Raw genomic sequence first — 288358 nt, forward strand, 5'->3', positions numbered from 1 at the left:
TCACGGTGCCCAGCACAGTGAGTCAGGGGGAGTCTCAGATCCCAGTGCAGGAGCTTGGACACGGTCAGTCACGGTGCCCAGCACAGTGAGTCAGGGGGAGTCTCAGAATCCAGTCTGGGAGCTCGGACACGGTCAGTCACGGTGCCCAGCACAGTGAGTCAGGGGGAGTCTCAGATCCCAGTGCAGGAGCTTGGACATGGTCAGTCACGGTGCCCAGCACAGTGAGTCAGGGGGAGTCTCAGATCCCAGTCTGGGAGCTTGGACACGGTCAGTCACGGTGCCCAGCACAGTGAGTCAGGGGGAGTCTCAGAATCCAGTCTGGGAGCTCGGACACGGTCAGTCATGGTGCCCAGCACAGTGAGTCAGGTGGAGTCTCAGATCCCAGTGCAGGAGCTTGGACACGGTCAGTCACGGTGCCCAGCACAGTGAGTCAGGGGGAGTCTCAGATCCCAGTCTGGGAGCTTGGACACGGTCAGTCACGGTGCCCAGCACAGTGAGTCAGGGGGAGTCTCAGATCCCAGTCTGGGAGCTCGGACACGGTCAGTCACGGTGCCCAGCACAGTGAGTCAGGGGGAGTCTCAGATCCCAGTCTGGGAGCTCGGACACGGTCAGTCACGGTGCCCAGCACAGTGAGTCAGGGGGAGTCTCAGATCCCAGTCTGGGAGCTTGGACACGGTCAGTCACGGTGCCCAGCACAGTGAGTCAGGGAGAGTCTCAGATCCCAGTGCAGGAGCTTGGACACGGTCAGTCACGGTGCCCAGCACAGTGAGTCAGGGGGAGTCTCAGATCCCAGTCTGGGAGCTCGGACACGGTCAGTCACGGTGCCCAGCACAGTGAGTCAGGGGGAGTCTCAGATCCCAGTCTGGGAGCTTGGACACGGTCAGTCACGGTGCCCAGCACAGTGAGTCAGGGGGAGTCTCAGATCCCAGTCTGGGAGCTTGGACACGGTCAGTCACGGTGCCCAGCACAGTGAGTCAGGGAGAGTCTCAGATCCCAGTCTGGGAGCTTGGACACGGTCAGTCACGGTGCCCAGCACAGTGAGTCAGGGGGAGTCTCAGATCCCAGTCTGGGAGCTCGGACACGGTCAGTCACGGTGCCCAGCACAGTGAGTCAGGGAGAGTCTCAGATCCCAGTGCAGGAGCTTGGACACGGTCAGTCACGGTGCCCAGCACAGTGAGTCAGGGGGAGTCTCAGATCCCAGTCTGGGAGCTCGGACACGGTCAGTCACGGTGCCCAGCACAGTGAGTCAGGGGGAATCTCAGATCCCAGTCTGGGAGCTTGGACACGGTCAGTCACGGTGCCCAGCACAGTGAGTCAGGGGGAGTCTCAGATCCCAGTCTGGGAGCTCGGACACGGTCAGTCACGGTGCCCAGCACAGTGAGTCAGGGGGAGTCTCAGATCCCAGTGCAGGAGCTTGGACACGGTCAGTCACGGTGCCCAGCACAGTGAGTCAGGGGGAGTCTCAGATCCCAGTGCAGGAGCTTGGACACGGTCAGTCACGGTGCCCAGCACAGTGAGTCAGGGGGAGTCTCAGAATCCAGTCTGGGAGCTCGGACACGGTCAGTCATGGTGCCCAGCACAGTGAGTCAGGGGGAGTCTCAGATCCCAGTGCAGGAGCTTGGACACGGTCAGTCACGGTGCCCAGCACAGTGAGTCAGGGGGAGTCTCAGATCCCAGTCTGGGAGCTCGGACACGGTCAGTCACGGTGCCCAGCACAGTGAGTCAGGGGGAATCTCAGATCCCAGTCTGGGAGCTTGGACACGGTCAGTCACGGTGCCCAGCACAGTGAGTCAGGGGGAGTCTCAGATCCCAGTCTGGGAGCTCGGACACGGTCAGTCACGGTGCCCAGCACAGTGAGTCAGGGGGAGTCTCAGATCCCAGTCTGGGAGCTTGGACACGGTCATTCACGGTGCCCAGCACAGTGAGTCAGGGGGAGTCTCAGATCCCAGTGCAGGAGCTTGAACACGGTCATTCACGGTGCCCAGCACAGTGAGTCAGGGGGAGTCTCAGATCCCAGTGCAGGAGCTTGGACACGGTCAGTCACGGTGCCTAGGACAGTGAGTCAGGGGGAGTCTCAGATCCCAGTGCAGGAGCTTGGACAAGGTCAGTCAGCCTCTCGTGGTTGTTAGGGTCAGGATCCTTCCCCTATGAGGGGGTGAGGAGATGAATGTTAGGCTGACCCATATCCCTCATCGCTCTTTGTGCCCAAGTGTGTGATGGTTCCTTCTGGAATGTAAGAATTACCAAGTAGGATTAGGGAAATGTAAGTGGTTGGTACAGCTGTTAGTGCTAGCACAGCTGGGGGGAAGGTGTTGAGGTGTTCTGAGTGAGGGAGGGGGCAGCACAGACACCAGGCAGAGTTGGGCAGAGGGGCAGAGAAGAGATTACAGAGAGACTGAGAGAAGGTGCTGCATTCACTGACGGTGGAAGAAAATGAGCCTTGGTGGGAGGTGGGTGCAGAAACAGAGAGAGAGTGAGGGTGAAGTCACAAATTTCAGATGGTGGCACTTATCCTGGTGGAGTGGAGAAGGTCACTGACCTCCTTCCTATACTGCTAGGTATTCACCCAGAAGTCTGGTACCTCACTGACCTAGGGGTCAGCCTCGGACAAAGCTGGAAGGGTCTGGTGTCATAGCTTCCCCTGCCAGCCCTTTAGGAAGATAATGTCCCTCTCCTGTACCATGCCATTCACCAGAAACTCAGGGGCTTGGCCACAAAGTCGGGCCCCAGTTTTACCCCTTTGCCATGTCCAGGACAGTTTCAGATTCACAATCCAAGAGTAAAATGACTTTTTAAAGATGGCTCTGGGAAACAGGGAGGCCGGTGCATTCTGGGATATCCAGGCAGAGGGCAGTTGTTGTGACAAAGGGTAAAAATCATCGCGTTAGTGTCAGATGAGAGGAAGACCACGCGAGCAGGGAGAGTCATTAATGAGGCAGATTGGGGCTGGTATCATGAGAAAATGCAATTCACCTTGCGGAGAGAAACCCTCCATAAAACCTGATTAAAATGAGACTTGACCAAATCATAAGATGGGTTAGGCCTTTGTCTGTCTGGATCAAAATAGGGATGAAATATTGGGAGCAACAAACTTGGAGCGGACAAATATACAGGAGACTCAAATCCTTAGAAAGAGGCAACACAATGTTCCAGACTGTTAAAAGGAGCCGGGGAAAATCCCCAGCCTTATAGTTACCTACATTATCCAATCCTCACTGGATGCAGGGATGGTGCCGGAGGCCTGGAGAATGGCTAACACGGCAGCTTTGTTTAATGTAGAGCAAGGGACTGACTGAATAGGTCGCGGCTGGAATTCTGAGACAGTGGATAAACGATCACTGAGGAAGTCCCAGGGACTCCAGGACAGTCGGTCTGGATTTGTTCAAGGAATATCATGTGTAATTAATCTGACTGTGTCGGTTTGAGGCACTAACCCATAACTGCATGTGACTTCCTTGGATTTGACGAGAGATCCCATGGCAGACTGTTTAAAAACAGAAACTACAGGATCCAGGGGAATGGAGCAAATAACCCAGAGAAGTGCAAGGCAAAGCATTTGGGGACATCAACAAGAGAGAGGAATACACAATAAATGAGAGTATGGTCAGTGTGAGCAGGTAAATGAAGTAGGCTGGACACATCAATAATCTCATTAATGGAGCAAATGGCATCATTTCCTCTGTCAGCCAAAGGGCAGAATTTCAGAGCAGGAAGCTTATGCAGGAATTGTATAAATAATGAGTCACAGCTTGGGAAATGTGTGCATTTCTGGTCACCCCATCACATGGGAGGATGGAATTGTACTGGAAAGGGAATAGAGGAGATCCGTTACCCTGTGACAGTGGAAGTGCAGTTATGGGGAAAGATTGGAATGGAGGATCCTGAGAGTAGATTTGATTGGGGTGCACATAATGTCAGGAGTCTGGATAGAAAGGGAGAGAATACCTTGTTCCTGTTGGAGAGCTCAGTTACCTGTGGCGAATAATTAATGTATGTGGTTGAAATAGTAGAGACGTGATGAGGAAAGTTGTGATTTCACCCAGAGTATGGTCGGGATCTGGGAGTCACACATGGAAGCGGAGTAAAGGCAGAAACTCTCAAACCATTTTAAAAAGGTGTTGGGATCTGCACCTGAAGTCCTACACTGTCTGGGGAGACAGAACTTGGGCTTTAAAAAATAACGTTACATCTTGTCCAACGCAGACAGTGGACAGAGGTATTTCCTCTATACTGTGCTATTTTCTGAAGTTTGCAAAGGTGACCAATATCTGATAGGATTAATACGCAGGGATGAGGGGTTAGGGCAGAGAGGAGCAGTGTGTAAATTGATGAGCATCACAATAATACTGATCCCATCCTTTATACACATTGCTACTTCACTGTGTTGGCCTGTTTATCCTTCCTGTAGAAATGGGGAAAAGATTTGATTATCCAGGTCTGTCGTGGTCACACTACAGCCCCATCTCCATCTGATCTGGTTCACACTATTTAAAGCTACCATTTCACTGGCTTTGTTGAAAAGTTCCCAGCTTCATTCTTGCCCCGTTGAAGACTGCTGTCAGTCAACTAATGTTTCTCACTCTCAATTATTGCATTTCATTCGCTACCAATATCCTGAACTTTACAATAAAATGATTGCTGCGCCCCAAAACCACTCCCTACTGACACTGGATCCACTTGCCCCACCTCTTTCCCAAGGACCAGATCCAATAGTACATGCTCTCTTGGGTTGGATACATACTCCTGCAGTGAGCTCTCCTCCATGTAATCCAGGAACACTTGTCCCTCGTGACCCTTCACCACCAGTATCCCTGTCTGTATCTGGAAACATTAATTTTCTCAGTATAACTAATCTGTAGTATTGTTATCGCTCTCAAATGACCCTGTGTATTTATTGTCTCCATCATTTCTTTGGTCCTGGCAGACAGACTGTACCTCACAGTTTAATTGCATACTTTTTGTTCTGTAGCTCCAGCCAAATTCTGTCCTTGGACGGATGCTCTTTCTCTTGGACGCCTTAACTAATGCTAATCTAAACCAATACTTCTACCTTCGTTCTTTCACTTCCCTTCAATCATTTTGGAATCCTTTATATTCAGCAATATTTAACACACAGTCCTGCCATTCCTTGAGCCAGCTCTTGGTGATCAGTACATCAGATTTCCACACACTAATCTACATCTGGAACTCCCTACATTCCGAATATTCATGTCCATGCAGAGTACCTCAGATTAAGGCTTCCTTTCTTACTCCATCTTCCACTGATAAACTTGTTGTTGTAAATTAGTACCAACTGAGGCTCCCATTATTTTGAGAATCCTGGTAGTCTCCTCTACTATTCCTTTTTGGATCCTAAGCACACATCAAGTTATTTTCAATCCCTCCCACACAGACCACAATGAATTCAGTCCCAGCTCTGTCACGTTAGCCCATCCAGCTTGTCCAGTTGCTGCCTTCCACAGAACCAGTCCCAATGTCCCAGGAAGCTGAAGCCCTTCCTGCTGCACCATCGTTCCAGTCACACTCTCATCTACCTAAACCAGAAACACAACAACGAGCACCCGAGCTACAAATCTTCTCCCAAACTTTGAATTTATTATTGGCTCACAATTTCACTTCTCCTTCTTATTTCTGTGCTCAACCCTTATTTCAGAAGTTTAAAAAAATGCTAACTTACAGCAATTAACTGACAGTTGCTAATACCGGTGTATTTATCAGCCAATGAACTTGCAGATTTTTCTGTGATGGCTCTTGCACTTCTTTCAAACTCAGTGCAGGCAGGTCCCAGCAGCAGAAAGTTATCTCTGTGACTCCCAGGTATGTGTAATCCTCCAGCTCCCACTCCACCCTGCTCCCTCACAGGGTCACCATCTCTGTGACTCCCAGGTATGTGTAATCTTCCATCTCCCACTCCACTCTTCTCCCTCACAGGGTCAGCGTCTCTGTGACTCCCAGGCACGATTAGGCCTTGATCCTCAGTGTTGATTTATATCCTCCCACTTTGCTGCCTCTCTAACTCCCAGGTGTGAGTTAGCCTCATGCTCCTGCTCCAAGTTGTTCTATCACATGGTCACTCCCTCTGTGATTCGGTGCTGATTTCGAGGCTCCTGCTCTGCTGTTTCTCCAACTCCAAGTCCCAGTTGGCCTCGATCCTCATTACGGATGTATATTCTCCCGGTTTGAGCTGCTCTCTCTCAGGTTCCATCCATTTGTGACTCCCAGGTAATGGTAGGCCTCAAGCCTCAGCTGAGGATTATAACACCCCATTCCGAACTGCTCTCTTATAGGATTGCTGTTGTGCCTGGCAGACAGTGGAAAAGAGGAGGATTAGACAGAGCAGAGGGTGTTACAGTACTGAGCGAGCTGTATGGGATGGAACATGTTATCTGGGGAGCTAGGCAGACCTGTAGCAACTAAAGAAGTTTGCTGAAAGATACAGTGAGAGTTTCAGACATTGAAGAAGGCAAAGGAAATAGAGAGATGGTGGCTTGTTCATGACGGTGCTTTGTAGAGCCGAAAAGGCTTTTTTTGAGCTGCTGACAGAAATGTGTAGACTTCAACAAATGCAAAATGACAGCCAGCAAGTGGTGTAAGGTACTGGAGACTGTTGAATGTTACAGAGTTAGAAGACTTGCAGCAACTGGGCGGAATATAATCTTTTGGAGCAATTGTGATGTTCAAGGACCCTCAGGACGGTGGCACGGTGGCACAATGGTTAGCACTGCTGCCTCACAGCACCAAAGACCCGGGTTCAATTTCCACCTCCAGTGACTGACTGTGTGGAGTTTGCACATTCTCCCCGTCTCTGCGTGGGTTTCCTCCGGGTGCTCCGGTTTCCTCCCACAGTCCAAAGATGTGCAGGTCAGGTGAATTGGCTGTGCTTAATTGCCCGTAGTGTTAGGTAAGGGGTAAATGTAGGGATATGGTGTGGGTTGCGCTTCGGTGGCACGGTGTGGACTTGTTGGGCCTAAAGGCCTGTTTCCACACTGTAAGTAATCTAAAAAGGACATGAGGAGGTGCAGAGAATGGGAGCATTCCAAATATGGGATTATAGGAGCTGGAAGTTCTTAGATGGATAAGGAGGATGAAAAGTGCCAATTTAGCACACACAACCATTGTAATTATAGAGATTTAGGAAGGGAACCTGTGCTGTCATTGAATACAGTTATGTGGAGAGTTACAGAAGCTTAAGGGTTTACAAATTTAAAAGGGGATAGAGTTGAGGTGATCAGAAGTTTAAACAAGAATAAAGAAATTTTAGAGATGTCAGGCACAGATAGGAATGGATGAGGTGAGATATTGTGAGGAACTACAAGAGTTATAAGTCGGGATGGATGTCAGATATAAAAGGGAGAGCTGCATTGTCTGTGTGCAGTTACAGACGTGTGGAGTGTTGTAGCTCCTGCTGGAGGGGACACAGATAATAACAGTTCCAACTGCTGATGCAGTGACTCAGGAAGGCAGCTCCCCACCACCTTCTCAGGGACAACTCCAAATCAACAACAAATGCTGGCTCAGCCAACAAATCTCACCTTCATGAATGAATGAATAAAATATCTACAAGTAGCACTGAGATCCATCAGGAAGTATCTTTCAACAACACTTCACAAACCTGGAACCACTATTCCCTGGAAGGACAGGAGCTCCGGGTGCACGGGAACACCAACATTTCCAAGGTACCCTCCAGGCCATGCTCCATCCTCCCAGCACTGTGTCTGTCCCTACACCCAAAGGACTGCAATGGGTCAGGAAGGCAGCTCCCCACCACCTTCTCCAGGGAATTACAGATGGGAAGGTAATGGGGAAACTCTGCTGTTTACACCCAGACAGAAAATTAAATCCAGCAGTGGGTGTGAAATGACATTTCCGTTTCAGAACAACATGCTGAACATGGATAGAGGATTTGTCTGATTGGCACAAGGCAGAGAGTGTGAATAAAGGGGTCTTTTTCACGATGGGAACTGGTGATGGGGGAGCTCCACGGGGTCAGTGTTGGGACTACATTCAACACGTTATTCATTCAGAGTCTGGACAGAGGATGTGAAGGGGTACGAGAAATGGGTTTCCAAGAAAGATCTCAGGGATGACATTCGTGTCATATGAGGAGCAGGTGAAGTCTCTGGGTCTGCACTTGATGAAGTTTCAGAGGCGACGGCAGAATCTCATTCAAACTTACAGAATATTGAGGGGCCTGGATGGAGTGGACGTGGGCAAGATGTTTCCACGAGCAGGAGAGACCAGAGGCCAAGGACACAGCTTCAGAGTGAAGGGACCACCCTTTAGAACAGAGATGTGGAGGAATTTATTCAGCCAGAGGGTGATGGATCTGTGGAACTCACTGCCTCATAGGGCTGTGGATGCTAAGTGATTCAGTGTATCTTACTCAGAGATAAGCAGGTTCTGGATGAATAAAGAGATCAAGGGTTACAGGGAGTGAGAGAATAGGGTTGAGAAACAATTCATACGCAATTGAATAGTGAAATAGACCTCATGGATTGAATGGTCTAATTCTACCCCTATACATGATGGTCTTATGGATTGCGCTTATTACATAGGTTTCTAAGTGTGCAGTTAGTATTCCTGGCATATCGTTTAACATACATCCCAGCACTTTCGTGATTATTGCTGTCAGCTCTTGGTTTCAGATCAACTGCAGAAAGGTTCACCAGGCTGGTCTTCAAAATGGAGGGATATTGATGAGAAGAGGTGGAGAAGGTTGAACTTGCAGTCGTTAAAATTTAGAAGAATGACGCAAATTTATTGATAAACCAAAGATTCTTGTGTTCTTACAGATTCGATACTGAGACATTGTTTCACTGTGCAAGGGTCTGTAACCGGAGATGAAGGGGAATACAGTTACCAGAGAAGCTAAGAGAGAAAAGCTGGGCTGTAGAGACTGGAGGATGTTACGGAGTTCAGTGGTTTGAGATCACTGTTGGTGATTAGAGATCAGGTGGTTGTCGGGCTGAAAGATGTCAAGTGGAGTTACAGGATTATCAGTTCTGAAGGATTTACAGAGATCGGGAGGAATATAGGGACTAGAGATTACACAGTAGTAGTTGGAGCTACAAAAAAGTTTTAGAGAAAGGGAGGGTTATAGGCACTGGAGAATAGACAGATGGGGTGGTATTTGGAGCTACAGGAGTTTATAGAGAAAAGGAAGGACTGGAGGGACTGGAGATTACACGGATTGGGGTGGTATTTGGAGCTGCAGGAGTTTATAGAGACTGGGAGGATTGTTGGTGCTGGGAATTACACTGACATGGACAAGAGTGGAGGGGAGGGTTGAAGGGGCTGGATCAGTTCAAACAGCCAGGGAGAAGTGTAGGGATTGGAGGAGCCAGAGATACTGAGGGTTGTAGAACTGCAGGAGTTCAGACAGTTACTGAGGACTGTGAAAGCAGGTCTGCAGCATTCCCATCAGTTACACAGAGATGTGGAATGCTGTTCTGGAGGGGGTTACAAAAATCGAGAGGGTTGCAAATTCTGGAAGATATTACAAAGAGAGTGAGCTGTAGTATTTGAGGAGGTTACAGCGACAGGGTGCATTGAGGAGTTGATGGCTGCTACAGGTGTTAAACATGCTGCAAGGGATCAATAACCTTACATTGATCAGGGGGATTGGAAACTCTGGAGATAAAGAATGAGAATTACAGTAACTGAAGAATATCACAGAGATGGGGAGTAACATATGAGTTAGCGGAGTTATAACATGAGATGGGCTGTATTCAATGGAGTCAGGGAAGATACAGGGAGATCTGAAGGGACTTGAGGTGATCAAAAGGACAGTGAGGCTTCTCACTGTCGGATTGGGTCAGTTTACGCAGGCATGGGGTATTTTATGGAATTGTGCTACTTACAGAGATTAAAAGAGTTGTATAGGATTGAGGAAAGAACAGAGATATGGAAGGCTGTAGTTAATGAAGACTTTTGTTGATGTCAGATCCTGAAGTTCTGGAAAGTATACGGACTGGTAAGCTGTACAATCTGTCAGAGTTTACAGAGACAGGAACAGCAATAGATCCTGGAGACACAAACACAGATAGGGAGTATTGCAGACACTGGAGGAGCTTTCTGCTTTAGGGATGGTTGTAGGGGAGTGTAACGTTTACACAGATAGGGGTGTAAGAGCTGGAGAAGGTTATGGAGATGATTAGATTGATGGGGAGACCGGAGGAGCTTACATTGACAGGGCGGGTGATAGTGATGGGAGGATGTTACATAGATAGTAAGTCTTGTAGAAACTGATCAGGAGAGTCACAAGCATTGGAGCTGGTTCCACAGATCGGGGGTTTTACAGTGTCCTGGGAGGATTACGCAGATAGGGAGGTTTGTAGGATGTTCACATTTTCAGAGTGTTTCAGGAATGGAAAAGGTTGCACAGTAAAGGAGGGATGTTGGAGTGTGGGAGTCACAGAGACCCGGAGGTTTGAAGGGGTTAGGGCTGATTATGGATAGATGGATACATTTAGGGACAGTAATATGGAATGCAGAGGGAGAGTTTGGATTAGATTCCCTGCAGCATGAGAACAGGTACTTCGGCCCAACAAGCCCACACCAACTCTCCAAAGAGTAATCCACCCAGACCCACTTCTCTCCGACAATGCACCTAACACTATGAACAATTTAGCATGGCCAATTCACCTGACCTGCACATCTTTGGACTGTGGGAGGAAACTGGAACATCTGGAGGAAACCCACGCAGACACAGGGAAAAGGTGCAAACTCCACACAGACAGACAGTCACCTAACGCTGGAATCAAACCTGGGTCCCTGGCAGTGTGAGGCACCATCGCTCACCACTGAGCCACCATGCTGCCCAAATTGCAGAATTACACAAAGAGAGAGTGTTTGAGGTGCTGGGAGGACTGTAGAGAGTGGACGAGCAAACAGTGATGTGGAGTGCTGCTGTGGCTTGAACAGGGTCTGGAGGTGTTCATATCGGTAAGGAGGTCGGTAGGGTTGGGAGAAGGTTACTGTGGTCGTGTGGTACTATAGGCCAGGAGGCAGGAGTGTGATCGGACCTGCAGAAGGTTACAGTGATATCATGTTTTCTTGGCGCTTGAGGAAAGTACACAGATGGGTATTTTGCTCCAGGCTGGAGGATTTTACAGAGACGGCGTTACTGTAAGTATTGTGCAAAACTACAGAAATGGGAATTATTGTACTGAGTGCAGGATGAGATCATTGAGATTGGGCATGTTATTGACATTGGAGCAATTTACATACAGGGAGAGTCGTCAGCAATGGAGGAGGTTTCAAATATACAGCGGGAATTTGGGAGGGGTGGAGGTGACAGAAATAGGAAAATTTCTGGGAATTACAAGCATTACAATTACATTGGCACAAACAAGTTAGACCGAAAGGCATGTTTCCTTGCTGTATGACTCTATCACATGACAAGAGAGAGTATGAGAGGGAGAATATAGTACAGAAAGATCCCAGGTTTCAATACCATCTCCTTGAGGGAGGCCTGCTTTCCCCTCTGTTGTACTGATCCTCACTAAGACAGCACAGGCCTGAATTGATAACTGTCAACTTACTGTATTGACATAGGAAGGCTCAGTACAGCAGAGATGTAAATTAACAAGACGGTGGGGTTTGAGCCTGAGACCATCATGCTCTGTGTTTACCCTTCAACACTGTATCTGTGTCATGTCTTCTGGACTAAAGTTCAATCCCTTAAATACACTCTGCTCTGTTCACTGTGAGTGATCTTACCTCACTGAAGGATTTACTGAAGGCTCCAGATCTCATTCTCCATCTCTCGGGCTGACCAACTGTCTTCAGTGTGGTGATGGACGAGACAGGAATTGGGAATTCTGTTGAGTCAAGAGCATCCTGAGTATCTACAGGAGATAGAGAAACAGACAGAATGGGAAATTAGACTGATGCTGTGAGGGTTACACATGGAGAATGGCACCACGTCCCACAGAGATCTGGAAAATCCCAGTCTCCATCCCTGGTCTGAGATGCCTCATCTCCCTGGAGTGGAGAATTCTGTTGGCTTAGGATCTGGAGTAGCTGCAAAAGGTGTAGTCACCGGCATCAATTAAACCCTCACAGTGACAGATACCACATGGAGAGAGACTGTATGATATCACCAGAGAGCAGGGGGGTATCAGGATCAAACCATGGTCAGGAAGAAGGTGCACTGGGATCAGTACTCAGGGATAAGGGAGCTATCAGTTGACCAGGCAATGACCTCGTGTTACTCTCACTAGACAGTTCATCCAGAATTTAATGCCAGAGTCAGGGATACACATCTAACCGCTTAATAATACCCTTTCAGTAAGCAATTCTGTTTTCGGCTGCCAGTCTGGCCTACACATGAATCCAGACCCAGGGCAATGGGACTGACATTCAAATGCCCACTGTCATAATCTGGCAAGCCACTCAGCTCTCAGGCTGCTCAGGGTGGGCATGCGATGTTGGCCAGCCAGAGACAGCAATATCCCATGAGTGATTTAAAATCAACACTGCTGGGAGCAGTTTCCTGGCCAATCATTTCGGTGAGTTTATGGACAGGGCTTTAAACTGACAGAGAGGATGCAGGGACAGGGTTCAGGTGAAAGGAGCTTTCCAAATACAAAAAGAAAATGTGAAGCCTCAGAACAGCATGGGAATGTGGCTGAAGACAAGCAGAAAGGAACAGGAAGGGGCAGAGTTTAACTAAAACTGTACATCAATGAAGTGGTTTGTGACAGGACATCGTGGGGAAGAGGTAATTATAATGTTGTTTTGATTTGGAATGGACAAAGTATCTACAATAACGTAATAGCCTTGTGACACAGAGATAATTGAGACTTAGTCACCAGACAGACGTGATTACAGGGTGAACAAAAGGTAGAACATAAGTATTCAACAGTAAACAACCTTACAGGATCTCAGGCAGAATGCAAAAGCGAGATGGGAATCCTGACACTAATGGATAACAAAGGCATTACAGAGAAAGCATTTGGCCTCAGATTATGCAGCTGAATCAGCCTGAATACACATTCTGGGTGCTATGTGTCAAAAACACAAGCAGGAGAACAGTTTTTATGCTGGTAAAAACAGTGACTGCAGATGCTGGAAACCAAATTCTGGATTAGTGGTGCTGGAAGAGCACAGCAATTCAGGCAGCATCCAACGAGCAGAGAAATCGACGTTTCGGGCAAAAGCCCTTCATCAGGAATAAAGGCAGTGAGCCCGACGCGTGGAGAGAAAAGCTAGAGGAGGGTGGGGGTGGGGAGAGAGTAGCATAGAGCACAATGGGGAGTTGGGGAGGAGATGAAGGTGATAGGTCAGGGAGGAGAGGGTGGAGTGGATAGGTGGAAAAGGAGCTAGGCAGGACGGACAAGTCCGGACAAGTCAAGGGGACAGTGCTGAGCTAGAAGTTTGAAACTAGGATGAGGTGGGGGAACGGAAAATGAGGAAGCTGTTGAAGTCCACATTGATGCCCTGGGGTTGAAGTGTTCTGAGGTGGAAGATGAGGCGTTTTACCTCCAGGCGTCTGGTGGTGAGGGAGCGGCGGTGAAGGAGGCCCAGGATCTCCATGTCCTCGGCAGAGTGGGAGGGGGAGTTGAAATGTTGGGCCACGGGGTCGTTTGGTTGATTGATGCTGCCTCGGAGTCTCAGAGGGACCTAAGGGGCAACCTTTTCACGCAGAGTGTGGTGTCTCGGAGATGCTGCCTTGCAGTATTTCATTGCTCATCCCTGCATTAAACAGGAATTCATTAGAAATTGTAGCAAAGGTGGTGTGATAATTTTTGAAGACTTAAGTCTTTGTATAGTCAGGGACAGACACATTGGCAAGACTGATATTATCCGAAATCCTCCTTGAATGTTTTTGTCAGTGTTTCTTTGAATAACACATTGTGCAAATAGCTAGGGATGTAACTATCTCAGATCGACCATTGGGTGATGAAGCTGAGTGAGTGAGTAATATCACACCGAGATCCTCCAAGAAATTATACTGGAATTCAAAGAGATTATGACATTTTAAAGTGACCATAAATCACACCCGAGCATCAGTAACAAAGTCCATTATATGATATTGAGAGAGAACTGACCAAGGTAAACAGGGGAAACAGACTGAAATGTCAGGCTGTAAATGAACAGTGGAAAACATTTAGAGCCAGACAGACCGAGAGACGTACAGCACATAAACGGACACTTCGGTCCAACTCGTCCACGCCGACCAGATATCCTTTCCTAATCTCGTCCCATCTGCCAGCACTTGGCCCATATTCCAATAAACCCTTTTTATTCATATACCAATCCAGATGCTTTTTGAATGCTGGAATTGTACCAGACTCCACCACTTCCTCTGGCAGTACATTCCCTACAAAACCACACTCTGCGTGAAAAGGTTGCCCCTTAGGTCCTTTTTAAATCTTTCATCTCTCACCTTAAACCTACGCCCTCCATTTCTGGTCTCCACTACCCCAGGGAAAAGACCTTGTCTGTTTATCCTATCCATGCCCCTCATGATTTTATAAACCTCAGAAATGTGACCCCTTAGCCTCTGACGCTCCAGAGAAAACAGTCTCAGTCGTTTCTGCCTCTCCCGATATCTCAAATCCTCCAACCCTGACAACATCCTTGTAAAACTTTTCTAAACACTTTCAAGTTTCACAACATCCTTCTAATAAGAAAAAGACCAGAACTGCATGCAATATCCCAAAAGTGCCCTAACCAGTGTGCTGTACAGCTGCAACATGACCTCCAAACTCCTACAATCAATGCTCTAACCAATAAAGGAAAGCATACCAAACACCTTCTTCACTATCCACTTACCGAGGTAACACTTACGGGGGCATGGGCGTGGACATGGATTGGACGATGGATGTGGTGGGCGGGGGGGGCGGTGTTGAACGGATTTGGGGACGGGCTGAGGGTGATGTAGGATGTGTCTGGCAGGTGGGAGCAGGTGGCTGGTGGAGGGTGGGATCAGATGGTTTTGGGGGCAGGATTTGCTGTTGGGTCGGTGACGTTGAGAGTCGGGTGGGGGCGGTGTTGGATGGGTTTGGAGGTGAGCGGGGTGTGTTTTTGGGGTCTGACAGGGTGTGGGGGCTCACTCATGGCTTGCTGCTGCCTAGTCACCTGAACAGGGAGCAGACTGAACTGAAAACACCGAGCCCCAGAGGAAAGGTATTGAATCGATTAACCGAATAATCAATTAACCAAACGAAATAGTGCCCGCCCATCTCGTTCAGATAATTGAGGTTCCTCTGTAAACCATCTAGACTATACCCTAGTGTCGTGTGAGTTTTACCTTCACCCAATCAACCCCTGCTCGATCCTGCTGAATGGCCCCAATATTGGCCCAGTTCCAGTTTAAGACCTAAATCTGTCAACCTGCCTGATCTTTTTCCACAACTATGTTAAAACAAAGACAGTTGTGGTGACTGGACGCAATGTGCTCTCCGACAGATACTTCAGTCACTTGCCTGGTTTTCTGAGGAGAGGTCCAGTGTTGCACCCGCCTGAGTAGCATAGAGCCCTCTACGTCTTGATTGAGGAAACCTTCTTGGACACATTTTACAAATTCCACCCAGTACGGGCCTTTTACACTCTGGGTGACCCAGTCAATCCAGGGGAAGTTAAAATCTCCATCCAATACTACTCTATTATTTTTATAGGTACCTGCAAACTCACTACACATTTGCTCCTCTCGTACCTGCTGGTTATTTGAGGGTCGAGAACATGATCCCAGCAGACTGATCATCCCCTCTTTGTTTCTAACTTTTAAATTTATGGCCTCATTTGATGACTGCTTATCAGAATTGTCTTGATGAACAGTTGTTATGTCCTTCCGAATCAAAAGGACAACTCCCCTCCTCACTTACTTGTCCTTCTGTCACACCTGTAGTTTCTTTATCCTGGAACACTGAGCTGCCAGTCCTGCCCTTCTCTCAGCCATGTTTCTATTATGACTATAATATCCCAGTCCCCAGAGCTAATCCATGCTCTGAGCCCATCTGCCTTACCAGTCAGGCCTCGTGTGTTGAAATAAATGCCCTTTAAACTAGATATCTTTCTCCTCCCTCGACTGTACCCCTGGATATCCTGAATAGGTAACTTGCTCTTGATGGCTGATGTATTTCCCCTGACTTTTCGATGGTCCCTCTCTCACTCAGAGTCTCAACTCCCTGCCAAACTAGTTTAAATCCTCCTGGGTAACACTAGCAAATCTCCTCCCTGGGATACTTGTGCCCCTTTGCTTCAAGTGCAAACCATCCCCTTTGTACAGGGCCCCTCTACCCCAGAAGAGATCTCAATGACCCAAGAACTGAAAACCCTGCCCATTATACCAGCTCCTCAGCCACACATCCATCCGGCCTACCTTTCTATTTCTATCCTCACTGGCACTTGGCACTGGGAGTAATCAGGAGATCATTAAGGTCAATATCCTGCTTTTTTAACTTCTCATCTGACTCCCTGTACTCATTTCACAGGGCCCCAACCATTTGACTACCTCTGTGATGTGGACCAATGTGCACAATGACCTCTGGATGTTCACTCTCCCCCTTCATAATGTTCAATAATGACTCAGAGACATCCTTGACCCTGGTACCTGGGAGGCAGCACACCATCCTGAGCTCTCCTCTGGAGGCACACAGTCTCCTGTCTGTCCCCCTCACGACTGTGCCTCCTATCAGTATCACGATCATTACAGAGGATCTGGCAAACATAGACTGGGAGGAACTCCCTGCAGTTGGGTCCATGTTAGAAAAGTGGAGTATTTTAAAGTGATGCAGTGAGAACGCTGGGGTAGTGTGCTCCTTGAAGAGTGAATATTAAAGGCAGCAAGTCCAGGGAATACTGATCAAGTGATATCGTGAGTTTGATAAAGAAAATACAGTGCAATAAAATCAGGTGAAGCCCTTCACAAATATAGAGAGTGCAAGGGGATTGTGGAAAATGAGGGACAAACAATGGTTATGAAATATATTTGGCAGATACGATTGCGGAAAAGCCACAGACATTTTATCAGCATCGTGAGAGTAAGAGGATTCCCAGTGAAAGAGGAAGGCCTGTGAGAATCCAAAGGGACAATCTGTGCATGGAGCCAGAGAAAGCAGGTGAGGTCTTCAAAGAATACTTCCCATCTGTATTCACACAGGAGAAAGGCATTGTAGCTGGGGATTTCAGTTGGGATGCTGAGGTTCCAGAATATGTTAAGATCAATAAGGAGGAGGTATTAAATGTTTTCACAGGCAGAAAGGTGGAGAAATCTCCAGTTCCCAATGAAATGTATAGAACATAGATAGAACATAGATCAATACAACACAGAACAGGCCCTTCGGCCCACAATGTTGTGCCAAACATTTTTCCTAGCTTAAGCACCCATCCATGTACCTATCCAAATGCCACTTAAAAGTAACCAATGATTCTGACTCTGCCACTCCCACAGGCAGCGCATTCCATGCCCCCACCATTCTCTGTGTAAAGAACCGACCCCGGACATCCCTACTGTACCTCCCACACTTCATCTTAAATTTATGTCCCCTTGTAACACTTTGTTGTACCCGGGGAAAAAGTTTCTGACTCTATCTATTCTTCTAATCATCTTATAAACCTCTATCAAGTCACCCCTCATCCTTCACCGTTCCAGTGAGAAAAGGCCTAGCACTCTCAACCTATCCTCGTACGACCTATTCTCCATTCCAGGCAACATCCTGGTAAATCTTCTCTGCACCGTCTCCAAGGGTTCCACATCTTTCCTAAAGTGAGGCGACCAGAACTGCACACAGTACTCCAAATGTGGGCTAAGCAAGGTCCTGTACAGCTGCAACATCACTTCACGACTCTTGAATTCAATCCCTCTGCTCATGAACACTCATACACTATAGGCCTTCTTATAAGGTCTATCCACCTGAGTTGCAACTTTCAAAGATCGATGAACATAGACCCCAAGATCCCTCTGCTCCTCCACCTAACTAAGAACCATACCGTTAACCCTGTAATCCGCATTCTTATTTGTCCTTCCAAAATGGACCACCTCACACTTGACAGGGTTGAACTCCATCTGCCACGCCTCAGCCCAGCTCTGCATCATATCTAAGTCCCTTTGCAGCCGACAACAGCCCTCCTCACTATCCACAACTCCACCAATCTTCGTATCATCTGCAAATTTACTGACCCACCCTTCGACACCCTCTTCCAAGTCATTAATAAAAATTACAAACAACAGAGGACCCAGAACTGATCCCTGCGGAACTCTACTTGTAACTGGGCTCCAAGCTGAATATTTACCATCTACCACCACTCTCTGACTTCGACCGGTTAGCCATTTATCTACGCAAATGGCCAAATTTCCCTCTATCTCATGTCTCCTGACTTTCCACATGAGCCTACCATTATCAAATCCATGTACACCACATCCACTGCTCTACCCTCATCCACATGCTTGGTTACCTCCTCAAAGAATTTAATAAGACTTGCAAGGCAAGACCTACCCCTCACAAATCCGTGCTGCCTCACCCTAATCAAGAAGTGCATTTCCAGATACTCATAAATCCTATCCCTCAGTACCCTTTCCATTACTTTGCCGACCACTGAAGTAAGACTAACTGGCCTGTAATTCCCGGGGTTATCCCCATACCCTTTTTTGAACAGGTGCACAACATTCGCCACTCTCCAGTCCTCTGGTACCACCCCTGTTGACAGTGAAGATGAAAGGTTCATTGCCAACGGTGCTGCAATTTCCTCTCTTGCTTCCCACATAATCCTAGGATACATCCCGTCAGGCCCGGGGGACTTGTCTATCCTCAAGTTTTTCAAAATGCCCAACACATCTGCCTTCCTAACAAGTATCTCTTCTAGCTTACCAGTCCGTTTCACACTCTCCTCTTTAACAATATGGTCCCTCTCGTTTGTAAATACTGAAGAAAAGTACTCATTCAAGACCACTCCTTTCTCTTCCGACTCAATACACCGTGTCCCACTACTGTCCTTGATCGGACCTACCCTCGTTCTCGTCATTCTCATCTTTCTCACATACGCATAAAATGCCTTGGGGTTATCCTTGATCCTACCCGCCAAAGATTTTTCATGCCCTCTCTTAGCTCTCCTAATCCTTTTCTTCAGCTCCCTTCTGGCTATCCTGTATCCCTCCAACGCTCTGTCTGAACCTAGTTTCCTCAACCTTATGTAAGCCTCCTTCTTCCTCTTTACAAGACATTCAACCTCCCTCGTCAACCAAGGTTCCCTCACACTACCATCTCTTCACTGCCAGACAGGTGCATACACGTCATATCCGTTCCTTGAAAAAGTTCCACATTTCCACGACATCCTTCACTGACAGCTTATGTTCACATCTTATGCTCCTCAGATCCTGTCTTACAGCATCGTATTTACCCTTCCCCCAATTGTAAAACCTACCCTGTTGCACACACCTATCTCTCTCCATAACCAAGGTGAAAGTCACAGAATTGTGGTCACCATCACCAAAATGTTCACACACTAACAAGCCCATTACTTGTCTCGGTTCGTTACCAAGTGCCAAATCCAATATGGCCTCCCCACTGGTCGGACAATCTACATACTGAGTTGGAAAAGCTTCCTGGACACACTGCACAAACACCGCTGCTGGTATCCCAGGCTGCTATGTCATTCAGAGAAGGACATCTGCCCATCATCACGTGGTCTGCACGACATAGCCACAGCAAAGTATTTGACTCCCAATTACCCTCTTCAAAAACCAAGCAAGTTACTCAGTTCAAGGGCAGCTAGGATTGGGCAAGAAAGGCTGGTCAGCCAGAGACACCCACATCCCATACCTGATTTAATAAATAATCCATTCGGATGGTCCCACTGGAACTGTGCTGGGACCAGGGTCCTGGCTGATCATGTCGGTAGGTTTATGGACAGGGCTTTAAACTGACAGAGAGGATGCAGGGACAGGGTTCCGGTGAAAGGAGCTTTCCAAATCCAAAGAGAAAAGGCGAAGCAATGGAACAGTATGGGAATGTGGCTGAAGACAAGCAGAAAGGAACAGGAAGGGGCAGAGTTTAACTAAAAATGTATATCAGCGAAAAGATTTGTGACAGAAGATTGTGGGAAAGAGTAAGTTATGTTTTTTTAATGGGCAACGTCACTGTAATAACGTAGATGGATTTGTGACACGGAGAAAAAAGAGATTTAGACATCAGGGAAACATGGATACAGGGTGAACAAAAATATTCAATGGTTCACAATCTTGCGGAAACTCAGGAAAAATGATTAACACTAAAAATAATGGATACCAAAGACATTACAGAGAAAGCATTTGGCTGCAGATCATGAAGTAGTGTCAGTCTGAATGTAAATTACTACTTGCCAAGGACACAAGCAGCAGAACAGTTTTAGCCACTGAACAGTATTCCATTGCTCATCATTGCATTACCAAGGGACTCATTGGAATTTTTTAACAAAGATATTGTGATAATTTTGGAAAACTTCAATATTTCTATAATCTGGGACAATCACACGGTCAAAATTGATATTGGAATAGGACTTCGGTTCATTTTTTTTCAGTGTTTCTTTGAAAAACACATTGTGCAACTGTTAAGGGACATAACTATCGCAGAGCGACCGTGTAATGAAACTTAGTGAATGAGTAATGTCACCTGCAGAGATCCTTCGGGAAATTGTGATAAAGTGCATTTTAAAGAAATATAAAGTTTTAAAGTGACTCACAGAAAGGACAAGCTACAACTAGAAACAAAAATAGCCAATGACATGAGTTTGAGAGGATAACTGACCAAGGTAAACAGGCTAAACAGACTGAAATATGTGCTTGTAAATGAACAGTGGAAAACATTTGAAGGGACAATGCAAAATACTCAACAAAAGAACATTCCATTGAAACAGTAAAAACCTCAGCAAGAAATCCCCACTGGTCCCTCACTCAGATCAAAAGGAATCATACTAGATTATGAGGCTGAGAAGATCACCAAAAAGTACTTAAAATCCTGAAGTCAGAGTGTGTTTTAGGAGTAAATGTTAATGGATTACAATGGGTCTGCTCGTAGGAGGAGGGCTGTGCGAAGGGGAGCCACGGTCAGGGTTCATTGACACGATAGGAACAGGGAGAGGTGAAGGTGCTGGAGGTGGTGAGAGTGTTACAGGGAGTGGTCAGCGTCTGAACCGTGTTACAAAGCCAGGACGGATTGCTGCAGCTGGAGGGGTTTGCAGAGGTAGGGAGGGACATATGGATTTTTATTTATTCATTCCTGGGATGTGGGTGTCACTGCCTGGACTAACATTCTTTGACCCAACTGCTAATTACCCAGAGGTTAGCTCAGAGTCAGCCATATTGCTGTGGGTCGGGAGTCAAATGTTGGCCAGACCAGGTTAGAATATTTAATGCCCTTCCTTAAAGCAAGTAAGTGACGAGAGGAGTTCTTCCTCCTGATCAACAATATTTTTATGGTGGCCCCACAAATATCTCGTACAGATACAACATGACATCCCAACTCCTACTCTTAATGCTCTCCCCAATGAAGGTAACCATCCCAAACGCCTGCTTCACCAGCCTGTCTACCTGGGACACCACATTCAAAGAACTGTGTACCTGCATCCCTGGGTCTCTGACTGATAACACTACCCAGGGCCCGAACATTAACTGTACAAGTCCCACCCTGGTTTGTTTCACCAAAATGGAACACCTCACCTTTATCTAATTAAACTCCATCTGCTATTCTTCAGCCCACTATCCCAGCAGTACTGTTCATCCTGTTGTATCATAGATAACCTTCTTCACTGTCCACGTTACCACCAATTTCAGTGACACCCAAAACAATTACTTACCAGGAAACCAATATTCCCATCCAAACCATTTATCCAAATCACAAACAACAGTGGACCCACTCCACCGCTGGTCACTTGCCTGCAGTCAGAAAAACATGTCTCCCACCACCCTCTGTCTCCTCCCATCAAGTAATTTTTGTATCCAGTTCATTAGCTCCTCCTGAATGCCATATCCTTTTTACACTGATCTGAGCTTATTACCCAGTTTACTCGACAGAACACAGAACACACAACAGTTCAGCCCAAGACCCTTTGGCAATGAGGCTATGCCAACCTTTTATCCGACTGTAAGATCAAACTAATCTACATACCTTCATTTTACTACTATTCATGTGTGTGTCAAAGAGTCTATTAGATGTCCCGAATGTGTCTAATTTTACTACCACCATTGGCAGTCCATCCAACCACCTAATATTCTCTATCCTCTTATCCATCTTCCAATCTCCTTAAAATTATGCCGCCTTGTAATAGCCATTTATGCCATAGGAGAACAAGTCTCTGATTATACACTCTCTCTGTGCCTCTCATCACCTTGTTCACCTCTACCAAGTCACCCCACCCCCTTCTTCACTCCAATGAGAAAAACCTTAGCTCCCTCACACTTTCTCCATAAGAAATGCCCTCCATTCCAGGCAGCATCCTGGTAAATCTCCTGTGTACGCTCTCTAAAACTTGCACATCCTTCATGTAAAGATGGGACGAGAACTGAACACAATATTCCAAGTGTGGTCTCACCAGGTCGCTATAAAGATGCAGTAAAACTCAACGGCTCTTGAAATCAATCCCCTTGCCAAGGAAAGCCAACACAACATATACCTTTTTAACAACCCTATCAACGTGCGTGGCAGCTTTGAGGGATCTATGAACATGGACCCCATGATCTCTCTGTTCCTCCATAATGCCAAGTATTTCGCTGGATTCTATATTCAGAATTGACCTTCCAGAATGAATCACTTCACACTTTTCCAGATTGAACTCCATCTGCCACTTTCAGCCCAGCTCTGCGTCCTACCAATGTCCCATTGCAGCCTACAACAGCCCTCCACATTCCCCACGACGCACCAACCTTCGTGTTATTGGCAAACGTACTAACCCCCTCTCCAAGATCCACATCCAAGTCATTTACAAAAATCACAGAGAGCAGAGTGCCAGAGCTGATTGTTCCAGAACACCACTGGTCACTGAGCTCCAGGCTCAATACTGCCAATCTGCTGCCACCCTCTGTCTTCTCTGGGCCATCCAATCCTGTATCCAGACAGACAGATTTTCCTGCATCCCAATCATCCTTCTTTTCTGAATGAGCCATCAACGTATTCTGTCATATCCTCAAAGAATTCAATAAGGTTTGTGAGGCATGACCTGCCCCTCACAAACCCATGCTGTCTCTAATTTAACTATGTCTTTCCAAGTTGTCAAAAATCCTTTCTTTAGAGTCCTCACCAATAATCTGCACACCACAAACATTAGACTAAATCTGTAATTCCCAGAATTCTACCTCTGTAATATGGTCCTGACGCTACAAATCTTCTCTCCTCTGCCATGTTCCCCAGAAGGGCACTGGAGGGTGGTGGGGATTACAGAGTCAGGGAGGGATATCAGGACAGGAGGATTTTGCAGACATGAGGAGGGTTGCAATGCCAAAAGGAGGCTTCAGTAATTGTGAGTTTTCGTGGTGATGAAGGCATTTCAGGAGGGAGGGAAGATTGTAGAGAAATGAGAGGTTTCACAGTTTATGTGTTTCCTTAAGAGTTCAAGAGGTTACTGAGTCGGGGAGGTTTAAGCACTGGAGGTTGTTACATAAACATGTGGTTTTGGTTGCAATGGCAGGAAGAGGATTCAGGAAGCTGGAGAGTATGTGGTCTGAACGAAGTTACACAAATGGGAAGAGTTGTCAGGAGGGGAGGTGTTTACAGAGACAGCAATGGTCTGATCTGGAGCAGAGGACCCAGACTGGGAGGGACGTGGGGACTGGAGGTGGTTTAACAGGGAAGGAGGACCATAGAGCCATAGGAGGCTAAAGGAATATGCAGCGCTGTAGGGCTGACGGGTTCATGGAGTTGGGAATGTTGGGAGGGATAGAGAAGTTTACAGGGATAATGATGTTTGTAGGCCAGGGCTGTATTACACAGACAGGGACTGTTTTAGGGAGCTGAGCAGATTACAGAGATAAAAAGATGTGTATCACCTGGCAGATCAAAAAGAGATATGGAGGGTCATCGTGACTGAACATGTTTATAGATATAGGAATGCATGGGTTCTGGGGGTTATTTAGACATGGAGGCTGTGGAATCTGGATTCTTTTTTTGAGATTGAGTAGCACGTTTGGTTGGAGACAGTTTCACAGATAAGGGAGCATAGCACAAACAGAAGGAAGTTCCTGCGGTAGGGAGGGTTCGAGTGGAGAGTGATGTTTACACAGATGGGGGTAAGAGCTGGAGAAGATTATGGGGATGAGTAAACGTTTGGAGATACAGGAGGAGCTTACATTGACAGGGTGGGTGATAGTGACGGGAGGATGTTACATTGTTAATGAGTCTTGCAGGAACAGGACTGGGAGGAGCACAGGCATTGGAGTGGGATCTACAGATCGGGAGTGTTGCAGAGACCTGAGAGGATAACACAGATAGGGATGGTGGTAGGGTCTCCACAGACTGATGGCGTTTTAGGGACTGGAAGAGGTTTGGTCGATAGGGAGGGCTGGAAGAGCTGCAGGAGCTTATGGAGAGTTGAAGAGTTGGAGCAGTTCACAGAGGGAGGGTTCTCCAACAGGAGTAGGTCACAGATAGTGAGGGATGTGTGGCCTGAGAAAGTTAAAGAGAGGGGAGTTTTCGGGACTGGAAAATATTAAACTTAAAAGGGCAGTTGAAGAGACTGTAGCAAAAAATGCATGGAGAAGGTTACACAGATAGGGGGGTGAGTACGGACTGAAGGTGAATACACAAACATGGAGGGTTGTGTTGTTAGACGGAGCTTAGAGGGATAGGGACTGGTGTAGGGATTAACACAGATAGGGAAGGTTGTGTTTTTGGAGAAGGTTACACTGATACAGACAGTGTTAGGGAGTGTTCAACGGGCTACAGAGGAGCTCAGAGAGAATGTATTATGGGGACTGGAGGAGATTACAGACACAGAGATGGCTGTCGGTTTGAAAAGAGGTTCTACAGATCCTCAGTGCTGTAAGACTGGAGGGAGGTTACAATAATAAGGGTTACCTACACTTAATGACTTTTTTGATATAGAGAAAGTCTCAGAACGGGATTGTCAAAAGGAAGTACAGACAGTCCAGATGGGTTTACAGAGAGATAAAGGTTTTTGGGTTTTCAGGATGGAACAGTGATTGGGAGTGCTGTAACAAATGTCAACAGTTATAGGTAGGGTTCTAAAAGCAGGAAGAGATGACAGTCATAGCAATCATGGTTAAGGACTGGAGAAGCTTACATCAGCAAGGAATGTTTTAGAAACTGTTGGAGATTACACATATAAGGAGAGTATTGGGGATGAGCTGAAAATGTGTTGCTGGAAAAGCGCAGCAGGTCAGGCAGCATCCAAGGAACAGGAGAATCGACCTTTCGGGCATCAGCCCTTCTTCAGGAAATGATTTTCAGCTCTGATCTCCAGCATCTGCAGTCCTCACTTTCTCCTCGAGTATTGGGGATGAGGCAAGGATCAAGAGACAGGGATGGTTGACAGGACTGGACAATAAACTGAATAGAATCTCCACAGTCTGGAAATAGGCCATTCGGCCCAACAAGTCCACACCAACCCCTCTAAAGAGCATCCTAACCAGACCCATCCCTCTCCCTGTCCAATAAACCCTGCATTCCTCATGGTGAACTCACCTAAACCACACTTGCCTGAATACTACAGTCAATTTATGACGGCCCATCCACGTATCATGCAAATGTTGGACTATGGCAGGAAACCAGAGCACCCGGAAGAAACCCACACAGTCGGGGGGAGAACATGCAAAGTCCATACAGACAGTTGGCCAAGGCTGGAATTGAAGCCAGATTCCAGTCACAGTGAGGCTGATTATACAGAGCACTGCAGAGATTGGACGAGGTCACAAAGTTCACAAGGATTTATTGGAACAGGAGGAAAATATAGTCAGGAACAGGAGAAGCTTTATAGATGATGGTGTCCATGAGAGGGACTGGAGGAGGTTAACGCAATAGGGAGGGTTGTGCATTCTCTCGACAATTACAGGTAGGGACGGTTGGGGAGACTGGATGAAGTTAGTCATACTCAGAGTTGTACACACACTGAGTAATGGCAGATGGAGTTTACCTCTGATCACTGTGAGGTAATGCACTGTGGGAAGTCTCATAACCGAAGGATATACATCATGAAGGGTAGGTCCTCCTGGAGAACTGAGTAACACCGGGACCTTGGTGGGCAAGTCCCTGGATGACTGAAGGTGTCAGCACAGGTAGACAGGGTGGGGAAGGCACCTGAACTGGGAGCAGGAGGGGGACCCACATCCTGTTGGGGCGAATTGTTTGAGCTGCTTGAGAGGATATAATCTAATCTGGCAGGGTGTTGGACCTTAAACAGTGATAAGGCCAGAAAGAAGATTGAGGTTGGTGCACAAGTTAAAGACAGCAATTTCAGCAGAAAAGGGCAGGCAAGAACATAGCAGGAAATGGGGGAGGGGGAACTGAGGATTAAACTGCATTTATTTCAATGAAAGGGGCCTGCCAGCTAAGGAAGATGAACTCAGGGCATAGATTGGAACATGGGACTGGGAGATTATCGTTATTACAGAAACAAAGCTGAGGGAGGGACAGGGCTGGCAGCTCATTGTTTCAAGGTGGAGATGCTACAGGAAGCATCGAAGGGGAGGCAAAAGAGGACGCGTGGTGGTGGTTTTTCATTACGTGAATCATTACATCAGTACCTAGGGAGGATATTCCTGTGGGATCACCCAGCGACGCTATGTTAGTGGAACAGAGAAATAAGAATGGGTCATCACTCTGACACGATTGTCTTACTGACCCCGAATAATCAGTGGCAGACTGAGGAACAAACATATCAGGAGATCTCAAATATCAATCATAATAATAGGGCTGTTATGGTTGGGGTTTTTAAACTTTCCAAACCTAGACTGGAACCGCCAGTGTTCAGTGTTTGCAAGGGAGGAATTTGGTAATTGTGTTCCAGAAAACTCCCAATCAATATGTAAATGGCCTGAAAAGAGAAAGGGGCAAAACCTGACCTCCACTTGGGAATTAAGGTAGGGAAAGGGACTGAGGTGTGAGTGGGAAAGCATTTTGCCAAAGTGACTCAAGTCTATTAGCTTGGAAATAGCGATGGAAAAGGACAGGGCTGGTCCACAGGTTCAAGTTATACAATGGGGCCAGGAATATTAGCCAGGAACTCTCAAAAGGTGATTGGGGAGTCTATTTGCAGGGAAAGGGAAGTCTGGCAAGTGAGGAATATTTTAAAAGTGAGATAAATTGAGCAATCACCACCTGTTTGTGTGAAGGCCAATGCTGACTGCATTCAGAAACACTGGCTGTCTACTGAGGGTCTGGTCAAGGAAAAGGGGGCACGTGTCAGGTATAGCCAGCTGGATCAAGGGAATCCCTGAGGATCACAGGGACTTTAGCAATACACTTTGGGTAGAAATCAGGATTGCAGAAAGTGTACATGCAGAGAATGATAAGGAGAATCCAAAAGTGATTGTATAAATATATTGAGTAAAAGAGTAACTCGAGACAAAATGCTGTCTCTTAAAGATCAATGAGACCACTGATGTGTGGAACAGTAGGATATGGGTAAGACCTTAAACACATTTTTCCCTCCAGAACTTACTGTGGACAAAGACTGGGGAACTCAGGGAACAAGAGTAATACATTAGACCACATTTGGAGTTCTCTGTAATTCCAGTCTCCCTGCTATAGGAAGGATGGTGTGAAATTTGAAAGTGTTCAGAAAAGATTTACAAGATGTTCCCAGGGTTGTTGCTGAATAAGCTGGGGTTATTTTCCCTGGAGCATCGGAGACTGAGTGGTGACCTGACAGAGGTTTATATAAACATGAGGGGTATGGATTTGGCAAACATTCAAGGTATTTTCCCAGGGTTTGGAGAGTCCAAAACTGGAGGGCATAGGTTTAAGGTTAAAGGGGAAAGGTTTAAACGGCACTGAAGGGACAGCTTTTTTATACACACAGAGCTGAGAGAGAAAGTAGCAGATACTGATACTATGACAACATTTAAGAGATATTTGGATGGGTGTATAAATAATAAGGGTTTAGAAGTACATGGGCCAAATGCTGGTAAATGGGATGGATTTATTTACATCTTCTGGTCAGCATCAACGAGTTGGACCAAAGGGTCTGTTTCCATGCTCTACATCTCTATGACTTGAAAAGAGTGCATGTTATAGAAGGTTTTAAAACACAAAGCTATGGAAAAACCCAGGACCTGATTAAGTGCATCACAGAACATCGTGGAGCCCCGAGCAAAGATATTTGTCCCATTGATAGCCATGTGTGATGTGCTGGAAAGGCTGGAGGGTGGCATAGTGGACAGTGAAGACGTTGTAATCGAGGATAAAGCGGATGGCCCTCAGGACAACTCCATACAACCCTGTTACGGTGGACACTGCAAGACGTGTCAGATTGTGGATATAGATACCACTATTACGTGTGGGAACACCTCCCACCTTGTACATGGCAGGTACTCATGTGACTCAGCCAACCTTGTCTATCTTATACATTGCAGGCAAAAATGCCCGGAAGCATGGTACATTGGGGAAACCAAACAAAGGCTCCGACAATGGATGAATGGGCACCGCACAATGATCAACAGACAGGAGGGTTCCCTCCCAGTTGGGAAACACTTCAGTGGTCCAGGACATTCAGTCTCGGACTTTCGGGTGACCATCCTCCAAGGTGGACTTCGGGACAGGCAGCAGAGGAAAGTGGCTGAGCAGAGGCTGATAGCTAAGTTCGGTACCCATAGGGAGGGCCTCAATCGGGACCTTGGGTTCATGTCACATTACAGGTGATCACGATTGCACGAGACACACACAGATATTCCTACACACACACACACACTCTCACATACACACGGAGACAGGTACACACAGACGGGTACACAGACACCCACACACACTCCCACACTCACAGACTTAAGACACTCTGCAGTTCCTACACACACACTTTCTCACACTCACAGCCCCCACCCAGACAGACACACACAGACAGACAAAGACCCACAGACACACATATTTTGTGGGGTGAATTTGTACTTGCAGAATTACATTGTACTTTGCTCAAAAACTGCATGCATTCATGGAGAACTCTGAGCTCAAAAACTGCATGAATTTATGTCAAACTCTTATCTCACTTTTTAGATTAGAATCAATCTAAATATCAGGGCATAGACAGAGAACACAGGGGGCTAACAGCTTCACATATTGTCTAGCTATCACCATTGTTAACAGCTAACCCGAGAATGCAACTTTAAAAAAATGTTTTGTGATTTACCCATGAAAGAAGTGAAACTATCACTGTATTCTAAACAATGAAAGGCTTAACAGACAATCAATTTTTCAATGTATAATGTCAGTTGCATCACACTGTAAATTTTTGCTATAAATCTGTGTTACGATCGAGCCCTCCACTCTCACCTGATGAAGGAGCGTTGTTCTGAAAGCTTTCAATTAAACCTGTTGGACTATAACCTGATGTGTGATTTTTAACTCTCTTCAATATGGTAGATTGATTTGTGACACAGAGATAAAAGAAATTTAGACACCAGAGAGACGTGGTTACAGGGCGAACAAAAGGTGGACATAAATATTCAATGGATCACAACCTTGTGGAAACCCAGGAAAATGGGTAACGCTAACAATAATGGATAACAAAGGCAGTACAGAGAAATCATTTGACCTCAGATCATGAAGTAGAGTCAGTCTGAATGTAAATTCTGGCTACTACTTGCCAAGGACACAAACAGCAGAACAGTTTTACGCCATCGAACAGCATTCCATTTCTCATCACTGCATTACACAGGAACTCATTGGAATTTTTTAACAAACACTTTGTGATAATTTTGGGAAACTTCAATATTCCCATAATCTGGGACAGTCACACTAACAACAGTGATATTGGAAGATTAGTTCAGAGAATTTTTTTTTCAGTGTTTCTTTGAATAATAAATTGTGCAACTGGCTAGGGACATAACTATCTCAGAGCGATCGTTGTGTGATGTAACTTATTGAATGAGTAATGTCACCTGGAGAGATACTCAGGGAAATTGTGATAAAGTTCAGTTTAAAGTAATATAAAGTTTTAAAGTGAATCACAGAAGGACATGCTACAACTCGAAACAAAAACAGCCAGTGACATGGGTTTGAGAGGAGAACTGACCAAGGTAAATAGGCTAAACAGATTGAAATATGTGCCTGTAAATGGACAGTGGAAAACATTTGAAAGGACAGTGTAAATCACTCAACAAAAGAACATTACACTGAAACAGACAAAACCTCAGCAAGAAATTCCCACTGGCGCCTCACTTAGGACAAAATGTATCATATTAGATTATGAGGCTTAGAAGATCACCAAAAAGTACTTAAAATCCTGAAGTGAGAGAGTGTTTTAGGAGTAAGAGTTAAAGGGATTGCAAAGGGTCTGCCAGCAGGAGTTGAGCAGTGGGAAAGGGAATCAGTGTCAGGGTTCAATGTCACAAATGGAACAGGGAGAGGTGAAGGTGCCGGAGGTGGTAAGAGTGTTACAGAGAGTGGTCAGGGCCTGAACGATGTTATAAAGCCAGTACAGTTTGCTGCAGCTGGAGGGGTTTGTAGAGGTAGAGAGGGACATATGTATTTTTATTTATTCATTCATGGGATGTGGGAGTCACTGTTAATTACCCAGAGGACAGCTCAGAGTTAGCCATATTGCAATGGGTCTGGAGTGACATGTTAGTCAGGCCAGTTTAAAATGTCAGATGGTCTACACAAAAGGAGGTCAGTGAACCAGATGTGTTCTTCCCACTGATCAACAACGCTTTTATTGTGACCTGACCAATGTCTTGTACAGATACAACATGACATCCCAAATCCTATGCTCAATGCTATCCCCAATGGAGGTAACCACCCCAAACGCCTGCTTCACCAGCCTGTCTACCTGTGACACCACTTTCAAAGAACTGTGTACCTGCATCCCTGGGTCACTGACTGACAACACTACCCAGGGCCCGAACATTAACTGTACAGGTCCCACCCTGGTTTGTTTCACCAAAATGGAACACTTCACGTTTATCTAATTAAACTCCATCAGCTATTCTTCAGCTCACTATCTCAGCAGTACTGTCCATCCTGTTGTATCACAGATAACCTTCTTCACTGTCCTGTTTACCACCAATTTCTGTGTCACCCAAAAAACTTATTTAACTTACTTAACAATATTCCCATCCAAACCATTTATCCAAATGACAAACAACAGTGGAACCACTCCACCGCTGGTCACATGCCTCTAGTCAGAAAAACAACAGCTCTCCCACAACCCTCTGTCTACAACCATCAAGCCCAATTTTCTGTCCAGTTGACTAACTCCTCCTGAACGCTATAACGTTTTACATTCATCTGAGCTTATTACCCAGCTTACCATACGACATGTAGAACACAGAACAGGACAGAACAAGACCCTTCGGCCATGATGACATGCCAATCTTTTATCCGACCATAAGATCAAAAATAAAAGTGGCAGATAGAGTTTAGTTCAGGTAAATGCGAGGTGCTGCATTTTGGGAAAGCAAATCTTAACAGGACTTATACACTTAATGGTAAGGTCCTAGGGAGTGTTGCTGAACCAAGAGACCTTGAGGTGCAGGTTCATAGCTCCTTGAAAGTGGAGTCGCAGGTAGATAGGATAGTGAAGAAGGCGTTTGGTATGCTTTCCTTTATTAGTCAGAGTATTGAGTACAGGAGTTGAGAGGTCATGTTGCGACAGTACAACACATTGGATAGGCCACTGTTGTAATACTGCGTGCAATTTTGGTTTCCTTACTATCGGAAAGATGTTGGGAAACTTGAAACGATTCAGAAAAGATTTACAAGGAAGTTGCCAGGGCTGGAGGATTTGAGCAATAGGGAGAGGCTGAACAGACTTGGGCTGTTTTCCTTGGAGCGTCGGAGACGAAGGGGTGACATTATAGAGGTTTACAAAATTATGAGGGACATGGATAGGGAAAAAAGACAAAGTCTTTTCCCTGGGTTTGGAGTGTCCAGAACTAGAGGGCATAGGTTATGGATGAAAGGGGAAAGATATAAAAAAAACTAAGGGGAAACTTTTTCATGCAGAGGGTGGTATGTGTATGGAATGAGTTGCCAGAGGAAGTGGTGGAGACTGGTATAATTGCAACATTTAAGAGGTATTTAGATGGGTATATGAATAGTAGGGGTTTGGAGGGATATGGACCGGGTGCTGGCAGGTGGGACTAGATTGGGTTGGGATGTCTGGTCAGCATGGACAGGTTGGACTGAACTGTTTCCATGTTGTACATCTCTACGACTCTAACTTCCATACCCTTCATTTTATTATCATCCATGTGCCTATCCAGAAGTATATTAAATGTCCCTAATGCATCTAATTTTACCGCCACCGCTGGCAGTGCATTCCACTCAGCCACCACTCTGTATGTAACGAACCTACATCTGAATTCTCCCCTTAACCATCAACTAATCACCCGAAAATTATACCCCCTTGTAATGACTATTTATATGAGGGTTAAAAAAATCTCTCTCTATTGACTCTATCTATGACTCTCATCACCTTGTTCACCTCTACCAAGTCACCCCTCATCCTTCTTCACTCCAATGAGAAAAGCCTTCGCTCCCTCAACCTTTCTTCATAAGACATGCCCTCCAGTACAGGCAGCAACCTGGTAAATCTCCTCTTCACCCTCTCTAAAACTTCCACATCCTTCCTGCAATGAAGGGACCAAATCTGAACACAATATTCCAAGTGGGGTCGAACTAGGTCTCTATAGGGCTGCAGCATAACCTCACAGCTTTAAAACTCAATCCCCAAACTAATGAAATCCCACACAATATATTGCTTCTTAACAAGCCAATCAGCTTGGGTGGCTACTTTGAGAGATGTATGGACTTGGAACCCAAGATCCCTCTTTCCTCCACACTGCTAAAGATTCTGCCTTTAACTCTGTATTCTGCATTCAAATTCAATCTTCAAAATGAATGACTTCACACTTTTCCCAGATTGAACTCCATCTGCCATTTCTCAGTCCAACTCTGCATCCTGTCAATGTTCTGTTGCAACCTACAACAGCCCTCCACACGATCAACCACTCCACCAACCTTTGTGTCATTGGGAAACTTACTAACCCCTCTTTTAATCACACATCCAAGTCATTCCTAAACTCACAAACAGCAGAGGTCCTGTAACCTCTCCCTGCAGAAAACCACTGGTCACTGAGGTCCAGGATGAATGCTTTCCATCTATCATCACCCTCTGTCTTCTGTGGGCCAGTAATCCTGTATCCAGACAGACAGGTTTCCCTGTACCCCATGCCTCTGTACTTTCTGAATGAGCCATAAAGATGTTTTGTCACATTCTCTAAAGATTCGATAAGACTTGTAAGGCATGACCTGCCCCTTACAAAACCATGCTGACTATCTCGAATCAAACTATGGTTTTCCAAGGAATAATAAATCCTGTCTCCCAGAGTCCACTCCAATAATCTGCACACCACAGACATAAGACTGACAGGTGTGCAATTCCCAGGATATTCCCTTTCCTGAACAAGGGAATAATATTTTCCTGCCTCCAATCATCTGGTCTGACTCCAGTGGACAGTGAGGCTGCAAAGGTCATCACCAGGTGCTCAGTAATCCACTCCCTCGGTTCCTGTAGTAACTTTCGACGCATCCAGTCTGGTTCAGCGACTTATCTGTCCTTATCTTTTACAAAATTCTCAGCACATCCTCCTTCTTAACATCCACCTGTTCACGTACATTAGCCTGTTTCACGCTGTCCTCACAAACGACAAGACCCTTCTCAGCAGTGAATACTGAGGCATAGTATTCATTAAGGGCTTCCCCTACCTCCTGTGACTCCAGGCACAAGTTCCTTTCACTATCCCTGACCGGCCCTATCCTCACTCTGGCCTTGCTCTTGTTCCTCGCATAAATGGAGAATGCCTCACGGTTTTCCTTAATCCTTCCCAACAATGCTTTTTCATGCACCCTTCTAGTTGCCCTAAGTCCATCTCTTGGTTCTTTCCTGGTACCTTCAGAGAATCCCTACTGTGTGGAAACGGGCCATTTGGCCCAACACCTCCATATCAACCCTCCAAACAATATCCAACCCAGCCCCATTCCCCCACCCTATTACTCTCCATTTGCACTGACTAATGCACCAAACCTACCCATCCCTAAACACTATGGGTAATTTAGCAAGGCTAAGCCACCAAACTGGCACATCTTTGGGCTGTGGGGGGGAAACCGGAGCACCTGGAGGAAACCCACAGGGAGAATGCGCAAACTCCCCACAGACAGTCGCCTAAGGCTGTAATCGAAATGGAGTCCGTGGTGCTATGAGGTAGCAGTGCTAACCACTGAGACACCGTGCCATCCAATGTAACTCTCTGGAACCCTGTCTGATCCTTGCTTCCTCGACCTTAAGTAAGCTTCCTTCTTCCTCTTGATTAGATGCTAAAGTCCATGTAGACAACGTTGACTGCTCTGCTTTCATCTATCTTTGGCCACCTCCTCGAAGAGTCAATCCTGTTTGTGAAACGTGGTTTTCCACTCACAAAGCCATGCTGACCATCTTGAATCAGCCCTTGCCTTTGTAAATGTAAGGAGGTCCTTTCCCTCAGAATCTCCTCCAACAACTTCCCCATCACTGGGCTCACTGGGCTGTAATTTCCTGGCTTTTCCCTGCAGTCCTTCAGTGATGGGACAGCGTTAGCCAACCTCCAGACTTCCAACATCTATCTGTGCCTGTTGATAATATACATATCTCTGTAAGGGATACTGCAATCTCTTCCCTAGCTTCCCACAATATTCTAGGATCGACCTAATGAGCTACTGAGGACTGATCTACCTTTATTTGTTTTAAGATTCCAGCACTTTCTCTTCTCTGTTGAGGATTCTTTCCAAGACATCACTATTTATTTCCCCACGTTCCCGAGCTTCCATGTCTTTCTCCACAGTAAATACTGACAACACTATTTTGTCTAATATCTCACCCATCTCCTCTGGTTCCACACATGGGTGACATTATTGATCTTTAAGGGGCCCTATTCTCTCCCAAGTTACTCTTTCGCCCTTATTGAAACTTTCATAAAGGCTTCTGATAATTCAAATACACCATATCCCCTATACCAGTACACCCCTCCTACACCCTTACAATTCTGCCATTTATATTCACACCAACAAATTCAATCCAACAGGCTCGTTGCTGTATCAGTCGGCATGGAGACCACTGTCACACACAGTTACTGTATTGCCCTTGCCATAAGTACATTCAGTGTCCGGACTGTAACCATATTGACATTCCCATCACTGTTTGGAGCCTACAAAAGAATTCCTGATAGAGGTTGCTGCTACTTGCTTATTCTCAGCTCTACTTTTCATATTCAGATCTACATGACTGTCTCATTAATGCATTAACCTCATGCTTCCTTCATAACGTGTTGGCTTTTTGCCTAGTCTGCCTATTGGGACTAGATTGGGTTGGGATAGCTGCACAGCGTGGATGGTTTGGACCGAAGGGTCGGTTTCCATGCTGCGCATCTCTCAGACTCTATGACTCTATCCCAACAACCCTTCAGTATTCACTTCCCAGCGATGGTCATTCTGCAGCTTCATTTCCAGAATGACAGTTCCATCATATCTGTTCACTGTCATTCCATCTTCCTTATGGCGAATACAGGGAGTCATTCCTCAGTAGTGGGGGGTTGAACAGATGAGTAGAGTTTACAGAGATAGGGAGGCTTACGGGGGCTCAAGCATGTTAAGAGTTATACAGAGTTACATCTGTTCAAGAATGTCAGTGGGACAAAGGGATTTGGGGATTGAAGGAATTTACAGAGATCGAGGGAGCTGGATTAGATTCTGGAGATAGGGATGGAGATAGGAAGAGGCAGGCAGACTGAGAAGCACAGACAGGGGGCTGTTTCATCTCGGAGATTATTGTGTATACTAACAGAGATATGGAAGGTTGTCTTGACTGAAGACATTTACAGATATAAGAAGGCTTCTGGGCTCTGGAGGCTACATAGATAGGAAGGCAATGGAGAATGCCAGGTTACTGGGTTGGAGACAGTTACACAAATGGGGAGCGTTGCACAAACTGAAAGAGGTTCCTATGGTCGGGAGGGGTATGGTGTCGGGAATGAGGGTGAAATTTAACAAGATAAAGATCAAAGAATTGGAGAAGGATAAGGAGATTACAAATTTTTCACAGCTAAGGAAGGGTTGTAGGAGCTGGAGAAGGTTACATAGGTAGGTACCGATGGGGTGGTTAAAGACAAATACATGGAGGGTGGTATTGGTGGGAGAAGCTTACAGGGATAGACAGGCCTGTTAGGGTTTACAGGGATGAAGGAATTTAGTATCTACTGCAGAAGGTTAGGGATTAGGGTGTTAGGGACTGGAGAACCTGACAGAGACAGAGACAAAGACACATAGAATGATGCGGCATAGGGGAGATTCCAAACAGAGGAAGCATTATCGGGACTGGAGAATATTACAGAGATCACTAAAACAGCATAGGCCAGGATTGATGCCTGCGATCCCCTGTGCTGTCGCATTGAGGACCAGTACAGAAGAGATGAAAGCAGGACCCTCACAAGATGGTGGGAATGAAGCCTAGAATGTTGTTGTTCCTTACCCAGCTCTGTATCTATGTCCGGTCTTCCAAGTCTGAATATAGAAGTCTACTACCTCCACCCTGTGCTGTTTACTGTGAGCGATCTTAACAACTGCAGGAATTACTGAAGGTTCCAGATCTCCTTCTCCATCTCTCTCTGGCTGACCAACCAGTTTCAATGAGGTGATGGATGAGACAGGAGTTAGGAACATCCTGATGACCTGCATGAGACAGAAATAGACAGAATGGGAAATTAGACTGATGCAATGAGGAGAACACATGCAGAGTGGCGCTGAGTGCAGCAGAGATCTCGATAATCCCAGTCTCCATCCCTTGCCTGTGCTGCTGCATCTCTCTGGAATGGACAATTCTGTTGACTCAGGATCTCAGACCATCTGTAAGAGGGAGAAATGCTGACAGAGGCAGTAAATAGACCGACACAGCGAGGGATACCAGATGGAGAGATAGTGAGTGATAGCATATTATTAGACACTGCATTAACAGGGAATTGTTTGAATTTGTAACAAAGGCACTGGGATAATTGTGAGGGGATTCAACCTTCCTATCTCATCATCTCTTTGGCGGTGGGTCACAGACGAGACTAACTCTCCCACTCTCGGGGTGGGGTGGGTTGGGCAGGGGAGGTCTGGAGTTGGCTGTACAGACCGATGTGGCTTTCCACAGACTCTGTTACACTTGGGGCAGAAGGTGGCCAAGGGAAGGGGGTGGGTGTGTGGTCACGCGCTCCTTGTGCTGTTTTCTCCTGGATTCCCGTTTTCCCCACAGAAAGTCTCGAGGTGCTCGACACCTTCCCAATACTCCTTCCCCACTTCAGACGGTCTTGGCCGATTTGATTAAGAGATGAAAAAGAACCGATCAATTCTGAAGTAACTAACATTTAGAAATGTGGAGGAGTGCAGTAGGAAGAGTAAACATTGTCAGTGTTTAATCAGAGTAGTGGAACAGGGAGAATTGAAGGTGCTGGAGGTGGTGAGAGTGTTACAGAGAGGGGCAAAGGCCTGAACAACATTACAAAGCCAGTACAGATTGCTGCAGCTAGAGCTGTTTGCAAAGGGAGGGATAGACATCTGCATTTTTCATTGATTCATTCATGGCCTAAGGATGTCACCGGTTGGAGCAGCATACATTGCCCTCCTACTAATTGCCCAGAGGCAGCTCAGAGTCAGTTATATTGCTGTGGGACTGGAGTCACGTGTGAGCCAGACCAGGTAAGAATGTCAGATATCCCTCCCTAAAGGACATACGTGAACTAGTTGATTTTTACCAGATAATCAACAATGCTTATACAGTGGCCTCACTAATGTCCTGTACAGATACACCATGACATCCCAACTCCTACTCTCAATGCTCTGCCCAATGAAGGGTGACCCCATCCCAAACACCTGCTTCACCAGCCTGTCTACCTGTGACGCTACTTTCAAAAAACTGTGTACCTGCATCTTGCAATTCTCCACCTGTTATTCCTAACCTCACTGGTCCAGCAGTACTGTTGATCCCATTGTACTCTTCGATAACCCTCTTCACTGTCCACATTATCACCAATTTCAGTCTCAATCACAAACTTGATAATCATGACTCCTGCTTATCATTTATTATATAAGTGATGCACAACAGTGACCCGCACCGAACCCCATGGCACACCGTTGGTCACAGGCCTGCATTTTGAGCAGAAACCCTCTATGAACATGCTGTCTCCTACCATCAATCCTGTTTTGTATCTAGTTAGTGAGCACTCCCTGGTTATGTGTGATCTAAACTTACGATCCAGTCTGCCATGCAGGACCTTGTCAAAGGCCTTGCTAAAGTTCATGTGGACATCGTGTACTGCTCTGCTTTGACCTCTCACTTGTCTATCTCCACACTCAGGTTTGAGGCATGATTTCCCGTGCACAAAGCCATGCTGACGATCGTTAATCTGTCCTGACCTTTCCAAATGCACGATGATCGTTTCTCTCAGAATCTCCTCCAACAACTTACCACCCTGCCGTCAGTCTCACTGGTCCGTACTAGCTGTTGATGATGCAAATATCTCTGGAAGGGGTCCTGTAATTTCCTCCCTCGCTTCTCACAAGGCGCTGGGGTATATTTGATCATGTCCCAAGGTTTTATCTAACTTTTTGCATTTTAAGACATCCTGTTCTCCAATGTGAACTCTTTTCAAGACATCCCTATGTATTTTCCCAAGTTCCCGAGCTTCCATGTCTTTCTCCATAGTAAATCCGAACACAAAATATGTGTTCAGTATCTCCCCCATCAGCAGTGATCCCACACAGACAGCCTCATTGACCTTTCAGGGGCCCTATTCTCTCACGAGCTAAGTTTTAGCCCTGGTTGAAACTTGTCTAAATGCTTCTGAAATTTCAAATATCCCTCTACCGCAATTAGCCTCCCCACCCTTATCTATTCTGCATTTATGGTCACACCAAAATATAGAATCCATCAGATTTAAAAATATTCCCCTTTTATAAAATCATACACCTCCCATTGTTTCTAAGTATCCAGTTATTATTTATTGTCATATCCTTCATAACACATTCCAGCACGTTCCCGACTTACTGTCAAGCTAACACCGTTTGGTTCAGACTGACTGCACAAAGGTTTTGGGAATCCTTGTGTATCAATCTGAAAAAGGTAGCTTACAGGATCAGCAGGTCATAGAGAAGGCAAAGGGAATGGAGTCTAAAAATAGGGAGGTCTTGCTGAAATGATGTCAGACCACACCTAGATTATAATGAATAGGTTGCGTGCCCTAAGGAAAGACTTTCTTGTGTTGGAGGCAGGCCAGGGAAGGTTCACTCGGCTGATCCTGGAGATGGCGGGATTTTCCAATGAGAAGAGAACATAGAACATAGAACATAGAACAATACAGCACAGAACAGGCCCTTCGGCCCACGATGTTGTGCCGAACTTCTATCCTAGATTAAGCACCCATCCATGTACCTATCCAAATGCCGCTTAAAGGTCGCCAATGAATCTGACTCTACCACTCCCTCGGGCAGCGCATTCCATGCCCCCACCACTCTCTGGGTAAAGAACCCACCCCTGACATCTCCCCTATACCTTCCACCCTTCACCTTAAATTTATGTCCCCTTGTAACACTCTGTTGTACCCGGGGAAAAAGTTTCTGACTGTCTACTCTATCTATTCCTCTGATCATCTTATAAACCTCTATCAAGTCACCCCTCATCCTTCGCCGTTCCAACGAGACAAGGCCGAGAACTCTCAACCTATCCTCGTACGACCTCCTCTCCATTCCAGGCAACATCCTGGTAAATCTTCTCTGCACCCTCTCCAAAGCTTCCACATCTTTCCTAAAGTGAGGCGACCAGAACTGCACACAGTACTCCAAATGTGGCCTAACCAAAGTCCTGTACAGCTGCAACATCACCTCACGACTCTTGAATTCAATCCCTCTGCTAATGAACGATAATACTCCATAGGCCTTCTTACAAACTCTATCCACCTGAGTGGCAACCTTCAAAGATCTATGTACATAGACCCCAAGATCCCTCTGTTCCTCCACCTGACCAAGAACCCTACCATTAACCCTGTATTCCACATTCTTATTTGTTCTTCCAAAATGGACAACCTCACACTTGGCAGGGTTGAACTCCATCACCCACTCAAATACTAATCACTTACCTTCCCGCCCAGCTATGCGCTCCAACCTCACTTCCGCTGCCCGCTACAGGTAAGTAATTTTGAAACAAACTGTCTTACCTTAGCTGTAGTCTCCCGGGTTAGTTTTTCCTCGGCCGCTGCTCCCACTCAAAATTGCCCTTGAACCTACTGGGGTTTTGAAGAATGGGAGAGAAATTGAATGAAACATCCAGGATTTGGAGGGGCTTTGACAGGGTAGATGTCGTTAAGTTATAAACTAGAACAGTACAGCAGAGTAATAGGCCCTTCGGCCCACCATGGCTGTGCTGACCATGATGGTAGTCTAAACTAATCCCATCTGCCTGCACATGGGCGATATCCCTCTATTCTCGGCCTGTTCATGTTTGTGTCTAAATGCCACTTCAAAACTTTGCTCTTATTTCCACCTCTCCCACCTCCCGAGCAGCTTCTACCCTCTCGGTAAAGACAACTGGCCTCATTCATCTCACTTAAAACTTCTCACTCTCACCTTAAACCGATGCACCCTAGAATTTCATATTTCTACATTGGAAGGAAGATTCCAACTATCCACACTATTCACGCCTTTCCTAATGCTATATACCTGTACCAGGTCACCCCTCAGTCTCCGATACTCACGCAAAACAATCCAATTGCGTCCAACCTCCTTACAGTAAACACATTCTCATCCAGGCAACATTCTGCCAACCCTCTGTTACACCCTCCACATCCTTCCTGTAGTGTGGCAACGAGAATGACACGCAATCTTTCAAACATGGCTGACTGAAGTTTCATTCAGTCACAACATGACATGCAAACGTCTGTACTCAATACTGTGCCCAATAAAGGTAAGCATACCATACTCCCCCCTCGACCACTACATCCTGTGTTGTTATTTTTAGGGAGCTATGGACTAGCTTCCAATGTCTCTCTGTTTATCAATGTTTCCAGCTAGTCAATTAGTGTACTTCTCTCTTCCATTTGGCTTCATAAATGCATCACTTCACACCTGTCCAGATGAAATTCAATTTGCCCCATCTCTGCCCAACGTTCCAGCTGATCTACATACTGCTGCAACCTTGAACACTCTTCCTCACTATCCACAATTCCCCTAACTATCCCTAATCATTACATGCCTTTCCGAATGTCGTCTGTAAAATTACCACTCAAACTGCTGACCTTTTCATCTGACTCACAGATATAAATTACACACAGACATCGCAGTCCTGATCCTTGTGAAACAGCATTGGCCACAGATGTCCAATCAGAAATTCACCACTCCAAATGCCTCTGTCAACTATCACCAAGAAAATATTGCATCCAACTTACCAACGAGCATGGATTGTGATTTGATCTTCCAGATCCCCCTTGCTATTTGGAAGCTGACCATTCAAAATGACTCTATATTTTGATTCCCAGATTAAATTGGCTGTCTCACTAATGCACTGACTGCGTCCTTTCTTCACAACAAAACGGGACCTTGTTTGGTTTTTTGCTGATCCTGTCTAAATCCCTACAACCCCTCAATAATCACATTGCTGTCATGATCATTCTGCAGCCACACCTCCACAATAACAGTTCGATCATATCGGTTCTATTCAGTTAATGCTGTCATTCCATCTGCCTTGTTGCAAATGCATGGCGCGTGTCACCGAGAGAGGGCCTTTGAGGGATGGTTAGAGGTCACAGAGTGGGAGAGATGTTTGGGGGCGTGACAATGTTGCAGGGTTAAACATAGTTACAGTTGCTACAGAAAGTTCGCAGGAGAAAACATTTTATTGTTTGGAGGAAGTTAGAGAGATAAAGCGTCTTTGATTAGATTCCAGAGATAGGGACGTGTGTAGGGTTGTGGATCGTTACATGGACTATGTTGATCAGGGTGTAGAAACATTCACAGGATTCCAGGATGTCGTACATTTAACAATAGTTGTGGGATCTGGAGAATATCACAGTGATAGGGAGGATGGCATGGACTGGAGAATATTACAGGGAAAGAGTGGGTAGTATGGACTGGGGAATGTTGCAAGCACATGGAAGATGATATAAGCTGAAGAATGCTGCAGCAATAGAGAGGAGTATATGGACTGGAGGATGTTGCACGGACAGGGATGAAGTTGTAGACTGGATACAGTTAGAAGGAGAGATGAATTTATGCACTGGAAGGTATGTCAGAGAGAGTGAGTGGTGTGCATGCTGCAAGATACGACAGGGATAGGGAAGCTTGTCGAGACTGGAGGAGAGAGTGATAGAGAGTCTTGTGAGAGACCAGATTCACTTATGAGCATAGGATGTGCTACAGTGAGCAGAGCGTTTTGCAGATATAAATGAGAATACAATGGCCACAAAGCAGTCACACCTATACATAGGTATATAGGAACTGAAGGAATTGAAGGGATTACACAGGCTAGGAGTGTTGTATGCAGAGGAGGAGATTAACCTGATAGGAAAGCTTTTAGAGACTCAACAACGTTAGGAAATAATGGGGATTGCAATGGTGAGAGCAGGTTTCAACGATTCGGAGGATATAGACCTGAAGGAGCTTTGACAGATAGCGATGGTACAGTAAAGGGAATTGTAGTGGCTTCCCTTTCATAAGCAATCCATAAGCACTTAAAACAGCCTGTTTGACATATACATTATCTCTCGCCCATTCATCAGACAGCGCTGCAAATACTTCACTGGCTCTGCCTACCAGCTTAGACTGAACTAGCATTACCCAGAAGACCTCGGGCCACTCAACCTGTCTGTGCAATTTTTCAAATGAAATACAGAGTTCCTTGACAGTCGAGTCACAGGTAGTTAGGATAGAGAAGAAGGCGCTTGGTATGCATTCCTTTATTGGTCAGAGTATTGAGTACAGGAGTTGGGAGGTCATGTTGCGGCTGTACAGGGCAGTGGTTCGGCCACTTTTGGAATGCTGCATGCAACTCTGTTCTACTTCCGATCGGAAGGATTTTGTGAAACTTGAAAGGGTCCAGAAAAGATTTACAAGAATGTTGCCAGGGATGAGCTATAGGGAGAGTTTGAACAGGTGATGGTTGTTTTTCCTGGAGAGTCGGAGGCTGAGGGTGACCTTATAAAGGTTTATAAAACCAAGAGGGGCATGGATAGGGTAAATAGACAAAGGCTTTCTCCTGGGGTGTGCGAGTCCAGAATTATAGGGCGAGGTTTAGGGTGAGAGTAGAAAGATATAAAAGATAAAAAGGGGCAACTTTTTCACGCAGAGGATAGTACATATATGGAATGAGCTACCAGAGGAAGTGGTGGAAGCTAGTACAACTGCAACAGTTAAAAGATATCTGGATGGTTATCTGAATAGGAAGGGTTTAGAGGGAGATGGGCCGGGTGCTAGCAGGTGGGACTACATTGGGTTGGGAAATCTGATCTGCAGGATGGGACCATGAATGGGTTGTGGAACCTGGAGGATGTTATGATTTGAACAACAGGTAATGTTTGATTGGATCTTTCAGCCAATCTTACAGATGGTACAATTGCAACATTTAAGAAGTATTTGGATGGATATATGAATAGCAAGGGTTTGGAGGGAGATAGGCTAGGTACTGGCAGGTGGGACTAGATTGGGTTGGAATATCCTGTCGGCATGGCTGGGTTGGAATGAAGGGTCTGTTTCCATGCTGTATATCTGCATGACTGTAAGATCGGCTGAATGGTCCAATCAAAAATTACCTGTGGTTCAAATCATAATATCCTCCAGGTTCCACAACCCTGTCCCATCCTGCAGGTTCAATGAATCCCGGAACCTCTAACCTTCTGCAAGTCCCACGTCCCTTCCGACATTTGTACCATCCTCCAGGTTCTGCAGCCCTTCATACCTCGGAACATGGCCCAGACTCTCCAACTCCTCCTTCCTCTGCAATGTTCCCCAGAAGAGCACTGGAGGATGGTGGGGGTTACAGAGATATGGAGGGACATCAGGATGGGAGGATATTGCAGACATTAGGAATATAGGGACTTGAGGAGGTTTCACAGTTTATGAGTGTTGTAGGGACCGGAGGAACTTACAAAGATAGGGATAGTTTTAGATTGGAGGATTCTGCAGAAAACCTTTACGTGGTTAAATACAGGATTCTTAGCAGCGTGCAGGAACAAAGGGATCCTGTGTCCCTCAGGTTCCCACCCAAGTTGACAGGCTGTTAAGAAGGCGGATGGTGTGTTGGCTTTCATTAGCAGGGGGATTGAATTTAAGAAGTGTGAGATTTTGCTGCAGCTCTACAGAACCCCAGTTAGACCACACTGCGAATATTTTGAACAGTTCTGTTTGCTTCATTATAGGAAGGATTAAAGACAGTGCAGAGGAGATTTAGCAGGATGCTACCTGGACTGGAGGGCATGCCCATAGAAGGGAGGTTGTGGAAGCTAGGGCTTTTCTGATCACAGCGAAGGAGGAAGAACGGTGACTTGATAGAGATGTACAAGGGAATGAGAGGCATAGATAGAGTGGAGAACCAGAGACTACTTCACATGGCGAAATGGATATCACAAGGGGACATACGTTTAAGGTAATTGGCGGAAGGTTTAGCTTAGATATCAGAGGGATATGGGCCAGGTGCTGGCAGGTAGGACTAGATTGGGTTGGGATATCCTGTCGGCATGGAAGGGACTGGTCCGTTATTTACACAGAGTGTGGTGGGTGCGTGGAATGGACTGCCAGCCGTGGTAGTAGATTCAGACACATTACAGACATCTAAGCAACTCTTGGATAGGCACATCAATGAATAGTAAAATGTAAGGTATGTCGGTTCGTTTCACCTTCAGAGTAGGATAAAAGGCCAGCACAATATTGAGGGTGGAAGGGCTTGTACTGGAATGTGCTATTCCATGTTCTAAATAGCAAGGGGTATGATGGCAGCAAGAGGTTTCGGGAAGTGGGAGAGGATGCGATCTGAATGAAGTGACACAAATAGGAGGCGTTGCTCAGGTTGTATGAGGTAACAGAGACAGCAATGGTCTGATCTGGAGCAGATGACCCAGACTGGGAGAATTGTGGGGACTGGAGGTGCTTTTACAGGGAGGGAGGAGCATAGAGCCACAGGAGGTTACAGAAATGTGGAGAGCTGTCGGGCCTACAGGAGTTCATGGAGATGGGGAGGTTGGGAGGAATGGAGCAGTTTACAGGGATAAGGATGTTGATAGGATGGGGTGTTTTACACAGGCAGGAATGTTTCAGGTGAATGGAGCTGAGTACAGAGATAAAGTGGGTTGTACAGATTGGAAAAACAAATAGACGTATGGAGGGTAGTCGTGACTGAAGATGTTTATAGACACAGGAAGGCTTAGGTTCTGCAGGTTATTTAGATAAAGAGGGTGTGAAATCAGACAGATTCTCCAAGTGACAAAGACAGCAATTTTGGTTGGAGACAGTTTCGCAGATTAGGGAGCATTAGTAACCTCCTCCAGTTTGGTCAGAGTGGGGAAGGGTTGTAGGGGAGGGTGATGTTTACACATGGAAGAGCTGGAGAAGACTGTGGAAATGAGTAGATGGATGGAGACACTGGAGGAGCTTACATTGACAGGGTGGGTGCTGGCAATGAAAAGATATCACATCGATAGTGGGTCTTGTAGGAACTGTATTGAAAGAGTCACAGACATTGGAATGACTTCTGCAGATTGGGAGTGTTACAGGGACTGAGAGGATTGTAGGGTCTCCACAGATTGATCGTGTCTTTAAGAATATGTAGATACGAAATTCTTAAACCCAATGAATGCAGTCTTCATTTCAAGACCAGAACCTTATTATCCCTCATCAGCCAAGGATCCCTAACCCTGCCAGCTTTTCCCTTTTCCCCAATGGGTCATACTGGTCCTGGATTCTTGAGATCAGAATTTGAAAAGCCCCCCATTTGCCAGTTGCTCCTTTTCCTTCAAACAGACTCACCCAATCGATTAGAATCATAATATGGAGGTGCTGGTGTCGGACTGGGGGTGTACAAAGTTAAAAATCACCCGACACTCGGTTCCATTCCAGCCGGTTTATTTGAAAGCACTAGCTTTCCGACCACTACTTCTTCATCAGGTGGTTGGGGAGCACAATCCTAAGGTACAGAATTTATAGCAACAGGATGACAGTGTCATGGAATATAATATCAAACAAATTTAGTTTCAGCCTTTCATCTGTTACAGTGATCACCAGCGCTTCCAAAGCGAGTTGGATTATAACTGGGCGATGTGCAATTTTAATTTCACAGCATTGACGCTGGCCAGATCCTGCAGAATGGCCCCAAAACTGACCTTGTTCCAGTATTCCTCTTCAATCTGTGGACCTGCTGATCTTTTTCCATAACTATGTTAAAACAAAGACAGTTGTGGACACTGGACCCAAAGTGCTCTCTGAATGACACTTCAGTTACTTGCCCGACCACGTTTTCTGAGGGGAGGTCCAGTGTTACACCTGCCTGAGTCGAGTAGGGCCCTCTGCATATTGATTTAGGAACCTTCCTTGGACACATGTGAAAAATTGCTCTCCGTCCAGGTCTTTTTATACTCTAGATGGCCCAGTCAATACAGGGAATATTAAAATCTCCAGCCTGCACTTCTCTAATATTCCTATAGTTATCTGCAATCTCTCTATACATCTGCTCCTTTGGTATCTGTTGGGTCTACAACAGTCTACAATACAGTCCCAACAAAGTGACCACCCCCTTCTTCTTTCTAACTTCTAACCATGTGGAATTTTAAATGAATATATGTTTTAATAATTGGAATTAACAATCCATAAATAAGTATTGATAAAAATCCAAACACAGAGAAAGACAACAGTTCACTCTCATGTGGTCTGCAGGACATACTCACAGCAAAGTGTTTGCCTCTCAATGACCCTGTGAAATGGGCGAGCCAGCTGCTTCGCTCAAGGGCAGCAAGGGATGGGCAATAAAGGCTAGTCAGCCAGAGACATCCACATCCCATACCTGATTTTTTTAAAAATCCATTTAGATCGGTCCCAGCACAGTTCCAGTGGAACAATGTCCTGGCCAATCACGTTGGTAGATTTATGGACAGGGCTTTAAACTGACAGAGAGGATGCTGGGGCAGGGTTCAGGTGAAAGGAGCTTTCCAAATCCAAAGAGAAAACATGAAGCATCAGAGCAGCGTGGGAATGTGACTGAAGACAACAGAAAGGAACAGGATGGGACAAAGTTTAACTAAACTGTAGATCAGCAAATCCATTTGTGACAGGGAATTGTGGGAACGAGTAAATTATGTTTTTTATTAATGGACAAAGTCTCTGCACAAGGTAGATTGATTTGTGACACAGAGATAAAAGAGATTTAGACACCAGAGAGATGTGGTTACAGGGTGAACAAAAGGTGGAACGTAAATATTCAATGGTTCACAACCTTGTGCAAATTCAGGCAAAATGGACGACGCTAACAATAATGGGTAAGAAAGGCATTACAGAGAAAGCATTTGGCATCAGATCATGAAGTAGAGTCAGGCTGAATGTAATTTCTGGCTACTACTTGCCAAGGACACAAGCAGCAGAACAGTTTTAGATCACCCACTGAACAGCATTTCATGGCTCGTCACTGCAATAAATAGGAATTCATTGGAATGTTTAATACAGGCATGGGGAACATTTAGTGAAACGTCAATATTCACAAAGTCTGGGACAATCACACTGACAACAGTGATATTGGAAGGGGAGTTCAGAGAATTTTTTTCAGTGTTTCTTAGAATAACACATTGTGCAACTGGCGAGGGACGTAACTGTCTCAGAGCGACTTTGTGTGATAAAACTTCGTGAATGAGTAATGTCACCTGGAGAGATCCTCTGGGAAATTGTGATAAAGTGCAGTTTAAAGAAATGTAAAGTTTTAAAGTGAATCACAGAAAGGACAAGCTACAACTAGAAACAAAAATAGCCAATTACATGAGTTTGAGAGGAGAACTGACCAGGATAAACAGGCGAAACAGACTGAAATATGTGCCTGTAAATGAACAGTGGAAAACATTTGAAGGAACAGTGTAAAATACTCAACAAAAGGACATTCCACTGAAACAGACAAAAACTCAGCAAGAAATCCCCTTTGATCCCTCACTCAGGACAAAATGGATCATATGAGATTATGAGGCTGAGAAGATCACCACAAAGTACTTAAAATCCTGAAGTGAGAGAGAGTTTTAGAGTAAGTTTTAAAGGGATTGCAATGGGTCTGCTAGCAGGAGGGGGGGCAATGGGAAGGGGAATCGTTGTCAGGGTTTATTGACATGATACGAACATGGAGAGGTGAAGGTGCTGGAGGTGGTGGGAGTGTTACAGAGAGTGGTCAGGGCCTGAATGGTGTTACAAAGCCAGTACAGACTGCTGCAGCTGGAGGGGTTTGCAGAGGTAGGGAGGGATATATGTATTTTTATTTGTTCATTCATGGGATGTGGGTGTCACTACCTGGACCAGCATTCTTTGACCCCATGCTAATTACCCAGAGGTTGTTGGGGCCCTGGTGGATAAATATAATACTTTGCTGGCCACAGGTGTAGTGCTGAATGACTGGAGGATCACTAATGTGGTTCCTTTGTTCAAGAAGGGCAGCAGGGATAGGCCAGGTAATTACAGAGCAGATAGTCTGACAGCACGGGGAGGGACATTATTTTGAACTACTGTGAGGATGAATCAACACTTGCAAAGGTAAGGATCAACTCGGTTTAGTCATCACGGATTTGGCAGAGGAAGATACTGTCTGAGGAATTCAGTTCAGTTTTTTTTTAAATGGTGCTTTAGTATATTGATGAAGGCAGTGCAGATGATGTGGTTTACATGGACTTGAATAAGTCCTTAAACAAGATCCAACATGGAAGGCTGGTCCAAAAGGACTGGGTTCCAAGGCAAGTTGGCAAATTGGATGCAAAATTGGTGGACAGAATACTTTCACCGGGTGTACCACAGAGATCTGTGCAGGAACCATTGAACATTAATAACTCGGATGTGAAAGCAGAAGGTATCATCAGTCGGTTTGCAGATGACATGAAAGGTGAGGGTGTTGTTCACAGCGAGGAGGATAGTCTCCATCTGCAGTCTGATGTCGATCGGATGATAATCTAAGCAGAGTTTAGTTCTGATTGAAGTGAGGTAATACTCTGTGCGAGGTACGATAAGAGAAGAACAGACAAAATGAACGGTAGGTCATTGCGGAGTACTGAGGAATACAGGGACCTTGAAGGACAAGTCCATAGATCCCTAAAGGTGTCAGCACAGGGAGACAGGGTGGGAAAGGCACCTCAACTGGGAGCAGGAGATGGATCCATATCCTGGTGGGGTGAATTGCTCGAGCTGCTTGAGAGGGTATAACCTTGTTCTGGCAGGGTGTTGGACCTTAAATAAACGTAAGGCCAGAAAGAAGATTGAGGCTGGTGCACGAGTTAAAGACAGCAATTTCAGCAGACAAGGCAGGCAAGAACATAGCAGGGAATGGGGGAAAACTGATGATTAAACTGCATTTATTTCAATGTAAGGGGTCAGACAGCTAAGGAAGATGAACTCAAAAGCATGGATTGGAACATGGGACTGGGATATTATAGTTATTACAGAAACACAGCTGAGGGAGGAGCAGGACTGGCAGTTCATTGTTTAAAGGTAGAGATGCTACAGGAAGGCGAGGCAAGAGAGGACGTGTGGTGGTGGGGTTTTGATTGCATGAATCATCACAGCAGTACTTAGAGAGGATATTCCTGTGGGATCGCCCAGTGAAGCTATGTTCGTGGAACAGAGAAATAAGAATGGGTCATCACTTTGATACGATAGGACTGCTGACCCCGAATAATCTGTGGCAGACTGAGGAACAAATATGTCGGAACATCTTAAATATCAACCATAATAATAGGGCTGGAATGGCACGGTTTTTGAACTTTCCAAACCTAGACTGGGACTGCCAGTGTTCAGTGTTTAAGGGAGGAATTTGGTAATTGTGTTCCAGAAAACTCCCAATCAATATGTAAATAGCCTGAAAAGAGAAAGGGGCAAAACCTGACCTCCCCTTGGGAATTAAGGTAGGGAAAGGGACTGAGGTGTGAGTGGGAAAGCATTTTGCCAAAGTGACCACAGTTCTAGTAGTTTGAAATTCAGCTTTGGAAAAGGACAGGCCTGGTCCACAAGTGCAAGTTATAAAATGGAGCCTGACCAATCTTGATCGTATTAGCCAGGAACTTTCAAAATGTGATTGGGGAAGGGAATTATTTACAGGGAAAGGGAAGTTTGGCAAGTGAGAATATTTTAAAAGTGAGATAAACTGATCGATCACCACCAGCATGTTCCTGTTTGTGTGCAGCTCAATGCTGACAGCATTCGGAAACACTGGCTGTCCATTGAGGGTCTGGTCAAGGAAAAGGGGGCACATGTCAGGTATAGCCAGCTGGATCAAGGGAATCCCTGAGGATATACAGGGACTGTTGGAATACACTTTGGGTGGAAAACAGGAATGGAGAAAGGCTAAATGAAATAGCCTCAGCAGAGAAGGAAAGGGGAATCCAAAAGTGATTGTATCAGTATATTAAGAGTGTATAAGTAACTCAGGACAAAATAGTGTCCATTAAAAATCAATGAGGCCATCGATGTTTGGAACTGCAGGATATTTGCTAAGATCCTAAACAATTTTTTCATTCCAGAACTTACTGTGGAGAAAGACTGGGGAACTCAGGGAACAGGAGTAATACATGAGACCGCAATTGGAGTTCTCTGCAATTCCAGTCTCTCTGCTACAGGAAGGATGTTGTCAAACTTGAAAGGGCTCAGAAAAGATTAACAAGGTATTGCCCGGGTTGTTGGTGAATAATCTGGGGTTACTGTCACTGGAGAATCGGAGACTGAGGGGTGACCTTACAGAGGTTTAATAAACATGGGGGCCATGGATAGGGTAAGCATTCAAGGCCTTTTCCCAGAAGTTGGGGAGTCCAAAACTGGAGGGCATAAGTTTAAGGTTAGAGGTGAATGGTTCACAGAGGGACTGAAGAGACAGCTTCTTCACACACATGGTGATGGGTGTATGGAATGAGCTGAAAGAGAAAGTAATGGAGACTGACACAATTACAACATTTAAAAGGTATCTGGATGGGCATCTGAATTGTGAGGGTGTAGACGTATATGGGCCAAATGCTGGAAAAGGGAATGGATTTATTCAGATCTTCTGGTAAGCCTGGACGAGTTGGGGACTGAAGGGTCTGTTTCTATGCTGTATATCTCTATGACTTGAAAAGAGTGCATGTTATAAAAGAGGTGGTGCTGGAGGTTTTAAAACACAAAGCCATGGCAAGTTCCAGAATCCGATTAAATGCATCACAAGGGTAGAGCTTATACAATTAATGTTAAGGCTTCGGTTAGTGTTTTAGTGCAGAGGGACCTCCGGGTTCAGGTACATAATCCTTGAAGTTTGCATCACAGGATGGATAAAACAGTGCTTGGCATGCCTGACTATTGCTCAGTCCATTGAGTGGAGGATATGGGACGTCATGTTGAGATTGCACAGACATTTGTGAGGCCTGTTCTGCAATACTCTGTCCAGTTCTGGTCGCCCCAGTTATAGGGAGGATATTATTAAGCTGCAGGGGGTTCAGAAGAGATTTACCAGGATATTGCTGGGTATGGAAGGCCTGAGTTCTGAAAAATGGCTGGATAGGCTGAGTCTTTTTTCACTGGAGCCTGGAGGTTGAGACATGATGCTATAAAGATTTATGGAAAAAAAATGAGGTACATAGATCAATTTAATGGTAGTTGCCTTTTCCTCAGGATGGGGGAGTCTCAAGAGGAGGGGCCACATTTTTAAGGTTAGAGGGGAGAGGTGTTCAAAAAAAAAGATATGGGGCAATTTGCTACACAGAAGGTGGTTTGAGTGTGGAATGAACTTCCTGAGAAAAGGGTTGATGTGGGTACAATTACAACATTTAAAAGATATTTGGATAAACAGGTGAATAGGGAAGAGTTGGAGTGATATGGGCCAGCAACAGGCAGCTGGGAAGAGTTTAGTTTTAGATTATGGTGAGTATCAACTGAAGGGTCAGTTTCCATGCTGTATGGCGTTATGACAAGAATATGGTTTGATTCCATTATTGAAGAAAGGATCAGGGCTGGGTCCACTGATGTGCATCATCGACATAAACAATTTGGTTGAAAATATAGGAGTGATTGTGCGAAAGTTTGTTGATGATCAATTGAATGGTGTCGTGGGCAGTAAATACGGTTATCAAAGGGGATACTGACCAACTGGGCCAGTGGACCAAGGAATGAAAGATGGAGTTTAATTCAGCTGTTGGATTTTGTTAAGACAAACCAGGGAGGACTAATACAGTTAATGGAAGGGCTCTGGCCAGAGTTGTTGACCAGAGAGAGAAAGAGAGAGAGAGAGAGAGAGAGAGAGAGAGAGAGAGAGAGAGAGAGAGAGAGAGAGAGAGAGAGAGAGAGACCAGGGGGTGCCAGTTACATTGTTCCTCGGAAATGGCATCACAGGTGGACAGGTTGGGGAAAGCGACATTTGGCACATTTGCCGACATTGGCCAGCACTTTGTTACATACGTTGGAGATATTTGTAACATTGTCCTAAATATTTCACTTGGGCAGAGGAGGCCAAGGGGTGACTCTAAGAATGGTGAATAACCAACGGTAGGTGAGTCCTAAACAGGAGGTGAGAGAGCAAGGATTTAAAGAGGGAGCTGAGGGGGAACATCATCCACAGAGGATGGTGCATAGACGGAATAGACTGCCTCAGGCACATGGAGAAACAAGAACAATTACAGCATGGAAAAGACATTTGAGCAGGTACATGGAGAGGAGAAGGTTTGAAGAGATAAGGGCCAAAGGCAGGCAAATGAGACTCATTCAGTTTAGGTAACATGGGCAGCATTGAGGAGTTGGAACACAGGTTCTGTTTCCGTGCTGTATCACTCTGTATCCAGCTAAAGCGGATTAGTGTACCAAAATAAGGCATGTTGTAGACACTGAAGCAAGTTACAGCGATAGGGATGGTTGTCTGGAATGCAGTACATTTCAAATATGTGGAGGGACTATCGGGAATGGAGCAGGTTACAGGGATAACTACTGTTATAGGAGTTAAAAATGACTGAAGACACTGGTGCACAAGCCATGCCACAGATACAGTGTTGCAGAGTAATGAATCTTAGTACAGTGTTGGAGGGAGAACGCAGAACAGAAATATCCCAGGCAGCATTCACAAACTCTCGTCGGAGACCTACTCTCCCGTCTGTTGTACTGATGCTCACTAAGACAGCACAGGACTGAATTGATAACTATGAACTCCCGATGCTGTCTCAGTGCAACATCAGTTAAAGTAGACGTGGTGATTGAGCATGGGGTGTAACTGTACTGTACTGTGCTCCCCCTCCAGCACTGTATCTATGTCATGTCTTGTAAGTGATGTTTGGAGCCCTCTCATTGCTCTCTGCTCTGTGCACTATGAGTGATCTTACCTCACTGCAGGATTTATTGAAGGCTCCAGATCTCCCTTCCCTTTGTCTCTCTGGCTGACCAACTATCTTCAATGAGGTGATGGATGAGACACACAGCAGTTGGGAAGTCTATTGAGTCAGTAACTTCTTGAGTACCTACAGGAGACAGAGAGATAGACAGAATGGGAAATTAGACTGATGCAGTGAGGGTTACACAAGGAGAATGGAAATGAGCCCAAACAGATATCTGGAAAATCCCAAACTCCATCCCAGGCCGGTGCTGTTGCGTCTCTCTGGAGTGGAGAATTCTGTTAGCTCAGGATCTAGAGTAGCTGCAAGAGTGAGAGACGCTGACAGAGGCAGCAATTAGACCCACACAGTGAGGGTTACTACATGGAGAGAGACTAAGTGATATCACTGGAGTGCTGGAAGACTTCAGGATCACACAGTCATGTTAGAAGAATGGGTGTAGCTTCATGTATCAGTGCTCAGGGATTAGCAACCAGTGAGCAGCTGAAGTGATGGTGTAATAACATTATTGTTAGGGTATTTGTCCAAAACCTCAGCTAATGTTCAGGAGAGGCAGGTTTGAATCCCACCATAACATATGGTGGAATTTAAAATCAATAATTTTAAAAATAGCAATGAACAACCGTTAAACAAATATGAAACCATTGCTGATGTACAAAAATCACAATCCCTTCGATTAGATTCCCTACAGTGTGGAAACAGGCCTTTCGACCCAAGAGTAGCCCACTCAGACCCATCTCCCTCGACCTAATACACCTAACATTATGGGCAATTTAGCATGGCCAATTCACCTGACCTGCACGTCCTTGGACTGTGAGAGGAAACCGGAGCATCCAGAGGCAATTCACGTTGACACGTGGAGAATGTGCAAACTCCACACAGTCGCCCGCGGCTGGAATCGAACCTGGGACCCTGGTGCTGTGAGGCAGGAGTGCTAATCACTGAGCTACCGTGCCGCCCACTTGCCCTTTCAACAACGAGATCTGATCATCCTCACGTGGTCTGCATGACATACCCACAGCAAAGTATTTGCCTCTCAATGGTCCTCTGAAATGGCCAAGCAAGCTACTCAGCTCACGGGCAGCTAGGGATAGGCAATAAAGGCTAGTCAGCCAGAGACACCCACATCCCCTACCTGATTTATAAAAAAATCCAATAGGATGGTCCCACTGGAACCGTGATGGGACCAGTGTCCTGGCCAATCATGACAGTAGGTTTATGGACAGGGCTTTAAACTGACAGAGAGGATGCAGGGACAGGGTCCAGGTGAAAGGAGCTTTCCAAATTCAAAGAGAAAAGGTGAAGCATCGGAACAGTATGGGGATGTGACTGAAGGTAATCAAAAAGGAACACGATGGGACAGCGATTAACTAAAACTGTACATCAGTGAATAGGTTTGTGACAGGAAATTGTGGGAGAGTAAATTATGTTTTTTTTTCAATGGACGACGTCTTATCAATAAGGTAGATGGATTTGTGACACTGAGATAAAAGAGGTTTAGATAACAGAGAGACATGGTTACAGGGTGAACAAAAGGTGGGCATAAATATTCAATGGATCACAACCTTGTGGAAACTCAGGCAAAATGGGTAACACTAACAATAATGGATAACAAAGGCATCACAGAGAAAGCATTTGGTCTCAGATCATGAAGTAGAATCAGTCTGAATGTAAATTCTGGCTACTACTTCCCAAGGACACAAGCAGCAGGATAGTTTTAGCCACCAAAAAGCATTCCGTTGCTCATCACTGCATTACACAGGAACTCATTGGAATTTTTTAACAAACACATTGTGATAATTTTGGGAAACATCAATATTCAAAATGTGGGACAGTCACACTGGCAAGAGTGATATTGGAAGAGGAGTTCAGAGAATTAGTTTTCAGTGTTTCTTTGATTAACAAATTGTGCAACTGGCGAGGGACGTAACTATCTCAGAGCGACCATTGTGTGATGAAACTTCGTGAATGAGTAATGACACCTGGAGAGATCCTCTGGGAAATTGTGATAAAGTGCAGTTTAAAGAAATATAAAGTTTTAAAGTGAATCACAGAAAGGACAAACTACAAGCAGAAACAAAAATAACCAATAACAGGAGTTTGAGAAGAGAACTGACCAAGGTAAACAGGCTAAACAGACTGAAATATGTGTCTGGAAATGAACAGTGGAAAACATTTGAAGGAGCAGTGTAAAACACTCAACAAAAGGACATTCCATTGAAACAGATTAATCCTCAGCAAGAAATCCCCATCGGTCCCTCACTCAAGTAAAAAGGATCATATCAGATTATCGGGCTTAGAGGATCACCAAAAAGTACTTAAAATCCTGAAGTGAGAGAAAGTTTTACAAGTAAGTTTTAAAGGGATTGCAAAGAGTCTGCTCGCAGGAGGAGGTCAGATGGAAGAGGGAATAATTGTCAAGGTTTTATGTCACAAAAGGAACTGGGAGAGCTGAAGGTGCTGGAGGTGGTGAGAGTGTTACAGAGAGGGGTCAGGGTCTGAACAGTGCTACAAAGCCAGTACAGATTGCTGCAGCTGGAGGGGTTTACAGAGGTAGGGAGGGATATATGTATTTTTATTTATTCATTCATGGGACAAGGATGTCACTGTGGGACCAACATTTTTTGCCCCACTGCTAATTACCCAGAGTATAGCACAGAGTCAGCCATATTGCTGTGGGTCTGGTGTCACGTGCAGGCCAGACCAGGTTAGAATGTCAGATGTCCTTCCCTAAAGGACGTAAGTGAACCAGATGAGTACTTTCTACTGGTCAACAATGCTTTTATGGTGGCCTCACCAATGTCCTGTACAGCCACAACATGACATCCCAACTTCTACTCTCAATGCTCTACCCAAAGAAGGTAACCACCCCAAACGCCTGCTTCACCAACCTGTCTACCTGTGACACCACTTACAAAGAACTGTCCACCTGCATCCCTGGGTCTCTGACTGACAACACTACCCAGGGCCCGAACATTTTCTATACAAACCCACCCTGGTTTGTTTCACCAAAATGGAACACCTCACCTTTATCTAATTAAACTCCATCTGCTATTCTTCAGCCCACTATCCCAGTGTACTATTTGAACTGTTGTATCACAGATAACTTTCTTCACTGTCCACTTTACCAACAATTTCAGAGTCACTCAAAAAAGTTACTTCCCACAAAACCAATATTCCCATCCGAACCATTTATCCAAATGACAAACAACAGTGGACCCACTCCACCGCTGGTCACATGTCTCCAGTCAGAAAAACAACATGTCTCCCATCACCCTCTGTCTACAACCATCAAGCCTAATTTTGTATCCAGTTGACTAGCTCCTCCTGAATACCATATCCTTTTACATTGATCTGAGCTTATTATCCAGTTTACCGTACAGAACGTAGAACACAGAACAGTACAGCACAAGACGCTTCGGCCATGATGCCATGCCCATCTTTTACCTGACTGGAAGATCAAACTAACTTACATACCCTTCATTTTGCCTATCCAAGAGTCTGTTAAAATGTCCCGTTACACCCACCCACCACTCTCTGTGTGAAGAACCTCCATCTGAGATCTCCCCTTACCCATCCTCCAACACCTTACAATTATGCCCCCATGTACCATGTATGCCATGGGATAAAGAGGTCTCTCACTGTTCACTCTTTCTTTGCCTCACACCATCTTGTTCACCTCTACCAAATCACACCACACTCTTCTTCACTCCAATGAGAAAAGCCTTAGCTCCCTCAACCTTTCTTCATAAGACATGCTCTCCAGTCCATGTAGCATCCTGGTAAATCTCCTCTTTACCCTCTATAAAGCTTCCACATCCTTCCTGTAATGAAGGGATCAAAACTGAACACAATATTCTAATTGGGATCGAAACAGGACTGTACAGAGCTGTAGCATAACCTCATGCCTTTAAAACTCAATCTCCCAGCTAATGAAAGCCAATACAACATATTCTTTCTTAACAACACTATAAGTTTGGTGGCAAATTTGATGGATCTCTGGTCATGAAATCCAAGATCCATCTGTTCCTCCACACTATTCAGTATTCTGCCTTTACCCCTGTATTCTGCATTCAAGTCTCACCTTCCAGAATACATCACTTCACACTTTTCCAGATTTGACTTCATCTGCCACTTCTCAGCCCAGCTCTACATCCTGTCAATGTCCCATTGCAACCTCCAGCAGACATCCACACTATTCACCACTCCACCAACCTTCATGTCATTGGCAAACTTACCTACCCACTCTTCCACTCACACATCCAAGTCATTCATAAAATCACTAAGAGCAGAGATTTTTTGACCTCTCCCTGCAGAAAACCACTGGTCACTGAGCTCCAGGCTGAATGATTTCCATCTGTCATCGCCCTCTGTCTTCTAAGGACCAGGATTTCTGTCTCCAGACAGGCAGGTTTCCCTGTATCCCATGCTCTGTACTTTCTCAATGAGCCATAAATGTGTTTTGTCACATTCTCAAAGGATTCAATAAGATTTGTGAGGCATGACCTGTCCCTTACAAAGTCATGATGACTTCCTCTAAACAAACTATGGTTTTCCAAGGAATCATAAATCCTGTCTCTTAGAGTCCTCTCCAATAATCTGCACATCACAGACAGAAGACTGACAGGTCTGTGATTCCCAGGATTATCTCTATTCCCTTTCTTGAACAACGCATGGCTGATTCACCTAACCTGCACATCTTTGGGCTGTGGGGGGAAACCGGAGCACCCGTCGGAAACTCACACAGACATGGTGAGAATGTGCAAACTCCACGCAGACAGTCGCACGGGGCTGGAATTGAAATCGTGTCCCTGGTGCTGTGAGGCAGCAGTGCTAACCACTGAGCCACCGTGCTGGCCCATGTAACTCTCTATAGCCCTGCTTCTGATCCTTGGTTCCTCAAGCTTAAATTAGCTTCCTTCTTCCTCTTGACTAGATGTTCTCCATCCCCTGGAACCATGTCAAATGCTTTGCTGTAGACAACGCTGACTGCGCTGCCTTCATTTATCGCTTGGTCAACTCCTCGAAGAGTCAATCCAGTTTGTGAAACACGGTTTCCCACTCACAAAGCCATGCTGACTATCTCTAATCAGCCCTTGCCTTTCCAAATATATGTAACTCCTTTCTCTCAGAATCTCCTCCAACAACTTACCTAGCACTGGGCTCACTGGGCTGTGATTTCCTGGCTACTCACTGCAGACCTTAAGTGATGGAACAGCATTAGCCACCCTCCAGTCTTCCGGTCGCTCATTGTGTGTATTGATAAAATAAATATATGTTAGGAACACTGCAATCTCTTCCCCAGATTCCCAAAATATTCTAGGATCGACCTAATAAGCGACTGAGGATTGATCTACCTTTATTTGTTTTCAGATTCCAACACTTTTTTTTCCTTTGTTGAGGATTCTTTCCAAGACATCACTATTTATTTCCCCAACTTCCTGAGCTTCCATGTCTTTCTCCACAGTAAATTCTGACAACACTATTTTGTCTAATATCTCACCCACCTCCGGACAGTTAAGGTGCCCTATTCTTTACCAAATTACTCTTTAGCCCTGATTGAAACTTGTGTAAAGTTTTCTGAAAATTCAAATAAATCGTATCTTCAGTCCAACCACTCCTACACCCGTATCTACTCTGCCATTTATATTCACAACAATAAAAATAAAATCCAACAGGCTCAAAAACACATCCTCTTTTTTATTAAAAGTGTTTCTAAGGGTCCAGTTGTTGTTCATTGACATATCCTTTCAAACATATTTCAGCTCCTGACCTACTATAGGCTAACACTGTTTGGTTTCAGACTGGCAGCAGAAAGGGTTATGGGAGTTCATGTTTATATCATGGTAATAGATGTTTTGGAAATAAGCAGGGTCGTGGGGACTGAAGGACATTATGGAGATAGGGAGTGATGTAGGGACTGAACGAGATTATGGACACAGAGTGCAGTGGTGACTGAAGAACATTATGGAGATAGGGAGTGATGTGGGGCCTGATAGGGGCCAAAGAGATCTGCAGGGCTGTTGGGCCTAAAGGAGGTAGCACAGATCAGGAGGATCATGGGGATTGAAGGAGGTTACTCTGAACGGGAGGGTCATTGGGTCAGGATGAGATTATGGAGATAGGGAGGGTCGTGGGGCCTTTTGGAGGTTATGGAGTTAGGGAGGTTTGTGGGGAATGATTCAGGTTACATAGATAGGAAGAGTCGTGGGGACTGAAGGAGTTTATGGAGAGAGGGAGGGCTGTGGGGACTGAAGGAGGTTATATAGATAGTAAGTTTATAGAGAAGCACAGGAAAGAAGAGCAGGTATTGGCCACTTGACCACAGAGTCGGTCCCACCATTCAACATGATCACGACTGATCATTAACCCAGTACAGTATTCCTTCTTTCACACCTTACTCTGATATTATAGTGACTACTGGCATTTAGTGATACAGTGGGCTGTAGTAACTGGGATGGGGGTGGGGTGGGGGGTGTCTTACAGAGATAGGGAGGGTTGTGGAAGCTGGGACAGGTGACAGAAACAGGGTGGGTTTTAGGAAGGGGAGGACTTTACACAGATTTGGAGGAATGCAGGGATGGGACGTGATAACAATCACAGGGAAGATTTTGGAAGCTCGATCTGAGACGGGTACAGCTGAGAACAGAAGTGAGTCAATCAGTCAGGACAGGTAGGGACAAGGTAGGATTAATAAATTAAACTGCATTTATTTCAATGCAAGGGGCCTAACAGGGAAGGCAGATTAACTCAGGACATGGTTAGGAACATGGGACTGGGATCTCATAGCAATTACAGAAACATGGCTCAGGGATGGGCAGGACTGGCAGCTTAATGTTCCAGGATACAAATGCAACAGGAAGGATAGAAAGGGAGGCAAGAGAGGAGGGAGAGTGGCATTTTTGATAACGGATAGCATTATAGCTGTGCTAAGGGAGGATATTCCCAGAAATACATGCAGGGAAGTTATTTGGTGGAACTGAGAAATAAGAAAGGGATGATCACCTTATTGGGATTGTATTACAGACCCCTCAATAGTCAAAGGGAAATTGCCAAACAAACTTGTAAGGAGATCTCAGTTATCTGTAAGAATAATAGGGTAGATATGGTAGGGGATTTTAACTTTCCAAACATTGACTGGGACTGCCATAGTGTAAAGGTTTACATGGAGAGGAATTTGTTAAGTGTGTACAAGACAATTTTCTGATTCAGTATGTGGGTGTACCAACTAGAGAAGGTGCAAAACTTGACCTAAACTAAGGAAATAAGGCAGGGCAGGTGAGTGAGGTGTCAGTGGGGGGTCACTTTGGGACCAGCGACCATAATTCTATTCATTTTAAAATAGTGATGGAAAAGGATAGACCAGATCTAAAAGTTGAAGTTCTAAATTGGATAAAGGCCCATTTTGACGGTATTAGGCAAGAACTTTTGGAAGCTGATTGGAGGCAGATGTTCGCAGGTAAAGGGATGGGTGGAAAATGGGAAGCTTTCAGTAATGAGATAACAAGAATCCAGAGAAAGTATATTCCTGTCAGGGTGTAGGGGAAGGCTGGTAGGTATAGCGAATTCTGGATGACTAAAGAAATTGAGGGTTTAGTTCAGAAAAAGAAGAAAGCACATGTCGGGTATAGACAGGATAGATCGAGTGAGTCCTTTAGAGTATAAAGGAAGTTGGAGTATACTTAAGAGGGAAATCAGGAGGGCAAAAAGGGGACATGAGACAGCTCTGGCATATAGAATTAAGGAGAATGCACAGGGTTTTTACAAATATATTAAGGACAAAGGGTAACTAGGGAGAGAATAGGGCCCCTGAAAGGTCAGCAAGGCGGCCTTTGTGTGGAGCCACAGAAAATGGGAGAGATACTAAATTAATATTTTGCATCAGTATTTACTGTGGAAAAGGATATGGAAGATATAGACTGTAGGGAAATCGATGGTGACATCTTGCAAAATGTTCAGATACAGAGGAAGAAGTGCTGGATGTCTTGGAACGGTTAAAGGTGGATAACCCCCCAGGACCTGATCAGGTGTACCCGAGAAATCTGTGGGAAGCTGGAGAAGTGATTGCTGGGCCTCTTGCTGAGATATTTGTATCATCAATAATCACAGGTGAGGTGCTGGAAGACTGGAGGTTGGCAAACGTGATGCAACTGTTTAAGAAGGGTGGTAAAGAAAAGCCAGGGAACTATAGACCGATGAGCCTGAACTCAGTGGTGAGCAGGTTGTTGGAGGGAACCCTGAGGGACAGGATGTACATGAATTTGGAAAGGCAAGGACTGATTAGGGATAGTCAACATGGCTTTGTACGTGGGAAATCATGTCCCACACACTCGAGTGATTTTTTGAAGAAGTAGCAAAGAAGATTGATGAGGGCAGAGTGATAGATGTGATCTATATGGACTTCAGTAAGGCATTCGACAAGGTTCCCTATGGGAGACTGATTAGCAAGGTTAGATCTCATGGAATACAGTGAAAACTAGCCGTTTGGATACAGAACTGGCTCAAAAGTAAAAGACAGAGAGTGGTGGTGGAGGATTGTTTTTCAGACTGGAGACCTGTGACCAGTGGAGTGTCACAAGGATCAGTGCTGGGCCCTCTACTTTTTATCATTTACATAAATCATTTCGATGAGAGCATAAGAGCTACAGTTTGCAGATGACACCAAAATTGGAGGTGTAGTGGACAGCGAAGAGGGTTACACAACAGGATCTGGACCAGATGGGACAATGGGCTAAGTGGCATATGGAGTTTAATTCAGATAAATGCGAGGTGCTGCATTTTCGAAAAGCAAATCTTAGCAGGACTTATACACGTAATGGTAAGGTCCTAGGGAGTGTTGTTGAACAAAGAGACCTTGGAGTGCAGATTCATAGCTCCTTGAAAGTGGAATCGCAGATAGATAAGAGAGTGAAGGCGGCGTTTGGTATGTATTCCTTTATTGGTCAGAGTATTGAGTCCAGGAGTTGGGAGGTCATGTTGCGGCTGTACAGCACATTGGTTAGGCCACTGTTGGAATATTTTGTACAATTCTGGTCTCCTTCCTATCAGAAAAATGTTGTGAAACTTGAAAGGGTTTAGAAAAGATTTACAAGAATGTTGCCAGGGTTGGAGGATTTGAGCTACAGAGAGAGGCTGAACAGGCTGGGGCTGTGGCATCGGAGGCTCAGGGGTGATCTTACAGAGGTTTCAAAATTATGAGGGACATGGATAGGATAAACAGACAAAGACTTTTCCCTGGGGTTGGGGAGTCCACAACTAGAGGGCATAGGTTTAGGGTGAGAGGGGAAAGATATCAAAGAGACCTAAGGGGCAGCTTTTTCAAGCAGAGGGTGGTACGTGTATGGAACGAGCTGCCAGAGGATGTGGTGGAGGCTGATACAACTGCAACATTTAAAAGGCATTTGGATGGGTATAGGAATGGGAAGGGTTTGGAGGGATATGGGCCGGGTGCTGGCCTGTGGGACTAGATTGGGTTGGGATATCTGGTCGGCATTGACAGGTTGAACCGAAGGGTCTGTTTCCGTGCTGTACATTTCTATGACTCCACCACTCATGGAGGTTATAGAGATAAACTGTGTGATTGCATCTGGAGGAGGTTAAAGGCATAAAGGTTTGTAGTTATCGTAGGAAATTACATCATTTGGGACCAGCAGAGTTTACAGAGACTGACTGCATTTCAGAAACAGGAAGAGTTCATAATCATCATTAGAAATGCAGAAACTAATTTATGAGAGAAGCAGGGTCACTCTGCACTGTGCCCAGAGACAAGGAGGAGTCTTACAGCTGGAGGAGGTTACTAAGGTACAGGGCTTTTTTGTTGTCGTGACGGGAAGGTTACAGAGATCATGAAGGTAGTAGGAGTTCAAAAAAGTCACAAAGACAGGGAGGTTTCTCAGATCTGGAAAGGACTACACTGACCAGGGTGGCTTAAGGAACTGAAGAGTTGTTTTTCTTCAGTTAAGGAGAGATGTGACAGAACCCGGGATTAATGACAAAGGCAGAAACTTGGAGAGTTGTAGTGGTAGGAGGAGCTTACAGGGATAGGCAGTATTGTAGGGGCTGATAGAGATAGGGGAAGTGGTATCGATGAAACAGACAATGGAGAAACTGACAGACATAGGGAGGGTTCTGTGGAACAGATGAATTTACAGACAAGATGGTGATAATGAAGCCTGAGAATTTTCTCATGTTCCTTGCCCAGCATTGTTCCTACATCATGCCCTCAGGGTCTGAATTAAAATCCACTTACTCCTCCCTGTGCTGTTTACTGTGAGTGATCTTACCGGCTGCAGAATTTACTGAAGGCTCCAGATCTCCCTCTCCATCTCGCTGGCTGACCAACCGTCTTCAATGTGGTGATGTACGAGACAGGAATTGGGAATTCTGCTGAATCAGGGACATCAGGAATACCTACAGGAGGCAGAGAAATAGACAGAATGGAAAATTACACTGATGCATGAATGTTACACATGGAGAATGGCATTGAATCCCACAGAGATCTGGAAATTCCTAATGTCCATTCCTGGCCTGTTCTGCTGCGTCCCTCTGGAGTGGCTCAGGATCTGGAGGAGCTGCAAGAGCGGGAGACGCTGACAGAGGTAGCAATTAGACCCAAAAGTAAGGGATATCACATGCAGAGAGACTGAGTGATATCAGCAGTGTGAGGATCACACAATGGTAACATCAGAAGTGGTTCTGACCAGTGAGCACTGTTACAAGTACTCAGGGAAGACTGAGCTATTTTATTGAGATAGGCTCCCCAGGTATCAGGATTATGCAGTGTGCTATAAATGGACACAGATGTGAAGGGGGACAGGTCTGACGTGAATGGAAATTCCCAAGTCCAAAGAGAAAGGTTGAAATATTGGAACACGATGGAGATGTGGATGAAGACCAACAGAAAGAAACAGTAAGGGACTGAGTTTAATTAAAATACGACATTGTCAAAGAGATTTGTGACAGGAAATTATTGGTTAACATAAAGTAAATGCCATTTCTGCCCCTCACAATTCCTCACACACCACAAATGATATCACTTCCGCCCCTCACATCATCGCGAATGTCACACACTCAGTGACTTCCATGCCCCCCGCCCCACTGCCGTGTTTGCCACCACTTCCACCCCCACCAACGCCGCGCACTTGCATTCTGCTGACAACCCCCCCAGGTCTCACTGTCACAATCCCTGCCCCCAGAACCCTGAGGGGAACACCACCCCTGCTCATGACTCCATCCCTATTCCCCCTAACACCACACCCTCTCCAGTAACAGGCTCCGTCGCCTCCCCCAGCTCCACACCTACGCTTGGTCCCAGCTCCCAGCCCTGCCAAGTTTTCACCATTCCCCCTGACCCCCCCTCACTGAGGACGAATGATCAGTCCTCAGCAAAGTCTTCACCTTTATCCCCCTCCGTCCACACGTCAATTAATTCAATACACGCCGTGACATCGAACACTTCTTCCACCGCCTCCGCCTCAGAGCTTACTTTTACAATGAAGACTCCCACCCACCTTCCAAGGACCCTTTTGCCCACCTCCAACATACTCCATCCACCTGGACACCCCGTGCTGGCCTATTACCTGCATTTGATTTCTTCATTTGCAACTGCCGCTGACACATTAACCGCCTCAATCTATCTCCCCCCTCCCCCACTCCAACCTCTCACCCTTACAACGTGCAGCCCTCCATTCCCTCTGCTCCACTCCCGACCGCATCATCAAACCAGCAGATAGAGGGTGTGCAGTGGTAGTCTGGTGCGCTGACCTCTACACTGCTGAAGCCATGATGCCAACTCGAAGACACCTCCTCCTATCACCCCCTCGACCATGACCCACCTCCCATCACCAAACCATCATCTCCCAGAGCAGACAGAACCTCATCACCTCAGGAGGAGATCTCCCACCCACAGCTTCCTATCTCATTGTCCGGGATCCCCCACTGCCCGGTTCTACCTCCTTCCCAAGATCCACAAGCCTGACCATCCTGACCGACCCATTGTCTCAGCATGCTCCTACCCCACCGAACTCATGTCTGCCTACCTCGACATTGTCCTATCCCCCAGTCCAGGAATTACCCACATTCGTTCGAGACAACACCCATACCCTCCACCCCCTCCAAGACTTCTGTTTCCCTGGCCCCCAACGCCTCATCTTCACCATGGATATCCAATCCCTCTACACCTCCATCCTCCATGACCAGGAGCTCCAAGCCCTCCGTTTCTTCATCTCCCGATGTCCACAACAGTACCCTTCCACCAATACTCTCATTCGTTTGGCTGAACTTGTCCTCACACTTAACAATTTTTTCTTCAAATCCTCCCACTTCCTCCAGACCAAAGGGGTAGCCATGGGCACCCGTATGGGCCCCAGCTCTGCCTGTCTCTTTGTTAGCTACGCAGAACAGTCCATCTTCCGTTGTTACAATGGCACCACTCCCCACGTCTTCCTCCACTACATTGATGACTGCATTGGCGCCACATCGTGCTCCCTTGAGGAGTTTGAGCAATTCATCAACTTCACCAACACTTTCCACCCTGACCTTAAATTTACCTGGACCATCTCTGATACCTCCCTCCCCTTCCTGGACTTCTCCATCCCCATTAATGACAACCGATTTGACACTGACATTTTTTAATGAACCTTCCGACTCCCACAGCTACCTCGATTGCACCTCTTCCGAGACTACCGCCTGCAAATTTGCCAACCCGTATTCCCAATTCCTCCACCTCCGCCGTACCTGTTCCCAGGAGTGCCAGTTCCACCACAGAACACACCAGATAGCCTCCTTCTTTAGAGATCGGAATTTCCCTTCCCACGTGGTTAATGATGCCCTCCAACGTATCTCGTCCATATCCCACACCTCCGCCCTCAGACCCCACCCCTCCAACCATAACAAGGACAGAACGCCCCTGGTGCTCACCTTCCACCCTACCAACCTTCGCATAAACCAAATCATCCGCCGACATTTCCGCCACCTCCAAACAGACCCTACCACCAGGGATACATTTCCCTCCCCACCCCTTTCTGCCTTCCGCAAAGACCGTTCCCTGAGTGACTACCTGGTCAGGTCCACCCCTCCCAAAATCCCACCCTCCCTTCCTGGCACCTTCCCCTGCCACTGCAGAAATTGCAAAACCTGCGCCCACACCTCTCCCCTCACCACCATCCAAGGCCGCAAAGGAGCCTTCCACATCCAAAGTTTTACCTGCACATCCACCAATATCATTTATTGTATCCGTTGCTCCCTATGCGGTCTCCTCTACATTGGGGAAACTGGACACGTCCTAGCAGAGCACTTTAGGGAATATCTCTGGTACACCCGCACCAATCAACCCCACTGCCCTGTGGCCCAACATTTCAACGCCCCCTCCCACTCTGCCGAGGACATGCAGGCCCTGGGCTTCCTCCACCGCTGCTTCATCACCACCTGACGCCTGGAGGAAGAACGTCTCACCTTCCGCCTCGGAGCACTTCAACCCCAGGGCATCAATGTGGACTTCACCAGTTTCCTCATTTCCCCACCTCCAGCCTTCCAGCTCAGCCCCCCATGACCTGTCCTACCTGCCTATCTCCCTTCCCACCTATCCACTCCACCCTCGTCTCTGACCAATCACCCCCATCCCCACCCCCATTCACCCATTGTACTCTTTGCTACCTTCCCCCATCCTCCTCTCTGACCTATCACCTTCTTCCCCACCCCATTCACCTATTATACTCTATGCTACTTTCTCCCTATCCCCACCCCCCTCTCATTTACCTCCCAACTCTGCAGGCTCCCAGCCTCTGTTCCTGATGAAGGGCTTTTGCCCGAAACGTCATTTTCCTGCTCCTCGGATGCTGCCTGACCTGCCATGCTTTTCCAGCACCACTCTAATCTAGACTCTGGTTTCCAGCATCTGCAGTCCTTGTGTTTACATTATTGGAGGAGAAGGCAAACGAGATAAGGCATGTTGTAGACACTGAACCAAGTTACAGGCATAGGGATGGTAGTCTGGAATGAAGTACATTTAAGATATGTGGAGGGTCTATCGGGAAGGGAGGAGGTTACAGCGATAGGATCTGTTATAGGAATTTAAAATTATTGAAGACACTGGACCACAAGACATGCCATAGATACACTGTTGTAGAGTAGTGAGTTTTAATATAACAGAACTTACATTGGTGTGGTGATTGAGCCTGGGGTGTGTGTGTACACTGCTCCCCTCCAGCACTGTATCTATGTCATGTTGTGTTAACAGATGTTTGGAGCCCTCTCATTGTTCTTTGCTCTGTGCACTGTGGGTGACCTTACTTCACTACAGGATTTATTGAAGGCTCCAGATCTCCTTTCCCTTTGTCTCTCTCTGGCAGACCAACTGCATTCAATGAGGTGATGGACGATCCACCCAGCAGCTGGGAAGGCTATTGAGTCAGGACTTTCCTGAGTACCTACAGGAGACAGAGAAATAGACAGAATGGGAAATTAAACAGATGCAGTGAGGGTTACACATCGAGAATGGCACTGAGTCCCACAGAGATATGGAAAATGGAGCGATATTAAGTGATAGTCCCAGATTGCTGGAAAATGTCAGGATCACACAGTCATGTTGTAAGAATGGGTTTAGCTTCATGATGCCCTGGTATCAGTGCTCAGGGATGAGCACCCAGTGATAAGGTGAAGTAATGGCCTAGTGGTATTATTGCGAGAGAATGTATCCAAAACCTCAGCTAATGTTCAGGGCAGACAGGATTGAATCCCGCCATCTGAAAAGGAGACATTTGAAATCAATAATTTTAAAAATAATAATTAACAATCCACAAATAAGTATGAAACCATTACTGATGTACAACAAATCCAAACACTTGTCCTTTAGAGAAGGACATCTGCCCATCCTCACGTGGTCTGCACAACATCCCCACAGCAAAGGGTTTGCCTCTCAATTACCCTCTGAAATGGCCGAGCAAGTCACTCAGCTCAAGGTCAACGAGGGCTGGGCAAGAAAGGCTGGTCAGACAGAGACACCCACATCCCATACCTGATTTAAAAGAAACTATTCGGATGGTCCCTCTGGAACCGTGCTGGGACCAGTGTCCTGGCCAATCATGTCGGTAGGTTTATGGACAGGGAATTAAACTGACAGAGAGAATGCAGGTGAAAGGAGCTTTCAAATCCAAAGGGAAAAGGTAAAGCAATGGAATAGCCTGGGAATGTGGCTGAACACTAGCAGAAAGGAACAGGATGGGACAGAGGTTAATTAAAATTGTACATCAGCAAATAGGTTTGTGACAGAAAATTGTGGAAGAGAGAATATTCTGTTTTTGTTTTGAACGGACAACGTTGCTGTAATAAGGTCGATGGATTTGTGACACAGAGATAAAAGAGAATTAGACACCAGGGAGACATGGATACAGGGTAAACAAAAATATTCAGTGGTTCGTAATCTTGTGCAAACTCAGGCAAAATGGGCAACGCTAACAATAATGGATAACAAAGGCTTTACAGAGAAATCAATTAGCCTCAGATCATGAAGTAGAGTCAGTCTGAATGTAAATTCTGGCTACTACTTGTCAAGGACAGAAGCAGCAGAACAGTTTTAGCCACCGAACAGCATTTAATGGCTCGTCACTGCATTAAACAGGAACTCATTGGAATTTTTTAACAAAGGTATTGTGATAACTTTGTAAAACTTCAATATTTGTATAATCTGGGACAATCACACGGACAGCATTGATATTGGAAGAGGAGTTCGGTTAATTTTTTTTCAGTGTTTCTTTGAAAAACACATTGTGCAACTGTTAAGGGACATAACAATCGCAGAGCGACCGTGTAATGAAACTTAGTGAATGAGTAATGTCACCTGCAGAGATCCTCTGGGAAATTGTGATAAAGTGCACTTTAAATAAACAAAGTTTTAAAGTGAATCACAGAAAGGACAAGCTACAACTAGAAACAAAAATAGCCAATGACATGAAGTTGAGAGGAGAACTGACCAAGGTAAACAGGCTAAACAGACTGAAATATGTGCCTGTAAATGAACAGTGGAAAACATTTGAAGGAACAGTCTAAAATACTCAACAAAACGACATTCCATTGAAACAGTAAAAACCTCAGCAAGAAATTCCCACTGATCCCTCACTCAGGTTCAAAAGGTAACATACTAGATTATGAGGCTGAGAAGATCACCAAAAAGGACTTAAAATCCTGAAGTGAGAGAGTGTTTTCGGAGTAAATGTTAATGGATTGCAATGGGTCTGCTCGCAGGAGGAGGGCTTTGGGAAGGGGAACCATGGTCAGGGTTTATTGACACAATAGGAACAGGGAGAGGTGAAGGTGCTGGAGATGGTGAGAGTGTTACAGAGAGTGGTCAGGGTGTGACAAAGCCAGGACGGATTGCTGCAGCTGGAGGGATTTGCAGAGGTAGGGAGAGACATAGGTATTTTTATATATTCATTCATGGGATGTGGGTGTCACTGCCTGGAACAACGGTATTTGACCCCTCTGCTAATTACTGAGAGGGTAGCTCAGAGTCAGCCATATTGCTGTGGGTCTGGAGTCACATGTCGGCCAGACCAGGTTAGAATATTTGATGTCCTTCCCTAAAGGTGGTTAGTGAACTAGATGAGTTCTTCCTCCTGATAAACAATGTTTTAATGGTGGCCCCACCAATGTCTTTTACAGATACAACATGACATCCCAACTCTTACTCTTAATGCTCTCCCCAATGAAGGTAACCATCCCAAACGCCTGCTTCACCAGCCTGTCTACCTGGGACACCACATTCAAAGAACTGTGTACCTGCATCCCTGGGTCTCTGACTGAAAACACCACCCAGGGCCCGAACATTAACTGTACAAGTCCCACCCTGGATTGTTTCACCAAAATGGAACACCTCACCTTTATCTAATTAAACTCCATCTGCTATTCTTCAGCCCACTATCCCAGCAGGACTGTTCATCCTGTTGTATCACAGATAACCTTCTTCACTGTCCACTTTCCCACCAATTTCAGTGTCACCCAAAACAATTACTTACCAGGAAACCAATATTTCCATCCAAACCATTTATCCAAATGACAAACAACACAGGACCCACTCCACCGCTGGTCACATGCCTCCAGTCAGAAAAACAACATGTCTCCCACCACTCTCTGTCTCCTACCATCAAGCAAATTTTGTATCCAGTTCACTACCTCCTCCTGAATGCCATATCCTTTTTTACACTGATCTGAGCTTATTACCCAGTTTACCAGACAGAACACAGAACACACAACAGTTCAGCCCAAGACCCTTCGGCCATGATTTCATGCCAACCTTTTCTCCAACTGTAAGCTCAAAATAACTACATACCCTTCATTTTACTATTATCCATGTGTCTGTCCAAGAGTCTATTAAATGTCCCAGATGTGTCTAATTTTACTCCCACCATTGGCAGTCCATCCAACCACCTACCATTTTCTATCCTCTTATCCATCCTCCATTGACCTTAAAATTATGCCGCCTTGTAATAGCCATTTATGCGATAGGAGGAAACGTCTCTGACTATTCACTCTCTCTGTGCCTCTCATCATCTTTTTCACCTCCACAAAGTCGCCCCACCTCCTTCTTCACTCCAATGAAAAAAGCCTTAGCTCCCTCAACCTTTCTCCACAAGAAATGCCCTCCATTGCAGGCAGCATCTTGGTAAATCTCCTGTGTACACTCTCTAAAACTTGCACATCCTTCCTGTAAACAGGAACTGAACACAGTATTCCAAGTGTGGTCTCACCAGGACGCTATAAAGATGCGGTAAAACCTCACGGCTCTTACAGTCAATCCCCTTCTAAGGGGAGCCAACACAACATATGCCTTTTTAACAACCCTACCAACGTGCGTGGCGATTTTGAGGGATCTATGGACACGGACCCCATGATCTCTGTTCCTCCACAATGCCAAGTATTCTGCCTTTCACCCTGTATTCTGGATTCAAATTCGACCTTCCAGAATGAATCACTTCACACTTTTCCAGATTGAACTCCATCTGCCACTTCCAGCCCAGCTCTACGTCCTGTCAATGTCCCATTGCAACCTCCAACAGCCCTCCCACATTCCCCACCACTCCATCAACCTTCATGTTATTGGCAAACTTACTAACCCACTCTCCAACATCCACATCCAAGTCATTTACAAAAATCACAGAGAGCAGAGTCCCAGAGCCGATTGTTACAGAACCCCACTGGTCACTGAGCTCCAGGCTCAATACTGTCCATCTGCTGCCACCCTCTGTCTTCTCTGAGCCATCCAATCCTGTATCCAGACAGACAGATTTCCCTGTATCCCAATTTTCCTTCTTTTCTGAATGAGCCATCAACATATTCTGTCATATCCTCAAAGAATTCAATAAGGTTTGTGAGGCATGACCTGACCCCTCACAAACCCATACTGACTGTGGCTAATTCAACTATGGTTTTCCAAGTAGTCGTAAATCCTTTCTTTAGAATCCTCGCCAATAATCTGCACACCACAGACATTCGGCCAAATCTGTAATGCCCAGAATTCTACCTCCGTAACATGGTCCAGACACTACAAATCTTCTCTCCTCTGCCATGTTCCCCAGAATGACACTGGAGGGTGGAGGGAGTTACAGAGATAGGGAGGGATATCAGGACACGAGGATTTTGCAGATATTAGGAGGGTGGCAGTGCCAAAAGGAGGCTTTAGTAATTGTGAGGTCTCATGGTGATGAAGGCATTTGAAGAGGGAGGGAGGGAGAATTGTAGGGAAATGAGAGGTTTCATAGTTTAGGTGCTTTGTTAGGACCGCAAAAGGTTACTGAGTTGGGGAGAGTGTAAGCACTGGAGGATTTTACAAAAACATGTGGTTTTGATTGCAATGCAGGAAGAGGATTCAGGAAGCTGGAGAGTATGGGGTCTGAACGAGGTTACACAAATGGGAAGAGTTGGCAGGAGTGGAGGTGTTTACAGAGACAGCAATGGTCTGATCTGGAGCAGAGGACCCAGATTGGGAGGGGTGTGGGGACTGGAGGTGGTTTCACAGGGAAGGAGGACCATAGACCCACAGGAGGTTACAGAAATGTGGAGAGCTGTAGGGCTGACTGGGGTTCATGGAGATGGGAATGTTGGGAGGGATGGAGAAGTTTACAGGGATAAGGATGATTGTAGGCCAGGGCTGGATCACAGACAGGGACTGTTTTAGGGAGCTGAGCAGATTACAGAGATAAAGAGCTTTGTATCGACTGGAAGAACAAACTGAGATATACAGGGGAGTCGTGACTGAAGACGTTTATAGACATAGGAAGGCTTAGGTTCTGGGGGTTATGGAGGCCGTGGAATCTGGATTTCTTTTCAGAGACTGGGATAACAATTTTGGTTGGAGACAGTTTCACAGATAAGGGAGCATAGCACAAACAGGAGGAAGTTGTAGAGGAGGGTGATGTTTAAACAGATAGTGGTGTAAGAGCTGGACAAGGTTATGGAGATGGGTAGATGGTGGAGACACAGGAGGAGCTTACATTGACATGGGGGTGATAGTGACAGGAGGGTGTTAAATAGATAGTGGGTTCTGTAGGGACCGGATTGGGAGAGGAACAGGAATGGAGTGAGTTCGACAGATCAGGATTACTGCAGAGACCTGAGAGGATTACACTGATCGGGATGGTGGTCGGGTCTCCACAGACTGTTGGTGTTTAGGGAATGGAAGAGATTTGGTAGATAGGGAGGGATGTAAGAGCTGCAGGAGCTTATGGAGAGTTGAAGAGTTGGAGCAATTTGCAGAGGTAGGTTTCTCAGACAGGAGTAGGTTATAGATAGTGAGGGGTGTGGGGTCTGAGTAAGTCAGAAAGAGGAGAGTTTTCACGTCTGGAAGAGGTTACACTGATAGAGACAGTTGAAGAGACTGAAGCAAAAATACATGGAGAAGGTTACACAGATAGGGAGGTGAGTAGAGACTGAAGGTGAATACACAGACATGGAGGGTTGTATTGTTAGACGGAGCTGAGAGGGATAGGGACCGGTGTAGGGATTTACACAGATAGGGAAGGTTGTGTTTTTGGAGAAGGTTACAATGATACAGACAGTGTTAGGGAGTGTTTAGTGGACTACAGAGGAGCTCAGAGAGAATGTATTATAGGGAGTGGAGGAGATTACAGACACAGAGATGGCTGTCGGTTTGAAAAGAGCTTCTACAGATCCTCAGTGCTGTAAGGCTGAAGGGAGGTTATAACAGTGAGTGTTACCAAGACTTAATTACTTCACTGATATAGCGCAGGTCTCAGCATGTAACTGTCAAAGGGAAGTTGAGACAGTCCAGATGAGTTTTCAGAGATACAAAGGTTTATGGGAGTTTCAAGAGGGAACAATGATTGGGAGTGCTGTACCAAATGGGAATAGTTATAGGGAGGGTTCTAAAAGCAGGAAGAGGTGACAGACATATCGATCTTTGTCAGGACTGGAGAAGGTTACATCGGCAAGGAGTGTTTTAGAGTCTGGAGGAGATTACTGTGTTAAGGAGAATATTGGGGATAAGGCAAGGTGTAAGAGACGGGGATGGTTGACAGGGCTGGACAATAACCTGAATAGAATCGCCATCATGTGGAACCAGGCCATTCGGCCCAACCAGTCCATTCCAAAACTCTGAAGAGCATCCTACCCAGACCCACCCCTCTACCTATACATTAAACCCTGTATTTCTCGTGGTGAACTTACTTATACCACACATTCCTGAATACCACAGTCAACTTATGATGGCCAGTTCACTGATGGTGCAAATTTTGGACACACACACACACACACACACACACACACACACACACACACAAGGGAGCGACACGCAAACACACACAGTGAGGGAGATACACGCAGACACACAGCGAGGGAGGGACACACACAGCGAGGAAGCGACACACACACAGCGAGGGAGGGTCACGCGCACACGCAGCAAGGGTGGGACACGCACATAGCGCAAGCACACAAACACAGACACACACAGTGAGAGTGGGACACGCACACACACACAGCCAGGGAGGGACATGCACACACAGCGAGGGAAGGACATGCACACACACAGCCAGGGAGGGATGTACACAAACACACAGAGCGAGAGAGGGACACACACATAAACAGCAAGGGAGGGACACGCACACACACAGGGAAGGATGGACAAGCAGACACACGGCGAGGGGGAGGGCATGTGCACAGAAATTGCAAAGGGGCACGCACACTCAGGGAGAGGGGACACGCACAGACATGACGAGGGAGGGACACACGCACACACAGCCAGGGGGGACAGGCACTCACACAGTGAGGGGCGATGCGGACATACAATGGTGGGGATATGCACAAAAAGCAAGGGAGGGACACACACACACACACAAGGGAGGGACACACACACACACACAGCGAAGGGGGGGGGACATGCATCCGCACACACACACAGACACAGCGAGGGGAGGACATGCACACACACAGCGAGGAGGGACACGCGCACACAGCGAGGGGGACACGCACACACACAGCGAGGAAGGGACACACACACACACAATGAGGAAGAGACACACACACAGCAAGGAAGGGACACGCACACAAACAGCAAGGGGGGGACGCGCACACAAACACAGCGAGGGAGGGACACGCATACACACAGCAAGAAAGGGATACGCACACACAACGAGGGAGGGACAAACACACACAGCGAAGGAGGGACAAGCACAGACACACAGCAAAGACACAGACACAGACACACACACACACACACACACAGCGAGGGAGGGACACACAGCAAAGGAGGGACAAGCACACACATTGCGAGGGGGAGGGCATGTGCACAGAAATTGAGAGGGGGTACACACACGCAAAGCAAGGGAGGGACACGCACAAACATACACACATACACACACAGAGCGATGGAGGGACACGCACATACACTAGGTCACACGGCGAGGGAGGGACACACACACACAAAGCGAAGGAGGGACACACAAACACACACCCAGTGAGGGGAATACAGACAGACACATGGCGAGGGAGGGACACACACACACAGCGAGGGAGGGATGCGCACATACACACAGCGAGGGACGGGGACACGCACACATAAAGCGAAGGAGGGACACACACACACACAAACACAAATACAGAGCAAGGGAGAGACGCACACACACAGTGAGGAAGGGACAAACACACACACTTATGGTGAGGGGAGTACACACACACACACACAGTGAGGGAGGGACATGCACATACACTGCAAGGGAGGGACATGCACACACCGCGAAGGAGGGACAAGCACACACCGCGAAGTAGCTATAAGCACACACATGTCAAGGGGGAGGGCATGTGCACAGAAATTGAGAGGGGGCACGCACACACAGCGAGAGAGGACACACAGACATGGCAAGAGTGGAACACACGCACACAGCAAGGTGGGCACACACTCACACACAAGGGACGGACACACACGCAAAGCGAGGGAAGGACACGCACAGATACACACACACACAGCGAGGGAGGGACACGTGCACACACAGCAAGGGAGGGACACGCACAGCGAGGGAGCGATACGCAAACACACAGAGTGAGGGGGTTACCGCAGACACACAGCGAGGGAGAGACACACACACACATAGCGAGGGAGGGACACGCGCACTACACAGAGTGAGGGGGTTACCCGCAGACACACAGCGAGGGAGGGACACATACACACACATAGCGAGGGAGGGACACGCGCACTACACAGAGTGAGGGGGTTACCCGCAGACACACAGCGAGGGAGGGACACATACACACACGCAGCGAGCGAGGGAGGGACACGCGCACGCACACACCGAGGGAGGAGCGCGCGCGCACACACACACACACACACACACACACACACACAGAGCGAGGGAGGGAAGGGGACACACACACACACACACACACACACACACACAGAGCGAGGGAGGGAAGGACATGCACACACAGCGTGGGAGGGGCACACAAACACAGCGAGGGAAGGACATGTACACACACAGCGAGGGAGGGACACCTGCATACACAGCAAGGGTAGGACACACACACACAGGGAAGGAGGGAAAAGCACACACACGGTGAGGGGGAGGGCATGTGCACAGAAATTGAGAGGGGACATGCACGCACAGCGAGAGAGGACACGCACAGGCAAGGGAGGGACACGCGCACATAGCGAGGCGGGACATGCACTCACAGCGAGGGGAGAAGCGCACACACAGTGAGGGGATATACACAAAGAGCAATGGAGGGACACACACACACACACAAAGAGCGAGGGAGTGACACGCGCACACAGAGCAAGAGGGACACACACACACACACACACACACAAAGAGCGAGGGAGTGACACGCGCACACAGAGCAAGAGGGACACACACACACACAAAGCGAGGGTGGGACACGAACATATACACACAGTTAAGGGGATACAAACAGACACACAGCGAGGGAGGGACACGCACACACAGCGAGAGTGGGACACACACACACACACAGCGAGGGAGGGACACACACATACACTGCAAGAGGGACACACATACTCACAGCAAGTGGGGGACACACACACAGTGAGGGAGGGACATGCGCAAGCACACAAACACAGACACACACAACGAGAGAGGGACACACACACAGCGAGGGAGAGACACACGCACACAAACATGCACACACAGAGCAAGAGAGGAACACTCGCAAACACAGTGAGGGGGAGACACACGCACACACACACAGCGAGGGAGGGACACGCACGCACACACAGCGAGGGTGAGACACACACACACGTGCACATCTTCAGGGACACACACACACACTCACACAGAGCAAGAGAGGGATACGCACACACACAGCCAGGGAGGGATATGCACACACAGCGAGGGAGGGTCACACACAAACACACACAGAGCAAGAGAGGACACGCACACACAGTGAGGGGGAGACACATGCACATGCAGTGAGGGAGGGCCACGCACACACACACACAGCAAGAGGGAAACACACACAGACAGCAAGGGGGGGGATCTCACACATACACAGAGCAAGGGAGGGACATGTATACACACAACGTGGGACAGAGACACACTTACACACACACACACACACACACACACACACACACACACACAGAGCGAGGGAGGGACATGCACACACACACAGTGAGAGAGAGAGACACATACACATAACGCGATGGAGTGACACACACACAAACAGCGAGTAAGGGACGTGCAGTGAAGGGGACACACACAAACACAGACTGTGAGGATGTGACACATACACACAAACGGGGGGGAAGGGACACACACACAGCGAGGGAGGGACGTGCTGAGACACGCAGCGAGGGAGGGATACGCGCACACACAGTGAGGGAGGGACACGCACACACACAGGGAAGGAGGGACAAGCAGACACACGGCGAGGGGGAGGACATGTGCACAGAAATTGAGAGGGTGCACGCACACACAACGAGAGGGGACATGCACAGGCACAGCAAGGGAGGGACATACGCACACACAGCAAGGGGGGACATGCACTCACACACCGAGGGGAGATGCGCACACACAGTGAGGGGGATATCCATAAAGAGCAATGGAGGGACACACACACACAAGGGACGGACACATACAGACAGCAAGTGAGTGACAGGCGCACACACATCCAGGGAGGGACATGCACACACACACACACAAACACACACACAGGGAAGGAGGGGCAAGCACACACACGGCGAGGGGGAAGAAATGTGCACAGAAAGTGAAAGGGACACACAGAGACACGGCGAGGGAGGGACACACGCACACACAGCAAAGGGGGACATGCACTCACACAGCAAGGGGGATATATACAAGAGCAAGGGAGGGACACACACACACACACACACACACACACACACACACAGGAGGGAGAGAAGGACATGCACACACACAGCGATGGAGGGTCATACACAAACACACACAGCGAGGGACAGACACACACACACACACAGGGAAGGAGGGACACACACAGCGAGGGGGAGGAAATGTGCACAGAAAGTGAGAGGGGGCAATCACAGTAGAGGGGACACGCACTGACACGGTGAGGGAGGGACACGCACACACAGCAAGGGGGGACATGCACTCATACTGCAAGGGGGATATACACAAAGAGCAAGGGAGGGACACACACACACACACACACACACACACACACACACACACACACACACACACACACACGCGCGCGCAGCGAGGGAGTGAGACGCATACACAGCAAGAGGGACACACACACACAAAGTGAGGGAGGGACACACACATGCACACAGCGTGGGAGGGACACACAGGCACAGTGAGGAATTGAAATGCATACATATACACACACACACACACACAGTGAGGGAGGGACACACACACATGCGCAAGCACACAAACACAGACACACACAGTGAGAGTGGGATACGCACACACACACAGCCAGGGAGGGACATGCACACACAGCGAGGGAAGGACATGCACACACACAGCCAGGGAGGGACACACACACACAGCCAGGGAGGGACACACACACACACACACACACACACAGAGCGAGGGAAGGACATGCACACACACAGCGAGGAAGGGATGTACACAAACACACAGAGCGAGAGAGGGACACGCACATAAACAGCAAGGGAGGGACACGCACACACACAGGGAAGGATGGACAAGCAGACACACGGCGAGGGGGAGGGCATGTGCACAGAAATTGCAAAGGGGCACGCACACTCAGGGGGAGGGGACACGCACAGACATGACGAGGGAGGGACACACGCACACACAGCCAGGGGGGACAGGCACTCACACAGCGAGGGGCGATGCGGACATACAATGGTGGGGATACGCACAAAAAGCAAGGGAGGGACACACACACACACACACACACACACACACACACACACACACACACACACACACGGGAGACACACACACACACACACACACACAAGGGAGGGACACACACACACACACACACAAGGGAGGGACACACACACACACACGGGAGGGACACACACACACACAAGGGAGGGACACACACACACACACACAGAGCGAGGGAGTGACACGTATGCACACAGCAAGAGGCGCGCACACACACAGGCACAAAGCAAGAGAGGGACACGCACACACACACACACAGACACAAAGCAAGGGAGGGACACACACACACACACAAACACACCAAGGGAAGGACACTCACATTAACTGTAAAAGGGTCACACATACTCACAGCAAGAGGGGACACGTACACACAGCGAGGGATGGACACACACATGCTCAAGCACACAAACACAGACACACAGCAAGAGAGGGACACACACACACACACAGCCAGGGAGGGACATGGACACACACAAACACACACACACACACACACACACAGAGCAAGAGAGGGACACGCGCACGCAGCGAGGGGGAGACACATGCACACACAACGAGGGAGGGCCAAGCACACACGCACACCAAGAGGGACACACACACACACACACACAAAGAGCAAGGGGGGAACTCACACATACACAGCGAGGGAGACACACACACACACACGCAGCGAGGGAGGCACACACACATACCCCGAGCAAAGGAGGGACAGGCACACACACACACACACACACCGAGCAAAGGACGGACAGGCACACACACAGCGAGGGAGGGACACACACACACACACACACAGCAAGGGAGGGACACGCACACACACAGCGAGGGAGAACAAACACACTATTGCTCAGTCCATTGAGTGTAGGATTTGGGACGTCATGTTGTGATTGTACCAATATCAGTGAGGCCTCTTCTGCAACACTCTGTCCAGCTCTGGTCACCCAGTTATAGGGAGGATATTATTCAGCTGCAAGGGGTTCAGAAGAGATTTACCAGGATGTTGTTGAGTATGGAAGGCTTGAGTTCTGAAAAATGGCAGAAGCCTCAAGATTGAGAGGTGACCTTATAGAAGTTTATAAGATAATGAGAGATTTAGATAGCATTAACGGTAGCTGCATTTTCCCCAGGATGGGGGAGTCTCAAGAAAAGGGTCCACATTTTTAATGTTCGAGGAGAGAGATCTTCAAAAGAACGACATGAGGGTCAAATTGTTACAGAGGGCGGTTTGAGTGTGGAATGAACTTCTTGAGAAAGGGGTGGATGTGGGTACAATAACAACGTTTTTCAGACATTTGGTTAAGTACGGGAATAGGAAATGTTTGGAGGGATATGGGCCAGCAACAGGCAGCTGAGATGGGTTTAGTTTGAGATTATGTTTAGTACCAACTGAAGGGTCTGTTTCCATGCTGTACAACTCTGACAAGAATATAGTTTTGGTCAATTATTTGAGAAACACTGATGGAATGCTAGGGAACTAAAGACCAATTAGCCAGAGGTCAGTGATGGGTAGGTTGTGGAAGTGATTCTGCCAGGCAGGAGTTACATGCATTTGCAAAGGCAAGGATTGATGAAAGATAGTCAGCACAGCTTTGTGTATACAAAGTCAGGTCTCACTAACTTGATTGCTTTTGTTGAAGTGGTGACCATACATTGTCTACACTAAAGTCAGCAGGACCTTTGACAGGGTTTAGCATGACATACTGGTTCAGAAGGTTAGATCACATGGGATCAGGGAGAGCTAGCCAACTGGATACAAAATTGGCTTGACAGTAGGAGACAGAGGGAGGTGGGAGAGGATTGTTGTTCAGAATGGAGGCCTGTGACCAGAGGAGTGCTATAAGGATCGGGGCTGGGTCCACTGATATGTATCATCTACATAAACGATTTGATTGAGAATATGGGAGTCATTGTTAGTAAGTTTGCAGATGATCAAATTAATCGTGTCGTGTGCAGTGAATATGGTTATCAAAGGGGCTCTTGAACAACGGGGCCAGTGGATCAAGGAATGAAAGATGCAGTTGACATATGGTGTTGGGTTTTGTTGAGACAAACCAGGGAGGACTAACACAGTTAATGGTTTGGCCCTGGACAGTGTTGTCGAACAGAGAGACACCAAGGGCTGCAGTTACATTGTTCCTCGGAAGTGACATTGCAGTTGGACAGGGCGGTGAAAGCAGTATGACGCACTTTCCTTCATTGTCCAGAGCTTTGATATGATTTGGAGACATGTGTAACATTGACCTAAATATTTGCCTTAGGCAGAGGAGGATACGGATTGACCTTATAAAGGTTTATAAAACCATGCGGGGCCTCAGTAAGGTGAAAAGCCAAGGGTAGGTGAGTCCTAAACTAGAGGGTATAAACAGGAGGTGAGAGAGCAAGGATTTAAAGAGGGAGCTGAGGGGCAACATTATCCACAGAGGATGGTACATAGACGGAACGGACTGCCAGGGCCACATGGAGAAACGTGGACAATTACAACATGGAAAAGACATTTGGGGAGATACATGGAGAGGAGAAGGTTTGAAGAGATAAGGGCCAAATGCAGGCAAATGTGACACATTTAGTCTAAGAATCATGGTCAGAATTGATGAGTTGGAGTGAAGGTTCTGTTTCCGTGTTACATGACTCTGTATGCAGTTAAAGAGGAGGAGACTACTGAGATAAGACATGTTGTAGACACTGAAGCAAGTTACAGTGATCGGAATGGTAGGCTGGAGTGCAGTATGCTTCAAATTAGTGAAGTGACTATAAGGAAGGGAGGAGGTTACAAAGATAGCAACTGTTATAGGATTTTAAATATTATTGAAGACGTTGGTCACCAAGATATGACATAGATTCAGTGTTACAGTGTGGTTAGTCTTAGTACAACAGACCTTACATTATGGGCAGGGATTGAGCCTGGGGTATGTCTGTATTGTGCTCCCCATCCAGCACTGTATCTATGTCATGTCCTGTTAGCTGATGTTTGGAGCCCTCTCATTGCTCTCTGCTCTGTGCACTGTTAATGATCTTACCTTCCTGCAGGATTTATTGAAGGCTCCAGATCCCCCTGCTCTTTGTCTCTCTGGCTGACCAACCATCTTCAATGTGATGATTGACGAGACACCCAGCAGTTGGGAAGTCTATTGAGTCAGGACCTTCCTGAGTACATGTAGGAGACAGAGAGATAGACAGAATGTTAAATTAGACTGATGCTGTGAGGGTTACACATAGAAAATGGCACTGTGTCCCACAGGGATCTGGAAAATCTCAGTTTCCATCCCTGGCCTGTGCTGCTGCGTCTCTCTGGAGTGGAGAATTCTGTTGGCTCAGGATCTGGAGATTCTGAGTGAGAGACACTGACAGAGGCAGCAATTAGACCCATACAGTAAAGGATATGGAGAGAGACTGAGTGATATCACCAGAGTGCAGCAAGTTATCAAGATCAAACAATTGTGTCAGAAAAACGGGTTTAGCTTCATGATGCACTGGTGTCAGTGTTCAGGGATGGGCAACCATTGAGCAGGTGAGGTGATGGCCGAGTGGTATTACTACAGCACGTATCCAAAACCTCAACTAAGGTACAGGGGAGAAAGGTTTGAATCCCACCATCAGAAATGGTGGAATTTGAAATCAATAATTTAAAAAATAGTAATTAACAATCCACATGTAAGTGTGAGATCATTGCTGATGTACAAAAAACCCGTACACTTGTCCTTCAGAGATGGACATCTGCCCATCCTAACATGGTCTGCACTACATTCCTGAAGAAGGGCTTATGCCCGACACGTCGATTCTCCTGTTCCTTGGATGCTGCCTGACCTGCTGAGTTTTTCCAGCAACACATTTTCAGCTCTGCACTACATAACCACAGCAAAGTGTTTGCCTCTCAATTACTCTCTGAAATGGCTGAGCAAGCTACTCAGCTCAATGGCAGCTCGGGCTGGACAAGAAAGGCTGGTCAGCCAGAGACACCCACATCCCATACCTGATTTTTAAAAAAATAATCCATTAGGATGGACCCACTGGAACCGCGCTGGGACCAGTGTCCTGGCCAATCATGTCGGTAGGTTTATGGACAGGGCTTTAAACTGACAGAGAGGATGCCGGGACAGGGTTCAGGTGAAAGGAGCTTTCCAAATCCAAAGAGAAAAGATGACGCATCGGAACAGCATGGGAATTTGGCTGAAGACAAGCAGAAAGGAACCGAAAGGGACAGAGTTTAACTTAACCTGTACATCAGAGAATAGGTATGTGACAGGACATTTTGGGAAAGAGTAGATTGTCTTTTTTTTTCGCATGGACAAGGTCTCTGCAATAAGGTAGATGGATTTGTGACACGGAGATAAAATAAATTTAGACACCAGGGAGACATGGTTACAGGGCGAACAAAAGGTGAACATAAGTATTCAATAGCTCACAACCTTGCAGAAACTCAGGCAAAATGCGCAACGAGAACTATAATGGATAACAAAGGCATTTTAGAGAAAGCATTTGGCCGCAGATCATGAAGTAGAGTCAGTCTGAATGTAAATTCTGGCTACTACTTGCCAAGGACAGAAACAGCAGAACACTTTTAGCCACCAAACAGCATTTCATTGCACATTACTGCATTAAACAGGAATTAATTGGAATTTTTTAACAAAGGTATTGTGATAATTTTGGGAAACTTCAATATTCGCATAATCTGGGAAAATCACACTGGCAACAGTGATAGTGGAAGGGAAGTACAGATAATTTTTTTTTTCAGTGTTTCTTTGAATAATACATTGTGCAATTAGCTAGGGACATAACTATGTCAGATCGATGGTTGTGTGATGAAACTTAGTGAATGAGTAATGTCACCTGGAGAGATCCTCCGGGAAATTGTGATAAAGTGCAGTTTAAAGAAATATAAAGTTTTAGAGTGAATCACAGAAAGGACAAGTTACAATGAAAAACAAAAATAGCCAATTGCGTACATTTGACAGGAGAAGTGACCAAGGTAAATAGGCTAAACAGACTGGAACATGTATCTGTAAATGAACAGTGGAAAACATTTGAAGGAACAGTGTAAATCACTCAAAAAAAGTACATTCCATCAAAACAGACAAAACCTCAACAAGAAACTCACTCCTGTCCCTCACTCAGGACAAAATGGATCATATTAGATTATGAGGCAAACAAGATCAGCAAAACGTGCTTAAAATCCAGAAGTGAGAGCGTGCTTTAAGAGTAAGTTTTAAAGGGATTGCAAAGGGTCTGCGAGCAGGAAGAGGGCAGGTGGAACGGGAATCATTGTCAGGGTTTAATGACGTGACAGGAACAGGGAGAGATGAAGGTGCTGGAGGTGGTGAGAGTGTTACAGAGAGTGGTCAGGGCCTGAACGGTGTTACAAAGCCAGTACAGACTGCTGCAGCTGGAGGGGTTTGTAGAGAGATAGGGTGGGACATTGGAGGGAGAGGATCAACCAGTTGCTCATCCAAAACCACCACGTCAGTGGCCACAGGATTTTTCATACACACTATTGACCACCCTCAGCCCACAAGAGCATTTACATAAAGTATTTACGAATTACAGGCCAAAGGATAATTCACACACTGTATTGACCGTCCTCAGGACACAGGAGTATTCACACAGTTTTGAGCATTCACAGCGCACAGAATTATTCATACTCTATTAACCATGCACAGGCCACAGTATAATTAACAAACAGAAATGACCATGCAGAGACCACAGATTATTAACACACAGCATTGACCATCCACAGGCCACATTATTACTCATACACAGTACTGACGATTCACAGGCCACAGGCTTATGACCACACAGCATTGACCATCATCAGGCCACCGGATTAGTCACACACATTATTGAACATCCTCAAGCAACAGGATTATTCCCACACAGTATTGATCATTATCAGGCCACAGGAGTATCCACACACAGAGTATTGACCATCCTCGGGTCACAGGATTTCTCACACACTGTATTGACCAGCCTATGGTCACAGGATTTTTGAACACACTGTCTTGAACATTTACAGGTCACAGGATTACCCAAACACAGTATTGACTACCCTCAGGCCACAGGATTATTCACACACAGTATTGACCATTCACAGGATGCAGTATTATTAACAAACAGTATTGACTATGCACAGGCCACAGATTATTAAAACATAGTGTTGACTACACTCAGGCCACATGTTTATTCACGCAGAGTATTGAGCGGTCACAGCGCACAGAATTATTCACACTCAGTATTGACCATCATCAGGCAAAGGTCTATTCCCACACAGTATTGATGATTCACAGGCTACAGGATTACTCATACACATCATTGACCATCATCAGGCCGGACGATTATTCACATACAATATTGACCACCCTCAGGCCACAGGATTATGCACACACAGTATTGACCATTGACAGTCCAAAGGATTAATTGTACATCGTGTTGACCATCCTCAGTCCACAGGATTATTTACTCACAGTATTGACCATTCACAGCCCACAGGATTATTCACACAAACATTGACCATTTACAGGTAACAGGATTATTCTCACACAGGATTGAACAACCTCAGGCAATAGGATTAATCACACATCGTATTGATCATTCTTAGGCCACAGGATTACTCACACACAGTTTTGATCATCCTCAGGCCAAGGGTTATTCACACGCAGTACTAATGATTCACACGCCAGAGGATAAATCACACACAGTATTGACCAACCTCCGGCCACAGGAATATTCACAAACAATATTCAAAATTCTTAGGACACAGGATTAATCACACATAGTATTGATCATCCTCCGGCCAGAGGATTAATGAACACACGGTTTTGACCACTTACAGGTCACAGGATTATTCACAGACAGTATTGCCCATGCACAGGCCACAGTATTATTCACACACATTATTGAGCATTCATAGTACACAGGGTTATTCACACACAGTATTGAGCATTCACATTGCACAGGATTATTCAACACTTTGTATAGTCCATCCACAGGCCATACTATTATTATTAGACCACAGTATTAATGGTTCACAGGCCACAGGATTGTTCACACGCAGTTTTGACCACCCTCAGGCCACAGGATTGTTCACACACAGTATTGACCATCCTCAGGCCAAAGGTCATTCACACACAATATTGACAATTTACTGTCTAAGGATAATTCACACACAGCATTGACCGTCACAGGCCACAGGTTTATTCACACACAATATTGAACACCCTCAGGGCACAAGATTATTCACGGTATTGACCATCATCAGACCTCAAGATTATTCACACACTGTATTAACCAGCCTCCGGCCACAAGATTATTCACAACAGTATTGACCATCCACATGCCACAGATTATTAACACACAGTATTAACCATTCACAGGCCACAGCCTTATTCACACACAGTATGGACTATCTTTAGGCCACTGGATTATTCCCACACTTTATTGACTACTCTCAGGCCACAGGTTTATTCATACAGAGTATTGAGCAGTCGCAGTGCACAGGATTATTCACACACAGTATTGACCATCCTCAGGACACAGTATTATTAACAAACAGAAATGACCATCCACAGGCCACAGGATTTTTCACCCGCAGTATTGAACAACCACAGGCAACAGGATTAATCACATAGTTTTGACCATCTTCAGGCTAAGAGTTATTCACACACAGTATTGATGATTAACAGCCAGAGGATTATTCACACACAGTATTGACCATTCATTGTCCAAGGATAATTCACACACAGTATTGACCGTTCACAGGCCACAGGATTATTTGCACACAGTATTGACCAGTCTACGGCCACAGGATTTTTGAACCCACTGCCTTGTCACTTTAAAGGCACAGGATTATTCACACACTGTGTTGATGATTCACAGGCCACAGGATTAGTGACACACAGTATTGACCATCCTCAGACCACAGGATTATTTACACACGGTATTGATCATTATCAGGACACAGGATTATTCATATACAGTATTGACTTACCTCAAGCCACAGGATTTTTCACACACAGTATTGATGATCCTCAGGCCACAGGATTATTTTCACAAGGTACTGACCATCATCAGGCCACAGGATTACTCACCCAATATACTGACCATCCTCACATAACATAATTATTCACATAAAGTATTAACCATTCTCAGGCCACAGGATTATTCCCACACAGTATTGAGCATTCATAGTTCCCAGGATTATTTACACACAGTATTGACCATTCTCAGGCCACAGGATTATTCCCACACAGTGTTGACCATCCTCAGTACACAGGGATACTCAAAAAAAAATAAACAAACATTCCCAGGTCACAGGATTACTTAAACACAGTATTGACCACCATTAGGCCACAGGATTAATGAACACACTGTCTTGACCATTTACAGGTCTCAGTTTTATTCATACACAGGTTTGACCATTCTCAGGCCACAGGATTGTTCACACAGTGTATTGATCACCCTCAGGCTGCAGGATTATTCACAGACAATACTCACTACCCTTAGATCACAGGATTGTTCTCACACAGTAATGACCATCCAAGGGTTATTCACACACAATATTCAGTATTCACCATGCACAGGATTATTCAAACACAGTATTGACCTTCCCCAGGCCAAAGGATTATTCCCACACAGAACTGACCATCCTCACGCCACAGGACAATTCCCACAGAGTTTTGGCCATCCTCAGGTCACAGGATTGTTCACAAATAATATTGACCACCCACGCACCGCAGGATTATTCACATACAGTATTCACCATTCACAGTCCACAGCATTATTCACACACAGCGTAGACCGTTAACAGACCACAGGATTATTCATACAGAGCATTGAACAACCCCAGTCAACAGGATTAATCGCACAGAGTTTTGACCATTCTCAGGCCACAGGATTGCTCACACACAGTATTGGCAATCCTCAGGCCAAGGGTTTTTCACACACAGTATTGACCATTCCCAGGCCAGAGGATTATTCACACAGGGTATTGACCATTCACTGTCTAAGGATAATTCACACACAGCATTGACTGTCACAGCCCACAGGTTTATTCACACACAATATTGAATATCCTCCTGGCACAGGATTATTCACGGTATTAACCAGCCTCCGGCCACAAGATTATTCACAACAGAATTGACCATCCAAGGCCACAGATTATTAACACACAGTTTTGACCATTCACAGACCACAGCCTTATTCAGCCACAGTATTGACTACTCTCAGGCCACAGGTTTAGTCACACACAGTATTGACGATTCGCAGGCCAAAGGACTATTCGCACATGGTAATGACAATTCACTATCCAAAGGATTATTCACACACAGTATTGACCATCCGCAAACCACAGGATTATTCACACACAGTATTGACCAGCCTACGGCCACTGGATTTTTGAACCAACTGCCTTGACAGTTTACAGGCTACAGGAATATTCATACATGGAACCAACCATTAACTGTCCAAAGGATTATTCACACACTGTATTGACCATTCTCAAGCCACAGGATTAATGAACACACTGTCCTGACCAACCTCAGGCCACTGAATTATTCACACATGGTATTGATAACCCTCAAGCCATGGGTTATTTAAACACAGAATTGACGATTCTCAGGCCAGTGGATTATTCACACAGAGTATTGACCATTTTCAAGTCACAGGATTGTTCACACACAGTATTGACTAACCTTAGGTCATAGAATTATTCACACACAGTATTGACTACCCTTAGGTCACAGGTTTATTCACACATGGAACTGACCATTCACTGTCCAAAGGATTATTCACACATGGTATTGACCATCATCAAGCCACAGGATTATTCACGCACAGTATTGACCGTACTCAGGCCAAGGGGTATTCATACACAGTATTGATAATCCTCAGGCCACAGGATTATTCACAGATGGAACTCAGAATTCACTGTCCAAAGGATTATTCACACACTGTATTGAACAACCTCAGGACACAGGAATATTCACAAACAGTATTAAACAAACATTCTCAGGCCACATGATTATTTACACACAGAATTGTTCACCCTCAGGCCAAGGGTTATTCACACACAGTATTGAAGATTGACAGGCCACAGGTATAAGGACACACATTATTGACCATCCTCAGGCAACAGGATTATTCTCACACAGTACTGACCATCCTGATGCAACACAATTATTCACACATGGTATTGATCATCCTCAAGCCACAGGGTTATTTTCACATGGTATTGACAATCATCAGGCCACAGGATTAATCACACATGGTATTGACCATTCACTGTGCAAAAGATTATTCTCACACAGTATTGACCATCCTCAGGCAACAGGAGCAGTTCACAGAGTATTCATCAACTCAGGCAACAGGAGCAGGTCATGCACAGTATTGACCATCCTTAGGCTGCAGGATTATTCACACACAGCGGTGACCATTCACAGCATTATTCGCACACAGTATTGAACAAGCTCAGGCAACAGGATTAATCACACATGGAACTGACCATTCACTGTCCAAAGGATTATTCACACACTGTATTGACCAACCTCAGGCCACAGGAGTATTCATAAACAGTATTGAGCATTCACAGTTCCCAGGATTATTTAAACACAGTATTGACAATCCACAATCCACAGGATTATTCACACAACTATTCTCCATCCTCAAGCTGCAGGAGTATACACACACAGTATTCTACATCCTCAGGCCACAGGATTATTCACACACTGTATTGACCAGCCTACAGCCACAGAATGTTTGAACCCTTTGCCTGATCAGTTTACAGGTCTCAGGATTATTCACACAAGGTATTGACCATCCCCAGGCCACAGTATTATTCAAGCACAGTCCTGATCATCCACAGGCCAAGGGTTATTCACACACTGTATTGATCATCCTCAGGCCGAGGAATTATTCACACACTGTATTGACAATCGTCAAGCAATAGGATTATTCACACAGAGTATTGATCAACCTCAGGCCACAGGATTATGCACAAACGATATTAAACATTCTCAGGCCACAGGATTATTCACACACAGAATTGAAGATTCACAGGCCAAAGGATTAGTGACACACGTTATTGACCATCCACAAGCAAAAGGATTATTCACACACAGTATTGACCATCCTCAAGGCCACAGGATCATTCACAAACGATTTTGGCCATCCGCAAGCCACAGGATTATTGTCAGATGGTATTGACAATCATCAGGCCACATGTTTATTCACAGTGTATTGACCATCCTCAGGCCACAGGATTATTCACACATGGTATTGACCATTCACTATCCAAAGGATTATTCTCACAAAAGTATCGACCATCCTCAGGCAACAGGAGCAGTGCACACAGTATTGATCAACTCAGGCCACATGATTATTCACACACAGCATTGACCATCTTCATACCACAGGATTATTCACACACAGCATTGACCATTCACAACCCACAGCATTATTCACACACAATATTGAACAACCTCAGGCAACAAGATTAATCACACATGGAACTGACTATTCACTGTCCAAAGGATTATTCACACACTGTATTGACCATCCTCATGCAACAGAACGATTCACGCAAAGTAATGACCATCCTCAGGCCACAGGATTAATCACACACTGTATTGACTATCCTCAAGCCACATGATTATTCACAGACAGTATTGACCAACCTCAGGCCGCAGGATTATTCACACACAGCGTTCAATAAACTCAGGCAACAGGAGTAATTACACTTGGAACTGACCATTCACTGTCCAAAGGATTGTTCACACACTGTATTGACCATCCTCAAGTCACAAGATTATTCACACACAGTATTGACCATCGTACGGTAACAGGTTTAATGAAAACACTGTCCTGACGATCCTTATGTCACAGGATTGTTCACACATAGTAGTGAGGATCCTCAGGGCACAGGATTATTCACACAGTATTGACGATTCACATTCCAGAGCAGTATTCACACACCGTATTGATGATTCACAGGCCAAGAGTTATTCACACACAGTATTGACGATACACAGGCCAGAGGATTATGCACACGTGGCATTGACCATTCTCTGTCCAAAGCATTATTCACACACAGTATTGACCATCCTCAAGCCACACGATGGTTCACACACAGTATTGACCATCCTCAGGCCACAGGAATATTCACACACGCTATTTACTATTATCAGGCCACAGGATTATTCCTACACGGTATTGTCCACCCTCAAGCCACAGGATTTTTTGCACACAGTATTGATGATCCTCAGGCCACAGGATTATTTTCACACGGTATTAACCATCATCAGGCCACAGGATTAATCACATGCTGCATTGACCATTCTCACGCTACAGAATTATTCTGACACAGTATTGACCATCTTCAGTTAACAGAAATATTCACACACCGTATTGACCATCCTCCTGCCACCAGATTTGTCACACACAGTATTGACCATCCTCACACAACAGGATGAATCACACATGGTATTGATCATCCTCCGGCCACAGGATTATTCACACGCAGCTCTGACCCCCCTTAGGCCACAGGATTAATGAACACACTGTCTTGATCATTTACAGATCACAGATTCATTCACACAAAGTTTTGACCACCCTCAGGCCGCAGGATTATGCACAGATAGCACTCACTACCCTCAGGCCACAGGATTGTTCACACACAGTATTGATCATCCTTAGTCCAAGGGTTATTCACACACAGTATTCAGTGCACAGGATAGTTCACATACTGTATTGACCAACCTTAGGCCACAAGATTATTCCCACACAGTAGTGACCACTCTCAGGCCAACAGGATTATTCCCATATATTATTGACCATTCTAAATCCACAGGATTATTCACACATAGTATGGACCGTCGTCAGGCAACAGGATTATTCACACAAAGTATTGACAATCCTCAGGCCACTAGATTATTCACACACTGTATTGAACATTCTCAGTTCACAGGATTATTCATACACAGTATTGACTAGCACATGGCCACAGGATTAATGAATACTCGGTCTTCAATTTGCAGGTCACAGGATTTTTCCCACATAGTATTGACAATTCTCAGACCACATCATTATTCACACACAGTATTGACCACCATTAGGCCACAGGATTAATGAACATCGTCTTGACCATTTACAGGTCACAGGATTATTCCCACACAGTATTCACCATCCTCAAGTCACGGGATTGTTCACACACAATATTGACAATCCTCAGGCCACAGGAGTATTCACACATTGTATTGATCATCCTCAGACCACATGATTATTTATACACAGTATTGACAGTATACAGGCCACAGGATTACTCTCACACAGTATTCACAATTCACAGGCCACAGGATTACTCAGACACTGTATTGAAAATCCTCAGGCCACTGGATTATCCACACACAGTACTGACCATCCTCAGGACACACTAGTATTCACACACAATACTCAATATTCCCAGCCCACAGCATTATTCACACACAGTATTGATTGGAACACGGCCACAGGATTAATGAACACACTGTCTTGATGATTTACAGGTCACAGAAACATTCGCACCCAGTATTGACCATCCTCAAGCCACAAGATTGTTCACACTCAGTATTGACCGTCCTCAGACCACAGGATTATTCTCACACAGTATGGCTGTCCTCAGGTAACATAATTTTTCACACAATGTATGGACCATTCTCAGGCCACAAGATTATTCACTTGCTGTATTGAAAATTCTCAGGCAACAGGATATTTAACACACACAGTATTGACTATCCTTTGGCCCAAATGTTATTCCCACACAGTATTGACCATTCTCAGGTCACTGGATTATTCGCACACACTATTGACCACCATACGGCCACAGGATTAATGAACTCACTGTCTTGACCATTTACACGTCACAGGATTATTTCCACGCAGTATTGACGAGTCTCAGGCCACAGCAATATTCACACACAGTATCAACCATTCACAGGGCACAAGATTATTCACACACAGCATTGACTAACACACGGCCACAGGATTAATGAACACTCGGTCTTCAATATTTGCAGGTCACAAGATTGTTCCAACATAGAATTGACAATCCTCAGGCCACATCATTATTCACACACAGTATTGACCAGCCGATGGCCACAGGATTTTTCCTACACAGTATTGACCATCCGCAGGCCACAGTATTATTTGCAAACAATATTGACATTGCACAGGACACAGATTATTAACACATAGTATTGACCATCCACAGCCCACAGGATTATTCTCACACAGTATTGCCCATCCTTAGCCAAAGGGCTATTGACACACAGTATTGACAATTCACAGGCCACAGGATTACTCACACACATTATTGACCATCCTCAGGACGCAGGATTATTCACACAGTGTATTGACCACTCACAGTCCAAGAGGATTATTTACACACAGTATTGACTATCCTTAGGCCAGGGCTATTCACACACAGTATTTACGATTCACGGGCCATAGGATTATTCACAGACGTTACTGACTGCCCTCAGTCCACAGGATTATTCACACACAGTATTGAACATTCACAGTGCACAGGATTATTCACATTCAGTATTGACCATCCTCGAGTAGCAAAATTATTCACACGCATTATTGTCCAGCCTCAGGCCACAGATTAATTACACACTGTATTGACAGTACAGAGGCCACAGGAGTATTCACACACAGTATTGACCATTCTCAGCCCACAGGATTATTCACACACGGTATTGACGACCATAAGGCCACAGGATTAATAAACACAGTGAGTTGACCATTCAGTACAAACAGTACTGAACATGCACAGGCCACAGTTTATTATCACCCAGTATTGACCATCCACAGGTCACAGGATTATTATCACCCAGTATTGACCATCCACAGGCCACAGGATTATTATCACACAGCATTGACCATCTACAGGCCACAGGATTATTATCACACAGCATTGACCATCTACAGGCCACAGGATTATTATCACACAGCATTGATCATCCACAGACCACAGGATTATTATCACACAGCATTGACCATCTACAGGCCACAGGATTATTATCACAGCATTGATCATCAACAGGCCACAGGATTATTATCACACAGCATTGACCATCAACAGGCCAGAGGATTATTATCACACAGCATTGATCATCCACAGGCCACAGGATTATTATCACAGCATTGATCATCCACAGGCCACAGGATTATTATCACACAGCATTGACCATCCACAAGCCACAGGATTACTATCACACAGCATTGACCATCCACAGGTCACAGGATTACTATCACACAGCATTGACCATCCACAGGCCACAGGATTACTATCACACAGCATTGATCATCCACAAGCCACAGGATTATTATCACAGCATTGACCATCCACAGGCCACAGGATTATTATCACACAGCATTGACCATCCACAGGCCACAGGATTACTATAACACAGCATTGACCATCCACAGCCCACAGGATTATTATCACACAGCATTGACCATCTACAGGCCACAGGATTATTATCACAGCATTGACCATCCACAACCCACAGGATTACTATCACACAGCATTGACCATCCACAAGCCACAGGATTACTATCACACAGCATTGACCATCCACAGGTCACAGGATTACTATCACACAGCATTGACCATCCACAGGCCACAGGATTACTATCACACAGCATTGATCATCCACAAGCCACAGGATTATTATCACAGCATTGACCATCCACAGGCCACAGGATTATTATCACACAGCATTGACCATCCACAGGCCACAGGATTACTATAACACAGCATTGACCATCCACAGCCCACAGGATTATTATCACACAGCATTGACCATCTACAGGCCACAGGATTATTATCACACAGCATTGACCATCTACAGGCCACAGGATTATTATCACACAGCATTGATCATCCACAGGCCACAGGATTATTATCACACAGCATTGACCATCTACAGGCCACAGGATTATTATCACAGCATTGACCATCCACAACCCACAGGATTACTATCACACAGCATTGACCATCCACAGGCCACAGGATTATTATCACACAGCATTGACCATCCACAGGCCACAGGATTATTATCACAGCATTGATCATCTACAGGCCACAGGATTATTATCACAGCATTGACCATCCACAACCCACAGGATTACTATCACACAGCATTGACCATCTACAGGCCACAGGATTATTATCACACAGCATTGACCATCCACAACCCACAGGATTACTATCACACAGCATTGACCATCTACAGGCCACAGGATTATTATCACAGCATTGACCATCCACAGCCCACAGGATTATTATCACAGCATTGATCATCCACAGGCCACAGGATTATTATCACAGCATTGACCATCCACAGGCCACAGGATTATTATCACACAGTATTGACCATCCACAGGCCACAGGATTATTATCACACAGCATTGACCATCCACAGGCCACAGGATTATTATCACACAGCATTGATCATCCACAGGCCACAGGATTATTATCATACAGCATTGATCATCCACAGGCCACAGGATTATTATCACAGCATTGATCATCAACAGGCCACAGGATTATTATCACACAGCATTGACCATCCACAGGCCACATTATTATTCACTCACAGTATTGACCATCCTTAGGCAAAGGGTTTTACACACACACACTACTGATGATTCACAGCCCAGAGCATTATTCATACACAGTACTGACTGCCCTCAGGAAACATTATTATTCACACACAGTATTGACCATCCTCCGTCCGCAGGATTACTCACACACAGTATTGATCATCCTCAGGTCAACAGTTATTCACATACAGTATTGACAATACTAAAGCCATTAGATCATTCACACACTGTATTGACCAACCTGAGGCCACAGGATAAATGAACACATTCTCTTTATCAATTAACAGGTCACAGGAATATTCCCACACAGTACTGACAATCCACAGGGCACAGGATTATTCACACACTGTATTGAACATCCTCAAGTTCAGGATTACATTGACACACTATTGACCATTCACAGTCCACAGGATTATTCACACACAGTATTGACCACCATACAGCCACAGGATTAATGAACACACTGTCTTATTCATTTACACGTCACAGGATTATTCACACACAGCATTGACTAGCACATGGCCACAGGATTAATGAACACTCAGTCTTCAACATTTGCAGGTCACAGGATTATTCCCACACAGTATTGACCATCCTGAAGTCACAGGATTATTCCCACACAGTATTGACCATCCTGAAGTCACAGGATTATTCCCACACAGTATTGACCATCCTGAAGTCACAGGATTATTCCCACACAGTATTGACCATCCTGAAGTCACAGGATTATTCCCACACAGTATTGACCATCCTGAAGTCACAGGATTATTCCCACACAGTATTGACCATCCTGAAGTCACAGGATTATTCCTACACGGTATTGACCATCCTCAGGCCATGGATTATCCACACAACGTATTGACAATCCTCAAAACAAAGGATTATTCCCACACTGTATTGACCATTCTCAGGCCACAGGATTATTCATAAATGGGATTGAACGACCTCAGGCAACACTATTGTTCACACACAGTATTGACCATCCTCAGGACAACGGTTATTCACACATAGTATTGACCATCCACAGCCCACAGGATTATTATCACACAGTATTGACTATCCTTAGGCCAAGGGTTATTCACATACAGTATTTCCGATTCACGGGCCATAGGATTATTCGCACACAGTATTGACTGCCCTCAGTCCAGAGGATTATTCACACACAGTATTGAGCATTCACAGTACACAGGATTATTCACACACTGTATTCACAAATCTCAGGCCACAGGTTAATTCACACACAGTATTGACAATCCTCCGTCCACAGGATTACTCACACATAGTATTGACCATCCTTGGATAGCAAAATTATTCACACACATTGTTGACCAGCCTCAGGCCACAGGATTATTTACACACTGTATTCATATTACAGAGGCCACAGGAGTATTCACACACAGTATTCAACATTCTCAGCCCACAGGATTATTCACATACAGTATTGACGAACATACGGCCACAGGATTAATAAACACACTGCTTTGACCATTTACAGCTCACAGGATTATTCACACACAATATTGACGATTCTCAGGCCATTGGATTATTCACACACAGTATTGACCAGCATAAGGCTACAAGATTATCCCCACGCAGTATTGACCATTCTCAGACCACAGAATTATTCACACACAGCATTGACCATCCTCAGGTCACACGAGTACTCACACGCAATATTCAACCTTCTCAGCCCACAGGATTATTCCCACACAGTATTGCCCATCCTGAGGCAAAGGGATATTCACACACAGTATTGACAATTCACAGGCCACAGGATTATTCACACACAGTATTGACTGTCCTCAGGCCACAGGGTTATTCACACTGTGTATTGACCATCCTTAGGCCAAGGGATATTCACACACAGTATTTACGATTCACGGGCCATAGAATTATTCCCACACAGTATTGACTGCCCTCAGTCCACAGAATTATTCTCACACAGTATCGTCCATCCTCAGGTCACAGGAGTATTCATACACAGTATTGACCATTCTCAGCCCACAGGATTATTCACACACAGTATTGACGAACATACGGCCACAGGATTAATAAACACACTGCTTTGACCATTTACAGCTCACAGGATTATTCACATTCAGTATTGACCATTCACAGGCCAGAGGATTGTTCACATGTAGTATTGATCATACTCAGGCCAAGGATTACTCTCACACAGTATTGACCATTCACAGGCCACAGGACTATTCCCACACAGTATTGGGCATTCTCAGGCCAGAATATTATTTACATACAGTATTGACCATCCTGAGACCACAGAACTATTCACACACAGTATTGTCCGTCCTCAGGTCACACAAGTATTCACACACAATAATCAACAGTCTCAACCCACAGGATTATTCCCACAGAGTATTGACGATTCTCAGGCCACAGGATTATTCACACACAGTATTTACCATCCTCAGACCATGTGAGTATTCACACACAATATACAACATTCTGAGCCCACAGGATTATTCACTCACAGTACGGCCTAGCCTCAGACCACAGGATTATTCACACACAGTATTGACCAGCATAAGGCTACAGGATTAATGGACACATTGTCTTGACCATTTACAGATTGCAGAATTATTTCCATGCAGTATTGACCATCCGCAGGCAAAAGAATTATTCCCACAAAGAATTGACAATCCTCAAGCCACGGGATCTTTCACACACAGTATTGACCATCCTCAGGGCACAGGGTTATTCACATACAGTATTGAACATCCTCAGGACACAGGTTTATTCCCACACAGTATTCCCACTCTGGGAATCTCTCACACAGACTCTGGGACTCTGAGATTCTCACACACAGACACACACACACTCACTCTGGGACTCACATACAACACTCACTCTAGGACACTGATTCTCACACACTCTGGGACACTGTGATTGTCACACACTCTGGGACTCACACACACACACACACACACACTGGGACACTGTGATTGTCACACACTCTGGGACTCATACACACACACACTCTGGGACTAACACACACACACACTGGGACACTGATTCTCACACACTCTGGGACTCACACACTGGGACACTGATTCTCACACACTCTGGGACTAACACACACACTCTGGGAAACTGTGATTCTCACACACACACTGGGACTCACACACACACACTCTGGGACACTGATTCTCTCACACTCTGGGATTCTCTCACACACACACACACACACACTCTGGGACTCTCACACTCTGGGACATTGTAATTAACACACACTCTGGGACACACACACACACACATACACACTGGGCCTCACACACACTCTGGGACACTGATTCTCACACATACTCTGGGACTCTCATTCTCACACTCTCTGGGATTCCCTCTCTCACACACACTCTGGTATCCCTTCACTGACACACACGCTGGGACTCTCTCCCTCTCTCTCTCTCTCTCTCACACACACACACACACACACACACACACACACACACACACACACAGGGACTCTCATTCTCTCACACACACACTCTGGGACACTGTGATTTTACACATACTCTGGGACACTGATTCTCACACACACTCTGGGACTCTCATTCTCACACACTCTGGGATTCCCTCAATGACACACACTCTGGGACTCTCTCTCACACACACACATGCTGGGACTCTCTCTCTCTCTCTCTCTCTCTCTCTCTCTCTCTCTCTCTCTCACACACACACACACACACAGGGACTCTCATTCTCTCACACACACTCTGGGACTCTCTCTCTCTCCCACACACACACACACACTCTGGGACACAGATTCTCACACTGACTCTGGGATACTGAGATTCACACGCGCACACACACTCTGGGACTCACACACACTCTGGGACACTGTGATTCTCTTATACACACTGGAATTCTCTCGCACACTCTGGCACACTCAGGTAATCTCTCTTACATTTGGGGATATCCTTAAACACCATGGGACTCTGGGACTCTGGCACTCACTCTGGAACTCTCTCTCACTCACTGTGGGATTCCGTTACACACTCTGGGATTCCCTCTCACACTCTCTGGATTCACTCACACACTTTGGGACTTTCTTGGATTCTGTCACACACTCTAGGAATCCTTAACACACTCTGGGACATGCTGGGATGCTCTCACACACTCTGGGACTCTCTGGGATTCCCTTATGCAATCTGGAAGACTGGGACTCTCTCCCACACACTCTGGCACACTGTGATTCTCTTACACTCACTAGGATTCTCTCGCACACTCTGGGAATCTCTCTTACATTCGGGGATTCCCTTACACACCATGGGACTCTGGGACTTTCTCACTCACTCTGGGACTCTCTCTCACTCACTGGGATTTCGTTCCACACTCTGGGATACTCTGGGTTCTCTCTCACACTCTGGGACTCCCTCACACACTCTGGGATTCCCCCTATTTCACACACTCTGGGATTCCCCTCTCTGGGATTCCCACTCTGGTATTCTCTCTCTCTCTCTCACACACACACACACACACACTGGGATTGCCTCTTTCACACACACTCTGGCATTCACTCTCTCACACGCACTCTGGGATTCTCTCACACACAATCTGGGACTCTTGGGGATTCCGTCTCTCTCACACACTCTGGGACTCGCCCCTCTCACACACAATCTGGGAAACTCACACACACACACGCTCGGACTCTCTGGGATTCCCTCCCTCACACACAATACGGGATTCACTATCAAACACAGTCTGGGATTCTCACAAACACACACAATCTGGGATTCCCTCACAAACACACACTCTGCGATTCCCACTCTGGGACTCTCTGGGATTCCCTCTATCCCATACATTCTGGGACACTCTGGGATTCCCTCTCTCAACACTCACTCTAGCATTCCCTCTCACATACACATTCTGGGAAACTCGCGCACACCCTTTGGGATTCTCTCATTCATACTCTGGGATTCCCTCTCTCACACACACTCTGGGATTCTCTCTCACACACACACACTCTGGGAAACACACACACAAAGATCCTCTCACACTCACTCTGGGATTCCCTCTCTCACACACACACTCTGCGAAACTCGCACATACACTGGGATTCTCTCTCACACAATCAGGGACTCTCTCGGATTCTCTCTCTCTCTCTCACACACAAACTCTGGGATTCCCTCTCACACACACACACACACACACACACACACACACACACACACACACACACACTGGGATGCCCTCTCTCAGACACACCCTGGCACTCCCTCTCTCACAAACACTCAGTGAAACTCGCACACACACTCTGGGATTCCCACTCTCACACTCACGCCGGGATACTCTCACACACAATCTGGGACTCTCTGGGATTCCCTCTCTCTCACACATTCTGGGATTCTCTCACACACACTCTGGGATTCCCTCTCTCAAACACACTCTGGGATTGGGTCTCTCACACGCGCTCTGGGAAACTCACACACACACACACACACACTGGGACTCTCTGGGATTCCCTCTGTCACACACACACTCTGGGATTCCCTCTGTCACACACACACTCTGGGATTCCCTCTCTCACACACACACACACACACTCTGGGACTCCCTCGGATTCCCTCTCTCACACACAACTCTGGGATTCCCTCTCACACACAAACACACTCCTGGATTCTCTGGGATGCCCTCTTGCCCACACACTCTGGGAAACTCACACACACACACACACACTCTGGGATCCTCTCACAAACACTCTGGAACTCTCAGGGATGCCCTCTCTCACACACACTCTGGGATTGGCTCTCTCTCACACACTCTAGGATTCCCTCTCTCATACACTCTCTGGCATTCCCTCTCTATCACACACTCTCTGGCAATCCCTCTCTATCACACACTATGGGATGCCCTCTCTCACACACACTCTAGGATTCCCTCTCTCACACACACTCTGGACTCTCTGGGATTCCCACCCTCACTCACACTCTGGAATTCCCTCTCTCACGCACAAGCTGGGATTCCCACTCTCACACACACTCTGGGATCCCCTCTCTCTCTCACCATCACTCTGGGATTCTCTCTCTCACACACATTCTGGGACTCTCTCACACACAGTCTGGGACACTCACAGACACACTCTGGGACACTGTGATTCTCTTACACACACTGGAATTCTCTCGCACACTCTGGCACACTCAGGGAATCTCTCTAACATTTGGGATTCCCTTACACACCATAGGCTTCTGGGACTCTCACTTACTTTGGGACTCTCTCTTACTCACTGTGGGATTCCCTTACAAGCTCTGGGACTCTCTGGGATTCTCTCACACACTCTAGGAATCCCTAACACACTCGGGGACACACTGGGATTTCCTTACACACTCTGGGATTCCCTCTCTCAAACACACTCAGGGATTCTCTCTCTCTCAAACACTCTGGGATTCCCCCTCTCTCACACAAACTCTGGGATTCTCTCACACACACTCTGGGATTCCCTCTCTCACACACACTCCTGGGAAACTCGCACACACACTGGAATTCCCACTCTCTCACACAATCTGGGACTCTCTCGGATTCTCTCTCTCTCACACACACACTCTGGGATTCCCTCTCTCACACACACTCTGGGCCTCTCTGGGATTCCCAGTCTGACACACGCTCTGGGATTGCCTCTCTCACGCACGCTCTGGGATTCCCTCTCTCACACACTCACTCTGGCATTCCCACTGACATACACACTCTGGGAAACTCGCATGCATACTTTGGGATTCTCTCATTCATACTCTGGGATTCCGAATCTCAAACATAATCTGGCATTCCCTCTCTTACACACACTCTGGGATTCCCTCTCTCACACACACCCTGGGACTCCATCTCTCACAAACACTCTGTGAAACTCGCACACACACTCTGGGATTCCAACTCTCACACAGAGTCTGGGATTCTCTCACACACACACTCTGGGACTATCTGGGATTCCTTTTCTCTCACACACTCTGGGATTCCCACTCTCACACTCACGCCAGGATTCTCTCACACACAATCTGGGACTCTCTGGGATTCCCTCTCTCACACAGACTCTGGGAAACTCGCAAACACACTCTGGGATTCCATCTCTCAAACTCACTCTGGGATTCCCTCTCTCACACACACTATGACACACAATCTGGGACTCTCTGGGATTCCATCTCTCTCACACACTCTGGGATTCCCTCTCTCACACACACTCTGGGATTCTCTCAGACACACACTCTGGGATTCTCTCACAAACACTCTGGGACTCTCAGGGATGCCCTCTCTCACACACTCTCTGGGATTCCCTGTCTCATAAAGACTCTGGGAAACACGCAAACACACTCTGAGATTCCATCTCTCACTCTCACTCTGGGATTCTCCCTCTCACACACACTCTCACACACAATCTGGGACTCTCTGGGATTCCCACTTTCACACACACTCTGGGATTCCATCTCTCACACACACTCTGGGATTCCCTCTCTCACACACACTCTGGGATTCCCTCTCTCACACACACACTCTGGGATTCCCTCTCTCTCACACACACACTCTGGGATTCCCTCTCTCACACACACACACTCTCTGGGACTCTCTGGGATTCCCTCTCTCAAACACACTCGGGGATTCCCTCTCTCTCACACACTCTGGGAAACTCGCACACACACTCTGGGATTCTCTCATTCACACTCTGGGATTCTCTCTCTCTCACACACTCTGGGATTCCCCCTCTCTCACACAAACTCTGGGATTCCCTCACACACACTCTGGGATTCCCTCTCTCACACACACTCCTGGGAAATTCGCACACACACTGGAATTCCCACTCTCTCACACAATCTGGGACTCTCTCGGATTCTCTCTCTCTCACACACACACTCTGGGATTCCCTCTCTCACACACAATGTGGGACTCTCTGGGATTCTCTCTCTCTCACACACTCTGGGAATTGCCCTCTCTCACACAAACTCTGGAATTCTGTCACACACACTCTGGGATTTCCTCACACACACTCTGGGACGCCCTCTCTCACACACACTATGGGATTCCCTCTCCCTCACACACCCTGGGATTCCCTCTCTCACACACACCCTGGGACTCTCTGGGATTCCCTCTCTAATAAACGCTCTGTGAAACTCGCACACACACTCTGGGATTCCAACTCTCACGCACGGACTCTCTGGGACTCCCTCTCTCACACACTCTCTGGGACTCCCTCTCTCACACACTCTCTGGGACTCCCTCTCTCACACACTCTCTGGGACTCCCTCTCTCACACACTCTCTGGGACTCCCTCTCTCACACACTCTCTGGGACTCCCTCTCTCACACACTCTCTGGGACTCCCTCTCTCACACACTCTCTGGGACTCCCTCTCTCACACACTCTCTGGGACTCCCTCTCTCACACACTCTCTGGGACTCCCTCTCTCACACACTCTCTGGGACTCCCTCTCTCACACACTCTCTGGGACTCCCTCTCTCACACACTCTCTGGGACTCCCTCACTCACACACTCTCTGGGACTCCCTCACTCACACACTCTCTGGGACTCCCTCACTCACACACTCTCTGGGACTCCCTCACTCACACACTCTCTGGGACTCCCTCACTCACACACTCTCTGGGACTCCCTCACTCACACACTCTCTGGGACTCCCTCACTCACACACTCTCTGGGACTCCCTCACTCACACACTCTCTGGGACTCCCTCACTCACACACTCTCTGGGACTCCCTCACTCACACACTCTCTGGGACTCCCTCACTCTCACACTCTCTGGGATTCCCTCACTCTCACACTCTCTGGGATTCCCTCTCTCACACACACTCATGGATTCCCTCTCTCACACACACTCATGGATTCCCTCTCTCACACACACTCCTGGGAAATTCGCACACACACTGGAATTCCCACTCTCTCACACAATCTGGGACTCTCTCGGATTCTCTCTCTCTCACACACACACTCTGGGATTCCCTCTCTCACACACAATGTGGGACTCTCTGGGATTCTCTCTCTCTCACACACTCTGGGAATTGCCCTCTCTCACACAAACTCTGGAATTCTGTCACACACACTCTGGGATTTCCTCACACACACTCTGGGACGCCCTCTCTCACACACACTATGGGATTCCCTCTCCCTCACACACCCTGGGATTCCCTCTCTCACACACACCCTGGGACTCTCTGGGATTCCCTCTCTAATAAACGCTCTGTGAAACTCGCACACACACTCTGGGATTCCAACTCTCACGCACGGACTCTCTGGGACTCCCTCTCTCACGGACTCTCTGGGACTCCCTCTCTCACACACTCTCTGGGACTCCCTCTCTCACACACTCTCTGGGACTCCCTCTCTCACACACTCTCTGGGACTCCCTCTCTCACACACTCTCTGGGACTCCCTCTCTCACACACTCTCTGGGACTCCCTCTCTCACACACTCTCTGGGACTCCCTCTCTCACACACTCTCTGGGACTCCCTCTCTCACACACTCTCTGGGACTCCCTCTCTCACGGACTCTCTGGGACTCCCTCTCTCACACACTCTCTGGGACTCCCTCTCTCACACACTCTCTGGGACTCCCTCTCTCACACACTCTCTGGGACTCCCTCTCTCACACACTCTCTGGGACTCCCTCTCTCACACACTCTCTGGGACTCCCTCTCTCACACACTCTCTGGGACTCCCTCTCTCACACACTCTCTGGGACTCCCTCACTCACACACTCTCTGGGACTCCCTCACTCACACACTCTCTGGGACTCCCTCACTCACACACTCTCTGGGACTCCCTCACTCACACACTCTCTGGGACTCCCTCACTCACACACTCTCTGGGACTCCCTCACTCACACACTCTCTGGGACTCCCTCACTCACACACTCTCTGGGACTCCCTCACTCACACACTCTCTGGGACTCCCTCACTCACACACTCTCTGGGACTCCCTCACTCACACACTCTCTGGGATTCCCTCACTCTCACACTCTCTGGGATTCCCTCTCTCACACACACTCATGGATTCCCTCTCTCACACACACTCATGGATTCCCTCTCTCACACACACTCAGGGAAACTCGCAAACACACTGGAATTCCCACTCTCTCACACAATCTGGGACTCTCTCGGATTCTCTCTCTCTCACACACACACTTTAGGATTCCCTCTCAAACACACACACACTCTCTGGGATTCTCTGGGATTCCCTCTCTCTCTCACACACACACACACACACTTGGACTCTCTGGGATTCCCTCTATCTCACACACATACTCTGGGACTCTCTGGGATTCCCTCTCTCAAACACACTCGGGGATTCCCTCTCTCTCACACACTCTGGGATTCCCTCTCTTTCACACACTCTGGGATTCCCTCTCCACACACACTCTGGGATGCCCTCTCACACGCACACTCTGGGATTGGCTCTCTGGGATTCTCTCTCTCACACACTCTCTGGGATTCCCTCTCTCACACACACTCTCTGGGATTCCCACTCACTCACACACTCTGGGATTCCCTCTCTCACACACTTTGGGATTCTCTCAGACACACACTCTGGGTTTCTCTCACAAACACTCTGGGACTCTCAGGGATGCCCTCTCTCCCACACTCTCTGGGATTCCCTCTCTCACGCACTCGCGGGGATTCCCTCTCTCATAAAGACTCTGGGAAACTCGCAAACACACTCAGATCCCATCTCTCACTCTCACCCTGGGATTCCCTCTCTCACACACTCTGGGATTCCCTCTCTCACACACACACTCTGGGATTCTCTCACAAATATTCTGGGACTCTCAGGGATGCCCTCTCACACACACACTCTGGGATTGGCTCTCTCTCACGCACTCTAGGATTCCCTCTCTCTCACACACACACACACACACACACACTCTGGGACTATCTGGGATTCCCTCTCACACACACACTCTGGGATTCCTTCTTTCCCCGACACTCGGGGACATCCTCTCTCAAACACACTGTGGGATTCCCTCTCTCTCACACACTCTGGGAAACACACACACACACTCTGGGACTCTCACGGATGCCCTCTCTCACACACTCTCTGGGATTCCCTCTCTCACACACTCTCTGGGATTCCCTCTCTCACACACACACTCTGGGACTCTCTGGGATTCCCACTCTCTCACACTCTGGGATTCCCTCTCTCACACACACACTCTGGGATTCCTTCTCTCCCCCACACTCGGGGACACCCTCTCTCTCACACACGCTGGGAAACACACACACACACTCTGGGATTCTCTCTCACACACTATGGTACTCTCAGGGATGCCCTCTCTCACAGACACTGTGGGATTGGCTCTCTCTCACACGCACCCTGGGATTCCCTCTCTCACACGCACCCTGGGATTCCCTCTCTCACACGCACCCTGGGATTCCCTCTCTCACACACACTCTGGGACTCTTGGGGATTCCGTCTCTCTCACACACTCTGGGATTCCCTCTCTTACACACTCTGGGGCTCGCCCCTCTCACAATCAGGGAAACTCACACACACACTCTGGGATTCTCTCACACACACGCTCGGACTCTCTGGGATTCCCTCCCTCACACACACTCTGGGATTCACTATCAAACACAGTCTGGGATTCTCACAAACACACACAATCTGGGATTCCCTCACAAACACACACTCTGCGATTCCCACTCTGGGACTCCCTCTATCCCACACACTCTGGGACTCTCAGGGATGCCCTCTCTCACACACACTCTAGGATTGGCTCTCTCTCACGCACTCTAGGATTCCCTCTCACACACACACACACACACACACACTGGGACTCTCTGGGATTCTCTCTCTCACTCACACACTCTGGGATTCCCTCTCTCACACACACACATTCTGGGATTCCCTCTTTCAACACTCACTCTGGCATCCCCTCTCACATACACACTCTGGGAAACTCGCACACAAACTTTGGGATTCTCTAATTCATACTCTGGGATTCCCTCTCTCACACACTTTGGGATTCTCTCACACACGCACTCTGGGACACCTTCTCTCCCACACACTCTGGGATTCCCTCACTCAAACGCACTCTGGGATTCCTTCTCTCCCACACACTCTGGGATTCCCTCACTCAAACGCACTCTGCAATTCCCTCTCTCACACACACTCTGGGAAACAAACACATTCACTCTGGGATACTCTCACACTCACGCACGGACTCTCTGGGATACTCTCACACTCACGCACGGACTCTCTGAGATTCCCTCTCACACACACACACTCTGGGACTGTCTGGGACTCCCTCTCTCACACACACTCTGGGACTCCCTCTCTCACACACACTCTGGGACTCCCTCTCTCACACACACTCTGGGACTATCTGGGATTCCCTCTCTCACACACACACTCTGGGATTCCCTCTCTCACACACACTCTGGGACTCCCTCTCTCACACACACTCTGGGATTCCCTCTCTCACACACACTCTGGGACTATCTGGGACTCCCTCTCTCACACACACTCTGGGATGTCTGGGATTCCCTACACACACACTCTGGGACTATCTGGGATTCCTTTTCTCTCACACACTCTGGGATTGACTCTCTCACACACACTCTGGGACTCTCACAGACACACTCTGGGACACTGTGATTCTCTTACACACACTGGAATTCTCTCGCAAACTCTGGCACACTCAGGGAATCTCTCTTACATTTGGGAAACCCTTACACACCATAGGCTTCTGGGACTCTCTCACTTACTCTGGGACTCTCTCTTACTCACTGTGGGATTTCCTTACACACTCTGGGATTCCCGCTCTCACACACACTGGGATTTCCACTCTGACACACACTCTGGGATTCCCTCTCTCACACACATTCTGGGATGCCCTCTCACACACACACTCTGTGGATGCCCTCTCTCACAAACACACTGGGAAACTCACACACACACTCTGGGATTCTAACTTTCTCTCTCACTTTGGGATTCCCACTCTCACACACACTCAGGGACTCTGAGATTCCCTTCAGCTCACACACTCTCTGGGATCCCCTCTCTCAAACACACTCTGGGAAACCCACACACACACTCTGGGATTCTTTCTCTCACACACACACACACTGGAATTCCCTCTCTCACATTCTGGGACTCTCTGGCATTCCCTTACACAATCTGGGATGCTAGGACCCTCGCCCACACACCCTGGGTTTCTCTCACACACTCTGGGAATTCCCTCAAACCTTCTGGGATTGCCACTCTTACCCACACTCTGGGACTCCCTCTCTCTCACACACACTTTGGGGTTCCCTCTCTCACACACACTCTGGGATTTGCCATCTCACACACACTCTGGGATTCCCTCTCTCACACACACTCTGGGATTCCCTCTCTCACACACACTCTGGGATTCCCTCTCTCACACACACTCGGACTCTCTTGGATTCTCTCTCTCTCTCACACACTCTGGGATTCCCCCTCTCTCACACACTCTGGAATAATCTCACGCACACTCGGGGATGCCCCCTCTCACGCTCACTCGGGGATGCCCCCTCTCACGCACACCCGGGGATTCCCTCTCTCACGCACACCCGGGGATTCCCTCTCTCACGCACACCCGGGGATTCCCTCTCTCACGCACACCCAGGGATTCCCTCTCTCTCACACTCACTCTGGCATTCCCTCTCACATACACACTCTGGGAAACTCGCACACACGCCTTGGGATTCTCCCATTCATACTCTGGGATTCCCCCTCTCATACACACTTTGGGATTCCGACTCTCACACACAGTCTGGGATTCCCTCTCACACACAATTTGGGATTTCTGCTCTCTCACACACATTCTGGGATTCCCACTCTCACACACATGCTGGTATTCTCTCATACACACTCTGGGACTCTCTGGGATTCCCTCTCTCACACGCACTCTGGGATTCCGTCTCTCTCACACACTCAGGGATTCCCTCTCTCACACACACTCTGGGAAACTCGCACACACACTGGAATTCCCACTCTCTCACACAATCTGGGACTCTCCCGGATTCTCTCTCGCTTACACACACCCTTGGAGTCCCTCTATCACACACTCTCGGGGACTCTCTGGAATTCCCTCTCACATACACACTCTGGGAAACTCACACGCATACTTTGGGATTCTCTCATTCATACTCTGGGATTCCCTTTCTCTCACATGCTCTGGGATTCCCTCTCTCACACACACCCTCTGGGAATCCCTCTCTCACACACTCTCTGGGATTCCCTCTCTCACACACTCTCTGGGATTCCCTCTCTCACACACACTCTGGGGGTCTCTGAGATTGCCTCTCACACACACATTCTGGGATTCTCTCACACACACATTCTGGGATTCTCTCACACACAAACACACTCCTGGATTCTGTGGGATGCCCTCTCTCCCACACACCCTGGGACTACCTCTCTCACAAACACTCTGGGATTCCCTCTCTCACACACTGTCTGGGATTCAGTCTCTCTCACACACACTATGTGAAACTCGCATACACACTCTGGGATTCCGGCACTCACAGAGTCTGGGATTCGCTCACACACACACTCTGGGACTCTCTGGGATTCCCTCTCTCACACATACTCTGGAAAACTCACACACACAACCTGGAACTCTCTGGAATTCCCTCTCTCTCACACACTCTGGGATTCCCACTCTGGGACACTCTCACATACTCTGGGATTCCCTCTCACACACAGGGACTCGCTGGAATTCCCTCTCTCACGCACAATCTGGGATTACCTCTCTCAGACACCCTCTGGGAATCCCACTCTCACACACACTCTGGGACCCTCTGGGATCCCCTCTCTCTCTCACACACAATCTGGGACACTCAAAGACACACTCTGGGACACTGTGATTCTCTTACACACACTGGAATTCTCTCGCACACTCTGGCACACTCAGGGAATCTCTCTTACATTTGGGATTCCCTTACACACCATAGGCTTCTGGGACTCTCTCACTTACTCTGGGACTCTCTCTTACTCAGTGTGGGATTCCCTTACACGCTCTGGGATTCTCTCTCACACTCTGGGATTCCCGCTCTCACACACTCTGGGATTTCCACTCTCTCACACACACTCAGGGATTCTAACTTTCTCTCACACTTTGGGATTCCCACTCTCACACACACTCAGGGACTCTGAGATTCCCTTCAGCTCACACACACTCTGGGATCCCCTTTCTCAAACACACTCTGGGAAACCCACACACACACTCTGGGATTCTCTCTCTCTCTCTCACACACACACACACACACACACACACACACACACACACTCTGGAATTCCCTCTCTCACATTCTGGGACTCTCTGGGATTCCCTTACACAATCTGGGATGCTAGGACCCTCGTCCAAACACCCTGGGTTTCTCTCACACACTCTGGGAATTCCCTCAAACACTCTGGGATTTCCACTCTTACCCACACTCTGGGACTCTCTGGGATTCCCTCTCTCTCACACGCTCTGGGATTTGCCCTCTCTCACACGCTCTGGGATTCACTATCACACATGCACTCTGGGATTCCCTCTCTCTCACACACTCTCTGGGATTCCCTCTCTCTCTCACACTCTCTGGGATTCCCTCTCTCTCACACATTCTCTGGCATTCCCTCTCTCAACACTCACTCTGGCATTCCCTCTCTCAACACTCACTCTGGCATTCCCTCTCACATACACACTCTGGAAAACTCACACACACACCTTGGGATTCTCTCATTCATACTCTGGGATTCGCTCACGCACACACTCTGGCATTCCCTCTCTCTCACACAGTCTGGGATTCTCTCAAACACAATCTGGGTCTCTTTGGGATTCCCTCTCTCACACACACTTTGGGATTCCGTCTCTCTCACATACTATGGGATTCCCTATCTCACACACTTTGGGATTCTCTCACACACACACTCAGGGATTCCCTCTCTCACACACACTCTGGGAAACTCGCACACACACTGGAATTCCCACTCTCTCACACAATCTGGGACTCTCTCGGATCCTCTCTCGCTCACACACACTCTTGGATTCCCTCTAGCACACACTCTCGGGGACTCTCTGGGATTCCCTCTCACATACACTCGGGGATTCCTTCTATCACAACACACTCCCTGGGGTGCCCGCCCTCACACACACACTCCCTGGGGTGCCCGCCCTCACACACACACTCCCTGGGGTGCCCGCCCTCACACACACACTCCCTGGGGTGCCCGCCCTCACACACACACTCCCTGGGGTGCCCGCCCTCACACACACTCTGGGGCTCTCTGGGATGCCCTCCCTCACACACACTCTGGGGCTCTCTGGGATGCCCTCCCTCACACACACTCTGGGGCTCTCTGGGATGCCCTCCCTCACACACACTCTGGGGCTCTCTGGGATGCCCTCCCTCACACACACACACACTCTGGGATGCCCTCCCTCACACACACACACACTCTGGGATGCCCTCCCTCACACACACACACACACTCTGGGATGCCCTCCCTCACACACACACACACTCTGGGATGCCCTCCCTCACACACACACACACTCTGGGATGCCCTCCCTCACACACACACACACTCTGGGATGCCCTCCCTCACACACACACACACTCTGGGATGCCCTCCCTCACACACACACACACTCTGGGATGCCCTCCCTCACACACACACACACTCTGGGATGCCCTCCCTCACACACACACACACTCTGGGATGCCCTCCCTCACACACACACACACTCTGGGATGCCCTCCCTCACACACACACACACTCTGGGATGCCCTCCCTCACACACACACACACTCTGGGATGCCCTCCCTCACACACACACACACACTCTGGGATGCCCTCCCTCACACACACACACACACACTCTGGGATGCCCTCCCTCACACACACACACACTCTGGGATGCCCTCCCTCACACACACACACACACACTCTGGGATGCCCTCCCTCACACACACACTCTGGGATGCCCTCCCTCACACACACTCTCGGGCTCTCTGGGATGCCCTCTCTCACACACACTCTGGGATGCCCTCTCTCACACACACTCTGGGGCTCTCTGGGATTCGCTCTCACACACACACTCTCGGGCTCTCTGGGGTGCCCTCTCTCACACACACTCTGGGATGCCCTCCCTCACACACACTCTGGGATGCCCTCCCTCACACACACTCTGGGATTCCCTCTCTCACACAAACACTCTGGGGTGCCCTGTCTCACACACACACTCTGGGATTCCCTCTCTCACACACACACTCTGGGGTGCCCTCTCTCACACACACTCTGGGGCTCTCTGGGATTCGCTCTCACACACACACTCTGGGATTCCCTCCCTCTCACACACTCTGGGGCTCTCTGGAATGCCCTCTCTCACACACACACTCTGGGGTGCCCTCTCTCACACACACTCTGGGGCTCTCTGGGATTCCCTCTCTCACACACACACTCTGGGGTGCCCTCTGTCACACACACTCTGGGATGCCCTCTCTCACACACACTCTGGGGCTCTCTGGGATGCCCTCTCTCACACACACACTCTGGGATGCCCTCCCTCACACACACTCTGGGATGCCCTCTCTCACACACACACTCTGGGATGCCCTCTCTCACACACACTCTGGGGCTCTCTGGGATGCCCTCTCTCACACACACACTCTGGGATGCCCTCCCTCACACACACTCTGGGATGCCCTCTCTCACACACACACTCTGGGGTTTCCTCTCTCACACACTCTGGGATTCCCACTCTCTCGGATTCTCTCTCTGTCTCACACACACTCTTGGATTCCCTCAATCACACACACTCTGGGATACCCTCTCTCTCACGCACAACCTGGAACTCTCTGGAATTCCCTCTCACACACACACTCTGGGATTCCCTCTCTCTCACACACTCTGGGATTCCCACTCTGGGACACTCTCACACATACTCTGGGATTCCCTCTCACACACAGGGACTCGCTGGAATTCCCTCTCTCACACACAATCTGGGATTCCCTCTCTCAGACACCCTCTGGGATTCCCACTCTCACACACACTCTGGGACCCTCTGGGATCCCCTCTCTCTCTCACACACAATCTGGGACACTCACAGACACACTCTGGGACACTGTGATTCTCTTACACACACTGGAATTCTCTCGCATACTCTGGCACACTCAGGGAATCTCTCTTACATTTGGGATTCCCTTACACACCATAGGCTTCTGGGACTCTCTCACTTACTCTGGGACTCTCTCTTACTCACTGTGGGATTTCCTTACACACTCTGGGATTCCCTCTCTCACACACACTCTGGGACTCTCTGGGATTCCCACTCTCACACACACTCTGGGACTCTCTGGGATTCCCACTCTCACACACACTCTGGGGTTTCCTCTCTCACACACACTCTGGGATTACATCTTTCTCACACACTCTGGGATTCCATCTCTTACACACACTCGGCAAAGTCTCACACACACTCTGGGATTCTCTCATACACACTCTGGGACTCTCTGGGATTCCCTCTCTAACACACACTCTGGGAAACTTGCATGCATACTTTGGGATTCTCTCATTCATACTCTGGGATTCCCTCTCTCTCACACACTCTGGGACCCGCTCACACACACATTCTGGGACTCTCTGGGATTCCCTCTCTCTCTCACACACTCTCTGGGATTCCCTCTCTCACACACTCGCTGAGATTGCCTCTCTCACACACTCGCTGGGACTCTCTAGGATTCCCCCTCTCACAACATCTGGGATTCCCTCTGTCACACACACTCTGGGAAACACACACACACACACACACTGGGATTCCCTCTATCACAAACTCTGGGATTGGCTCTCTCTCTTACACTCTGGGACACGCTGGGATTCCCACTCACACACACACACGCTGGGATTCCCACTCACACATACACACACGCTGGGATTCCCACTCACACACACACTGGGATTCCCACACACACACACACTGGGATTCCCACTCTCTCACACACACACACACACACACACACACACACACACGCTGGGATTCCCACTCTCACACACACACACACACACACACACACACACACGCTGGGATTCCCACTCACACACATACACACACGCTGGGATTCCCACTCACACACACACACACACGCTGGGATTCCCACTCACACACACACACACACACGCTGGGATTCCCACTCACACACACACACACACACACTGGGATTCCCACTCACACACACACACACGCTGGGATTCCCACTCACACACACACACACACACACACACACACACACACACACGCTGGGATTCCCACTCTCACACACACACACTGGGATTCCCACTCTCACACACACACACACACACACACACACACACACGCTGGGATTCCCACTCACACACACTGGGATTCCCACTCACACACACTGGGATTCCCACTCACACACACACTGGGATTCCCACTCACACACACACTGGGATTCCCACTCACACACACACTGGGATTCCCACTCACACACACACACACGCTGGGATTCCCACTCTCACACACACACACACACACACACACACACACACACACACACACACACACACACACACACGCTGGGATTCCCACTCTCTCACACACACACACACTGGGATTCCCACTCTCACACACACACACACACTGGGATTCCCACTCTCTCACACACACACACACACACACACACACACACACTGGGATTCCCACTCACACACACTGGGATTCCCACTCACACACACTGGGATTCCCACTCACACACACACACACACACACACACACACACACCCTGGGATTCCCACTCACACACACCCTGGGATTCCCACTCACACACACCCTGGGATTCCCACTCACACACACACACACGCTGGGATTCCCACTCACACACACACACACGCACATGCTGGGATTCCCACTCTCACACACACACACACTGGGATTCGCACTCACACACACACGCTGGGATTCCCACTCTCTCTCACACACACACACACACACACACACACACACACACACACGCTGGGATTCCCACTCACACACACGCTGGGATTCCCACTCTCTCACACACACACACACACACACACACACACACACCCTGGGATTGCCACTCACACACACACTGGGATTCCCACTCACACACACACACACACGCTGGGATTCCCACTCACACACACACACACGCTGGGATTCCCACTCACACACACACACACACGCTGGGATTCCCACTCACACACACACATCTGGGATTCCCTCTCTCTCACACACTCTGGGACTCTCTCGGATTCTCTCTCTCTCACACACACTCTTGGATTCCCTCTATCACACACTCTCGGTGACTCTCTGGGATTCCCTCTCACACACACACACACACTCAGATTCTCGCACACAAACACACTCTGGGATTCTCTGGGATGCCCTCTCTCACGCACACTCTGGGATTCTCTCACACACACTCTGGGATTTCCTCTCTCACACACACTCTGGGATTCTCTGATACACACTCTGGGACTCTCTGGGATTCCTTCTCTCCCACACACTCGGGGACTCCCTCTCACATACTCTGGGGCTCGCTGGGATTGGCTCTCCCTCTCACATACTCTGGGGCTCACTGGGATTGGCTCTCCCTCTCACATACTCTGGGGCGCGCTGGGATTGGCTCTCCCTCTCACATACTCTGGGGCGTGCTGGGATTGGCTCTCTCTCTTACACACTGGGGCGCGCTGGGACTCCCACGCTCTCACGCGCGCTGGGACTCCCACGCTCTCACGCGCGCTGGGACTCCCTCAGATTTTCTCTCTCCCTCGGATTCATACACTCTTGGATTCCCTCTATCACACACTCTCTGGGACTCCCTCTCTCACACACACACACACACACCCTGGGCCTCCCTCTCACACACATACTCGTGGATTCCATCTCTCACACACACTCTGGAACTCTCTGGGATTCTCTCACACACACACACTCTGGGATTCTCTCACACACACACACTCTGGGACTCTCTGGGATGCCCTCTCTCACACACACTCTGGGATTCTCTCTCTCATAAACACTCTGTGCAACTCGCACACACTCTGGGATTCGACTCTCACACACACTCTGGGGTTCTCTCACACACACACTCTGGGACTCTCTGGGACTCCATCTCTCTCACACACTAGTGGAAACCCGCACACACTCTGGGATTCCCTCTCTCAACACTCACTCTGGCATTCCCTCTCACATACACACTCTGGGAAACTCGCACGCATACTTTGGGATTCTCTCATTCATACTCTGGTATTCACTCTCTCTCACACACTCTGGGACTCTCTGGGATTCCAAGTCTGACACACGCGCTGGGATTCCCTCTCTCAACACACGCTCTGGGAAACTCGCACGCATACTCTGGAATTCCGTCCCACTCACACACACTCTGGGATTGGCTCTCTCTCACACACTCTGGGAAACACACACACACACACACACTCTGGGATTCTCTCACACACACGAATGGCGTTGCACGGGGTTGGGGGGGAACCGCGTTGCACGGGGTTGGGGGGGAACCGCGTTGCACGGGGTTGGGGGGGAACCCGCGTTGCACGGGGTTGGGGGGGAACCCGCGTTGCACGGGGTTGGAGGAATCGCGTTGCACGGGGTTGGAGGAATCGCGTTGCACGGGGTTGGGGGGACGGTGCTACATGGGGTGGGGAGGAACGGCGTTGCTCGGGGTTGGGGGGACGGTGTTGAATGGGTTTGGGGAACGGTTTTGGGAGGGAACGGTGTTGCACGGGGTTGGGGGAAAATGGCGTGGGACTGGTTTGGGGAGGGAACGGCATTGCACTGGGTGGGGGGACACGGTTGGGGGGACAGCTTTACTCTGGGTTAGGGGGAACGGTGTTGCACGGGGTTGGGGGGACGGGGTTGAGGGGAAACAGGTTTGGGTTGGGGACGGCATTGCACGGGTTGGGGGACGGCGTTGCACGAGGTTGAGGGAACACAGTTGGGGGAGGGGCATTGCACAGGGTTGGGGACGGGGTTGAGTGGGGTTGCACGGGGTTGTGGGAATGGGTTTGGGCAGGAACGGCGTTGCACGGGGTTGGACTGGTACGGGGTTGGGGGGAATGGGTTTGCACAGGGTTGGGGGACTGGCGTTGCACGGTGTTGGGGGAACGGGGTTGGGGGGAGTGTTGCACGGGGTTGGGGGGGGAAACGGGTTTAGGCGGGTACGGAGTTGGGGGAACGGGGTTGTGGCGAATGGCGTTACACGGGGTTGGGCGGGGACGTCGTTGCACGGGGTTGGGGGTACGGCGTTGTGGGGGCGGGGTTGGGGGGATGGTGTCAGATGTGGTTGATGGGAGCACCGTTGGACGCGGTTGGGAGTGGGTGGGGGGGACAGGAGCCCTCTGTAAATTGATGTACATCCCACCCAGCCCCTGAGAGCCCCCTGTACACATTGACACATTCCCCCCACCTCGGATCCCCCTGGAAACACTGACACATTCCTCTGGTGTATTAATCCGTTCCTGAAAGTTTGTGTAAACATCCCCACAACCACGATCAATCAGCTTCTCTCAAGCTCCCACTCACAAATGAAAGCTATAGCCTCCTCTACAAATGGGTGAAATGAACAATCCAAATGATACCCTTCCATTCCCTACATCAAAGCAGCGACTACTCTTCAAGCTGACAATCTGGGCCTCCAATCAATCTCTCTGTTCTAGGAATTCACTGAGCAAATATTAAAGAAATATCCATTATGATCCTGACAGACCACCTTTCAGGGATCCAGCCTGAGGGAGAATGTGTATAGTGGGTATGTCCTGAATTGTCCCAATGGCTGGAAGTGTTTCTCCATCGAGATCCTCTGATTCAGAGTCCAGAAACTGGGGTGTGTGGAAGGACAGGACTGTGTGAGCTAGTGTATACCACATCTGACTGTGTCAGTCACAAAAATAAATCTCTCGGTTTGAGTCCTGTCATGGTCAGTGAGGATCAGTAATGGACGTCTGATTCCCTGTCTGGGAGAAAATATTCCTGTTTTGCAAGATCAACATTTTAAATTGAATATTCCCACGTATCAGAACTACCTCCAGAGTCAGCGATGAACAACGGACCCTAATTTACACCCAGACATCAATGAGACATAGAAAAATAGTCCTTGCTGTTTCAATAGCACAATCACAGCGCCACAGTCAAGCAAATGAGAGGATTGTTTCTCCCAAAAAAACCTTTAGCAACACAGACAGACGATACCATTAAGCCCCAGGAGCCTGACTGCAGCTTAATAACATTTTTTGTTCTGATTAAAAGTTTGTAGGCAGCACGGTGGCACAGTGGTTAGCACTGCTGCCTCACAGTGCCAGAGACCCGGGTTCATTTCCCGCCTCAGGCGACTGACTGGGTGGAGTTTGCACATTCTCCCTGTGTCTGCATGGGTTTCCTCCAGGTGCTCAGGTTTCTTCCCACAGTCACAAAGATGTGCAGGTTAGCTGAATTGGCCATGCTGAATTAGCTGTCGTGTTAGATGTAGGAGAATGGGTCTGGGTGGGTTGCGCTTCGATGGGTCAGTGTGGACTTGTTGGGACGAAGGGCCTGTTTCCATACTGTAAATAATCTAATCTTATCAAATGGAAAACATTAACTCTGCTTCTCTCTCTCTACATTACCTGCCAGTCTGTTTCAAATTTTCAGCAGCCACAGCATTTGTGTTCATTTTAGTAGCATCATCGTTAACTTTTCAGAACTCACCCAGTTTCTGCAACATCTTTTGATCCACTTTGTATTGCAAACATTGCAAATTATTCTCTGGAATGTAGTCAGTGATTCCGTTCTTGAAGTGGAAATGATCACAGATTCCCGGGTGTTTGAGTGAAGTCATTTCTCCTTATCTCAGTCACTCAGGCTGCTCTCCATTTCGGAGACTGTGACCCATTGTTCTAGATTCCTATCAGCACAGACAGCTGCCAACATCAATCCTGCCAATCTCTTTGGTCATAATGTCCAGTTCAATGAAAACACCTCTTATCACATGCAGTACAGGATCTCTGAATCTCACCCACTTAGTCAACAATCTCCAGAACCAGGAATAAGCCGGTGCCCCTCTGTTACAAACACTCTGATGGCAATGTGTGCTTCCTTCAGTGAGGAAAACAAATTTGCAACCATCTGTGTCCGTCTGTCTGCCTGAGGTTCCAATAAGTGCATTGATGGAAATCACATTGGAAAACCAAATCCCTTTCCAGGTGTTCAAATCACTTCATGCAGAATTTACAGACAAAGGAAATCTGTGTTATCGGGAGCATAATCTTATTAGTGATAGTCTGTTGCACACAGCAACATGATCTTCTCACAAACACAAGCCATTGTTCTATGTTGAAATTGAAATGTGAAGCCAAAAACGTCATGTAAACAATCTGCTGCTTGTCACTTTAATAAATGAACTTGCTGATAAGATAATGCTCAAAGTGTTATAAAGTTGAAGGTGTGTACTGTATCTTTAAGAGGGAGAGAACACTCTTCTGAACTGAGAGCTTATAACTACCTGTGTACCGTATATGACTGGCCAGCAATCCCAGAGTGCACTGGGAAAGCAAACAAATGTAACATTTGACTGTGAAATATAGACCTGAGTTGGTTGCTGTTTTGACAATAATTCAAATTTAATCTATCAGTTTAAATTATACCCCAAGATTCCAAAACCCAATCGAATTTGTATTTATTGTTTTGCCAGCATCAAGCCAATGAGATGATCTGTTGGGGGCAAATAAAATGCAGACATTTTAAAAATTTGTCAGAGAGTAACTGCTGTCTGGGAGAGTTAACATCTTGCTCGCCAAGAAATTAGGAAAGTCTCTCAATCAAAGGGTACATTTTCATATGAAACATACTCAGAATAAAAGAAGACAACGGCCCAGGGAGATCCTCAGACAGACGAAGAAAGACACAAAAGACAAGAGCCGCTATGTAGTTTTGAAATTAAGTTGATGTAATTTTAATAAGTGTCTTATTGAAATAACATATTGTTATATAGCTGGAGGCAGATAATAAACAGTGAAGAGAAAAAGGGAGCTTAGATTTATGATTAGTTGTTTAATATTCACTTTTCAAGTTAAAAATAATTTGATGCTATTTTCTTTAAATAGTGGAATTTGTGAGTTTTCTGTCACTCAGACTTTAACAGATTACGTGGTGAGGTGAACTTTTCTGGGTGTTTGGTTTAATTAACAGAGGGGTTCACCGTCATGTTGTAACAAAAGAAACACAACAAAGTACAGCACAGGAACGGGCCCTTCAGCCCATAATGTTGTGCTGAATGTGACACCAAATTAAACTCATCCTTTCTGCCTATCTTTGTTCCACATCCTTGCATATCCACATGCTTACCCAAAAACCCCTTCAACACCCCTCTCATATCTGCCTCCTATACCATCCCTGGCAGCATGTTCCAGATTCCTACCACTCTCTGAGGAAAACATATTAGCCCTCACATCTCCTTTGAGCTCTCCCTCTTTCACCTTAAATGCATGTTCCATAGTAAAGATATTTCAGCTCTGGGTCGAACATTTTGACCGTTAACCCTGTGCATCTCATGACGCTGCGCTGATTGTCCCTAATTAGGCCATTCTTTCCCAAATGCGCATAAATCCTATCCATAAGAATTCTGTCCAAAGCTTCCCAACCACTGAGATGAGACTCACCGGGCTATAATTTCCTGGATTGTCCCTATTTCCCTTCTTGAAGAGAGGAACACCAGTCCTCTACGACCTTTCCAGTGGCTAGCGAGGACTCAAAAATCTTGGCCAGGGCCCCAAAAATCTCCTGTCTTGCCTCTCTCAATAACCTGGGGTAGTTACCATCTGGCCCTCGGGATTAATCCACGTTAATGCTCTTCAAGAAATCCAACGCTTTTTTCTCGACCTCAAAATTGCCTGAGCACATTAGCCTGCTCCACACAAATCTCAGTATCCTCTATATCCTTTTCCTGGGTGAATGCCGATACAAAGTAATTATTTAGGATCTCGCCCACTTCCAGTGACTTCAAGCACAAGTTCCTTCCTTTAGACTTGACTGGCCTGACCTTCTTCCTAGTTATGTGGAAGCTGTGGAAAGGGTTCAGAGGAGATTTACTGGGATATGGCCTGGTATGAAAGGAAGGTCTTACAAGGAAAGGCTGAGGGAATGGAGGCTGTTTTAGTTGGAGAGAAGGTGGTCGAGAGGTGCCTTAACTGAGATCTATAAGATAATCAGAGGGTTAGATCGGGTAGCTATCTTTTCCACGAATGGTGAAGGCTAACATGAGAGGACACAGCTTTAAACTGAGGGGGGATAGATTAAGGACAGATATTAGGGGTACTGTCTTCACTCAGAGAGCAGTAGGCACGTGGAACGCCTGCCTGCAACAGTAGTAGAATCACCGACGCAAAGGGCATTTAAATGGGCATTGGACATCCATATGGGTAATATTGGAAGGGTGTCGGTTAGATAGGCATCAGATTATTTTCACAGGTCGGTGCAACACTGAGGGGCCAAAAGGCCTGGACTGTGCTGTAACGATCCATGTTCATATCCTCTTGTGGGTAATTATCTCCAGACCGATTTGGGATTCACTTTAACCCTACTTGCGAAGGGCATGGCTCCTCCTTACTCTGCTCATTCCCTGTTTGTGTTCCTTTGAGCTTTTGTTTTAAACATTTCTCACATGCCATGCCAATTCTAGCTTCCCAAAATTTGCATAGGTTTGTTTTTTTCTCCCTTCTGACTAAATTCCCAGCCTCCCTCGTTATCCAAGGCGCCCTTACATTGCCAACCTTATTTCTCCTCCCTCCTGAAACATGCTGGTCATGAACTCCGATCAGAAAGCCTTTACTGAACTCCCACGTGCCCAATGTGGCATTGTCTGATGACAGCTGCTCCCAGTTAACACTGCCTAGCTCCTGTCTAATACTGACATCAGTTTCAATCCCATAATTTAGAAACATCCCTCAGGGTCCTGTCCGTATCCTTATTCGTAGCTACCTTAAAAAAAACTTAAGTTGTGATCACTGTTTCCAAAATGGTCTCCCACTAAAAGGTCAGTCACCTGGCCAGGCTCATTCTGAAACAATGAAACCCTGAAGTGTTGAGCAGCCAGTTCTGTGCTTCTCCCAACCAAATTTCTGGAATGGCCACAATATCGGATCTGAGTTTATCTACCTTAGCTACGTTGCTCCTTGTGTTGAAATTAACACACTTCAGCCCATTCGTACTATGGTGTTCATTTCTCTGTATTCCTTTTCTGATTGACTCGTTTACATCTTCCTTCTTTCCTTCCTTCCTCATCCCCAGCCCCCCAACGTGCTGCCCTGCTACTGTGGTTCTCATGCCCTTGCCATTCTAGTTTAAACCATCACATGTAGCTGGAGTGAGTCTCCCTGTGAGGATATCGGTTCCCCTCTAGTTCAGGTCACCCCTGCTCCAGAAGAGGTTCCAATGATCCAAGATCCTGAAACACCCACTGTACCAGCTCTTCAGCCATGCATTCATCTCTGCTATCTTTCAATTCCTTATCTCACAAGCACATGGGACTGGTGGTAACGCAGTGATTACTACCCTCAAGGTCCTGCTTTTCAATCGTTCCCTACTTCCTGTGCTTACTGCTCAGGATCTCATCCCTCTTTCTACCCGTGTCGTTGGTAGCAATGTGCACCATGACCTCTGGCCTCCCATTCTCCCAATTCAGAATTTCATGCAAATGCTCAGAAATGTCCTTGACCCAGGCACCAGGGATACAACACCCCAGCCTGGAGTCTCGGACGCAGCTACAGTAACACCTGTCTATGCCCCCAACTAGCGGCTCTCCTCCTATTTTCGCTCCCTTGGATTTTGCCCGACCTTGTTCTACAGCAGAGTCAGTTATAGAGTCATAGAGTCCTACAGCACAGAGAGAGGCCCTAGGAGCCAGACTGATCCCTGGCAACCATAATGTCCATCCATGGCAACCCCATTTCCCTGCCCATGCCCCATATCCTTCTAATCCTTTCCTACCCATGTATTTGTCCAAATGCCTCTTAAATGTTGTTAATGTACCTGCCTCAGCCACTTCCACTGACAGCTCATTCCGTATGAGAATCAGCATCTGTGTAAAAAAGTTGCTACTAACGTTCCCTTTTATTCTTTTCCCTCTAACCTTAAACTGCTGCCCTCTCGTCCTCAATTCTTCAACCCTGGGAAAAAGACTGAATGCATTCACCCTATCCATGCTTCTCATGATCATATACATTTCTATAAGATCGCCCTTATGTCTCCTATGCTCTGAAGAAAAATATTCCAGCTTGTCCAACCTCTCCCGATAACTCAGGCCATTGAGTTGTGGTGTTATAGACCTGGCTACCGCTATGCTACTCCCCTGAGAAGCTATCTCCAACAATACACCAGCTCTCTCTTCTTAAACATCCGCATCCAACCCCATCTTTATCCCCTGTATGATCCTCAGTGTGTCCTGCTGTTGCTCCAACCCGACCACGCGGACACCCACCTACCTGATGGAACCTGGATGTTTGGACTGGACAAGATCAGGGGTGTATTTAAACACAATGAATGGAATTCTGAAATAACATTTGTACTGAATGTAATGTAGAGCAGCGTGAAATGGAGGTGGATGACCTACGTGACTCGCTGTAAGGACACAGACAGTAGAATCTGAGGTGATCATGAATATATGGAGGTAGAATGTGGGAGACAAGCTGGGACTGTGTTGGGTAGTCATGGTCAGAGGGAACAAATGCTGGATGGAGGGTTTCAGCAGCTGATGGACTGACACTGAGGTGAGCTATCGGAAACTGAGCAAGTGACCACCATCTAATAGGACAGAGAAACTGATCCATCAGCCTGAAACTGACTGACCATGTGGCTGTCAGTGACTCCAACACAAGGGAATGGAAACAATGCTCAGAGCCTGTTTCTGTAACATTCAACACAACCAGGAATTGGAAAGTGAATAATGAGCTGAAAACAAGGCCACTGCTCTGTTAGAGTCAAAATCATTCAATGTTCAGTCACTGAATATTCTAACCTGCAGAAAGGAATTTCCCAGAATCACAGCAGAAGGGGAAAACAAGCTTGGCAGAGACAGAATGAAGCCACCGCCTGCATCAAAACAGCTCAGAACAAAGAGGCTGAATTCTCATCCAACTGACAAGCAATACAGATACTGTCAGAGTTACAGATCGAGTTCAGAATTATTCAGGAAACAGACTTACCAGATACACTGGTCGGTGGGGTGTGCCAAAGATCCATGAAGTAGCTTTGTGATGTGCCGTTTTTTCGGTGAGAAATGATTCTTTGTTTTCGCTATGAAGAGCGGACGTGTAGTTCACTGATCACTAGATTTACAGACAAAGGAAACCTGATCAAGGACTCACAGGTCAATTACACTGTTAGTGACAGTCCATCGCACACAACAATAGCCTGTTACACAGAGAACAGAACAGATTCTAGTTTAACAGAGACACTCTCACAATGAACATCTGCTGCTTTAATAAAAATGTTACCTGTTTGAAGAAAAGGAACATATCACCGATACAGCGAGACTTTTAAACTGCCCAATGTAACTGCGGAGATTTTAACCAATTCAGTGATCACTTTTTCTATGTACTTTGAAGCTATTTTGAGCAGGGTATGTATCGTGGGTCGGAGTGGACTTGCTGGACCAAGGGAAGGGATTCTATTCAATAAAATTGTCAACCTGTCCCACAGCAGGATGGGTAAGGCCCGAGGGGACTCTGTACCGGACAGGGGTTGTGTCCCACAGCAGGATGGGTAAGGCCCGAGGGGTCTCTGTACCGGACAGGGGTTGTGTCCCACAGCAGGATGGGCAAGGCCCGAGGGGACTCTGTACCGGACAGGGGTTGTGTCCCTCAGCAGGATGGGTAAGGCCCAAGGGTACTCTGTACCGGGGAGGGGTTGTGTCCCACAGCAGGATGGGTAAGGCCCGAGGGGTCTCTGTACCGGACAGGGGTTGTGTCCCACAGCAGGATGGGTAAGGCCCGAGGGGACTCTGTACCGGGAAATGGTCATGTCCCACAGCAGGATGGGCAAGGCCTTGGACAAGTCACAACCCGGGATGGGTAATGTCCGAGGGAAATCTGTGCCGGGGAGGCATTGTGTCCCACGTTAGGGTGGGTGAGGCCAGACGGGAATCTGTACAGGGGAGCGTGTCCCCCACAGCAGGATTGGTAAGGCCCGAGGGGAGTCTGTACTGGGGACTGGTTGTGTCCCACAGCAGGATAGGTAAGGCCCCAGGGGAGATTGCACCAGGGAGGGGTTGTGTCCCACAGCAGAATGGGTAAGACCTGAGGGGAGTCCAAACCGTAGAGGGGTTGTGTCTCACAGCAGGATGGGTAAGGCTTGAGGGGAGTCTGTACCGGGGAGTGGCTGTGTCCCGCAGCAGGATGGGTAAGACCCAAGGGGGGTCTGTACTGGGGAGGGGTTGTGTCCCATGGCAGGATGGTTAAGGCCCGAGGGGAGTCTGTACCGGGGAGGGGTTGTGTCCCATAGCAGGATGGGTCAGGCCCGAGGGGAGTCTGTACCGGGGAGGGATTGTGTCCCACAGCAGGATGGGTAAGGCCCAAGGGGACTCTGTACACATGTGGTTGTGTCCCTCAGCAGGATGGGTAAGGGGTCTGTGTCCCACAGCAGGATTGGTAAGGTCTGAGGTGAGTTGTACCGTGGAGGGGTTGTATCCCATGCAGGATGGGTAAGGCCCGAGGGCAGATTGCACCAGGGAGGGGTTGTACCCCACAGCAGGATGGTTAAGGCCAGTCAAGAGTCTGTACCAGGGAGAGGTTGTGCCTCACAGCAGGAAGGGTGAGGCCCAAGGGTACTCTGTACCAGGGAGGGTATGCGACCCAAAGCAGGACAGGTAAGGCTCAAGGGTAGACTGTACCGGGGAGGGGTTGTATCCCCCAGCCAGACGGTTAAGGCCCGAGAGGAGTCTGTACCTCAGAGGGGATGTGTCCCACAACAGAATGGGCAAGGCCCGAGGGGAGTCTGGACCGGGGAGGGGTTCGGACCCACAGCAGGATGGGTAAGGCTCGAGGGGAATCTGTACTGAGGAGGGGTTGTGTCCCACAGCAGGGTGGGTAATGTCCGAGGGGAGTCTATGTTGGGGAGGGGTTGTGTCCCACAGCAGAATGGGTAAGGCCTGAGGAGTGACTGAGAGCAAAGATTTACTTAGGGAGCTGAGGGGCAACATTTTCCACAAAGGACGGTTCATACACGGAATGGACTGCCAGTGGCGCATGGGAGAAACAAGAACAATTACAACATGGAAAAGACATTTGGGCAGGAACATGGAGGGGAGAAGGTTTGAAGGGCCATGGGCCAAACGCAGGGAAATGCAACTCATTCAGTTCTGGAAACCTGGTCAGCATTGATGACTTCAGCCAGAGAGTCATGCAGCACAGAAACAGACCCTAAGTCTTGGGTTATTGGGGGAGTGGACTATCGTGACAAGGCATGTTGTAAGACTGAAGTAAGTTAGAGAGATATGGATGGTCGTCTGGACTGGAGCAGGTTTCAAATGTGTGAAGTGATTGGTGAGAGGGGAGGAAAGTACAGAGATAGGAAATGTTTTTGGCATTAGAATGATTGAAGACACTGATCCACAAGACAAGCCATAGATACAGTGTGGGAGAGGGAACACAGAATGGAACATTCCCAGACAGCATTCCCACCCTCTCGTGGAAGGCCTGCTTTCCCCTCTTTTGTACTGATGCTCACTAAGACAGTACAGGCTTGGATTGATAACTGTGACACTCCCGATGTTGTCTTAGTACAAGAAAACTTGCAGTAAAGGCGGTGACTGAACCTGGGGTGTGTCTGTACTGTGCTCCCCCTCCAGCACTATAGCTATGTCATGTCCTGTTAGCTGATGTTTGGAGCCCTCTCATTGCTCTCTGTTCTGTGCACTGAGTGTGATCTTACCTCACTGCAGGATTTACTGAAGGCTCCAGATCTCCCTGCCCTGTGTCTCTCTGGCTGACAAACCATCTTCAATGAGAGATGGATGAGACACCCAGCAGCTGGGAAGTCTATTTGGTCAGGAACTTCCTGAGTACCTACAGACAGATAAGCAGAATGGGAAATTAGACTGATGCAGTGAGGGCTACACATGTCAAATGGCACTGAGTCCCACAGAAATCTGGAACATCCCAGTCTCCATCGTCTATCAGGAGTGGAGAAGTCTGTTTGCTCAGGATCTGGAGTAGCTGCAAGAGCGAGGCACATTGACAGAGGCAGCAATTAGACCCACACAGTGAGGGATACCACATGGAGAGATACTAAGTGATATCACCAGAGTGCAAGATCAAACAATTGTGCAGGAAGAAAGGGTTTTGATTCATGTTGCACTGGGATGGGCAACCTGTGAGCAGGCGAAGTGATGGTCTAGTGGCATTAAGTGAGACAATTTATCCAGAAACTCAGCAAATGTTCACTGGACACAGGTACAAATCCCGCCATTGCAAATGAGAAAATGAGAATTAAATGCTTCAAAAAGATGTAATTAAAAACCTGTGAGTATTAAACAATTGCTGATGTTAAGAAAAATCCACCGTGTGCATTCATGTCTTTAGTGAAGTGATCTAAGGTGGGTCTTTCCTCCGATTGTCCTGGACCCCGATAGCCCCGCCCTCCTGCTCATTGACCTTCTCAAGATGGCGGCTCTGAAGCCCGCGCTCCCTCTTCCCTCAAATAAATGGCGGCCGTGACCCTGGGCCGCTTTCCCGACAGAGACCATCATCTCCTTATCCGGGTCTGGAGGGTCTTTTTCGGATTTTTTTCACCTATATCCGCGTCTTGTGAATTCTCTCCGCTCCTTTCTCCCAGTGAGTCTCCCAGACGCCGCTCTCTGAAGCCGATCGTAGCCGCACCCGGAAAAAGCTGTTCCATGACTCGCCGTGTCCTGGTTAATGTGACACTGCGCATGCTCTTCATAGAAACCAAACTGCGCGTGCGTCGGAGGTTGTCAGTGAGTTCATAGAGAATATTCATATCTACACAGAATCACGGGGGAAATATTCGACATTAACAATTGCTCTGTCGAGTTACAGTCATTGAGATGGTTAATATGTAAATAGATTGTTCGGTCCAACTTAACCATACCAGCCAGGTATGTAAATTACCAATCGTTCTGGGAGTTTGAAAATAAGTTTGTTACTCAAGTTGTGTAAATCGATTGGAAATATGTTCATTGTCAGATTTACATCTGAACTATTTCTTTAAAATCTCACATTGGTTTATGAGAGGTGTTTAATTCTCCGCTATGCCGTGGCAATGATCAATCCTGCAAAGCAGTTTGCTTTCTGACCAATCCTGAAGCGTTCACTCCACAGAATGCATTGGCCCCTCTCCTCACTCACTCTGGTTGGAGGACCGGCCGCTGCTCGGTCCTCCAGTTCCGCCCCTTCCTTCCAAAGGCAGAGGTGATTCAGGTGCGACTCAGCAGTTAAGCAACAGAAACATTAAGGGACAAGGGAAGTTGGAGTCGATGCCTTGTGATGCAGGGAAAATATCCCGAATCTTGGACCGAGAGACCGGCGTTCAATTCACAGGTACTGCAGGTGTGTGTAAAAACAACTTTGAACAGGTTCATGAGGGAAAATAAGGGAAGTCAGGAACCGAGTAAAAACAATAGAAAACCCATACAATGTGGTGGTGCTCTCAATAGTCAGATGATTTTAGTCTTTACCAAGTGTTTCACGGTCCCAGTACAGTCTGTTCTACTCCTCCTTGTGCACATATACCACGATTGTGGGGTAAAGTGTTGTGGTGGGATATAAAGGTGCTTTTCTAGAACTCACTCGGTTTTGGAGTTGAAAATGGGTGAGAAAGAGTAGGGTTTTGTATGGAGTTACCTGTTCCCCTCCTGCTGCAGCATCTCATTATTGCCCTGACTCTACCTCGTACATGTTTGGTAGAGATCACTGTCATTTCATAAGTCCACAATACAAGATCCGTCACGCTGTTTCGGACAGCAGAAATCTCTTTTAGCACTATAGTCGTGACATGCATGAACCTGTTGCAGTGCTTCAAACTCCATGACAGACTCGGTCTGGAACCTCCTCTATCCTTAAGACTTTATGCACTGCTTGCACTTTTCCATTTCCCCTTTGCACGTTCCCTTTCCAACCCACCCCACCTGTATCATTCCACAGCTGGAGCTGTCAAGGGCAGAAGTCTGTGGAATAGCCTCCCTAACCTTCTCTATCTTCCTTTTAAGATGTATTTTAAAATCATTCTCTTTAATCAATGTTTTGATCATCCATGAAACACCTTAGGAGATTTGCCCTTGTGAAAGTTCCATACAATGCAAGTAGTTGTTGTTATTGCCATACATTAGGAGAAACAGGAATGATGCAGTCAAAATTCTAACAAGAAAGTCACTGATAGGTGCAATGTATAGGCCACCAAATAATTACATCACATTGGCATGGGCAATAAACAAACAAATAAATAACTAATGCCTGTACAAATGGTACAGCTATTATCGTCGATGATTTTAATCTACATGTAGATTGGTCAAACCAGCTCAGTCAAGGTAGCCTTGAGGAGTTCACTAAGTGTATTCATGATAGTTTTCTTGAACAGTATGAAATGGAACTGACAAGGGAGCAAGCTATCCAAGATCTGGCCCTGTGCAATGAGGCAGGAATAATTAATGACTTCAGAGTTAGCGATCCCCTGGGAAGAAGCGATCACTGTATGGTTGAATTAGAATACATATGGAGAGTGTGAAGATAAAATCTATTAACTGGGTCCTGTGCTTGAACACTGGGAACTACAATAGAATGAGAGAGAATCTGGATAAAGTAGACTGTAAACAAAAATTTTATGGTGGGAAGTTGATGAGCAGTGGAAGATTTTCAAAGACATTTTACAAAGTGCTCAGCAAAGATGTATTCCAGTGAAAAGGAAGGACTGTATGAAAAGGTATACTCGGCAATGGGTATCGAAGGAAAGTGATCAAATTAGACCCTAAGAACATAAGACATAGGAGTGGAAGTAAGGCCATTTGGCCCAGCGAGTCCACTCCGCCATTTAATCATGGCTGATGGGCATTTCAACTCCACTCACCCGCATTCTCCCTGTAGCCCTTAATTCCTTGTGACATCAAGAATATATCAATCTCTGCCTTGAAGACATTTAGTGTCCCAGCCTCCACTGCACTCCGTGGCAATGAATTCCACAGGCCCACAACTCTCTGGCTGAAGAAATGTCTCCGCATTACTGTTCTGAATTTACCCCCTCTAATTCTAAGGCTGTGCCCACCGGTCCTAATCTCCTCACCTAACGGAAACAATTTCCTAGCATCCACCCCTTCCAAAACATGTATTATCTTGTAAGTTTCTATTAGATCTCCCCTTAACCTTCTAAACTCCAATGAATACAATCCCAGGATCCTCAGCCGTTCCTCATATGCTAGACCTGTCATTCCAGTGATCATCCGTGTGAATCTCCGCTGGACACGCTCCAGTGCCAGTATGTCCTTCCTGAGGTATAGGGACCAAAACTGGACACAGTACGCCAAATGAGGCCTAACCAGAGCTTTATAAAGTCTCAGTAGCACATCGCTGCTTTTATATTCCAACCCTCTTGAGATAAATGACAACATTGCATTCGCTTTCTTAATCATGGACTCAACCTGCATGTTTACCTTTAGAGAATCCTCGACTAGCACTCCCAGATCCCTTTGTACTTTGGCTTTATGAATTTTCTCACCGTTTACAAGGTAGTCCATGCTTGTATTCTTTTTTCCAACATGCAAGACCTCGCATTTGTTCACGTTGAATTTCATCAACCATTTCCTGGACTACTCTCCCAAACTGTCTAGATCATTCTGCAGCCTCTCCACTTCCTCAGTACTACCTGCCTGTCCACCTAACTTCGTATCATTGGCAAACTTCGCTAGAATGCCCCCAGTCCCTTCATCTGGATAATTAATATATAACATGACCACGCAGGTAACCATGCCTGGGATCCAATCAACGACAAGTCTAGCAGTAACTTCAGTGCATTTGCCGAATGGGCAGACTGTTCAAGTGCAAGGAGTTATCCAAGCAGCTCAGTCTTCAGTCATACAGTCCCCTCCAGTTCAGACTGTTCAGATCTCTACTATATCTGAATGTGAGGACTCCAAGGAATCTGTGGATAGCATGACTGACTCTCAGAAACGTAGAGAAATTCTATTGAGACGGCCTTCATTCAGGAAAATCCTGAATGAACTTTCTTCTGATCCCCTGGTGTGCCAAGAAATTGATGAGGAAAAATCAGAAGAAGAGTCTGTCTCAACTGTTACTACAATGACGATGCAGACACCCATCTATCAGACTATCAGCAGACAATTCATTGCTATCACACAGCGGGGGAGCAATTCAGCTGGCCAACAATGGTTCAGATGGAGTGCAAGGACTCCAGACACTAACAATGACCAACGCAGCTACAGCCAAGGTTGGAGCAGCCATTGTACAGTATGCACAGAGCCCTGATGGACAGCAAATCTTTGTTGAAAATGTGTTGCTGGAAAAGCGCAGCAGGTCAGGTAGCATCCAAGGAACAGGAGAATCGACGTTTCGGGCATAAGCCCTTCTTCAGGAATCAGGCAGCATCCAAGGAACAGGAGAATCGACGTTTTGGGCATAAGCCCTTCTGTGCCAGGCAGCCAAGTGCTTGTACGAGGTGCTGCTGAAGATGTCCAAACCTATAAGATCCGTACAACTCCTAACTCCACTGCTGGCCAGGGAATGGTTATGGCATCTTCACCAGTCCTGCAAAGCCAGTCCCAGAATGCTGAAGAAACCACTCAGAAATGTGAAATCTGCCTCATGAAAAACAGGGAAGCGGCTCGAGAGTGCCGTCGCAAGAAGAAAGAGTATGTGAAATGCTTGGAGAATCGGGTTGCTATTCTGGAAAATCAAATTGAAAGAGAAGGTGTACAAAGTGGCCAAAAACAGCGTGAAACTAGAACTGGGAAAACGTTAAAGGTCAACTGAAAGCCACAAAAGAGCTATAAAGAAAAGTAATATAGAACATGAGAAAAATAAACTAACACAGACTATAAAGACAGAGAGCAAAAGTGTATATAAATATATATAATGAGAAAAGAATGGCTAAAGTAAATGTTGGTCCTTTGGAAAATGAGAAGAAGCATTTAGTTATGGGATATCACAGTGGAGGATACTAATATCTTTCCAGTAACTAGCAAAGAGACAAAGGTAGGTGAGGATTTGGAAACTATCATTATTACGGAACAGCTAGTTTTAGACTGTTTGGAGGTAATTGAGCTAACCATAGAAAAGTCTTCTGACCCTGATGGAATTCCTCCCAGGATACTAAAAGAGATGCCAGGAAAAACAGCAAATGCACTGGCAGTAATTTTCTAAAATTCACTGGACTCTGTGGCAGTCCCAGCATATTGGAAAACAGCAAAAGTGACACCACTGTTTTTAAAAGAAGGTGGACAAAAAGTGGGGAATTATATACCAATTAGTTTATTCTCTGTAGTGGGAAAGATGTTTGGGTCTATTATCAAGGAAGAAATAACAGGGAATCTCGATAGAAATTGTCCATTGTACAGATGCAGTATGGGTTCATGAAGGGCAGGTCATGCTTGACCAATCTTTTGGAATTCTATGAAGACATTTCAAACAAGGTGGACAATGGCGACCCAGTGGATGTGGTGTACCTGGATTTCCAAAAGACCATCAACAAGGTGCTGTGCAAGAGGCTGTTGCACAATATAAGGGTGCATGGCGTTAGCGGTAGAGTATTATCATGGATAGAAGATTGGTAAACTAATAGGAAGCAAACTGTTGGGGACAAATGAGTATTATTCTTGCTGACAATCATTGACAAGTCGTGTGCCTCAGGGATCAGTGTTGGGACTGCAATTATTTACAACTGATACAGATGATTTGGAGTTGGAACTACATGTAGGGTGTCAAAGTTTGCATGTGACACCAAGATGATTAGCAGGACAAAGTGAGCGGAGGACTGTGAAACTTTGCAGAGCAACAAAGATACATTTGAGTGAGTGGGTAATGGTCTGTCAAAATAAATAGAATGTTTGTAAGTATAAAGTTTATACTCTTTGGTTGTAGTAACATTTAAAAATAAAATCACTTGAATGTTAAAAAGTTGCATCATTTGCTCTGCAGAGTGACCTGAGCATCCTTCTGCATGAAGGTTGGTCACCAGGTACAACAATCAGTTCAGAAAGCAAATGGAATTTTGTCCTTCGTTGCTGAAAGGAATGTGTTTAAAGGCAGAGGTTATGTTCCAGCTGTATTTGAGTGCTGGTGAGACCACCCCTGGAGTACTGCATGTAGTTTTTGTCGTCTTACTTGAGAAAGGATGTACTGGCACGAGAGAGGGTGCAGAGGAGGTAAATTAGGTTGATCCCAGAGTTGAGGGGTTTGGCTTAAGAGAGACTGAGTAGATTGGGATTATATTCATTGGAATTCAGAAGAATGGAAAGATATAAAATAATGAATGGAATGGATAAAATAGAAATAGAGAGATGTTTCCACTGGCAGGTGAAGCAAGGACAAGAGAGCATCATCGCAAGATTAGAGGCAGCAAATTTAAGACTGAATTGAGCAGGAACTTCTTGACCTCGATGGAATTCATTGCCCAGGGAAGTAGTTGATGCTAGTTCAGTAAATGTTTTTAAAGCTAGGTTAGATTTTTAAAAACGTAATTAATTAATGGACACGGTGAGAACGTGGGTAAATGGTTCAGTGTCCACGAAATGATCAGCCATGATCTTATTGAATGGCAGAGCAGGCTCGAAGGGCAGGATGGCCTTCTCCTGTTCCTAGTTCTTCTGTTATACATCCCTCCCTCATTCGTGACTTGGAGGTGTTGGTGTTGGATTGGGATGGACAAAAGTAAAATTCACAGAACACCAGATTATTGGTCAACAGGATTATTTGGAAGCTTCTTCATCAGGTGGTTTTGAGATGCTGTTGTGTCATTTTTAACTCTTGTAACTCATGAACAGCAACAAAAGCCACGACGCAATCCGTATGCTCCAGCCAACAATGGGCCGCGGGTGATTGATGTCAGAGGCGGACCAATGGAAAGGCAGAGACAGCGCTGGAGGACCTGGCGGGGCAGTTGGTCCTCCGATCAATCAGGATGAATGAGGGGCGGGAGTAGACTATACCACGTGATCATCCTCGCGGTCGGTTCGGGATGTGTGGACGGAGAGCCGTTGGTAAAGATAGAAATAAACAGCAGCAAGCGGGAGGGAAATGGTGTTGGTATGGGTTGAGAGGGTTCATAGTCATTTGGTGCACATCGGAAAATACAAATTTGAAACTTAGTCCCGTTTTTGCAGTAAACGGGACAATGCCTCATCTCGCGATTGACTCGAGTAAGCGCCACCATCTTTATTCGGGGCAACGATTAACTGGACACGTGCAGCCGCCAGCTTTGTAGGGGGCAAAGTTCAGTGGGAGGCATGTGCAGCCTTCTCTGGTAGAGAGACAAAGGAAAGGATTTACACAGAGCATATTCACACACAGAGAAATGGATCTTTTTCTGGATTTGTTTTGTCATTCGTTTAAATGATTTGGATGTGAACAGAGGCGGTATAGTTAGTAAGTTTGCAGGTGACACCAAAATTGGAGGTATTGTGGACAGTGATAACTGGTATTTCAGAGTACAATGGGATATTGATCGGATGGAACAATGGGCTGGGGAGTGCCAGATAGGGTTTAATTTAGATAAATGTGAGGTGCTGCATTTTAGAAAAGCAAATCAGAGCAGGACTCACACATTGAATTGTAAGGTCATGGAGAGTCTTGCTGAACAAAGAGACCTTGGAATGCAGGTTCATAGTTCCTTGAAAGTAGCGTCGCAGGTCGATAGGATAGCGAAAAAGGCATTTCGTATGCTTCCCATTATTGGTCAGAGCATTGAGTAAAGGAGCTGGACAGGACATTGGTTAGGTCACTTTTGGAATATTGTGTGCGGTTCTGGTCTCCCTCCTTTCAGAAGGAGGCACTGAAACTTGAAAGGTTTGAGAATTGATTTTCAAGGATGTTGCCAGCGTTGGAGGATTTGAGTTGCAGGGAGAGGCATGATAGGCTGGGGCCATTTTCGCTGCAGTGTTATAGGCTGAGGTGTGATGTTTTAGAAGCTTACAAAAATCGTGAGGGACAGGGATACCGTAACTAGACAAGGGTTGGTGGAGCATAGAACTAGAGGATAGAGGTTTAGGGTGGGGGGTGGGGGGGAATTTAAAAGGAGCCTAAAGGGCAACTAAAATTGTAACATTTCAAAGGCATTTGAATAGGAAGTGTTCAGAGGGATGTTGGCCAAGTGCTGGCAAATGCGAATACGTTAGGTTAGAATACTTGGTTGGCACAGATGGGTTGGACTGAAGAGTCTGTTTCTGTGCTAGACATCTCTGACTGTCGGATCATAAAAGTGAACATTGCTCTGATTCATCTCTGGGCTCTTTGATGTCCACTTGTTTGTTAGCTTCCTCAGTCTCTCGTGTGTATTTTTGTTCTGTGTAGTATTTTACTATTACGTTCACAGACCTCTTTGTAAATGAATTGTCCACTGCTGCCCGGCTCCTGACCATATGCCCCATTATCAGGTTATTTTTTTCCACAATATCTTTGACAGTCAAGAATTCTTTTTTTCCAATAAGTGAGTGGATTTTCCTTCCATTTCTGACAGTCAAATTCTGCACCATTTTCATTCCCTATAATTCATATTGCACTCCCTGAAACATCATGTGTATTTCTCCTTCCACAGATACCAGTGATCAAGGCCAAAGCTCTCTTGCCTGTTGAGAAGGTGATGTTTGACTTATTTGTACTGCTGCAGTTTGTATGGTGAAGGTGCTCCCACGACGTGGTTGGGTAGGAGATATTACAGATTATTCACTCAGAGATAGTGAAGAGTAGAAGATATCTGTACAAATCAACACATTTTTAATTTCACAAAAATATTGAGAACTTTTGACATAAGACCACAGATGGAGAATATTATATCCGGTGACCAAAACCATTACCAAATAAGCAATTTTTCAGGAATGACTTCAAGGAAGAAAGCAGATCTTAGATGGTAGGAATTCCAGACCATTTTGCCTTGGAATCTATAGAAACAGTCACACAGCTGAACCCAAAAATAAACACATCATTGAGAGTCTGAACTAAAATGAGTTGTTGAGATGTGAAAGGGTGTGTGGTGCAGGAAGATAGGAATGATTACAGCCAGGAATTAAGTCAAGGGTGTGAAAGTAAATTGCTGTTGCTTATAAATGGGAGCATTTTGATGGATCAGCAAGTACAAGTGAATACTTGGGCGGTAGAGTTCTCAATGTTCTGAAGATTATAGGGAGGGTGATTGTGGGATGCTGGTCAGGAGTGGGTTTAGATAATGAAAGAGAGTTTCAGTAAATGAGCTGAGACTGTGGTGAGGTCAGGTGATATCAATGAAGTCGAAATAGTGGTCTTGGAGTGGGACTGTGCTGTTGCCCTCAGCTGTGGTATTCAGCTGTTTGTCAGTTTGTGAATCAAGTCTGTTACAAGCTCAGAAGCTGATTGGCCCTGGCAGAACCCAAACTGGGTGTCACTGAGCAGGTTATTGTGAGCATGTGCTTGACAGCACTATCGATGATAACTGCCAACACTTCACTGCTGAGGGAGTGTGGACTGATGGAGGGAAATTGGCTGGGTTGAATGTGTCCTGCGTTTTTGTGTTGAACAACACTACTGACATTTGGAAATGTTTCCCAGATGCCAGTGCTGGAGCACAACTTGTCTTGGTGGGCAGCAAGTTCTGGAGGAGAAAGTGAGGACTGCAGGTGCTGGAGATCCGAGCTGAAAATGTGTTGCTGGAAAAGAGCAGCAGGTCAGGCAGCATTCAGGAACTCATTCCTGAAGAAGGGCTCATGCCCAAAACATCGATTCTCCTCCTCCTTGGATACTGCCTGACCTGCTGTGCTTTTCCAGCTACACATTTACAGCAAGTTCTGGAGCACAGCCATCAGTATTATTGCCACAATGCGGCAGGGCCCATAGCCTTTACACTACTTGTCAATTTCTTGATCTGATTTGAAATGAGTTTTCAACCAATTCAATTCACATCTGTGAAGTCAGGGACCAATAGAGAAGGCTCATCCACTTGGCACTGCTGGCTGAAGATTGCTGCAAATGCTGTTGTCTTATCTGTTGCATGAATGTGTGAGGCTCCTCCATTAGTAAGGGTAGGGATATTGTGATGCTTCCTGCAGTGAGTTGTTTAATTGTCCATCACCATTCCTGACTAGGTGTGGCAGAACTCAGATCTGATCCATTGGTTGTTTGATCACATAGTTCTATTTGGTGTTGCTTGCACTGTAGCTTCACCAGGTTGGCACCACATTTTTAGGTATGCCTGGTATTGCTCCTGGCATGCCCTGCGGAACTCTCCATTGAACCAGGGTTGATTCCCCTGACTTGATGTTAATGGTTGAGTGGGGGATATACCAGGCCATGAGATTTCAGATTGGGCTGGAGTACAGTTCTGCTGCTGCTGTTGGACCACAGTGAGACAGAAGTTGCAGGGTCAAGAGGGCTGATTGTGTGGTTGTATTTTCCAGTGCACGAGAAAATACAATGTGGTCCATCCAGTTTCATTTCTTTGTTGAGTCTGTGCAGTGACTAATACAATGAGTGATTTGGTGGGCCACTGTCAAGAATGCAACTTAAAAAAAAAAAGGATTTGTAATTTACACATGAAAGAAGTGAAACTATCATGGTATTCGAACAAATGAAAGACTGAACAGACAATCAAGGTATTTTTCAATGGATAATTTCAGTTACATCACACTGTAAATGTTTGCTACAAATTCCGTGCCTTAGAATTGTGCCCTCCACAATCACCTGATGAAGGAGCGGTGCTCTGAAAGCTAGTGTGCTTCCAAATAAACCTGATGGACTATAACCTGGTGTTGTGTGATTATTAATTGAGAATATTACAGCACTACTAACAGGGCTGCATGTAAACAAGCTCAGCCCAGTTAATCAATACATTCGGAAGGATTTCCTCCAAGTTTGATTACACAATATTAGGCAAAACCGTCAACTTCAACCTGCAATGTTGCTCTTAACAAAAACTTCAGGCTGACACAAAGCTCCCCAACCCACTGCAATGTGGTAACCGGGCCCGGCCCAGGAATTGGAACTGGGACATTTGTGGACTGTGATCTCAAAGGAAGGGAGCAAACACAATTCTGACAGGTTAGTCCTCAAAGATGAGTAGCAAGTTTGAGACAAGGCAGGTGGTATGCCTTCTTACACTTAGTAAAGTTGCATTTCTTATTTACAGTCGTGTTTTGCAAAGTATAAAAAACCAGTTTGTTTTCCGTGGTTAGGGAGTTTTATCCTCGTTGGTCACAGTTGCAGCCCCTCGCTCCCCAAGTCAAATCACAGGATCTATAACAAAAAAATAAACTGTACGTGCTGGAGATCTCAACCACAGAAACAAAGTGCTGGAGAAACTCAGCAGTTCTGAGGGTATCTGTGAAGTGAAAAAATTGTTACATTTGAAGTTCACTGACTCTTCATCTGAACGGACAAAAGGTCATGAGACTTGGAGCTTACACTGTTTTATTCCCCTCAGAGATGCTGCTGGACCTGATGTTCTCCAGCACTGTGCTTTCTATAGTGAACTTTATTTACAAAACAGATTGGAAAAATACTAATCTCCAAAAGTGAAAGGTTCATTGCAAACATGAGCATAGTTTCTACACTTGAGTTACACAAGCACGTCTCGGTTTAAAAACAAGATTTAACTCACAATAATATTCCATCTCAAAATTAGCCAAGTTACACCAGTAATAAAGCTCCTCCACCCAATAAGGCACTTCAGCACAACATCCTGCAGTGTTACACACAGCCACCTTTACCAAAGAATGACCACATGTCACAAAATTGAAGGCCAAGAGCATGTCTCTTTAAAGGAGCTGAAGTCAAACTCAATTTTTGGAAGGGTTTTTATTAAACCTGATCGAACATTTAAATCTCAGAGCATAATCTTTCCTTTTTTAAACAAAGTGTGTGGGAAACATCCCACATCTTGCTAAAGGTTCAGATCAGTCTGATACATAGAGCCAACGTTCAAGCAAACATCACACTTTCCATTCACTTCTACAAAGGGCTGACATCACATTTCTTCAGGATTTAAAGTATTTTATAAATTGTTTGTAAGCTCATTTGTCACGTTAAAGAACTGGATAATGAATGCCATTGTATTCAATAAGAGTGAAGCCTGTGACAGCAGATTTATCTTTGGAGGGTAGTGTATGTGCTTTCTAAGTTCTGGGAGCACTTTGGGAGACTGCTCCCAGATGGTGTTAGTGAGCATATCTGGAATGCACTGTTTAGATTTGGGAATCCTTGGGAGACAATCTGTGGTCTCACTAATACTTGGCTTGTGTTGTTGGTGTACAGTAAGCAATTCATAAAGTTACTTATGTATTGTTGTTGACTACCTGAATGGTATTCAAATCTGCCAGGTTGCCTTCAATAGTGTAAATGCATCTATTGTAAATGTTTTACAATATTCCAGAACTGCCCAGTGCTTGGCAAATTCAGGGGGGACAAAAAATCACATTGAGTAATTTGAAATTAAGAATCCAAGAGGATGTAACCACTGAAGTATTCAATTCAAATAGTTAAATGGAGTGCTCACATTTAAAATACCTGTTATCCATAGGAATGGATGGACTGACAGAATTGGGACCAAATTCCTGGCTGGGGAGTGTGAAATGTGCTTTGATAAAGTCACCTGCATTTACCAACAATAATTTGGCAAGCTCGGAAATTTAAAAAACAATACGAGCTTCATTGCTGCTCCAGTCGGGTCACAAACTCTGTGAAAAAAATAACAATGTTCAGGTTTATTGCATACACTCTGAAACACGTGTTCCTTCTACAGATCCTGCAAGTTTCCCCAATGAGCATAGTCCATCCAAATGATGTTGCTAACTTTGGCCAACTCATTTCTTTCCGAGCCTCTATAACCTGAAGACTGACCAGAAGCAATTACTCCACATATGTGGGAACATTACCGACGAGGATTTTTTCCTTCAGAATTGACTTCCATATATTCAGTGCCCAGAACAGATAAAAAGCTTGTTACCTTTTATAGAGCAATGATTCAGTGGGAGTAAAACGCCAACCTTTTCTTGCTTAACAATCACGCTACCTAAATTTTAAACGTGAACACTTCTTAATAGTTCACAAGATCCTAATGAAATATTTTGTGCGAACAAATCACATGATACATATTTATTCAGATAACAAAACAAGTTTGTTCATTGAAGAACCCAGAGGAAAAGGTCATGAAACAATGTGAGTTTGATATACCTCAATCATCATTTCAAGTGCATTCTCTGCATAAATTCTCCTTTTCCTCCTCGAAGTATTTAACTTCTTGAATAATTGTGAGAATGAAGTCGCAGTTGTACAACACAAAATCTGACCCTTCAGTCCAACTTGACCATGCTGACCAGATATCCAAAATTAATCTAGTCCCATTTGTCAGCATTTGTTCCATATCCATCTTAAACCCTTTCTACTGATTATCAGTTTATTTTACTTTATCAGCACTTGAAATACTGACATTTTTTTCTCCCAACATTGGTTAAAGAAATCATAAGTTCATTCATCCAAGTTAATTTTGTAATCTTTCACAAAGAAACAAGTGAGAACATCATATAGCTGAGTGCAAAACAAAATACTGCAGCTGCGTGATATCTGGGAACACTGTAAAGGTGAGGCACTGATACTGCACAAGTTTGTCAGCACGGTTTCAATTACTAGAATAATTTAGACTTCACATAGTTAAGGTAAATGTGCGATATCTGAATTTCATGAATTGGTTCCTATTGCACTTTTGAGAAGATTAAACCAAGAATAATTTTTGTTGATCAAAGGAGAAAGTGATGACCAAAGAAGCTGGACATTAGAGTCGGAAAGTGTCATGCTGGAAAAGCACAGCAAGTCAGGCAGCATCCGAGAAGCAGGAGAGTTGATGTTTCGGTCATAAGCCCTTCATCAGGAATCATAGGCTTCAGAAAAATAACTGGCATAGACTTATGCCAATACATTTGTAGAAGGGTCAGATTAGAGACTAATTTCAGATTTGGTACCATTCAGTGCAACATTTCAGTATGATACTTACATATGTTCCTAAAAGAGAAGTTGTCTAAAATTACAAGCTCTAGAATGATTACACGATTAAACCTGGAAATAAAGCTGGTGAACAAGAATGGCAAAGTGAAGTCCCATCAGTATCGCCTCGGGCAGTGTCAAGTAAGAATTTGACAACAGAGTTGCCACTTTGGTGTAACCTGCAGTCTGGCCAAAATGCAGCAAAAATCTGTTCAATTTCATCTGCAAACTATTGAATGCAAATCCTCCTTGCACACTAATGAGGCAGCATTTTGGGATGTCATTTTTAAAATATATTATTTTCAAAGTTCCTCACAATTAAGAGTGATCACTTGGTGCTGTCTGCATAACACAGTATGAAAAGGAACTAACAAAAAAAATTATAACCCCAATTCAGAGTCACTAATTCATTGATATTGCATGGGTCCAGCATTTGTAAGTAATCAGTTTTTAAAAATAAATACAGATACATTTACTAACTATATTGGAGAACAGTCAAATTTCTTACTGAAAAGAGACAGGATTGGACAGAGTCTGCATGGATTTAAGAGAGGGGAATCGTACTTAGCACATTTACTGAAATAATCTACAGAGTCAAATATTAAAGAAAGAAATTGCAGGATATTTAGAAAAGCTTATCATTAAACATGGTAGACTGGGTTTTGTGAAAGAGAAACTATATTTGACAAATTTATGACAGTTCATTGAGGAGAGAACAAGCAGGACTGATAAAGGGCAATCCAATGATGCTCTGTATTTGGATTTTAAAAATGTAAATGATAAGGTGCTACATAAAAGTTAATTGCACAATTTAGGAGCTCATGGTATCAGCGTAATGTATTAGTATGGACTGAGGATTGGTTAACCACACTGGCTGTTGCTGAGTCCTCACTTGGAGTACTGTATACAATGTTAAGCTCCCATATTTAATAAAGAATAAACTAACATCGGAGACCATTCAAAAAAGATTCACTTAGCTGCTTTGAGGACGAAAGGGTTGGCCTATCAAGAATAGATAAGCAGAAGTGATCTTATGGAAACAAGATTCTGAGGAGCTTGACAGGGCAGATGTTGACTAGATCTTTTAGCACCAGTGAAGTCTCAAACCAGGGGACATTACATAAGGGAACATTCATTTTAGGAAAAGTAAAGATTTTTTTTCTCAGATAATGGCTAGAATTTTCTCGCCCAAAAACTTGTGAAAGTTAAATGTGGGAGGGGAATGGTTGGGTTACTCTTTGGAGGGTTGTTCTGGCTTGTTGGGCTGAAGGGCCTGTTTCCACATAGTAGGGAATCTGTGATTCTATCTCAAATTATTTTAAAAGAGGGCAGATATACTTTTGAAATATTGAGCAGTTGAGGGCTATGCGGATCAAGCATAAAAGAAGTGTTGAGGTCTGGGTTGGCCAAGCCATGATCTGATAGAATGGGGGAACAAGCTGAAGGGAATGAATGCCCTACGCCTGCTCCTTGAGGCTCCGTTTCATGTTTTTTTTGTTTTCAAAGAAGAGTGTGATACAATGTGCTAAAGAAGATGTTGTGAAAAGCAGTGAAAATGAGTTGTTTATGTACTGATTCAGATGGCATTGATTCATCAATTACAGCTATACAGTCATGAGTGGGAAGGCAATTCCCTCCATGAATAAAGGAAATCTACTGCAGAGCTCACACAAAGGGAATTCTGACCCTCAGTAAACTCTCCCATCACATTACCCAACATATTAGTTAAGCAGGACGCACTGCGCATGCTCTAGCCAACAAATGACCCGCGGGTGATTGATGTCAGTACTGGACCAATGAAAGGTCGGTGGGCGGATCTGGAGGACCTAGGGGAGGTTGGTCCTCCAACCAATCAAAGTGAATGAAGGGCGGAGCTAAACTAAACCATGTGATCACCCTTGCGCGCGGCGCAGAGTCGCCGTAATGAATGCTCGGGAAGTTATGGAGAGAAAGGATACGGTAAGGAAAGAAATAAACAGGGAAATGGGATAAAAACTGTTGCTATGAGCGGAGAAGTTTTACAAACAAATTGTGCACGACGGAAAACATAAATTTGAACGTCCCAGTCCCGTGTTTGCAGTAAATAGAGAGTTGCCTCAGCGCGGCTGCAGGTCTGATTGAGCGCCGCCATCTTTATTCGGGACAACGATTCACTGGACACGTGCGCGGCCGCCATCTTTGTAGGGGGCAAGGTGCAGCCAGGCGCATGTGCAGCCTTTTGTCTAGTACAGAGTCATTGTGATCATAGCAGCCAATACTGCTCTGATTCACCTCTGGGCTCCCTCATAACCACTTTGTCAGATCTAGCTTCCTCAATCTCGAACCATGGGTGTATTTTTGGTCTGTTTACTCCTGTATTATTACTTTTATAGACCCTTTGTAAATGAGTTTTTCACTGCGGCCCGGCCCCTGACCATGTACTGCTCTATTATCAGATTACTTTTTTCTTGAATATTTTTGACAGTCAAGAATTCTTTTTTCCAACAAGCAAGTGTATTTTCCTTCCATTTCTGAATATCAAATTCTGTACCATTTTCATTCCCTGTAATCCATTTTGCTCTCCCTGAAACATCAACTGTGTTCCTCCTTCCACAGAAACCAGTGATTAATGCCAAAGCCCTGTTGCTTGTGGAGAGGGTGATGTTTGACTTTCTTGTACAGCTGCAGTTTGTGTGGTGAAGGTGCTCCTTACAATGTGGTTGGGTAAGTGGCATTATCGATTATTCACTCAGCAACAGTGATGATTTGAAAATAATGTCCAAATCAACAACAGTTTGTATTTTTATTATCATGCTTATAATTTCACAAAAATGTTATTGAGAACTTTAGACATTACGCCAGAGATGGAGATATTAGGTCAGGTGACCAAAAGCACTGTCAAAAAGCAGATTTTGAGGGATGTCTTAAAGGTGGAAAGCAGACCTGAGAGGTTTTGGCTGCAAATTTCAGACCATGCTGCTTCAGCAACTGTAGAAACAGCCACACAGGTGAAGTAATGAATTAACAAATGGTTGGGAGTCTCGAAGAAAATAGGTTGTCGAGGTCTCAAAGTGTGTGTGGTGCAGGGAGCTAGGGATTATCACAGCCAGGAATTAAATCAAGGGTGAGAATTTTAAATTGAGGGATATTGGCCAGGTGAGACTAGATTGGGTTGGGGTATCTGGTCGGCATGGATGGGTTGGACCGAAGGGTCTGTTTCCTTGCAGTACCTCTCTATGGCTGTATGTTGATTATAATTAGGAGCCTTTTGATAAATCAACAAGCAGAAATTTAGACTTTCTTGATATTACAGTGAGGTTGAATGTGGGAAGCTGGCCCTGAGTGTGTTTGGAAAATGAAGTCTGGAGATAACACAAGGTGGATGAGAGTTTTAGTAAATGAGCTGAGATGAGGGTGGAATCAGCTAGAATTAGTGATCTTGGAGTGGGACTGGGCTGTCACCCTCACCTCGCCTCTGGGATTCAGCTGGTGGCCAGATTGTGAATCAGGGCGGTAACACAATCGGGAACTGAGTGGCCCTGGTGGAGTCTAAATGAGTGTCGCTCAGCTGGCTGTTGCTGAGCAGCTGCTGCTTGGTTGCCCTGTTGATGACTACTTTCATCACTTTACTGCTGATCGAGTGTGGACTGATAGAGGGAAATTGGCTGGGTTGGATTGCCCTGTGTTTTTGTGTTGAACATCCCTGGGCAATGTTCCACATTGTAGATAGGTGCCAGTGCTGGAGGGGTACGTGACTTGGTGGGTGGCAAGTTCTGGAGCACAAGCCATCAGTATTATTGCCAGAATATTTGCAGGGCCCGTAACCATTGCACTACTTAACCATTTCTTGATGTTATTCAAACTGAATCGAACTGGCTGAAAATTCACATCTGTGATGTTAGAAACCACTGGAGAAGGCTGAGATGGATCATCCCACTTTGCACTTCTGGCTGAAGATTGCTGCAAATGCTGTCATCTTATCTGGTGCATGGGTGTGTGAGGCCCCTCCATCAGTAAGGGTGGGGATATCTGTGATGCTTCCTCCAGTGAGTTGTTTAATTGTCCATCACCGTTCACAACTGGGTGTGGCAGAATTGCAGAGCTCTGATCTGTTCCATTGGATGTAGGATCACTTAGCTCTATCATTTGCTGCTGATGCTGTTTGATGTGCAGATAGTCCTGTTTGATAGCTTCAACAGGTTGGCACTTCATTTTTAGGTCTGCCTGGTGCTGCTCATGGCATGCCCTCCTTTCCTGTACATTGTGATGGGTGAGTGCAGGATTTACAAAGCCATGAGATTACAGATTACAGTTCTGCTGCTGTTGATGTCCAATAGTGCCTCAGAGAAACCCAGTTTGAGATCGTCCATCTCTTCGAAGTCTGTCCCATTTAGAACGGTGATAGTGTCATTCAACACAATGGAGGTTTTTCTCAACTTTAAGCCAAGTCTTGTGTCTCCAAAAGGAATGTGTGATGGTCGCGCTTACTGATACTGTCATGGCCAGATGTATCTGCCGCTGGTCAATTCATAACAATGAGATCACTCTTGTTTTTCTCTCTTGTTGGTTCCCTCCCCACCCGCTGCAGACTCAGTTGAGCAGCTATATCCTTTAGGACCTGCAGCTCAGTCAGTAATTCTGTTGCAGAGCTAGTCTCGATTGTGGATATAGAAATCCTGTACCCAGAGTACGTTTGACTGCATTTTATTGCCTCAGTGCTTCCTCCAAATGTTGTTCAACATGAAGCAGAACTGATCCATCAGCCAAGAGAGGACGGGACGTGGTAATCAACAGGAGCCATGAGACTTCCTGGTCTCCAGAGCCAATGCTGAGTGCTCCGAGGGCAAATCCTCCCTGTCTGTACACCACTGTGCCACCACCTCTGCCTGGTCTGTCCTGCCGGTGGGACAGGACATATCCAGAGATTTCAGGAGAAAGTGAAGACTGCAGATGCTGGAGATCAGAGTCAAGAGTCTGGTGCTGGAAAAGCGCAACAGGTCAGGCTGATGAAGGGCTTAGGCTCGAAACGTCGATTCTCCTTCTCCTCGGATGCTGCCTGACTGTTGTGCTTTTCCAGCACCACACTCTCGATATCTAGGGATGGTGATGGTGGTGTCTGGTTATCTTTGTCAGGGATGATTCCATGTGTATGACTATGTCAGGCTGTACCTTGACTAGTCTGTGAGACAGCTCGGCACATTTTGGCACCAAAAACCATATGTTAGTGAGGAGGACGTTGCACCGTCGAGAGGGCTGATTCTGTGGTTGTATTTTCTGGTGCTGTGTTAGTTGCCAACTGGTCCATCCAGTTTCATTCCTGTGTTGAGACTTTGCAGTGATCAGTACAGTGAGTAGCTGGCTGGGCCGCTGTCAGGTTGGCAGGATTTGTTTCGCCATTGACAATGGTTTCATGGAGATCAGGAGATTCCTAATACGTTGTTTTTTTTTCTTGAATTCAGATTCCACCATCTGCCAAGATGGGATTCGAATCAGGACTTCAGTCGTTTGTTTTAATATTCTGGATAAAACCTAAATACATCAGGTTTGTTCACTCATTTTAAATATCACTAACCCTGGTTTTGTTTCTTTGTGAAACACTGCCCATCATCCTGTCTCCTCCATCCTCCCCTCCAACAACGAGTGAGGAGCACATGGAGTTTCTCTGTCACTAAGACTGAGATAATCCGATCTGCTGCTTCTCTCCCTCCCACTAGCCCACTGAGTCAAACTGCCTCACGTGGTGTTCCTGGTTTTTGTCCGAAACCTACATCTTTCTCCAGTGTCTTGTCAAGCCTTATCAGAGCTCACCTTGACCCTTTACCCTAATCTCGCTAAACTCCCTTTCCAACTCTCTTTCCTCTGCTGCCGCCTCATCACTCCCCTTTGCCAATTCATAGATATTGTTCCTTGTTCTGTCTGTTGGTCTTTTTTTGGTTATGTCCTTCTCTCCCATTCTGTGAAAAACTAATATTTGACCTCACCATTGTTGGAAAATCCTGCTCCATCTCCACTCTCCTTTTCCTTTCTGAATTCCTTGCATTTGGTGTCCCTTAACGATCTATCCTTGGTCTCTCCTGTATCTCACGTACATTGTGCCAGGAGGTGATATCATCCAAAAACACTGTGTTAGGTTTGACATGTACACGGACGATGCCCAGCTCGCCCTCCCCATCATCCCTCTCCATTACTCCACTGTTACTCAGTTATCAAACTGCTTATCACATTCCCACTACTGAATTAGCTGCAGTTTCCTCCAATGAAACATTGTCATGGTTAAACCCATTGCCTTACCTTTACCTTTCTGCTGAGCCCCTCCCACCCACTGGGAACTCTCTGAGGCAGAACGACACTCTTCACAATATTGCTGTTATATCTGACCTCAAGGTGACCTTCTGATCAGACATCCACACAATCAAAACACCAGGAATTCCAATCTCTTAAACGTTGCTTTTCTCCGCCTCACCCCAGCTCCATTGCTACTGAAACCCCTTACCCGCGTCTGTGTCACCTTAAACTTGAATCCAAAACAGAACCCTTGATTCCGTGACTCATAATCTGGTTTCAGACTCCCCTCTCAGTATTTACCCTCAGACACATCCCCTCTGTATTTATCCTGTCAAACCCCTTCAGAATCCCATCTGTCTCAATGAGATCACCTCTCTTTCTCCAAAATCCAGTGAGTAGAGTCCCAACCTTTTCAGCCTTTATTTAAAAGATAATCCCTCCAAACCAGGGATCATCTCATTGAATCTTCCCTGAAATGCCTCCAATAACGTGACACATTTCCTTATCTAAAGGGACCAAAACTGCTCTCATTACTGCAGATATGGTGGTCTCACCAGCACTTCCACACATTACTCTCAGGTAGAGACTCCAAACTCTAATACTGAAAAACTTTGAAACAAAACATTCGATTCCCCTTCCTGATTCCCTATTGTAACTGTGTGGTAGCTTTCTGTGTTTCCTGAACAATTACCCCTGGTCCCTTTGTTGTGCAGCTTTCTACAGTTTCCACCATTTAAATAGTACTTTGTTCTTTTATTATCTCCTCCAAAATGATCAATTTCCTATTTTTCCCAAGTTACACCCCATCTGGCAATTTGTTGCCTCTTTCTCCTGTGCATCTCTCTATTTTCATAACCCTCTTAGACCTCTACAGTTATGCCTTTTCTAGGAGATATCCCCCCTTCCCATTCTTCCAAACATTTACTGGGAGCACTGGGCAGTGGGAAGCAGACAGAGTTGCTATCTTTTTAGGGATACGCTTTGGAGTGATTGGGAGGATCTTCCTACCCATTGGTCAGGATGGAGACAACTTGCCCATCGTTAGGCATTAGCCTTTCACACCCATGTCTTATTGATGAGGCAGAGCGGCAGCACGGAATGAAAGAAAAGAAAGTCATTCTTGTTCCCCATATCTCCCTGACGCTTGGATGATTTTCTCCAATGTGTCAAAGAACTGCTGTGTTCAGTCACATGAGATCTCAAGTTGGAATCTCCTAGAAACCCACAGATTTCCCTCTGAGTTGACTGCTGATGTCCTCAAGGGTAATATGTACAGTAATCCTGGGCCACGAGGAGGGGATGGTGTGAGTTTCTAACTTGAACTGATAGTGATAGATTTTATAAACTTGTATTACAGGATATTACAGGTGGACATTCAGATGGTAATCTCAGTAAATATTCTGCTAAACTCTAATTGAATTACTCAGTATATCAGGACATGGATATTCGCATTGTGTGTGTGAGTATTGTGTTCCAGATCAATCCCATTTGCTGCTTTAAGATTCTCCTTTGAATCATCGCATTCTCTCAAAAGGTCTCCCCAAACCTTCAATGTGTCATGTAATCCTTTTATGATGACCTGATGAGTGTAAGGCTTATTATTCGAATGTGTAATTTTTGTATAAGGATGCCTCAGAGAGGGAGCACAATATTCTTAAAGGGGAGAATAACCATTTTGAGGAGAGGCTGTTGTTTATTGGTATCAATGACATAGGAATAGAAGAGTTCACATTATTGGATCATTGGAATCTCTTGTGGGGTAGAATTGCCCTCCATCAGAAGGATGGATTGTACTGGCACTGGAAGGGAACAGTGGCTAGTGCTATTCAGGAGGCATTAACCCAGTGAAGGAATGTGGGTAAACCCAGAGAGAGAGTGAGGGAAGAGCTCGGTCCGACGCTGGTACAGTTCAGACGTCAAACAGTCAAGGCAGACAAGGGCAAGGCACAGAATGAGCAGTTACTCTGCATTTATTTCAATGGAGGAGGCCTGATAGGTCGGGCAGAGGAGCTCAGGGTATGGTTTTGAACATCGCACTGGGATATTATAGCAATTACAGAGGCATGACGTAATGATGGATAGGACCAGCAGCTTAATGTTCCAGTGTATAGATGCTATAGCAAAGATAGAAAGGGGGCAACAGAGCAGGGGGAGAGGTATTTTTGATTAGGGATAACATTACAGCTGGGCTTCAAGAGGGTATTCCTGGGAGTACATCCAGGCAGGTTATACAGGTGTAACTGAGAAATAAGAAAGGGATGATCTCCTTATTGGGATGGTAATGTTGACTGCCCCCCACTTCCCCAATAGTCAGCAGGGAGTTGAGAAGCAAATTTACTAAGAGATCACTTATCCGTAAGAACAGTATGGTTGTTTCCAAGACTTGACCTTCTTTGCTATTCATTCACAGGATGAGGGTGTCACTGGCTGGGCCCAAAGGGCAGTAAAGAGTCAACCACATTGCTGTGGGTCTGGAGTCACATGTAGGCCAGACCAGGTAAGGATGGCAGATTCCTTGCCTGAAGGATATTAGTGAATCTGATGAGTTTTGCTTTTCGCAATAATCAACAATGGATTCATGGTCTTTAATAGATTCTTAATTCCAAATTTTTATTGAATTCACAGTCCACTGTCTGCTGTGATGGGATCCAAACCCTGGGCCCCAGAACATTATCTGGGTGTCTGGATTATCCATCTAGTGATAATCTCACTCGGTCATTTGGCAGGGTGAGTGACTGAGGTATCCGTGGGGCAGCACATCAGCACCAAAGATCCCATGGTCTCTGTGGAAGATAGAAAGGGCTGGGGAGGGAGATATATCCCTGGTGGTGGGGTCTGACTGTAGGTAGCGGACATAGCAGAGGTTACTGGAGATTAGTGGGTGGCAGGTGAGGAGTGGGGGATTATATTCTTATTGTTGTTGGAGGGGTGGGGGGGGGGAAGTTGGAGGTACAGGAAGTGGAGGATATGCGTTGGAGTGCATTGTTGATCAAGTGGGAGGGAAATGCGGTCCTTGAAAGAGGAAACCTTTCTGGGATGTCCTGGAGTGGAATTGCTTCTCCTGGGAGCAGATATGGCAGAGGCGGCGGAATTGAGAGTGCAGGATCACATTTTTACAGGAATATACTCGAGGGTAATCAGGAGAGCAAAAAGGGGACTTGAAATATCTCTAGGACATAGTTTAAGGAGAATCCAAAGAGATTCTACAAATAATTTAAGGATAAAATAATAACCAGACACAGAATAGGACCCCTTAAAGATCAACAAGACCATCTATGGAACAACAGGAGGTGGGAGAAATACTATGCTATTCTATTCTAGAGAGTTTGGAGAAATAAATAGTGATAATTTGAAAAGTGTCTATATTACAGAGGAGGAAGTACTGGATGTCTTAAACAGTAGCAAGGTGGATAAATCCCTGGGACCTGATCAGGTGTATTCCAGAAATTTGTGGAAAGCTAGGAAGGTGTTGGCAGTGCCCCTCCCTAAGGTATTTATATCATTGTTTGTGACAGGTGAGATGCTGGAAGATGGGTGCCATTATTTTAAAAAGGTGGTAAGGAAAGGCCAGGGAACAAGAGAACAGTCAACCTAACGTCCGTGGTAGGTAAGTTGTTGGAAGGGATTCTGAGGGACTGGATTTACATGTATCTGGAAAGACGAGGATTGATTAGGGCTCGTCAACATGGCTTTGTGTGTGGGAAATTCTCTCTCTCTAACTTGATTGAGTTTCTTTGAAGATGTGACAAAGATGATTAATGAAGGCAGACTGTGGACGTTGTCTATATGGACACTGAACGATGTTCCACATAGCAGACTCGTTAGCAAAGTTAGATAACATGGAATGTTGGGAGAACTAGCCATTTGGATACAAAACTGGCTTGAAGGTAGGAGGCAGAGGGTGGTGATGGAGGGTTGCTTTGCGGACTGGAGGCCTGTGAGCAGCATTGTCCTGCAGGAATGGGTATTAGGTCCTTAAATAAATGACTTGGATGTGAATGTATGAGATATGATCAGTGGGTTTACAGAAGACACCAAAATTGGAGGTGTAGTGGACAATGAAGCAGGTTAGTTCAGAATGCAACAGTATCTTGACCAGATGGGCCATTGGGGCGAGGAATGGCAGACTGGGCTCAATTTAGACAAATGTAAGCTGTTGGAATTTGGAAAGGAAATCAGAGCAGGACTTGTACACTTAATGGTAAAGTCCTTGGGAATGTTGCTGAACATAGAGACCATGGAGTGCAGGTTCATTGTTCCTTGAAAGTAGAGTCGAAGGTAGGCAGACTAGTGAAGGTGGTGTTTGTTATGCTTATATTTATTGGTCAATGCATTGAGTTCAGAAGCTGGGACGTCAAATTCTGGTTGGACAGGACATTGATTAAGCCATTTCAGGAATTATGTTTTAAGTTCGAAATTCCCTGTTCTGGAAAGGATGTTGTGAATCTTGAAAGAGTTCAGACAAGATTTTCAAAGACTTTGCTCGGGTTGGAGGATTTGGGCTACAGGGAGAGGGTGAATAGGCCAGGGGTAATTTCCCTGGAGAGGCAAAGACTGAGAGGTGACTTCATGGAGATCGATAAAGTCATGAAGGGCATGGATAAGGTGAACAGCCAGGGTCATTTCCCCCCAGTTAGTTGGGTTCAAAACAAGATCACATGGACTAAAGTTGAGAGGGCAAGGATTTAAAATGGATCTAAGGGGCAAAGTTTTCAAGCTGTGTGTGGTGTATGTGTGGAATGAGCTGCCGGATGAAGTAGTGGAGGCTGATACAATTACAACATTTGAAAGGCATCCGATTGGGTACGTGAATAGGAAGAGTTTCCAATGATACGGACCAATAGCTGGCAAATGGGACTCCGTTTGTTGAGGATTCCTCGTTGTCATGGACAAATTGGACCAAAGGTCTGTTTCTGTGCTGTACATCTCTATGACACTAATAAATGAAAATAAGATGTGTTCCTCTTTTGTGGAGAGCGAGCAGAAGCACAGATAATTGTCCTTGGAGCTGAGAAGGTTAAGCAGTGATTTTGACCAGGTGCAAATTTGTTTCTAGGATATCTAATCTGCAGAGTGAGGGGAATTGTTAACAATGTCACAATTTTAGTAACTGTTTTCAGGTAATTGGCAAATAATGTGAATATGTGAACATTATTTTATTCAGTAAGTTCTGAGTATCTGGAACAGTCTGAATGGCAGCTGGACACAGACTCAGCAGTTATTCATAATCAGATTTAGAATTTTACTTTTTAAGGGAAGATTTGGGGGGCTATGGGCAAAGGGGAAGGGAATTGAGACAGATTTGCAGCATCTCCAGAGGAAGAGGGTACATCCCAAATGTGCTGAATAGCCCCAGCCCCTGTGCTCTGTGATACTGCCCCCATTGACTGTGAATGTTGAAGCTCATCCCAGGGCAGAGAGAGGGAGGATCCCACCACTCACCTCACAATGGGCCCCGAATGATTGATATCAGCGCAGGCCAATAGGGGGCAGAGGGCAGTACTGGAGGACCAGGTCGTACCAGTTTGTCCTCCAACCAATCGGAGTGAATGAGGACATCCTCAAGGCTGGAGCTAAAGAAAGGCACATATCGCAGAGATCTGAGAAACTGGAGGACATGAGATAGGGAGCGTTCTGTGGCTGGTGAGGAATTCTATAAATCAGGAAGAGTTGTGAGGCTGGATGAGGTGACAGTGATCGGGAGAGTTGTGAGGATGGAGGAATTTAGAGTTAGTGAGGATTAGAGTCCTAATGTTATACAGCAAGGAAACAGGCCCTGTGGTCCAACCAGTCCATGGCGACCATAATTCCAAACTGAACTCATTGTACCTGCCTCCGCTTGGTCCACATCCATCCAAATATTTCCTATTTATATACTTATCTGAATGTCTTTTAAATATTGTAATTGTATTCACAGCTACCACTTCCTCTGGAAGTTCATTTCACACGTATAATTTTTTTAAAAAACCCTAATGTCTTTTCTGAAATCTTTCTAATTTCTTCTCAAAATGAATGCAGCACAGTTTTGAATCCCCCCCCTCCCCCCCCCAGCAAAACACTTTCTGATTTTGTAAACCTGTAATAAGGTGACCCCTCAACCTCGTGCACGCCAGTGAAAAAAATTCCCAGCCTATCCAGCCTCTCCTTAGAACACAATCCCTCCATTCATGGAAACATCCTGGTAAATCTCTTCTGAACCTGCTCCAATTTAATATCCTTCCTATAACAGCACAACCAGAACTGGACAGAGTATTCCAGAAGAGGCCTCCCCAACGTCCTGTACATCCTCAACATAACGTCCCAACTCCTGGACTCAAAGGTCTGAACAATGAAGGTAAGTGTGCTAAGCACTTTCTTAACCACCCTGTCTACATGTAACACAAATTTCAAAGGCCTGAAGCCCTCGGTCGCTTTGTTCCCATATCACTACTCAAGGCTCTACTTTTATTGAGTGTAAGTCCTGCCCTCGTTTGTTTTGTCAAGATGTTATATTTTGCATTTATTCCAATCAAAAAATTTTTTTGAGTATAAAGGCAGTAGGAGTATAATTAAAAGAGAAATCAGGAGTCAAAAAAGGGACGTGAAATAGCTTTGGCAAATAGGGTTAAGGATAATCCGAAGGGCTTTTGTAAATACATGGAAAAAAAAAGGCTAACTAGGGAGAAAATAGAGACCCTCAAAGATCAGCAAGGCAGCCATTGTGTGGAGCTGCAGGCGATGGGTGAGATAGGAAACAAGTATTTTGCATTAGTGTTTACTGTGAAGAAGTACATGGGAGATATAGAATGTGGCGAAATAAATGGTGTCATCTTGAAAAATGTCCATATTACAGAGGAGGAGGTGGTGCTGGATCGGTGGCTAAGGAGCTGGTGCAGGGGAAAAGGATTCACGTTTTTTGGATCATTATGATCTCCTCTGGAGTAGAGTTGACCTGCATAAGAAGGATGGATTGTACCTCAATTGGAAGGTGTCTAATATCTAGGCAGGGAGACTGGCTGGTGATACTCGGGAGGCATTAAACCAGTGAGGGAGTGGGTATAAACCCAAGAAGGTAGTGAGAATAGAGGTATGTCTGAGGCTGGTACAGTTCAGAAGTCAAATAGTCAAGGCAGGCAAGGGCAAGGAACAGAATGAAGACGGACTGAGCAGTTGCACTGCATTTACTTCAATAGAAGATGCCTGACAGGGAAAGCAGATGAGCTCAGGGTGTGGTTTTGAACATGGCACTGGGATATTATAGCAATTACAGAGGCATCACTCAGGGATGGATAGGCCTGGCAGCTTAATGTTCCAAGGTATAGATGCTATAGCAAGGATAGGAAGGGGGACAAGAGAGGAGGGGGAGTGGCATTTTTGATTCGAAATAGCATTATGTTTTTGCTTAGGGAGGATATTCCTGGGAGTATGGTCAGTGAAGTTATTTAGGTGGAACTGGGAAATGAGAATGGGATGATCACCTTATTGGGGTTTTCTGCATGGATTTCGTCTGGGCCCTCTGGTTTCCTCCCACAGTCCAAAGATGTGCAGGTTGGGTGGATTATCCAGGCTGAATTGCCCGTAATGTTCAGGGATGTGCAGGCTCTGGGAAATGCACTGTTACAGGGGCAGGTTAAGAGGCTTTCAGGGTCAGTATCAATGTGATGGGCTGAATGACCTGTTTCCACACTGTTGGGATTCTCTGATAATTCTATTTTTAAAATATTTACAGAAAATAATAGACCAGATCGAAAAGTTAAGGTTCTGAATTGGACAAAGGCCAATTTTGATGGCACAAGGCAAGAACTTTCATCTGGCCCCTCAAGCCTGCTCTACCATTCAATAAGATCAGGGCTGATCTTTTCATGGCCTCAGCTCCACATTCCTGCTCTCTCACCATAACCCTTAATTCCTTTCCTGTTCACAAATCGACATTTTGCCTTAAAAGCATTCAAGTTGATAACGTCAAATGCTGCACTCGGCAGGGAATTCCACAGATTCACAACCCTTTAGCTGAAGAAGCTCCTCCTGAACTCAGTCCTAAATCTGCTCCCCCTTATTTTGAGGTAATGCTCTGTAGTTTGAACCGACCCCAGTGGAAATAGCCTCCCTGCTTCTGTCTTATCTACTCTCTTCATAATTTTATTTTTTCCTATCCAACCTCCCATTCCTCTAAATTACAATGACTATAGAACCAGTTTTCTCAATCTCTCCACATACACCAACCCTCTCAACTCCCAACTCAAACTAGTGAACCTCCTGTGCCAGTGCATCCTTGCTAATGTAAGGGGACCAAACCTGGACACAGTACTCCAGGTGTGGCCTCACCAGCATCCTGTACAGCTGCAACATAACCATACCTGTAGCAATGAAGGACAATATTCCCTTCACTGCCATAATTACCTGCTGCACCTGCAAACCAACTTCCTGAGATTCATGCACAAGGCCACCCAGCTCTCTCTGCACAGCAGAATGCTGCAAGATTTCACCATTTCATCATCCAGTTTTCTGTTCGTACGACCAAAATGGATGACCTCACATTTCCCAACATTGAACTCCATCTGCCAGATCATTCACTTAACCTATCTGTATCCCTGTGCACACTGACAGTGGCCTCTGCAGACATTGCTCTACCTCATCTTTGTATCAAATGTGAACTCTGACACCGGACACTTGGTCCTCAACTCCAAAACATTTGTGTAAATTGCAAACAGTTGTAGTGCCAACACTAATCCAAACACCCATTTATCCCCATTCTTTATTTTTTGCTGGTTAACCGATCCTGTATCTATGATAATACATTACCAATAATGCTGTGCATCTTTACCTTATTCAGCAGCTTTTTGTGTGGCAACTTATCGGATACCTTCTGGAAATCCAGGTACACCACATCCACCGAGTCCACCTTGTCCAACGCACTCGTCGTATCCTCAAATAATTCCAGTAAATGTGTTCTACATGACCTGTCTTTCCTGAATCCATGCTGTGTCTGCTCAATGAGACAATTTCTACCCAGATATCTCACCACTACTTCCTTGAGAGGTTCAAGCATTTTCTCCACTACAGATGTTAAGCTAACGGGTCCTTTTGAAAATTAGTGGCACCACATTTGCAGCTTCCAGTCTGTCAAAACCATTCCAGAATCCACCAACTTTTAGTGAATTTTCACGAGTCTATTTGTTATTCTCCACCCCCCCCCCCTCCCAGCCCCCCCAGCCCCCCCCCCCCCCCCCATCTCCTTTATTCCCTGGGATGCAATCCATCAGAGCCTGGATACCCATCTACCTTTAGGCTGTTATCTTTCCCAACATTACCTCTTTACTGGGAATGATTGCTTCTGTATCCTCATCTGCCATTGCCTCCATAGGCCTGCGACAATGAGAGTACACAGACAGTATGTTCCTGTTAAGGCCAAGGCTGGTAGGTGTACAGAATGCCGCCTGTTGAAAGAAATTGAGAGCCTGGTCAAGAAAATGAAGCAGGCGTATGGCAGGTAAAGACAGCTGTGTTTGTGTAAATCCCTAGAGGAGTATAGGGGCAGTAGGAGTATACTCGAGGTAAACCAGGAGGGCAAAAAGGGGACATGAGATAGCTTTAGGAAATAGGTTTAAGGAGAATCAAAGGTGATTGTACAAATACACTAAGGACAAATGAGTAACCAGGCAGATAATAGGTAACCGCAAATCAAGGCTGTCTGTGGAACCGCAGGAGGTGAGAGAGATTCTGTATGAGCGGAGAGGTTTTACAAACAAAATGTGCACATCGGAAAACACAAATTTGAACATCACAGTCTTGTGTTTTCAGTAAACGGGGAATTGCCTCTGTGTGGCTGCAGGCATGGGTGCGCGCCACCATCTTTATTTGGGGCAAGAATTCACTGGAAACATGCGGAGCCACCAGTTTTTTAGGGGGCAAGGTGCAGCCAGGCGCATGTGCAGCCTTTCTCTGGTACAGAGTCATTGGGCAGGATTTACACAGAGCACATTCAATCTCAGAGAAATGGATGTTTATTTCTGGATTTGTTTCGTCATTCATTTAAATGATTTGGTATCGTAAATGAGTTTGCAGGTCATACAAAATTGGAGGTGTTGTGGATAATCAAGAACGTTACCTCAGATTACAATGAGATATTGGTCAGATGGGGTATAATTTAGATAAATGTGAGGTGCTGCATTTTGGAAAACCAAATCAGGGCAGGACTTATACACTGAATGACAAGGCCCTGGAGATGTTTGCGGAACAAAGAGACCTTGGACTGAAGGTTCATAGTCCTTGCAAGTCAAGGATAGGATGCTGAAGAAGGTGTTTAGTATATTTTCCTTTATTGATTCGAGCATTGAGTATAGGATGTGGGAGGTCATGTTACTATACAGGACATTCGTTAGGTCACTTTTGGAATATTGTGTGCAATTCTGGCCTACCTCCTATCAGAAGGGTGCTGTGAAACTTGAAAGGTTTCATAAAAGACTTACAATGATGTTGTTAGGGTTGGAGGATTTGAGCTACAGGGTGAGGCATAAAAGGCTGGGGCTGTTTTCCCTGGAGTGCCATAGGCTGAGCAGTGATGTTATAGAGATTTATACAATCATGAGGGGCATGAATAGAGTAAATGAACAAGGTGTTTTCCCTGGAGTGGTGGTGTCCAGAATTAGAGGGCATTGCTTTAGGGTGAACGGAGAAAATTTCAAAGGGGCCTAAAGGACAACTCTTTCATGCAGTGGGTGGAATGAGCTGCCAGAGGAAGTGATGGAGGCTAGTACAATTAAAACATGTTAAAGGCATCTAACTAGACATATGATATGTTTAGGAAGCGTTTACAGGGATATAGGCCAAGTGCTGGCAAATGGGAATAGACTAGGTTCGGATACCTGTTTGGCAAGGATGAGTTAGACCGAAGGGTCTGTGTCGGTGCTATACATCTCTATGACTGTGGGATCGTAACAGCTTATACTGCTCTGCTTCATCTCTGGGTTCCCTCATGACCACTTTGTCAATATCTAGCTTCCTCAATCTTGAACAATGGGTGTATTTTTGGTCTGTTTGATTTTTTACTATTATTGTTACAGACATTTTTGTAAGTTAATTTTTCACTGCCGCCCAGCCCCTGACCATGTGCTGCTTATCAATATTTTCCGGAAAATCTTTAATGGTCGAGAATTCCTTTTTCCAATAAGCAAGTGTATCTTCCTTCCATTTCTGACTATCTCATTCTGCACCATTTTCATTCCCTGTAATCCATTTTGCACTCCTTGAAACATCAACTGTGTTTCTCCTTCCACAGATACTAGTGATAAATGCCAAAGCCCTGTTGCCTGGGAGAGGGTGATGTTTGACTTTCTTGTACAGCTGCAGTTTGTGTGGTGAAGGTGCTCCCACAATGTGGTTGGTTAAGAGACATTACAGAGTATTCATTCAGCAACAGTAAAGATCTGAAGGTAATGTCCAAATCAAGAACAGTTCATATTTTTATTGTCATGCTTATAATTCCACAAAAATATTATTTCGAATTTTAAACATCAGGCCAGAGATGGTGATATTAGGTCAGGTGACCAAAAGCGTTGTCAAATAAGCAGGTTTTGAGAAATGTCTTAAAGGAGGAAAGCACACCTGAGAGGTTTTGGCTGTGAATTTCAGAACGTGTTGCTTTGGCAACTGTGAAAGCAGCCACACTGGTGAAGTAATGAATTAACAGATCATTGGGAGTCTCGAACAGAATGGGTTGTCGAGGTCTCAAAGGGTGTGTGACGCAGTGAGCTAGGGATGATCACAACCAGGAATTAAATCAAGGGTGAGAATTTTAAATTGAGGGATGTGGGCCGGATGCTGGCAGGTGAGACTAGATTGGGTTGGAATATCTGATCGGCATGGACGGGTTGGATTGAAGGGTCTGTTTCCAAGCTATACATCGCTGTAGCTCTATGTTCTTGATTATGAATAGCAGCCTTTTGATGGATCAACAAGTTCTGGTACAAGGGAGTACTTGGGCAATAGAGATTTAGTTTTTCTTGAGATTACAGGGAGGTTGAATGTGGGAAGCTGGCCAGGAGTATGTTTGGATAATGAAGTCTGGAGATAACACAAGGTGGATGAGAGTATATGAGCTGAGACAAGGGTGGAATCAGCTTAGTGGCCTTAGAGTGGGACTGGGCTGTCACCCTCACCTCGCCTCTGGGATTCAGCTGGTTGTCAGGTTGTGAATCAGGGCGGTAACACAATCTGGAGCTGAGTGGTCCTGGTGGAGCCTAAAATGAGTGTCACTCAGCTGGCTGTTGCTGAGCAGCTGCTGCTTGATAGCCCTGTTGATAACATTTTCCATCACTTTACTGCTGGTCGAGTGTGGACTGATAGATGGAAATTGGCTGGGTTGTATTGCCCTGTGTTTTTGTGTTGAACATCCCTGGGCAATGTTCCACATTGTTGGTCGATGCCAGTGCTGGAGCGGTACTTGGCTTGGTGGGTGGCAAGTTCAGGAGCACAAACCATCAGTGTTATTGCCAGAATATTTGCAGGGCCCATAGCCTTTGCACGACTTAACCATTTCTTGATGTTATTCAAACTCAACCGAACTGGCTTAAACTCACATCTGTGATGTTAGAAACCACTGGAGAAGGCTGAGATGGATCATCCCACTTTGCACTTCTGGATGCAGATTGCTGCAAATGCTGTTCTCTTATCTGGTGCATGGGTGTGTGAGGCCCCTCCATCAGTCAGGGTGGGGATATCTGTGATGCTTCCTTCAGTGAGTTGTTTAACTGTCCATCACCGTTCACAACTGGGTGTGGCAGAACTGCAGAGCTCCGATCGGTTCCACTGGATGTAGGATCACTTAGCTCTGTTGCTTGCTGCTGATGCTGTTTGAAATGCAGATGGTCCTGTTTGGTAGATTCACCAGGTTGGCACTTCATTTTTAAGTCTGCCTGGTGCTGCTCATGGCATGCCCTCCTTTCCTGTCCATTGTGATGGGTGAGAGCGGGATTTGCAAACCCATGAGATTACAGATTGTGCTGGAGTACAGTTCTGCTGCTGTTGATGTCCCACAGTGCCTCAGAGATACCGAGTTTGAGATCCTACATCTCTTCAGAGTCTGTCCCATTTAGAACGGTGATAGTGCCACTCAACGCGATGGAGGTTTTTCTCAACCTTAAGCTAAGACTTGTGTTTCCAAAAGGAATGTGTGATGGTCGCTCGTACTGATACTGTCATGGACAGATGGATCTGCAGCTGGTCAATTCATAACAATGAGATCACTCTTGTTTTTCCCTCTTGTTGGTTCCCTCACCACCCGCTGTAGACTCAGTTGAGCAGCTATACCCTTTAGGACCTGACCACCTCAGTCAGTAATTCTGTTGCAGAGCTCGTCTCGATAGTGGACATTGAAATCCTGTACCCAGAGTACGTTTGACACCATTTTACTTCCTCAGTGCTTCCTTCAAATGTTGTTCAACATGAAGAAGAACTGATCCATCAGCCAAGGGAGGACAGTACGTGGTAATCAGCAGGAGCCATGAGATTTCCTGGTGTCCGGAGTCCATGCTGAGTACTCCAAGGGCAAATCCTCCCTGTCTTGTGCCATGACCTCTGCCTGGTCTGTCCTGCTGGTGGGGCAGGACATATCCAGAGATTTCAGGAGAAAGTGAAGACTGCAGATGCTGGAGGTCAGAGTCAAGAGTCTGGTGCTGGAAAAGCACAGCAGGTCAGGCTGATAACTGGCTTAGGCTCGAAACATCGATTCTCCTTCTCCTCGGATGTTGCCTGACCTGTTGTGTTTTTCCATCACTACAATCTCAATCTCTTGGGATGGTGATGGTGGTGTCTGGTCATTGTCTGTAAGGGTTGATTTCATGAGTATGAGTATGTCAGGCTGTTCCTTGATTGGTCTGTGAGACAGCTCGGCACAATTTGGCACCAAACTCCAGATGTTAGTCTGGAGGACATTGCACCATTGAGAGGGCTGATTCTGTGGTTGTATTTTCTAGTGCCTTCTTAGATGACGAGTGGTCCATCCAGTTTCATTCCTTTGTTAAGACTTTGCAGTGATTAATACAGTGAGTAGCTGGCTGGGCCACTGTCAGGTTGGGAGGGTTTTTTCTGCCATTGACAATGTTTCCATGGAGATCAGGAGATTCCTAATTCCAGTTATTTTTTCTTGAATTCAGATTCCACCATCTGCCAAGATGGGATTCGAACCAGGACTTCAGTCGTTTGTTTTAATATTTTGGATAAAATGTAAATACATTAGGTTTGTTCACTCACTTTAAATATCACTTACCCAGGTTTGGTTTCTTTGTGAAACACTGTCCATCATCCTGTCTCCTCCATCCTTCTCTCCAACAACAAGAGTTTGGAGCACATGGAGGTTCTCTGTCACTAAGACTGAGATAATCCGATCTGCTGCTTCCCCCCCCCCCGCCCCCCTCACGTGGTGTTCCTGGTTTTTGTCCAAACCTACATTTCTCTCCAATCTCATCTCCTGTCAAGCCTTATCAGAGCTCCTCTTGACCCTTTACCCTAATCTCACTAAACCATAGACTTTCCAACTCTCTTTTCTCCTCCACCTCATCAGTCCCCTTCACCTATTCACAGACATTGTTCCTTGTTCTGTCTTTTCTGGTTATGGTCCTTCTCTCCCATTCTGTGAAAAACTGATATTTGACCTCACGTTTGTTGGAAAATCCTGCTCCATCTCCACACTCCCTTTCCTTTCTGAATTCCATGCATTTGGTGTCCCTCATGGATCTATCCTTGGCCCCTCCTGTATCTTGCCTACATACTGTCAGGAGGTGATATTGTGCAAAAGCACCATGTTGGGTTTAACATGTACACTGACGATGCCCAGCTCTCCCTCCCCATCATCCCTCTCCATTACTCCACTGTTACTCAGTTATCAAATTACTTACCACATTCCCACTACTTGATTAGGTGCAATTTCCTCCAATGAAACATTGTCACAGTTAAACCCATTGCCTTACAAATTCCTTTTCCTAACTGCTGAACCTCTCCCTCTCACTGGGAATTATGCAGCAGAACTAGACTCTTCACAATGTTGCTGTTATATCTGACGCGAAGCTGACCTTCTTATTAGACATCTACACAATCCCAAACACCAGGAATTCCAATCTCTAAACCGTTGCTTATCTCCTCTTCACCCTAGCTCCATTGCTACTAAAAACCCTTACCCATGTCTGTGTTACCTTTAAACTTGACGAATCCAAAGCAGAACCCTTGATTCTGTGACTGGCTCAGAATCTGGTTTCAGACTCCCCTTTCAGTATTTACCCTCAGACACATCAGTATTTATTCTGTCAAACCCCTTAAGAATCTGGTGGTGCGGTCTGATTGTTGCTGGTGGAAATGGCAGAGGATGATGTATCTGGGTGGAAGGTAAGGACTTGGGGGGGGGGGGGGGGGGGGGGGGGGGTGTTCTATCCTTGTTGCAATTGGAGGTGTGGGTTTCAAAGGCAGAGGTGCAGGAAGTGGAGGAGATATAGTGGATGGTATTGACCACATGGGAGGGGAAATTGCACTCCTTGAAATATGGGGCCATTTGGTATGTTCTGGCCTCACTGGAACACTGCAGTAAGCATGAGACAGAGATGTTGGCCAGGGAACAGGCTCGTGTGTTAAAGTGGCAGGCAGCTGGAAGCTCGGGGTCTGTTTTTGCAGCAGAACGTAGATCATCAGTCACCATTTCCGCCACCTCCACTGAGATGCTGCCAGACACAGGTTCCTGTCCCCTCCATTAACAGCTATGCACCCTCCCCCCCCCCAAGCCAGATGGTAATCCACTCCTTTGTCTTTCCAAATGTTCGAGTCTCTCTTTGGGTTATGTCCCTGCCTATTATTTACTCTTTAACCCCTATGATCTGCAGGTTAGTTGAATTGGCCAAGCTAAATTTCCCATAATGCTCAGGGATGTGTAGGTTAGTTGCATTAGTCAGGAGAAATATACAGTAATAGGGTAGGGGAATGGGTCTGGGTGGGATACCCTTCGGAGGGATGCTGTGGACCTTTTGGGCCAAATGGCCTGTTTCCACAGCGTCAGAATTCTAATTTTCCCAGCTCCATCGGTTCTGAGGAAGGGCCACTGGACAGATTTTTGTTCCCAGATGCTGCCAGACCTGCTGAGCTTTCCTAGCACCTTCTGCTTGTTGTTCCTGATTGACACCATCCATACACCTTCGGGGTTTGATTCAGACAGGGGGAGGATCCCACCACTGACCTCACAATGGGGTCCAGCTGATTGATGGCAGCTTCGGACCAATAGGAAAAGGTGGTGGGACTGGTGGACCAAGTGCAACTAGTTGGTCATCCAAACAATGGGAGTGAATGAGGGGCGTGGCCAGTGGTATGACACGTCACCAGTAACTCTGCTGATGCAGTGCCACGTAACTCGGCCGTCGGTGAATGTGGGAGACACAAACAGGGAAGGGGAGAGTGGCCTTGGAGACGGAGATAATGAGTCACTTTCGACTGGAAAGTTTTAATTACACTCTGTGCGGTTTGAAAGTCTGAACTAGAAACTCTTAATCCCCCGTTTGCAGCAGATGGGAAAGTGGCTGCGGCCCTCAGGCTGTGAAAGGTCCTGGGATATGGCCGCCATTTTTATTGGGGGTAAGGTATAGTGAGGCGCATGTGCATGTCACCTTCCTCGGGTGGTGGGGGGGGGGGCGTGCAACTTGAAAAGAGGCATTTACACATCAAGCACATACCAAGAAAAAAGTGTGTCTTTATATTCTTCCTGTACTGACTGAGTTTTGTTTTGTGAATTCATTTCATAGGATATTAAATGAGAATAATTGGGGCTGGGATCTCAAAAGCAAGTTTTTACAGTCAATGGGGTCATCAGGATCTGAATGTTATTGGCATTTAACTGTGGAAGGAGAAAGGTTTCTCTGCTCTGTTTGTGGGAAGATATCTCCAATATTTTTGTTAAGAAGAAAGATGTACAAATTCATGATTGGGTCACCCTTTGGGTATCTGCTGTGTTCTGGGCCCTACAGCTGAGGAAGGAGATATAAGCCTGAGAGGGAGCACAGATTTATCCAAATTACACCTCGTCTCTTTGTAAGAACTCTCAGATTTAGACCCAATCACCCACTTCATGATGTTAACCTGTAAACTTCATATTTTTAATTACCTGTAAACTTCCCATTAAAAATCCTTTTGGACTAAAATTCCATTACCTTTTCAGGTGGAATGTTCCAGCTTCTGACAACTGTCTGTTCATTCCGAAACTGCTGAGGTCCATGTTGACTCTGGGGTTACAAAGGGCTGAATTGAAAGATGAGGTTCTGTCCCTGAGCTCCCATTGAGATGCATTGGAACAGTACAGGAGGCTGAGGGCAGTGTAGGTGTGAGCAGACAATGAAAATGACAGGGCTGCATTGTGAGGGCTGCTTGGCTCAATGAGAGTGTTTTGGAGTTGGGTGTAAACAGAGTGGGGTGAGACAGGGAGAAGGTGAAGCTGAAACTCAGTTTTAGTTCAGGCCTTTCAGAAATTCACAGTCCCAATGGGAACAGCCAGTTTTTAAGTGATACCTGCGGAGTATTTTTTTAACAGTTTTTAAAGTATTTTTTTTCCTGAGGGCAGTTGAGAGTTAACCACATTGCTGTGGGTCTGGAGTCACATGTAGGCCAGACCAGGTGAGAATGACCGTTTCCTTCCCTACAGGACATTAGTAAACCAGATGGGTTACTAACAATCAACAATAGTTTCATGGTCATCATTCGCCTTTTCATTCTAGATTGTATTGAATTCCGATGCTGCCATCAGCCATGTTGGGATTCTATCCCTAATCCTCGGAACACTGTACATATCACTCATCTGGCAGGAATACCATTAAGCCATTGCCTCCCTTTTTAGCAATGTTTAAAATAAAGTTCCATCATTCTACGTGTACAATGTGAGATAAAATACTGCAACGTCCATGTGTCAGCCTCTCCAAAAGGTCAATCAACAGAAATTTGTTTGAGGGCGAAATATTTCACTTATTTTTCGGGGGGGGGGTGGGTTATTAAACAAAAATGAATCCAAATAAAAACCTTAAGCCACGGCCATGTAATTTCTGAAGCCGGAGGGAGATTACAGAGACAGGGAGGGTGGTGAGGCTGGAGGGGGATTACAGAGACAGGGAGGGTTGTGGGGCCAGAGGGGGATTGTTGTCCAAACATCACTGTGGTGTACATGGACTGCAGCATTTCAGGGAGGGGGTTAACCACCACTTTCTCCAAGACAAGTAAAGGTGGCCAATAAATACTGGTCTGGGCAGCAAAGGCAACCCCCAGTGAATAAAACCAAGCAGTGACCTCTCTGAGCTGACTTGTTGTGAAGTTAAAAACCTCTCTGGAAATGGAGTGGGCAGAGAAGAGAAACAGTGACATTTCACAGCTGCCCTCAGAGAGACCTCACCCTTGGAAGTACTCAGAGCCGGGGATCAGCTCAGTGAGTTTCAGTCTCTTCAAATATCAATCTTAGTCGGTTTTATTTTATTAAATCTACAATCGTGAGTCAGGTGACTATTTCTTTTTAATGTCTTAGGGTCTCTTGATTAAATGTTTAAGATATAAAACGTAAGCATTAAGTTATTCTCGGGCAGTATTTTTCGAGCAGTAAGACTGTGCCTTTGTCTTGGTCTGTCGATTGTTAAGGCGGAGAGATGGCCTGTTGTAGAGTGGCGTGCTGTTCCTGTCAGATGAGGGAGATTAGGGAGAGTTTCAATGATCCTGATAATTGTCTGCAGGAAGTGTGATTGCAAATCCTATTGGAACGTATGGATTGGTGGAGGAGTGATTAAAGGCAGTGAAGAATTGACAGGAGCCGGGGGTGGGGTGGGCGGTGTGATAGGTGGCAGTCTCAGGAATGCAGGATACTGCAGATACAGTCAGGTAGATGGGTTACCTCCAGGAAAGCTAGGAGGGGTAGGTTGGTACTGCAGGAGTCTCCTGTGGCTATCCCCATCTCAGACAAGTATACGGTTTTGGAAAATGTAGGTGGTAATACACTTTCAGGGGAATGTAGCACTGACAGCCAAGTTACTGGTACTGAGACTGGCTTCTAACGTAATGTGAAGTATATCCAGTTCCACACGATCGATGGTGAGAGGGGACTCTCTAGTCAGGGGCACAGTCTGCCGTTTCTGCAGCTGACAGTGAGACATCAGAATGGGGTGGTGCCGCCCTGGTGCCAGTGTCAAGGATGTCTCTGAGGGAGCAGAATATTCTCAAAAGGGAAAATAACCAGTGGGAGGTCATTGTACATTGGTACCAATGGCGTAGGAAGGTGAAAGCATGGGGTCCTGACGAGCAGGGAGATTTGCTAGTGCCACTCGGGAGGCATTAAACCAGTGAGGGAGTCGGGGTAATCCTAAAGGGATAGTGAGAAAAGAGGTGAGTCTGAGGCTGGTACTGTTCACAGGTCAGACTGTCAAGGCAGGCAAGAGCAAGTCACAGAATGAGGTGCGATGGACCAGTTACACTGCATTTATTTCAGTGCAAGAGACCTGACAGGTCAGGCAGATGGGCTCAGGGTATGGTTTTGAACAAGGCTGTCTATGGAACCACAGGGGGTGCAAAAGATATGCAAATATTTCACGTCATTTTTATTGTTGAAGTATATGAAGTTCGAGAGTTTGGAGAAATAAACACTGGTAACTTGAAAAGTGTCCATGTTACAGAGGTGGTGGTACTGGATGTCTTAAATCGCATCAAGGTGGATAAAGCCCTGGAACCTGATCAGGTGTATCCTGGAACTTTCTGGAAATCTAGGGAAGTGATTGTTGGGCCTCTCCTGAGGTATTTGTATCATTGATAGCGACAGGTGAGGTGCCATTATTTTTAAAAGGTGGTAAGGAGAGGCCATGGAACAAGAGAACAGTGAGCCTGAAGTCAGTGGCAGGCAAGTTGTTGGAAGGGATTCTGAGGGACAGGATATCCATCTGTTTGGAAGAGTAAGGAATGATCAGGGAGAGTCAATGTGGCTTTGTACATGCACAATTGGGTCTCACTAACTTGAGTGAGTGTTTTGAAGTGACAAAGAAAATTGATTAAGCCAGGTAGTGAATGTTGTTTATATGAACATTCAACAAGGTTCCACAAAGCAGACTGGTTCGCAGGGTTAGATAACATGGAATGCAGGGAGAGCAAGCCATTACAAAACTACATTGAAGGTAGGAGACAGAGGGTGATGATGGAGGGTTGCTTTGCGGACTGGAGGCCTGTGAGCAGCAATGTGCTGCAAGGATGGATATTGGGCCCTTAAATAAATGACTTGAATGTGAATATATGAGGTATGGTTAGTAGGTTTACAGAAGACACCAAAATTGGATGTGTAGAATAAAGAAGGTTAGTTCAGAATACAACAGGATCTTGATCAGATGGGTCAGTGGAGCAAGGAATGGCAGACGGAGTTCAATTTAGATAAATGTGAGCTGTTGTATTTTGGAAAGGCAAATCAGGGCAGGACTTATACACTTAATGGTAAAGTCCTGGGGAACATTGCTGAACAAAGAGATCTTTGAGTGCAGGTTCCTAGTTCCTTGAACGTAGAGTCACAGGAAGGTAAGGGAGTGAATGCAGCATTTGGTATGCTCCCCGTTATTGGTCAATGCATTGAATGCAGCTGTTGTAACGTCATATTGTGGCTGGACAGGGCACTGATTGAGGCCCTTCTGGAATTCTGTTTTCAGTTCCAATCTCTCTGTTCTCGGAATAACGTTGAGAAACTTGATAGGGTTCAGAAAACATTTGCAAGGATTTTGCCAGGGTTGGACGGTTTGAGCTTATTGGGCAAGGCTGAATAGGCTGTCTATTTTCCCTGGAGAGTTGGAGTCTGAGCGGTGATCTTATAAAATCATGAAGGGCATGGATAAGGTGAGCAGTCAGGGACTTTTTCCCAAGTTCGGTGGGTCCAGAACTAGAGGGTACAGGCTTAAGGTGAGAGGGAAAAGATTTAAAAGGGATCTAAGGGGCATCTTATTCATGTTGAGGGCATTGCAAGTATGGAGTGAACTGCCAGAGGAAGGGGTGGAGTCTAGTACAGCAGCATTTAAAAGGCATTTGATTGGGTACATGAAGAGGAACGATTTAGAGGGATAAGGGTGAACCGCTGGCAAATGGGACTCCATTAATGCTCTCCGTTATTGGTCAATGCATTGAATACAGAAGCTGGGATGTCATATTGTGGCTGGACAGGACATTGGTTAAGCCACTTCTGGAATTCTGTTTTCAGTTTGAATTTTCCTGTTCTGGGAAGGATGTTGTGAAACTTGAAAAGGTTTGGACAAGATTTACAAAAACGTTGCCAAGATTGGAGGATTTGGCCGACAGGGAGAGGCTGAATAGGCTGGGGCTATTTTCTCTGGAGAGTCAAAGACTGAGAGGTGACTTCATGGAGATATATAAAATCACAAGGGGCGTGGGTAAGGTGAGCAGCGGGGGTCCTATTTCCTCAGGTTAGGTGGGTCCAAAACTAGAGCACCTGGGTTTAAGTTGAGAGGGGAAACATTTAAAAGGGATCTAAAAGGCAACGTTTTCAAGCTGAGTGTGGTGTGTGTATGGGAGGGGTTACCAGATGAAGTCGTGAAGGCTGAAAAATCACAACATTTAAAAGGCTTCCAATTGGGTCCATGAATAGGAAGGGTTTTGATGGATACAGGCCAATAGCTGGTAAATGGGAATCCATTCGTTTAGGATTCCTCGTTGGCATGGACGAATTGGACCGAAGGTCTGTTTCTTTGATCCTAATAAATTAAGATGCATTCCTCTATTTTGTGGCGAGCTAGCTGAAACAAACATAAATATCCTTGGAGCTGAGAAGGTGAAGCAGTGATTTCGACCTGGTGCAGATTTGGTTCCAAGGTCTTGAATTTGCAGAGAGAGAGAGGAATTGTTAGCACTGTCACAATTTTTAGTAACTACTTTCAAGTAATTGGCAAATAATACAAGGTGAAAATGTGAATACTATTTTCCTCAGTAAGTTCTGAGCATCTGGAACAGTCTGAACGACACAGATTCAGCAGGTATTCTGAAACAGACTTGGAATTTTACTTTTTAAGGTAAGATTTGGGGGGCCGTGGGCACATGGGAGGGGACTTGGGACCGACTTGCAGCATCTCCAGAGGGAGAGAATACAGCCCCAATGGGCTGAATAGCCCCCAGCCCCTGTGCTCTGTGATACAGCCCCATTCACTGTGAATGATGGAGCTCATCCCAGGGCAGAGACAGGGAGGAACCAACCACTCTCAATCGGCGCCAGCTTAATTAACGACAGCTCCAGACCAATAGGAGAGGTTGTGTGGTCCTGCAGCCAATGGGAGTGAATGAGGGGTGTGGCCAGCAAGACGACACCTGTCCATGAGCTGTGCAGGTGCAGTGTCACTGTTTGGGGTTGGGAGAGACAGCAGAGACTGGGACAGAGGCTGTGGGACCTGAATTACAAACTCCCGGGAAATTAAAACCAAAAGAACTGCAGAAGATGTAAATCAGAAACAACAACCAGGAGGTTCTGGAAAAGCTCAGCAGGTCTGGCAGCATCTGTGATGAGAAATCAGATAAAGTTTCAGACCCAGTGTCCCTTCCTCAGGACAGATATTACTGAGAAAACAAGTCAGTTTTAGTGCAGAAGGTAGTGTGGGGGGAGGATAAAAGGAGTAAACGATAGGTGGGGATAGAGTGAGAAGAACGGTTGGGTAAAGGAGTGGATAACAATCTGTCTGGGGGAGGATGATTAGCTGTTAATGGAGACTGTTAGTGGCTAACTATAGGTAGTGTGTAATGGCAGACTGTGAGAACTGGTGTGTGGGGTAGGGGGCTACGACATGAGGTTGTTAACTTATGGTTAGCATCAATGAAGTAAACACAATGACTGCAGATGCTGGAAAGCAAATAGTGGATTAGTGGTGCTGGAAGAGCACAGCAGTTCAGGCAGCATCCAACGAGCAGCGAAATCGACGTTCGCTGCTCGTTGGATGCTGCCTGTTCTGCTGTGCTCTTCCAGCACCACTAATCCAACTTATGGTTAGCCACTAGCTGTCTCCATTGTGAGCTGTTCCCCACCTATATCACTCCACGATTGAAGCTGCCGAGGACACGAACCTTTGGAATATCCTCCCTAACTCCCTCTCTCCGCCTTAAAGATGTATCTAAAAATCGTTCTCTTTAATCAACGTTTCCATCATTCGTGAAGCATTTGAGGAGATTTGTCAATGTGAAAGGCTCCATACAATGCAGGTAGTTGTTGTTATTGTCTGACCTCAGGAGAAACAGGGATGAGCCCTCTCTCTCTCATACCTGATGAACAGCAGTAAAAGCAGGAAGCACTGAGCATGCTCCAGCCCACAGTGGGCTTCGGATTATTGATATCAGCGCAGGACCAATAAGAGTGGGGGAAAGGGGGCTCGAGGTGCTTCGTTGGTCGTTCAACCAATCGGAGTGAATGAGGGGCGGGGCAATACTCAACCACGTGATAAACTTCACTGACAGCACAGTGTTGTTGTGACCAAGGCATTGGAAATGTGTGAAGGTGCAGGGCAGGGGGAAGGAAAAACATATTGACCAGGAAGAGGAGGAAATTTTCATGGTATGGGATGAGAGGTTTTACAGAACTTGGTGCACGTAGTAAAACACAAATTTAAAAATCCCAAATTCTGCACCATTTTCCCTCCCGATAATGCATTTTGCACTCCCTGAAATATCAACTGTGTGTTTCTCCGTCCACAGATACCAGTGATCAGTGCTAAAGCCCGATTGCCTGTGGAGAAGGTGATGTTTGACTTCCTTGTACAGCTACAGTTCGTGTGGTGAAGGTGCTCCTACAATGTGTTTGGGTAAGAGCTGTTATAGATTATTCACTCAGCGACAGTGAAGAATTGACAAAATGTGTGCAAATCAACAACAGTTGTTTTTTTTTATCATGTTTATAATTCCACAGACATATGATTGAGAACTTGTGACATAAGGCCACAGCTGGAGATATTAGGTCAGGTGATCAAAAGAATTGCCAAATAAGCAGGTTTTCAGGAATACCTTAAAGGAGGAAAGCAGGTCTGAGGGGGTTAGGGTGGGAATTCCATACCGTGTTGCCTTGGCAACGGTAGAAACAGCTAGACAGGTGAAGCATTTATTAAACATATCGTTGGGAGTCTGAAAGAAAATGAGTTGTCGAGGTCTCACAGATTGTGTGGTTCAGGGAGACAGGGATGTTCACAGCCAGGAATTACATCAAGGGTGAGAATTTTAAATTGTTGCTTGTTAATAGGAGCCTTTTGATGAATCAACAAGTTTTGGTACAAGTGAGCACTTGGGCAGTAGGGTTTTAGATACTCTTGAGATTACATGTAAGTTGAATGTGGGAGGCTGGCCAGGAGTGTGTTTGGATCATGAAGTCTGGAGATAACACAGGGATGGACGAGTATTTCAGTAAATGGGCTGAGACTAGGGTGGAGTTGGGTGATGTCACTGATGGAGGAATAGTGCTTTTGGAGTCGGGCTGCTCCTCCTCCTCCTCATCACTCCCCCTCCCCAATTCACAGATATTGTTCCTTGTTCTACCTGTCTGTCTTTTCTGGTTATGTCCTTCTCTCCCATTCTGCTACAAACTAATATTTGACCCCACCGTTGTTGGAAAAACCTACTCCATCCCGACTCTCCCTTTCCTTTCTGAATTCCTTGGATTTGGTGTCCCTTAAGGATCTCTCCTTGGTCCCTCCTGTTTCCCACCTACATACTGCCAGGAGGTGACATTGCCCAAAAGCACCGTGTTAGGTTTCACATGTACACTGACAATGCCCAGCTCCCCCTCCCCATCATCCCTCTCCATTACTCAGTTATCAAACTGCTCATCACACTCCCACTACGCGATTGGCTGCAATTTCCTGCAACGGAATGTTGCAATGGTTAAACCCATTGCCTTCAGTTGCTATTACAAATCACTTTCCCTTACTGCTGAGCCCCTCCCTCTCCCTGGGAACTGTCTGAGACAGGAACCACACTCTTGACAATATTGCTGTCATATCTGACCCCAAGGTGACCTTCTGATCAGACATCTACACAATCACAAACACCAGGAATTACAATCTCTTAAAATGTTGCTTCTCTCCACCTCACCCCAGCTCCATTGCTTATGAAACTCCTGACCTGTGTCGGTGTTGCCTTAAACTTGACGAATCCAAAACAGAACCCGTGATTCTGTGACTGACCCAGAATCTGGTTCCAGACTCACTCATGATGAGAAACATCCTCTCAGTATTTACCCTGTCAAACTCCTTAAGAATCCTACATGTTACAATGAGATCCCCTCTCATTCTTCCCAAATCCAGTGAGTAAAGTCCCAACGTCTTCAGCCTTTTCTTAAAAAATAATCCCTGCAAACCAGGGTTCATCCCAGTCAATCTTCTGTGAAATGCCTCTGATGAAATGATGTATTTCCTTAAATAAAGGGACCAAACCTTCTGTCATTACTCCAGATGTGGTCTGACTCGCACTTTATAAAGTTCCTCTCAGGTATATACTCCAAACAACTCCCTTTAAACTTGCACAGATGTTGTTGGAAATGCGCAGAAGATCATGCAGCATCTGTGAAGAAAAATCAGTTAACGTTTCGGGTCTGGTCACCCTTCCTCAGATACGTTAACTCTAATTTCTTTTCACAGATGTTGCTAGACCTGCTGACCTTTTCCAGAAACTTCTGTTTCTCTTCCTGGTTTACAGCATCTTCAGTTGTTTTGGTTTTCATATCCTTGAAACTTGCCATCTCTCTTATAGAATTTGTCATTTCCACCTTGGAAAAAAGATTCACATTTGTTTGGTCTCCCCTACCCTGAGGAAAAAAGAAACCATGGCTAGTCACCCTATCATTGCTCCTCATAACTTTATAAAATTCAATAAAGCCACCTAAAGTGTCCAGTGCTGCAGGGAAATAGCCTCAGCCGATTCAGCCTCTCCCTATGGTTCACGTGTTCCAATACTTGCAACACCCTAGTAAAACCATTCTGAACTCTTGCAAGTTTCCCAACATCTTTCCTATAACAGGGAGACTGGAATTGAAAGCAGTCTGGGGATTCCAAAAGTGGCCGAGCCAATAAACCGTACAACCGAACCATGATCTCCCAACTCCTATACTCAATGCACTGCCCAATACCAGCTAGCATACCGCACACCACCTTCCCTGACCTGTCTACCTTCAACCACACTTTCAAGGAACTGTCAACCCACACTGCATGGTCTTTTTGTCTGTCAACACTTCCCAGGAACTTGTCATTCAGAGGTTGAGTCCTATTCTGGTAACATCTTTCTGAAATCAGGGAGACCACAATTGAATGTAATATTCTAAAACTGGCCTCCCCAATGCCCGACTCAGCCACAACGTGCCCTCCTAACCCCTATACTCAGTGACAGAATCCCTACAGTGTGGAAGCAGGCCTTTCGGCCCATGGGACCATACCAACCATCGGAACAGCATTCCACCCTAACTCTGTACCCTACCATTACCCAAAGCTCATCCAGCTAACCTGCGTGTCTTTGGATTGTGGGAGGAAATTAAGAGCACCCAGAGGAAGCCCACGCAGACACACAGGGAGAATGTGCAAACACCGCACAAACAGTGGAATCGAACCAGAGTCCATTTATTGGTCAGCGCATTCCATTCAATGTTAGTGTCCCAAATGCCATGTTCAGCACCTGATCTCTCTGAAACTCTACTTTCCAAGAACTAAGCAGTTGTTCTGAGCTCTTCAGAGGGAATTAAGGTCAGGATGAGAAAACAGGAACTGGGTTGAGTTTTAGATCTACAAAATGACTCTCCATCTTTCCACTCTGTTTCTCCCCCTCCCCCCACTCTGTCTGTTCCCCACGCTCTGTCTCCCCACCCCCCAACAGTCTGTTCTCTTTCTCCCCCCTGTCTGTCTGTCTCTCCCCCTACCTCTGTTGGTCTCTGCCCCCCCCCCCTTCCCCCTGTCTGTTCCCCTCCTCTCTAAACCCACTTTCTGTCCCCATCTGTCTCTGTGCCACCCCTTTCTATCCCCCCCCTCTCTTTCCCCACCCATTTCTGACCCACCCTTCTCGATCCAACCACCCTCTGTCTGCCGACCCTCCTTCCCAGTCCCCTAGTTCTGTACTCCCCCACTGCAGGGCAAATATCTTGTCTATTTACCCTATCCATGCCCAGCCTGATTTTAAAAATCTCTTTCAGGTCACCATTCAGCCTCTGACGCTCCTGGGAAAACAGCCTATCCAACCCTGGCAACATGCTATACTTCTTTTCTGACCTCTTTAAAGTTTAAGAACATCCACCTGATAGGAAGGAGAACAGAATTAAATGGAATATTGATTCGGCAACTTTTGCAATGTCCTCTACAGTCACAATATGTCATCCTAACCCCTATACTCAATGCTCTGACTGATAAAGACAGGCAGACCAACTGCCGCCTTCACTATCCTATCGACTTGCTACTCTACTGTCAAGGAACTATGAACCTGCACTCCAAGGACTCTTTGTTTAGCAGCACTCACCAGGAACTTACTATTAACTGTATAAGTCCTGCTAAAGTTTGCTTTTCCAAAATGCAGCAGCTCGCATTTTTCTAAACTGAACTCCTCAGCCCATTCACCCATCTGATCCAGATCCTCTTGTACTCTGAGGTAATCTTTTTCCCTGCTACTACATCTCCCATTTTGGTGTCATCTGCAAACTTACTTACAATACCTCTTATGTTCACATCTAAATCATGGATATAAATGGCGAAAAGTAGTGGATCCAGCCCCGATCCTTGTGAGACTCCACTGGTCACAGGCCTCCAGCCTGAAAAGCCCCCTCTGCCTTCTACCTTTGGGCCAGTTCTGTACTCCATGTGATCTAACCTTGCTGAGCAGCCTCCCATGAGGAACCTTGTCAAACACGTTACTGAAGTTCATGTAGATCATGTCCATGCTCTGACCTCAGCAATCCTCTTTGTTACTTCTTCAAAAAAACTGAGTCAAATTCATGAGATATGATTTCCCATGCACAAAGCTGTTATTGGTATCCAGGATTTAACTCTGTACATTGGGGTCTGCGTTGCCCAGTTAAAGGTGTTAATATTCTGGATGAAGTTCAAGTACACCAGCATTTTGTCAGTGACTCTGTATTGAGTCTTGTTCATGTCACCAACACAGGGGAGTTCCTTTTGAAAGGCAGTCCTTGTATCCCTTGCCCACCAGGAAATAGTGTACGTGTCCTTACCTCTGGATCAGGAGGATCAGGCTCAGAGTTGAGTAACAGCATCTTTGAAGAGGCTGATTAGTAAACCTGCCCAAGCCACCAGGCCATACTGTCTCCCAGCTGTCCCTGCCTGAGCCTCCAAACAGACCCTTCCTGTAGTTTCTCTCCTGTCAGACTCTCCCATTGCTCAGTTTGTCCAGGATCCCCTCCTGCTGCTGCACTGCTCCTGTCCCTCACTGACCTGTCCATCCCCCAGTGTTCACCACATTCATTCATTGTTTACAATCTCGTTGTCCCAGTCCTCCAGCCCCGCCCCCTCCACCCTATAGAGACAGCTCAGTGGTTGGCACTGCTGCCTCACAGCACCAGGTACCCGGGTTCGATTCCGGCCACGGGCGACTGTCTGTGTGGGGTTTGTGCATCCTCCCACAATCTAAAGATGTGCAGGGCAGGTGAATTGGCCATTCGAAATTGCCCATAGTATTGATTAAATTAGTTAGGGGGCATAGTTCTGTGTAAGTTACTGTTTGCAGGGTCGGTATAGACTTGTTTGGCCGAAGGGCCTGTTTCCATACTGTAGGGATTCTGATATATTGGGCAGCAGCTGCTGTCAATCACCCGGACTCCTGTATGATCGGGAGCTCGTGCTGTAGGAGGGGAGACAAGTGCATGGGTGCAGTGCTGACCAACTGTGGGAGTATGCACAGTATAGGTCAGTGCCTGGGAAGGAGGCTGTGGGTGTGAGGGATTAATCTATCATTAGCAGCTTCATCCCTCTAGGAGCAGGACCCAGGGGAATGGCCCCTCTCTTGCTACCCTGATATGTGATCAGACTATCAGTGGTGCAGCGTTTTGCAGAAAGTTATTAGAACTCTTTTGTGAAGATTCAGGGTTGTTATGGAAAGGGACAAGGATGGGCCTGCAATTAGAATTCTAATTTGGCTCATTTTAGTAAGATGGGTCTTGGCCAGAGTGTGCAGGAAGCTGTGTATGCAGGATGGTTCTCATCAGGAGCTAGGAAACTGGATTCGAAGAGAGAGTGTGTGAGAACTGGGTGTGGAGGAAAGGAGTGGGGGGATTGGTTTGGATTTCAGTTCACAGAAGAGAGAAATTGTGAGACTGAGGTTTAAAGCTTTGGGGGAAACAAGAAAACTACAGTTTAATACTACAATTGTCTTATGAATTTCCATCCTGTATTAACAGTGGTAACTTGTGTGCTCTGTTGTATGGTACTGAAAGGGTGGATTTGCGGATGAGAAATACAAATTGAACTTCATGGTCAAATCTGATAGTTACTTGATCCGTGCCGATCTGAATATCATTGGCCTTTTCATCTGGATGGAAAGGTGTGCATTCTGTCCGTGGGCAAATATTTCAAATCTCAATGTGACTGGAAAAGTACTGAGACACAGCCAAGTCCATGTCAGCGTGGTGAGTGTGGAGAGAGAGTTCATTTGTTTTTGAAAGTCTGAAAAATCATGGCACATTTCCCAGGAACAATGAAGCCGCAACTTTGCTTTGTAAAAGGACAAGTCTTTAATTAACCATGCAACCAGAAAGACACAAGGATACCTGCACCATGGGGAACACTATGAAAACGGGATTGTTGTAAAGGGGTTCATTCTCGATCATGGATTGTAATCCATTGGCATTGTCCCGTCGGTTCCAGCCCCGCAGGGAAACACTGGAAATATGATGGATGTAATGGAGGTTTCAGTTATTAAACTGTAAAAAGTGCAGAACAATTTACAAGGATGTTACCAGGGCTCAGGGGTCTGAGTTATAGGGAGAGGTTGGACAAGGGAGGATTTTATGTTTGGAGCAGAGGAAACTGAGGGGATTCTTTTCTAGAAGTGTATAAGACCATGAGAGGCATGGATAAGGTGAATGCACTCAGTCTTTTTCCCAGGAACTCAAGGATTGGACGGCTTGATTGGATCAGTTGAAGGTTAGAGGAGAAAGAATAAAAGGGAAGCTGAGGGGCAACTGTTTTACACAGAGGGTGGTGTGTATATGGAATGAGCTGCCAGTGGAAATGGTTCAGGCAGGAACACTCACAACAGGTAAAAGACATTTGGACAAATACATGGATAGGAAAGGGTCAGAAGCAAATGGGCCAAGTGCAGGGAAATGGAGTTAGCGTGGATGGACTTTCTGGTCAGCATGGGCCAAAGGGCCTGTCTCTGCTGTCAGACTCTATGACTCTAAGTGCATTTGCTATTTCTCCCACTAACTCTGTTGGTATCCTGGGATGTATCCCATCAGGGCAATGAGACTTGTCTACCTTTAGCTACATTAGCATATCCAGTTCTAACTCTTTCACGATAATGGTTGTTCCTTGGTCCTCACCTTCCTCAGTCTCCTTATCAATTACTGGCATGTTCTTCGTATCCTCCACTGTGAAGACTGACTGCTGTGTGCTCATATTCCTGAACCCTGCTGGATAGGAATAACTAGGCACAGAACTCAGAGAGGTCTTCTTTGAGACTTTATTGATGAGACATGGCAGTTACCTGGATAGTGTACAAGCAAAACACCTTCAGGCAGCATCAAGTAACTCCCCACCTGTCCAATGTACAGCTCCCACTCTTATACCTTTGTGGTTTGGGACTTTGAATAGAGACTGTCTCTCAGTATTATCTCCATGGCAACGGCAGTTAGAAAGTCTAGTTCAGTTCAGCACTTTGTGGTTAAACCACACACCCCTCCCCCACGCCCCCGTGGCTCCCTCAAGTATGTGATAGGCACTTCAGTTTCAGTGGGGCTGTCTGTCAGGATTCTGATGTGGAGGAGCCGGTGGACAAAGTTTAAAAACCACACATCACCAGGTTATAGTCCAACAGGTTTATTTGGAAGTACAAGCTTTTGGAGTGTGCTGTGATTTTTAACTTGCTTAGGATTATCTCTATGGTAACAGTTAAGTGCTTCAACAATTAGAGGCCATATGTTCCCCAAACATCATGTTCCCCTCTAGCAGTATAAACTGTTATTCCAGCCCTGGGGATAGCTATTAATCACTTTTCTCCCCCAATCCCATCTCGCTTTCTGTTGATCTTTAAAGTTTTTCTAATCTCCATGGTCATTGCCAATCTGTATGCATTCTATTTCAGTTTGATAGACTCCCTTATTTCCTGAGCCACCCATGGCAGATTATTCCTTTTTTCCTAAAGTCCTTCCTTTTCCCTGATATATACTTTTGCTGAACACTTCAAAAAATTTCTTTGATATTCCCGCACTGTCCGTCAACTTTCCCACCATAAAGTCTTTGTTTCCAGTCTACATTAGCCAACTCCTGCCTCATCCTATTGTCGTCTCCTTTTGTTTAAGCACTGGATCTTGGGATTGGATTTAATCTTCCAACTTTTCATCTTTGTTCTAAATTCAACCAGACTTATCAGAATTCTTTTATCAGATTACGTGGTGAGGCGATGTTTCCTGGGTGTTTTGGTTTTCATTGTCAGTGACCTTGGCTTTGTAATAAAGTACAGGATGGATATTCACACTGCGAATGTACGACGCAATCTAAAACCATAAATCACTGTCTCCCCTCAGTTTAAAATTGCAAAATCATTATCTCCTACACGCTTCCTCACTATCTAAGATTGGAATGCTAATCCACCTGACTATCTGTCATTTTCCGAAAATCTCCTTTGGTGAAGGTGGTGATTTTTGGATTCAGCTTTCCAGTTATTACCGCCTCTCCAAGAACACCCTGCTTTATCCTCAATCATAGAATAGCCTTTATCCACAATCATAGAATAGAATCTCAACAGTGTGGCAGGAGAGCATTGGCCCATCAAACCCCACCAACCATCCAAAGAGCATCCCACCTGGAGCACTCCATCCTTTTAACACTGCATTTCCCATGGCTGATCCACTGAATCTGCACAATCATGGAGACTGTGAACAAGTCCACACGACCCGCCGAAGCGCAACCCACCCATACCCCTACATTTACCCCTTACCTAACACTACGGGCACACACAGAAACACAAAAGGTAGCATGTGTACCTGAGATGAATGAACCTGGACTTAGGAAAATGTGACAACAATCACAACTAGTTAGAATTACAGAATCCCTTAGGCGCACAAAGAGACTATTCGGTCCATCGAGTCTGCAATGACCTGCTGTCCCACCCTACCTCCATAACCCCACATTTAGCATGGCTAACACAACCCACCTTACCTACACACTACAGGCCATGTTAGCACAGCCAATCCATCAAACCTGCACATCTGTGGGAGGGTCACATATTATGTCTAAGTGCTCAGGATTGTGGATGAAGGCTCACAAATACTTGACTCTGACGCAAATCCTCTTTTATTTACAAAATAAAATCTGGGGGAAATTGCAGCCAGACAGATTTCCAATTATCTCATGAGGAAGTGAATTCACAACTTGTGCCCCTGACCCAGGATGCGCAGTGAAGTCACAGAGGTCTGGGAACCATCAGAAATGTAACAAGTTGTGTGCAAGGTGGGGGTGAGACAAGGACAAAAAGACAGTCTGTCACACGGGGGAAGGCAGGAGAAATTAAATTGCAGAAATGGTAGTCCCTCAAGGCCATGGGGAATGGACTTAGGGCTGGGAAAGAAACCAGGAAACAAGGTGAGCAGCTCTGAAAGAAATACATTGAAAAAACAGATTATAACAACATAGAGGGCAGAGTACACAGTCTGAAATTGCTGCTCTCATTGGTGAGTACATAACGCTGTAAAGCCTGGGTCATTCTATTGCAGCCAACACATGCAGGATAGGCCAAGTGTCCTCGATCTGTGCTGTAACTTTCTGATAAATGTATTCTGACATTTGGAATTCAGGTCGGATGATGTTCATAAATTCTCAAATTGGACTTGACTTTAATATTCTGGAGAAATGTTAAATCAATCACAATGATCCCATTCTGCAGACTTTAGTCCGCAGCCCTGCATGTTCCAGCATCTCAGTTACATCCATGTCCTTTTATTCTAATGTGATGCTGGTTACTGCCTCTGCCAGTCCATCAATGAGTTCCTGCTCCCCACCATCTCTGAGTGAAATGAATTCTCCTCTCCCCTTCTTTCTGGGAATTAGTTTCAATCTAAATCCTCCAGTTTCTGACCTCTCAGTTAATGAATAGCTCCTTCCTATCCACTCGATCTGGATTCCTCAGCATTTTATCACTTCAATTAAATCTCAGCTCATCCTCCTCAGAAATCATCCCCAGACTATCCAATCTTTCCGCAGAGCAGATATTTTCCAATTGTAGAAACATTCTGATCAATCTCCTCTGTACCCTCTCTGGTGTGATCACATCAACCCTGGAATAAGGGGATCAGAAATGTGGGCAGTATTAGATTAGATTAGATTAGATTACTTACAGTGTGGAAACAGGCCCTTCGGCCCAACAAGTCCACACCGCCCCGCCGAAGCGTAACCCACCCATACCCCTACATCTACATTTACCCCTTACCTAACACTATGGGCAATTTAGCATGGCCAATTCACCTGGCCTGCACATCTTTGGACTGTGGGAGGAAACCGGAGCACCCGGAGGAAACCCACGCAGACACGGGGAGAACGTGCCACCGTGCCGCCCACTTTAACCGCAGTCAATTTCAGGGTTACCCTTAATTCTGTTTGCTAAAAACTGCTCGTGTCCTCCCTTTGCTTTTCTTAACTCTCTCTTTAAATCCTTCCTAGCTGATCTGTAACTCTCTATTGCTTCATCTGTACCATTTTGCCTCATCAACACATAAGCCTCTTTCTTCTTTTTAACAAGAGATACAATTTCTGTAGTAAACCATGGTTTACAAACTCTGTGCCAGTTGGGTCACCCCACAGACATTGACTTTCCAAAGAGAACAATCCGAGATTTTCTAACCTCTCCCAATCCAGGCAACATCCTGGTAAACCTGTTTCCACCTTCCCAAAAGCCTTCACCTTCTTCCTATAATGTGGTGATCAAAACGGCACACAATCCCCGAAAGGTGGCCTGATCATAGTTTTATTATCACTCCCCTGACTAAAGAAGGCAAGCCTGCCATTCACCTCCTTCACCACTTTCAGGGATCTTTCAGCTTGCAACTGAAGATCCCTCTGTATATCAGTGTTGCTCAGGACCCTTCCGTTTATTGTACAAATTCCTCTTGCTTTGTGTCTTCCAAAATGCATCACCTCACACTTGTCTGAATTAAAATATATCTGCAATTTCCCCACAAAACTTTCTGACTCATCTCTTTCTTGCTGTATCCTTTGACATCATTCTTCACGATTCACAACTTCAACAGTTTGTGCCATCTACAAACTTGCTAATTAAAACGTTTACATTTTCAAACTTTTCATTTATATATATTACAAGCAACAGATGTCCCAGCTCTGACCCTTGTGGAACAGAGGCACTGGTCACAGACCTCCAGCCAGCAACATACCCCTACACAACTGTTACTGGAAGAAATATCAAAGAGGAGCCTTGAGTTCTGTGCTGAGCACCACGACCAATGTTTATTCAGAGCTCCTTACTAATACAGGATGGGAAAGGTCCCTCTCTGGCTCCCCCAGATAAGTCCAGCATTTTGATGTGTTTACTTCATACGATCCCCCTGACCTGAACTCCAGAGTTTGGAATGTCAGCTCGGATATTTCCATGTTTCCTTTCCCAGTCTCTGATTCTCTCAGCTCATGCGGCTGCTTTGCCAGTTCTTTCACAAATGGTTTAACCCTATCCTTGTCATTGCACATCTCCGGCCCTCCCACTACCACACATCTCCAGCCCTCCCACTACCACACATCTCCAGCCCTCCCACTACCACACATCTCCGGCCCTCCCACTACCACACATCTCCAGCCCTCCCACTACCACACATCTCCGGCCCTCCCACTACCACCCATCTCCGGCCCTCCCACTACCACCCATCTCCGGCCCTCCCACTACCACCCATCTCCGGCCCTCCCACTACCACACATCTCCAGCCCTCCCACTACCACACATCTCCAGCCCTCCCACTACCACACATCTCCAGCCCTCCCACTACCACACATCTCCGGCCCTCCCACTACCACACATCTCCGGCCCTCCCACTACCACACATCTCCGGCCCTCCCACTACCACACATCTCCGGCCCTCCCACTACCACACATCTCCAGCCCTCCCACTACCACACATCTCCAGCCCTCCCACTACCACACATCTCCGGCCCTCCCACTACCACACATCTCCGGCCCTCCCACTACCACACTGCTCCGGCCCTCCCACTACCACACATCTCCAGCCCTCCCACTACCACACATCTCCAGCCCTCCCACTACCACACATCTCCAGCCCTCCCACTACCACACATCTCCAGCCCTCCCACTACCACACATCTCCGGCCCTCCCACTACCACACATCTCCGGCCCTCCCACTACCACACATCTCCGGCCCTCCCACTACCATACCCTGTGGTATCTGCATAGTCCATCCAGTCACTAATTCAAAGGGGGACTGTCCCGTCCCCTTTGCTGGGGTTGTCCTCAGTTTTATTAGGCTGCTAAATAGTACTCTAACCCATCGCTGTCCTGTCTCTGAGAGAGCCTTAGTCAGACTAGCTTTCAGTGTCTGCGTCATTCCTTCTACTGTCCCAGAGCTCTGGGGGTGGTATGGGGGATGGGATTTCTGTTCAGTACCAAACAGGGCACATAGCTAAAGAGCTATGTTCCCTGTAACATTTGTCCCTTGGTCAGAATCTGCAGGGGAATGCTTCCACCCATTGAGTAAACCTATTTACTAAAACCCAGCAGGACTTCCTTCCCTGGGATTGGGTGTGTGTGTAAAATCCATCTGTAATTGTTCCCATGGGCCCCTGGGTCCCTGCTGCTGCCTCCATTTTATTGCTTTCCCTGGCTCACACTGTGAACAGACTACACACCTTCGACAAAACCTTGCTGTATTTCTCCCTGTTCCAGGCAAGGATTGTAGTGGATCATCTGATATTGCATTTTATCCTCCCCAATATGGGCCAGCCCATGATATGTTTTTAATAATGTTTGTCTTATACAGTGTAGTGGCACTGCTGGATCATCCAGACTCTGACGTGTCCTATTACTGCCCCACCCTTTTCCCATTCCTGTTTCTGCTGTTGTGGGACTGTTTCTGGGAATATCTTTAAACCTTCCTCTCTCACTTCTGTAGCTACGGCCATTGCCATCTCCTCAAATGTCTGCACTATTTCAGTCAGTATTTCACCTATAAGATTATTAAAGGATTGGACACTCTGGAGGCAGGAAGCAAGTTTCTGCTGATGGGTGAGTCCTGAACCAGAGGACAAATTTTAAAAATAAGGGGTAGGCCACTTAGAACAGAGTTGTGGAGAAACTTCTTCACCCAGAGATGGTGGGTATATGGAATGCTCTGCCCCAGAAGGCTGTGGAGGCCAAGTCTCTGGGTACTTTCAAGAAAGAATTGGATAGAGTGATTAAGGATAGTGGAATCAAGGGTTATGGGGATAAGGCAGGAGCAGGATACTAATTGAGGATGATCAGCCATCATCATAATGAATGGTGGTGCTGTCTCGAAGGGCAGAAGGGCCTACTCCTGCACCTATTGTCTATTGTCTATTCACCTGCCTTATCCACAAACTTACTGCCCCATTGGTGTGGGGTTTTGACTACCTTGTGAGCTCTAATTCTCATTATTGCTGCTTCACTGGGAAAGTTAGCTGCTTCCACTAACTCTCTGACCTGTCCTTCATGCTCTACGTGCCCACAGACAGGGTGATTTACCCTCACCGAGCCCAGGCTATCACTTGGTCATGAACTATACCAAAGGCATGCTGTCTCTCTGTGTATATGCTGACTGCCTGACACCTGGCTAATGTCCGCGCTTCTGTCAGGGCTCGTGATGGTTCTGCCATTTCTGGGTAATTCTCCAAAAAAGTCCTCCAATAATTAAACAATCCTAAAGTTTGCCTTATCCCCTTCACAGTGTGCGGGTGGATAGTTTTGAAATCATGGTCTTTCGTTTCACTGGGATTGTCCCCCTCCGTTCCTGATTTGATCTTCCTGATGTGATGTCCCAGGTACATCTCTCCCTACCTTCCCACGCTCTGTGGGTTAATTTTAAGCCCGGCCTGCCTGACCTGACCCAATACTCTATGTAATATCCGGATATGTTCTTTCTTCACCAACTGAGGCAATGAGGTGTTTGTAAGATTAAATCGATGCACTCCATCAGCCATATATCGGTGGGATATACTGGAATATTATGAGGTCCCTGAGGTAACTGGATCCAGGTCTACTGCTTTCCTCAGACAGTAAATACTAGCTTATTCTGACCGTTCTAGGTCCACAGTAACCCATTCACAATATCAAGGGCTGAGACTGTATCCTGTTGCAATTTTAATCCATTAAATAAAGTGGTGTGGTTCACTACTGTAGGATACTCTTTAGTGGCAGATTTACTGAGGGAGGTCTAATCAATAGTGAGGTGGGATGAGCTGTCCGGCTTCTGTGAGTTAGTCTGGGATACTGTTGGTCTGACTATTCCCTGCTTCTCTCAATCTGTTACTGTCACAATTATTGCCTTCTCAGCCCCAGCTTTAATGGGATCCAGTTTGGGTGGGGAGTGAGAGGGCCCTCGATCTTTACAGGATCTACAGATAATAACCCACATTCCTGTTTGAGTTACCCGCCCTGCTGTTTGGGTCCTAGCTATAACTCCCCAGATTCTGAGACTGTTCCAGTCTCCCTGCAAGGTAACTACTCTGGAGATGTCGCCTCTCCTTTGCTTCCTGTCCTGGGCCTGGCCAGATTGTACCCATATTAGAGTTTGTGCCTCTACATCAATAGTTGCTCTGAACTGTTCTAAAATGGCAACTTCCAGAATGGTCCCTTCCTCAGTTTCACACTCCCATATCTGAATATATTTTGCCATATCGATGATCTGCATTGGGACAGATTTATTTCATCCAGCTTCCTTGATTCCCTCTCCAACTGCTCTCATTTTAGTAATTGAGGGGTGAGGGGCAAATCCGTTTCGGTAACTGATATAGATGCTCCTTTTATTAATATTTGTTCTGCTGGTTCCCAAACACAGCGTCAATGAATATTCATGTGCCTACGTGAACACAGGCACACACACAATGTGAACATCTATCTCCCTCTCTCTGCCTACGTTCCTTGTCTATGTGCCCTTTCCTGCTTCCCTTGTAACATTGTGGGTCTGGTTACCCTCCCTGTACTGCAGTACCCTCCCTGTACTGTACTACCCTCCCTGTGTTTCTGAGTTTGTCTCAGCTCTCATGGCCCAATTCAGAATGTGATCAGAATGATCTCCCACTGGCAGTCCCACGTTTATAATTACAGTTAAATAGGGTCCCATGTCATCTGTTAAATACATCAAACCTATTTCATCATCACAGGTTGGGGTTTGGTAATCCCCCGTGGTCCTTACACACCTCAGGCTTCCTCTCTGTATGAGCCTCGATAATACCCTTGGTTCCCTGAGACACCAAGGTTATTTTAGCCCATTCAGTCTGTCCCCTCCCCAGTGTATCCCTGTAATATCTGTGAATGCCTGGAGGCACTCATCGGCTGTGCACTGGGGGGGGCTCAAACCCTCACCCACTCATTGCAGAGACAGGTTCTGCTGTACACGTCCGGGCATCTTGGCATCAAGGATTTTGGCCTAACACCATCATCGGTGAGACTGTACCTCAACTAATTCATCCATATTGTCCCAATAAGGCCCGTTATTACCATTTCTCTATCAGGCTGGGTGTTAACACACCAACATCTGTTATTCAGCAGGTGAACGGTTCATGTTTGGTTTCTGTCAGTTCCCTTTGTTGCTCCCTACTGTCTGTCCAAGTTGACCTTTGATGCCCAGTGGTGCCACAGACACGGCCTTCTGGACCTTATAGGGCGGTGGGTCATCCCACCCATTGTCGTCCCTCTGTCCATACGTGGATGCTTTGTCATCTAACCCGTTCCAGTCAGTGTCACCATCCTCACTGCCTTCTGAGGACAGCGGGGCACTCGGTACCTCCCCCACTGTAACTACCACCTGGCCCTTTGGCTTTAAGGCCTCACGTCAGAGAGCCACCACCTTCACTTGTTCCTGTTTCCCATAATAATTCAACACATCCTGTCATTCCTGGAATAACACAGAGCAAAATGTGAATTTGGTTTTACTTGAAATATTAATAATTTGACATTCACTTTACATATCTTTAAAGGTGAAAATTCTACTCTGATTATTTAAGTGAATTTAACATGATCATACAGTGAAAATAACCCTCATAATCAACGATAATGAATGAACTGAATAATATGTGATTATTTGTACAAGTTCTTGCATTGAAAATTCAATTTTATTTAATGTTTGTCACCCATTACACCATGGGCATTGTTATTAGGGAATAAAGTAATGGAAGGATATCAGAGAAAATAAATAGACTTGAATTTTAGCTTCACTGGAATAATGAACCGAAACAATATTTGGAAATATGGGTAAACTACATAACAAAGTTTCCAGTGTCATTATTGACGTGAAAACTATTTTAGTTTGCTAGTTGTTTTGCACTAAGAATAATTGGAACTGAATTGTGATTATGAATTGACCATTTAAAATATATTTTAAAGAGAATAGTCATATATATTTTTTGGAGGAAATTAGGAAAGTAAATAAATATGTATACATTGGTATTAATAGTTTTAAAATGTTTAGAAGTTGACTGGGTTTATTTGATTGAGAGAGGCTGCATGATTATTAAGACTAATTCACCTTTTTCATTGCATTGTTGGTTTCACTAGAATCTGTTGTGGTCTAAGCTCTTGTTGTGTGCAATGGACTGTCACTCATAGCTTAATTAACCTGCGAGTCCCTGATCAGGTTTCCTTTGTCTGTAAGACAGTCTGTAAGTTTGGGGAACACCTGCTTTTCTGAGGGGAAACAGAGATTCTTTTCAAAGGAAATAAGTGGCAGTTCTCACTGAGAATGTTTTCTACCACACACCATAAACAGGGAAGGGTTTTTCTGAAGAATTTCATTGTCTATCTATAAACTGATGGTACCTGTGTTTGTCAGTTTGTGGAGGATTCAGCACATTTGTTCTGAGCTGTTTTTATACAAGCAGTTGGCTCATTCTGTCTTTGCCAAAAATGTTGTTTACTTTCCCCTTTTACTGTGATTCTGCAGGTTAGAATATTCTGAGAGTCAATAATGTCCAATAACTGAACATTGAATGATTTTGACTCTAACAGAGCAGTGGCCTTGTTTTCAGCTCATTATTCACTTTCCATTTCCTGCTTGTGTTGAATGTTACAGAAACAGGCTCTGAGCAATGTTTCCATTCACTTGTGTTGGAGTCACTGTCAGCCACGTGGTCAGTCAGTTTCAGGCTGATGGATCAGTTTCTCTGTCCTATTAGATGGTGGTCACTTGCTCAGTTTCCGATGGCTCACCTGAGCGTCAGTCCATCAGCTGCTGAAACCCTGCATCCAGCATTTGTTCCCTCTCACAGTGACGACTCCAATACAGTCCCAGCTTGTCTCCCACATTCACCTCCACATCCTCATGATCACCTCAGAATCTACTGTCTGTGTCCTTTCAGCAAGTTGTGTAAGACACCGACTTCAGTTTTAACCTGATCTATATTATGTTCAGAAAGATCATTTCAAAATGTGGTTCACTGCTTCTTCAGGACCTTCCTGAAGAAGGGCTTATGCCCGAAACGTCAATTCACCTGGTCCTTTGATACTGCCTGACCTGTGCTTTTCCAGCAACACATTTTCAGTTGTAATTGTAGTAACCAGTTAATTACAAGTTACTGACAAAATATTTTAAGAGAAGCTGCTATTGGTGGTGGAAATGCTGCTGGTTGGTATAAAAGAGGGCTTGGGTGAATACTGTACTCGGTTTTGATGAGAAAGTTGAGTAATGTAAGATTCTTTTATCTTTGTTAATAAGAAGAGGCAGAGATTGTAGCTAGGACATCCACAAACATCTACCCTCACCACCACTGATGTTCAGTAGCAGCAGTGCCAATCAAGCGGGCTGCTTTATTCCGATGGTATCAAGTTTCTTGAGTGTTGTTAGGGCTGCACTCATCCAGGCAAGTGGGAGTATTCCATCACACTCCTGACTTGTGCCTAGTAGCGTTTGGACAGGATTTCAGGAGCCAGGAGTTGAATTACTCTTGTAGCCACTGTGTTTATGTGGTGAGACCAATTCCGTTCCTGATCAATGATTATTCACAGGATAATGTTGATAGTGGGTGTTCAGTCATGGTAACACCATCGAATGTCAAGGGATGGTGGTTAGGTTATGTCTTATATGTGATAGCCTGCATTTGTGTGGCATGTATGTTACTTGCCTCCTGTAAGCCCAAGCCTGGATATTGTCCAGATCTTGTTGTACTTGGACTTGGACTGCTTCAGTACCTGAGAAGTAAATTATTTATTAACACTAAATAGTCACGAGATTATGCAAATTCCTTTTTCTATCAAATGTCACTGACTGTATCTTATGGTCACTCTCCTATTCACTTTCATTATCTTTTTATTTTCTTCTTAATTCAGACACAAATGTTTGAACATCGATCAGTATAAAATTACATAAATTAAAATCACATAGCATGTTTCGACAAGTAAACTAATTGAATGAAATACATTACTTCTGTATTGTCTGCATTTTGACAAAAAATAATTCTCTTCAATAACTATTGAATGGCTCATTTATTGTCCTCAATCCATCAATCTAAGTATTATATTTCAGTCTTCAGTTTACCGATCTTAATGTACGTCTAATCAACATCAGAGCAAAGTGATTTTAAAATATTGAGTCAATTTATTTGTTCAGAATACAACATTTATTAGGAATTCACTATCCTTATAATAATTGCAGAATAATTTGTTTGTCTTTCTAATGTGTTTCGTCAGATCCATATATTATTTTAATCCATATTTTAATTTAATCCATTGAAACAATGCGATTGTTTTCAGGTTAACTATCCCACAATGGAACCAATCATTTTGCATGCAAAACGCTTTGTAAACTGACTTTTGCTGTTTTGAATAATCACAGTAATCTCAGCCTTATGAATTCAGAAAACTGGAACGACTTTTCACTGCAATAATTCCTGTTCATGTCTGCACATTGCACAGTCATGTAGCAAAATTAAATTTCTCCTTCTTACAAGTGTACTGATAGATTTTCGAAAATCTAAGTGTTGCTCTATCTAATTATTGTTCAGTTCAGTAGGGGGTATAAATGTGTAATAATGGCTCAGTACATGAAGTAATGTGAAGATATTGCAATGTACAAACTCACAATGATTGTGAATATCAATTTTTATTTTAACCATGGAAACACAGTTGAATTGATTAAATTATATTTCACTTCAATGCTCACATTCATTGTATTTCTAATCACAATAAGAGCAAACTATTTCATGTGACAAAATTATTTAAAATTCATCTCACTTTTTTATGGATACAAAATAGAATTAACACCCGTTTGTTCTTTCCTTGACCAATCACAGTGAAGTTTGAATTGTAGAATGCTAGACTGATACAGCACGGAAACAGGCCATTCAGCCTAACTTGGCATTCCGGCCAAGTTTCCTAAACTAAACTAGTCCCATTTCCCTGTGTTTCTCCCATACCCCTTTGGACGTTTTCTATCCAATAAACTGTCCAAAAGTCTTTTAGATGTTGTAATTGTACCAGCCACTGCCCTTCCTCTCACAGCTCATCCCAATATGTGAAAAACAGTGTGGAAAAGTTGCCCCTCAGACCCCTTTTAAATCTTTCCTCCTCACCTTAAAAATTATTTACACCGTAGAATCTTTAAGACTGCAAAGTTATTAAAAGTTGAGAGGTATTTAGAAGCAGCATAATACTTTATTCATACTTTATCGGTGTTCAAACATTTGTGTCTGAATTAAGAAGAAAATAAAAAGATAATGAAAGTGAATATGAGAGTGACCACAAGATACAGTCCATGACATTTGATAGAAAAAGGAATTTGCATAATCTCGTGACTATTTAGTGTTAATAAATAATTTACTTCTCAGGTACTAAAGCAGTCCAAGCCCAATTCATACTTTAATCAGTGATGTGAAGCAAATACATTCAAGATGTTGTGATCATTATAATGAACAACAGTTACAAGTTGAGACAACGTTGGTTGAAAAGCAATTCAGTCGACACTTAGATATTTTCTAATCAACTCTGAGGTGTTTTGACACATCTCTGTTGAAGGTGGGAATTGAACCCATGGCTCCTGGTCTACTAGTACACACATTACCATAATATTCCCATGCAGGAAGGGCAGGACTATAATCACATACTTACTGTGTTTATTCACAGGGAAAACTGCTCAGATATTTATTGTTATAATTGGACTAGGATTGTATTAGACAGTTCCATTGTGTAATGGATAAAAAGAATTAGTAATTTCTAATAATGATGGAACGAAGCAACAATGGTCTTAAATAAACATAAATCTCATGATAATCAAGTAAGTCAATTTGTTTGAAGCAGTTATTCATGTGCATAAGTTAAAATTAACCTGCTTTTTAATGCACATGAATTGGAAATAAAGCATTAGTCATTCAATGTGACTACTCAGCGAAAGACAACTTCCCTCATTTTCAAAAAAATGTGATTTCTAAGAATTCAAGATTTATTGTAAAAGCATAGAACAAACATTTGTTAATTCTGGTTTATTTACACAAGGAACACGTGTAATTTAAATAATGCTTAACATGAAAAATACTTAGCTCTTATTGTAATAATCAGAACTGTAACAATGTTAGAATTGAAGTGAAATACAATCAATACAAGATTGTAAACAAAACTGTGGATGCTGGAAATCACAAACAAACTCAGTAATTGCTGGAAAATAACTCAGCAGGTCTGGCAGCATCTGTGGAGAGAGTTGGGCCCAGTGACCTTTCTTCAGACTGCACTTTTTCTTACAACCAATTCAATCCAGCTAAGATTCCACACTTAAAATTATTTTTGCTAAGATTAAGAGATTGTAGAGTGCAATATTGTTTGTATCAGTTGATGTACTGAGACATAGTTCCACATATACAGCTGGAGATATTGGATTTCAACAATGATTACCGGTTAGATTTTGGTAATAATTAGTTTTAAAATGGCTGATAACAAATTTAAGAATGATGAGAAAACCCCTATTGCAATGTAATTGTGCAATATGTTGGAAAAAAATTAAATATTTATGTGAAAAATAGTTAGCAATTTCTTAATTGATAAGACTGATTAATGATCCTTCCATTAATACGAGAATTCAAATAAAAGAGAATGAGAGAGTTAAAATGAGTGTTGGGTGAGAGAACTTTGGTTGATTGCAGGTGTGTTGACCTGAAAAGAATGTCAATGTTTCATTATGATACTGGCCTTAATAAATAATGGATTGATCGAAAATGTAAATCTCATGATGGTGTGATAATTGAAATGACAATTAAATAATATTTAATGTGAGAATGCAACACTTAAGATGATACAATATTTTCAAAGCAGTTTGTACTGGATAATGAATTAAAATATTGGGTTAATTTTTTAAAAAATCTCACTTTAGAAGATTATTCATCAGAATTATTCTGTCATTGAAAAAACCTCATTTCTTCAAGAATTCTGCATTTACCTCATTTTCTGTCTTTTATCCACAGGGATCTGTACTGGAACCCTTCTGTTTGCGATGCAATTATATAGAAGTGACATGGATTAAAATCTAATTGGGTGAGTTAATAAGTTTGCAGATGATATCACGTTCAGTGCAGTTGGGGACAGTGTAGAGTGTTGTCAAATAATGCAGCAGGAAAAAGAGAAATTGCAGATATGGGCAGAGTAATTAAAGGTGAAGTTTAATCCATACAAGTGTGAGGTGTTTCACTTTGGAAGCTCAAATGTTAAAAAAAAGTAGATAGTTAATGGCAGGACCCTAACAGCTTTATTATTCAAAGGGATCTTGACGTTCAAGACCATAGCTCCCTGAAAGTGACCATGCAAGTAATTAGGTGGTTAGGAAGGCAAATGGCATGCTTGCTTTTATTGGTCAGGGAACTGGTTACAAGAGTCAGGAAGTCATGTTGTAACATTTTAACACTTTGGTTAAGGCATACTTAAAGTATTGTATTCACTTTTGTTCGCCATGTTCCAGGAAGGGTATGGATGCTTTGGAGAGGGTACAGAGGGCATTTACCAGGATGCTGCCTGGATTTGGAGAAGCGAGAAAAATTCAGATTGCTTTTTTGTGAAGTGGCGGAGACTGGGGGAAGACTTGATGGAAGTCTGTACAATCATTAGATACGTAGATAGGGTTGACGGTCAGAAAGTTTTTCCCAGAGTTGAAGCGTCAAAAACTACGTGACATGTGTTTAAGGTTAGGAGGGAAAGTTCAAGGGGCATGTAAAGGGCAATTTGTTTTGTACACAGGGAGTGATTGCTGTCTGGAATGGACTTTCAGGGTTGGTGGTGGAAGCAGATACATTAAGGCTCTTTAATGTTCATTTCGATAATTTGGAAGGATATGAACCAAGGGTAGGCAGAAGGGATGAGTTTCTTTTGCATTATGTTCAGCACAACATTATGGGCCAAATGGCCCATTCCTGTGCTGTACAGATCTTTGAGAGAAAGCTAATGTCTATCTCATATGACATTTAATCTAATCAATATTTAGCCACTGGTGTCAGAAATAGGAAGGAAATAAGTAGATAACGAACTTGACTATAATCTAAAAATATAGTCAATTAAATTTACAGAGGTAATTTTTTTATATTTGTTCTGAATTATCAGATTAGCAACTTTGATGGAGATGTGTTTAAATTGTTTGCAGTTATTGATGTTCTGACCCAAAATTACCCTTGTTAAACTGAAGATTGGACCAGAAACCTGTTAGAAAACTTGAAAATATTCAGTAAGGTGCGATGCACATCATAATTTCTTACTGCCTATACTACAATAACAAAATCTTTCAGGTCTACACCAAAAAGCATTGATTTGCAGCCAATGCTCATTATAAATATCTGAATGCTACTCGTTTCAACAATCAAAGTAATCTCAGCCTCATTTATAAAGAGATATCTTAGACATTTCACTAATAATTACTGTTTATGTTGACACATTGCTCGTTCAAACATTAATGAGATTTCTCATTAATATTCAGTTCAATGATAGCATATTAATAATTTAGTTATTAATATCTAATAATTGATCAATCCAGTAAGGGATATAACAGTGGAATTATGGCTCAGTACATTAACTGATGGAAAGATATTGTTGTGTTCACTCTCCCAATTATTGTGAATATCGATGTGTATTTTGATTTGATTTGATTTTTCTTCAACATGAAGTTTTATTGTATTTCTGATCACAGTAATAGTTAAATTTTTTAAAGCTAAAAAAATTCAAATTTGTGACTTTTTTGTCAACAAGAAAAAAGAATTTACATGCGTATGTTCTTTTCTTTATCAGAGTAAATTTTGAATTGTTGGAAGTTATACATATGTGTAAGGAAGGGGAGCTGCCTGCAGCTGAATAGTCACATTGAATGATTTTTTATTGCGATTACATCCTGCTGCTAATCATTCTAGTTATCTTTTCATTTCAGGAAAAACTGCTTTAAACATATTCCACAGTTGTATTTTGCATGAATTTACAATAAGCGCATGGTATGTGTATTTATCTTTCTTTCATTTCCATGATTTTAATTTTTAAGTAAGAGCATATGTGCTTACTACCATATCACAGCAAACCCGTTTGGAAATATTGAATCACTTAATGTGTCAGTGTTCTAAAATAGATTACCAATTCATTGTTAGTCCAACAATCACACAGTAATTTAATTTAGGTTTTGTAACAAATATCGTGAGATTCACATTTCAATTTAAATCATTATTTCATAGTGCCAATTTTACTAAGAAAAAATTATCTTTTATTCCAGGTCAACACAACCACAAACCAAGCAATGATCCCTCATCCAACACTGACAGGAAATATCTGATATCTTCTCACTTGAATGTTCACAGAAATCATTGGATTCATATTCAGCCTTACAAATGAAGATACATCTGATTGTTTTCGACTCCAATTCTACATGTTGCGGATTGTAATATGACATTTCTAATCATTTTAAGTTTACAGTGACTAGTTTTAACACTAATTGTTACTTATATCTAATATGTAATCATTGATCAAATCAGTATAGTCGGCTTTAAGTGTGGAATTAAGTCTCAGTGACATAAGCATATTGCATGGTACAGTTTCCTAATGGTAGAGAATGTTGATTTTTATTTTAATGCTGAAATCCTTATTGATTTGCTGCTGTAGGGAAGCCCTGAGCAGCCTGCCTTGGAATTAAAACACAAAATGGTGGAGGGGAGATAAATAAGACCAACAGTGTGTTTCAGTCTTAAGTTCAAAAAAGAACATTTTGCACAATCCTACTCCAATTCCATAAGTATGCCATTCCAGACAGTCATATTCCAGATAGTGATAAGAGAATGCAGGCATACAGAAAAATGACCAACCCTGACTTTCATTAATGAAAGAATAATTGTCCCAGTGAATGAATAAACACCAACTGCAGGATAGAGCCCAGCTAACTTCCACAGCGGCTGTCAGGGAAACAGGCAGGGTTTGATTGTCAGAAATAGTTACTATTTTAAAATTGCTCAGAACATTTAAGACTTTTCTAATTACATATTCTTGAGAATTGTAAATAAGGCATAGTGAGAGGCCCAAAGGACTGCAGAAATTAATTTTGTAATGTGAGGAAATAAAATGCACAGAGATCCCAAGGCCTGGAGATTATAGCACCTGTAAAACACCATGAACCAATAGGAAATTCGGACTATCCATATTGATGTTCATCCAAGATTAGGTGTTCTACAGGATTGGGTGTCTGTATCATGATGGAACGACTGTAACCACATTGCATGTGGACATTGTAATACAGAAGGTGTGTAAAAATACTGCTTTTTACTGTACACATTAGTGTGTCATGGACCTCCCTTCCTAGATTGGCCTCGGGGGGATGATCCCTGCATTAACTGATTGCAGCATGAGTAAACATCTTCCACTTGCCTGAGTTCGGCCTATCTCCTCAGTCTTCATTCCCTGTCAGGGGAAATCACTCCTACAGCTATGGTGACATTTAAATTCAATACAAACACTTATTATCTGTGAAATTATTCCTTGCAGAGCGATATCATTTTCATGTTAATTTTTTAAATTTTTGTTTTCAAGAAAACAATGGAGGAACATCCATTTGTTATTTAGTTCAACTTATACTAAATTTTAAATTATTGACAGGACTACACATGGGGGTGGTGGGGGGAAGAACGATTCTTCAGCTCAAATGTCACATTAAGTGACAATTTCCATTTTTCAAATCATGTGACCTCCAAAATGATATTTATTTTAATTTCATTTTGAGGTAGTTTTATTTTCTTCCAATATTAGTTGTCAATGAACAATAATCACACAATTATTAGTTTTTTTTGCTACAAAATGACTCCCTGTACCAAATGTCATTGACTCGATGTTTAGTGCATAATAATACCCACTTTCCCATCCTCATTATTTTCTTCCTCGTTCTGACATTTATCTAAACATTTATCATGATAAAAGTTACATTAATAAAATAGACATGAACCGACCAAAAAAAAGTTGAACGATGTTCAATTGTTGCTGAGATTTTTTAATTATTAAAGCCACGTTTTATATTTTAATTTTCAGTTTATTTATCTTAATGAATAGACAATCGACATCAGAGCAAAGTGCATTCAAAATATTAAGTCAATTTATCTATCAGGATTTTAGAAACAATTATCAATTACAATAATTACGCAATACTTTAACTTAGGCTTTATAACAAGTACAATGTGCTTTTAATACCTTCCATATTTCTTAGTGTGAGTGCTACAACATTAAAACTTGTTTGATAAGGCCAATACGCCCACAAAAGACCAATAATTGCCATTGCAACATCATTTGTAAGTATCTGACTTTTGCTCATTTGAAAGATCACAGTCTTCTCAGCCATTGAAATTCAGAGAACACCAGTTAATTTACACTGCAATATTTCTCTTCATTTCTGAACATTACTCAGTGGAATAGTAAGAGGAGATACCTCATTATTCTTAAATTCATTAATAAAATATTTCAAATCGATTTGTTGCCAAAACGTAATAATTGTTCAATTCGGTAAGGGGTGTACATGTGGAACTATGTTTTCATATAATAACTAATGCAAGGACATTGCAATGCACAATCACTCAATCATTCTAAATATTGCTTTTCATTTTAAACTTGGAAACACTTTTGAATTGATTTGATTAGAAATCACTTCAATGTTAACATTTATTGTGTTTTTAATCACAATAACAATTGAATATTTTTCACGTGCAAAATCATTGAATTCCCCATGAATTTTTTGAAGCACACAAAAAAGGGTTGGCATCTCTCTTCTTTCATTAAACAACCACAGGAAATGGTGACTTAGAAATCGTGTATTTTAGAAAGAATGAAAGTTGTCTTCAGCTGAATAGGCACATTGATTGACCAATTCATCATTTTGTTCCAATTTACGTGTAGATCAAAAGCATTGTAATTTGCATTTCTGAAAATGTGGAACTTATGAACATATAGAATAATTATATTCATTTTTATTTATAATGCACAGTAATCACACAATTCTGTCAAGTTGTCGTTCCACAAGTGATCATAAAAATCATGTTAAATTAAGACATTTGTTAACTCCCATCATTATTGTAAATTACTACTGAATTTTCAGAAGATTGTACACAGTATCCAACCATTTAATTCCAATCCAATTATCGCAATAAACATCTGATTAGTTTTCAGCCCTGCCCAGCCTGGTTGGGAATGTTATGAAGGAATCTAGTGCAACTCTGGTCGTGTATCTGTTACCAGACCAGAGTTGTCTGGTCGTGTCTCTGTTACCAGACCAATTTCAATTCCCACCTTGCACAGAGCTGTGCCAGAGCAGCTCTGAATGTTGAGAAGAAAATATCTAAGAATCGAATGAATTGCCTTTCAATTCAACATGAGATATGTTTTCATTTGTTGTTCATTCCAATAATCACAGTATCTGCTATATATATTCTTCAGTCCGCTAATAACAGAATGTATCTAATTACACTCAATAATATTCTTTGCAAAATATTTGATAATGTTGCATTCACAAAGATGAAATATGCAAAGTAAAGATAGAACTTGATGCTTCAAAGGTATAAATATTAGGAAAAAATTAAGTTATTCTTCAGTTAAATAAACAAATGCCACTTCCTACTATATATCAATTTTTAGTTATTGATCTGTTTATGAGTTGTCTGAAATTTGTTTTTAGTTTTCCATTCATCTATTTATATTGAATGTACGATTGAAATGTTCTGAAAATATCCGAGTGCATTCATTTGAAAATTGAATTTGCATATTTCTCTCTAATCCAGTTTATTGCATGATGACTTAACAGTGTTTTGTTCAGCAAACCTCCTGAATTCCGAAAAATTGTCTAATCTTAAATAAGATCTTTCACACCCAGTTATCAGTCTGTTCCTAATTCATGTAAATATCTAAATTTATTGAAATCAATGTTCACACAAAACAGTGCACATAAAGCGACACAAAGATATTCATCATCAGCTGATTACTATTCAGTGGAATAACCTGAGTAAGTATCTTATTGTTCCTAGGACAAATGACAACAATAAACATTTATTTACTATTCTATGCAGTTAATGCAATTGAGGTGCTATATTTCAGCTCAGTCGTTAATGTTGATTTATATTGTTTAAACCAATAATTCTACTTTATCACAGATATTGACTATACTACAATAATGTTGTAAAGCAAATCTTTGTCAATCTAACAATCTTTAAGCTCCTTTTTTGTTGTGTGTGTACAAGAGACAATTCAAATTATAACCATTTTTATTACAAATTGAACAAATACTGCATTTTAAATTTGTGAACTTCCCACATTTTTGCAAAAGGGTTAGCCTTCACTGTATATGTCACATTTAAAAACCTGCTATTTCAAATAATGAGTGCTACAAAATGATTATTGTTTTCATTTCATTGTGAGAAAAGAACTGCTTTGACCATGTTGATTTTTTTGGCATTTCTATTCCAACATTATTCATCATTGTACAAAAATGACAATATTATTAAAATCACATATACGCTACATGTCATTGACTACATTGTTCAGTTTCAAGCTCACTTTCATGACTTACGAATTCTCTTCCTAATTCTGACACAAATCTTTCAACATTGATCATAATATTGATCATTTAATTGATGTAACATATCTCTACAAGGAATCCGTCTAATGGAAATTCACAATTCTTGTATTACGTACATTTTTTACTTAAAAAAAAGAAGAATTTTGCTCAATAATCACTGAATGGCTCATTTTTCTTCAATCCATAAAGCTAGGTACAATGTTTTATGCCTCAATTTACTGATCTTAATAAATATCCAATCAACATCACAGCAAAATGCTTTTGAAATATTGATTCATTTTAATTCTTCAAAATACAGCATTCATTATCAAGTCAGTGCCATTACAATAATGGCACAATTATTTTTAAATAAGTCTTTTGAACACATACAATGAGATTCACATTTAGATTTAATCCATTATTTCTGAGTACTAATAGTACAGTATGAAAATGCCTTTATTTTTCAGGTCACCTACCCCATCCAACGTCATTGCAAGTATCTGATGTTAGCTCATTTGAATGATCACGGTCATCTCAGTCTTAAAATTCAGGAAAATGTAATTACTTTTAACTGAATTAATACCAGTTCATTTCCAGACATTGCTCAATCACTTGCAAAAAGAGATTATTCATTATTCTTTAATGCATTGACAGACTTTGATAATTCAATTGTTGCTGATTTAGAATAAAAATAATAATTATTCAATCTAGTAGGTCGCGCAAATGTGGATTTACGGCACAGTATATGAACCACTGCAAATGTATTGCAGTGCACAATCTCTCAATCATTGTAAATATCAATTTTTATTTTATCTGTTGAAACATAGTTGAATTCAATTGATTATATTTGACTTCAATGCTCACATTTATTGTGTTTGTAATCATAACACAGCTTACGGATGTTTCATGCAACAAAATCAAATGAAAAAGAATTAACATCTCTATTCTTTCATTCAACAATGGCAATAAATTTTCATTTTTTAAATTTTGAACATTTTGGAAAGAAGGGATGTTGTCTTCAGTTGAATTCTTGCAATGACTCAACTAATTCACAGTGTCCGCTACTTATTCTCTTTGGGTTCCTATGAAAAGAAGTTAACTAGTTATTCTGGTTGTAATTTCCTGGAAAATATTTGACAAATGTTGTGGTTTTAAAGGTGACAAGACTAAGTGCTCGTAAGTCATCAGTTATTTTGTTAGAAACAGCTTGATTCAAACATTTCGAACACAGACACACACATACACACACACACACACACACATTGTTATTCTGCTGTGTAACAAGAGGGAAAACAAGTCGCTTTCTTCGGCATTAAGTAAATATATGCCACTTCCAATTATTCATTAGTCAGCTAATTACCTACATTTGTCATTAAAAATTGCAATTCGTCGAAACATTGTTATGAACTTTGATCAAATTAAACTTTTAATTATTGTTTATTCATGAATTGGCGGGATTTTGTATTTTTTATTTTCATTACACCTATTCGTATTGAATGCAAGATTGACATTCTTTGACAATGCCGGAGAGTGTTCATTTGAAACTTGTTTTTGACGTATCTTTCACTGATTTTACTTATTGCAAAAGATTACATGGTACCTCAGTGGTTAGCAATACTGGCTCACAGCGCCAGGGACATTGGTTTGATTCTCTCCTCGGGGGACTGTGGGGACTTTGCACGTTCTCCCCAAGTCTATGTGACTTTGCTGTGGTGTCCTCCCACAATCCAAACATGTGCAGGTTAGGTGAGCTGGCCATGCTAAAATGCACATTGTGTTCAGGGATATGTGTATTAGTCAGCAGTAAATATGAAGAAATATGATTGGAAAAAGTGTTTGGGTGGGTTACTCTTTGGAGGGTCATTTTATTCAAACAAATGGCCTGTTATCGCACTGAGGTAACAGGGATGCTTTCGTGGCATCGCTAGTATTAAGGTGCAGCCCGAGATATAAGCCACGTTGGAACTGAAACGGAGGAATCTCCAGAGAGGCTGCAGAATGACATCGCATCCATTTGAGTTTCTTTAAATCACTGACGAGCAGGAAAATGTAAACGGCGAGGGCGAGTGGGGAAGTGAGGAAGTTGCAGCTGTGGTGAAAGTCCAACGGTCCTTCTGAGAGTGTAATTTCTTTCATTGCTGTTGCTGATTGAATGAGCCACTAACGTGTGAACTGCTCCAAAATATGATTCAGAACCTCTGGTGCCAATTCTCGCAAGTTGAATAACGACAGACACCTTCCAAATGAGGTCTTTCACAGACGACTTTGGGGTACATTTGACAGACAGACTAGTTGAGGAATCCGTGGTGCACTGTGACACCAGCGCATCAGCTTCTTCCCTGTCTTTGAACCGGGCCGCCTGCGCAAGGAATGCGAATGCGGTACTGCTTTTCATGGATGGATCAGAAGGGGGTAACTACACTCTCAAACAGAATGGCATATGATCAGAACCAGGTTGGAGAAAATCTTTACAATGCTTTGCACTGTTAGTAAATGGAAAATGGAATTGCATTGCATTGCACTACGAGAGAAAATTTATTCAAGCAAACTCGAAAGCAGGTTTGCACATGGGAAAGCAAGCAAGAAAGCTCCGTTCTTGTCTGTCAAAGGCTGCAGTTGAAGAGCAAAGCAGTTTCTGCCCAGTTTCGGACTGGGGACCTTTCGCGTGTACGGCGAACGTGATGATCACTACACTACAGAAACCAGCCTCGGTCGCCCCCCGCCCTGCGGCTCAGTGGCATCCAGCACTGAAAGTTGAAGCCATTCTACCTTTCACCTTTCTGTTTCCATGAGCTCGTTGTTGAATGGGGACTTGTTTAATTTTGGCTATGTGGTGAGCATGGACGAGATACACCGAAGTATCTGTTTCCACGCGGTGTACCCCAATAACGTTGTGTTGCTTACACCTGCTTTAAAGAATTTCGTGTTTGCGGAGCTTACCGTCGCAGTCTGTGGCAAAATCATTTAGTCTGTTGGACTGCTCACGGGAAATGTAGCATTGTGAAACACTGCAGAAACGAACGACACCCTTAATTTTGCTCCGACTGACCATACTCCGTGAAAGTTTCCCAGATTCTCAGTTAAGGATTTTTGCAGCTGGAAGTTACCTCAGAAACCCTGTTAATTCGTAATGGATTGAGCGAATCGCAAAACAGAAAGCATTTAACACGGAACACAAACAAAACTGGAAAACCAAATGCATTTTCAGACACAGCGAGCATGAATGCTAAATGTGAGACAGTCCGGGGGCATGAGCCATAAAGTAATCACACAAATAACAACAGGGCAATTCCAAACTACTCTTTCAAACATACTGGAGACTGAGTGCACCACCACTTCCCAGACAATGCTGCAAAGAGACAAAGAAAGAACATAATAAGAATGGGCCATAAAAAGTGAATTTCACCAATCACAGTCTCGATTAGATTACCTTTCCCTTCCGATGACTCCAGGACGGAAATGACGGAAGTGGGAGAAATTCAATAACATATGACATCGAAATAGATTGGAACGATTTTCTCATTGGCCAGAAAACCAAATAACGACGAGCCGAGTCACCGTAGGACTCTGTTTCGCAACAGCGATGAAATAACAGTCTCCATTCGGTTCCAGTAAAAGCTCAACTTGCCTGGAACTGAAAGCAACAGTAGAGCTGCTTGCGATTTTCCTTGCGGGAGGCGAACACGATCACGACAGCACAGACACTTTGGAAAATTCGGCACTTTCCCACACCGCAGTCAATTCCCCGGGAAGCAAATCCATTTTTCTTCTGTTTTAAACAGAAATGCAGCAGGGATTGAAACAGCATTTTAACAAGCTGTGCTGGCGGAGCTGTTCAGCAGAAACAGCAGCGGTGGGATTCGAACCCACGCCTCTGTCGAGGCGGGAGCCTTAATCCAGCGCCAATGTTTTGCACTGTAAGTAAATGGAATTGCATTACATTTCACAACGAGAGCAGATTTGTTCAAGCAAATTCGAAGGGAAGGTTTGCACATGGGAAAGCAAGTAAGAAAGCTCCGTTCTTGTCCATGTAAAAGGCTGCAGTTGAAGAACAAAGCAGTTTCTGCCCAAATTCGAACTGGGGACTTTTCGCGTGTGAGGCGAACGTGATGACCGCTACACTACAGAAACAAGCCTCGGTCGTCCCCTTATTAGCCATGTGATTGCATAAAGGGTCTGTACTGAGTTGTAATGGTCCATTTTCTATGATTCTTACTCCCTGTATTATCCAAGCAGTTCCATATTGGGCCTGTACTGCGGTGTAATGTTCTATGTTCTCTGAGACTAACTTCCTTTTTTAGCCGAGCGGTTCCACGAAGGGCCTGTATTGCGCTGTAACGCTACATGTTCTATGAATCTAACTCCCTGTATCAGCCGAGCAGTTCCATATTGGGCCTGTACTGCACTGCAATCTTGTATGTTGTATTTGTCAAACATCCTTTATTAGCCGAGCAGTTCCACGAAGGGCCTGTACTTCGTGATAATGCTCCATGTTCTTTGAATCTAACTTCCTGTATTAGCTGAGCGGTTCCATATAGGGCATGTACTGCGCTGTAATGTTCTATGTTGTATTCGTCTAATGTCTGGTGTTAGACAAGGGGTAGCATAAAGGCCTGTACTGCACTGCAATGCTCCATATTCTGTGAGTGTAACTTCCTGTATTAGCCGAGCAGTTCCATAAAGGGCATGTGCTGTAATGCTCCATGTTCTATCTTCTGGTTATCCTAGACCAGTATGGGCCGAAGGTGCTGTCTTGATGCTGTCAGACTCGATGACTCTATGATTCTATGACATTTCCTTTCCCAGATAATGACCTGATAAGGCACTGCAAAGTGTCAAAGTGGTGGAGACAGGCCTTTTCATGAGATTTTATGATGTACAACGAGTGATGGTTTCATCTGAGAATCTGTTATTACAAGAACCAGTTTTGATCGGCTCTATCCCAGTATCAAGTCCACACAGTGAGAGGATGGTGAGGACTATATTCATGACGGTCCCCACAAGTTGATCTTGGGGCCTGTAGGAATCCTAACAAGTATGCTGACCAGTGAATGTTGGCTTTCAGTTATTGGAGTTTAAAAACAATTTGGCTGATTTCGCAATGAATGTATCAAGGAAAGGGTACTCCATTTCAGTGGTGAATTTTAGCATCAGGTGGCGATCATCGAGCTTTATAAAGAAACTCTTTAATGCAGATTCAAATGTCGCAAACATGTCATCTACATGTTGAAGATATGCAAATGGATAGAGGCTAGGTATCATGCCATCAGAGATGTGTTTTGCATGGTTACCAATAAAGATGTTAGGAAGAGTTTTCCCTCGAGAATATCCCATGGCAACACTATCTATTTGGTCAGACACGTTGTTATTGGAACTGAAGTCAACTGCACAAGGTGCTCAGTTCATGTGTATCATAGACTCCCAACAACGTGGAAACAGGCCCATAGGCTTAAGAAGTCCACACCGATCCTCCAGACAGTAAGCCACCCAGACCCATTCTCCTATTACTCTACATTTATCCCAGACTAATGCACCTAACCTTGAACACTATGGGCAATTTAGCACAGCCAATTCACCTAACCAGCACATCTTTGGATTGTAGGAGGAAACCCATGCTGACCTGGGGAGAGTATCCAAAGAGACATGGGGGACAATATTCACACAGACATTTACCCAAGGCTGGAATTGAACCCAGAACCCTGGTGCTGTGTTAACCAGGAAGCCATGATGCCACCAGAAAGGAAAAAAGAGATGATGTTTGGTGAACACTGAATCAGACACAAGTGGTATGTCTGAATTTCAATGGCTTATTTGAACTGTAATAATAATAAGCTGGCAATGTTGAAAGAGCACGTGGGCATGTTGTCACTCTCAGAACGTAGCTCTCATGTGGTCTTCGTAATCATGAGGGACTCCTTCACTGTGCATGTGGAAAACTCATTTAGATATGATTATAATAGTTTCACAAAGTATTCAGCCAATTCAGGCTGTGCAGATTCAGTAACAGATATGATAGGACAGAAAAGGGACATCGATTTTACATGTCATGGGGAACCCAGACTTGGTGGGTGCAGTGAACCGTGAGAACAATTTCTATCATTGGCATCATTCGGCAGGTTACCACCTTCAAACACGCAAGATCAACAGCTGGGTGCATCTGCGCATGCGTTAGAAGCAACAAATATAATTCCGCAGGACCCTGGTTCATGTAGGCAAACAGAATTTTTACAGACATTGCACTTATTCGATAAGAAATGCATCATGGAGACAACCAACCACTGCTGTATCCCCATGCTGACACCCCGACCAATCAGAGTCCACCTATCGGGTCTGAGAATTAAGATTGACGGCTAACTGTTTTTGCTGCAATGCCATTTTAATGATGAGCTAGCCAATCAGCATCACCTTTCACATTTCAACTCCTTTTGCAATGTTTTCGAAACAATAGAACTGGTTGCCACCTGTACGTGAGCAATATTACTGATATAGTTTGCTTGAAAGACTGGGATTACAGTTTGGGATAAGGTTGATCACTTTTTGTTGCCTTAGAAATTCACCGTAAACAGAGTGGCTAGAAATTTGGTGAGTTCAGTGAATCTCTTTCTAAAAGTTCAAATTTGTTTGACTTTGAGACATAACAGCTTAGCTTTAATAAACATTCATTAGTGCACAAAACCCATCCATTCTGCAGCCGAGCTTTGAAACTGTTCTTTTAAGAAATCACCACAATTACAGGAATACTGTGAAGTTCAGAGACACAGAAAAAAACTACACCAACAAAATTTATGCTGGGAGAAAGTGAGGACTGCAGAGGCTGGAGATCAGTGTCAAAAAGTGTGGTGCTGGAAAAGGAACAGATGGTCTTAAGGAAGAGCTTATGTTGGAGACATCGACTCTTCTCATCAGATGCTGCCTGACTGGCTATGTTTATTTAGCTCCACACTTTTTGAACAAAATTATCAATTATAAATTCCACAATTTACATCCCACAGGACCTCAAGTAGTAATCAATGTCATGTTACAGTGCAGAAGGTGGCGGTTTGGCACATCGTTTCTGTTCCAGTTTGTTAAATGTTATCTTTTTTATTAATTTGTGGGATGAGGGTGTTGTTGTCTCAGCCAGCATTTATTGGCCATCCCTAGTGGTGCAAACAGCAGTTCAGATTCCACCACATTGCTGTGGGTCTGGAAAAACATGGAGACCAGACTAGGTAAGGATGGCAATTTCCTTCCCTAAAAGCCATTCCAGAATAAGTTGGGTTCTTCAAACAATCAGCGATGGATTCATGATCATGATTACTCTCATACTTGCAGAATTTTCTGAAATTCAAATTCTATCATCTGCCATGGCAAGATTTGAATCTGGGTCCCCAGCACATTACCTGGGTCTCTGGATTAGCAGTCCAACGATAACATCACTGGGTCATCGCTTGACCTGCAATATTAGATTATACAGAATAGCACTTATTCTCTAAACTGCAGTGAACAGCAGTCCCTGTGTATGCTATACTAAACAGCAATTTCTGAGTATATGAAACAGAAGTCCCCGTGTGTATTACAGAGAGTAGCTGTCCCTGTCTGTATTATAGAGAAGAGCAGATCATGTGCATATTGCCGAGAACATTTGTTCCCATGTATTTTCTAACCCTTTCAAGTTTCATAACATGCTTTGAAGAGAAAGAAAGCCTGATATGCAACACAATAATCCAAAAGTAGCCCAACCAATGTGCTGCACAGCTGCAATATGACCTCTCAACTCCCATATTCAATGCTCTGTCCCATAAAGGAAAACATACTAAACACCTTCTTCACTAACATATCCATCTGTGACTCCCCTTTCAAGGAACTATGAACCGTGTTCCAAGGTCTCATTGGACACTCCCCAGGACCTTACCATTAAGTGTATAAACCCAGTCCTGATTTTCCTTTCTAAAGTGCAGTACCTCTCATTTACCTAAATTAAACTTCATCTGCCACTCCTCAGCTCAGCAGCCCATCTGATCAAGATCCTGTTATACTCTGAGGTAACCTTCATCGCTGTCCACTCCACCTCCAATCTTGGTGTCATCTGCAAATTAATAAATATACCTCTTATGCTCACATTCATATAATTTATATAAATGACAAAAAGCAGTGAACCCAGCACCAATCCCTGTGGCACCCCAATGGTCACAGGGCTTCAGTCTGTAAAACAAACCTCCACCACCACCTCCATCTGTCTTCTAATTTCAAGCCAGTTGTGTATCAAAATGGCTAGATTTCCCTGTATTCCATGTGACCTAATTTTGCTAACCAGGCCACCATGAGGGAGCTTGTCAAAGCCTTCATCAATCCTCTTTGGTGATTCTTCAAAATACTCAATCCAGCTTGTGAGACATGATTTCCCATGCACAAAGCCACATTGACTATCCCTAACCAGCCCTTGCTTAACCGGATGTGTGTAAATCCTATCCCTCAGGATCCCTCCAATAACTTGCCCACAACTGATGTCAGGCTCACCGGTCTATAGTTCCTGAGAATAGCAGGGTATAGCATAGAGAACAACAGTCCCTGTGAAAACAGCAGTCACATTGTATAATGCAGAGAACATGAATCCCTGTGTCTAATATAGAGAACATGAGTCCCTATGTATAATACAGAGAATAGCAATCCCTCTGTCTATTACCAGTGCATGTGTAGAATATAGAGAACAGCAGTACCTGTGTATAAGAAAGAGAACAGCAGTTCCTGTGTCTTATCTGGAGAACAGCAGTACCTGTGTATAATATGGACAACAGCTGTCCCTGTGTATCATATAGAGAGCAGCAGTCGCTCTGTCCAATGTAGAGGTCAGCAGTTCTTTTCCCTGCGGTGGGGGGTCCAGAACTAGAGGGCATAGGTTCAGCATGAGAGGGCAGAAAAAAATCAACAGGATGTAAGGGGCAACTTTTTCATGCAGAGGGTGGTGCATGTATAGAATGAGATGCCAGAGGAAGTGGTGGAGGCATTTAAATTAAATTAAACTAAATTACAGCATTTAAAGGGCATCTGGTTGGATATATGAACAGGAAGGATTTAGAAGGATATGGACCAATGCTGGCAAATGGGACGAAATTAGGTTAGGATATCTGGTTGCCATGGACGAGTTGGGCTGAAGGATCTTTTTCTGTGCTGCACATCTCTCTGACTCTGTGCCTTAAATACATCAGATCTTTGCTTCACATTGTTCTTAAAATCTCTCATTTAATACATCAAAGTGACTCTCATCATCATCAAAATCGGAACTGTTGATTACTTCAATAGCTTCATGTTCTCCCTTTTGTTTTCTGAAATGCCGTTTGCCATTAGGTAGAGCTGGTGGGCAACTTTGTAAAACTTCTGTAGTTGGGAATTGGAGTTGGTGGGAAGGGGCAGCATGTACCAGGGATGAAGTGACAACATTAAGAGTGAGTGCTGAACATAACACGCAGAAAGACTCAAACGAATCGGATGGTAGAACAAGCTGATTAGCACGAAGGCAAGTCTGACTTGACTAACCGAAAGCTTTCCGCATTCGGATCATAAAGAATACAACATATAAAAAATAAATCTACTGTTCGCCTTTTTTAATGGGGACGTGCACCATTCCCCGAAACACTGCAATACTGGGATGATGCGTGAAGTTATCGGAGCAAGCTCCTGACACAACTTCGTCCTGCAAAAATCAGATTAATATTCAGTCCCTAAATCAGGGACTTATCAGATATTAAAACTGACAAGAACAGAACTTTTTTTTTTATTTCAAAAATATACTTTATTCATAAATGATTTGATGGTCTGTACATTGGATCATGCCATACATATGTCCATATTTACAAACACAGATTCAACTTTATTCTTGTCCTTTACAATCCTGTGCATTTTTTCAATCTTGTATATATACATATATTTGGCTGAGGCATCAGCAGAGCCCAAAAAAACGTCTGTATGGGCCCCCTGTTCTTCTTTCGGCAGGCCGATCTTACACGGTGGTCTTTCCCCACCGCGCCTTGGCGGCAGCCGCCCCAAGCTTCAGCGCGTCCCTCAACACGTAGTCTTGGACCTTGGAATGTGCCAGTCTGCAACACTCGGTCGGGGTCAACTCCTTCAGCTGGAAGATCAACAGGTTTCGGACCGCCCAGAGAGCGTCCTTCACCGAGTTGATGATCCTCCAGGCGCAGTTAATGTTCGTCTCGGTGTGAGTCCCGGGGAACAGGCCGTAGAGCACGGAGTCCCGCGTCACGGCGCTGCTCGGGACGAACCTCGACAAGCACCACTGCATTCCTCTCCAGACTTCCTCTGCATAGGCACATTCCAGAAGGAGGTGTGTGACAGTCTCGTCCCCCCCGCAGCCACTTCGAGGGCAGCGTGCGGTGCGGCAGAGAGTCCGGGCGTGCATAAAGGATCTCACAGGCAGAGCCCTTCTCACCACCAGCCAAGCCACGTCTTGAAGCTTGTTGGAAAGTTCTGGCGATGAGGCATTCTGCCAAATGGCTTTGACAGTCTGCTCAGGGAACCGCTCGACAGGATCCGCCCTCTCCTTTTCCCGAAGGGTCTCAAGGACGCTACGTGCTGACCACTTCCTGATGGACTTGTGGTCAAAGGTGTTTTTCCTCATAAATTTCTCCACGAAGGACAGGTGATACGGAACGGTCCAACTACTCGGAGCGTTCCGCGGCAGCGAGGCCAGGCCCATCCTTCGCAACACCGGGGACAGGTAGAACCTCAGTACGTAGTGACACTTGGTGTTTGCGTACCGGGGATCCACGCACAGCTTGATGCAGCCACACACAAAGGTGGCCATCAGGGTGAGGGTGGCATTGGGCGTGTTTTTTCCCCCATTGCACCGGTCTTTGTACATAGAGTCTCTTCGGACCCGGTCCATCTTTGATCTCCAAATGAATTGGAAGATGGCCCGGGTGACTGCGGCGGCACAGGTCCTGGGGATAGGCCAGACCTGTGCCAAATATAGCAATACTGAGAGGACCTCACACCTGATGACCAGGTTTTTTCCCGCGATGGAGAGCGACCGTTGCCCCCATCTGCCTAGTTTCTGTCTCATCTTCCTGATCCGCTCCTCCCAGGTCTTGGTGCACGCCCCAGCCCCCCCGAACCAAATACCCAGCACCTTCAGGTGGTCAGTCCTGACGGTGAAGGGGATAGAGGATTGGTCGGCCCAGTTCCCGAAGAGCATGGCCTCGCTCTTGCCTCGGTTTACCTTGGCCCCCGAGGCCCGTTCGAACTGGTCGCAGATGCACACGAGTCTGTGCACGGACAGCGGATCCGAGCAGAAAACAGCGACGTCATCCATGTACAGGGAGGCCTTAACCTGCAGGCCCCCGCTGCCAGGAATAGTCACCCCTCTCAGGCTCGCATCCTTCCTGATGGATTCGGCAAATGGCTCTATGCAACACACAAACAAGGCGGGTGAGAGGGGGCATCCCTGCCTGACTCCAGATCTTACAGGGAAGCTGTCTGATTCCCACCCATTGATTGAGACTGCACTGACAATGTTGGTGTAGAGCAGTCTGATCCAATTTCCGATTCCCTCCCCAAAGCCCATTTTGGAGAGGACATCCCTCATATATGTATGCGATATCCTGTCAAAGGCTTTCTCCTGGTCCAGGCTGATGAGGCAGGTGTCCACCCCCCTGTCCTGCACGTAGGCGATCGTATCCCTGAGGAGTGCGAGACTCTCAGAGATCTTCCTGCCCGGTACAGCACAGGTTTGGTCCGGGTGGATCACCGATCCCAGAGCAGACCTGACCCGGTTGGCGATGACCTTTGACAGGATTTTGTAGTCTGCATTTAACAGTGAGATCGGTCTCCAATTTCTAATTTCCTCCCTCTCCCCCTTCTGCTTGTAGACGAGGGTGATGATGCCTTTCCTCATGGATTCACTCATGGTACCTGCCCAGAGCATACTGACATACACCTCCAGCAGGTCCTGGCCGATCAAGTCCCGAAGAGCGGAATAAACCTCGACCGGTAAGCCGTCGCTTCCGGGAGTTTTATTCTTTTCGAAGGACTCGAGGGCCTTGGTCAGTTCATCCAGAGATAGCGGCTGGTCCAGCCTCTCTCGTGTTCTGTCATCTAGGACCTCCGTGATAGAGGACAGGAACGACTGGGAGGCCGCGCTGTCGGTCGGCTTCGAGTCATACAGGCTGGCGTAGAAGGATTTGCTGATCCTCATGACGTCAGCCTGAGATGACGTTACCGAGCCATCTTCTTTCTTCAGGCTGCTGAGCACGGAGCTCTCTTTGTGCACCTTCTGGAAGAAGAAACGCGAGCACGTCTCGTCCTGCTCCACCGAGCGGACCCTGGACCGGAAGATTGTCCTGGAGGCCTCCGAGGCAAAGAGCGAGGCTTGCTGGCCCTTCACCTCCTTGAGGTCCTCAGTGACATCCACCCCCATCGTCTGCAGCAGGAGCAGGTTCTGCATACTTTCCTGGAGCTGGGACAGTTTTCCCCGCCTCTCTCTCGCCTCCTGGACACCTTTGAGGATAAAGAACCTCTTGATGTTCCCTTTTACCGTTTCCCACCAGTCCGCTGGAGACTCAAAGAGGGGCTTCACGGTTCTCCAACCTGCGTAATCCCTCTTGAGCTCTTCGATGTTTCCCGGGGTCAACAGCTTAGTGTTCAGTTTCCACGTTCCCTTGCCCGCCCGCTGTTCGTCCTGTAGGTGACAGTCGGCCAGCAGGAGGCAGTGGTCAGAGAAGAACACCGGCTTGACGTCGGTGGATCTGACCGAGAGCGTTCGGGACACAAACAGGTAATCTATCATTGAGCGGATAGACCCGTCTGCCCGTGACCAGGTGTATCTACGCTGCGCTCCGTCTGCAGGGGCGCTGAAGACGTCGTGCAGCTTGGCGTCTTTGACCGTTTCCATCAGGGCCCTGGACGTAGCGTCCGGTTTACTGTCCCCCCCGCCGGATCGTCCATCAGCATCAATGATGCAGTTGGAGTCTCCGGCCAGAATGACCGGCCTGGACGTAGCCAGCAGCAGTGGAAGCTGTTGCAGGACGGCCAACCGTTCACTCTTACCCACTGGGGCGTACACGTTGATTAGTCTCACGGGAGCGTTTCTGTATTTAACATCCGCGACGAGGAGGCGCCCGCCTACCACCTCCTTAACCTCGGAGATGGTGAAGTTGCCTCCCCGCAACAGGATACCCAGGCCGGAGGCGCGGCTATTCGTTGCCCCCCGACCACACTGACGGCCCGTGGGCCCACAAGCTCGACCATCTCCTGTAACTGCTGAGGTGCGGTATCCCACACTCCTGCAGAAACAGGACATCGGCTTTGACGTTGGCCAGGAAGGCCATCGTAGAAACACATCGCGTAGCCGCTTTAATGCTACGCACATTTATGCTGGCAATTTTAAACCCCATTTTAACAGTTTACGGGGTTACCAGTGTCCATTTTCTTCTGGTCTTGCTCCAGTGGGGTAGCTGCGTGCATCCCCGTGGTGACAGCAAACTGCTGGACCTTCCCAGGGCTGAGGTAGTTGTCCGGCTCCACGCTGGAGTCATTTCCCCGCTCTGGTGTCATCGTGTCAGACCCAGGGTCCTCATCGCCCCGTTCTCCATCTGACAGCAGGGCTGTCACTGGGACGCTGCTCCCAGTTCCCTGGAGCTGTGGGCCGGTGGGTACCCCTTGGTTCTCACCGGGTAGGGGGAGGCCTTCACCCATCCCCTCAGAGGGATCGTCTTTTCCTTCTTGGGCGGTGTTGCCCTCCTTTCTCCCCACGGCGCTCTGCCTCTTCCTCCGGAGGCGACCCTTCTTGCGCCCGTCCTCACCCTCGGAGGAGCTGCCTGTATCCTCCTCTTGGAGGTGTCTCTTCCCCCTTCGCTTGGTGGCTTTGGGGCCCTCGAGAGGTTTCCTTTTCCTGTTTTTAACGATAATCCACTGCTCTGCCTCCTTTGATCCCTCCTCTTCCATTTCCTCCGTCTGTCTTGCAGGAGCTTGGGTCGGCTGCTGCATCTCCCCGCTGTCTGCTGCCTGCTCCTCTACAACTTTCCCTTCCTTCTGGGTGCCTCTAGGCACCGTTCCTTTGCTGATTCGCGGTACCTCGTTAGACTTTGTCGGTCCGCGGCTCGTGTTGCCACCTCCGGCCATCTGTGCGTAGGTGGCGGCTCCTCGTCTTGGGCAGGCCTTGTACATGTGGCCCGCCTCCCCGCACAGGTTGCAGCTCTTTTCCTCCCGACAGTCCTTTGTCAAGTGACCCTCCTGTTTGCAGTTCCTGCAGATGGTCACTTTGCAATCCACCGCCACGTGTCCCACTGGAGAAGGCTGAGATGGATCATCCCACTTTGCACTTCTGGATGCAGATTGCTGTAAATGCTGTTGTCTTATCTGGTGCATGGGTGTGTGAGGCCCCTCCATCAGTCAGGGTGGGGATATCTGTGATGCTTCCTTCAGTGAGTTGTTTAATTGTCCATCACCGTTCACAACTGGGTGTGGCAGAACTGCAGAGCTCCGATCGGTTCCACTGGATGTAGGATCACTTAGCTCTGTTGCTTGCTGCTGATGCTGTTTGAAATGCAGATGGTCCTGTTTGGTAGATTCACCAGGTTGGCACTTCATTTTTAAGTCTGCCTGGTGCTGCTCATGGCATGCCCTCCTTTCCTGTCCATTGTGATGGGTGAGAGCGGGATTTGCAAACCCATGAGATTACAGATTGTGCTGGAGTACAGTTCTGCTGCTGTTGATGTCCCACAGTGCCTCAGAGATACCGAGTTTGAGATCCTACATCTCTTCAGAGTCTGTCCCATTTAGAACGGTGATAGTGCCACTCAACGCGATGGAGGTTTTTCTCAACCTTAAGCTAAGACTTGTGTTTCCAAAAGGAATGTGTGATGGTCGCTCGTACTGATACTGTCATGGACAGATGGATCTGCAGCTGGTCAATTCATAACAATGAGATCACTCTTGTTTTTCCCTCTTGTTGGTTCCCTCACCACCCGCTGTAGACTCAGTTGAGCAGCTATACCCTTTAGGACCTGACCACCTCAGTCAGTAATTCTGTTGCAGAGCTCGTCTCGATAGTGGACATTGAAATCCTGTACCCAGAGTACGTTTGACACCATTTTACTTCCTCAGTGCTTCCTTCAAATGTTGTTCAACATGAAGGAGAACTGATCCATCAGCCAAGGAAGGACAGTACGTGGTAATCAGCAGGAGCCATGAGATTTCCTGGTGTCCGGAGTCCATGCTGAGTACTCCAAGGGCAAATCCTCCCTGTCTTGTGCCATGACCTCTGCCTGGTCTGTCCTGCTGGTGGGGCAGGACATATCCAGAGATTTCAGGAGAAAGTGAAGACTGCAGATGCTGGAGGTCAGAGTCAAGAGTCTGGTGCTGGAAAAGCACAGCAGGTCAGGCTGATAACTGGCTTAGGCTCGAAACATCGATTCTCCTTCTCCTCGGATGCTGCCTGACCTGTTGTGTTTTTCCATCACTACAATCTCAATCTCTTGGGATGGTGATGGTGGTGTCTGGTCATTGTCTGTAAGGGTTGATTTCATGAGTATGAGTATGTCAGGCTGTTCCTTGATTGGTCTGTGAGACAGCTCGGCACAATTTGGCACCAAACTCCAGATGTTAGTCTGGAGGACATTGCACCGTCGAGAGGGCTGATTCTGTGGTTGTATTTTCTAGTGCCTTCTTAGATGACGAGTGGTCCATCCAGTTTCATTCCTTTGTTAAGACTTTGCAGTGATTAATACAGTGAGTAGCTGGCTGGGCCACTGTCAGGTTGGGAGGGTTTTTTCTGCCATTGACAATGTTTCCATGGAGATCAGGAGATTCCTAATTCCAGTTATTTTTTCTTGAATTCAGATTCCACCATCTGCCAAGATGGGATTCGAACCAGGACTTCAGTCGTTTGTTTTAATATTTTGGATAAAATTTAAATACATTAGGTTTGTTCACTCACTTTAAATATCACTTACCCAGGTTTGGTTTCTTTGTGAAACACTGTCCATCATCCTGTCTCCTCCATCCTTCTCTCCAACAACAAGAGTTTGGAGCACATGGAGGTTCTCTGTCACTAAGACTGAGATAATCCGATCTGCTGCTTCCCCCCTCACATGGTGTTCCTGGTTTTTGTCCAAACCTACATTTTTCTCCAATCTCATCTCCTGTCAAGCCTTATCAGAGCTCCTCTTGACCCTTTACCCTAATCTCACTAAACCATAGACTTTCCAACTCTCTTTTCTCCTCCACCTCATCAGTCCCCTTCACCTATTCACAGACATTGTTCCTTGTTCTGTCTTTTCTGGTTATGGTCCTTCTCTCCCATTCTGTGAAAAACTGATATTTGACCTCACGTTTGTTGGAAAATCCTGCTCCATCTCCACACTCCCTTTCCTTTCTGAATTCCATGCATTTGGTGTCCCTCATGCATCTATCCTTGGCCCCTCCTGTATCTTGCCTACATACTGTCAGGAGGTGATATTGTGCAAAAGCACCATGTTGGGTTTAACATGTACACTGATGTTGCCCAACTCTCCCTCCCCATCATCCCTCTCCATTACTCCACTGTTACTCAGTTATCAAATTACTTACCACATTCCCACTACTTGATTAGGTGCAATTTCCTCCAATGAAACATTGTCACAGTTAAACCCATTGCCTTACAAATTCCTTTTCCTAACTGCTGAACCTCTCCCTCTCACTGGGAATTATGCAGCAGAACTAGACTCTTCACAATGTTGCTGTTATATCTGACGCGAAGCTGACCTTCTTATTAGACATCTACACAATCCCAAACACCAGGAATTCCAATCTCTAAACCGTTGCTTATCTCCTCTTCACCCTAGCTCCATTGCTACTAAAAACCCTTACCCATGTCTGTGTTACCTTTAAACTTGACGAATCCAAAGCAGAACCCTTGATTCTGTGACTGGCTCAGAATCTGGTTTCAGACTCCCCTTTCAGTATTTACCCTCAGACACATCAGTATTTATTCTGTCAAACCCCTTAAGAATCTGGTGGTGCGGTCTGATTGTTGCTGGTGGAAATGGCAGAGGATGATGTGTTGTATCTGGGTGGAAGGTAAGGACTTGGGGGGGGGGTGCAATTGGAGGTGTGGGTTTCAAAGGCAGAGGTGCAGGAAGTGGAGGAGATATAGTGGATGGTATTGACCACATGGGAGGGGAAATTGCACTCCTTGAAATATGGGGCCATTTGGTATGTTCTGGCCTCACTGGAACACTGCAGTAAGCATGAGACAGAGATGTTGGCCAGGGAACAGGCTCGTGTGTTAAAGTGGCAGGCAGCTGGAAGCTCGGGGTCTGTTTTTGCAGCAGAACGTAGATCATCAGTCGCCATTTCCGCCACCTCCACTGAGATGCTGCCAGACACAGGTTCCTGTCCCCTCCATTAACAGCTATGCACCCCCCCACCCCAAGCCAGATGGTAATCCACTCCTTTGTCTTTCCAAATGTTCGAGTCTCTCTTTGGGTTCTGTCCCTGCCTATTATTTACTCTTTAACCCCTATGATCTGCAGGTTAGTTGAATTGGCCAAGCTAAATTTCCCATAATGCTCAGGGATGTGTAAGTTAGGTGCATTAGTCAGGAGAAATATACAGTAATAGGGTAGGTGAATGGGTCTGGGTGGGATACCCTTCGGAGGGATGCTGTGGACCTTTTGGGCCAAATGGCCTGTTTCCACACTGTCAGGATTCTAATTTTCCCAGCTCCATCGGTTCTGAGGAAGGGCCACTGGACAGATTTTTGTTCCCAGATGCTGCCAGACCTGCTGAGCTTTCCCAGCACCATCTGCTTGTTGTTCCTGATTGATACCATCCATACACCTTCTGGGTTTGATTCAGACAGGGGGAGGATCCCACCACTGATCTCTCAATGGGGTCCAGCTGATTGATGGCAGCTTCGGACCAATAGGAAAAGGTGGTGGGACTGGTGGACCAAGTGCAACTAGTTGGTCATCCAAACAATGGGAGTGAATGAGGGGCGTGGCCAGTGGGATGACACGTCACCAGTAACTCTGCTGATGCAGTGCCACGTAACTCGGCCGTCGGTGAATGTGGGAGACACAAACAGGGAAGGGGAGAGTGGCCTCGGAGACGGAGATAATGAGTCACTTTCGACTGGAAAGTTTTAATTACACTCTGTGCGGTTTGAAAGTCTGAACTAGAAACTCTTAATCCCCCGTTTGCAGCAGATGGGAAAGTGGCTGCGGCCCTCAGGCTGTGAAAGGTCCTGGGATATGGCCGCCATTTTTATTGGGGGTAAGGTATAGTGAGGCGCATGTGCATGTCACCTTCCTCGGGTGGTGGGGGGGGGGGCGTGCAACTTGAAAAGAGGCATTTACACAAAACTGACAAGAACAGAACTACACATGATCTTAGCCAAAAGGCTGAGAAGCGATACTTGTCGTCTCCCTGACTACCTTAGGACCCAGCCGCTTCCTACATTTACCATCAGCCTGACTGTGAACAAAGACCTATAGCTCACGGCTGACAGTTTCATTGCTGCCTAGTCATTTCCAGATATTCTGACCAGAGTAAACGATCCGTTTGTCCAGGTGAATTCATTTAATCTTTTCTATGAAACTGTTTGATAGTGAATGTAGATGACCAGCAATGTACCAATCAGCTACGCTGGGGCCGAGTGTACGTCACTAACAAGCCGGTAGTGTGTCTCTGACAGAGTATCAATGAGATTGCAGCAACCCACTGGAACAGAGCTGGACACAGGGAATGGTGCAGCACAGGGGGATGTACTGCAGCCTCTCATTGTCTGCGTCAGCTGTCACTCTGTATGGGCTCCTTCCCTAGTCCCACTCACCATGCTTTTCCCGATGATTGAATCCGGCTCCAGTGGCCCCTCAGGCAGTGCACAGCCAATAGTAACTACTGAATGAAGATGGTAGGGATTTACCTACTTACCTTGATGAAATGTGACATTCGTTCAAAAATAATTAACCTCAACTCCCCGCCATCATGTATCTATGCCATGATTTGGAGATGCTGGTGTTGGACTGGGGTGTACAAAGTTAAAAATCACACAACACCAGGTTATAGTCCAACAGGTTTAATTCTGTTGGACTATAACCTGGTGTTGTGTGATTTTTAACTTGATATATGCAATTGCCTGGAGTTTGTGCTGTTCCATTCTCTGGTATAAACAAACTGAGCTGTTAATGGTAACAATTCCTGCCTCTCCACAAGGCAAATCAAGGCAAACAATTGAAACGGGTTCTAATTCTGATCGAGTACTATCACTGCCTGGAAATATTAGGCGACTGTTCTGAACGGAAATCCTTAGACTAATCCATCCATCTTGTATTATGTCAACTCTGATCTCCAAACCATTAAACTCTGCCAACCCCGTCAATTGAAATTAACAGAACCATGGTGGACCTGAAGTTCGATCGAGTGAATCAGCAACAAGTGATTTGGCTTTGACTCCAAATACTCGAATTGCAATTTGCTACATTAGAATTGCAAATCAAGATTCACAGAGTCGTGGAGTTGTACAGCACGGAAATAGACACTTTGTTTAAGTGGCTGGCATCCATCAGATAACTTGGATAAACCTAGTCCCAAATATCAGCATCTGAATCCTTCCTATTCATATACCCATCCAGATGCTTTTCAAGTGTTGTAATTGTACCCGCCTTACAAACATCTACTCCATCCACCACCGATGCTGAGTTGAATCAAGGTGCACTGCAAACGTTTCCCAAAAATCCTTCGACAACACCTTCCAAACCGACAATTATTTCCACTTCGAAGGACACCTCCAATTTTGGTGTAATTTGCAAACTTACTAAATATACCTCCTATCGCTATATTGAGACACTCAGAAACACATACATATACACAGACAGACACCCATACACACACACAAAGACACACATATCCCAAACAAACATGCACAAGCAGGCAGTCACACACACATATTCACAGATATTGCCAAGGACAGCAAAAGTGAAGACTTTAATAGAATTCATTTTTTCCTAAAACTAAATGACAAATTGGTAAATGTTCAGGAATGTGTGAGCTTACTGGAAATTTGTGCATAATTTTCGCTGGATATCTTGCCTTTAACAAATTTGTAAACTAAACAAGCAAAAAGTGGTCTGCTTAGCAGATTGTGAGACTCTTTTGAAAGGATGAAGGCTGTACTGTATTCCCGTTGAAATAAAAACCAGCAATGTGTTAAAAAATACATCCAAAGAACTGTGATTGCTGGAAATCAGAAACAAATTCCGAAATTGACTGAGTAACTCAGCAAGTCTGGCAGCATTTGTGGAGAGAAAACAGAGTTAATATTTTGGGTCCAATGACTCTTCTTCAGTACTGCGTTTTTCCAGCAATTGCAGATTTTGGTTCCACCATTCCATTTACCTTCTCTATTACTCACTGAACTCCAATGTCAGCTTTTTCTGATTCACAGATGTGGAATTCCAAATCCCTCTGTTCTGTAGCTATCTGCAGTATTTCTCCATTTAAATAATATTAAACTCTTCCATTTTTCCTGACTTTCTCCTCCTTATATTCCACATGCCAAGTTTTCACCCACACATTTAACCTATCTAGAATGTTCTGCAGACACTGACATTCTCCCCACTTGCCTTCCTACTGATTTACAAACTTGGTGACAGTACATTCACTTCCCTCACCCAAGTCATTATTAATATGTTGTCCCAGGACTGTGGCACTCCACTAGAAACTGGTTGCCATCTATACCAGCTGCTCAGCCATGCATTCATCTGCTCTATCCTCCTATTCCTGTCCTCACTAGCTTGTAACACCGTGAGTAATCCAGATATTATTACTCTCGAAGACCTCCTTTTTAAATTCCTGTCTAACACTCTATTTTCTCCCTTCAGAAAATCATCCTTTTTCCTTCCTATTGTTCCAATGTGTACAATGACCTCCTGCTGATCCCTCTCCCCTGAGAGAACATTCTGCACCCTCTCGGAGACATCCTTGATCCTGCACCAGGGAGGCAACACATAATTATGATTTTTTGTTGCTGGCCACAGAAACGTCCGTCTGTGCCTCGGACTAGAGAGTGTCTGAACACAATCAATCACTTTTTAGATTAGATTACTTACAGTGTGGAAACCGACCCAACAAGTCCACACCGCCCCGCCGAAGCGCAACCCACCCATACCCCTACATCTACCCCTTACCTAATAATAAGGCAATTTAGCATTGCCAATTCACCTGAACTGCACATCTTTGCAGTGTGGGAGGAAACCGGATCACCCGGAGGAAACCCACGCAGACACGGGGAGAATGTGCAAACTCCACACAGAGAGTTGCCTGTGGCAGGAATTGAACCCAGGTCTCTGGCGCTGTGAGGCAGCAGTGCTAACCACTGTGCCACCGTGCCACCCATAAACCTGACATACCCCATAAACCTGCCACTCTTGAAACCTGACATACCCCATCTCAATACCAGAAACTTGGCTGTTTGTGCTCAATTAGAACTGTTGAATGAAAGAGTTTTCTCTGCAAGAACGACATGAAGATGTTCAAGGTCCTCTAAATACCATTGAGCAGAATACTCTTCATTACGGGTCTTATTGTCTTAAACCGATGATTTTTATGACCTTGGTGTTTTGGTGACTGATGTGTTTTCAAACCATGTGCAATGCATAAGGATTTCTTTCAATTTCTTATAAGAAAAAAAACTGCTTTCCATGTTGATTTCTAATTATTTTTTACTCTCGAGTTATTTGTCGATGTGCAATAATCACAAAATTATGGAAGATCCCTGTATCTTATGTTCACTGCAATGTGCACTTTCACTATCTACTTATTTATTTCATACGTCTGACATGAATGTCTAAACATTGGCCATGAACAAAAAGTTGTAAATTAAAGCTACATCTCAATAAGCAAATCAATGGATGGAAACATGTAATTCTTGTAATCCTGCATTTTTGAACCAAAAGCAATTCTGCTGAATAATCACTGAATGGCTCATTTTTGTGAATCATAAAGCTCGCTACCATATTATATTTTTCAGTTTACTGAACTAAATGAATACCCAATCATCATCACAACAAAGTGCTTTTAAAATATTGAATCTTTTTTTTAGATTACAACGTAATTTTCCAGTCACTGCCATGACAGTAATTTGCACAGTTATTGGAGTTAGTCTTTCGAACAAATATAGTGCGATTCGCATTTTAATTCCATCAATTGTTTCTTTGAACGAACACTCCAACTTAAAAATCAATTTACTGTTTCGGTGAACGATCCCATAATGGAACCAATGACTTCCCATTCGATGCCTCATTGTAAATATATGATAATTGCTCATTTGAATGATCGTGGTAATCTCAGCCTGAAGCGTTCAGAGAACTGTAATTACTTTTCATTAGAATGACTCCAGGTCGTTTCTCCACATTGCTCAGTGAAATAATTAACTGAAATTTCTCAGTATTCTTAAATGAAATGATATTATTTTGGCAATTCAATTGTTGCTATTATCTAATCATTGTTCAATATAGTTCAAAGTATTACTACGAAATTATGGCTCATAAATTAAATAAAGTAAAGATTTTGCAGTGGGCATTGTGAATATCAATTTTTATTTTGACCGTGGAAACAGTTGAATTGATTTAATTATGTTTAACTTCAATGTTAACATTTACTGTATCTATACACACAATGCAAGTTAATCACTTTTCATGGAACAAAATCATTTAAAATTCTCATTTATTTTCCTAATCATTTATGTTGCAAATGCATATTAATTTTCTTTTCATTCTGTGATAAAAAGCATTGAACATATAGAACTATTTGATTGATTAAGTTTCGTTCATCAGTGTACACTGATCAAATGATTCGGTTTTTTCTTATCATGAATAATCACGAGATTCATATTTAATTAAAGTCATTATTGCTTTGTTACATCATTACTGTAAATTACTAATTCGGTTTGTCAGTTCATTACACACAGGACATACGCAATTAATTCCCATTCAAATAATTACAAGAAACATCTGATTAATTTTCATTTGAGTTGCCGCCGTAAATATATGACTATACACTTGCCCTTCCCGGATGGTAACATTATGACGGGTTTTTGTGGAGCTCTGACAGTTTCTCTATGACAACATCAGGAGGAATGATTTCAATTTCCACCTTCAGCGGAGATGTGTCAGAGCAGTTCGGAAATTATAAAAAGGAAAATATTAACAGTCGAAATTCCTCTTCAGCAAAATAACCAAATGCAACTTCATTTTATTCATTGGTCAGCTGATCACCTACATTTGTAACTAAACATTGCAATTCATCTAAATACTGGTATGTGCATTGATCAAATTAAAGTTCTAATTATTAGTCATTCATGAATTGTCAGGAATTTGTTTTTATTTTCCATTCACCTTTTCATATTGAATGTAAGATTGATATGCTGTGAAACTATTAGCGTGTTTTCATTTGAACATTAATTTCTCTCTCTCTCTCTCTCTCTCACTCACGTATCTCACTTCATGCATGATGACTTCAAAGTACCTTGCTAAACTTAAAGATTTTGTTGACTTTAAGTAGTATCTTTAGCACTCACCTATCAATTTAATCCAAAATCATAGAATCATAGAGTCATAGAATCCGTACAGTGTTGAAACAGGCCATTTGGCCCAACAGTCCACACTGACCATCCAAAGATTAACCCACCCAGACACTCCTTTGCTCAATTACTCGACATTTCCCCTGACTAATACACCTAACCTAGGTACTGGAAACCAGAGTTTAGATTAGAGTGGTGCTGGAAAAGCACAGCAGTTCAGGCAGCATGCGAGGAACATTAAAATCGATGTTTTGGACAAAAGCCCTTCATCAGGAATACAGGCTGCATTCCTAATTAAGGGCTTTTTCCCAAAACGTCGATTTTACTGTTCCTCTGATACTGCATGCATTGCTGTGCTTTTCCAGCACCACTCTAACAAAATCTAATACACCTAACCTAAACATCCGTGAACATTATGGGCAATTTAGCATGGCCAAGTCACCTCAGCTGCACATTTGTATACTATCACAATGTTATTGAAATCAATGCTCACACAAAGCACGATACATAAAGCCACACAATGGTCTTCATGACCATCTAATTACTGTTCAGGAAATCATCTGAGTAATTGTCTTATTGTTCCTGAGATTAATCACCACAGTAAGCGTCTGGTCATCATTCCCTCCAATAAATACAATGGGTGTCTCTGAAATTTCTGTTCAGTAATTATTCATGATACTTGTTGCTCAAAGCAGTGTCTATTCTTCATTACGAGTGGTCAATGATTCTAACAGCCATTGATCTTGATCTTATTATTACTGAGCGCAATAACCACAGTAAACATCTGGTTATCATTTTGCGAACAAATACAAGAGCTATCAACTTACTTTTCAATTCAGTAATTACACATGATACTTGTTGCTGAAAGTGGTATTTATTCTTTATGACAATTGGCCGACGACACTGACAGCAAGACATGTTGATCGTCCTGATTTGTTCATATTTTCAAAAAAGTTTTCAGGCCATGTATTTCAAAAAGAAGTAATTTGACTTCGTCCAAATTTAAATGTAAACGTTTTCAGATATTTTCCATTCAAAGTGTTTATTTGCTTATTCAGATCGAACTTGAACCTTGCCTCTGTAAATTGAATTTATTGTATTTTCCATTCGTGGAAGTACTCATTACTTGGTACTCATTTTCATCTTAAATCTGATGGAAATTTGAAATACTGATTTCAGTGAAAATTGTATGAATTATACATGAGTGGTCTCTAAAAGAAAATCACAGAAGGCTAGATAGAATTCTTGAACAGCCTGTATATTTGAATAAAAGAAAACATTCCTTCTAAAAAACAAAGTTAAAAATTACTCAACACCAGGCTATAGTCCAACAGGTTTATTTGGAAGCACTAGCTTCCGCCTGATGATGGAGCAGCGCTCTGAGAGCTAGTTCAGCAAAATAATCCTGTTGGACGATAGCCGTGGTGGTGTTTGATTTTTAACTTTGTACAGCCCAGTCCAACACTGTCGCCTCCAAATCACTCCAAATCAAAACAGTCCTAAGTCTGTGGTTTAACAGCTTAACATTCCTGCAACTAGATTATAATTCTCAGTTTATCAATCTTAATAAATATTTAATCAATGTCATTTTTAATTCCCGGAAAACATCCAATCGTTTTGTTTGTGAAAACACAAATTTTAATTGAAAATTCATTGTTATCACAATATGTGAATTATATTTTAAATCCCCAGTGATGTGAAGTGACCCTTGGACTGAAATTGGACGTTCTAAATTCACCGACAGGCAGCGAAATCGGGACAAATACAAAATTAGTTAAACTAAGTCAAACAGCAGCTGGAATCAATCAGCTCCAGGGTGAATCAGATTTTCTTCCACCTTGACTTCCAGCCAGTGCCTGAGCATTATACACCTCGCTTGGAAATGTCAACAATGAAGGGTTTTCACACCAACACATTGGATTCTTTAAATCCAGCTCATAACCACATGTGGACGTTTGTCACAAAATTATTAATCATTTTACAAATCATGGAAAATATCTCAAAGCTCTTGAAATAAAAGTAATCACTGCACATAAAGCCACACGATGGTATTCAAGGGCACCTAACTACTGTTCAGTGCAAAATCTTTTGTCAATATTGTATTGTTCTCAAGATGAATAGCCACAGCAAACATCACGCTTTCACAACATCTCAAATATATACAAGATACCTTCTTATAATTTACACACTACATCTTCGCCACCCCAATAATCACACTTCATTGTTTACGATGAAGGATGCTGAAAGTAGCATGTTTTGAGGTAAAGGAATTCCTAAATATAGGCGAGATTTCTGATAGGGTTCCTCAGTCATCATGATAAAAATGTAATTGCGGCTCAGCACATTGTAACAAATCCCCATTAAACTTTTTCATGTATTTAGTCAAAGACAATGTTTAAAAATTTCCTCTGTAAATGCTGCTGTTTTTTGCTATAATTCCCGTGTTCCTTGTCTAATTATTTTCTTTGTAATGCTTACACAAATGTGTGAATATTGATGACAAGAAAATTTGCATGGATTATATATTGTATTTCTACAGAAGAAAAGCTGAGTCTGCAAGTACAGATTGCAGGAGTATCTGAGAATGTTGAATGATTAATAATGACTGCATATCGAATGTATTTTCCAAAACATCATGCCAGCATTCTAATGCTCAGTTCACTGATACTAATTATTATGTAATCCATATCACAGCAAACCCGCTTGGAAATATTGAATCACCTTAATGTGTCAGTGTTCTAAAATAGATTACCAATTCATTATTAGTTCAACAATCACACAGTAATTCAGTTTAGGTATTGTAACAAATATCGTGAGATTCATATTTCAATTTCAGTCACTATTTTGTAGTGCCAATTTTACAAAGAAAAATGGCTCTTTTATTCCAGGTCAACACAACCACAAACCAAGCAATGATTCATCATCCAACACTGACAGGAAATATCTGATATCTTCTAATGTGAATGCTCACAGAAATCATTGGATTAATATTCGGTCTTACAAATGAAGATACGCCTGATTGTTTTAGACTCCAATAATTAATGTTCAATTCTACATGCAACAGATAGCAATATGACATTTCTAATCATTTTTTTGTTTGCAGTGACCAGTTTTAACACTAATTGTTACTTATATCTAATATTTAATCATTGATCAAATCCAATATAATCGGCTTTAAGTCTGGAAATAAGTCTCAGTGACCTAAGCATATAGCATGGTACTGTTTCCTAATGGTAGCGAATGTTGATTTTTATTTTAATGCTGAAATCCTTGTTGATTTGCTGCTGTAGGGATGCCCTGAGCACCCTGCCTTGGAATTAAAACACAAATAGTGGAGAGTAGATTAACAAGACTAACAGTCTTTTACAGTCTTAATGAAAAAAAAGAACATTTTGCACAATCCTACTCCAATTCCATAAGTATGCCATTCCAGACAGTCATATTCCAGATAGTGATAAGAGAATGCCAGCATACAGAAAAATGACCAACCCTGACTTCATTAATGAAAGAATGATTGTCCCAGTGAATGAATAAACACCAGTTGTAGGATAGAGCCCAGCTAACTTCCACAGCTGCTATCAGGGAAGCAGACAGAGTTTGATTGTCAGAAATAGTTACTATTTTAAAGTTGCTCAGAACATTTAAGAAGTTTCTAATTACATACTCTTGAGAATAGTGAATAAGGCAGAGTGATAAACCCATAGGACTGCAGCAATTAATTTTGTAATCTGCGGAAATAAAATGCACAGAGAGATCCCAAGGCAGGCGATTATAGCACCTGTAAACACCATGAAACAAGAGGAAGCTGGGGCTATCCATAGCGATGTCCATCTAAGATTAGGTTTTCTACAGGATCGGGTGTCAGTATAAGGAGGGAAGGACTGTAACCACGTTGCATGTGGCCATTGTAATACAGAAAGTGTGTAAAAATACTGTTTTTTACTGTAAACGTTACAGTGTGTCATGGACCTCCCTGCCGAACTTGGCCTCGGGGGATGATCCCTTCATTAACTGATTTCAGCATGTGTAAACATTTTCCACTTGCCTGAGTACTGCCGATCTCCTGAGTCTTCATTCCCTGTCAGGGGAAGTCACTCCTACAGCTATGGTGACATTTAAATTCAATACAAACACTTATTATCTGTGAAATTATTACTTGCAGAGCGATATCATTTTCATGTTAAAATTGTTTTACTTTTTTCATGTGCAAAAAAACAATGTAGGTACATCTATTTGTTATTTACTTCAACTGATACTAAATTTTAAATTATTGAAAAGACTACACTGGGTGTGTGGGGGGAGGGGGGGAAGAACGATTTATCAGCTCAAATGTCACATTAAGTTAAAGTAAAGACATTTTTCAAATCATGTGACCACCAAAATGATATTTATTTTAATTTCATTTTGAGATAGTTTCATTTTCTTCCAACATTAGTTGTCAGTGAACAATAATCACACAATTATTAGTCATTTGCGACAAAATGACTTCCTGTACCAAATATCATTAACCCGATGTGTTGTTCATAATAATGCTCACTTTCCCGGCCTAATAATTTTCTTCCTAGTTCTGACATTTGTCTAAACATTTATCATGATAAAGGTTACATTAATAAAATAGACATGAACCGACCAAAAATAATTTAACTGTGTTCAATCGTTGCTGAGTTTTTTTAAATTATTAAAGTCACGTTTTATATTTTAATTTTCAGTTTATTAATCTTAATGAATATACAATCGTCATCAGTGCAAAGTGTATTCAAAATATTAAGTCAATTTATCTATCAGGATTTTAGAAACAATGATCAAATACAATAATTACGCAATACTTTAACTTAGGCTTGATAACAAGAACAATTCGCTTTTAATACCTTTCATATTTCTTAGTGTGAGTGCTACAATATTAAAACCTGTTCGATCAGGCCAATATACCCACAAAAGACCAATAATTGCCATTGCAACATCATTTGTAAATATCTGACTTTTGCTTATTTGAAAGATCACAGTCTTTTCAGCAATTGGAATTGAGAGAACACCAGTTAATTTACACTGCAATATTTCTCTTCGTTTCTGAACATTACTCAGTGGAATAGGAAGAGGAGATACCTCATCATTCTTAAATTCATTAATAAAAGTTTTCAAATCGATTTGTTGCCAATACCTAATAATTGTTCAATTCGGTAAGGGGTGTAATTGTGAAACTATGTTTCCATATAATAACTAATGCAAGGACATTGCAATGTACAATCTCTCAATCACTCTGAATATTGCTTTTCATTTTAAACTTGGAAACACTTTTGAATTGATTTGATTGGAAATCACTGAAATGTTAATATTTATTGTGTTTTTATTCACAATAACAATTGAATATTTTTCATGTGCAAAATCATTCAAATCCCCATGAATTTTTTGATGCATACAAAAAAGGGTTGGCATCTATCTTATTTCATTAAACAATCACAGGAAATGGTGACTTGTTAGAAATCATACATTTTCAGAAAGAATGAAAGTTGTCTTCAGCTGAATAGGCACATTGATTGCCCAATTCATCGTTTTGTTCCAATTTACGTGTAGATCAAAAACATTTTAATTTGCATTTCAGAAAATGAGAAACTTCTGACCATATAGAATAATTAAATTGATTTTTTGTATATAATGCACACTAATCACATAATCCTGTCAAGCTATCGTTCCACAAGTGATCATAAAATCATGTTTAATTAAGACATTTGTTAACTCCCATCATTATTGTAAATTACTACTGAATTTTCAGTAGATTACACACAGTATCCAACCATTTAATTCCAATCCAATTATCACAATAAACATCTGATTACTTTTCAGCCCTGCCCAGCCTGTTTGGGAATGTTATGAAGGAATCTTGTGCAACTCTGGTCGTGTCTCTGTTACCAGACCCGAGGGTACAATTTCAATTCCCACCTTGCACAGAGCTGTGCCAGAGCAGCTCTGAATGTTGATAAGAAAATATCTAAGAATCGAATGAATTGCCTTTCAATTCAACATTAGATATGTTTTCATTTGTTGTTCATTCCAATAATCACAGTATCTGCTATATATTTTCTTCATTCTGCGAATAGCAGAATGTATCTAATTCCACTCAATCAATGTTCTTTGCAAAATATTTGATAATGTTGCACTCACAAAGATGAAATATGCAAAGTACAGATATTCCTTGATTTTCGTTTGTTCTGAAGAGCTGAGTTCAGACTGCACATAGAACTTGATGCTTCAAAGGTATAAATATGAGGAAAAAATCAAGTTCTTCTTCAGTTAAATAAACAAATGCAACTTCCTACTATATATCAATTTTTAGTTATTGATCTGTTTATGAGTTGTCTGAAATTTGTTTTTTGTTTTCCATTCATCTATTTATATTGAATGTAAGATTGAAATGTTGTGAAAATATCCGAGTCCATCCATTTGAAATTGAATTTGCATATTTCTCTCTAATCCAGTTTATTGCATGATGACTTAACTGTGTTTTGTTCAGCAAACCTAGTGAATCATAAAAATTGTCTAATCTTAAATAAGATCTTTCACACCCAGTTATCAGTCTGTTCTGAATTCATGTAAATATCTAAGTTTATTGAAATCAATGTTCACACAAAACAGTGCACATAAAGCGACACAAAGATATTCAGCTGATTACTATTCAGTGGAATAACCTGAGTAAGTATCTTATTGTTCCTGGGACAAATGACAACAGTAAGCATTTATTTACTATTCTATGCAGTTAATGCAATTGATGTGTTATATTTCAGTTCAGTCGTTAATGTTGATTTATATTGTTTAAACCAATAATTCTACTTTATCACAGATATTGACTATACGGCAATAACGTTGGGAAGCAAATTTTTGTCAATCTAACAATCTTTAAGCTCCTTTTTTATTGTGTGTGTACAAGAGACAATTCAAATTATAACCATTTTTATTACAAATTGAACAAATACTGCATTTTAAATTTGTGAAGTTCCGACATTTTTCAAAAGGGTTAGTCTTCACTATATATGTCATGTTAAAAATCTGCTATTTCAAATCATGCGTGCTACAAAATGATTATTGTTTTCATTTCATTGTAAGAAAAGAACTGCTTTGACCATGTTGATTTTATGGCATTTCTATTCCAACATTTTTCATCATTGTCCAAAAATGACAATATTATTAAAATCGCATATATGCCACATGTCATTTACTCCATTGTTCAGTTTCAAGCTCACTTTCATGACTTACGAATTTTCTTCCTAATTCTGACACAAATCTTTAAACATTGATCATAATATTGATCATTTAAATTGATGAAACATATCTCTACAAGGAATCCGGTGTATGGAAATTCACAATTCTTGTATTACGTACATTTTTTACTTAAAAAAAGAAGAATTTCGCTCAATAATCACAGAATGGCTCATTTTTCTTCAATCCATAAAGCTAGGTACTATGTTTTATTCCTCAGTTTACTGATCTTAATAAATATCCAATCAACATCACAGCAAAGTGCTTTTGTGATATTGAATTATTATAATTCTTCAAAAGAGCATTCATTATCAAGTCATTGCCATGATAATAATGGCACAATTATTTATAAAAAAGTCTTTTGAACAAGTATAATGAGATTCACATTTTACATTTAATCCATTATGTCTGAGTACTAATATACAGTATGAAAATGCCTTTATTTTTGAGGTCACCTACCCCACAAAGGAACCAATGAATTCCCATCCAAAGTCATTGCAAATATCTGATGATTGCTTATTTGAATGATCACGGTAATGTCAGCCTTAAAATTCAGGAAAATGTAATTACTTTTCACTGAATTAATTCGAGATCATTTCCAGACATTGCTCAATCACTTGCAAAAAGAGATTTTTCATTATTCTTGAATGCATTGACAGACTTTGATAATTCAAGTGTTGCTGATTTATTTAATAAAAAATAATGATTATTCAATCTAGTAGATTGCGCAAATGTGGATTTACGGCACAGTACATGAACCACTGTAAAGATATTGCAGTGCACAATCTCAATCATTGTAAATATCAATTTTTATTTTACCTGTTGAAACATAGTTGAATTCAATTAATTATATTTGACTTCAATGCTCACATTTATTGTGTTTGTAATCATAATACGACTTACGGATGTTTCATGCAACAAAATCAAATGAAAAAGAATTAGTATCTCTATTCTTTCATTCAACAATGGCAATAAATTTTGATTTTTTAAATTTTGAACATTTTGGAAAGAAGGGATGTTGTCTTCAGTTGAATTCTTGCATTGACTCACTAATTCACAGTGTCCGCTACTTATTCTCTTTGGGTTCCTATGAAAAGAAATTAACTAGTTCTTCTGGTTGCAAATGCCTGGAAAATATTTGAGAATGTTATGGTTTTAAAGGTGACAAGGCGAAGTGATCGTAAGTCATCATTTATTTTGATAGAAAGAGCTGGATTCAAACATTTCGAACACACACACACACAGTTATTCTGCTGTGTGACAAGGGGATAAACAAGTCGCTTTCTTCGGCATTCAGTAAATATATGCCACTTCCAATTATTCATTAGTCAGCTAATTACCTACATTTGTCATGAAAAATTGCAATTCGTCTAAATATTGTTATCACCTTTGATCAAATTAAATTTTTAATTATAGTTTATTCATGAATTGCCGGGATTTTGTTTTTTATTGTTTTCCATACACCTATTCATATTGAATGTAAGATTGACATGCCTTGACAATGTCGGAGAGTGTTCATTTGAAACTTTTTTTTTCGTATCGTTCACTGATTTTACTTATTGCATAAGATTACATGGTACCCGGTTAGCAATGCTGCCTCACAGCGCCAGGGACATTCGTTTTATTCACTCCTCGGGTGACAGTGGGCACTTTGCACGTTCTCCCGAAGTCTATGTGACTTTGCTGTGGTGTCCTCCCACAATCCAAAGATGTGCAGGTTAGGTGAGCTGGCACGCTAAATCGCACAATGTGTACAGGGATATGTGTATTAGTAAGCAATAAATGTGAAGAAATATGATCGGGAAAAGTTTTTGGGTGGGTTAATCTTTAGATCTTTCAAACAATTGGCCTGTTATTACACTGAGGTGACAGGGGTGCTTTCGTGTCGTTGCTAGTATTATGGTGCGCCCCGAGATCTAACCCATGTTGGAAGTGAAATGGAGGAATCTACAGAGAGGCTACAGAAAGACATCGCATCCATTTGGTTTTCTTTAAATCACTGACGAGCAGGAAAATGCAAACGGGGAGGGCGAGTGGGAAGTGAGGCAGTTGCAGCTCTGGTAACGAACTGCTCCAAAACATGATTTAGGACCTCTGGTGCCAATTCGCGCACGTTGAATAACGACAGACAGCTTCCAAACGGTCAGCGCCGTTGGACTGGTTCAGCCAAAACAGCAGCGATGGAATTCGAACCCATGCCTCTGTCGAGACTGCAGCCAGAATTCAGCGATTTAGACCGCGCGGCCACGCTACCAACACGCCCAGCACGCCATTTTCTTGCACTTCCAATTGTGCTCCTGCATAGCAACAGCTGCAAACTGACGTGAAAACGGTTCCATGATCCCTCTCCGACTCGCACAGTTGCGGGGATGTGCCCGTCTACAATGTCAATTTCTCAGCAGTTTACGATAGCCCATCAATCCAGGCAAAAATCACTGGTAAGCTGAGTCTATCTTCTCAGACTGGATTCAGCTACAAATGTATCTGTGAGTGCGTGCAAATATATGATCGGTTATGATTGGGTCAAATTACCATGAGCTACTTGACATTACTGCAATTTCAATCCTTGCTTTGCTAAATGATTTCACCCATTGCTCAAAACAGGACAACTTTCACGTTTACACGGAACACGAAACACACCGGACTACAGAAAAAACGCACGAAGCTGAGCAGGCCGTGTCCCAAATCGTACCGTGTTGCATAGTTTCAGTCACTGTGTCTGTTTTGCAGAATAAGGTTCCCAAAGAATGATCCACCCTAAAACCGGAGGTAGCATTACAATCCGAGAACGCTCTCGGTCAGATCCACCGACGTCAAGCCGGTGTTCTTCTCTGACCACTGCCTCCTGCTGGCCGACTGTCACCTACAGGACGAACAGCGGGCGGGCAAGGGAACGTGGAAACTGAACACTAAGCTGTTGACCCCGGGAAACATCGAAGAGCTCAAGAGGGATTACGCAGGTTGGAGAACCGTGAAGCCTCTCTTTGAGTCTCCAGCGGACTGGTGGGAAACGGTAAAAGGGAACATCAAGAGGTTCTTTATCCTCAAAGGTGTCCAGGAGGCGAGAGAGAGGCGGGGAAAACTGTCCCAGCTCCAGGAAAGTATGAAGAACCTGCTCCTGCTGCAGACGATGGGGGTCGATGTCACGGAGGACCTCAAGGAGTTGAAGGGCCAGCAAGCCTCGCTCTTTGCCTCGGAGGCCTCCAGGATAATCTTCCGGTCCAGGGTCCGCTCGGTGGAGCAGGACGAGACGTGCTCGCGTTTCTTCTTCCAGAAGGTGCACAAAGAGAGCTCCGTGCTCAGCAGCCTGAAGAAAGAAGATGGCTCGGTAACGTCATCTCAGGCTGACGTCATGAGGATCAGCAAATCCTTCTACGCCAGCCTGTATGACTCGAAGCCAACCGACAGCGCGGCCTCCCAGTCATTCCTGTCCTCTATCACGGAGGTCCTAAATGACGGAACACGAGAGAGGCTGGACCAGCCGCTATCTCTGGATGAACTGACCAAGGCCCTCGAGTCCTTCGGAAAGAATAAAACTCCCGGAAGCGACGGCTTACCGGTCGAGGTTTATTCCGCTCTTTGGGACTTGATCGGCCAGGACCTGCTGGAGGTGTATGTCAGTATGCTTCGGGCAGGTACCATGAGTGAATCCATGAGGAAAGGCATCATCACCCTCATCTACAAGCAGAAGGGGGAGAGGGAGGAAATTAGAAATTGGAGACCGATCTCACTGTTAAATGCAGACTACAAAATCTTGTCAAAGGTCATCGCCAACCGGGTCAGGTCTGCTCTGGGATCGGTGATCCACCCGGACCAAACCTGTGCTGTACCAGGCAGGAAGATCTCTGAGAGTCTCGCACTCCTCAGGGATACGATCGCCTATGTGCAGGACAGAGGGGTGGACACCTGCCTCATCAGCCTGGACCAGGAGAAAGCCTTTGACAGGATATCGCATACATATATGAGGGATGTCCTCTCCAAAATGGGCTTTGGGGAGGGAATCTGAAATTGGATCAGACTGCTCTACACCAACATTGTCAGCGCAGTCTCAATCAATGGGTGGGAATCAGATAGCTTCCCTGTAAGATCTGGAGTCAGGCAGGGATGCCCTCTCTCACCCGCCTTGTTTGTGTGTTGCATAGAGCCATTTGCCGAATCCATCAGGAAGGATGCGAGCCTGAGAGGGGTGACTATTCCTGGCAGCGGGGGCCTGCAGGTTAAGGCCTCCCTGTACATGGATGACGTCGCTGTTTTCTGCTCGGATCCGCTGTCCGTGCACAGACTCGAGTGCATCTGTGACCAGTTCGAACGGGCCTCGGGGGCCAAGGTAAACCGAGGCAAGAGCGAGGCCATGCTCTTCGGGAACTGGGCCGACCAATCCTCTATCCCCTTCACCGTCAGGACTGACCACCTGAAGGTGCTGGGTATTTGGTTCGGGGGGGCTGGGGCGTGCGCCAAGACTTGGGAGGAGCGGATCAGCAAGATGAGACAGAAACTAGGCAGATGGGGGCAACGGTCGCTCTCCATCGCGGGAAAAAACCTGGTCATCAGGTGTGAGGTACTCTCAGTATTGCTATATGTGGCACAGGTCTGGCCTATCCCCAGGACCTGTGCCGCCGCAGTCACCCGGGCCATCTTCCAATTCATTTGGAGATCAAAGATGGACCGGGTCCGAAGAGACTCTATGTACAAAAACCGGTGCAATGGGGGAAAAAACACGCCCAATGCCACCCTCACCCTGATGGCCACCTTTGTGTGTGGCTGCATCAAGCTGTGCGTGGATCCCCGGTACACAAACACCAAGTGTCACTACGTACTGAGGTTCTACCTGTCCCCGGTGTTGCGAAGGATGGGCCTGGCCTCGCTGCCGCGGAACGCTCCGAGTAGTTGGACCGTTCCGTATCACCTGTCCTTCGTGGAGAAATTTATGAGGAAAAACACCTTTGACCACAAGTCCATCAGGAAGTGGTCAGCACGTAGCGTCCTTGAGACCCTTCGGGAAAAGGAGAGGGCGGATCCTGTCGAGCGGTTCCCTGAGCAGACTGTCAAAGCCATTTGGCAGAATGCCTCATCGCCAGAACTTTCCAACAAGCACCAAGACGTGGCTTGGCTGGTGGTGAGAAGGGCTCTGCCTGTGAGATCCTTTATGCACGCCCGGACTCTCTGCCGCACCGCACGCTGCCCTCGAAGTGGCTGCGGGGGGGACGAGACTGTCACACACCTCCTTCTGGAATGTGCCTATGCAGAGGAAGTCTGGAGAGGAATGCAGTGGTGCTTGTCGAGGTTCGTCCCGAGCAGCGCCGTGACGCGGGACTCCGTGCTCTACGGCCTGTTCCCCGGGACTCACACCGAGACGAACATTAACTGCGCCTGGAGGATCATCAACTCGGTGAAGGACGCTCTCTGGGCGGTCCGAAACCTGTTGATCTTCCAGCTGAAGGAGTTGACCCCGACCGAGTGTTGCAGACTGGCACATTCCAAGGTCCAAGACTACGTGTTGAGGGACGCGCTGAAGCTTGGGGCAGCTGCCGCCAAGGCGCGGTGGGGAAAGACCACCGTGTAAGATCGGCCTGCCTAAAGAAGAACAGGGGGCCCATACAGACGTTTTTTGGGCTCTGCTGATGCCTCAGCCAAATATATGTATATGTACAAGATGGAAAAATGCACAGGATTGTAAATGACAAGGATAAATTTGAATCTGTGTTTGTAAATATGGACATATGTATGGCATGATCCAATGTACAGACCATCAAATCATTTTATGAATAAAGTATATTTTTGAAATATAAAAAAAAATCCGAGAACGACAGATTACATTGTGAGGAAGGTCTGACCTCGGAGCCAGTTCGAGATGCCACTTTCCTTGCCTTTTACCTTAACAGTGCAATTTGCTGAAGAGATGTTCACTCCTGGACACGAGCCACATGGATACCAACTGAGTTGGAAACCTGAGTGGGAATCGATGAGAAAAAGCGACTCAATAAAGTTTAACAAGTTCCATGGTGCTTTTTAGAAATGCAGTTTCTGTTCACCTCAATCTAAAAGGCAGTTTCTGAACATAGTAACAGAAGTCAAAAGGTAATTACCTCACCCCACCCCCACTCCGGAAGAGGTGCTAACTGCCCTTGATTGCTGTTTGTTCATGATGTGATGAGCTCTCACGCCTCTGAGTCACCTTCACGTCTCTGGTTGCTGAGTGAATCACAAAGAAGGAGTTTCACCAGAGCTGCAACTGCCTGACTTCCCCACTCGCCCTCCCCGTTTACATTTTCCTGCTCCTCAGTGATTTAAAGAAAACCAAATGGATGCGATGTCATTCTGTAGCCTCTCTGCCGATTCCTCCGTTTCAGTTCCAACGTGGCTTAGATCTCGGGGCGCACCTTGATACTAGCGACGCTATCAAAGCACAGGTCCAGAGGTTCCTCTGAGAGTGTAATTTCTTTCATTGCTGTTGCTGATTGAATGAGCCACGAACGTGCGAACTGCTCCAAAACATGATTTAGGACCTCTGGTGCCAATTCTCGCACGTTGAATAACGACAGACAGCTTCCAAACGAGGCCTTTCAGAGACGCCTTTGGGGTACATTTGACAGACAGACAAGTTCAGGAATCCGTGGTGCGCTGTGACACCAGCGCAGCAGCTTCTTCCCTGCCTTTGAACCGGGCCGCCTGCGCAAGGAATGCAAATGCGGTACTGCTTTTCGTGGAAGGATCAGAAGGCGGTAAATACACTCTCAAACAGAATGGCATATGATCAGAACCAGGTTGGAGAAAAACTTTACAATGCTTTGCACTGTAAGTTAATCTAATTACATTGCACTTCACTACGAGAGCAGATTTGTTCAAGCAACTTCGAAGGCAGGTTTGCAGATGGGAAATCAAGCAAGAAAGCTCTGTTCTTGTCTAGGCTGCAGTTGAAGAACAAAGCAGTTTCTGCCCAGTTTCGTACTGGGGACCTTTCGCGTGTGTGGCGAACGTGATGATCACTACACTACAGAAACAAGCCTCTGCCGTTCCTGCTGCAGCTTTGTGGCATCCAGCACTGAAAGTTGAAGCCATTATTCGTTTCCAATAGCTCGTTGTTTCCCAGCGTAATTGACATCTTGAAAACGTAAAAAAAAGACACGTGAAATTGATGACAAAATATAGACAAGGATGTCGTCAGTGTTTGGACCGTAGGGCGAGGTGGAATAGGCTGGGACGACTTTCCCTGCAGCGTAACGGCTGCGACATGATCTAATGGAAGGGTTGTAAACTGAGTATTTACGTGTTTTACCCAAGTTGGGGTGAGTTGAAAACTCGAGAGCATAGGTTTAAGGTGAGTGGGCTGAAATTGACAAAGGACCTGAGGCACATTTCCCACACAGAAGGTTGTGCGTGTATGGAATGAGCTACCAGAGGAAGTGGAGGAGGCTCAGAAAATTGCAAAGGTAATCGGATCATTTTCTGGATAGGATGGGTTTCGAGGGTTTGGGGCCAAATACTGGGGAACTGGACTTGTTTGAATTTGGCTATGTGGTGAGCATGCTCGAGATACACCGAAGTATTTGTTTCCAAGCGGTGTACCCCAATAACGTTGTGTTGCTTACACCGGCTTTAAAGGATTACTTTTTAGTGGAGCTTGCCATCGCAGTCTGTGGCACAATCCTTTAGTGTGTTCGACTGCTCACGGGAAAGGTAGTATTGCGAAACACTGCAGAAAGGAACGACTTCCTTACTTTTGCTCCGACTGACCATACTCTGAAATTTTCCCAGATCCACAGTTAAGGATTTTTTCAGCTGGAAGTTACCTCAGAAACCCTGTTAATTCGTAATGTAATGAGCGAATCTCAAAACAGAAAGCATTTAACACGGAACACAAACAAAGCTGGCAAACCTAATGCATTTTCAGACACAGAGATGCATGAATGCAAAATGTGAGACAGTCCAAGGGCATGATTTATAAACTAATCTCACAACTAACAACAGGGCAATTCCAAACTACTCTTCCAAACATACTGCAGTCTTAGTGCACCATCACTTCCCAGACAATGCTGTAAAGAGAGAAAGAAAGAACATAATAAGAATGGGCCATAAAAAGTGAATTTCACCAATCACAGTCTCGATTAGATTACCTTTCCATTCCGATGTCTCCAGGACGGAAATGAAGGAAATGGGAGAAATTCAATAACATATCACATCGAAATTCATTGGAACGATTTTCTCATTGGCCAGAAAACCAAATAACGACGAGTCAAGTCACTGCAGGACTTTGTTTCACAACAGCAATGAAATAACATTCTCCATTCGGTTCCAGTAAAAGCTCAACTTGCCTGGAACAGCAGAGGTGTTTGCGATTTTCCGCGTGGCTGGCGAACACGATCCTGACAGCAGAGACTCTTTGAAGTATTTGGCTCTATCCCACACCACAGTTAATTCTCTAAAGCAAGTCCATTTTCCTTTTGTTTTCAACATCAACATGCTGTGGGGACCAAAACAACACTTTAACAATGCTGCCGCGTTGGAGTTGATCAGCAGAAATGGCAGTGGTGAGATTCGAACCCACGCAATTAAACATTTATATATAAACACACACACACACACACACACACACACACACACACACACACACACACACACACACACACACACACACACACACACACTCTCTCAACCCTCCACCACAACACTATCCCCTGTAACTAAACAGATATACGTAGAAATGCACAAATACACAACTGTTGACCACCACATTGTTTTATGCCATTAAACAGATATTCTCAGAAACACACACACACAAAACCCCCGACCAGCATGTTGTTGCCTGCCATTAAGCAGAAACACACGCACAACCCTCAAGCACCACATCGCCTGCCATGAAACAGATATACTCAGAAACAAACACATACAACCCTCCACCACCACCCTGTCACCTGCCATCAAACAGATATACACAGAAACAAACATACAATCTTCTACGAACACCCTGTCTACTGACCTTAAACTGATAGACACAGAAACATACACAACCCTCCACCACCATCTGTCACCTGCCACTAAGCACACAGACACAGAAACATAGACATTCTACCCTCCAACACCACCGTGTCTCCTGCCATTGAATAGAGATACGCAGAAACACACACAACCCTCCATGACCATCCTGTCTCCTGCCATTGAACAGGTATACAGAGAAACACACACATCATCATGTCTCCTGCCATTAAGCACATATACGCAGAAACACACGCACACAACCCTCCACCACCAACATGCCACCTGCCATTAAACAGTTATACACAGAAACACACACAGCATCCTCCACCACCACCCTGTCCCTAGCCCTTAAATAGATATACACATTAACACACACGCACACAAACCAATATGACTACCCTGCCTCCTGACATTAAACAGGTAGACACCGAAACCAACGCACAACCCTGCACCACCACCCTGTCTCCTGCCTTTAAGCAGATATACACACAAACACACATACATCCCTCAACCACTCCCCTGTTTCCTGCCGTTAATCAGATATACACAGAAACACACACGCACAGCCCTTAAACAGATATACACAGAAACGCACACACATCCCTCAACCACTACCCTGTTTCCTGCCGTTAATCAGATACACACAGAAACACGCACACACACAACCTCCACGACCACCCTGCCTCCTACCATTAAATAAATATACACGGAAACACATGCACAACCCTCCAACACCGCAATGTTTCCTGCAATTAATCGATTTTACACAGAAACACATGCATAATCTTCCACCACCACCAGCCTGTCTCCTGTAATGAAGCAGATATATACAGAAAAACACACACAACTCTGCACCACCTCCTAACACCTACCATTAACCATACATACACAGGAAATAAAACACACATGGACAAACATCCCCCCCACCAATACTCTGTCTCCTGACATTAAACAGATATACACAGAAACACACACACACACCCCTCCATCACCACCCTGTCTCCTACCAGTAAGCACATAGACACAGAATCACAGACAACCTACCCTCTACCCCCACCCTGTCTCCTGCCATGAAAAAGATATATGCATAAACTCACATACACACACACACACACACACACACACACACACACACACCTCCATGAACACCCTGCTTCCTGCCATTGGACAGATATACACAAAGACACACACACACATCAAACTGTCTCGTGCCAGTAAGCACATATACACGGAAACATTACACACACACACACACACAGACAAACACACACACATGCGCACACACACACACACACACACACACTCACTCAAATCTCCTTGACCACCCTGTCTCCTGTCATCAAACAGATATACATGGAGATATACACACACACAAAACCTTCCACGAAATTTATACCTGAGGGAGCGGCAGTGACGATGCGATTAGGCAAAATTTAGGAAGTATAGGATGGTGAAGGAACCGGCAGGGGATGGGCACATTAGAAATGTGAAGCTTATTCAAGGAAAAGCTCCTGAGTGTCCTACATAATTATGTACCTGTCAGGCAGGGAGGAAGCTGTAGAGCGTGGGAGCCGTGGTTTACAAAGGAAGTGGAATCTCTGGTCAAGAGGAAGAGGGAGGCTTATGTTAGGATGGGATGTGAAGGCTCAGTTAGGGCACTTGAGGGTTACAAGGTAGCCAGGAAAGACCTAAAGAGAGAGCTCAGAAGAGCCAGGAGGAGACATGAGAAGTTGTTGGCTGATAGGATCAGGGTAAACAATAAGGCTTTCTATAAGTATTTAAAGAATAAAAGAATGACAAGAGTAAGATTAGGGACAATCAAGGATATTAATGGGAAGTTGTTTGAGGAGTCGGAGGAGTTAGAGGAAGCACCAAATGAATATTTTTCGACAGTATTCACTCTAGAAAATGACAATGTTGTCGAGGAGAATACTGAGATACAGGCTACTAGACTAGGTTGGATTGAGGTTCACAAGGAAGAGGTATTAGAAATCCTGCAGAGTTTGAAAATAGATAAGTCCACTGGGCCAGATGGGATTTAGCTTGGGATCCTCTGGGAATCCAGGGAGGAGGTTGCCGAGCCTTTAGCATTGATCTTTCAATCTTCATTGTCTACAGGAACAGTGCCAGAAGACTGGAGGATAGCAAATGTGATTCCTCTGTTCAAGCAGGGGAGTAGAGACAACTCTGGTAATTATAGACCAGTGAGCCTTACTTCAGTTGTTGGTAAAGTGTTGGAAAAGTTTATAAGAGATAGGATTTACAATCATCTAGAAAATAATAATTTGATAATGGATAGTCAGCACGGTCTTGTGAAGGTTATGTCGTGCCTCACAAACCATATTGAGTTCTTTGAGAAGGTGACCAAACAGGTAGATGAGAGTAAACCGGTTGATGTGGTGTATATGGATATCAGCAACGGATTTGATAAGGTTCCCCACAGTCGGCTATTGTTCAAAATTTGGAGGAATGGGATTGTGGGAGATATAGCATTTTGGATCAGTAATTGTCTTGCTGAAAGAAGACAGAGGGTGGTGGTTGATGGGAAATGTTCATCCTGGAATCCAGTTAGTAGTGATGTGCCGCAAGGGTCGGTGTTAGGTCCACTGCTGTTCATCATTTTTATAAACGACCTGGATGAGTGAGTAGAAGGGTGGGTTAGTAAATTCGCAGACAACACTAAGGTCGGTGGAGTTGTGGATAGTGACGAAAGATGTTGTATGTTACAGAGAGATATAGATAAGATGCAGAGCTGCGCTGAGAGGTGGCAAATGGAGTTTAATGTGGACAAGTGTGAGGTGATGCACTTTGATCAGAGGAACAGGAATTCAAAGTACTGGCCTTATGATTAGATTCTTGGTAGTGTAGATGAGCAAAGAGATCTCGGTGTCAAGGTACACAGATCATTGAAAGTTGCCACCCAGGTTGACTGTGTTGTTAAGAAGACATTAATATAGGGATCGAGTTCTGGAACCATGAGGTTATGCTACATCTGTACAAAACTCTGGTGAGGTCGCACTTGGAGAATTGTGTACAGTTCTGGTCACCGCATTATAAGAAGTATGTGAAAGCTTTGGAAAGGGTGCAGAAGAGATTTACTAGGGTCTTGCCTGGTATGGAGACAAGGTCTTCCGAGGAAAGTCTGAGGGACTTGAGGCTGTTTTCGTTGGAGAGAAGAAGTTTGACATGTGACTCAATAGAGACATATAAGATAATCAGAGAATTAGATAGGGTGGACAGGGAGAGTTTTTTCCAAGTATGGTGACGGCGAGCACGAGGGGCATAGCTTTAAATTGAGAGGTGACAGATACAGGACAGATATCAGACGTAGTTTCTTTACTCAGAGAGTAGTAAGGGTATGGAATGCTTTGCCTGCAACAGTAGTTGATTCGCTAACTTTAAGTACATTTAAGTCGTCATTGGACAAGCAGATGGACGTACATGGAATCGTGTAGGTTAGATGAGCTTCAGATTGGTATGACAGGTCAACGCAACATTGAGGGCCGAAGGGCCTGTACTGCGCTGTAATGATCTATGTTCTATGTTCTATGAGCACCCTGCTTACTGACCTTAAACGGATATACGCAATAACGCACATGCATACACAACCCTCCACCACCACCTTGTCTCCTGCCAGTAAGCGCATCGATACAGGAATACAGACACTATACTCTCCACCACCATCTGTCTCCTGCCTTTAAGCAGTTATATACACAAACACATACGCACACACATCCCTCGATCACCACCCCGTTTCCTGCTGATTATCAGATATACACAGAAACACACACACACAACCCTCCACCACCACACTCTCTCCAGCCCTTAAAACAGATATACACACAAACACGCACACATCCCTCTACCATCACCCTGACTCCTGCCCTTAAACAGATATACACAGAAACACACATACATACAGAACGCTCCACCGCCACCCTGTTTCCTGCAATTAATCAGATATACAGAGAAACACACACACACAACCCTCCACCACCACTAGTCTGTCTCCTGTCATTAAGCAGATACTTACAGAAAAAACATACACATCCCTGTACCACCACCCTAACACCAGTATTAAACAGACAGACACAGAAAAAAAAAACACACACAGACAACACTCCACCACCACCCTGTTATCCTGGCATTAAACAGATATACACAGAAATACACACACACACAACTTTCGACCACCACCAGTCTGTCTCCTGTCATTAAGCAGATATATACAGAAAAACACACACATAGTTTGAAGATATTAGGAGGAAGGTGTAAAGGAGATGTCAGAAGTAGTTTTTTTAAATATACAGAGTGCTGTGAATGCATGGAATGCGTGACCAGTGGTTGTGGTAGAAGCAGAGTTATCGAGGACATTTAAGCGACTTCTCGACTTGCACATGGATAGCAGTGAGTTGAGGGGTGTGTAGGTTGTTACTATATTTACATTAGGATTGAATCTCCGCACAACATCGTGGGTGAAAGGGTTTGTTCTGTGCTGTACCTTCTATGTTCTATGTTCTTTGACAAGGGTGAGTCGATCTCTGACTACTTAATGCCAACTGTAAAAGATGTTTAAAGACGTCATTGAGTTGCAAAGGTGTCAGCACTATAAGTATGTTTTGGTCATTGTCGATTTCTTTTCCTTGATGGGTTGAAGCTTACCCCACTTCCAATGTTAGTGCTAAAACTGTTGCAAATATTTTACTCAAGGAGATTATTACCTGCTTTGGTATTGGATTTTGTCTACCTTCTGACAATGCCCCCCACCCCCATTTTATTGGAGATATAAATGAGGAATTATGCTCTCATTTTGGGATCCACCACCAACTGTTTTGTGCTTATTTCCCACAAGCTGCAGGGTTCGTGGAGCATGGTGACCAGAGTCTGAAAAGTAAACTTGCCAAATGGACTTCTGATACAGGTCTTTCCTGGATTAGGGTGGTGCCGCTGGTATTGTTCCACCTACAATATACTCCTGTGGGGAAACCTCGCTTGACCTTTTCAAGCGCTCACACTCTGTATGATCTGAATGATAAAATGCACTGTATCTGATCCGCAGGACGCACTGCAGAAATTATCCCATCCCAGCAGACTGAGCTGCCTCCATTGATCGAGCTCTCTCTATTGGTAGAGTATCATACAGTTACAGAGAATATCCTGTGATGACATCCTCGAAGGTACTTGCTACAAAAAAGCTGAACACTGTGATCAGCGCTAACACAGAGGCCCAGCGGGCCCATAAACCAGAAATCAATGGATAAAGAGATTCTTCTTTTTCGAAGACTCTGATTCAGACCATCATCTTTAACACTTTTTTTAAAGATTAGATTAGATTACTTACCGTGTGGAAACAGGCCCTTCGGCCCAACAAGTCCACACCGCCCCGCCGAAGCGCAACCCACCCATACACCTCCATCTAACCCTTAACTAACACTGTGGGCAATTTAGCATGGCCAATTCACCTGATCTGCACATCTTTGGACTGTCCCACTAACTTTCTGGGGAGAAAATGGATGTGGGCGAGCGGACAGACTCAACTGGTTCCAACCTTTACACCCATGGTCTGTGTGATAACAAAAGCCGAAACCTGGAATTGTTTATCTTGCTTCTGAAAAACAGGTGAGTAAATTTTGAAGGTCATAGATATTTCTTCCTGGTGTTCATGAAATGATCTAGAGCAGAGTACGGTTCCCTGAGTATGGTCTGACTTCTGGGTTATGGACTGTGATATTCTGCTCACATGATCTGAACACATACCAAGTAATGACTCAGTCACAAGATCTGCTGAATCGGATTCCGTGAAGAACAGAAGCCGATGTAATGAAAAGAGCCATAAGAATGGGAATGCAGCAACTTATTTTCCAGACTCGAGGAGAGTACATAGTGCTGTTTCCAGGGGTCAATATCTGTACAAGTAGACTGAAACAGCTTTGGGTGTTATTGTACTACATCTTTTGTATAATGGTGCAAAAGCATGGAACTTTTGTGTAGAGGGGATAACTTCAAAATCCTCAATGAGGCAAAACACACAAATGAGGTAAACAACAAAGTAACCACATAATTTGGTGTTACATCATGGGGGGAACTTCCCTGCTCAAATTTTGCTCAAAATCGCGCTCTGTCTAATTCCTAAGACTGAGAATCGAACAGTGAATGGTCTATGTCAATAAAAACTACTCTGATCTCACAACTTCAGCATTTCATACTCACCCCCTTATGTATGTCTGGCAATAGCAATTGATCCCTCACTGTGTAACTTCAGCACACGGAGAGAACAAATTATCATAAGGACAACAGTCATGTATGGGACTGGGATTTGACCCGATTCTGTTGCAACCAATCGATTCAGCTGTAATTGAAATTGCTTCCACCTTTCCTGTGTCGGCAACAAGATTGCATAGCTTAGTGGTGAGTTTTCATGCATTGAATTAGACCCAGCATCCTTTCTCACGTTGAAATATACAGCGATATAAAGACTTGATGAAAGACACGGGCAGTGTTTAATGGACTTTAAAGATGTTCGGAATGATGCGGCCATGATGCCATGTCATTAGAAACGATGGAAATGAGGTTTACTTGGAGATAAAGCCACTAGAAACGAAAAGAAGTGGTTTAATGGGATGGTGGCATAGATAAGGAATAATGCGGGACAAATCAGGAAAGACTTAATTGTATCCGAAAAGAGGTTATCCAGCTGATATGAAGTTGTTAAGAGTAAATACGAGGGAAATTTCCTCGTTTAGGTGAGTGGAAACTAGAGGTTAGAAATTCAAACCCATCGGGGCAAAATCAAGAAATTTAGAGTAGGCATTTTTTATTCTGACAGTTATTGAATTCGGAGATGAATTTTCGGAAATAGAATCATTTTAGGAGCTTATTCAAGAATATTTGAAAAGCGTGTGCAGGCAGACAAGAAGTGAATTAGATAAATTAAATTAGATTACTTGCAGTTTGAAAACAGGTCCTTCGGCCCAACAAGTCCACACTGACCTGCCGAAGCACAATCCACCCAGACCCATTCCGCTACATGCACCCCTGCTCCTAACACTACGGGCAATTTAACACAGCGAATTCACCTAACCGGCACATTTTTGGACTGTGGGAGGATACCGGAGCATCCAGAGGAAACCCACGCAGACACAGGGAGAATTAAACAGTGGCAGTGATTCTGGGCTGCCTGGATGGGGATGAAAAATGGAAACATTATCGAATTGGTTAACATTCATAGGAAAGAAATTGCATAACATCTGCAACTGAAAATGTTAAGGATGAGAAGAGCTGGTGGAGTTGGAAGGTGCAGCAACTCATTCAACATGAAATATTATATACTGTAAATGCACTGAGCTGTTTGGTTTAGCTCTACATTAAATGGAAGTCGGTTAGCTCAGTCCACTGACTAACTGGTTTATGAGAAAAGTGAGATCAACAGCTTGGGATAAATTTTCGCACTTTCTCAAGTTTCCACAAGGATCATCATCTCCCCCACTCACCTGATCTGTAATACTGTGGTGCCTCTAGTGAGCAACATTTGGCCTGTCGATGTAAAACATCATTATCGTTGCCATCTGTTGGCTTGAACATTTGGTCATAATCAACCAAAAGGGGAGTGAGTCTCCGCTTGAAAAATCCTGCGTCAAGACTCAACCTTATTCCAGATGGACCCTTTGTTCCTCCCTACAGCAAAACTACTTGCCCAGATCCTTTACCAAGTTTACTGACAACAGGCAAACTCAACAAAGAGATAAATCTAATACTTTCGATTGATTGAATGAGCTGTGCAGCTTGCAGGAAATTGAATGATATGAAACGATTTATACAGACTTTCCCAGGATGTATTCCAGTGCTGGGTCAGCAATTTGAGGAAAGTTATTAAGCTGAAACTTATCCTCTGTTTCTCTATCAACAGATGGATATTCACTGGGGGAATATTTGCAGATATTCTGTTAATAATTGGCATGTTTAACAAAGGCAAATCTTTTCCCCACGTCAGAAACTGGACTTTTCAAATAAGTGCTACTTTACTCAACATTGTTTTCAACTGCGCTTCAGTCTGATGTTTCAATAATCCCTGGTCAATGTCATTAACAGCATCTTTAGATAAGCATTGAACATAAAACCTTGGCATGTTATGCACCTTTAAGTATTCGGCTCTGACCAATTGAGCGACTGTTGCCGCAGACAGCGAAACTGTCACGTGACCTACACGTACCTGGAGAAGTTTAACTCAACTGCTCTAGTTCTGCTGTGATGATTAGATTCCCTACAGTATGGAAACAGACCCTTCGGACCCAAAAGTCCACATCAACCCTCCGAAGAGTAACGCAACCAGAACCATTTCCCCTCTGACAAATGCACCAACTCACCTGACCTGCACAATCTTTGGACTGTGGGAGGAAACTGGAACACCCGGAGAAAACCCATGCAGACACGGGGAGAATGTGCAAACTCGACACAAACAGTCCACCGAGGCTGGAATTGAAATTTGGACCCTGTTGAGGCTGCAGTACTAACCACTGAACCACAACACTGTGGGAGCTTTGGTGGTGATGTGCTGCCCACTGGTACCTCAGTCACTCACCCTGCTTCATTTCCCTGAACCGTCTTGTTCTGAAATTAAACCTAAGGCAGACAAGGTGAAACTGACATGAATCTGTGATTATTGAAGCATCAGGTTCACGAAAAGGATACAAAAGGGACACAAAAATTGTGAAAAATAGACTACATCGAAAAATGGGTTTCCACTGGTTCCTGCGTTGTTTACAAACAATGTTACATTGCCGCTGTCGCAGGGCTTTTCATTCGATCAGCTTCAATCGGCACAGAATTCGAATCAACGAAACATCACCAACTTCCTTCTGAAAGTTCATACAGGTAACATGAACCATATTGCATTCATTTAAATCTTCACCATTCCTACATCCAAGAACACGTTGCACAGTTTGCATGAACATTGAAGATGTTAGAATGTTATGCAATAACAAAAATTCAATTACAGTTTAAATCATAAAGTAGGTAGAATGCACAGAAAGACTCAGCATGTCAGAAATTCATGTGACCAGAACTGCAGCCTAGCAGAGTGGAAATCTGTCCCTGAATCCCAATATCCACACGTTTGCTTGCTCCATGTACCCAGTTGGAAACCTGTGTGGAGGAGCATGCAGTCTGACAGAGCGCCTGAGAGAATCCTTCACTGTCTGATCGAAAGCAACAATAGCAGCTGTCTGTTCTGGCTGTGAGAGCGGTGGGGTAAAGGGGAGCACCTTGATATTCCGTAGTGTCGATTCACATTGCCCCCATCATGTTAATTTTGAAAACCCTCTGTAAGAAACAGCACAGAAAGAGAGGAACAGTAGGAGGCTTGTCCAAACACGTGTCCTACTATCCGTTTGATATCATCATGGCTGACCAAACACGTCAATGTCTTTACCCAGATCATCCACAACAACCTGTCACACAACGGGATAAAGACATTTAAGCAATCGACAATTTCTGTGCAACTTTGAGAGGGAAATGTGTTTACAGACAGTGGGTTTCTGAACGAAGTTTGCAGGTTTTGCGGGTGAGCATCTGATTTCGGTCCGATCATGACTCCGTAAAAACTCACAACCAAGAAGGCAAGGAATTTCCTCTAGTCAGTAGCAGGGACGAGAACTCCAGACGACAGGAATTGGCGATGAATCAGCACAACAATCAATGATTCAGCTGAAAACTGAACTAACCTCCAATTCTGGTGAGGTTCAACCCACAAACTTTGAATAGCAAAGGTACCAAATTTGTAGCAATCTGACACGCTTTTTATTGCGCCACAGAGTTGCAGTCGCCACAATTTTACTGCACCCAAAGTTGTGGTTGTTGGAGAAAATGTCAACAATCACCAGGAGATGCGGGGAATTTTTCAAGGAGTAAACCTTTTATTTGCAAACAAAAACAGTGACATTCAGAATACAAATGCTTGAATCGCCCCGAACCTCAGGGTCCATGGCATAGAATCATACAGTCATCGATATATGCAGCATGGAAACAGAACCTGCTGTCTAACTTGTCCATGCCGAGCAGATATCCCAACCCAATCTAGTCCCACCTACCAGCAACTGGCCCATATTCCTCCAAACCCTTCCTATTCACATGCCTCTTAAATGTTGCAATTGTACCAGCCTCCACCACATCATCATTCCATTCACGTACCACCCACTGTGTGAAAAAGTTGTCCCTTGGGTCTCTTTTTTAATCATTCCCCTCTCAAACTAAAACTATGCCCTCTCGTCCAGAACTCCCCGATCCAGGGAAAAGACTTTGTCTATTTATAATGTCCATGCTCCTCATAATTTTGTAAACCGCAATAAGGTCACCCACTCAGCCTTCGATGCTCAAGGGATAACAGCCCCAGCCTGTTCAGCCTCTTCCTATACCTCAAAGTCCAACCCTGGAAACATTCTTGTAAATCTTTCTGAACCCTTCCAAGTTTCATAACATCTTTCCGATAGGAAGGAGACCAGAATTGCTTGCAATATTCCAACAGTGGTCTAACCAATGTCCTGTACAGCCGCAACATGACCTCCCAACTCCTGTACTCAACACACTGACCAAAAAAGGAAAGCATACCAAACGTCTTCTTCACTATCTTATCTACCTACTACGAACCTGCACTCCAAGGTGTCTTTGTTCAGCAACACACCCTCGGACCTTACCATTATGTGTATCAGTGCCGCTTTCCCAAAGTGCAGCACCTAGCATGTATGTGATTTTAGATTAGATTACTTATAGTGTGGAAACAGGCCCTTCGGCCCAACAAGCCCACACCGCCCCACCGAAGCAGAACCCACCCATACTCCCTACATTTACCCCTTACCTAGCACTACTGACAATTTAGCATGGCCAATTCACCTGGCCTGCACATCTTTGGACTGTGGGAGGAAACCAGAGCACCCGGAGGAAACCCACACGGACATGGGGAGAACGTGCAAACTCCACACAGTCAGTCGCCTGAGGTGGGAATTGAACCCAGAGCTCTGGCGCTGTGAGGCAGCAGTGCTGACCACTGTGCCACCATGCCACGCACTATTTTAATTCCATCACTTCTTACCCTTTTTTTAATTGCGTTCTTTCTTATTACAACAATTTAATGCACAATTGAATAGAATGACTGCTCTCGCTCTTCATTTCGACTTTAATGTGGTACCGATTGCTCGTCAATCTCCCGTGCAGCGAAGGGCAAGAACAAGATTCTTGACCCAGTGTGACGTGCAAAGGAAAACTGCTGGAGCGGTTTGTGAATTTAGCAACCAGAGTGTGACTCGAATCCGTGAATGTGGAGCACAACAGTATAATAACCCACCACCATACTCGCTCGGTCTCCTCAGCACATTTTGTAAAGCAGTGACATGTGACCTCATCAGGTTACATGTAGTGAAAGTCATGGATGAGAAATTTCCAGAGCGGAATCGAATCCACACCATTCTGTTTCTGCTTTCACTAGAATTATAATGACAGCAAATTCCAATAAATAGCCATGCTGGTCAGAATGAATAGCTGTCATTGATACATTCTGAGTCTGAACTGTGTCAGAATCAAACAGAGAACAAGACTTTTACGTCATATTCTCACCTTCATTTGACTCATAATTTCTTCAGTGACTTCCTCTCTCACGTGAAGAAGCAGCCATGGAGAGGTAAATAAAGGCGATGTTGTGGTTCAATGGCCTTTCTGATATGGCGAACCTGAATTGGATTAAATCGCAAGAAACGCTGTTTGCTCGTTTCATTTTTATTTTGCTGCAACCTGACAATGTTCATTGTAATATCGGAAGTGAATTAGATTTATCTCATTGGAACGATTAATGTTGTATTCAAATTTGCTCCGACTTTATTTCAGCTTAAGGAGAATACTTCTTAGAAAAGCAAAGGGTTAAAGTGCAGTTTTGTTGCTCGTTACTTTGGCAGATTTCACCGAGTATTAAATGGACCAAACATCATGGTGTTTGTCCTCACATCTTGAACGCATGTGATTAAAGCACAAAGTCGATCTCCAAGCAACTGGTCACTTCCTATTCATTATGCAATATCTTCCCAACGCAATAAAAAAAATCCACTCAGTTCCATTTACAATGCTTGAAGTGGAATATTATGCCAAATCTTTCTAAACTTAGAGTTTTGGAATCGAATCTTATTCAGCTGCACATCTTCACGAAATGTCTTTACATTTAAAGTCAACCAACTTAGACATTGTTTCCCGCAACTTCCGACCGACTACAATCCACCTCTGCACCTTTACCTAGCCACACGCTGTCTCTCTTCTTGTGAAATTTATTCCTTGTATGTCACCAAATGTACCATTTCAAATATTTTGAAAAACAGATTCTCCGAGTGACAGCGATTCTGTTCTCATCATTTCTTTGTCCTTCAAAGGTTTTATTCAAAGTATTTGAATGCCTGACATCTAGAAGTTTAATTACTTGTAAGAGGGAATTTTCCACCCATTTACTCTGTCCAAGCATTTCATAACTGGAAAAAAACCCACTAAGTCTTCCTTGGTTCAGGGATAACTGTTCTCAATTTTCCAAGAAGACAAGTGAATAAAATCTCATCCTCAGTACACCCCGTCAGCATCTTATCTAATGGCTTTACACCCCAGTAAACACCAACATTATCTATTCATAGAATCACAGAATCCTACAGTGCAGAAAGGGCATTTCACTCAATCGAGCCGTTGTCGACTCTCTGAAGGTCATCTCACCCAGACCAAGCTCCCCTCCCTATTCCCGTATATTTCACCTGAGGAAGAGTGAGCCCTCCCCCTTGTGATTTCAAATAAACCTGTTGGACTATAAGCTGTCGGCCAGTGACGTCTGAACCTGTCCCCACGTTACCCATGGCTAATTCACCTAACTTACTTAATTCACTCCCTGGACAGGAGACGACAATTGAACTTTGTCAATCAACCTAACCGTCCCACTGAACAGCAGTGCAAATTACTGAGACAACGTTCCATCATAGTGAACAACTGCTGTATCTTTTTAAAATGGCTTTATACCCTGGTAACAGCCTCATCAAAACAAAAGAACCCAAATTCAATGTATCGAAATGCTACTCTGTCCTTTACAATCTAATTCGTGCTGCGGGAAATGTTTCTGCACTCATATTTGAATGCGTTTATGTTGTTTCTTACTCAGCTTCCTGCTTCTAGTAAATAATTCAATCCAGAACAAGTCTGTCAAGTGCTTTTCATTCCAACACAGTCACAAGGTGTAGTTTGCAGAAGTCACGTGTTTGGACGTTCACTTCCACTCTGCCTCCCTGAGAGCTGCAGTCCTCCCCACCTTTATTCAGGCAGCACTGTCCTTCGTGTGATATGCCCCATCGAGAATGGACGGACAGGTATCCATACCCGCCCTTGGGAATGGAGTGACAATTTTAAAACGTTTACACTGTCCCCAGCGAAAAATTGAGCCCTGTGACAGGCGGGGACACTAACCATTATACTACAGAGGACAAGAGTGTCAAAGGACGCCCTTCAACCAAATGTGGCCACACTTGTCAAAAACAACTGCCTAATGAACTGAATCCCATTTTAGAAAGTTTACCTCACAGCCTTATATGTCTTGGCATCAAAAGTTCACATCTGAATATTTATTCAGGTTGTAAGGGTTTCTGCCACTCTGAAAAATGCAGACAGTGTATTCCAAATTCCAACCTTCCACTGGCTGATAAAGCTTTTTCGCACATCTTCTCAAAGTTTTCTGTCTTTCTCCTTAAGTCTCTGGCCCTGACTGATCGATCCCTCTATCAGTGGGAAACTCGTTCAGTGAACCCTGTCCATACCCTAACCAAATCATGTCTCCTCTACATCTCCTTTACACTGCGACAAACACTCCACTCTGTCCTGTCTTTCTTCACAACTGAAACTCTTCAGCCCAAACAGTATCCTGGTAAATATCTCCTGCAATTCTCTCAGTGTGATCACATCCCTGCTATAATGTGACTTGCAAAGCTGCACACAACGCTCTTGCTTGAGCCTAATGAGTATTTGTTTTAAAATTTCTGGATTAGTATGAGGGCGATTCTGGCTGAGCAGAATGTATTACCCATTCCGAATTGCCCAGAGGGCAGTTGAGACTCAACCATATTGCTATGAGTCTGAAGTCACATGCAGCCCAGACCAAGTAAGGATAGCAAATTCAATCCCGAAATGACATCAGTGAAACAGATTTTGTTTTCAACAATTGTCAATGGATCTATAGTAGTCATTAGATTCTTCCTTGCAGATATTTTTTGAATCCAAATTTGACGATCATGACATGGTGGGATTCAAGCCCGAGTACCCAGACTATTACCTCGGTCTCTGGATTATCAGTCCTATGAAATTATCACAAGACCAACGCAGAAAGCCATAAAAGCTAATCTTTTCCAATGAAATGTCTTTTCACCAAAACTGCCCTGGGTATCTTCCATGAGCCTGACGCTACAATTGTATCTGGCCTATGTCAGTAAAAGCTGCTACATGGGGATTGATTTCACAACCACGGTATCCAAATGGATCGATTTGTTTGGAGGTCCCGATGGTGGTATTGGGGCACGTTCACCCAACAACAGTAACCGCAGCAGCAGCACAGACAGAACAGTATGAATGTGAAAGAGAGTGATAGATTGGGCATTGCCTCAGAGAAATGGGGGGAGGGACGGAAAGGAGGTTTAATGATCGTGGGAAGGACCGGAATCTCTGACAACGGGTGTGTTTGAATTCTGATATATGAAACGCAGAGATGCGAGAGAGCGGAACTTGAAGGTAAAACAATTAATTTATTAACGTGTGTCACAAAAAGGACAACGGAGAGAACACTTAGTGCCGTGATTTGGTTTCAAATCGAGGTTGCTGTGGTCACAATGCAAAATACCGACAACCACGATCACAGTAACCACAGAACAGGATGCTTGCAAGCAGCAATATGTATACTAGCAGAGGAAATGTTCGGAAGAACAGCAAATGTACAATATCAGTCCTCAGCGAACAGTGACAGATATGTGGGAACTGAAAATGGCCTGAATCTTTCAGTTGGATGTCCTCAGAGGCTGTGGAGATCCCTTTAATGAGAATGTTGAAAACTGAGATTGATAGATTTTGACAAAACATCAAAGACTCAGGGGACAGTACAGGATATTGTTGAAATGTATGCTTCAATAGCAATTTAGCATAACATCGGCGACTTCACCAGCTTCCTAAAGTTGTAATCAGTGTTGCAGATAATCACACACAATCCCAGTTCCCAGCCTCGGAATCAGAGAAACTGCAGCACAGCCGCCCAGATCCAAACGGAAATGGGATGGGAATGTGTGCGCGGAGTTACTCTCTGGCTCCAGTGATGCAATAGGTGAGCGTGCAGTCCTTTTATGATGGTATAGAGATGGAAGAAATTCCTAGATTGAGAATGCTCCTGATCAAGGGAATGGTTTTTCCCCGTTTATATTCTCATAGGGATCTACAGTGCATCTTGCTAAGACAGCTGAGTGGCAGAACTGGAGCGTGTTGAGCCCTTAACTTTGCAGTGGTGGGTTTAAAAGATGATTTTGCTATTTGGATCTGTGTTTCCGACACTGGCGGTGGCAGCTGCATTTTCTTGCATCAGCTCAGTATCAGTTTCTTCCACACAGTCAAGACTTCAAACTGGAGAAGGTGGTGTTGGGGTGATATCTTAAACTAGTCATCCTTGGGGGTTGGGACACGGAAAGGGTGATGTTTAAGTTCGACGAATAAAACCTGGAATGCAAGCCTGTCGACAGGAACAGAGATCATGACTTTAATTTCCTGCAATCCCATTCATTCATGTTCCTTATGTAGGACATCTACAATCTTCACCCAGTCCTGCCTACGAGAGACTCCAGGACCAGAAAAAAACATGAGCTCACCCTTAATTCAGGAATCCCCGTCATGTGGGGAAGCAGGCTAGTCGGCCCTTCCAGTCCACATGGTCCATCCGAAGCGCATCCCACCAGACCCCACGGCTATTCCCTGTTCCATAAGCCTGCATTTCCCATTGTTGATCCCTGTTACTGGCACATCTTTGGTCAGAGGGAGAAATAAAAACACAAACACACAGAGAATGTGCAGACTGCCCACAGACAGACACCCGAGGCTGGGATCACAGCCGGGTTTGTGGTATAGCCAGACAGCAACGAACGAGGGGCGAAGAATAAATGTTGTCCAGACCAGTCATACTCACACCCTGTGGGTGAATGAGAAATAATGAAAACACATTCACAACATGGAAAACGGAATTTGTACCTGTGTGGACACAATTTGAAAGGATCACAACCACAGAAATCCATCACTTCCTCAGCAAGTTAATTGCGCATGTAAAACACCTTCTCTAGAAAAATGCCTCACATGTCTTTTTTTTAAAATCTCTCTCCATCTTGAACATATGCCCTCTCGTCTTGAAATTCCCCTCCTGGGAAAAGGCCGCTATCGTCAACTCTAACTTCCCTCTCATAAACTTCTGTCAGGTCGCCGCTCAAACCCCGAACCTGGAGTGAAAACAGTCGCAACGAGGAGAACGTGAGAACTGCAGATAAGAGATCAGAATCGAGATTGTTGTGCTGGGAAAGCACAGCAGGTCAGGCAGCATTTGAGGAGCTTGAGAATCGATGTTTCGGGCAAGAGCCTGATGAGTGACACTTGCGCGAAAAGTTGATTCTCCTGCTCCTCAGATGCTGCCTTACCTGTTGTGGTTTTCCAGCCCCCCGATCTCAAATCTTAAAATAGTCTCAGCCTATCCAGCTTTTCATTAGAACTCAAACATTCCATACACGGCAATATGCGTGTATACCTTTTCTGAACCTGCACCAGCTGAATAATATCATTCCTACAACTGGGCTACCAGAACTGGACATAATATTCCAGAAGAGGCCTCATCAATGTCCTGAAAAACTTAAACCACGTCCCAACTAGTGTATACAAAAGACTAAGCAATGAAGGGAAGTAAGTTAAATGTCTTTGAACCATCCTGTCTGTATGTGATGCAAACTACATGGAATTATGTACCTGCATTCCTAGCTTCCGTGTTCTCCAACACGACGTAAAGCCCTACTCTTTTTGCTGTACCAAAATGGAATACCTTCCACTTATCCAGATTGAACTCCATGTCACATTTTTTTTCAGTCCAACGACTCATTGGATGAAGATCCTTTTGAATCTTAGATAATCTTCCTCATTGTCGACAATACTGATGTCGCCTGCAAACCTACGCAGCATGCCTGCAGTGAGGTCCACTCTTTTCTCATATAGATCAATGATTCATATTTACTTGTACTGGCCGTTATTTAGCAGTGTGCAGATCATGCAACAGTTAATCATGCAATTAACCATGAGGAAGAAAGTCGCAGACTGCAGGAAGATATCAAACAATTGGAAATAAAAATGGTGAAAGCAATTTATTCCAGGGAAGTGGGTGAAAGTGAAGTAAAATCAAACTTCAAACCAGCCGCCCTCGCTCCAGTTGTGGCACTCAGTTATCTCAGCAAGATGCACTGTCGATTGCTATGTTATTATAAAAGGAAACAAATTTTGCCTTCTGCCCCGCTTTTGACCAGGAGCACTCCCAACCTCTGAATTGCTTGCGCCTCTCAACCGTCATAGAAATACCGTGCATTCTCCGGTTGTGTTACTTGAGCCATTGAGTATCTATGCGACCTCATTCCCATCCCGATTTCAAATTGGATCTTCGTGACTGCGCCACTCAGCTCCTCTTATTCTAGGGCTGGGAATTGGGACTCTGTGGCAGCAGTGGTTACTGACTTCTGTGGGAAGCTGGTGAAAGAGCCGATGTTAAACTGCATTGCTATTGCAGCATACATTCCAACAAAAGCTACACTGTCTCCGGAGTCTTTGATGTTTTAGAGAAATCAATTTATCTCAGCCTTCAGCATATTAATGATGGAATCACCACAGCCACTTGGGGCACTGAAGTTAAACGGTCAGCTCATTCTGAGTTCCCGCATATCTGCCACTGTTCGCTAAGCATTGATATTGTGCATTTGGTGCTCTGCCTAACATTTCCTATGCTACTGTACTTATTGCTACTACGTTGCGTGCTCATCTGTGGGGTGCAATGATCGTATAGTGGTTAGTATTCTGCGTTGTGGCAGCAGCAACCTGAGTTCGAATCCGAGTCACAGCAGCAATTGCTCTATTTGTTCCAGTCTTTTGTGAAACACAAAGGAATCAGTTACTTTAACATGGTAATTCTCTCCAAAGTGATGACTTTTTTCCTTCAAGTTCTGCTCGCTCACATTTCTGTGCATCTGAATTCAAATCCACCCGTTCTCAGAGGTTTCTTCCCTCCTACGATCACGAACCAAACTTTCCATCCCATACCCTCATTTCATTAATTTAGGGATGCCAGTGTTGAACTATGGAGTACAAAGTTAAAAATCACCCAACACCAGGTTAAGATCTTACAGGTTTAATTGAAGCACTAGTTTTCGGAGCGCTGCTCTTTCATCATGTGTTTGTGGAGTCATTTCCTATTTCATTAAGGCACTGCAGATTCTAACACTGACTCTCACGTTGATACTGATCAGTCTGTGTGGCTGCAGTCACTGTTGCTGGGTGAACGTGCCACAACCCACCACCGGGACCTACAGACCATTTAATCCATTTGGTTACCACTGTTGTGAGATCAATACTCATGTAGCAGCTTTTACTGATATGGACCAGATATTATTATCAGAAGGGAGTCGCATCTAATGGATTTTAAAAAAAAAAGTGGGCGGCACGGTGGCACAGTGGTTAGCACTGCTGCCTCGCAGCGCCGGAGACCCGGGTTCAATTCCCGCCTCAGGCGACTGACTGTGTGGAGTTTGCACGTTCTCCCCGTGTCTGCGTGGGTTTCCTCCGGGTGCTCCGGTTTCCTCCCACAGTCCAAAGATGTGCAGGTCAGGTGAATTGGCCATGCTAAATTGCCCGTAGTGTTAGGTAAGGGGTAGATGTAGATGTAGGGGTATGGGTGGGTTACGCTTCGGCGGGGCAGTGTGGACTTGTTGGGCCGAAGGGCCTGTTTCCACATTGTAAGTAATCTAAAAATTATTGTGGGGTGGGGTGGGGTGTGTTCGGGGTGCGGTCAAGCTCAGGAAAATGGCACAGGACAGTATTGGGGAAAAGCGACTTCACTGGATAAGATCAGTCTCACTGCTTTTCGACAATGGCCGAGCGCTATTACCACTGGCCACTGTACTGTTTATTCAGACACCACGGACTCGGGTTTGACTCTGACCATGCTAGGTGGTAGAATTTGGATTCAGTAAATATCTGGAAACACGAATCTAATAACTCCTGTAAATCTATAGTCAACTGTTGAAAAAAAAACCGTCTGACGTCATTTAAGGAATGAAACAGCCATTCTTACCTGTTCGGGCCTCCATGTGACTCCAGACTTACTACAATATGGTTGAATCTCAACTACCCGCTGTGCAATTAGGGATACCAATCAATACTGCCGAGCCAGCGACGCCCTCATACTGTAACAGAATCGTTAAAAAAAATGTTCATTCGGTTCCAGCTAGCTTACTGTGTGCAGTCCTGCAACTCACAGAAGAGCATGGATGTGATCACACTGGGAATAATGCAGGAGTGATTTACTGGGATATTGTCTGGGCTGAAGAGTTTCAGTTGTGAGGAAAGATTGGACAAACTGGGGTTGTTTGTCGCCGAGCAGAGGAGATTGGAGAAGACATGACTGAGATGTACAAAATAATGAGGGATATGGATAGGATAGACTGAAAGAAGCGTTTCTTATTGATGGAGGGATCGAACACTGGGGCCAAGAGATTTCGGGAAAAAGGCAGAAAAGTTTGAAAAATGTGCGGAAAGGGTCAGAGAGGTGGGAATCGTTCGAACCTGAAAAAAAAAATGAGATGTGAATTTGTGATGGCAAAACATAGAAGACTATGTGCTAAATCATGGAAAACTTGATTCAGGTCGTTAAGCAGTTGTGTTGGACAAGTGCAGCCACAACAGGCTGAAAGGTCTCCTTCGATGATGTTGTCCTCCACAGTATCGTGGTTAGTGTCCCCTCCTGTCACTGGGCTCAATTCTCCGCTGGGGGCATCGTAAATGTTTTAAACCTGTCGCTCTGTTCCCCAGTGAAGGTTATTCATGCTTGGCCTTCCATTCTCGATGGGACATGTCACAGGAAGGACAATGCTGTCTGAATCAGCTGGGGAAGGACTGCAGCTCCTGGGGAGAGAGAGTGTCAGTGAAAGTGCAAACACGTAACTTCAGCCAACTGCACATTGTATTTATGAAAACCATTATATAGAGTTGTTCCAGACTGATGTGTTGATTTAAAGCAGGAATCTGAGGAAGAAAACAAAGTAAACCCATTCAGATCTGAGTGCAGAAACATTTCCAGCAGAACTACTGAGGTTATACAGCGTAGAACCGCGTTTGGATGCATTGAATTCGGGTTGGTGGGCGCAGCTTGCTTTCACTGGGCGGAGTTACCAGTGTGTAAAGCCATTACACATGATACAGATAGTGTTCAATGAGATGGTACGTTTGCTCAGTGGTTCTCACTGATGTTAAGTCTGTAGGTTCGGTGGATTGGCCATGTTAAACTGCGCTGATGTGTACATGGAGTGAATTCAGTAAGTTAAGTTATGTAGCCATGGTTAACGCAGTGATAAGGTCAGCAGTCACACGATGTCAGATTTTATTCCAGCAGGTTTATTTGAAATCACAAGCCAGAAACCTGCGGGGATAGAGACGAGAGCTAGGTCTGGTTGAGGTGCTGTTCAGAGTGCCCCTACAGACTCGATTGGCTTAATTGTACTTTCTGCATTGGAGGGAATCTGTGATTCTCTCAGAGAGGACACTGCCAGCGTTTACTGGGCCGCTAAGACATTGGAGACGATGCTGATGGCGTTTAGTGGGGATGGAATTTTATTTATTTGTGTTTTGGAAAATTTGAAACTAAATCAAGGAAAACCGAATGGAAGTTTTCCAGAGTATTTGAGGTTTGGAGAGAGTAAATAGGTGGTAAATTCACTCTTTCAAGTTCATAAATTTCTGCAAGTCAAGATTTCAAAACCATCGATGTAGGACAAATAAATGATGGGAGCAGAATTTCTGTCACTCAGACAATCCGTTTCAAAATATTTGGAAAGGCACATTTAGAGACACAGAAGCAGTGAGTTTCACCAGGAGAGAGACAGCCTGTGGCCAGGTAAAAGTGTAAAGGAGGGTGGAGGGGGTAGAAGGTGTGAGGAAACAATGTCTAATTTGGACGACTTCAGATGCAAAGAAATATCGGAAACGAATGCAGCTGAGTAAGATTCACCAAAAAACCTCCGAGTTTTGAAAGATTTCTATTAATATTCCACATGAAGCATTATAAATGGAACTGAGCAGATTTGGTATATTGTCAAGGAAAGCTATTCCATAATGAATAGGAAGTGACCCGCCTCTTAGAGATCGATTTCCTGCTTTAATCCCATGCCTTAAAGATGGGAGGACGATCGCCATGATGTTGGATTCATTTCATATGCACTGAAATCTGCCAAAGTAACTGAGCATCAAAACTGCCATCTTGTTTTGTAGTTCAACCTTCTGTTTTTCTCATGAGTATTTTCTTTAAGCTGAAATAAATTCGGAGCAAAATTGAATGCAATATTTAACGTTCCAATCACATAAATCCAATTCACTTCCGATCATTGGAATGAACAGAGTGAAGTTGCAGCAAAATTAATAAAATGAAACGAACAAAACTGCATTTCCGGGAATTTTACCCAGTTCAGGTTCAGCGATATGAGAAAGACCATCGAGCTAAAACATCACCTTCACTTCTCTCTCCATATATACTTCTTCACGTGAGAGAGAAACTGCCTGAAGAAATTATGCGTCAAGACGAAATGTGCGTGTGAATGTGACGGGAATTTCATGTTTTCTGGTTCATTCTGAGACAGTTCCGACTCGGAATAAATCAAGGACAAGGTATTCCTTCCAAGGACGACGTCATTTCCTTGGATTTTGCTTGGATCCAGACGCTGTTTCCTGGATAGCAAGATATTAGAAAGCCAAGTGACGTTGTTTACTGAGACATAAAATTATCAGAAAAGATACAACCGGTTTCATCGGGATGATAGAAAGAATGAAGGAGTTTATTCACGAGGTTTGAATGAGTAAATCGGGGAAAGTCCCTCTTTCGAGTGAATCAAGAACTTTCATCAGAGCTTCAAAACCATTAGTGAATGATTAAGAAAAGTTTGGATGAGAGTTTCTTCCACTCAATAGAGTTATTTCAATCGTGAACGGCTTTACAGAAATAAAACGTAGAAGCTGACTTCAGAGTGTTTTAAAAGATACACGAACAAACGTACAAGGAGAGAATTTACCATTGAGTGAAAGTCAGTGTGATTGCGTAACAATTTCGAATTTGTTGACTTCAGACACAAAGACATTTCATGAACATGTACAACGGAATAAGACTGAGTATAGCAAGTTCATGGATTGGTAAGATGTGGCGTATTATTCAATGTGGCGTATTATTCAAGGTGAAACTCTGTAAATGGAGCAGATGTCGTAAAATATCTGCAGACGGAAGTTATATCCTAATGAGTAGGAATTGAATCGTCACTTGGAGAGGCAACACCTACTTTAAAGATTTGACCACATTCACATGATGTTATGTATATTTCGTACATTCTTAACTCCACCCAAGAAATCCGCCAAGAAGACTCTGTCCTTTTGTATTATTAACCCTCTGTACTTCTCTGCAGCACGCCACTTAAGATAAAGTATGCTCAGACCAAAATTCAGTTCAATACAATATTCAAACGGTCCTATGTGATTTCTTTTTTTTTATTATTGCAATAACCTATGTGAGTTTGCAACAAACTCTATAACATGAAACCAGTTCAACATCTATTTTCCCAGAATTTAAAGCAGTGCACATGGGAAACGTTATCCATCTGCTGAAAAATCACCTTTGGCTCTTTCTCCACCTACGTTTCTTCAAGTTTAGATACTTGCAGTATGTTTGTAGATCAAGTAGTCATTATCCAGAAAAGGTCGTTTCTCAAGCCACAAACACGGGTATTTTCCCATAAACTTGGCTTTGCTCAATATCACCTTCTGTCTGTATCCCTCAACACGACGACAAATTGAAGCTGCTCCATGTGAGACTCAAACTTAAAACTTCGGCACAGCACAGCCAACTATACTGGAACAGAGATACCGTGAACTGGTCACCTTCAGCACAGGAGCAACACATTAATGCTTACCTCCACATTCCTGGTTTTACTTTAACGTTTGGGAATCTGACTTTCTCTGATTCTGTGGCTAGTAACGGGGATTATATGATCATCTTCACCAGTGGTTCTGTCCCCGCGTGAGGAAAGTGGTGAGGTACTCATTGTAAAGATGGGTAGATTGATGAAAAGTACAATTTCATATTTTGCCTTCAATAAACCATGAGCTTTTTATTTTGTTTTGCATCTGTAGAAATTTTAAAATCCTCATCTTAACAGACTCAATGACAGATCTCCATTGTGTCTCTGGCATCAAATTCCAAAGTGTAACCCCCCCCCCCCCCCCCCGAATTCTTCCACCACAGTCCGCTGTTTGGGAAGTGTTCCTGTTGAGGGAAATGCACTTCCGCGTGTGTCACCTGCTGCTCCCAGTATGCGCTCTGACACTGCACTCATTTTCCTTCTGACACTTGCTCACTGTGTTGCTGTGATCATACAGTGACTTGGTGTCGCACTTTCCAGGAAAATTAAACAGATCAAGGTTTTTGCATTGTTGAGTTCAATTGTCAGTTTAGCCTTATTTTGGATTTTGAAATTGTCTGTTCTGTACAAAAGTGCGTGTCAAAAACATCTGAGTGGAAGTTAGGTGTTCCGAATAATGACATTGAGCACTATGCACTCTCCTCCAGTCTGGAAAACAATTCCTCACAGGCAATTTAATAGACAATAGACAGCAGGTGCAGGAGTAGGCCATTCTGCCCTTCGAGCCAGCACCACCATTCATTATGATCATGGCTGAACATCCTCAATCTGTATCCTGTTCCTGCCTTAGTCCCATAACCCTTGATTCCACTATCCTTAAGAGCTCTATCCAACGCTTTATTGAAAGAAAACCTCCTGCTGTCTCGGGTTCTTCATTCCGTTGACTTCATATCTTCACAGAATTCAACAGACCTTGTTCCATATTCATTTCCTCATTTTTGTTCAGATCACTGTGTGCAGAGTGTGACAATGGGAGTGCACTTGCCTCAAAACCCAGAGATCAGACCATAGTCTTGGAACTGTACTGTGTTATTTATCATTTCACCAACACCAGGGAGAAATATCTGCTGCTCTGCATAATTTACGCAATTCAATTATTCATAAGTTCATCAGCAACCTAGTGTCAGTGACGAGATGACCGCGAGGTTAAGGCAATGGACTGCTCGTCCATTGTGCTCTGCACACGTGGGTTCAAATTCCGCTGTCATTGACTGTTCTCCAAAGACCACAGCTGTTGAATTGAAATCGGGACTCCAATGGTCAGTTTATATGTATCAATGCTATTACAAAATCTCAAAGCATAGTTTGAGCCTGTTGACTAAACTGCATTGAAATCTAGGTTGCATTGGGATAATGAAAAAGAGCGTGATTGTATTTTTCATGTCAAGTTGCTGTGAACGTTTTTTTGTATGAAAGACATCCAGGAAAATCAAATAACGAGAGCTGCGAAGTGAATGTTTATGCAAAGGGATTCTTAATGAATGTTTTGTCAGATGAAATCTGGAGGAGGTTGAGTCGAAGTAATTCATCCTGGTGAGAAGACCACAGCGAGACAACACAAAAAAATGGAGATACTTCAAAAGGGGCAGGGCGTGGGTGTAGGGGCATTGAGAACTGGCTGTAAATGCACAGTGGATAATTGCCGCTGTGGGTGCCGTGCATGGGCACGGAGAGACTTACACATTGGTCTCGCCCTCGCCTCTTGCTCTCGCCATTGATGAATGCTGATCATAAGGCACAGATAAACACAAGATGTGGGAAGCAAGCTCCCTCTCGTTATGCACACACTGGATGCATCACATTGAACTATGAACAACTGGAGAAATCAGCATGTTACCAATAGGGAGTGAAACTAAACTGTGGATCAATAACCGCAGATTCATGCAACATAAACATGAAAAATGATTTAAAATGTAGGGTGTTGTTTTGCTCGCTGAGCTGTAGCTTTGATATCCAGACGTTTCTTTACTTGGCTAGGTAACATCATCATCAGTGGCGACCTCCAAGTGAAGCGAAGCTGTTGTCTCCTGCTTTCTATTTATATTTTTGTCCTCGATTGGGTTCCTGGGGTTTGTGGTGATGTTATTTCCTGTTCGTTTTCTGAGGGGTTGATAGATGGCATCTAGATCTAAGTGTTTGTTTATGGCATTGTTGTTGGAGTGCCAGGCCTCTAGGGATTCTCTGGCGTGTCTTTGCTTAGCCTGTTCCAGGATAGATGTGTTGTCCCAGTCGAAATAGTGATATTTTTAATCCGTATGTAGGACTACGAAGGAGTCTTGTCTTTTTGTGGCTAGCTGGTGTTCGTGTATCCTGGTGGCTAACTTTCTTCCTGTTTGTCTTACGTAGTGTTCGTGGCAGTGCTTGCATGGAACTTTGTAGATGACGTTGGTTTTGTCCACGGGTTGAAGTGTGTCTTTTAAGTTTGTTAGTTTTTGTTTGAGAGTGTTGGTGGCTTTGTGTACTACTAGGATTCCGAGGGGTCTTAGTAGTCTGGCTGTCATTTCTGAAACTTCTTTGATCTATGGTAAGGTGGTTAGGGTTTCTGACTGTGTTTGGTCTGCTTGTCGTGATTTGTTCTTGAGGAATCTGCGGACTGTATTTTTTGAGTATCTATTCTTCTCGAATACGTTGAATAAGTGGTTCTCCTCTGTTTTTCGAAGTTCGTCTGTGCTGCAGTGTGTGGTGGCTCATTGGAATAGTGTTCTGACGCAGCTTCGTTTGTATGTGTTGGGATGGTTGCTGGTGGAGTTAAGTATTTGATCAGTGTTTGTCGGTTTTCTGTATACGCAGGTTTGTAGTTCTCCGTTGTCCTTTCTTTCTACTGTGACGTCCAAGAATGCGAGGTTGTTTCTGGTTTCTTCCTCCTTGCTGAACTTCTTGCCTGTGAGGGTGTTGTTGATGATGTTAAATGTCGTTACTATTTTGTTTTGTGATGACAAAGGTGTCATCTACATAGCGGACCCAGATTTTTGGTTTGATTGTTGGTAGGGCTGATTGTTCTAGTCTTTGCATTACCGCCTCTGCTATGAATCCTGATACCGGAGATCTCATGGGTGTGCCATTGGTTTGTTTGTAGATATATTGTTGAAAATGAAGTCGGTGGTGAGGTACAGGTCCACGAGCTTCATTATGTTTTCGTTGGTAATGTGATTGATGGTTGTTGTTGCGTCTGTGATGGTCTCTTCTAAAAGTGTGGTAAGTGTTTCCTTTGCCAGGTTGATGTTGATGGAGGTGAACAGTGCTGTTATGTCGAATGAGATCATTGCTTCTTCTTCCTCTATTTTGGTTTTTTTGATGATTTTTAGAAATTCCTGGGTGGAGTGGAAGGAGTGCTGTGACTCTTCTATGCGGCATTTCAGTCTTGCGTGTAGTTCTTTGGCCCGTCTGTAAGTTGGTGTTCCGGGTAAAGAGACTATGGGTCTGAGGGGGGGCTCCTCGTTTATGGATTTTTGGTAGTCCGTTTCGACGTGGCAACACATTGATCGTGGCACAATCTAAGCAAAGACATGCCAGAGAATTCCCAGAGGCCTGGCACTCCAACCACAACGCCATAAACAAACACATAGATCTAAATGCCATCAACCCCGCAGAAAAAGAACAGGAAATGACATCACCACAAACCCCAGGAACCCCATCCAGGAGAAAGATATAAATAGAAAGCAAGAGACAACAGCTTCGCTTTACTTGGAGGTCGCCACTGATGATGTTACGGAGCCAGATAATGAAATGTCTGGATATCAAACCTACAGGTCAGTGAACAAACCTAAACCTTAAACCTTAACCTGAGCTACAAACCTTCATAAACCTTGCGATTTAAAGTGTCTTTATACGCATATCATTAATAGACTTTTCGTTATAATACCCATCTGGTTGAAAGAAGAAGACACCACATTTCAAGATGGATGACAACGTTACCAATTTTGTTTTGACATTGAGATCTATTTGATCATTTTACACAGTGAACAAGTTCATTTTAAATAATGCAAACCACATTCTCTCACCTGGAATAAAAGTGTGATTTCAATATAAACATTGTCCTTGCTAAGTCGCAGTTACTCAACATGAAAAATAGGATGTAATTTTTATTAAGCTTACATCAATTAGCACCATTATCTTACTTCGGCTTGACTGCAGTATGCACATGCTAACTATGGTTTAAGAAAGAATGACTTTTGGAAATAATGATTCGGTGGTGACTAAAAATAATATTAGGTTCTCATGATGCAGATATTCCACCAATGGCTCCAGTGGTAGAAATGTTCAGTGGGCAGTATTTCTATGATGGTATAGAAGTATGTGAGCTGCCAGGGATGGGAGCTCCCACTTCATCTGGAGCAGCGTCTTTTGACGTGGACCAGGGAGCATTGTGACATCAGGCTGGGAGTTCGAACCACACCTGGAGCAGCTTCTGTTGACATGGAGTAGCAGGGAGCATTGGCACATCCGAATGCAAGATCCATCCTCATTTGGAGCAGCTTCAGTTAGCATGGAGCAAGGAGCTTTGCGAGATCCATCTGGGAGCTCCACTCTCACCTGGATCAGCTTTTAATGACATGTAGCGTCAGGGAGCATTGGGACATCAGAGTGATAAATCCAACCTCAACTGGACTTCTATTGACATGGAGGAGGGAACATTGGGACATCAGACTGGGAGCTCCAACCTCACAAGGACCAGCGTTTAAGGACATGTAGCAGCTGGGAGCATTGGGACATCAGAGTGGGAGCTCCAAATTCAAGTAGAGCCGCTTCTATTGACATGGAGCAGCAAGGAGCATTGGAACGTCAGGTTGGGAGCTCCAACATCACCTGGCAAAGCTTGTATTTACATGGAAGAGGAGGGAGGATTGGGACATTAGGCTGGGGGAAAAGATATTCAACTATTTTAATCTGAAGTAAAATATGTTTCAACACCTCAGATGTTAATTGATTTACGAAGAATCTTTCCCGGGAAAATAATTAACTCTTTAGATAGTAAAGACAAGTCCTGAAAATATTCAACTCAGGAAAACGCATTGGTACAGAGAGAAATGGGAGTGATGTTTCATGTCTTTGTCTTTTCTTTTCTGGCCGACTCTGCACTGGATTACATTACCGGAAGGACATTTTCATTCATTTCCTGCAAATACGGACAGGTCATTAACGTAATCTGAATCTGAAAATTAATGGGAATATGCGATGTTATGATTAGGCTGGAGTTTACCTCAAATTATGGTGAAAACGCAGCAAAGTCAGTTGCAATTTCCAAGATCAGCAGTGACCTCATTGATTGGCTGATCAGATTGTGAATGGTCGTTTTTTGAGGACAATTTGAAGTGAATCAATGATGGTGATTATCTTTGCTCTTTGTTCACCTTGTGACTGTTACTGTTATTGCTCGTGTCCTTGTTAACACCACAGCTCTGTAGCGTGTAAAATCTCAGCTGTGCATCTGGCCAGTGGTACAACCATTCGTATAGCTGGCTACGGATCAGGCGGTTGTCAGTTCGACTTTTACTTTGCGCAAGCGCACTGTGGAGATTCATCACACATCCAACCTAATCATTTTTGTAATGCTGAGGTGGATAATATTTGAAATTTTCATCTTCACGAGCGAAAATTCTTTCACTGTCTTCGATCAGTTAAACATTGCCAAATGCTATCAGAGTAAAAATCACACAGCACCAGATGGTCTTGAACAGACGTATTTGGAAGCATCAGTGTTCCATGCACTGCTTCGTCATCAGGTGTTTGTCAACTGTTGGAATCTAAAATTTCTTTGTGTGATTATTAAATGTATCCACCCCAGTCCAACACCAACACCTCCAAGTCATGGGTACCGTCGACACCACGAACGGTCGGTTAAAGTCCAGATGATTTTCCAAAAGATCGCGCATATTGACACACGCACCAAGTTTCTGCAGAAAAACACCCACTTGATGAAGGAGCGGCTCTCCGAAAGCTCGTGCTTCCAAATAAACCTGCTGGACTCTGCCCTGATATTGTTTAATTTTTAACTTTGTCTATTCAACTCAAACACTGGCACTTCCATATCATAGACAACATCAGCCATGTCCCACCGTTGTCAGAGAAGGCAATCCTGGAATAGCCCAATACATTGCACATAGGTACGTTTCATTTTCAGAAACCACCGCAGTCAATCGCTGCAGCTCCTATGTATCAAAAGGCAGAATAGAAATAGCTGAGACTCAGTTTTGACAATATTTTGAAACTCTTTGGGAAGTGGAATCAGAGGAGAATGGAGGATTAACTGTCCGACTGTGCACAGAGAGGGAAGGCACTTTTCCCTTCTTTGATGAGCTGGGGTATTGACTGATCTAAGGCATGAAACAGATTCCTGGTAGAGCTGCTCTCGCTGCATCAGGAACAAGAGGTCCTGATTTCCTGAACGGTAATGAAACCCAGGCCACTCAGTTAAAGCGCTGAATACTAACCACTAGATCACCAGGGGTGATGGCAGAAGCAGTTGCACCGTTTCTTCATAACACAGTTTTTGGAATTATATCACTGCAGATATGTTTCCCCTCAAAAGCGATTGAATTATCGAGTGTTTACAGCACAGAAATGGGCCCCTTCACCTCATTTCCCAGCACTTGGTCTGTAACCTTGTGAACTCTGACGTTTCACCTGAATGCTAATTTCTCTGGAACGTTTTAATCTCGTAAAACACAATAAATGGGATTAAAGTTTGAGATGGCAGCTGAACCCCATTTTTACCCATAGACTGAAGCACGCAGACACATTTCCCCAAGTGTGACGCAGGCCTCGGGAGAAAACAAGGAGAATGTAAGATTTCACCGACTTGTCTGATGTTGTCCCATTTCAGAGTTCAACACCAATGTCTGGTTACAGCAAAGAAAGGAAGCATTCAGCCCCGCCAATCCCAGTGTTCCTTGCCCATTGTTTCCCCATCACTCTGTAGTTTATACTGCCTCACCTCGTTCTTGCTGCCAAACTTGATCACTACTCACTCCCGCTATTTCCTGTCCTGCTGAACGGTTTGCCTCAAGTTCTTGGAATGAAAAACAGGAATGGACTATTTGAAGCACTTTTTTAGTTTACAAGGACAGTGTCATCGCCACTGAGCAAGCACATTGCCAGCTCAGAGAGAAGGTCTCATCCTTTAGAAACTGAAATGCAAAGATGATTGGATAGCCTCAGTATTGTAAACCAACCAACAAGACTGGAATAGGGCCGAGGGGTTCACGCACAGAAGGATGGGAGAATAGAATGGCGAATCTCATGGTGTCCAGGGTGATGTTAACAGAAATCTTCCCTGGTAGTATTGTGATGAGGATTCGCTGATTTCACTGTCATGGCTTGTTAAAGGTTAACGTTTACAGTCATCAATATGAAATACTGCCTGATATTTCGAAGCAGAATGATGTTGTGCAGCAGACAGAATCGTTTCACTGCATGACCTAATGAGAGAGCTCAGAAGAGCCAGGAGGAGACATTAGAAGTTGTTGGCGGATTGGATCTGGGTTAACCCTAAGGCTTTCCATAGGTATGTCAGGAATAAAAGAATGACGAGAGTTAAATGAGGGCCAATCAAGAAAAATGGTGGGAAGTTGTGTGTGGAGTCAGAGAAGACATGGGTAACACTAAATAAATATTTTTCGACAGTGTTCACGATATAAAATGAAACTATTGGCTAGGAAGATACAGAGATACTTGCATCTAGATTCGAAGATATTGAGGTTCACAAGGAAGAGGTATTAGAAATACTGCAGAGTGTGAAAATAGACAGGTCCTCTGGGCCAGATGGGATCTATCCTAGGATCTTGTGGGAAGCAAGGAAGGGGATTGCCGAGCCTGTGCCATTGATCTAGATATCATCATTGTCTACAGGAATAGTGCCTGAGTAGTGGATGATTGCAAATGTGGTTCCCTTGTTCAAGAAGGGTAGTAGAGACAACCCTGGTATATACAGACCAGTAAGTCTCACTTCACTTGTTGGTAAAGCTTTGGAAAAGGTTATCAGAGATAGGATTTATAATCATCTAGAAAATAATAATCTGATCAGGGACAGTCAGCACGGTTTTGTAAAGGGTAGGCCGTGCTTAACGAATCTTATGAGTTTTTTGACAAAGTGACCAAACAGGTGGATGAGAGTAAATAGGTTGATTTGCTGTATATGGAATACAGCAAGGTGTTCGATAAGGTTCCCCCAGTAGGCTATTATACAAAATGCGGAGGAATGGGATTGTGGGAGACATAGCAGTTTGAATCAGTAATTGTCTCGCTGAAAGAAAACAGAGTGTTGTAGTTGATGCAATATGTTCATCTTGGTGTCCAGTCACTAGCGGCTTTCCGCAAGGGTCGATGTTGGGTCCACTGCTATTCGTCATTTTTATAAATGATCTGGATGAGGGCTTAGAAGGGTGGGTTAGTAAATTTGCGGACAACACTATGGTCGGTAGAGTTGTGGATCGTGACGAAAGATGTAGTAGGTTGCAAATAGACATAGATAGGATGCAGAGCTGGGCTGAGAGGTGGCAAATGGAGTTTAATGTGGACAAGTGTGAGGTGATACACTTTGGATGGAGTAATCGGAATGCAAAGTACTGGGCTAATGGTAAGATTCTTGGGAGTGCAGATGAGCAGAGAGATCTCGGTGTCAATGTACACAGATCCCTGAAAGTTGCCACCCAGATTGACAGGGTTGTTAAGAAGGAAAACAGTGTTTTGGCCTTTATTAATAGAGGGATTGAGTTCTGGAATCAGAAGGTTATACTGCAGCTGTACAAAGATCTGGTACGGCCACATTTGAAGTATTGTGAACAGTTCTGGTCACCGCATTATAAGAAGAATGTTGACGCTTTGGAAAGGGTGCAGAGGGGATTTTCTAGCATGTTGCCTGGTACGGAAGGAATGCATTACGAGGAAAGACTGAGGGCCTTGAGGCTGTCCTCGTTGGAGAGAGGTGACTTAATGGAGACATACAAGATAATCAGAGGTTTAGATAGGGTGGACAGGGAGAGTCTTTTTCCAAGTATGGGGACGGCAAGCACGAGGACCACAACTTTAAAGTGAGGGGAGATAGGTATAAGACAGATGTCAGAGGTAGTTTCTTTACTCAGAGAGTAGTTAGGGCATGGAATGCTTTGCCTGCAACCGTGGTAGATTCGCCAAGATTAAGTGCATTTAAGTCGTCATGGGAGAGGCATATGGACGTACATGGAATAGTGTAAATGGGATGGGCTTCAGATTAGAATGACAGGGCGGCGCAACATCGAGGGCCGAAGGGCCTGTACTGCGCTGTAATGCTCTAATACGCTCTATATGCTACAGTTCCCCATCAGCAATGTCATCGGCAATTGCCTGACATTCAATCAGTTTCAAACAAGAACGGAGGGGGCGTCAGGAAAACGGAAGGGGAATAGTGGTTTGTGAGAGTTAACTACATGCCCCGTGGAGCCAGGTTCAACGTAGATACTGAATATCGGTTTTCCTGTTTACCTTGGTATACTGATCACTACGGAGCAATTACCCAATATTGTCTGCCCTTTGTGTGTGGTTTTTTTGGACATTTCACCTCGGTTCAGTGCTCTGGGGGCCCACACTTTTTGAAAATTTGGCACGTTTTACTCAGGTCGGTTTTGCAGCTTCATATTAAGGCCAACAATTTTAGGAACAGACAGACATCATTCAGACCATCAAGTCTACTCCTCTATTAAATGGTTTCATATCTGATCTGATAACCTTGAACTGCACTTTCTTGCCTTTCCCCATAACGCTTGATGTCTTTTCTGTTTGAAGATCTGCCGATCTCAGCCTCATTACACCTAATGACACTTCCTCAACAGCCCTCTGCTAAAAGAAAGTCCACTGATGCAGAACTGTCTGAGAGAATAAATGCTTCTTCATCTCTATATCAATTGTGAGATCCGCATTCTAATACAAAGTTAAAAATCGCACAACACCAGGTCACAGTCCAACAGGTTTAATGGAAGCAATATCGTTTGGAGAGCTGCTCCTTCATCAGGTGGCTGTGGAGTACACAGTGGTAAGGTACAGAATTTATAGCGAAAGGTTACAGTGTAATGTCACTGAAATTATACATTGGAAAAATACCTTGATTGCTTGTTAAGTTTTCCATCTGTTAGAATGACTATGTTTGGTTCATTTCTTTCTTATGTAAATCGAAAAACTTTCTTTTAACAGTTACATTCTCAGGTGGACTTTACCAATTAGTGTCAGCACAGATAATATGTTGACAGTGTTAGTCCGGGTGTGCTGCGTCCATGCCATAATGTTTAGACTGACGCTAATCTAAAAAAAAACAACACGCTGCAGGCAAGAATGCCTTAAGGCATGGTACATTGGTGAAGCTGAACGGAGGCTACAACAAGGGAATGGGCGCTACGCATTAATCAACAGACAGGTGTGCCCCTTCTCAGTTGGAGAGCACTTCAGTGATCCAGGACATTCGACCTCGGATCTTCGGGTGACAATCCTCCAAGGCGGTCTTCGGAACAGGCAGCAGCTAAAAGTGCCCCGACAGAGACTGATAGCGAAATTCGGTACCCATGGTCATTGGGTTCATGTCACAGTACACGTGATCCCACTGCCCTATCTACAAACAGAGACCGTCCTACACACACACGCACACACACACGCACACACACGTCTGCGGGGTGAATTTGTACTTGCAGATTTACATTGTACTTTGCTCAAAAACTGCATGGATCCATGTATGTCTCTGGGAACTCATTTTTATTATCTAGAATCAGTCTAAACATTATGGAACAGACAGCAGCACGGGGGTGGAGGTGGGGGGGGGGGGTGCGCAGACACCAGTTGTTAAACTTCACCTGAGAATTAAACATTAAACTAAAAAGGTTTTGCACTTTTCATGTGAAAGAAGTGAAGCTAACATTGTCATTGTAACAGATTGGAGACTTAGCAAACAATCAAGCCATTTTTCAATGTACAATTTCAGTTACATCACACTGTAAACATATGCTATAAATTCTGTGTCTTACAACTGTGGACTCCACAATCACCTGATGAATGAGCAGTGGTCCAAAAACTAGTACTTCCAATTAAACCTGTTGGACTATAACCTGGTGTTGTGTGATTTTCAAATTTGCATACCCCAGTCCAACTGATTTCAGCGCTTCTTCGCATTTGATTTCATCTCCGATATGCAATTCTCACTGACTCTGACAGAACTGCTAATTTTGCTGTTTTGTGATGTCAGGAAATCATGTTCAATTTAAGATTTCCATAAGGAACAACAAATTTTTTTCCCTGACTGGAAATCAACATTGGGAAATAGCAGTGAGACAGCTGAATTTCAGCACGTTCGCACCAAGGATGACATATACAATGCTTGGAACTTTTCTTGATGACTTTGTTTTTGCCTATTTTGTTCAGTTGAAAAATGACAGTTTTTGTGTTTTTAAAAGCATGGCGAATGGTCCTTCAGCCTATTGCATCATCATCAGTTATCAAACATCTGGCTTGTAAACACAGTTTCCAGCACGTGACTCATCGACTGGTGTGTTCGAAAATTTCAAGTCTTAGTTAAATTGTTATTCAATTTCTTAAGGGCTTGAGTGGAACAAAAAGCATCTCTGTGAACTAACTTTTCAAAAAGACAAACTCTTTCTCGGGGCCATTTGTCAGTTTTCCTCAAGATGCTGCGGAAAATGTTTCTGTACTCACATCTGAATTGGTTTACCCTGTTTCTTCCTCAGCTTCCTTCTTCTATCTATTAAATGGTTCAGATTCCAGTACAGACACAAGGTGCAGGTTGCGGAAGTCACGTGCTTGTACTTTTATTGACACTCTGTCTCGCCGGGAGCTGCAGACCTTCCCCACACTGATTCAGACAGCACTGTCCTTCCTGTGACATTGCCCATGGAGAATGGAACGACAGGCATTAATAACCCGCACTTGGAAACCGAGCGACAGTTTTAAAACATTTCCAGTGCCCCAGCCAGGAATTGAGCTCCTAACTCCCGCATAACATACGGCGACACGAACCACTATACCAGCAAGGACAACAGTTTCAAAGGAGACACTTCAGCCTTTTGTGGTTGCATTTGTCAAAAGCAACTGCTTAATGACCCGAATGGTTTAGCCCATAGCCTTACCTTCTCGAAGATGCCTTGGCAGAACATATTCTCATCTGCATTTTCCTTCAGGTTATAAGGGTTGCTGCCTCTCTTACACTTACAGACTGTGTGTTCCAAATTCCAACACCCGCCGGCCTAAACCGCTTTTCTCCACATCTACTTTAATCTTTCTGTCTCTCTCCTTAAATTTCTGCCCCCCTGTGATCGTTCTTTCCATCGATGGGAAGCGCTTCTTTCAGTCTACCTTATCTATACCCCTCACAAACTCCTCTGGTCGGTGACAAACAGCCCAAGTTGGTCCTGTCTCCCTTCATGACTGAAACTCTTCAGCCTCGACACTATCCGAGTGAATCTCTCCTAGAACTTTCCCAGTGCGATCTCATCCCTGGACAATTCTAGCACTGAGCCGAATGAACATATTTCCATTCTGTAATAGCATCGGGGGTGGCTCTGCAGCATTTATTGCCTTCCGGTTTGGAGTCACGTGGACGCCACACCAGATAAGGACAGTAGTGTCAGTGAAACAGATGGGTTTTTCAGACAACGTATTCTAAATTCTAGGCATTTATTGCATTCACATACTATCATCGTCGTGGTGTGGTGGGAATCCAACCCGTCTCCACAGAACATTACCTGGCTTTGCTGTGTTAACAAACCAGCGATAATCCCACTAGGCTATCGCAGAAAGCCCTCATGGGGGATCTTTTCCAATAGAGTCTCTTTTCCCCAATTATTCCCTATGTCCTTTTATTGAGCCTCACGCTCCAATAATCTCTGGTCCATGTCAGTAAAAGCTGCTAAAAGAGAATTGATCTCACAGCCACGATATCCAAACGGATCGAATGGTTTGAAGGTGCCAATGAAGATATTGGGGCAACAGTGAGTGCAACGGCACAGACTGGATGGTACCAACGTGAAAATGTATGTTAGATTGTGCAATGCCTCGGTCAAATGGGATGAGAGACTTAAAAGGGTGCGAGGGAGAGACATCTTCGAGAACTTTTGGGTTTAAATCCTGGTATTTGAAACGCAGAACAACAAAATTCGATGGAAAAGAAATCATCACCTCGCAGAATATTATCTTGTAAAAAACGATTAATTTCTTACCATGTTTCACCAAAAGTAAAGCTTTGAGAGAACTGACCGCTACGGTGTGGATTAGAGCCGAGGTCGCTGCAATCACAACGCAGAATGCGAACTACTAAACGTATGGTGCAGTGGAAGGTTGCAGCAGTCCACAGACCACGCTTGCAAACTGCAACCAATATGGTAGCAGAGGAAATGTCAGGAAGAATGTACAATATCAGGACTTAGCGACAGGCATGTGGGAACGTAAAATGAACCGAATCTTTAACTTTCGCATCCCCAGAGACTGTGGAGGTTCCATGAATGAGAGTACAGGAGAATGGGATTAATGAAACTCTCCAAACTTTTGGGAGAGTGCAGAATATTGTTGAAACGTATGCTTCAATAGCATTATATTTGAACATTGGCTACTTCATCACTTTGCCCACACAAGGCAGGAACAACTGCTGCATGCAATCACACATAATCCCAGTTCCAGATCCGGAATCCGAGAAACTGTGTGAAGCAGCCAAGAAGATCCAATTGGAAACTGGGATGGAATGACAGGAGAGAGACGCATGTATTTCCGAGGTTGGTCCTGGTCAAAAGCGGGGCGGAAGGGAATACTTGCCCCCATTTATAATATTATGATCATAAACAGTACATGTTGCTGAGACAGCCGATTGGCGCATCCAAAGCATGTGGAGACTTTAACTTTGGGGTGGCAATGTACGAAATTTCATTTTCCTGTTTGGATCAGTGGTTTTGACATTGGCACCTGCTTTTGTTCGCATCAACTCAGAATCAGCTTCTTGTTCCCAATAAATACTGCAACCTGGAGAAGGTGGTGTTGTGGTTATATAATAAACTACTCATCCCTGGGGACTCACACACGGAACTGGTAATGTTAAAGTTCGACGAATAAAACCTGGAATGGAAGCCTGACCTCAGGAACAGACACATGCCTTTGTTATCCTTCAATCCCATTCATGCATGTCACTTATACAGGGGATGCTACCATCTTTACCCAATCCTGCCTACTTGTGTCTCCAGGACCTGAACGAAATAGCTGACCCTTCATCCGAGAATGACGACCCTGTGGGAAAGCAGGCCATTCGGCCCTTCCAGTCGACACCATCTCTCTGAAGAACATCCTAGCAGACCCACATTCCATAACTGTTCCGTTCCTCTTCATTTCCCATGGCTGACCCCAGTAACCTTCACACCTTCAGTCTGTGGGAGGAAACTCACACAAGCAAAGAGTGAATGTGCAAACTGCACACGGTCACACGAGACTGGGATCGAATCCATGTCTCTCGAGCAGCGAGGCAGCAGCGAATCAGGATGAACAACAAATGCTGTCCTGACCAGCGACATCCCCACCCTGTGGATATATCAAGCAGAATAAAAAACACATTCACAACATGGACAACGGGACTTACGTCTGCGTGGACATGATTTCAACCAATCGTTCATCCTGGGTAGATACAAGGACACCGATATCACAGAGAAACCAACGCAATGCGGGATTCAATTACCTGCTGAAGTGGAAACTCATCGACTCAGTCAAACTGGAGACAGACAGTTCAACAGTCCCGTGTATGGGAAGGGCTCAATGAGCAGAAGAACCTCCAGAGTAACCAGCAAGATTACATATCCCAAAAGGAGATCAACTAAACTGTCAACCCTGCTGTTAATCCCAACCAACTGCCAGTTTCATAGTGTCAAAGTCATAGGCTCACGCAGCATGAAAACAGGCCTTTCACTCCTACCAGCTCATACTGAACATAATGCCAAACTAAACGAGTCGCATCTGACGGCTCCTGTAATTGCTGAGGGTTAGTAATGCCCTTGTGATATTATTACTGCATTGTTAATATGAATGTCCAGATATAATTCTGTGGACACTGGTTCAAACCCTGGCATGGCAGATGCTGGAATTTTATTTAAATAAATACCTAGAGTCTAATGATGATGTTGAATCAGTAGATCTGATTCACTAATGCCTGAAAGGGAAGGAAACTGCCTTACCTATCTGGTGTCTGGCTGGTGTGTGACTCCAGATCCATAATATCGTGGTTGATTCTGAACTTCCTTCTGGGCAATAAGTAGTGTACTAGGCATGTATGAATAGCTTTTTTAAATCCCACTGAAACTTTCCAATTCATTTATCGATCCAAATATCCTGTAAATATTGTAAATGTACTTTCATTCATCACTGCCTCAGGAAGTGAATTGCACACATAAACCATCCTCTGTTTAAAAAAAAGCCTCTCATCTCTTATTTTAAATCCCTCTTTTCACTTTAAACATTTACCCTCTCGTCTTGAAGTCCCCCCTCCTTGGAGAAAAGACAGTTACAGTTAACTCGAGCCGAACTCTCAATAATTTATAAATTTCCATCAGGTCACCTTTCAAACTTCAGTTCTCGAGTGAAAATATTCTCAGCCTATCCAGCCTTTCGTTATAACACAAACCTTCCCCAGTAGCCATACGCTGGTATACCTGTTCTAAACCTACTCCAGCTGAATCATTTCCTTGCTATGCTGGGCGACAAGAACTGGACACAGTATTCCAGAAGACGCAACACCCAATGTCCGATTCAACTTCAACATAACGTACCAACTCCTACGCTCAAAGGACTGAGCAACGAAGGCAGGATGACATTTTTTTTAACCATTCTGTCTATATATGAAGTAAACTAAAATTAATTATGTACTTGCATTCCTGGCCTCCGTGTTCCATAACACGATGCGACGCTTGATCATTAATTGTATAAGCCCTACTCTTATTTGATGTAGCAAAACGCAATATCTTCCATTTATTCAGATTGAACTTCATGTGACATTTTTCAGCCCAAAGACGCAATGGATTAAGATCCTTCTGGAATCTTAGATCACCTTCTTCACAGTCTCCTATTCTGCTGTCCTCTGCAAGCTTATGAACCATGGCTTCGATGAGTTCTATTGTTTTCTCATATAGGTCAACGATTTTTAATTATTTGTTGTGGCCATCATTTAGCAGTTTGAAAATCAGGTAACAATTAGTCATGTCGTTAACCACGAGGAAGAAAGCCATAGACTGCAGGGAGATTGGAAACAATTGGCAAGAAAATGTGCTGAAAGGAATTCAATCCAGTGAAGTGAGTGATAATGAATTTGAGGACGCACAATGAGAACAGTGTGAATACTGAGAGGTTTAAAGTAATAAAAGAGAAATTGGAGTAGACATTCACGAATGTTTGAAGGTGATTGGACAAGGGATCAAGTGGTCTCGAGGGGTTGGAGATACTTTCTGTTCTTGACCGCAGTTGGGAATATAAGAGCAGGGAAATGATGCTGAAACTTTAGCAACAGCCTATTCAAGATCAATAGACAGGGGAATCAGAATAACGGAAGTGCGTACTGCAGGTGCAGGAAATCAGAATCAAGATTAGAGTGGTGCTGAAGAAGCACAGCAGGTCAGGCAGCATCCGAGTTGCAGAAAAAAATAACGTTTCGGGCAAACGCCCTTCATCAGGAAAAAAGGTGGGATCCTCGAGGGTGGAGAGATAAACGGGAGGACTGGGTCTGGGAAGAATTTAGCTGAGAGTGCAAGAGGTGGATAGAGATGGGGTTAAAGGTGATAGATCGGAGAAGAGGGTGGAGCGGATAGGTGGAAAGGAAGATAGACAAGTGGGACAGGTCAGTAGGATGGTGCCAAGTTAGAAATTTGGAACTCGGATAAGGTGACCGTGGAGAGATGAGAAAACTGGTGAAGACCACGTTGATGCCCTGGGGTTGAGGGTCCCGAGGTGGAAGATCTGGCGTCTGGTGGTGAGGGAATGGTGTGGAGGAGACCCAGGAACTGCATGTCCTTGGGAGAGTCGGGGACGTGGTAATTGATGTTTTTGGTCATGGGGCGTTGGAGTTGAATGTTGCGGGTTCCCTGGAAATGTTCTCTGAAGCGCTCTCCGAGAATGTGTCTGTTGGCCCCAATGTAGAGGAGACCGCATCGCGAGTAACAGATGCAATAAATGACATGTGTGGAAGTGCACACGGACATTTGATGGATATGGAAGGCTCATTGGAGCCTTGGAAGGATGTAAGAGGGAAGATGTGGGTGCATGTTTTGCAATTCCTGTGGTGGCAGGGGAAGGTGCCGTGAGGGGAGGGTGGGTCATTGGAGGGCCTGGACTTGACTAGGTAGTCGTGGAGGAAAGAGTCTTTGTCAAAAGTGGATAGGGGTGGGGAGGGAAATATAAATTTCCCTGTCACTGCAGGAAGTGCAAAACCTGCACCCACATCTACCTCCTCACCTCTGTCCAAGGCTCAAATGGAGGCTTCCACATCCATCAAAGTTTCTCCTGCACTTTCACACATGCAATTTCTTGTATACATTCCGCCCGATGCGGTCTCCTCTAAGTTGGAGAGAGGAGATGTGTTCTCACACAACACTTCAGAGAATATCTCCAGGATACCCACAAGAAATAACCCCAGTGCCCCATGGCCAAACATTTCAACTCCTCCTCCCACTCTCCCGAGGACATGAAGGTCCTGGGCCTCCTGTATCGCCACTGCCTCACGACCCGATGCCTGGAGGAAGAAAGCCTCATCATCTGCCTCGGGACCGTTCAACCCCATGGCATCAATTTGGACTTCACCCTTTGCCTCATTTCCCCTCCCCCTACCTTACCCCAGTTCCCACCTTCCAGCTCAACACTGTCCGCCTGACTTGTCCCACCTGTGCATCTTCATTCCCACCTATCCACTCCACCTTCTTCTCTGACATATCATGTTCACCCCCCACCTGCATTCACCTACAGCACTCTCCGCTACCTTCTCCCCAGCCCCACCCCCTTCCCATTTATCTATCCATCCCATGTGATCCCAGTCTCATTCCTGATGAATAGCTTTTGCCTGAAACGTCCATTTTTCCTGCTCCTCAGATGCCGCCGGACCTGCTGTGCTTCTCCAACACCACTCTAATCTGAAGGGGAGTCAGTTGATTGAGAGGATTTTCAGATATTTTCTATTGTTGACCACAGGCTGTGGATGATAGCAGAACTTTAGTAACCACCAGTTTAGGGAACAGCTGAAGGACTGAGCACAAGTCTGGTCACGGCATAAATCAACATTTTTCTTAAAATTGGAAGATAAAAGATGGAAGGCTGAAGTATGCAACTTTGCCCATCAAGACCGTTTCACCAATGAGTTTGTCACTGATTCCTTTCCAAGTCAGGTTGCTATGGGCCTTGGAGGGTAACTTGAAAATGGTGGCGTTTCGTTGCATCTTCCAACCTTGTCCTTATCGTCAGTATCGCTGTTGAGCTTTGAAGGTTGTCAAAAATGCCCGAATGACTTACTCCAGTGCATCTTATAGTGGTGCAATCTGCTGTAATTGCGCCTTAGCGGTGAAAGAAATGAATATTGCAGGTGTTGGAGAGGATACACTCAAGTGACTGCATTGTCGTGGACTGTGTCCAGTTCCTTAAGTGTTATTGAAGTTATATCCATCTAGGCAAATGGAGAGAGTTATATTCCATGTCTCATTTGTGGCTTGCAAACGATGTAGGATTCACAGAACAATGAGTTGAGTTTATAACCAAAAAATGTCTCAAGAACATGTTATTGTTGTCAAAGTGTTTATGTAGCCAGTTTCTATAAGTTTTTTCCCCCGAAATAACAGCTCTGTGGACACTTACACGGGGTAATTTGTTTACAGTAAAGTTATTGAATGTTAATGAGATAAGATTAGATTCGCATTTGTCAGCGTGATCATTACTCTATTTCGTCCTTGTGTGGACCAATCTGATTCCAGTCGCTGTTTGATTTCAAGATCCAATTCCCGTCTGTGCTTGAAATTTCAACCGTTTCTTCGCATAAATGTCTCCACCTGCCTTAATAATATGTAAGGACGCTGCAGGGGACAGCAGAGATTAATGAACATGTTGTCAACACTGGAGAAAATGGAGCTTCGTGGAATGATTGGTTAGGCTGGGATTATTCTCCTTGAAACAAAGGAGAGGGAGGGGAGCTCTATAATCACATAATAACATTTATAAACGTTCAATATTCATGGGATCTTGATAGGGTAGTTATGGGCAGGTGGTTCACCCTTTGGTATGAGGAGAGCATCAGAGGACATGAACTCAGAATTAGATATTGCCTATTTAATTCAGAAATGAGGAGTAATTTCTTTGCTCAGGGGCCACTGGATCGGTGGAACTCCTTGCCGAAATTGTTGTTAAGGCTGCGTTGTTGGTATTTTTAAACTGTGCCAGACAGATATTTAACCAGAAAGATGATGAAGCTTTGTCGAGACAATGCTGGAGAATGGAGTTGAGGATTATCAGATCAGCCATGAGTTCGTTGAATGGTGGAGCAGACTCGATGGGCTGAATGGCCGGTTTCCAATCCTACATCATTTGGTCTAACGTCTTATTTTATTGATACCTTTAGAATTCTGAGGGGATGGAATGAAGTAATAGAAAAGGTTTCTCAAACTGATCAGACAGATCAGGAACAAAGCTCATAAGTTCATGAACAGGAAATGTGCTGTGGCCTGGACACAACAAATGGCACTGGGCACACCGCAGATGGGTATGTGCAGATGATGTGATTGCTAAAGAAAATTGGTGGATCTAATATTGTTGCCAACTTGGTGATCACGCTGGATGATGGATCGCGGTATGATTCACACAGCAAAAGGTTGTGAAAGAATGAAAGATTCGTTTCATTGGAAAGGTTTTCTGCGGTTCCAATTCAATTGACTGTTAAAAATACTGATCAGAACTTTGTGTGGAGTGTTACATTAAAATTCACAATCCCACTGGATAAACTATTGCACCCGATCTCTCCTTATTTGTTACCCTTTCATTCGATATAAATTCATAGAAAGTCAAGATGGAATGAAAGGAGAAAAGAAGCGTTTGCACTCCTTTTCATTATCCCAATGTAATTTACAACAGAATCAAATTGCTTTACTTCGACTTTGATGAGGTATCGATTTATTACAAATCTCCGGTGCAATGAAGGGCAAGAGCAAGATTCTCCACGTTAAATGTTGCATTCAATTTTGCTCCGAATTTATTTCAGCTTAAAGGAAATACTCATGAGAAAAACAGAAGGTTATACTACAAAACAAGATGGCAGTTTTGATGCTCAGTAACTTTGGCAGATTTCAATGGGTATCAAATGAATCCAACATCATGGCGATCGTCCTCCCATCTTTAAGGCATGGGATTAAAGCAGGAACTCGATCTCCAAGAGACCGTTCACTTCCTATTCATTGTGGAATAGCTGTGTCTTGACAATAGACAAAATCTGCTCAGTTCCATTTATAATGCTTCATGTGGAATATTAATAGAAATCTTTCAAAACTATGAGTTTTCTTTTTGCTGAATCTTACTCAGCTGCAGACGTTTCCGATATTTCTTTGCATCTGAAGTCGTCCAAATTAGATATTGTTTCCTCGCACCATCTACCCCCGACACCGTCCTTTACACTTTTACCTGGCCACAGGCTGTCTCTCTCCTGGTGAAACTCGCTGCTTCTGTGTCTCTAAATGTGCCTTTCCAAATATTTTGGAAACGGATTGTCTGAATGACAAAAAATCTGCTCCCATTATTTCTTTGTCCTACATCTATGGTTTTGAAATCTTGACTTTCAGAAATTTATGAACTTGAAAGAGTGAATTTGCCACATATTTACTCTCTCCAAACCTCAAATACTCTGGAAAACTTCCATTCTGTTTTTGTTGGTTTAGTTTCGAATTTTCCAAAACACAAATAAATAAAACTCCATCCCCACTAAATGCCGTCAGCATCGTCTCCAATGTCTTAGCAGCCCAGTAAACGCTGGCAGTGTCCTCTCTGACAGAATCTCCGATTCCCTCCAATGCAGAAAGTACAGTTCAGACAATCGAGTCTGTAGGGAGACTCTGAACAGCATCTCAACCAGACCTAGCTCTCGTCTCTATCCCCGCAGGCCTCTGGCTTGTGATTTCAACTAAACCTGCTGGAATAAAACCTGGCATCGTGTGACTGCTGACCTTATTACCGCGTTACACATGGCTAATTCACTTAACTTACTGAATTCACTCCCTGGACACATCAGCGCAATTTAACATGGCAAATTCACCTGACCTATAGAGTTAAGAGCAGTGCGAACCACTGAACAAATGTACCATCACATTGAACACTATCTGTATAATTTACACACTGGCAACTCCGCCCAGTGAAAGCAAGCTGCGCCCACCAACCCGAATTCAATGCATCCAAAAGCGGTTCTCCGCTGTACAACCTCAGTAGTTCTGCTGGAAATGTCTCTGCGCTCAGATCTGAATGAGTTTATTCTGTTTTCTTCCTCAGATTCCTGCTTTAAATAAACATATCAGTCAGGAACGACTCTATATAATGGTTTTCATTGCAAAACAAACACAATGTGCTGAAGTTACGTGTTTGCACTTTCACTGACACTGTCTCACCGGGAGCTGCAGTCCTTCCCCACTCTGATTCAGACAGCACAGTCCTTCCTGTGACATGTCCCATCGAGAATGGAAGGCCAGTCATTAATAACCTTCACTGGGGAACAGAGCGACAGGTTTAAAACATTTACGATTCCCCAGCGGGGGATTGAACCCTGTGACAGGCGGGACACTAACCACGATACTGTGGAGGACAACAACATCGAAGGAGGCCCTTCAGCCTGTTGTGGCCGCACTTGTCAAACACAACTGCTTAACGACCTGAATCAAGTTCCATCGTTTAGCCTATAATCTTACATGTTTTGGCATCGCAAATTAACATCTCAATTTTTTTAAAGGTTAGAAAGATTTCCGCCTCTCTGACCCTTTCCGCAAATCTGCTCAAACCTTTCTGCCTTTTCCCGAAATCTCTTGGCCCCAGTGTTCCATCCCTCCATCAATAACAAAGGCTTCTTTCAGTCTATCCCATCCATATCCCTCAGCATTTAGTACATCTCAGTCATGTCTTCTCCAATCTCCTCCGCTCGGCGACAAACAACCCCAGTCTGTCCAATCTCTCCTCACAACTGAAACTTTTCAGCCCAGACAATATCCCAGTGAATCTCTACTGCAACGTTCTTAGTGCGATCACATCCATGCAGTACTCTGAATTGCAGAACTGCACACAGTAATCTAGCTAGGGCCGAATGAACTATGTTTTCCTGTTCTGTTACAGTATGAGGGCGTCGCTGGCTCGGCAGTATTGATTGCTATCCCTAATTGCACAGCGGGCAGTTGAGACTCAACCATATTGTAGTGAGTGTGGAGTGACATGGAGGCCCGAGCAGGTAAGAATGGCAGTTTCATTCCTTAAATGGCGTCAGATGGATTTGTTTTTTCTCAACAATTGAACATGGATATATAGGAGTTATAAGATTCGTAATTCCGGATATTTATTGAATCCCAATTCTACCACCGAGCATGGTCGGAGTCAAACCCAGGTCCCTGGTGTCTGAATTAATAGTTCAGTGTTCAGTGGTAATAGCGCTTGGCCATTGCAGAAAAGCAGTGAAACTGATCTTATCCAATTAAGTCGCTTTTCCCCGATACTGTTCTGTGCCAATTTTCTGAGCTTGACCCCCCGCAATAATATCTGGTCCACATCAGTAAAAGCTGCTACATGAGCATTGAACTCACAACAGTGGTAACCAAATGGATCAAATGGTCTGCAGGTCCCGATGGTGGGGTTGGAGCACGTTCACCCAGCAACAGTGACCCCAGCCACACAGACTGATCGGTATCAATGGGAGAGTCTGTATTAGAGTCTGCAATGCCTTAATGAAATAGGAAATGACTCCTCAAACACATGATGAAAGAGCTGCGCTCCGAAAGCTAGTGCTTCCATTAAACCTGTAAGACCATAACCTGGTTTTGGGTAATTTTTAACTTTGTACTCCACAGTCCAACACCAGCATCTCCAAATTAATGAAATGGGTATGGGATGGAAAGTTCGGTTCGTGATCGTAGGAGGGAAGAAATCTCTGAGAACGGGTGGATTTGAATTCTGACATATGAATCACAGAGATGTGAGCGAGCAGAGCTTGAAGGAAAAAAAACAATCACCTTGGAGAAAATCAAAACTTTAAAACAACTGATTCCTTTGTGTTTCACAAAAGACTGGGACACATAGAGCTGTTACTGCCATGACTCGGATTCGAACCGAGGTTGCTGCGGCCACAACGCAGAGCACTAACCACTATACGATCACGGCAACCCACAGACGAACACACAGAGCTCACGCAATAAGTACAATATCATAAGAAATGTTAGGCAGAGCACCAAATCCACAATATCAGTGCTTAGCGAACAGTGGCAGATGTGTGGGAACTCAGAATGGGCTGACCGTTTAATATCGGTTCACCCAGTGGCTGTGGTGATTCCATCATTAATGTGTTGAAGGCTGAGATAAATAGATTTCTCCAAAACATCAAAGACTCCGGGGACATCAATGTGGACTTCAACAGTTTCCTCATTTCCCCTTCCCCCACCTCACCCCATTTCCAAACTTCCAGCTCAGCACTGTCCCCATGACTGGTCCTGACTTGTCCTACCTGCCTATCATCTATTCCACCTATCCATTCCACCCTTCCCCCCGACCTATCACCTTCATCCCCTCCCCCACTTAACTATTGTACTCTATGCTACTTTCTCCCCACCCCCTCCCTCCTCTCACTGATCTCTCCACCCTTCAGGCTCTCTGCCTGAATTCTTGATGACGAGCTTTTGCCCGAAACGTCGATTTTACTGCTCCTCGGATGCTGCCTGAACTGCTGTGCTCTTCCAGCACCACTAATCCAGAATCTAATTTCCAGCATCTGCAGTCATTGTTTTTACCAAGCTTTTGTTGAAATGTATGCTTCAATAGCAATGCAGTTTAACATCGGTTACTTCACGAGTTTCCCCACACTAGTCAGTAACCACTGCTGTCACATAGTCCCAGTTCCCTGCCCCAGAATCAGATGAACTGAGTGGCGCAGTCGCGAATAACCAACTTGAAATCAAGATGGGAATGAGGTCGCAGAGATACTCGATGGCTCAAGAGATGCAACCGGAGAATGCAAGGTATTTCTATGATGGTTTAGAGGCGCAAGCAATTCCAAGATTGGGAGTGCTCCTGGTCAAAAGCGGGGCAGAAGGGAAAATCTGTTCCCGTTTATAATAACAGCGATCTACAGTGCATCTTGCTGAGACAGCTGAGTGCCACAACTGGAGCGTGAGCAGCTGGTTTGAAGTTTACATTTGCTTCATTATCACCCACTTCCGTGGAATGAATTGCTTTCACCATTTTTATTTCCAATTGTTTTATATCTCCCTGTAGTCTGCAGCTTTCTTTCTCATGGTTAATTGCATGACTAACTGTTCTATGATCTGCACACTGCTAAATCACGGCCACTACAAGTAAATATGAAACATTGATCTATATGAGAAAACAGTGGAACTCACTGCAGACATGCTTCATAGGTTTGCAGGTGACACCAGAATTGTAGACAGTGAGGAAGATGATCTAAGTTTCAAAAGGATCTTAATCCAATGAGTCGTTGGACTGAAAAATGTAACATGGAGTTCAATCTGGATAAATGGAAGGTATTGCATTTTGGTACAACAAAAAGAGTATGGCTTTGCGGATGTTGGAGAACAGGGAAGCTCGGTGTGCAGGTTCATAATTCCTTGTAATTTGCATTACCAACAGACAAGATGGTTCAAAGGCATTTAACATACGTCCCTTCATTGCTCAGTCCTTTGTGTATAGTAGTTGGGACGTTATGTTGAAGTTTTGCAGGACATTGTTGAGGCGTCTTCTGGAATTTTATGTCCAGTTCTTGTCGCCCAGTTGTGGGAATGATATTATTCCGCTGGAGTAGGTTCACAAAAGGTATACACGCATGTTGCCTGTGGAAGGTTTGAGTTATAATGAAAGGCTGGATAGGCTGAGACTATTTTCAGATTCGAGATTGGGGTGCTGGAAAACCACATCAGGTAAGGCAGCATCCGAGGAGCAGGAGAATAATTTTTTTTCGCGCAAGTGTCGTTCATCAGGCTCTTCCACGAAACGTCGATTCTCCTGCTCCTCAAATGCTGCCTAATCTGCTGTGCTTTCCCA

General features: G+C 44.8%; 2 long non-coding RNA genes and 3 pseudogenes across 16 annotated transcripts; 2 read left to right on the forward strand and 3 right to left on the reverse strand.

The window, feature by feature from the left end:
• Positions 1 to 4877: 4877 nt before the first annotated feature.
• On the reverse strand, positions 4878 to 129091 carry LOC140468626 (uncharacterized). 2 transcript variants are annotated; one of them, XR_011955731.1, is made up of 10 exons: positions 128122 to 129091; positions 125397 to 125519; positions 82587 to 82713; positions 67994 to 68130; positions 63988 to 64114; positions 53696 to 53830; positions 40370 to 40438; positions 36649 to 36848; positions 11722 to 11849; positions 4878 to 6301 (listed from the first exon to the last, which is right to left on the reverse strand). It is a non-coding gene; the product is annotated as an uncharacterized lncRNA (long non-coding RNA). The 2 variants fall into 2 exon arrangements; XR_011955730.1 differs by having other exon boundaries at positions 67860 to 68130.
• Positions 129092 to 132115: 3024 nt separating this feature from the next.
• On the forward strand, positions 132116 to 137514 carry LOC140468627 (cyclic AMP-responsive element-binding protein 1-like; annotated as a pseudogene).
• Positions 137515 to 144246: 6732 nt separating this feature from the next.
• Positions 144247 to 201489, forward strand: LOC140468629 (uncharacterized). Of its 14 annotated transcripts, XR_011955738.1 has the most exons (11): positions 144247 to 144332; positions 144969 to 145076; positions 147812 to 147894; positions 149995 to 150096; positions 151048 to 151134; positions 152153 to 152244; positions 154867 to 154971; positions 159895 to 160048; positions 172329 to 172435; positions 193464 to 193533; positions 195737 to 201489. It is a non-coding gene; the product is annotated as an uncharacterized lncRNA (long non-coding RNA). The 14 variants fall into 14 exon arrangements; XR_011955735.1 differs by lacking the exon at positions 152153 to 152244; XR_011955736.1 differs by lacking the exon at positions 149995 to 150096.
• Positions 201490 to 209631: 8142 nt separating this feature from the next.
• LOC140468696 (U2 spliceosomal RNA) lies at positions 209632 to 209810 on the reverse strand (annotated as a pseudogene).
• An 8475-nt stretch (positions 209811 to 218285) lies between these two features.
• On the reverse strand, positions 218286 to 218430 carry LOC140468707 (U2 spliceosomal RNA; annotated as a pseudogene).
• Positions 218431 to 288358: the final 69928 nt, after the last annotated feature.

The sequence above is a fragment of the Chiloscyllium punctatum genome, chromosome 47 (assembly GCF_047496795.1).
Source record: "Chiloscyllium punctatum isolate Juve2018m chromosome 47, sChiPun1.3, whole genome shotgun sequence".
Taxonomy (NCBI): Eukaryota; Metazoa; Chordata; class Chondrichthyes; order Orectolobiformes; family Hemiscylliidae; genus Chiloscyllium; species Chiloscyllium punctatum.